General features: G+C 40.9%; 1 protein-coding gene and 2 pseudogenes across 2 annotated transcripts; 1 reads left to right on the top strand and 2 right to left on the bottom strand.

The window, feature by feature from the left end:
* Positions 1-58,292: 58,292 nt before the first annotated feature.
* Positions 58,293-277,114, bottom strand: RNGTT (RNA guanylyltransferase and 5'-phosphatase). 2 transcript variants are annotated; one of them, XM_065911584.1, is made up of 16 exons: positions 276,846-277,114; positions 266,028-266,137; positions 259,989-260,092; positions 259,809-259,897; positions 250,426-250,501; positions 248,873-249,113; positions 240,066-240,175; positions 238,805-238,906; positions 208,056-208,191; positions 199,201-199,272; positions 192,762-192,926; positions 167,014-167,082; positions 150,016-150,116; positions 105,154-105,220; positions 62,413-62,536; positions 58,293-60,914 (listed from the first exon to the last, which is right to left on the bottom strand). In XM_065911584.1, the coding sequence occupies exons 1-16, from the start codon at positions 276,907-276,909 to the stop codon at positions 60,757-60,759; spliced, it is 1,788 nt and encodes a 595-aa protein (XP_065767656.1). In that variant the 5' UTR covers positions 276,910-277,114; the 3' UTR covers positions 58,293-60,756. The 2 variants fall into 2 exon arrangements, with proteins under 2 accessions (XP_065767656.1, XP_065767657.1); XM_065911585.1 differs by lacking the exon at positions 199,201-199,272.
* On the bottom strand, positions 116,185-116,748 carry LOC136150886 (chromobox protein homolog 1 pseudogene; annotated as a pseudogene).
* On the top strand, positions 213,182-213,261 carry LOC136150976 (U4 spliceosomal RNA; annotated as a pseudogene).
* Positions 277,115-288,358: the final 11,244 nt, after the last annotated feature.

Here is a 288,358-nt window from a genome sequence, read left to right as displayed (position 1 = left end):
GTTGCTGTTTCCATTGTTTCTCCATCTATTTGCCATGAAATGATGGGACCGGATGCCATGATCTTAGTTTTCTGAATGATGAGCTTTAAGCCAACTTTTTCACTTCTTCTCCTTCACTTTCATCAAGAGGCTCTTTATGTGCCAGGAACTCTGCCAACCACTGTTACCACCTTCACAACACAGGCCCGTGTGTCTAGGAGCGGTGTATTAGTTGAGGTGAAGCTAGCTGCTGCAACAGATAAACCCACAGCTATCAGGGGCTTGCGACGAGATGTTTGTTTCTCATTCACTTGAAGTCCCAAAAGGGTGTTCCTAACTGGGGTGGAGGGAAATGTTCTTCCAAGCAACGATTCTGGGGCTAAGGCACCTCAGTCTTGGGTCTCTGCTACCTTCAAACATGGCTCATTGGTCACGGTTCTCAACTACCTTAATCTGGCAGAAGGGTGAAAAGCACGGAGGTTTTCTTAAGGGCTGCTGCCGTAAATGGTCCTCATAACTCCTGCTTGTATTCCTTTGATTCTCCTCAGTCATGTGATCATGCATCACTCCAGCGGGGAGGCTGTTTGTCCAGGAGGAAGAGGAACAGCTTGCTCATCACCTGTCAGTCTTTGCCTCAACAGGCATTAGTCCCATTTTGAAGATGAGAAAACTGAGGCTCAGCGAGCAAGTGGCAGCTTCAATTTTTAAACCCTAAGCCCTTGACTGCAACACAAATGCCACATTCACATAAACGCAAGGGGACTATACTTGTGAATGCTGTGATAGTGAAACCAGAAAGAGAAATTGATAAAGCAGCTTGTTAGGAGGGAGATTAACCTTGCCTATTGGAGGGTGTGGGGGCTTCCCAAGTGGCGCAGGTGGGAAAGAATCCACCTGCCAATGCAGGAGACACAGTTTCTCTCCCTGAGTCGGGAAGATCCCCTGGAGGAGGAAATGGCATCCCAGTCCACTATTCTTGCCTGGAAAAATCCCATGGACAGAGGAACTTGGCAGGCTATAGTCCATGGGATCGCAAAGAGTCGGACACAACTGACTGACTTAGAACAGCATTGGAGGATGTGAGGGTCAGAGGATCAGAGAAGTTATTAATAGTAAACCAGTAAGACCAGCCAACCAGGCAATGGCTAAGCTGGGACTCCAAGCCCAGGTCCTCTTTCTGCTACGCTGCCAGATTGCCTTACATTCCGTCTTGAATGACAGAAAGGTGTTTGCGGGCCCACAAGAAGAGGCAGGGCACTGCAGACAGATAGAATGGCATGGATAAAAGTCTGCGGGCAAGATAAAGCCTCCAGAGACAGAGCTAGTTATTTCATGTGGTCAGTTATCTGTTACTAAGGCAATCAAACTGTCTATAGCCAGCCCCAAAGTAGATGACGTCTGTGGAATATTATTTCTTGGATAGCCCAATTGTTATATTGTCTGTCATTTTTTTATATTTGCATAAAATTGAACTTTATGGTTCTATGATAATAAAATCCTTTCATTTATACTGAGCTCCTGCCCACTAAACGTTCACTAAGATGTACTCTTTTATGTTACAGCTATATACTTGGATTAAAGCAGTTACAGATCCATCTAATTCCACATTCATATAACTGCCCTGATCAGTTTTTATTTTCCACACCTTCCCTTTTGATCCACTGTCTCATTTCTCCAGATGGCTCTACGATCATTTGCAAAGCCTGGCATTTGGGTCTATGTATAGGTGCTGACCTATACGTCTAATAGTCGTGCAAATCAGCCTGGCTTAATCTGTGCCCCTCGTCATTATTTGCAGCCTGATTAAAGTCATGAATCTCTGAAGTATAACTATGTTTTCAAGATTGTCATCTAAATTATGTAAATAACAAGCCTCATAATTAGCTCTTTTCTGATGAGCTTCCGTTCAGGTTCAAAGCATGTTCGTCTATATTTATCACGTTCAAGGTGCGCTTGTCTGCCAGGCAGCAAGCCTGTTCAGGAGGCGAGCCTCTCAGGTGAGAGTGATGCCAGCACCCTGACCAATGCAGCCTGCCCACCGTCCCGTCCCTTCATGTCAACTCACACGCTCGCCAGCCCTCAAGGCTGGAGATTCTTTAAGGCGTGAAAACAGCTGAGTCCTTATTTCTCCTAACAACTTCTCAGGATCTTAAGGTTGACAGCCCCCCATGTTTCTTTTGCCATATTGTCTCTGTCTCTAACAGGGATAGCTTTTCAGATCCTTCTAGAGAAATTCTTTGTATTTTTCACCTTCACTCGGAGGTAAGGAAACCAAGCAACTTCCCTGCAACAATCAGGGGTTCTTGGAGCTTCCCTGGTGGTTCAGTGGTAAAGAATCCTCCTGCCAGTGCAGGAGACAGGGGTTCGATCCCTGATCCTGGAAGATCCCACATGCCGAGGAGCCACTAAGTCCGTAAGCCATGACTGCTGAGCCCGTGCTCAAGAGCCTCGGAGCCACAACTGCTGAGCTCACGTGCTGCAGTGACTGAAGCCCCAGGGCCCGAGAGCCCGTGCTTGGCATCAAGAGACGCCGTCTCAGTGCGACGCCCACACGCTGCATCCAGAGAGAGTAGCCCCCACTCACCACAACCAGAGAAAAGCTCGTGTAGTCACGAAACGAAGACGCAGCACAGCAATAAAGAAATAAAGTCATTTAAAAAGCCAGCGGCTCTTCTTTCCAGCAGGATGGGAGTAGGCTTCCAAGCTGACCGTTGGAAATCCGGTCACTGGGACTGTTCTCGGCAGCCCCGTGGAATGAGCACGTGTAACCTGGGTTCGAATCCTGGCTCTGCCACCGGTGAGCTGCATGACAGGTCATCTCTCTGAGAATCAGGTTCCTCCCCTGGAAAATGGGGTAATTACAGCCACCTCCCAGAGCTGTCATGAGATGTAAGAGAGGTTAATGTACATCACATGTGCTGGCAGGGTTCCCCCAGAGAACAGTGTTACACAGTGGTTACACACCTCGGTTCTGGACCAGAATCCCACTCCAGTACTTTTAGCAACCTTGAAAATCAATCAACTCTTCTGGGTCTCAGTTTCTTCACCTCTAAAATGGGCATGATGCATCATGTTGTTTTAGAATTAAATGTTTTGAGATTTAAATGCTTTCATCCACACAACGCATCCTTGAGGCCCAGGACAGATCAGTCAACAAACCCTGTTGACTCCGTGATACTCTCTACCCAGTGCGGGCCTGAATGTGGTGTGGTATGGTAGCATCTGCCCCGCAGAGTTCTTCTGCCAGAGATGAACTGCCCTGCAGTTCACAGTTGGGACTGGAAAGTTGGAAAGGGTGATGATTAGACAACTGGACCAGAGAGGAAATGAGGGAATGCTTCCTGGAGGAAGAGAATCTTGAGCTGGACTTTAAAGCAAGATTTAAAACACCTGAGGGGCTCTATCCATAGTGGCTGTTGGGTTTTCAAGCCAAATATCTCACATTTAATAATGGAGCTCTGTAATAAAGGCAGAAAATAGATTAGTGGTTGCCAGGGATGGGAAACGGGGTGTGACTGCTTATGCGTATGGAGTTGCTTTGGGAGGGGAATGAAAACATTCTAAAATTAAATAGTGGTACTAGTTGCACAACTCTGCAAATACACTAAAAGCCAGTGACGAGTGTGCTTTGAAAGGGTGGATGTTATGGTATGCAAATTAAATCTCAATAAAGCTGTTATTTACAAAATAGAAGAAAAATGAAGTACTAATAAGATCCTATCCGTGCTTCCTGTCCCCCTCCAGCCTTGGGAACTGCCAGGAAGCAGATGTGTTCCTGACACAATGCCACAAACCATGAGGACAAGCACAGATATTAATGGATGACAACATTTTATCGTCTAGCTCAGTAATTTTCAGCCGTGTGTAGTTTTGTCCCAGGGGACACGTGGCAATGTCTGGAGACGTCTTTGGTTGTCCCGACTTTGGGGTGGGGATGCCGCTGGCAGTCAACAGGTAGAGGCCAGGGATGATACTAAACACCACATAGGATATCAGACAACCCCCCCACCACAACAGAGAATGATCTAGCCCAAATTAACAATAGTGCCGAGGCTGAGAAACCGGATGGATCTAGCCGAAATGCTACAGATTCTTTTTACCATCTCTTTTCAAATGTAAGTTTATTTTTAAGACACAGAAATGAATATCTAAAGCAATTCAAAAATTCTCTCTCCAAAGAATTTTTCCCTATATATGACTGTAGCAATAATATCCCAGTTTCAGTTTGTTCCAGATTCATAAGGAAAATGGGCTTTTTCTGTAATGTCCTAGTTTATTCCTCTCTTGAAAGGAAAACTAGGTAACGTCTTTACAGCAATATGATATTTTCACTATATAAAAAGTTTATATGTTCGATTCAGTTATTCATTCAAGTTTCCTAGGTATTTCTCTGGGCACAAAAGCACTTTTTACTTAACAACAAGGACAGGAAAATGTTTCTTTTCCCTTTAAAATGAAATTTAGAAGAAAAATATCTTATTGGGAAAATGGAAGTGTGTGTTCATCCTGAGGGGGGTGTCAGAGACGGATGGGTGAAGAGAAAGGAAGGAAGCGAAGTCTGACTGCGTCTGACTCAGCCAAGCGGTCCTGGGCAGGTCCCTGTTCTCACTAAACCTCAGTTTTGTGTGCGTGCGAGCCAAGTCTCTGGAGTTGTGTCCGACTCTTTGCAGCCCTCTAGCCCTGTAGCCCACCAGGCTCCTCTGTCCATGGGATTTTCCAGGCAAGAGTACTGGATGGGCTGCCATGCCCTCCTCCGGGGGATCTTGCCGACCCAGAATCGAACCCTCGTCGCTCAGGTCTCCTGCAGTGTCAGGCGGATTCTTTGCCACTGAGCCACCTGGAAGCCCCGGCCCTCTGGGTGACTGCGAGTCAGACGAGATCCGGAGCGTCAGCACCAAGCCCAAGCTCAGGGATGTGCCCACAGCCCCAAGCAGCCCTTGTTTCGGGCCCGTCTGGACCGCCCGCCTCACCAACACACCATTACCCACCCACACTCACATCAGTAAATATAGGGCCCATTGCTCCTTAGCCAGCAGCGGTGGTAGTTTATAGAAGTGACGTTAAGGAAGTGGGTTTGCACCAGGGACGGCTCTCTCTGCTGTCTGGCCTGGAGCAGGACTGTTCCCTCCGAGGCGAGAGTCTGGGGGCCCCACTCCCACCCCATCTGCTCTGAGCTCCCAGGCAGGGCATCTCCAGAACCCTTCCTTTGAATGCCAGGTCTGCTGAGAAGCCCCTGGGGGTGGGAGGCGGGCAGCAAGGGGATGTCATTCACGCTCATGGAGCATCGACCAAGGGCTTGCCCTGTGTGGGCACTTCACATCATCCCCTCCTGTGACTCTGCAGTGAGTAACCATGGTCACGATCGGGACCCTTAATGATTGCTAGATTACATGCTCAGCACTTCACATGTACTGACTCATCTTAATTTTACAACAAACTCGTGTAGAAAATGATGTCCCCATTTTACAGGCGAGAAAAGCGAGGCACAGACGGGTGAGATAACTTGCCTGGAGACACAGGAGGGGTGAGCCAGGCTTGCGCCTTGTACACCAAGGGACTTCACACCACACCGCAAGCATCTGCTTCCCTCCCCCGACCCACTTCACTCTAAGCTGGCTCCTTTCTGTTTAACAGCGACCTACTTCCAAGGTGAGAGCTATAATGACGTAGGCCGGCATGGCTGGGGTACTGTCCACAGTTCTGATGTTTCAAGACCAAGTCTGCCTGCCTCTAGACGGACTGCGGAATGCCAAGAGTTAAGTGAGGGGCTCAAACTTAAATGCCAAATCCAACTTAAGTCAAAAACATACTTAAAATTGGAAAATACTACAGTCTTAACCTTTAAAGCACTCCTCATTTTTAAATGAGTCAATCATACTGGTTTCCCATTCTTTTGAAGGTAGAGAAAATTTTATTGTCCTTCATAAGCCAGTTTACCCCTAGGTTAAAAAAATTCACCATAGCTTTGTCTGCATAGCACTAGAGCCCTTGAGCATCGTGATCTGTACCCCACTATCCAGGAACCTAGGTTTGTATTCAAGTGGACCCAGGGGCCCTGTTCTACTTAGATTCACTTTCCCTTTTCAGTAAGTTGTGTTTTCATGGACAGTCCTAGATTCAGTATGGCGCCTCCATACATCCCAGGCCAAGAAATGGCCATACCTCTCAGGACACCTCTGGGCTGTAATTGATTCCCATGTTCAATACAGTCCAGACTCTGAACCCAGAAATGACCTTTGAGAAAATGGAATGTAGGTAATGGAATGCACGAAATAGCCCAATATTTCATCACATGTCACAGGAGTAAAAATAAGTGCAGTAAACGATGCATCACTAATGAATCATCCATCAGAGATCCACCCAAATGACATCTTCCCTCTGCTTAGATTGCCTGTTCCTTTTCCCTCCCATCTTCATCTTACTCAGGTTTCAGGAGATGCAGCTCAAATGCTCCTACCTCTGGGGAAATCTTCCTAAATGCCCACTGAATTAATTGTTGCCCTTTCTGGATTCCCATGCACCTTGTACTGAGAGCAACCCCACACCTCCTGCACCTGGAGATTACCTGTGTGGGTCTGTCTTCTCTACCAGTGAGCTTAAGGGGGACCCTGTGTTGGCTTGTCTTGGAGGCCCCCTGCCTGTCAGTACCTGAAGCAGAGGAGTAGTGAAGACCTCTGGGAGGAAGTGGGAATAGCGAAAGGAAGAAAGAAGAAAGTATATAAGGGGAAAGAGAGGGATAGAATCCAGAAACGTGGAGTCCATACAAGTCGGAGTTTTCCACAATGAGAGGCTGGAGAGATGGAGATTGTATTAGCGTCCCAGGGCTGCCACAACAAATTACTACAAATGTGGCAACTTAACACAGAAGAGATTTTTTTCATTACCAGTTTATCAGGCCAGATCTCCAAAATCAAGGTGATAGCAAGGCCGCGTTCCTCCCAGGCTCCAGGGGACACTCCCTTCCTGCGTTTTCCCGCTACTGGTGGTTCCTGGGGCTCCTTGGCTTCAATCATAGCTTCAGTATCTGCCTCTGTTTTCCTGTGACCTTTTTCCCTGTTAGTGTCAAATCTCCTTTTCCGTTTTCTTATAAGGACACCAATCACTGAATTTCAGGTCCACCCTTAATCTGGGATGATCTCATCTAAAGATCCATATCTTAATTACATCTGCAAAGACTTGATTTCCAAAGAGAGCCACATTCATAGTTCCCAGGTGTTAGAATTTAGACTATTTTTTGAGGGGACCTAATCCAACCCGTCTGCTCTGAAACTCCACATCTTCAACATCCCCAACTCCCACCACCACCCCGGGGTTCCCAGAGGGATGCATTCTATTCCCAGTCTTCCCGACTTGGTTCACTGCCCCACACATGCAGAAATGGTATTTCAGCATCACACTGGAGCACAGATGCAGCCACTCACAGGCTGAGGCCCCCACCAGTAAGATTTGGCTGCCCCCAGGCCAGCTCCATGGCCCTGAGCTGAGGGGACCATCATCTCGGCAACCCTGTGACCGATTTCCAGCCCAGCGGGAATGCTCTGTAAACAGGTAAGAGTCATAAAACACAGAGTCACCACCTTCAGTCTCCTAACATCTAGAGCTGGCAGGAAGCCCAAAAGCAACATTTCCCTCCGGGGAGCCCCCTTCTTCTTCTTCTTCTTCTTCTTTGGCATCTACCCACCAGGATTTCTTGTTCTCCTGTCTTGGCCGCTGAACCAAAGAGACGAGGCAGGCCGATCTCCCACTGTGACTGTGAAATGTCGGAAGGGGTCAGGAGCCGCCCCTCGTCCCTGTGAACATTCTCCTCCCAAGTGGCATAGATCTTGCCTTTGTGGCTGCAAGCCTAGTTTCAAGCTTATCTTTCATCTTCTCTCATTATGCCCACCAGGTTTCTAAAGATGTGCAGGGCATGCCCGAAGCAACAGGAGATGGGTGTTCTTTATTCTTTCACTTCTGTGTGTGTGGGATGGGGGCAGTTGTGTGGAGAAGAAGGCATGATTTTCCTTTTGGTGGAACCATTCTATCCAGCCTCAATATGGGATTCAGAAAAAGGCCCTTCCTAGATAGAATTCACTTCACATCTTTATTTTGTATTCTGACAGCGAATGGAGAGTAATCTGTCCTTCCTGAAACACCCTAATCAACTAACTTAGCCAAGTTCTTTCCTAAACAAACCCTGTGCAGCTTCCAGTACTTTTTCTGCAAGAAATACCAAATTAGCAGCTTTGTGGTTTGCTGGTGAGCCCTGAGACCTTTATTTCATTATTAGGCACTCCCTGGCCTATGGAGCACCGCCTGGAATAGCTAAAACTGTCTATTGTTGAAGTTCATTTCATTTCTGTGCTTGCTTCCGTTGGTGATCTTGAACATGGGCTGTGTACCAAAACGTTACCGGAGGGGAAGAAACACATGAATAACATGATTACGATGGCAAAAGAACCCAATTCATTTAAAATACCCCACATTGCTTTTCAGATTTAATCATTCATTCTTTCATCTGTACAAGGGTGGTCGTCAGTGTTGGCTGATCTTAAGGATAATCAGTGAAATTTTCTGGGAATATATTCTCAAACATGCTGCAAAATATATGTGGTTTAGCATTCCATATTCGAGTGGGAAGGTAGTTTTTATAAAAGCAATTTTTGCAGAAGATATTCAGACCCTCATTTACAGAGCTGGGGAGGTCATTTTGGTGAGTCAAGTCAGTCTGCCCTTGCTGAGCTCTCGTCTCAGCAAGTACCCTGACAACCCTAGGAATTTGACAGGGCTCATTTGCAGCTTCAAAGACAGGAACTATTTAAAAACACAGCGTTCACAGCAGCTGGAGGTAAGGAATTGCAGTGATGCTGACACTTGGCCCCTTAACTCGGCTGAGTCAGAGCGCAAACTTTCACAGTGCCAAAATTTTCAAGGAATGACTTTAATGTTCCTCTCTGGATTAAGATGGACTGTGCATATGCTTGTCCTACTGCCCAATACCCCCCTAGAGTAACTCTATAATTTATCATCCAAAAGTGGACACCTCTGAGAATGAAAGGGGCCTCACTTTTAACAATTTATCAGGGAAAAAGGCATCAAACCAAGACTATCCCAGGCAAACTGGGAAGTATAGTCAATCCTGCCTCTCTCTCTCCCCCAGGCCTGGTCTCAGCTCCACCTCATCCCTGGACATTTACCGTTCATCCTCCCAGCCCCAGAGTGACCTTTCTGATAGCAGTGGGGGTGAGGTGGGGGGATATCGGTGGCAGCCATCTCCACGGCCTCTCTCCTCAACCTCACACTCGGATCCTGCCATTGTCAGTATATGAGATGCCATATATTGATGCCATTGTCAATACATGAAGATGGCTGAATAGTATGTGTGGAGTATATGTACACAGGAAGATATGCGACCCCCACATGTATGTGAGGAAGCTGTTCTGCATCTCCCCTCGACTCCTCAGGTGCCAGCACCTGCCTCCTTGCAGGACTAACCACCTCAGCATCGCCAGTGCCTTCAAGCCATTCATATCACGGAAGCTAGAAGCACCCAACTTGCACTACGCAAATAGTACTTAGAAAGTCTTCCAGTTGGCCAACATCTGGCCTTGATGACAGAAATGCATTTAGAATCATAGACTTGGAAGAACCCTGGAGAACATGGCTACCCCATCCACTCATCTTAAAGGAAATGGTTTCAGTCACATAAGAAGATGTTTTGTTGCTAGAATTTGTTTAGAGATGGAGCTTTCAAAGCCTAGTTCAACAAGTCTGTTCTCATATTTGCCAGTGTAAACAGTCGGCATCTCCTGTTTCACATGCTCTGCAGTTTGGGGGTTATTTCCTCTTGTCTGCCAGCATAAAGCATGCTCTGGAGGACAGCCCCCTCTCTGCGCTTTTCTTTCTAGCCTTTGTCTTTCTTGTTCCTATTCATTTCATAATTATGTTTGGTTACATAGACTGTCAAAGAGAGGATTTAGGAGGGATGGTTTTCCTATCTGATATTTCTAGACCCTGGATCTCTGACTGATAATAACATCATAACATTCATGGTTTTCCATCTAAAAGCTATTCCTCCTCACTTGGTCATAGACACCCCTTAACCACTTATTTTAAAAGTTGGATTTCATATCTAGAGCGTTCAAGGCTATCACATCCTGGGGTTTCATCCTACTTGGTCTCTGATTTCTAACCCCTCCTTGGTGTATCAAGGGCATTTGGGTTCAATATTATCTCACTCTGGCTTAATTAAATCAATCAAAGAAAAACTACCAGAAAGCTAGTTACAAGCAGAAAGGATCTGTAAGAGTCTTGTCTTGGGAGAACACATGATGCTCTGCACTTGCTGGGCGTTTGCTGAACTGAGTTAATTTCAAACTCAAAGTGTCCTTTTTAAAAAAATGTTGAAACATATCTGTAATGTCTGCAGTGAGAAGAAACTTACCTGAGAGAGACTGGGTGTATTTCATCATTAGGAAAATTTTGCTTTGGGGTTACTCTTATGAGATGTTGGACAAAGCTCTTGACTGGAGGCCAAGGTCTGTGACCTTAAAAAAAAATCACTTCACCCCTCTGGCTTTGGTGTCTTCATTCATAAAATGCAGACTATAAACTCACACTCTAAACTCTCAAGTCATAAATTTCATGATTCTCCTCTTCTACTCAGGTAAATCATGCATTTCCTTAAATTCTTTTTTACTTTTTACTATTTTTATTGGATTATAGTTGATTTACAACGTCGCACTAGTTTCGGGCATACAGCAAAGTGAATCAGGTCTGCATGCACATATGTCCACCTTTTCTAGGTTCTTTCCCCATGTAGTCCATTAGAGCGCATTGAGTAGAGTTCCCTGCAACGGCACACAGTTCCCTGTATAGAGTGAGTTCTTGTTAGTTACCTGTTTTATATTCAGTAGTATGTACATGTCAATCCCAATCTCCCAATCTACCCCTCCCTCCCTTCACCCCGTACAATTATTTTGTTATCTACCTCTGTAGCTCTATTTCTGTTTTGTAGATAAGCTCATTTGTAACCTTATTTTATACTCCACATATAAGCAACATCATACGATATTTGTCATTCTCTGTCTGACTTACTTCACTCATGTGATCATCCCCAGGTCCATCCACGTTGCTGCAAATGGCATTATTTTGTTCTTTTTTATGGCCGAGTAATATTGCACTGTGTATATGTATCACATCTTTATCCATCCCTCCCCTGATGGATGTTTAGGTTGCTTCCATGTTTTGGCTACTATAAATAGTGGTGCTATGAACACTGGGGGGCTTGCATGTATCTTTTTGAATTGTGGTTTTCTCCAGATATATACCCAGGAGTGGGATTGCTGGATCATAAGGTAGCTCTTAAATTCTTTTTTAAAAAAAATAGTGTTCATGCAAAACACTTCAAACACACGAAATTACAAGCAACAACATACCAGTTTACCATCCACCCATATTTAACACATCTTAAAATTTTTCCATATTTACATAAAATTTGCTCTTAAAGAAAAACAAGAAATAAAACAAGATAAATCCATTTGAGGTGCTGTTTGAAGACTTTCCTGAACCCTTTCCACCCCATCTCCCTAGAGCTTAACACTATCTTAAGAATAGCGGTTTTTTCCCCCCCATCATTGTTTTTATGTTTCCATGATCAAGGTGTGCTATCTCACATTTCAAATCCCTACCCTCACTAATCATTTTTGTTTTTCTCTTGGGAGTCATTTTGATTGAGAGTCAACTTCATTCATCTATTTGCCCTTTCGTTGTCACTGTCCAAAAGTATATATTCTTGAAAGGAAAAGAAAAATTTCATTCAAAATTCCAGAACTCAACCATTAAATTAGAATAACGTTCTGGAGAAAATTATACCACTTTGCAGTGCAGTTTCTCTAAAGAATCCTTAACAGCTTCTGCTAGTTCCCCTTGTCCAACGGAGAAACAATTTCTATAGAATATAAAATAAAGAATAATGATTTCATTTCATTTATAACCAGTGTCCTTTGGGAAAGCTCACAAAAAGGCTTGGTAAATACTTGGATGGATTGGTAAATTTCTCATGCTTATTCATCAACCTTGTCTCTCCTGCAAAGTAAGCACTGGGGAAACCTCTGTCTCTCAGAGTGTCATCGAAAATACCAGCATGTAATAAAAGTTTTGGAACAACAGCGATGACAGTCGCTGTTCTGGATATAAGGCACTGGGGAAAAGAGGGCCGAGGCAAATCAAGACAAACATTAACCTTTATTTGGACTAGAACCACATACCCTATGATTATCCAACCAAAAGAAAATTAGAGTCAGCATTGTTAAATACCCCTCAGCTAAAAATGGTTGAGGGTGATAATGATCACTTATTTTGGAACATCTTACATCAATATCAGCATACAAAGCAATATTCCAATGTCCAGTGGAAATTATAGCTTTCTGCATTTTATCAGTATGGCTGCTGCGGGGTACTGAGAGTCCAAGCTATTGGATAAAATTAAGTCAGTCAGTGAACGGTCAAGCTAGGATTTGAAGTCTGATGAGAAGAATATTAACCATTCAAAGAAGATCTTACTTTTAGGCAACAGAAAATATTTCTAAAGCAAATGAATTACTATGCATCTGAAATAATAAGCAAATTAATTCCCCATTTGGGGAACATCTGCCAAATTGGTAGACAGTCCCCTGGGAAATGGTCCTTGTCTAAGATCCTAAGAGACTGGAGCCACGTGAGGAAACTCAGATCAGTATCCAGTGAAGGGTGTCAGACTGAAGTGTCTTGTGAGGATGTTAAATGATGTGCTATCCTCCATCGGAGACGCCAACGTCAAAATCCAAAAAGAAAAGCCTCTTTGCATATCTTTCCCATCTTAGTAAGAGGGTAAGACAAAACACCTGGGGAAACCAGAGATGATGAAGGGAATTTTGTGAGCATGAAAAAACAATCTTTGCCCATGAGGCACCGTTACCCACCTAGAAAATAGCAAAGGAAAAGTCCAACATCAAATGCAGAGCGTGGGTCATTTTCCTCCTACTTTCCCTGCTCTGATGCACAAGACAAGCCTCTCACCACTATTCTTAACAGTTGGGGAAACTATCACTTAAAATAGTTAACTATGATATTGATTTCATCTCTTTCTACCATCACTCTAAGAAGAACTAATATTTATTGAGTAATTCCTTCATGGAAGGCACTGTGTTAAGCACTTCATATGCATTTTCCCATGTGATCTTTATAATAACTTGTGTAAAGTGGTGTTTGAGGGATGGACAGACAACCCAGTAAAACTCCCTCTAGGTAAAACAGCATAAAGACAAAGACCACATAACGAGAAGCCCAGGGCTGGATTTAGGTGCAGCTGGACTCAAGGCTCAGGGCAGGGCCCACAGCCCTCTGCTCACCATTCCTTCCCTTTCCCTGGATTAGCCCTGTTCTCCACTTGGCTTGGGTCTCACAATTTCAAGATGGTAGCCGGTAGCGCCAAAACGTTCTTCCTCTCAAATTCTGATCTAGTGGAGAGGTTTCTACCTCCAGTCCAGAATTCTCAGCGGAAGTCTCTGAGTTTTGAGTGGGACACATGCTGATCAGTTGCTGAGGCCAGGGAAAGCGGATGCTATTCTCTTAGACCCAGGTGCCATGATGCATCTCTGAGCAGTAAAGGGAAGTCCCACCCAGAGCCCCTAGGCTGAGAGCAGGAGAATGAGTAGTTTCTTGAGGAAAATTCCAAAAGAAGGACTAAATGCAGACTGGAAAAATACCTGGTATATACAGAATTTATAAGATAGGCTAGAAAGATTGGAAATATTTTTGGATGAGGGACATGGCATGATGCAAAAGTGTAGAGGGAAAGAAATGTGGTTTGTGTTTAAGGAGACAGAGTTCATTGCCTCAGCAGAATTCACCAACCAAGCAGTGAAGAAAACACCAGAAAAGCAGGACACATCTGAAGTGTGGAAAGCCTTAGATTAGCCCTTGGATTAGATGGATGTTTAGGTTTGACTCAAGAGCAACAGAGTCACTGTATAGACTTGGAGAAATAAGATGAAAAATAATTGTGGGGACATGGGTTTTCCGGACTCCCAGGAAAATGGACACAGAGATGTGATTCAGAAACACCCAGGTATTAACTCTGCTTTCATTAATGCTCATTCTGAAGTCTTGGTCTTACTGATGCCAAGTGTTGCTTAAGGACAAGAAGAACATCAGGGATGTTTACAAACGTTCCCTTAAGTGGAAACTCTCCAGTACTTTGGCCACCGGATGCAGTGAGCTGACTCATTGGGAAAGACCCTGATGCTGTGAAAGGTTGAGGGCAGGAGGAGAAGGGGACGACAGAGGATGAGATGACTGGATGGCATCATTGACTTAATGAACATGAGTTTGAGCAAACTCCTGGAGATGGTGAAGGACAGGGAAGCCTGGCGAGCTGCAGTCCATGGAGTTGCAAAGAGTCAGACATGACTGAGCAACTGAACAACATAAACTATTAGTGTGAATTTTTCTGACTATTGACAGGATGTTTGAGACTAAAAGAGCTAAGTCTTAATAGAAAACGAACTATGGTTACCAAAAGGGAAAGGGGGGTGGATAAACTAGAAGTGTGGGATTAACACATACATACTACTACATATAAAAAGAGAAAAACAAGGACTTACTGTGTTATAGCCCAGGGGACTCTGCTCAGTATCTTGTAACAACCTGTAATGAAAAGAATCTGGAAAAGAATATGTATGTATATATTTGTAAATAAACTACACTTCAATTTTAAGAAAAGAGCAAAGTCTTAGCAAGAATTGTGTTTTCATGATTCAGGAAGAACTAGACAATATTGCTGGTGACTCCAGGGCACCACAAAATATTTCAGGGACCAAGAGAAGCTGCGCTGATGTTTGTTTTATGTGTTCTTCCCCGGCATGGCCTCAACGACTGCAATAAAATTGTGTATCTATTTCACAGAGGGACTTAATGTAACTTCACACCTGGGGGTAGTGCAGGGGAGTCTGTGATGGGGGGATATATGCATAGATGAGGAGGGGTTTTCTCCACCAACCCACACCCCTCACAGAACCATCACAGTTTGTGTCAAAAGTAGGATTAGCACAGAGACTCTTCTGTTCCCATGTTGGTCATTGGAAGGGATGCTGAGAGGTTAAAGGAAGGAAATCAGAGCAAAAATACCTGGATACAGACTGCCTAGTCCTTAATAAGAGACTGTGAATTTTTGAGGGATATTTTGAGGAAGAGGTGCATTATTAAATCCATCCATTTCTTTACATTCAACAGGACAGCCCCAGTGGATCATTTTAAAAGTCATTTCTAAGGGCAAGATAACCCAGAGCACCATTCTCTGGCTTCTCCTAAATATGCCAGTCCTCACACTGGGGAGGAGTGAAGATCCCCAAGGGTAAGGAAAGACTGTGAACCTGGAGGGCTTCTCAACTCGGTCATCTGGGAACACAGCCTGGAGGATCCTGTTCCCACTAGGCAGAGATTGGAAACTGGCTTTGGAAGGATGAAGGGGAGAGCATGTGGTGGAAAGGTACTTCAGCTCACTTAACAGCTACCATGGGGGGCGGGGGGAGTGCCAAAACCAGGACAGATTAAGACGATTCAAAACATTTCAGGAGGGAGGTGGGAGGGGGGTTCAGGATGGGGAACACATGTAAATCCATGGCTGATTCAAATCAGGGTATGGTAAAAACCACTACAGTGTTGTAATTAGCCTCCAACTAATATAAATAAATGGAAAAAAAAAAAACATTTTAAAAGAGACTTCCCTGGGTGGTCCAGTGGTTAAGAATCTGTCTACCAATGTAGGGATCACGGCTTGGATCTCTAGTCCTGGAAGAATCCACATGCGGAGAGGCAACTAAGCCAGTGGTCCACAAGAGAAGGCTCCACGTTGAGAAGCCTGAGGACCGCAAAGAATAGCCCCAACCCCCTGCAACTAGAGAGGCCCACCTGCAGCAACGAAGATGAAGTGCAGACACAAACAAACAAATAAAATTTATTTTAAAAATTCTTTAAAAAATATCTTTACTGACCTTCTCCCCCACCAAAAAAAAAAAAAAGTGGTCAAGGAAAACACTGACTCTGATTTTAAAATCTTCACTGTAAGCTTCTTCAAGTGTTTGCAGATGGCTCCCCCAGCATGTAAATCTACCTCAGGCCAGATTTGAACAAATGTCCTAGGAACTGATGGGATTAAATTTTGTCTTACGAAGTTTCACATTTTTCTTAAATAAGGACATAGCATTTTCAGTAGTGAAAAAGTGAGCTGCTGCTTTCTGAAACTTGTACTTGAAACGAGGATGCACATGTAACCTGATGCAGTGACATATTTGTGTGTCCGGGGAAACACAGGAGAAGAAAGGGATAGAAAACATTATTTTCAAGATGTTCATGGTTTCCAAGAATACCAGATTTACATGGTTTCAAGGTTTTCCCTTGTGGCTCAGCTGGTTAAAATCTGCCTGCAATGTGGGAGACGTGAGTTCGATGCCTGGGTTGGGAAGATCCCCTGGAGAAGGGAAAGGCTTCCCACTCCAGTATTCTGTCCTGGGGAATTCCATGAACTCTATAGTCCATGGGGTCGAAAAGAGTCAGACACGACTGAGTGGCTTTCACTTTAGACCTTCCCTTGTAGCAGAGTTGGTAAACAATCTGCCTGCAATGCAGGAGACCTGGGTTCAATTCCTGGGTCAGGAAGATCCCCTGGAGAAGGAAATCAAAACCCACTCCAGTATTCTGGCTTGGAGAATCCCATGGAGAGAGGAGCCTGGCGGGTTACAGTCCATGGGGTCGCAAGAGTCGGACACGACTTAATGCCTAAACCACAAGCACCACCAAGACAGTTCAGCTAAAGCATTAAGTACAACTTCTGTGTTTTAGATGTGTTTCTATTGCGTTGGGCTTCCCCGGTGGCTCAGCGGTAGAGAATATGCCTGTAATGCAGGAGACTCATGAGATGTGGGTCCAACCCTTGAGTAGGAAGCTCTCCTGGAGGAAGAAGCCCATAGGGTGGCAAAGAATTGGACATGACTCAGCACGACACAGCCCTTTAGGTCATAGGTGAACTTGCTGGACCTGAGTCAGAGGCGATAAAAGGGGAGTCTGGCACTGTGCCTAGCATCTCCAAAGAGGGAAACCTTAGAAGTGTTTTTCCTTCCTTTGGGGTCACCTTAGAATCTTGGCTTGAGGCAACAGTCTCCTTGGAAGCTAAAGGGGTGATGTACAGGGTTTCTCTCTTCTTCCTTCAGTAAAATGTAGGGAAATGCGGTGGAAACTGAATAGTGTAGAAGTTGCTGGGGTGGGAGCTGAGACATGGGTACAGCTGAGCCCTGGAAGAGAAAAACACCAGTGTCTCTAGTAGAAAATACGTTTTTTGGAGGGAATAACCGAAGGGAGTTGGGGCATAGAGACCCACTGGAAAGGCTGCGTGTGGTTACTTGGAACACCAGCAAGAGGGGCAGAGCCAGACAGACAGGGCCACAGGGGGTTGTAGGTGGGGAGAGGCCCTGGCCTGTTGCTCCAGGAGAACCCCATCCACCCAACTCCCCATCCCAGAGGAACCAGGACGGCGGCTCACGCCCAGCCCTGACCTATACAAACCAGAGAGGAAGCCCACTGAGCCTTGGCTAGAAGACGGGAAGAACTAACTCCTCAGTTTCTGAACAGAGAGGGTGGGGGACAAAACTGCGTGCTTCCACTGAACTGCTCTCAAACCTGCGTGAAACGAACCCATGGGGGCCCACACTTTAGAGGGCTCCGTATGCTGGTTCACTGACGCATTTTCTGGTACACATCATACAACAAGGGCAAAGACGAATAACTGGCTAGCTACCTAGGATCAAGAGGTGCACTCCAGTCAAACAGATTTGTAATCAAGTCTTCAGATCAAAGTATTAAAACACCCCACAGAAAACAGGAATATACTCATAGTCAGAGGGGGGCCCGCCCCATGACCCTAAAAGACTGGAGGCAAGAAGAACGTTCAGGGGCCCCAAGGCCCCGACTCTGTTCTAGAAGACAGCGATCTTCCAGAGTAAATGCAGCTATTCCTCAAGTGGAAATGCATGGCTGCAGGAGTCACACCTTCTGGAACGGTGATGTGAGCCCAGGTCTGAGGTTTGTGCAGCAGCAAGTAGTGATGGGCGTGTGGGTGTGTCACCGGCAGCTGTGTGTCCCACAAGGAAACCTGGGGCCACAGATAGCCACCCAGAGATGGGCCATTTCTTCTGCCCTGCGTCCCCTCCCATCACTTAAGATTTTGTATTCTTGGCTGATCAAACCAGGAAGCTGCTGGAACCTCACAGTGAATGTGAGTGTGTTGGGGGTGAGGAATCTCTTTAGCCCATCTCTAGTTCTCTTGAAACATTATATATGTCCCCTTAAAAAATGTTACCTCAGCAAAATGACTGTAATTTCTGGAGCAAGAAGTTAGAAATCTCTGATTTACCCTCTAGTTATTTCAAATATAATGCTATTCACCACTGCCTAAAGTGCTTCTGTTTCTCTGACTAAAAAGAAAAGCAGAACTTATGAATATTTTTCCCTTCCATCTCAAAGGAGGCTGTGAAATTTAACTAGAAGAAATTTATGATCTCCGATTAAAGGTACTCATTAGGTATAATTGTTATCATTATCTGAGTCTATTTTTACTTTCTTCATTTTTTATATTTAGAGATCGCATGGCATGGTCCACAAGTACACCAGGGTTATAGCATCCTTACTCACTTGCCTGCATACCTGGGCTAGACGGTGGATATTTCAAAGCCTGGGGTCTCTGGGCACTGGGGCTCACGGCATCCCCAGATCCCAAGCTCCCAAGTGGAACTTTCTGACAAGCATCAAATTCCATTCCAAAACAAATGTACCAATAGTTGGCTTGCTGTGGGTACAATTAGTCACTTTCCCGGAATGAGGAGCAAAGGGCTAATTGTTCTGCAAGTGGACAATTGCTGCTGTAATTATTAGCCCCTGTAATTTTTCATCCATACATAATTGCACATGCAGATGAGGAGCGCCTGGGCCGTCTTCTTGCAATTCCACCCATGAGGCCGCTCATTGTTATGCTTGGGGTTTTTTTCCACTTGTAGCGGTCACAGTTGGTTGTGCTTTTCCGTGATTGTCTTTTCTTACTCTGTAAAATATCAATGCAAAAGCAGTTTTTAAAAAGTTTTTCCAGAACAATTTAAATACTCAATCAGCCGTCTAGTCACTGGGTTTCTGTTAAATGTAGCAAGTATTTGCAAAAGCAAGTTTCTGGCTGAAGTTTATGGAATCATAGAAAAGGATGAAGCTAGCAGTTCCCCCCCAGCTCCCAGTATCTGCTCCCCCATGCATTCTCAGGCCTTCTAAAAGTCTTCAAGAAAAGGAAAGTCACAGTCTCTCTGGATCTTCATTTCAGTGTACAATACTCTGTAATATCCAAGTCTTGTGTGTTCCCAAAACGAACTCAGGAGTTCTAAGATCATCACGGCAGTGGTAAGTCCACTGTTGGTTTCTCGGAGCATGATGGACCAAATTTGTTATACCTATGTTTTTAGCCAGAAACCATCTATATTAGGTTTTCCATATGCAGTTTTAAAGAAAACACTTTTGAAAGTAGCTGATCTTTCTCCTGAGGCACTTGGCCAGCATCCACCTAGCTTCATTTCACCTGCATCCACTAACCCTCTGCCCATGGCAGAAATGTGTTCGGGTGATAGAGAAAGCTGTGGGGAAGTCTTACCTCCTTCCGATTTGCAAAGCTGTTTAGGGCATCCCACTGTCCCCTGTTTCTGGAGCCCGGCTGGAGGTCTGAGACAAGCGTTTCCCCAGCACCCACAGTGTGGCAGGCTCCTCTTCAGATGAAAGCGCTGAATGCTCAGGAAAACTCTTTTTAGCTTTGTGAACTCTGCTAATGCAAGAAGTCACAAAGCGTGGTAGTTCTGGGAAAGGCAAGGTTGATTTAAAGGATTTGGGGAGAATCGTGCCATTATGCAATGCTTTTGATTTTTCTTTTTCCTATTCTTTCACTGGTTCCAAATGAAAGTGAAACTCTCTGAGAGATATAATATCTGCCTGCTGAAGTTGAGAAATAGGCTCCGGTGAAACCATTTGCTATTAAAGGTAAACCTGCCTGTACGTAGACTGCAGATGTGCCCCTATCTGCCTGCAACATCTTCTGGAAGTCTCAAAATAACATTCAACTGCTCCCTACCTCATGACCTCCAAAAAACGTGACCTGAATCACCGCCCCCCCACCATCTAAGAATGTTGATAACCACAGACAAGATCATGCACTGCATTTCCAGCACCCAAATCCCCCTTGCCTCCTCCTCAAAGAGGATTCCAAATGCGCCGCATTTGCTCTTTTTATGAGGCTACATTTGCCAGTCGGCTTCAGTGCAAGCCCAAGTGCTTCAACAGCATTGATAACAGGGTGGTAATCTCAAGAACCCTATTTTTGTCCCTGCTGTTCACCCCAAAAGGAAAAGTGCTTCTTACTAATAATAGAGGGCGTGACCAGAGCATTCAGGATATTTATCTGTTCCTAGTTCATTTGCCAAGGTTGATGCTCCCGTCAGAGCTCTTTCAGGAAGGCTCAAATCATTAACCTCTTTCTCACTTGCCCTGCCGAAAGTCAAGGTCTGGCAATTTTTGCTTAGGAGATTAAACCAAAGACCAGCCCCTCCTCCCCCAATGCAAAGACCAAATTAAGACATAACGATGATGAGCGCTAACATTTACCGAGCCGGGTGCCAGGCCCTGTCTAGTCCTTCACACACGCTAACTCCTTTAATCTTCACAGTGACCATGCGAGGCAGATCCCATTGCAGTCCCCACTCATCCTTGTGGGCACTGAGATTTTTGTTATTTCAGTCGCTCAGTCGTGAGCAACTCTTTTGTGACCCCACGGACTGTAGCCCCCCAGGCTTCTCTGCCCATGAGATTTCCCAGGCAAGAATGCTGGAGGGGGTTTTGCTGTTTCCATCTACAGGGTGGACACTGAGACATGCAAGAGCTAAATAACTCACCCGAGGTCACCTGGCTGGTCAGGAAGCTGCCCTAGAGACACCGCTCTATCACTAAGAGCGGTTGTTGCTCCATCACTAAGTCATGTCCAACTCTCTGTGACCCACGGACTCTAGCACGCCAGGTTTCCCTGTCCTTCACCATCTCCTGGAGCTTGCTCAAACTCATGTCTATCGTGTCGATGATGCCATCCAACCGTCTCATCCTCTATCCCACCTTCTCCTCCCGCCTTCAATCTTTTCCCGCAACAGGGTCTTTTACAATGAGTCGGCTCTTTTGCATCAGATAGTCAAAGCATTGGGACTTCAGCTTCAGCATCAGTCCTTCCAATGAATATTCAGGGTTGATTTCCTTTAGGATTGACTGGTTTGATCTCCTTGCTGTTCAAGGGACTCTCAAGAGTCTTCTCCAGCACCACAGTTTGAAAGCATCAATTCTTCAGCACTCAGCATTCTTTACGGTCCAACTGCACCTCTGGGTGGATGCTGTTTTATGTTTTAAGGTGATGCAGGCTGACCCATGGGCGTCCCAGGTAGTTCAGCTGGTAAAGACTCTGCCTGAAATGCAGGAGACCCCAGTTCAATTCCTGGAGAAACCTCATGAGCAGAGGAGCCTGGCGGCCACAGTCTGGGGGGTCGCGAGGAGCCGGACAAGCACAGCACAGGATAGGCTGGACCACTGTCCTCCAGCTGCTCTCAAGGACCACGAGGCCGAGACAGGGCCGTCCTGGTCCCCCTACTCCTTAAGACCCATGATCCCCTTATGCCTCCTCTATAATGTAGCTCATTTATGCTTTGCCTGAATTCTGACTTCTAAAGCAGAAGTGCTTAAAAAAAAACTCTTGGGCTCTGGTCCAATATAGATTCTTCCAGATTCACTTAGAAGTCTCTGAGTCAGTTTACAATAGAGCACATGTATCAGACAGACAAGCTCATTATCAGATTGCATGTCTAAAAAAATAATAAGTAGCACACAAGAGCCCATCACGTTGTATTTATCACCATCAGACATTTATCAGCCATAGTCACCGAGTCTAAGGCTCATTGGTAATCGTCCATGAACCGTGCAATGTAGCAAGCAGGAAGTCAGCTAGACAAGCCTTGCTGCCTCATACTTAAATCTCTTGTGACTTGACCCATCTCCGTATACCATATATTACTGACTTTTTTCATTAATCTGTGTATAAATCTCTTTATCATTTAAAATTAGTTTTCAGAAACTCTTAGCCCTTGTAATAATCTGATGAACACTTGTTTGTTACAGTTCTGTTTGTTTTTCAAACAAAAGCTAAATTTAAAGAATTGTTTTATTCCTTTTCACTTTTTATTTATATTGGAGAGTAGCTGACTGACGATGTGGTGACAGTCTCAGGGGGACAGCCAAGGGACTCGGTTACACACACACACACACGCATCCGTTCCCCCCAAACTCCCCTCCCATCCAGGCTGCCGCAGGACATGAGCAGGGTTCCCTGTGCTGGACAGCAGGTCCTTGTTGGTGATCCGTTTTAAACATAGCAGTGTGTACGAGTCCATCCCACGCTCCCCAACTGTCCCTGCCCCCCACGTTCTTTCCCTCTCAGTAACCATGAGTTTTATCCTGATTTAAAAAAAAAAAAAAAAGTATGCCCTCATTTTTAATGCCTTCAGCAAGCTCTGTAGAAGACAAGGAGCTGAAAATAGAATTTGGCACTGAACAATATTCTATAACATGAAAATGCTTCCCTTGTGTAAAAAAAAAAAATTTGTCACAGGCAACTTTTCTCTACATTCAGTTTGATAACTAAAGCCCAAGAAAATACAAGAAGGGAAGCAGATTTCTGTTGCTCGTATTTTCCGGGATGCGTGTCCCCATCACAGCCCCGGTCCTCCTGCAGTCAGTAACCCCCTGGCCTGGCTGGTGTCCACCCACCTACTCACCCGCCAGCTCAAAATCTGATCCAGAGGAGGGGTGGGCGCAGGAAGACCTCCCACTCAGAGAGAAGAGCAGCATCACTCTGGGGACTTCCCTGGTGGTCCGCACCCTGGTGCGGGGGCCACGGGTTCGATCCCTGGTCTGGGAAGATCCCACGTGCCTCAGAGCAGCTGGGCCCGTGCGCCACAACGCATGAGCCTGTATGCTGCAGCCACCGAGGGCTGAATGCTCCGGGGCTGCGCTCTGCAACAGGAGAAAGTCCTGCATTGAGAAGCCCGTGCACTGCAACTAGAGAAAGCCCCCACGCAGCAATGGAGACCCAACAGCCAAAAATAAATAATTAAACAAACAAACAGCATCACTCTGGGTTGAATTCATAGGGAAGAGAAAGTTGCTCAGTCGTGTCCTACTCTCTGCGACCCCATGAGCTACACAGCCCCTGGAATTCTCAGAATAACGGAGTGTCCGATTCCCCAACCCAGGGATCAAACCCAGAACTCATAGTAGTTTGTTTTCTTTTAATTTTTTTTATTGAAAGATAATCGTTTTGCAGAACTGTGTTGTTTTCCGTCAAACCTCAACATGAATCAGCCAGAGGCTACGTATATCCCTCCCTTTTAATAGTGAGCTAGTTCACTATATTTTTTAGCTCACAGAATGTTTTCCACCTTAGAAACTCATCAGCAGTATGTGAAGCATCCTTCCGGGTCCTTAGCCCGCAGCCTTCCAAGTTTTCTCCTCATAACTGGTACTGTTTCTCCTCAGAGTCATTAACTCAAGAAGAAACCAGCAATCTGCCCTTAGTTTAAACTTGCTGGTTTCCAGCTGAAAACGAAGGAGAAGAATCCAGTGTTTGGCCAATGTCCCTTGCCGGGAGAGTTTTCAGCAGCTATGGCCACTCTCTGAAGGCCAAGAGATATAAATTTCGAGCAACAAAGCTGTTTTCCTCCTGCCTTGGGCTCCCCTCTGGGTCCTAAAATGACTGTTTAACCAGATACTTACATATCACAGTAGATGGCTTTTTTTCTACACTCCAGGCAAAAAAAAAGAAGCACCAGCTCAGGTTTATCAAAAAGGCAATTTCCAGCAGCACTTTAATTAAATGTTAACCTTTCTGTGAAGAATTATAAATCGCGTTGGAACATAAACGTCAACCAACGACATTTCAGACCTACATTGAACTTACGTAATGTTGCCGATAATAAGTGTGTCTATTTCAGATGTCAGTTAAAAGTTCAAAACCTCAATCTGTGGGCGCCATCAAAAAGAACGGTGAGAGCCCTACACTGGGGCCCTTGGGGAGAGTTTCCAGAAAGGTGACAGATTTTGACCAGAATTGAAGCAGACGTCTAGCCTAAAGATCTGTTTTCTTTCTGCTCTCCTGGGCTTCCCAGACGCTTGGTGAAATCTTAATAATACCAGACATGTTTACAAGTCAGGCTCAGTCCATTTTAGAGTCAAGATTCATAATGCCCTGCTCCCTTTTCAACAAGCTGACACCCTTCACCTTAGAGTGATGCAATTGCTGGTTCTAATCTTCCAAATTCCTCCCAGTCTGCTGACTAGTGAGAAATGGCTTTCCCTTCCATCCGACTGACAGATGCCTTAAAGCGCACATGATTTTGTCAGCTCTGAAGTCAGGGCATCGATAACTTCCATGGGGACAAAGCTGATAATCACCTCTCGGTATAAAATTGTCTTTTAGAGAATTAGATAAATGTGAAGCTCTCCACGATGCCAAGAGCATCACTCAAGGCCACCTCCCCATTCTGACAGCGGGTGACGGCCTGGCGTGGACATTTGTTTTCAGGCCTGTGCCTCCCGCGACCTGCCTCCCTCTGCCCTGTCCCAGGCGGCAAACGGGGCCGCACGAAGTGCCGGCTGGCCGCCCTCCTGACCCCCTCCCGGGGCAATGGTCCTGCCCTGGGAGCAAGGCCTGCCTCCCAGGGCTGGGTCTTCACATCCTGCCCTGAAATCTGCTGACTCCGAGGAATAAATTATGCATCTCTCTCCGGGCATATCTCTTTTAACAGAGACTTCTGTGACAGAGCCTTGACAGGGGTAATGTTCACTGTGTCGGTTTGTCCGCAGAAATAAGGGGAAGGCCTGGGAGGACAGAGGGAAGCCCCAGCACGACTCCAGAACGCCATTCCGTGCCGGCAGCACCATCAGCGTCAGGAAGTATTCTAACAAAGGAAATAAAGAGAGCTGCAGGCTGTCCGCACCGGCTGGAAGCTGCTGAAAGAGCCTCTGCCCTGGTCTCAGGCTTGGACAGGACCACGGCCTGGCTTGTCAGCAGAGATCCTGGCCCTCTGGACATTCTTTCAGTTGGTCCCGTCACAGAGATCCTGGACTACTTGCCCTTTTGGGGTTTTTTGGGGGGGAGGGGGGCATTTTCTCCTTGCAGCACACCTCTGCTCTTCCTGTTTCTTTTAGCTTAGGCAGAGCAGACTCCCAGAGGGTTACTCTGAGCGAGGAGTGTAACTCCAGCCCAGGTCTGGGTGCCTGCAGGCCAAGCTGCCCAACTCCTTGGCAGGGGAAGGGAGCAAAAACGACCAACACCTTTGAAAAAGTCATCAATGAAAACCCTTACCCAGGTAGAAACTAAGGCTTGAGTTAGGTGATGAATACATCCCATTCGTTGTGGGGTATAGAGGGGAAAGGGTAGTTTTTCTTTGAAACTATCAGGTCTGTCTGTGAAGGTGCCAAAATAATCAGGAAAATCCTGAGTATCATCAGAGCGGCCCCTGGATCACCCCTGGGCCGTGGCGTGTGCCCCACGTGGCATCACAGCAAAGCAGCGTGGATGTGACGAGGAGGCGGGAAAGGAGGTCTGACCACAGAGGCCAAGGAGAAAACATGAACAAAAAAAAGGGCAAGAAGGCCAGGGTCTCTCTCGACAGGACCAGCTGACAGAATGTCTAGAAGGCCAGGATCTCTGTTGACAACCAGGGAATGAATTCAGAAGCCTGGGCTTTTCTCAGCCCAGCTCCCTCCTGGAAGCTCTGACCGTGAGATGAGGAAAGACGACGCTGGCCCTGGAGGGTTCCATCCAGGAGGCCCTGGCCCTGGGTTTGCTTCATCTTGACTTTGTGTCGTAAGGGCACGGCGGGGGGTGGGGGGGAGGAGACACTTTGACCTCTGCCCTTAGGTCTTAGGGAATCTTTGTGGCGTTTCTCTCTGATGCCTGGGTCAGGATCAGGCTGGACTCCCAAGATATGTTAAACCCCACAAGCCGTTCTGACCAGGCCTGGCCCGAGCTCGTGGCTCCGCAGCTGCTGGGTGAGGTGTTCTAGGCTGAGCTCACGGCGATGCGGAGACGGGTCATTCTCAGGATCTGGCATTTGAGATATTTTTTACTGGAATTTCTAAATCAAAGTGATGCCTCTGGCTCCTGAAACAAGAATACAGGTGAGCAGAGTGACGGAGCCTGTGCTCTGGGCCTCACTGGGTCCACGTGTCATGACCACCACCACGCGCTCAGAAGCAGGGCTTCCCTGGCCCCAGGTCAGGCGCAAGAGCCCCGCATGGCCCTGACCCGGGCCCAGGTCCCAAGCTCAGTGTTGGGCGGCCGCGCTCCAGGCGCCCGAGGACCGTTCTGGCCTGGACTCAGCTCCCGGGTGAGGAGCTGCTCTCGACCCGGGCAGGACGGGTGCTGTGGGGAAGGGGACTCCACTTTGGGGAAGGAGGGGAGTGAGGAGGTAGGGGAACACGAGGGCCTACCAGGGAGTGGGGAAAGCGTATCGTGGAGGAAAAAGGACTCGGCAGCCAGTCAAGCTCCCTTAACGCTTGCAGAGACCGATGCAGGGCCCAGCACAGTCGTGCGGCTCCCGCACTGCACAAAGGCGTCCTCCAAGCGCCCCCAACCCAGAGGCTGGGGCGGAGGCGGAGCTGCAGAGGCTGCTTGCCCGGGCCTCTGCCCTCCACTCAGCCCAGCACTGGGTCCACCAGGAAGGTAGGGACCCGTTCGTATTCACACAAAGATGCAGCAAGCACGGATGGACAGCCCCGGGCTTCTCACCAAGAGGACACTCGGGACATGTCACAGGAGTGACTGAAACAGCTGATGGAAGCACACGCCCTCTGCTTCCTCTGGGCAACGCGGGGTGGCACAGAGTAAGCTGCGCCCCTGCCTGGGTTTCACTGGCCCAGCCCCGGCTCCGCAAAGCCGCATCCTTGGCTGGCCATGGGGGGGACAGCATCTTCCACGTGCTGATGGGGCTGGGTGTCAGACCCCCTGCCTTCCTCCCAGTCTCGCTGGGCAGGACCAGTGCCTGCAGAAGAGAGCATCGCTTTCCTGACTGGGGCAGCCCGCCCCCCTCTCTCCCCACCCACAGACGTGAGAATCGCCCCCTGGCATGAAGCAGCGGGCTCCCAGGGGGCAGGGGGTAATCCCCTCCCGGTGGCCGCTCCGCAGGGATGACATCTAAGAGCCATCCAAAGTGCAAGGGGATTGACCCCGCTCTGCAGTGCGCTTTCTGCTTAATAGGAACAGCTGGTCAGTGAAGTGTTTGCTGGCAATTTAACAAGGCTCAAACAGCAAGCGGCATCTGCCGATAAATCAAACGGGAGCGCCCGGCTAAATGAGGTTTAATTTAAATTCCTATCTCGAGCCGGGAGAGGAGCGTGATTGTGCCTTCCAGCTGTATTAGTAGCAGCAAGGCCCGGGCCAGATCCGCTTCAGCGGGAGCTCGCCCCCGGCCGCCTTGGGGTGTGATGGCCCCAGCGAGACTGGGCTGTAGACCCAAGCCAACCGTCGAGGGGGAGAGGCAGGCCGAGAGGAAGCAAAGGAGGTGTCAGTTCTCGCGCAGAAACAGAACAGAGCAAGCCTCGCTGCGTTCAGAAGCCATAAAGCTCATCATGGCCAGAAGCGTGTCCGCTGTGGCCGCCCCATCAGAGCAGAGGGCAGGGGCCCCAGGGCAAGGGGGCAAGTAGGCCCAGCAGAGAGGAGGGCTCATTCCAGGGAACTGTCACCAGTCAGGGCCGTGGGGGCACCCAGTCTCTTCCCTCTCATTTTTCCCGGCGCACCGACCCTGTAACCTACACACGCGCCCTCCTCCGCGCGAGCTGAGCTCAGCCTTGCACGTCCACCTGTGAAGCCCCTGCCCCCGCAGACTTCACTCTCCCCTCCCTCACATTTCCCGTTAAAGTCAGAGCCTTGACTTCACATCGGGCAAAAAGCTGGCTGCTGCCTACCTCTCTGCCATAGCCTCGGGAAGTCAAACCATGGGTCTCTGAAGATTTGTCCTTTGGGGAGTCTTATCCTGGCCACCCTGCTCCCACGTTTCATTTCACGGGGAGCGGAGAAGCCTTCCCCATGGACTGGGTCCATGGGTGTGCTACGAGCTCTGTCCCCAGGACCTGTTAGACAGAAGGAAAGGACGGGGATGGAGGAGCGTGTGGCCCCCTGCTCGCCGATGCCAGAAGTGCGGCTTCACGTTCCTCCTTCAGTCCTCATCCCTTCGTGTCTCCCGAGGCAAAGTCTATCCTCCCCCTGCTCCTTGCCCCTCTCAGTTATACTCCCCAATTTTGCTCTTCAGACACATCAGCCCCTGTCCTCTTAAAACCAACACATGCTCAGTGGGGACAGGAGACCTGCCGCAGCGATCTCGTTCCCTTGTCTAATAGGTCCCAAGACTGACAGAGCAGGGCAGCGCTTCTCACGAAAGGGCACCGTTTAGAAACTGGGCTTGGCAGCCAGGAATGCACTTCTCCTCTCACATTAGAGCTCCCAGATGGCAGTCCCGGGCCGCAGGGCTACGCACATCCGGAAGGGAGACTCCTTCAGTTTCTGGGTTCTGTATCTTTTTTTAAAAATTAAACTATAATTGATTTTTACAATATTGTTGTTGGTTTCAAGTGCACAACTTCAGGTCCTTTTCTGTTATAGGATATCACAAAATATTGAACATAGTTCCCTGTGCTATAAATAAACCCTTAGCATTTGTCCATCCTATAGATAGTGGTGTGTATCTGTTAATCCCATCCTCCTAATTTGTTCTTCCTCCTCCCCTTTCCCCATCGGTAACCATAAGTTTGTTTTCTGTGTCTGTAAATCTGTTTCTGTTTGCAAATAAATTGATTTGTATTATATTTTTAGATTCCACATAGAAGCAATATCATATAATATTTGTCTTCCTCTGTCTAACTTATTTCACTTAGTATGATCATCTCTGGCCTCCCTGGTAGCTCAGAGGTAAAGAACCTGCCTGCAATGCAGGTGGTGAGGGCTCAATCCCTGGGTCAGGAAGATCCCCCGGAGAAGGAAATGGCAACCCACTCCAGTATTCTTGCTCGGGCAATCCCATGGGCAGAGGAGCCTGGCGGGCTGCAGTCCATGGGGTCACAAAGGGTCAGACACGACTGAGAGACGAAACAACGAAAGCAACATGATCTCTAGGCCCATCCATGTTGCTGCAAACGCGTGGCTCTGTGTCTTTAACCTCTGGCTTTCATTCCTGAAGGTCATCTCACGAGCAAACATTGATACTGGAACACCCATGATCACATTTGAATTCTGCTCCCAGCCTAGGGGCTGAAGAAAGAGGAAAGGGCTATGGTCTTTTTTCAAAAGGCATTTCACAATTGTCTGTTTTATAAGTTTCCCCAGGAGTCTCACTCAATAACCCTTCTGTGTATCTCATTGGCTAAAACTTAGTCACATCACTCCACCCAGACACATTGGGAAGCTGGGACATGTGGTCTGTTAGCTGAGCCACCTCCTACATCAACAGGGATGCTTTTACGAAGAAATGTGAATGGATTCGGGCTGGCGTCAGCAGCTCTGCCACCATGGACAGCATCTGGATTTCACCTTCCCAGCTGACAAGTCTTCTTACAAGGTTCTACAGTGGAAGTGGTGACACTGGGACTCGGTGACCAGGCAGTCTGGATGGATTCTGTCTAAGCAGCCTCTCTACGCGTGTTGTGACTGTGCCAGCTGGGAGGGAAGTCTAGAGACCATCACAAGACCCAGCCTGTTGCAGACGTTAACAGTGGCTTGACTGCAGTTCTCCAGAAGACAGGACCTTTGCCTCTCAGGCAAGTCCACCTGGAGCATCTCTCGGCAGCTTGGAGTCCCGTCTTCCAGCGAAGAGCCTTCCAGTTGCTCAACTTGGCGGTCTCTTGTCATGGAGTCTGTCAGTATGGTCTCTGTAAGTTACTCCTTCCTGTGATTCATGTTGGCAAACAAGTACATAAAGTGACACTCTTCATTTAACCCTCTAAGGTTCTCCTAGTCCTACGTCAGACCTCTCAGAACAACTGATCTGGAGATTGACATTGGCCACTGTGACTCCTTAACTACTTAACACAGTTCAAAATAGCTTAAATCCTAAACGTGTCACACGGGATGAAGAAGAATCGTAACACAAGAGAAATCACGTCATAACATACTTTCTCACGATGCTGGACGGGGGGCCGTGAGCCCCCGCACCACATGAAGATCCACACTGGACACCCTCACAGCCATCCCGTGCCCAGACAAGTCTGCCTTTCACTTTTACTGCGGTGTTCAGTGTCATTAATACACGAGACAGTCAACACTCTCATGGTAAAATAGGCTTTGTGTTAGATAGTTTTGTCCAACTGGAGCCTAATGTGAGCATTCTGAGCACAGTTAAGGGAAGCGAGGCTAAGCCATGATGTTCAGTAAATTAGGTGCATTAAACACATTTTTTTTACTCAGAAGATTTTCAGCTTTGATGGGTTTAATCTGGATGCAGCCCAGTCATAAATTGAGGAAGGTCTCTACATTGTTTTACTGTCAAGGTAAATGAGTTCTTGATATGTTCTAAACTGTAAGTTCCCTGTCAGATATAGAATTTGCACACGTATGCCCGCTTTCACCACTTAAATCCAGCATAGTACCAGTAGAGCTAGTCAGACCAATTAGGCAATAAAAAGGGAAAAAAGGCATCCAAATCAGAAAGTAGAAAGTAAAATTATCTGTTTGCAGATAATTTGATTTTTATGTAGAAAATCCTGTAAAGATTCCACACACACACACACTCACTGTTAGAACTAATAAATGAATCCATCAAACCAGCAGGATGCAAAGGCAGCAGACAGAAATCAGTTGCATTTGTTTATGCAAACAAGGAACAAGCTGAAACGGCCGTGGTGAGCGAAACTGAAGCAGCAAGAGCGGAAAGAGGAGAAAGTGAGTCCCTTCATCCCTGCAGGTTTGCGGGGAAGGAAAGTGGTTTGCACAGCTCGGCCCAGGACTGACCATCGCCACAGAGCCAGCTCTTCACGGGGGCGTCTGGGAAAGACACCCAGCCTTCCGGAGACCAAACTTCTGACAAGGCACAGCCACCTTCCAGAACACACCCTGCAGACCAAACACCAGGCGGCTGAGCGACCTGACTTGCATTCGAAGGAGAGGTGGTTTCTCTCTTCTCCTTCTGCATTAGCAAGTGGATTCGCATTTCCACTGTTTATGTGTCTTGAAAGCCAACATGTTCAGTGTGTTTTGAGTGTGGAGAATGATCAGCCCACAATTGGCACGGTGAGATTATTTCTCAGCGAAGCATTTTCTCCAACACTGAGCCGCCGTTTGTAGAGTTTTGTTACCGGAGACCACACGTTACTTGGCTGCCGGGGAGCAGAGCAGGAGTAAACTGACGAACTTTCTCAGGAACGTGAGAACCCATCTCGGCGCCTGGTGAGAGGGAAAGCTGGCAGAGATCACCCACCCGCCTCCCTGTTCCCCAGGCTCCACCCACGTCCGTACCCAGGCGGCTGAGGCCGCTCACACACGGTCCCCTCCACCCTCTGCCTGCTCCCCGAAAGGCCTTTCTGCTCCTGCTCCAGCGCAGAGTGGAAGGGCAGAAAATGGCCTTTTTCTGAGCCAGATCCCAAAGAAGTCTAAACTGTGCAAAATATGTGGGTGCGCTTCCTGTTTCAGTTACCCTAGGAGGGGTTCAGCTCTTCCCACACACTCCTGGGGCATCTCCTCTTCCCTTCTTCCATCTTCCTGGCCTTAGAATGTTTTCCTGAGGGTTAGGCAGTAAGCTTAAAAGGACACACACACTCAGTGAAGGAAATATAATTGGCATGCGTAAGCTGCAAAATGAACTTCTGTGTGATATTTGGCGATTACATCCCCATGGGTAAAGGCTTGGACTCGGGGTACTGGGGGATTTTTACTCAAAAGGAGTAGATAGATAGTACCCACCCATCTGCGTGGGTAGCTGAGTAGATGAATGACTGGGCAGATGGATAACTGGGTGGGTGGAAGGATGAGTGCATGTGTGAATGAATGCACGGGTGGGTAAGTGGATGGGTGGATGGATGAGTGAATGGATGGGTGGTTGGGTAGGTGAGTAGATGGATGGATGGGTGGATGAAGTAAAATAAGAGCCACAGCAAGCCCCACAGCCCTGTCCGGTGAGTGGGGTGGGGGAGACATACGAGTTTTCTGCCTCCAGTATCCTGTAGGAAAATCTGGTTCCTCCCTGGCCCTGGACACGGTGCACAAGTGACAACCGGGCTGGAGCCCCCTTGCCCCCTGACATCTGCGTCTCTCCCTTGGCAAGACCATGGTCTCTCCCAAGAAAGGAAGACAGTGACAGGAAAAGGCCCTCAGCTGATTAAAGACACAGAGCTATTCAGCATCAAAGCCAACATCAACCCACTATCCCTATTCTTACTTCAGAAGCAACTCATCAGAATAGAGATAAATTCAGCAGCATCCCTCCCAGCAGGGACAGAACACAGGTGACGGGCCTGCAGGCCAGGCGCCAGCAAGGGCAGAGCACAGGTGACAGCCGCGTGCCAGGCAGAGGCCCTTCCCCGCGCGGGCAGCGTCTCTGCTCTCTTCTCACACCCTGGCGCCTGCTGGGCTTCCCAGGGGACAGAAGCCAGGCTGGGATCTGGGATCTGTTTCCAGGCCCCCAACCCGAGGTCGGTGGTTCTGGGGCGTCAGCCAGCAGGACCCCTGATGGGATCGGAGCCAAGCAGGAAAGAGCGGGCTGGCAGGAGCTCTGGGCAGGGCCCGTTGTCCTCACTCCGGCTCACCAGCGAGCCCTTCGGGCTTCAGATCCGCTCTCCTCCCAGACTTCTTCCAGGTTGTGAGCTGGTAGGTGAGGTCGGCTCGTGTTCCCAGGGGGCTGACCACTGTGTCCTCTGGGGTCTTCTGGGGAGGAGTTCCCAAGCATTCCCTTTCCCTTCCTCCTCTTTCCGTTAGTTCTCCAGTCTTACGCGCTTGCCTTAACTCCTTCCCTCTTTCCAGCATCTGCTGGACGGTGGGGACGGGGCCAATCTTCCCTGTGAAACTTCCTCGCCTGCCCTTCCCTGCTCCCAGCTCCCCACTGCTGGGCCCAGCTTCCTCCTCTGCAAAGAAGTGCCTGGGCCAGATGCTGTCTGAGCTTCCTCCCAGTCCTGACATGTTCTTTTAAAGGGCGGGTCGTATGTTCTTCCACAGACCCTCACAGCAGAGATCCTGCTCCTAACCCCTTCTGGGTCCCAGGTAGACCCCAGACTGGAAACAGAACAATCCACGTAGCTATAGCCCTGTCTGCACCAACCAGCTTCCACTCACGGGAGCCACCAGCCGCCAGCTCTGGACATTCTCATTTAAAGTAATTCAACTTACATAAGACTTAACATTTTGTATTTCAAATAATCTGAAAAAGAATATATACACACACACATATATAACTGAATCACTTTGCTATATACTTGAAACATTGTAAATCAACAATACTTCAATAAAAAAAAAACTTTTGGAATGAACTTTTTTTCTTTAATCCGTATTTCAGTCGTGCTACCCACTTGTCAGCTACCCAGTAGCTATGTGTGGTTGGTGGCTACTACATGGGATGGTGCAGAAAAGCATTTGTCAGCGGAGGAGGTTTCTCCCAAACAGGCCTAGGAGGCAGGCATGCAGCCTGTGGAGGCCAGGCGAGAAGCTGAATTGGACGGACTCTGCTGCACCGTACTCATTAGAAGTTAGTTGCCCAGGCAAGTGTGTATTCAAGGCAGGAATAGTGTTCAAGAATTGGCGGGCATGTTTTAAAATCTCTACAAAAGGTAACTCTGGCAGGGCCGATGCACAGAATCTGACATCTTCCCCTCCTGCTACAATCTTCTTTGTTTTAATTTTTATTGGAGTAGAGTTGACTTACGATGTGTGTTAGTTTAGGTGTACAGCAAACTGAATCAGTTACACGTGTACATACATCCACACATGCGTTTTATAGATTCCTTTCCCATATAGGTCGTTACAGAATACCGAGTAGAATTCCCCACGCTACACAGGAGGCCCTTATTAGTTACCTCTTTTATATCTAGTAATGTGTGATCGTCAATCCCAGCCTCCCAATTTATCCCTCCTGCTTATCCCTCCAGTAACCATAGCTTGTTCTCTGCATCTGTGACTCTAGTTCTCTTTTGTAAGTAAGTCCATTTGTACCCTGTTTTCAGATTGCACATGGAAGCAATATCGTATGATATCTGTCTTTCTCTGTCTGACTTACTTCGTTTAGTGTGACAATCTCTAGATCCATTCGTGTTGCTGCAAATGGCATTATTTCATTCTTTTTAATGACTGAGTAATTCCACTGTGTTTAGGTACTCTATCTTCTTTATCTGTTCCTCCATCCGTTGCTTCCATGTTCTGGCTGTTGTAAACGGTGCTGCAGTGAACTCTGGGGTGCATGCATCTTTTCAGAGTTTGGTTTTCTCCTGCTATATGCACAGGAGCAGGGTTGCTGGGTCATATGGTAGCTCTATCTTTGGTCTTTTTGAGGAACCTCCACACTGTTTTCCACCTGTACTAATTTGAATTCCCCCTGGTAGTGTAGGGAGGTTCCTTTTTCTCTACACCTTCTCAGGCATTTGTCATTTGTAGGTTTCTTGATGGTGGCCCGCTGCCACCTCGATCTACATCCTTCACACCCTCCTGGGTCCTCAAGGCAGGGACGAGAGCATCTGTCAAGGCCCTGTTCACCTCACACCCACCTGGCATCAGGCCCTGTTGACTCAGCCTCTCAGATTTCTTTCCGATTCCTCAGTTCCTCTTCGTCTCTCCTGCCGCTGCTTCTGGGTCATGCCAACCTCCTTCGCCCTTCCCTGGAGTACAGAGGCCACCACTGGAATACAACTCAGACCGTACCATGGCCCTTCACTTACCCTGGGGCCTGGAGGCAAGGGCAGGCTGGAACCCAGGACTATTGGCCCCTGGAGCTGAGCACCTGCCACTGCCCTCACGGCCTGGAGGGAAATCTTTGGATGTTCTTGGAAGGCGTTCTCCCCCAGAGGCTGGGACAGAGCCTCCCTGCCTCTGCATTACAAGGCCGCAAATACAGTCTCTATTGCTGGATTTTTGCAAACAAACTGTTGCTAGAGAAATAAATGGCCACTTTTATTATTTTCTTAATTTCAATTTACCATTTAAATAGGCATTGCCAGATTTCTGGTTGTCATCATCTCATGAAGGAACTATTCTTGCTCTTAAGGAACTTCCGTTCTAAAATTATACTAGACACAGACAGAGAAGATAGACACACAGAGAGAGACACTAGGCTTTTCTTTTTTTGGTAAGGGCTGGGGGGAGTGCAGGGAAGGGAGAGAAAATAGAAAAGGATAGAGAAAGATCAGCACTGTTCGGTGGATGAAAATAGCAGGAGAGACAGCAATGAACTTGATGGGCTCTATCCCCGAGAAGAAGGGATTTCGAAGCTGCATGGCTATTTATTTATTTTTGCATACAGAATCAGCCATTTTATGCAACTGATAAAATCAAGGACAATTAGACCAAATTGAGCTTTAATTTTGGATTGAAAGTGTGATTCTTCCACCAAGAACTCCCTCCCACAACATCTGAAACTACTAACTAGCTGTGGAAGGCACCGGGAGCCATCAGCCCAGATCAGTGTGGGCTTCTGGCTTGTCAAAGATGTAGACGCTGATAAGACCCACGTGCTCCTGCAGGGGCATTAGAAAGTCTAGACGGCATGCAGATTAAGGGCTCACCTCAGGGAGCATTATTTAAAGTGCTTGCTTGTTTACAGTTGATTTCGTTTTGCAACCAAAGAAGAAAAAGTGACCCCAGAACCCCTGGGGTATTGGGCTGCTGGTTGTGGGCTTGGGAAGAATGAAGGGGTAGGGATGCTGGTGGGAGACACTCCAATCAAAAGCTAGACTTCCCTTACAGTTTCATCCTTCAAAATGTACTGAGCTTCCCTTAACCTTAAAACAAACAGAAAAAGCAAAAACCAGAACATGCTATCACCTCTTTTCTCTCCCCGACATCTCTGTTCCTTTGTTAACCTGGGCCACGGAAATACAACGTCCGAGTCAAAAGTTCAGAATCTGTGAGGTCAGACAGTCCTGGAGCGACCTCTCTCTTCACGTGTCAAGTGAGTTCTCTCTGAGCCTCGGCGCATGGCTGCCAAGTGCCAGGCTATGATGGTCTTGATTTCACAGTGTGTGGGCAGGAGAGTGAGATGATGTGTGGAAGGCGTTTGACTGGCACAAAGGCGGGGTTCAGAAATCGTTTGCCATCATTATATTTATTCCGGTGGTCATGCAGCCTCTAGGCTCCTTTCTGCTACTGATTTCCCCCATCTTGGGGAGACTGCCCTTCCGAAGGCTTGGTCCCCGTCGGGAAACTGAGCGATAGGGTCGGGGTGGGTGATCCCCCTGTGAGGAGAGGGGGACCCCACCCCAGGCACGGGCCCTCTAGGCCAGACGAAGGGAAGGACGAAGCTTTCCCCAAGCGCTGCAGGCAGGGCTGGGGGCGGGGGGCAGAATTCATCTCCGGCTCGCCCGCTGGACAGAGATGCTGACGGGTGAGCTGCAAGGCTTGCGCCTTCCTGGAAGGGCTCGGGGACCACGAGGCCGGCAACATGAGCCTCCTGAGCAGGGGTGCACAGCCGGGCGTCAGAGTCTGCACGGGGCTGGTGTCTGGGCTCGGAACGTGACCGGACCCGGTTTCAACCTTCCCTCCCTCCTCTTGGAGATGCCTTGGCTCTCCATCAGGCCCTGGGTTTCTCTCGTCCTGCAGGGGAGGGTTAGTGAGCTTCTGGGGAGGACAGGGGCCTGGGTGTTGAAAGGAACCGAACAGGGGAGAGAGCGGAAGACGCTGGAGGGTTTGCGCTCAGCATCAGAGGCTCCCGGAGGGGTCGAACTCTTTCGTGCAAGTTGTATAGGGCGCGGCTCCTGCCACGAGGGGCCCGTGAAGCGGGGAGAAGGGGTTCTGGTTCATGAGCGAGACGGGCACAGGCTGTGCTGGGAGCCCACGGGAGGAGGGGCCGCTAGCGGCCTCGAGAAGGCGCGCTCTGGGCCAGAGTCGGGGTTTCCTCAAGCAGGAAGGCCCACAATATGCTGCCTTTCAGACCCGCCCCGCTCCCGGGACGCCCGCCGGGCCTCTGCGCACACACCCGCGGCCGGTCTCTGCTTCGCAGGGCTGAGGAGACTCGAGCAACACTCTCTGTTGCGGTTCGTGCCTTTCCTCAGCAATGGGGCAAAACAGACGCATCTTCCACGCGCCCCGCGGTCCTTTAAAGTGTGGTTTTACTTTTAATCAAAGCGGCACATCCCCATAGATCGGGAAGGCCGAACACGGACTCACGGTGCGAGATAGAAAACGGGTGTCGCACGCCCTCTGCCTCCCTCCCGGCTCTCGCTCCTCGTGTCCAACACACACACTTCCTCCCTCTTCTGCTCTCCTCCTCCCTGCTTGCAGGCAGCATGCCTAGGATGCTGTTTCTTTCCTTTTTTAATATCTATTTTATTTGACGGCGTTGGGTCTTAGTTGCAGAGTAGGTGGGATTTAGTTCCCCGACCAGTGATTGAACCCGGGGCCCCCTGCATGGGGAGCGTGGCGTCTTGGCCACTGGACTACCAGGGAAGTCCGTTTTTTCATTTTCTTCAGTTTTAGATTCTTTGTGGAAGGTTGTGCCGTTGAGACAGCCTGGGACCCAGGACCTTCTGAGGCAGTGTGTGCACCTGGACAAACGCGTCCTTCAGCAACAAAATAGAAAGAAACTACACGGGATCAGAACGCCTGCCGGGCATGCACAGTGGGGCAAATTATGGACAAAAAGATTCAAAGGCCAAAAAACCCAACTGCTACTTCTGAGGAGCCTGGAGCAGGAACAGGGATCCACTGGCTCTGCACACACCACCCCCAAAGGGCAGCCAGGCCGCCCCTCCAGCCCACGCCCTGGACACACACTTATTGTCACCCCGTGTAAGGAAGCAGTCCCCCACCCCACCCGGCGCTGCAGTGGGGCCCCCAGAAAGCCTTGCCCGCATTTCATGTCTGGCCTCTTTGTCTATTGATTAAGGAGACCAATTGGTGTTACCTGGTGGGTAACACCATCCCTCCCAAACACATAATCTGCCTCCTCTCCATTTCCTCAATATAGTGATGTGACGCTTTTAGCTAAATCGGTGACTAGTTCCGTGTTCCAGCACAGCTGAGCCGCTTGGTAAAAACTAGAACGACGTTTTCTTTTGTTTTGCTTTTTGGTTTTCCTGGAGTTAGTCTTTGCCAGTTGGCTTGGTTTTCCTGTTAACTAAAGAATTCACCCGTGCAGGAGGTGGAAGAGAGGCAGGTTTGATCCCTGGGTCAGGAAGATCCCCTAGAGCAGGAAATGGTTATGCGCTCCAGTACTCTTGCCTGGAGAATCCCACGGACAGAGGAGCCTGGTGGGCCACAGTCCAGGGGGTCGCAAAGAGTCGGACACAGCTGAGCCCACGTGTATCATTAAATCACTGATTCATCCCCAGCCTCTTCAGTTGAACCCCAGTTTCCTTAGTATCTTCAAGCAAAGCAAGCCTTGTGTGGGACGCTTTCTGCCAAGCCCTCTTTCCTTCTGGACCCTCCCTCACCTGCCAGGGTGGGAGACACTGCTCCCTAGGCGGCTGCCCAGGTGGCGTGTAGGGGCTTCCATTCATTCTCCGTCTGAAAATCCCTTTGCCTTCAGAGGGCCTCTTGGGATGCTTCCTCCGGTAGAAGAAGCTACACAAAACATATTTTATAAGCTATAACAATTTTGGATTCCCCCTGTAACTACACTGGAAACTACTCTTAGCCACACGCACGCCTTGGCTTTCTCAGACTGCAAAGTGGAATCCCCTCTTTGGTTTTAAATCCACTGAAGCCTCTGCTCTGCCAGCCTGACGGCTGCAAGGGACAGAACATATGCTGCCGGCACTTTTCTCCAGGTGCACACACGGTAATTTAGCTGAATGCTATCATAGACTTTCTAGAAAAAGCCTCCTGGGCTTGTCTTAATGAATCGATAAAGCTCATTTGTAATTAGTACATTTAGTTGTTAATATGTAAATGAGGTCTGCTGGTATCTGTAATTAGCACCAAATTCTTGACAGGGAAGGATGCTGCCAAAATACTGTGTTGACCAAAAAGTTCGTTCGGGTTTTTCTGTGCAGCTTACAGAAAAATACCAAATGAAATTTTTGGCCAGTACAATACTTAGGAAAGTCTGTCATCGTCAAAGTCTCTAGCCACTTGAGGGAGGACTTCCCAGACCTCATCTCCAGCCCAGCCTCCTCCTCTAGGCTCCCCTCCCCTCCCCGTGTCCAGCTGCCTGCCAGACCGTCCTCTCTGCATTCCAGAAGCATCTTGAATTAGTCCATGGCTGAATTCAAGTTCTGCTCCCGCCCTGCCCTTGCAGCCCTTTCTAAGAAGCCCAGCCCTGGGTTACAGCCATCGTCTTTCCCTCACAGTCATCCCACGCAGCAGGCCCCCCTCATCGTGAGCCACCTACCACCACCACCGACCCAGAAACACAGGCCTCTTCTGACCTCACTGCTGCTGAGGGGATGGTTGGGGAGGGAGGGGGGGGAAAGGGCCACCGTGTCTTTCCACCATCTCCCCACCTCCTGTCTCGACAGTACCATTCATTTCCCAGGTTTCAGCCAAGCATGATTTTTCCAAATCACCTCTTTACAGCTTTCAGATCTGAGGTTTCAACTCAGCATCCCCTGGGGAGATGCCAAGCTTCCCCACTCCCCAAGTCAGACCTAAGCACCCTGCCCCACCAGCCTCTTCAGCACCCCAGACTGTCCCCCTGCAGGGTTTAAGTATTCAGCAAGGTGTCTGCTTGTCCATTTGTCTGCCTCCCTTCTTAGGAACAGGGATGTGTTGCTACCCTCATCAATTAACACGCAGTGGTAGATCATCAGCAAATCCTCTCTAAAGAATGACTGAGATGGTGTTCTCAGATTATTTTTTAAATTTCTCCATCAATTCTTGTTATTTGATTATTTTGCCAGCAAACTGACTCCCACCCCCTGCATGCAAGGGAAACCTTTGTCTTAATCTTGCTTGATTGACCTAGAGGCCTGAATTAGCAAAGCCTGAGCAAGCTCTTGTGTCCATCCGGTCTCATTGCCGCTGCCACGCTGACCCTCCCGCCCGCATCCGCAGGTACATGCACCGCTCTGGAAAGCTGGGTGGGAAGGCGGCCGGGGCCCTGCCCCGGGTCAGGAGGGTGGGATCTTCCCCTCTCTGGGGTGGTGACACCTAGGACCACCCGGCCGCCCTGACTGCCCCCCGGCCGGCCCAGGTGGGTGTGGAGCTGAAGCCAGAGCCCGCCTTCCTGGCTCGCTTCCCCCCAGCTCTGCCACACTGTGTGATTTTGTCGCCTCCATCACTCACATCTGCAGCCACCCACCGGCCCCCAATGCAGATTAAGTCCTTTGACGGCAGGCTCTGAAAGCCCGAGGAAGATATTCTCTTTGGTAGGAACATTTGAAATAACATCTTTTCAAGTGTGTGGAAGATCAGAATATGAATAGGATGGGGGTGTGGTAGGAAGGGGCTGTGAAAGGAAGGGGCTGGGGCCTGCAGCTTGGTCTGTTCTGAAAGGGGTGGCCCTGAAGCTGGCTTTCTTTTCTCTGCAAAATGACAAAATCACTGTGGGGCATTTACAGCCTCTCTCTCTTTGACATTTTTAAATCTCCGACATCATCATAAAACACCATAACATGTGCGCTGGCAAGGGAAAGGCTTTGTGTGTGGGGTGGCCTGGGAGACCACCACCTGGTTAGCTCCCTCAAGACCGCTCTCTGAGTTTCTGGGTCACTGAGACGCTGGTTATAGGCTTCTGGGCGGCGCCTGAATCATGTAGAAGGGGGTCGGGGGTGGGCGGAAAGGACCACGGGCTTCCTCACAAGTCACTGCAGACGCGGCCAGCGTGTCGGGCTCATCTTGTCCATCCCTCTTGGGATGGGCAGGAAGGGACAGCAATGGAGGTCTTCCAGCTGCAGGACGCTGTCACGGACTGAAACCAACCTTCACGGTTGGGTGTTGGAGGCCAGCCCTGGCCCATACCCCTTAGCATCAAGGAAAATGAAGGAGCCTCCATCTTTCACACACTAGGAACAGAGTCCAGCAACCCCGGGGGCTCCGGGAGCCTTTGGCCCTGCCCCTCAGGTCCCCTCGCTCCTTGGGGTGGTGACTCAGCAGACAAAGCTCACGAACAAGCACCTGGCCTGGAAGGCAAAGGAACGGCAACTCCGAAGCCCCAGGGGAGGAGTCATTTGGAGGCCTGTAAATAAATCACCCTCCTCCCCCATTTTCTACACGACAGCATCACGATAGCGGCCTCAGCGTTTGCTGCCCAGTTCACGCTCCTTTAGGAGTCAGTGCGATGCCAAAGTCCAGCGGGCCACATGCAGTTAACAACAACGCCCAGCAAAGATGCCAATCGTGCGATGCCTTCCGCCTCGCTGAAGATGCTATTGCTTGCACGGAGGAAGCAGAAGGGAGGGAGAAAAGGGGCTGCAGCCCAGCAGCAGGGTCAGCCAGGCTGGAGGCTGAAACAGACTCTTGGGCACAGGGCGATCCTGGGCCGTGTCCTCTCGGGAGGCCGCATCACTGGCTGGTTCCGGGACAGCAGTTTTAAACCAGCCACGCGGTAGGGGCGTACTGACAGACGCATCACCTCCACGTCCAAGAGGGGTGCTGAGTGGTGTGACCCTAAGTGATGCGTGTGGGTTGCTCTTCCATTTGGAAACAGGAGACAGCATCAGCTTTGTATCCAGGATTGCTTCTGTGTCATCTTTACAAATACGCACAGACAGGTCTGACAGCTTGTCAGCCGCCAAGCATAAGGGAGGGTATTTTGTGTCACTCCCCCATGTAAGGTAACCGCTGGGACAGGTGTGCATGAATACCCCAAACTTGTCCCCAGACTGCTTCGGTCCTTAAGCTTTTTGGATTGTAGAACTCTTTGAGCATTAATTAGGTAGAATCTCTGAACTCTCGTTCCAGAAATAATGTACCTATACACAAATTTTGCTATAATTTTTCCTATAATTTCCCTGGAAACCAGGGATCTTTGGAGCTCATTTATAGACTCCAGGTTAAGATCCTGGCTTAGGAGTTGAACAAAGTCCCTCCAAGGAGAAGATTCTTCACTGAAACTGGCTAAATATTGAGTTCTCTCTGAAAACGTTATAAACACATTATAAGTGATTGGTTTTATTAAAACTCAAATTATTGACTTCTCAGGAGTTTCTCTGCGGATAAAGTAACATATACCTGGGGCATGAAGGAGGAAGGTGGTCTCCAGGGAGCAGACTGGAAGGAACTGGTTCTCTCCAGAACTCACAGTCCCAGTTGCCTCCAGAGGCTGTCTGAGCTGGAGCGCGTCATTGATGTTTTCTGGGACGTCTCGTCTGCTTCTGATAATTTATCTGAGCCACGAGCATCGCGGCTGGTTTAGTGACAGTGCTGGTGACGGATTTCGTGCAGGTTCATTCACCCGGCTGTGATTTATTGCCCACCGGCTGCGCTGCGGTTGCTGCAGCTGAGATGGCTCTGGGGGTGGGTGGGCGCTGGTGAAGTGAGGGTGGGTGGGCGCTGGCTCCTGGTCTCTGTCTGCTTGGTTGCCGCCTTTTTCTTTCCCGACACCCCAGAGGCACTCTTCAGGGTGCTCACCAGAACTGGAGGTTTTAGGAATCACAGTCCTGTCCAAATTCTTAGCTGGGATGTGGAAGGGCTGGGTTTTCTCATTTCTCCCAGGGTAGCTAAGACAGTGAGCTGCTTTCCGGGGTATTGGATGGCTCCAGGGAGAGCTGAGAAGGGGGAACCAGGCCACCCTGCTGGGGGACAGTTGGTGGCCTGCCAGAGTGGGAGAGATGCTGAGAGCCAGTGCGCTCTTGGCTTTGCAAACTCTACAGGAAGGCAGTTTTTCTTTTCTTTTTAAAATATTTTATTTAGGGGCTTCCCTGGTGGGCACGTGGCTAAGACTCTGTGCTTCCAATACAGGGAGTGCTGGTTCAATCCCTGGGTCAGGGAACGAAGATTTCATGTACCTTACTGTATTGCCAAAAGATAAAAAATAACATAAATTTTAAAAAAATATTTTATCTATAGTTTATTTCATTTTTGGCCATGCCATGCATCATGTGAGATCTTAGTTCTCCAGCCAGATACTGAACTCAGGCCCCCTACACCGGAGGCACAGGGTCTTCACTGGCACTGCCAGAGAGGTGCCAGGAGGCCGGCTCCCTGACGCCCACAGAGGCACCGCATGGGGAGCAGGGCCCTAGAAACGAGCCCGTGCTGATGGGCATGGTGGCGGGCCCAGGTCAGAGCGGAGGAGGAGGTCCTGGGAGCGGATCCCTGTCTGACGGCTGCCCAGGACAGCACAGGGCCCGCCATCTGCTCGGTGCTGGGGTCTCGGGCAGAGGTTCGCTGAAGCATCAGCAGGACTCTGGCCTCTCAGGGAGGGCACTGCATCCCTCCAGGACTACTGGAGCTGGTGGCAGGTGTAAATCAATCCTCCTGCTGCTCACAAGTTGCCACGAACCATTTTCCAGGGATTTGAGCACCTTGTCTTCTCACCTGCGGGGCAAGTCCCAGAGGAAGAATTGTGTCTTTTGTCTTTTAAGGTCCACCTGCGGCTCCATGGACAGAGTCCCCGGGATCGCAGAGAGTAGGACCTGGCTGCGGCCAACGCTTTCGCTTCCACTACGGCCCCAAGGCTGGCCCTGAACTTGTGGAATTCAGCTTCTCTGGCCACATGCCTTCTCTCATGCGGTCACGAGCCCCCTAAAATGCAGCTCTGTTCACCAGCGAAATCTGAAGTGACCAGAGTACGCACCACCAGGAAGACCCACGTTGAATGCCACCACAAGGGCATGTGGAAAAAGGAATGAGAGGTCAAGTCCCAGCTAGACCTCCTCTGGACCACATGACCTTGGACAAGTCACTCAGCTTCTCTGAGTCTACTCCCCTGAGCAACGGGAGTGATGATAACAATTCCCCACAGCTGCTATCAGGGTTCAGTCTTGGGTTAGACGTGGGATTTGTTGGTGTGTAGTTGCCAAATTGTGTCCGACTCTTTTGTGACCCCAAGGACTGTAGCCCGCCAGGCTCCTCTGTCCATGGGATTCTCCAGGCAGGAATACTGGCCTGGGTTGCTATTTCCTTCTCCAGGGGATCCTTCCGACCCAGGGATTGAACCCAGGTCTCCTGCTTGGCAGGAGGAGTCTCTGCCTGGGAAGCCCAAAACTCGCTAGAAACTTCTCATCAGTGTTCACTCTAGATTATGGCCTTTCCACCGAGAAGCGGCTTCCCAAAGCCAACCCAGAGACTCTCAGCCTGTCTCAGACCTCCACGGCCACGTTTACCCTCAGAGCTCATGCTCCTTCTGCCGGCGTCTTCACTCAACTCTGCAATGTATAGTAGCTGTCTACTCTTATCCCATCCCTCAACCCTAAGACACATTCACTTTTTAAATAAAATTTGTTATTTTCCTTATTAAGGTAGAGCTGATTTATAATAGTCTATGAGTTTCAAATGTGCTACACCGTGGTACACAACTGTTAAAGGATGTACCCCACTCACAGTTATTATAAAATATTGGCTATGTTCCCCATACTGTATCTTTATCATTGATTTATTTTACACATAGTAGTGGGTACCTCTGAATTCCCTACCCTCCTTCTCTCTCTCCACTGGTAACCAAGAGTTCTCTGTGTCTCTGACTTTGTTACTTTTTTTGTAATTTTCACTAGTTTGCTTTAAGATGTCACATATAAGTTATAACACACAGTATCTGTCATTCTCTGCTAGCCTGTTTCACATAGCATGAAAAGTGAAAGTGAAGTCGCTCAGTCGTGTCCGACTCTTTGCGACCCCATGGACTGTAGCCCCCCAGGCTCCTCAGTCCATGGGATTCTCCAGGCATGAACACTGGAGTGGGTTGCCATTTCCTTCTCCAGGGGATCTTCCCGACCCAGGGACCGAACCCGGGTCTCCCACATTATAGGCAGATACTTTACCATCTGAGCTACCAGGGAAGCCCTAATACCCTCCAAATTCATCCGTGGTGTTGCAGATGGCAACATTTCACTCTTTCTGGCTGAGTAATGTTCCATTATATACAGAAGCCACATCTTCTGCATCCGTTCACCTGTTAACAGACACTTAGGTTGCTTCCATGTCTTGGCTACTGTAAACAGTGCTTCTGTGCACATTGGGATTGGAATGCACCTATCTTTTTTACTTATTTTTTGTTATTTTTGGATATATGCCCAGGAGTGAAATTACTGGATCATATGGTTTTTCTATTTTTAGTTTTTTTTGAGGAAACTCCATACCGTTTTCTACCACTGCGGTGGCACCAATTTACATTCCCACCAGCGGTGCACGAGAGTGCCTTTTCTCCACGTCCTCACTATCCACATTCACTTTTGTGAGTTTCTCAGGGCCTCCAGTTCAGATTTACACACACCAGAGCCTCCAGCGCATAAAGGATTAAAGGACCACTGCCTGAATCAAATCATTTACTGCCGTGGAATAAATATTCAGGTTCTAAGAAGAAAGTCACACTGAAACACACAGTGGTGATGTTTCAAACTTGAAGATTTCCTCTGCAACAAAACCCTGTTTTTCTATCAGCAGCAGGCTTAGCCAGTCATGTGAATAATTTTAAACAGCCTGAAAAATTACCATTGATTTCAAAGCATTGATTTTCTGCACCACAGTAACACATTAAATCTCTTTTCAGAAAAAGACAAAAGAGAACTGAAAGAATAAACTTTCACTCCAAAGGGTGGGGGTAAGGGGGTACTTATACAACAAAATTAATTTAGTAATTTGTCTATTTTTATAGTGGATGACCTGTGAAGGACATTTCGCTTCTATACAGAAAACCGTTATGTAATAAAGCTCAGCTGTGGTTCCAAAGAAGGGGGAGCTGACCTGTCACTGGCTACAAAGTGACATTGGGTGATGCGGACCAGGGCCGCCTCCTCTCGTGATGCCGGACCAGGGCCGCCTCCTCTGCCCGCTCTGGAACCTGGGGGCTGGTGGGGGAGCCTTGAAACTGCCCACTTGGGTCCACGCCCCCGGGGGTTTGCATCCACAGGAGGATGTCACGCCTCCAAGTCTGGGTCCGGAGTCAGGTCAGCTCTGGGTTTGCCTTGTTTTATTATTTAAATGACAGGTTTAGAAAAGGAGTACTGCTTCTCAACTCAGAAGAAGAAATCTCCTCAGGCATATGTGTGATGAATAACCACCATTCATAATTTTTTCCAAGCCAACCTTGTTTCCACGACCTTTAGTAATCCTGTTATTCCCAGCAGAAAAAGCTCAGAGCCAAAACAGTCTCATTATAACTTACTCTTTACACTGAAAAAAAAAGTGTTTTCCCCACTGTCCTTCACCTCACTGTCCCCTGAATGCCCCCCCTTCCCCCCACAAAGGAGACCCTGAAATTTCCATACTTGGTTTCAAGCTGAAAGCTGATTCAATTTATTTATTTATTTTTAGAACGCATCAGTTAAATCTGTTAATCTTTTTTGAGTTGAAGGACTGGAAGAAATCACACATCGTTTCTGATGTGATATACCCATGGGCGGTTTTGCATCTTACCCAAAGATAGCTCAACTTCATTTTAAGATGTTTCGCCTTCTATGGCAATCAAAATCAAACTTTGGTGAAAGTGACGTGTGCGTGTGGGTTACGCAACTCCTGTCAGCGGAGCCTGCGGCCTCTGCTTGACCTTGGATGAACAGCCAAGCCTTGGAGGCGGGTGTGTGCACCAACGCTGCCTACAGGCACACGGGCATCCCAGGTTGCTCAAGCTCCAGGATGAGAAGAGGGTAAAGGACAGTCACCTCTGGGCTATGTATAGGCTTTGTGAGAGGTCACATCGTCTGCCTAATTGGAAGCAACTTTCTTTCATGCCTGTTTTTATCTCCACGGGGAGAAATGCCAAGCGAGCTGGGAATTAAGAAGTCAGGGAGCCAGCTGTGCCACCTTGCTAAAGTCACGCTGGACTTTGGGTCTCACTTTGCTTATTTCTAAAATGGGACCAGATATGTTTGAAGGCAACTTCCAGCTCACATTCAGGTTCTTGCTTTCTTCCTGGGAAGAGCCCGGGAAGCGCTCAGAGTCCAGGTGGCCACTCCCCCCGTCGGAGGTCACCCAGCCCGCCTCCCGCGTGGCATTGCTTTTTCCCTCCCACGTGAACAGCATCTGGTCCTCACCCCAGGGCAGTGTCTGCCTTCCTGCCCACACCTCCCTGGGCTCCCTCCACCCCTGGCCACCCCACCGCCAGCCGCCTCCACTGGACCCCATCAGCAATATACCTGGGGTAATATATTTGTAACCAGGACAAACTTTGGGAAAACCTCTGTTCCTGTTCCTAGGAAAGTTGATTGTGTTTATTATCATAAACTCTTAGTTTCCTTAAATTTTCCACTTACTTGTTCTCCCTATATGAAACGTGGTCTTTCCCCAAATGTAACACCTCCTATGCAACCCTTTTAAAGAAGACCATCGCATTCATTCAAATGAAATTACTCAGGACCTACTATTTGTGGCGCTCAAGAAAAGCTTGTGGAGTGAATAAATGAATGGATAAATGTACCTTGCTGGGTGCTGCAGGATATTCAGAAACAGGCGCTCTCCCCAGCCTTTAGGAGGATGGTCTACCTACGGCAGCGGAAAGGATTAAACACACAGAAATAGTTGGAGTACAAGCAGTGCCGATATTCAAGGCGTGGTAACCCCGCCTGTAAATATTGAAAGCTGACACTACTTGAATACTGGTTGGGAAATAGCCACTTCCCTAACTACCCCCTGTGAGCGTCTTTCCCCTCCCAGCTATCCTGCCTCTTGCTTGGAAGCCCAAGTGCTAGAGTCACTCAGTCGTGCCCGACCCTTTGTGGCTCTGTGCACTGTAGGCCCACCAGGCTCCTCTGTCCCTGGGATTCTCCAGGCAAAGACACGGGAGTGGGTTGGAATCCCAGACCTCACCCAAACCTAGCAACCAGGGAGGGTGAACGTCTGAGGCTTGGCAGGGAGCCTCAGGTATGCTGCTGCAGAGCTGAGCTGATTGGTCAGCACCCTTGCCTAACTAACCAGTTAGTTAACATTTGAACTATCTCTACTGAGTGAGTGAAGTCAGGTAACTGCCAAATAATAACAACAATAAAAATAAAAGTGAGGAGAGAAAAATATTGGGAAAGTTGGTTCCATTCTCAACTACAGTCATGGGCACCAGCCAAAAGAGGGCATTACATTCCCTGGCCACAGAGACCAGCTCAGGAATGAGCAAATGACCAACCAGACTAAATGGGAAGTAGATAATCACGATGGTGTGATCACTCACCTAGAGCCAGGCATCCTGGAATGCGAAGTCAAGGGGGCCTTGGGAAGCATCACTATGAACAAAGCTAGTGGAGGTGATGGAATAGTTGAGCTATTTCAGATCCTGAAAGATGATGCTGTGAAAGTGCTGCACTCAATATGCCAGCAAATTTGGAAAACTCAGCAGTGGCCACAGGACTGGAAAAGGTCAGTTTTCATTCCAATTCCAAAGAATGCTCAAACTACCGCACAATTGCACTCATCTCACACGCTAGTAAAGTAATGCTCAAAATTCTCCAAGCCAGGCTTCAGCAAAACGTGAACTGTGAACTTCCAGATGTTCAAACTGGTTTTAGAAAAGGCAGAGGAACCAGAGATCAAATTGCCAACATCTGCTGGATCATCAAAAAAGCAAGAGTTCCAGAAAAACATCTATTTCTGCTTCATTGACTATGCCAAAGCCTTTGACTATGTGGATCACAATAAACTCTGGAAAATCCTTCAAGAGATGGGAATACCAGACCACTTGACCTGCCTCTTGAGAAATTTGTATGCAGGTCAGGAAGCAACAGTTAGAACTGGACATGGAACAACAGACTGGTTCCAAATAGGAAAAGGAGTACGTCAAGGCTGTATATTGTCACCCTGCTTATTTAACTTATATGCAGAGTACATCATGAGAAACGCTGGGCTGGAAGAAGCACAAGCTGGAATCAAGATTGCAGGAAGAAATATTAATAACCTCAGATATGCAGATGACACCACCCTTATGGCAGAAAGTGAAGAGGAACTAAAAAGCCTCTTGATTAAAGTGAAAGAGGAGAGTGAAAAAGTTGGCTTAAAGCTCAACATTCAGAAAACTAAGATCATGGCATCTGGTCCCATCACTTTATGGGAAATAGATGGGGAAACAGTGGAAACAGTGTCAGACTATTTTTTGGGCTCCAAAATCACTGCAGATGGTGATTGCAGCCATGAAATTAAAAGACACTTACTCCTTGAAAGGAAAGTTATGACCAACCTAGATAGTGTATTAAAAATCAGAGACATTACTTTTCCAACAAAGGTCCGTCTAGTCAAGGCTATGGTTTCTCCAGTGATCATGTATGGATGTGAGAGTTGGATTATAAAGAAAGCTGAGCACTGAAGAATTGATGCTTTTGAACTGTGGTGTTGAAGAAGACTCTTGAGAGTCCCTTGGACTGCAAGGAGATCCAACCGGTCCATCCTAAAGGAGATCAGTCCTGGGTGTTCATTAGAAGGACTGATGCTGAAGCTGAAACTCCAGTACTTTGGCCACCTGATGAGAAGAGCTACTCATTTGAAAAGACCCTGATGCTGGGAGGGATCGGGGGGCAGGAGGAGAAGGGGATGACAGAGGATGAGATGGTTGGATGGCATCACCGACTCGATGGACATGAGTTTGAGTAAGCTCCAGGAGTTAGTGATGGACAGGGAGGCCTGGCGTGCTGCGATTCATGGGGTCGCAAAGAGTCGAACATGACTGAGTGACTGAACTGAACTGAACTGAACTGAACTGAATAAAACTTTGGCTAGGACTCTTGGTAGAGAGATGTTTGTTCTTTATGATGGATGTGAACTAAGATGTGATTCTTGAGAAACCATGGGCTACCATTTGAAGCCCAATGATGCTAGTTGAGTGATGGGAAGTTCCTAGATCAAGCCATTCCTGAAGTCAAGCATGCTTTGGAGACTTCAGTTATCTAAAGTAGGTAAGTTTGGTTTTCTGTTACCGTATAACAGAAAAAGTCCTGATACTGGGACGAGGCAGCAAAGGACATCCAGAGTAAGAGATATGGAAAACAGCTCCCTGTCATCCTCAGTTCCCTTCTCTCTTAGCTTTCTGGAGCCATCTCTCCAGGATCCTGGGATTTACTCCCTTTCCTTTTTGTCATTTCCCAGGTCTTCTGACTTTTCCTTGATTTCCTACCCAGTCCGGGGTAACATCCTTCACCCTTTTAACCTTCTGTTTTCACCTTACTAATCTCTAACCCTGGGCCATCAGAGCAACACTCCTTAGTGTTGTTCTTTTCCCATCAGGGCAAACTCAGGAAATGACAACTTTGAAGGACACCCTGGGGTAAGCTAGAGATTTAGGGTGTCTTTATGGGTCTTGGGGAGAAAAGTCTATTTTATTTTTTATATTATGAAATTGTGATTTAAAGAAAAGTAAAACACAAAGTCTCAGGAAGGTGGAGATTTGTATTAAACTTCAAAATAAAATCTTTTCAAAATGCTAAACAAGAAATTGGAGCTTTCTTCCACGGACATGACTTTTTATATCAGTTTTTACACTACAACTGCTGTCCTCAAATCCTGATCAAAACTTTTTAATGATAATCTCTTTAACTTTTGGGGAAGTCCCTATCAATGAGAAATTGCACATGTTAGAAGTTTAAAAATTAAAACCATTTTCTGGGAACCTTTCAAAATGTCAACCACTGAAATTATATTTAAAGAACCAAATAGTGTTTTCTCTTTTCAGTTCTACATATAAATGTCTTGTGATTTCTTGCTGTGATCTCTTATGATAGAACAAATGAACTTTGAATCCAATAGGATTATTTTTAAATCAATTATTTCCAAATATTGAGAAGTCCTAATGTACAGAATGCACATGTGTTTTTAAAGCAATCTCCTTGTACCTAAAATGAAGGCTATCACAATGGATCATCAGTCATGGTGAGAGCTTCCCAACCACTGTTTCAAGACACCCTGCAGGGTGGCCGGGGGGTTCTGAGTGCGCTATAGCAGTGCGGACCCTCTTGGCCCCCAGGATGACCGGGTGGGGCCTGGACTACAGCCTTGAGATGAGCCTTGCCTCTGGGCTCCCGCAGGCAAAAGCGCATCGGTCAGCATCAAAGCCTGTGACGTACGAGGCTTTACTGCGGAGACTGGGAGCGCCCCGCCACGCAGCATGACCGCTCAGCCTGGACAGAGAGCACACAGCCGCTGTGGCTGAGGAATCAAAGGGGTTCCTGGGCGCTTTGGCATGTGGCGCTGAGCGTCTGCCTTTATGTGTCAGGTGTTCGAGTGCCACAAACTGAACGCGCCCTGTGACCCTTTGGAAGGGTACTTTATCTGCTGACATAGAGTCACAGTTGCTCCGTCGTGTCCGACTCTTTGCGACCCCATGGACGGGAGACCTCCAGGGTCCTTTGTCCATGAGGATTCTCCAGGCCAGAACGCTGGAGGGGGTAACCGTCCCCGTCTCCAGGGGACCTTCCCATCCCAGGGACCAAACCCAGGTCTCCCGCATCGCAGGCAGATTCTTTACAGTCTGAGCCACCAGGGAAACACATCTGTTGACACAGTTTAAAACCCAACCCCCTCCACCTCCATTTCCTCCTATTTTCTCTTGCTTTTTCCTTGATCCCAGTCATCACCATCATCCTTCTGAAGGTCACCCGGAAACCCAATTCAAGAGCTTTTTCTCAGCCATTGACTCTTCATGACTTTCCTGGAGCAGTCAGAACTACCTTCTGCCTCTTCCAGCGAGAAACATTCCTCCCCCAGGCCGGGACCAGGAGGCTTTTGTGTGACCAGGAGACTTGAGTGCGGCTCCTCTGTCCATGGGATTCTCCCGGCAAGGATACCAGAGTGGGTTGTCACGCCTTCCTTGTAGAGCCCAGAGGCCTCTAAGAGAACAGACACAAACGTGCACACACACTCGTAGACTGGGCTACAGGGAGTAGGGCCAGGCTTCAGAGAAGCAGTGCTTGCAATCACATTAAAAAGCCATGGCTACTGCTTTGGCTTTTAGCCTTTTTCACCTTTGAATGCTCAATAGAGGTATTTTTGGCAAAGGAAAAACAGAACACAATATCCCTCTCTCGGCTCCTGTGGGCTGAGCATTCCTGAGTCTCTTTTCCTTCCGCCCACTGACACGGGGGCTCTGACCCGCCGATATCCAGACCTTCTGCTCCACTGTTTCCACCATCACTGCCCCGTGGATGAATTTAAAATCTTACTAGGGCTCTGCTGGTCCAAGCTCCAGTTCCACATATCTGCCTTCCCTTTGGACAATTCCATCTCAATCTCCCGACGCCCCTCCCACTCCTCATGCCTAGAGGCTCCTTCTGCATTCCAGGTCCAACTCAGCTCTTCCTTCTCACTTCTCTGCTTCTGTTAAGGGCACCACTATCCGCCAACAAGGCTCGAACCCTTGAAGGTAAACTTGCTTCTCAACTATTGCGGGATCCTGACGACCTCCCTCTTGAACGCCCGTCACACCCGTCTCCTGGATTTCGGCAGATGCCACGCCTCTGCCTCTGCCTCTCACCTGGGTTGCCACAGTAGCCTCCCAACTGGCCTGCCACCTTCTTTTTCCTGTCTTCTGCCACTTTTGGCAGATTAGTACCAGCTTATTTCAGCAAAAACCTCACTTGCTTATTTTTTAATCTTTTTTAAACTTCCTTGTTTAAAAGCTTTTAATAGCTCTTTACTGTTGATTGAATTTAGCTTAACTTCTTAGCCTGACTTCCAAATCCCTTCATAGTCTGTCCCCAGCCTATCTGTGTAATTTGAATTTATTTATAGATTCTAGAAATATTTACTGAACTCCTATACTTGTCCAGACCGAGGTGCTGGACAAGTGAACATATATATTAGATCATAACTGCTTGTAAAAAAATTAATTCAGGTAAGGAGGTACATGGTGATGGGAGAGGCATTTTATTTTCTTATTTTTTATTTTTTTGGCCACACCATGAGGCACATGGGGTCCTAGTTCCCCAACCAGGGATTGAACCCACACTCCTTGCATTGGAAGCATGGAGTCTTAACCAGTGGACCAACAGGGAAGCCCAGGAGAGGCGTCTTAGATGGGATGGTCAGGAAGGCCTCTGGATGAGGCGGCGTTTGTCTATCAAGACTTGAATGAAGCGAGCGAGCATGAGCCTTGCAAACACAGAGGGGAAGCAGACTTCAGGTGGAAGAAAAAGAAAGTTCCAAGTCCTTAAATTCAGAGCACGCTTGGCAAATTGGAGAAACAGCAGAGGGGGCAGAATGGATGAGCAGGGCGAACAAGCAGGAAGAGAAGACACGTGAGGGAGGCCTCGGGGTCAGGTTATACAGGCCCGGGCGGCGATGGCCACCTAGGGTTTAATCCCGAATGAGGTGGAAGACACTGGAAGGTTGTGAGCAGTAAGTGAAATGTTCTAAAAAATACTACGTTCAGCTGTGGGGAGACTGGATCGGGGAGGGGATGAGGGAGAGTGAAAACTGAGTGACCAGTTGGGAGGCTACTGCAATCATCCAGGCAAGAGATGAGGTGAGAGGTTTAGGGCGGGTGGTGGCATTTGGTTGCCGTGTCCGATTCTTTGCAACCCGCCAGGCTCCTCCACCCACTGGATTTCCCAGGCAATAATGCTGGGATGCGCAGCCATGCCCTCCTCCAGGGGACCCCCCCAACCCATTGGCAGGCAGGTTCTTCGCCACTGAACCATCCATGTCTCCCAAAGATAGGAGACACCATTAAATTCTGACTACAGTTAACACGAGTGCTAGCATCTGCTGGTGGATTGGATATGAGGTGTCGGAGAAAGAAAAGAATCCAGGATGATTCTGAAGCAGCTGGAAAGACAGTTGTCATGAGCTGGGTTCCATGAGAAGCAAGTGGGAGCAGAAGAACTTGACAGAAGGAGGAACGCTCAGCCTGGGGTACGTGAGTCTGCGGTGACTATCAGATAGCCACATGGAGACGTTGAGGGGTCAGCTGGATATCTGAGCCTAGAATTGCCAAGAGGTCGGGCTAGAAATAAATGTGGAAGTTGTTTGAGTGTAGACGGCACTAGAGTTCAGAGAGTGGGAGCGATCTCCTATGGCCTATCGACGGAGGCCAGTGGACTGAGCCTGGGTCACTAGAGAGGTTGAGGAGGTAGAAGGGGGGTCAGGGAGGTCGAAGGAAAGTGAACGAAGAGATCACGAAGGCCTGGAAACCCAGGGCAGAAAGAGTTCAACAAGCAGGGAGTAGTTTAGGGATCGAACCACGTCCCCTGCAGTGGAAGCACAGAGTCCCAACCACTAGGCCACCAGGGAAGTCCTACGGAGGGAGTGGTTTGCGGTTTGTTTATAAACAATCGTGTGTGTATATGTGTGTGTCATGTATGCACACGTGTGTAGTGGAGGACGGGAGACCAGCTCGTGCACCCTAAATGTTCATAAACAGAAACTGTCAGATGGATCGCTGCTGAATCTGGGCGGGTGGGAGTTCATGTTATCATTCTCCATACTCGTGTATCAGTGTGAAGTTTTCCCTTAAAAAGAAGGAATGGAACAAAGGAGGGAGAGAGACTGGAATGCTGATGGCACCGACAGGTCCGTTAGGAGCGGATGGGCCCGTCCTGGCCGTGGGGCTGGGGACGAGACACACCTCGGCAGGGAGGAGAGTCTACGGCCGTGGGTCCGAGAGAGGTGGGGCGGAGAGCGGCGAGCAAGTACCATCGCCTCCTCCGGGGATTCTGTGGCAAAGGGGACCCGAGAAGTGGTCGCTAGTGGGAAGGAGATCGAGGGGCCAGACGTGGGTGGGGGGAGGAGAGTTCAGGATGGAGTGATTACAGCCATATTTCCTGCCACTGTCCTGCACAAAAGCTCTAGACACACTCCCGGAAAGCATCCTTCCCCCACATTCTCTGCTCACAACCCCAGCCCATTCGTCCCACCCACCCACCCAAGCCTGGACCAGCTCCCTTCTCTGGCATCATCCTGATTGTACGTGATGTGTCCGGGTGTAGTTTCCACCCACAGGCAGAGTTTTTAAGAATTCACTACGGGAGTTTTGGCTGTATGTGCAGCTGGAGTCTCGGCAGTCCTCAGCTTTAGTGTCTGAGCACACTGCGTGTTTATGCTGTAGATTCAAACTACGCAACACTCCCCTGACAGCCTTCAGCGGGAAAGCAGAGCTTCTGCACAAACGGGGAAGTTTCTTATTCCTTTAGATCCTGGAAGACAGCATTCGATAGTAGCAAGGAGAGCATCTTCCACTTGCCTTTCTCACTCTAAAGACAGGGCTAGAAGCACGGTTCACGCTAAGGGATCTGGACTGGCAATTTATTTTTGAAACTAACTGAAAAGCCTCTGCTGTTACCCAAGAACTTCTCTTTGAAAACATCAGAAGTTGGGCGGGAGCAGGTGGGTGGGGAGAGGAGCCTTCTAGTTTCAGATGTGGCAAGCTCCGTGAAACCACACTGAAGAATGAGACGTGATGACAAACGCCGCTTCGCTCACACCTCCCTCAGAGTGCATCACAGCGAGGAGACCAGGGCACCAGCTCGCAGGATTCTTCCTGCTGGGAAGTTGCCCTCAGACGTATTCCTTTTCAGTGCAAAAGGCAAGAGCAGACAAGACACTTCTAATCAGGATTCAATACAAGATGCCTCAGAGATGGACTGTGGAGAAACTTGAAGAAACAAGAGGTGTGATCAATGTTTCTGTGATGGGGAGAAGGCTAGAGGGACAATGTTTTTGTTCCTACACAGCGAAACTGAGGGAGGGGAGAGGAAACACAACTTGTTTGTTTTTTTAACTGGGTTGTAAATTGATTTTCAATGCTGTGTTAGCTTCAACTGAATCACTGTGCTATACACTTGAAACTAACACAACTTTGTCTATAAACATGTATCCTTCTACAAATTCTTTCCCCTTATGGATTATTACTAAATACTGAGCATAGGCCTCTGTGCTATACCAAACACGTGCCGGGTCTCAGCAGCACGAGCCGAGAGGCGTGCGAACCTCGGGCCCCTGATTACTTCCTGCCCGGGCGCGCTGTTGCCAAGCCCTGGGTTATGTATGACCGAGTCCCCCCGCTCACGAAGCCCAGGGGAAACCATCACAGCACACGGTGATGGTCAAGAGACCACCCACGGAGGGAAGGCCTCCCTGATCCCCGAAGTAAGGGAGCCTGGGGCTCTCTGACAGAAAGCACCACGAGCAGCGGTTCCTGGCTGGAGAGAGGTGGACTGCTGAGTCAGCCAGGAGCCGCACCACGGTGAGACCCAAACCTGGACACACAGGCGGAGGCCAGGCCACAGAGGGCCTGTGATGCCAGGAGCTCTGCCTGGGGAGGAATAAGTCAAAAGATCATTCTGGCGGCAGCGATCCAAAGGGAAAATAGACCACGTGCCAGCTTCAAAGTTGTGAAAGTTGGTGACTCTTATTGGTGTGATGTGCTGTCAAAGCCAAGTCTGTTTTTCTGTTATATTCAGCTATGCTTATTTTTCTACCTCCAAGAGGTAAGGGTGTTGTTCTATTTGAGCATTTTTGAACATTCAGACAATTTCCTTGTTCACCTATGCAGCTTAGATCACAAGAGCACAATGTAATCAATCATGGTGATGTAAGCGGATGGTAGTTACTATGAAAATGACCTTCAGCTATGGAACTGGGACGGCTTCTTCCCCTGCAGTTACAAGCCCCTGCCTGGAATCTCACTGATGCAACAGTTCCCAACACTGGTCTATGAGAGAGTTTCCACCAGTTTGCGGTTAAAGGTAGAGGAATGGACAGTGTGGTGAGATGTAAAACAAACTCTGTTCTATGTAATTACATGTCTTTTCTCTGAAATTATGTCCCACTTCCTTTTTGGGAATTAAGATTCCCTTTACTTGATGAAACAACAGTTTTTTTGTTTTTTTGTAAACATCCTTTCATGGCAAAACAACTGGCAACACCAGGTCTACGCAGTGACTTTTTGGGAATGTGAAATTGTCCTAGAAGCCTGGGAGGCCCAGCGGTCACCTGAGAGCCGAGTCTGGAGAGAGGACTGGCAGTCTGGGCTGATCACGGCTGGTACTGACCTGCCAAAGGGTCAGAGCTGACGGCAGGCTCCGTGACAGTCAGAAAACACGGCCCGGTGTGTGACTTAATCACTTATTTCCTCTTAGTTGCATCTTTGGGATTAAGCATCTTAATGAGGATTATTAAACTCCTTTTCATGGCCTCTGTGTCACTCACATTTAAACACAGTTTCATTTAAATGTGACTTAGTAAGCTCCTAAAAATGGATTTACTTTCCTGCTCCCAACTTCATCTTACTTTGGAGAGTTCCCTCGTAACCTATGACCTGTTCACACCGGAGAAACAACTTAACCAGTCTGGGACCCTGGCCGGAACGCAGCCCTCCCCACATGAGCGGTGCCAGGGCCTTTCAGCGAGGACTCAGGACACGGAGCCGGGAGAGCTGCCGCCCACGGGTCGCACGTCGGACACCACTGAGCGACTGAACAACAAACTCAGGGAGGAGGCCAGAGGCCTACGTGTGCTTCTCAGCTGACAACTCACTAGCTACGTAACCTTGGCTCAAAGCTTTCTCAGCCGCAAAAGGAAGTTGAGACGGTGTCTCCCTGAACAAAGTGGTTGTGTTTGGGGTTTGGTGAATATTCCACAAGGGCGATATGGCTATTATCGTGAATACAGGATATTCACAAAACACTGGCTTTTGCACAAGAATCACATCAGACCTGAAAAGGTGGCCCACTCTTGGCACTTGATGGATGGGGATGGGAAGAAACGAGTCCTAGAGTGGACAGAAATCCAACAGGAGGCCGCGCCTGGACCTGGCCTCTGGGTCCAGGCCAAGGTGGTCTCTGACACATTAGTTTTTCCTACCTGCAAGCATCTGATTCGTAATTTTCAAGTTTCTTGGTTTCTCAGGAAGAAAAATAGAGCATTTTCCAAGTTTTTATGCTAATCTCAAGAATGCAACAAAACTAAGTGGATGTTGAGGGGCATGGTTGGCAGGATCTGATAAAAGCAATAAAAGGGACACAAAAGCATCACCAGTAAAACAAAGTAGATACACTTTGTTATCTTAAATCAGTAGTTTTATTACGATATGCACGGACACACATTAGAGAAGGAATGTCCTGACATTTTCTGAGCATTTCACGGAAAGCAAATGTAACCAGCCAGGCAGTCCAGTCTTCCACATCTTTTCCAAATACAAAGCAAAATCTTTTTATCTGTGATAACAAAGGAAAGTAAAGTTTTCTTATTCTTGTCTACAAAACTTCAGTGTCAGAAAACAGTTATTAGGAAGTGGGCTGAGACAGGAAGTACTTCCTTCATGACGTCCCAAATCGTGCCTCCAGACTTCCACCCCGACGATTTTCTGGATGACTTTTTATGACACTATGGATGGCAATGTGTTCAGGGGCTAAATGGGATCTACTTACTATACGTCACTACAACTGAAAGGGAAAGATAAATTAAGAAAATTAAGTCCTGGAAAATGCACAAAGGCAAAGAGAAAATATCTGGGTATACTGAAGATGAGATGCTCTTTCCATGTAGCTCATTTAAAAGGTTACAATTACCATAAACATTTTAACTCCATTAAAGATCGCTGACAAAGGCTTGCTCTCTCATCAACAAAAGACTTCTGCCTTTACATGGGCTTCGAAGAAAGCGTCACACCTTGTGAAAAGAGCCACTAATCCTGGGGACGCAGCTGTCAGACCATCAGGAGTCGCACAGGCTTTTCAGATCCGTTTTGTGCAGGACACCATGAAACCTTGACCAATCTCTACCTTTCAATGGCTGCAGCAGCAATCAGATGTTTTTATCCCTGCAGCACTCAAATACACAAAAGTGCTCTAGGAAAGAAACACTAAAATGACATTTTGAATGAATTCACATTACGTAACTTGGGAACAATAAAGCGAGAAGGCCAAGCATGACTCTAGCATTTCATACAGAAAACCACCGCAGGAGAAAACTCTGTTTAAGAACATTAAAACTCGAATGAGTAGAAATACACTTTTGGTTAATCTGTGCTGTTTCATATAGGAATCCCATCAGATATTCAATCTACTAGGTGACTCGTTTGGATTTTCGTGTCTCACTGTCTTAGTAGAAGAATATACACTGCTGCCTATACTCACATATATATGCATTTACATATGTAAAATTCAGATCATGAACATTTGTTTTAAATACACATACTTAAAACCTGTACCCTAAAAATAAATACATTGGCCTCTAGTAAGCCAATTCTCAAGAGTTCCTTGACAAACCAATCAGGACACAGTTTCTCAACAATGGCATGTGACAAATTGGCCACTCTTTAAATCCATTATCTATCAGTAAATGTGTTAAAATTCAGATGTACAACCGAAATAGCATTCCCAGAATAGAAGATGAGAGAAAATTCTGGCTTTGAAAATAAATGTCTTGGCTTCCTTCATGTTTAGTTCCTACAGATGTCTAGTCTTTGCCTCTGCATTTATCTAGCAGTGGGAGAGCATTTTCCAGTGACAGCGTGCTCTTCCACTGACATTACCTTCTAATCAAAGGAGTCAGCCGGTTTCCTTTGCGGTCTTGTACGAAAGAACTGATACAACATTGTGTATGTATCTGATATCACTCCCATCATCACAGTGAGCTGCTGTTTTTAACGTAATTTACAATGCGCTGATACCACCCAGGTGAGGGAGAAGTAGCCCTGGCGTTGAAAAAAAGTCTCCCAGAAGAACAACACACAGAGGCCTGGGTGTGTATCTCTATGTTCTATGAAGTGACTCAAGACCACGGCCGGAGTGAACAGACTGGCTGTCTGTCTGATACTGTAGTTCAAACAACAGAGAGAGATGAAAAGACTCGATATACTTCCTTCAGAAAGGATGACAATCACAAAATGGAGCTTTACTTTTTTACTTTTACAGTTCCAAAACAATTTCTTAAAATGATATAAGCCAGACCAAGTTGTTTAATACAGTACAATATTTAACAACCTTGTCATTTGGTTTTGAATACAAGAGTTTCAGAGATGTACGAAATCCATGATAAATAATAGCAAGAATGTTTAATGCCACTGCCTAAATGTTTTAAAAGGAAAACCTATCATAGTTGAAATACAACTTCTAAAAAAGACAATGTTCTATGCACTCACAGTTCCAGATTGCTAACTTTATAAATTAAAGCAAAAGTTATCCATATATAAACAAGGCCTCTTTTTCATTGATTTTGATCTCGTTTAAACCTTTAGATATTTCAGTCTTCAGATTCCACAAGGTAAGGCTGAGTTTACCAGATATAAATAAGACGTTTAAGTCCATGATGTACTGTAGCAGTGAGGAAACAAAAACATCAAATATTTACAGACTGGCTACAATACTTCTCCTTAAAAAAAAAAAAAAGTCAAATGTGTATCAACATCAAGCCACACTCTTTGTTTCATTTTTAAATTTCTCTGGTTGCAAAAAATGGGACAAGAGCATTTTTTCTCACTCATCTTTCCTCTCAGTCCTGAAGTCAGAGGCAGGTCTTTAGGTCAAAGGTCTTTTGGGAGGTGGTGGAGGCATGAGCTCTGTGTCTGGGTCCGGGTGATGCTTTCGCTTCTGCCCTTGAGAAGGTGCTGCACGTCTGTCAATGAACTCGAAGAGCATCTCCTTGGTGACAGGGTTGGAGATACTGCTGCATACAGCTGTGGAAAAAGGGAGACACGCGTCTCGTGTGAGGCTTCACGAAGGGAGCTGACTCGCCCCAGGGAGATGGGGCGGGAGAGGTTTCCATCCCAACAGGCTGGAACGCTCCGCCGTGCCGACGTGGGCGACTCGCTGCCAATTAAGCTGTGCTCCCCTCTCTCCCACCCTGAAACGAGGCGTTGCTGGTAGCTATACTTCTCCTTTTTCGGCAGAGCCATGTGGCTTGTGGGATCTTAGTTCCCAGACCAGGGATCTACCCCACGCCCCCTGCGTTGGAAGCACTGGACCCCCAGGGAAGTCCCTCTGGTGGTTACTCTTTACTATTAATTCTAGAACAAAATGTTTAAGTTGTGGGGTTTAAGCCTGTCTTCACCGCAGTTTTCGATCCTTCCAAACAGTCTGCATTGCACATGGATCTCGCGCAGTGCATCACACTACAGTCCATGATCACACAGGTTCTAAAGAAAACACACCCTGTGTCCCTCAACCTCCCTCCCTCTCAGAGACCAGTGCACTTGTCACGTGTGTAACAGCACACGGAGGCTTCGCTGGAGCTGGGAAAGCATGCTTTCCTTTATTTTAGTGACTTGTTTGAAGTAAGGTATTATAACAAAATGACTGTTAAATAAAGCACCTTTTCTTATGTGATCAAAACTGTATTTACCTACTTGGTTTTAGGAAAAAAGACAAGGGCTTAATTACTCCTCTTTTTTGAAATTAACTCATCCTGTCTGAACACAAACAGTTCCAACAAGAATCTTCTGAATATACAAAAGTAACTTTTAAGCTGCAAAACTCAAACTGGCAATTTCTTTATTATCTCTTAAGCTTATCAAACCACCATCAACACCTTCACTGACTGAGCACTCTTAAAGTTCACAATCCCATTAACCTTTAATCTTGGTTTGTTTTTTTTCTCCCAATTCCACTGAAAGCTCAATCCAGAGTTGCCTGAAAAAGTAGTTTACCTTATAGAAATAATTAATGCATGCTGCTCCTCATGAAACAAGCTTACTACTCTGAATTCCCAAAGCAATCACACTGTACCCAGAGCATATCCTGAAGATAGCATACCAAATTTTCCATTTTTTTTTTTAAGCTTTTCATTGACTTTGTTCTCCATTGTTTGAAAAGCTATTTTAGGAGCTGGAAATTACATTTTCCCCTGCTAATTCTGTCTTTTACCATCTGGCAAACGATGGTGTTTAGTGTTGTGAACAGATCTGCAATTACCATGGGTTTTGTTGTGGTTGTTGTTCAACAAATTCATCTTGTCCACAGCTCACCTTCCTGCCCTTTAAGCTGCTCCCCCGGGCGCCTGGCAGTAGCCCACAGGCTGAAGGAGGGGTGGAATCACAGGGCACAGACCTGCCGCAAGCCCTCGTGGGTCTGGATGCCCTTCTCCCCTCTGAGCTGACCGTGAAAGAGGTTAGTTCTAACACCTTACCTCTTCTGGGGGGTTTCATGTACCATCCACTGGGAGGCTGTCATACTCACCCAAGGCAGTGTTGTAGGCATTAGGAAAACTTTTATCTGTTCTCTGTCTCATAAAGACCCAGCTGTTGTTCTCAAATTTGCATTCTATAATTTTGTTGTCATACTGTTTTAGCTCTTTTGTCACCTGTTTTAAAAGAGAATTGAGGAAAATATTTTAAGTCACTTGACAGGCTTCTTGCCTCCGTTACATGACAGACGCATAAGGGGACGCCAAAAACACCTCGGCGGCTCATCACACGGACTTCTGTGTCATATGAAGCATCTACTCAAGCCCAAGGATGTGGTACTCACTCCCCTGTACATTTGCTGATTAATCTGACATCTTATCATCAGTAGTGAAAACGGCTGTCAATATATAGCAGTTAAAGGAAGCTATGCAAAAACCAGCCGCTCCTGGGCCAGATGCAAACATGTTAACCATGGGGCTGGTGCCTTCAATACTGTCTGTGTCCCTCTGGCTTTCAGAAACTGAGTATCTGCAAAGGTTTCAAAACCTTTCAGGAAGGTCCTGCCACCTAAATTCCTGCCTCAGAACCTAAGAAATCCTTTTTACTGGTTATGATAAAAAGTTACACCCAGAGAGCAGACACTGGGGTCTGATTCAGGCAATGTGCATCCTAAATATTTTGCTTTTCAAGGAGTGATAATTAACCAAAAAGCTCATCCTTAGGCTGTTTATTTACCCTTTTCATCTCCAAAATGGTATGAATTTAGAGATGGAGCTGCTTTTGATATTAGCTGGTGGGTGGTTTTGGCTACTTCACCTCAGATGATTGAATATGGATTACAACTTACTCTATCAAAGCTAACAAGTATCCATGGCAACTGTAGAACCTTTTAAAAGATATTTCATCGAGCTGTGAGTATGGTTTTCATAAATAGGAATCTAAGCTTATCTTTGCAGTTTTCAAATCAAATGCCAGTCATAGTAATATTTTAATTCTGTCCTCATCTTCTCCAGCTAACAGCTTTTCCTCACAATACGGAAGATTGCAATCAGTTAACTTCATTAGCATTATCTGAAATGCTCTCCTTTTTCTATCCACGTATTCGCTACCACCTAGGAATATGAAGGGAAGCAAATTTTTAAAAGATGCTGTCAATTCACAGATTTCGCAGCGCATGCCTTCAAAAAACTTTCAAACTGTAGTCCTTTTCTCTCCCTGAGCATTGCAGCTGATTGGACTGGCGCTTTCAATAAATCTCAGTGTGCTGGAACCAGACCTGCCCAAGAAAGTGATGTTCTACTTAGTAAACTTGATCATTTATTTTCAAATATTCATTATTCTAATCTCAACTCCCCTCCCTCCCTTCCGAGGGATCTACCTTCTTTTATTTTTGATACATGATCTATATCCAACCCAGGCAGCTTACTCAGGTACAGGAACCACTTACACTGCACCAGAAGTTGGGTCTAACAAGTAGGTTGCTAAACCTTTCAGATTCTTCATCTTCTAGCTTCTTAAATGGGCAATGGCATTTCGAAGGCAGCGGGATGCTGGGGCAATAATAAACGAAAGTGCCCAACACACGGCAGCCCACCAGTAAAATTCTTAATTGAATATAAAGTCAGGAAATGAAACATCACTTGTAAACTTAAAAAAAAGCAAGCTAAGCAAATTCACTAAAGAAACCAAGATGACATGAAAAGACACGCTCTGAGAGCACTTGTCAGGAGAACCGCATCACAGACGCCTTCATGAGGACGGCTTCTCACCGATGTGCAGTCTGCACGCTTACTCACTGCTGATCACAGTGCATCTTTACCAAATAGCTTACCGTTCTTATGTTGCTAGTATCAGGTTTGCTATAAATTATGTGTTGCTCAATCTGACTATAGTAGTTGGGCTGTATTATTAAGTATCTGTTTGTATCTGTCCACATTAACACTCTGGGAAACAGGGCTTTCCAGAAAATGCAGGCACTTGCCACTACGCCAACCTAAATGTATGTCCATGTTCAAAGCCACTACATAGTTTTCCATTCACCACACCAAAAATAACCCCCAAATAGACGCTCTGTACTCATTTGGTCAAGTAGTAAAATATATCTAACTGATAAACACCATACATCCCATATGTGTACAAAGACAGTTTTCACTAATGGTCAGATCAGAAGAATGATTGGCATACAGGGAAAGAGTTTAATTTTAGTAACTAAATTCTAATTTGTTACTATGACAATAATCATCCTCAGCCAATCACACCCTATTATTTACTAAAACAGGATCTGGTTAGGCCTTTTATAATCAGCTCTGCTATCCTGTTTTGAGTTAATGAGAGGTTGCAAGTGATAAGAATAAAATATTTATAAATCAAGATTTCACATCTGTACCCATAATTACATTGGATTAATGAGATTTATTGGGGTTTTTCTGGGGGGGGAGAAAATACAGTGTATTTTATATTGAAGAAAATAATTTTTTTTCTTTCTTCTTGTCCATCTGCTTGAGTACTACACTTTTGATACCATTTAAGTCTAGCAATAATTGGGTGTTAAGAGATAGTCAGATGAAACCAGATCTAGTACCTCTGAAGATTTCAGATTGGCAGTCAATGGAACAAAGGGCCCAAGACAGAAGACAGAACCACAGCTGTTCTTCTCTGTATTTTTTTCTTTTTTTAAAGATGCAACATAGTTTAATCTCAAAAACATTGTGCTGAGTAAAAAGAGCCTGACACAAAGGAATATATACTATGTGACTCCTTTATACAAATTTCAAGAACAGACAAAACTAATCTAAACCAATATAAATAAGAATAATGGTTGCCTGGAGTACAGATCCAAGTGGTAAGGGGATTGACAGCATAATAGTAGCATGCAGGAAATTTTAAGTGTGTTGGAAATGTTCTAGAGCATCATTAGGGTAGATGTTATACAGATGAATCTATTTTTTCAAAACTCATCAAATTGTTTAGCAACATTTACGCCTTGTATTGCATGTAAATTACACCTCTATTTTTTAACAGAATACTTTTTGTAACCTAAATGCTGGCCATGGTACCAAGTCATAAAAGGTGAACCGTTGGTGTTGGCTGAACCAACCTGCACAAAGCAGGCAGATGACGTTCTGTGTCTATTGGTGGAGCGCAAGCCTTTAAAATTTACTATCCCTGCTCTGTGAGAGCTGTTTTGTTATCAAGAGCTCATCTTTCTTTTCTAGAGAAACTACAAAGGGGAGAGGGATTTCTCTGAACTAATTTGCTCTAGAGACACTACAAAATAACAAATATCCTTAGATTGAGAAGACACCAGTAAGCTGGGTTTTAACTTTTAATTCTGAAATAATTTTAGATCTACAGAAAAGTTGTAAAGATTATATCAAGAGTTCCAGGATCCCCATCACCCTGCTTCTTCTAATGTTCATGTTTTGTATATCACAGAACAGTTATCAACTCTGAGAGGTTAACAATGATACAACACAATCAGCTAAACTCGATTCAGACTTCATCAGTTTTTCCACTGTCTTTCTCCGCTCCAGGATCCGACCCAAGAAACTGCACTGTACTTAGTTGTCACGTCTGCTGAGCCTCTTCTGACCTATGACAGCTTCTCAGACCTTTCCTGACACAGTGAAGACTGCTCAGCTCAGTTCAGTCGCTCAGCTGTGTCCAACTCTGTGACCCCATGGACCGCAGCACGTGGGGGCTCCCTGTCCATCCCCAACTCCCGGAGTCCATGCAGCAGGCCAGGCCTCCCTGTCCATCCCCAACTCCCAGAGTCCACGCAGCACGCAGGCCTCCCTGTCCATCACCAGCTCCCAGAGTCCACGCAGCATGCAGGCCTCCCTGTCCATCACCAGCTCCCAGAGTCCACGCAGCACGCAGGCCTCCCTGTCCATCACCAACTCCCAGAGTCCACGCAGCATGCAGGCCTCCCTGTCCATCACCAGCTCCCGGAGTCCACGCAGCACGCAGGCCTCCCTGTCCATCACCAGCTCCCAGAGTCCACGCAGCACGCAGGCCTCCCTGTCCATCACCAACTCCCGGAGCCCACCCAAACCCATGTCCATCGAGTCGGTGATGCCATCAAACCATCTCATCCTCTGTCGTCCCCTTCTCCTTCTGCCCTCAATCTTTCCCAGCATCAGGGTCTTTTCCAATGAGTCAGCTCTCTGCATCAGGTGGCCAAAGTACTGGAGTTTCAGCTTCAGCATCAGTCCTTCCAATGAACACCCAGGACTGATCTCCTGTGGGATGGACTGGTTGGATCTCCTTGCAGTCCAAGGGACTCTCAAGACTACTAGTCAGATATTTTGTAGAATGTTCCTCAGTTTGGGATTTTCTGATGCTTTCTCATGATCAGACTGAGGTTATAAATTCTGGGATAGAATGCCAGAGAGATGACGTACCCTTCTCATTACATAATATCTAGGCGATAGATAAGATCTTGGGTTTCCCAAGAGGTGCAGTAGTAAAAAATCCGCCCGCCAACGCAGGAGATGCAAGAGATGCAGGTTTGATCCCTGGGTTGGGAAGATCCCCTGGAGTAGGAAATAGCAACCCACTCTAGCATTCTTTGCCTGGAAAATTCCATGGATGGAGCAGTCTGGCGGGTTATAGTCCATGGGGTCACAATATATATTGATTCCTTACTGGTGATGTAAACCCTGATCACTTGGTGAAAAAGGTACCAGACAGGCTTCTTTACTGTTAAGCTAGCATACTCTGTTAGTTATGAGGCACTATGTCTAGCCCTGATCAAAGATAAGGGAATTCAGCCTCTTGCTTGAAGGAAGGGTATCTAAGAATTTGTGGACATTTATTAAAAGCATCACAGAAATCAATACACTTCCTGGGAGAGAGACTTTGAGGCTATACAAATATCCCTTTTCTTCTTAAAAGTTTCACTCATTAATTGTAGCATTCATCCATGAATCCTGCCTATGGCAATTATTACTGTGGTATTCTAACGAAATTTTCTACTTTCTCCATTCCTTATACGTTTATTATCTGGGTGTCTTCTGTAAGGAAGATTTGCTCTTTTCCCTCATTTATTTATTTGCTTATTTGTATCAATAGGAACTCATGGATATTTATTTTATTTTTTGGCTTATCATAAACTATTTTCACTTCATTTTTGCTCAGATTATTCTGGTTTCGGCTATTGGAAACTCTGCCAAGCTGGCTGCTGTGTCCATTTAACTTGCTTCCACTTTTACTTACTTACATAGTTTCAGTGTTTAGTCCCTGGCAACACAAGATACCACTCCAGTCTTATCTTTTATTTTCTTTGCCTCAGCTCTAGAGTTAGCCATGAATCAGTCAGCTCTAAAGTCATCCTCTACCAGGATTTTATAAGGAAAAACTTACTCTTCAGTAGTCCAGACTATGCTAAGAAAGTATTAACACACACCACTTGGTTTGGTCAGAATTTAAAATTACTGAGAAAAAGAGAGGTGGGGGAAAAGAGGAGTGAGTATGAGAGAGAAAAAGAGTAACCGTGAGACTCTAATATGAATGTGAACATATGTTTGTACTTAGACATTTCCGCCCCATCTTTTGTGAACTTCTATGGGGAGCTAAACTAAGTTGACCACTGTTTCTTTTCTGCACTTAAAATTCTACTCAAGCTCTAACTCTGTAGTGTGACAGAAGGTGAATTTTTAAAACATATTTCAAGGAGATGAACTCAAAGGTCTTATTTCCATGTATGCAACTTTGGTATCTAATACTTATGGATGAAGACAGAGAAAATAAAACAACAAAGAAATCAAAATGGAATTATAAAAGTTCCTTGTGATGTCAGAACAGGACAATCTGCTTAAATCTGAATCATCAGACAATCTTTTAGAACTGCTACTTTATAGTAGGGCCCTGATACATTACTTTTAGAAAGTGCATCCGTCTATCAGGGGAAATAAAACTCTTGACAAGTTACCCTTTCTAAAAATATGCTACACTTAGCCACTTAAAAAAAAAAGTTCCTCCATTAAAATCAATTTGTGTTTGTACTTTTATAATGAAGAACTACTGGGTAAATAACACACCTCACATTTGCTAAGTGAGAAACACAGTAACAGGAAGTCCCTCTCGCATAAACAGCAAGGCCTTCAAGCCCTCCAATCTGGAGTTCAGCTAAAGAAAGGAGCCAATAAAGGAAGCAGCTAGAACTCAGTCTCATTCATCCCACGGCAGACAAGTCCAGGGCATGAAGTTACCACTAAACAACAGATTACTACCTCTTCATAAAGTCAGAGTTAGTTACAGTTACTACTCAAAACACAATGAATCATATAAAATAGCTGGGCAGATAAAGCAGCATGTCAGCCGTGACTACTCGCAGATGCTGGAGTTAGGGACGACTTAGCTTCTTCTCTGTGCTTGGCTGTGTTGTCCAAACTTTCTGCATAATGCACGCTTAACTTTCATAATTTTTTCATGAAAAATTCCTAAAATAAACTATGTTTCATAAAAGATGGTAAACATGAGATTGTTTTTAATGTAGAAAAAAATGTCAATTAAAAAAAGAAGTAAATCAAATTATGTCACCCCCTTATCAGGGGCTTCCCATTACAGAGCACTCAATGACACAGCCCCTGTTTATCTTTCTCGCTCTCACAAATTATCTTAGAGCATCCCACAACTTTTCCTCTACCTTGTTTATCATTATCTGACTATTTGTTTAATATCTGTCCACCACAGTGGTTAGTAATTACTGTATACTTACTAGGTGCAGAGTACTTTCTAAGTGCTTTACATGGATTCATTTATTTAACCCTCACAACAACTCTAGGAAGTATCCCCCCTGTCTGTAAAGACAGGGAAGCAGAGGCAGAGAGGAGTTAAGTGATCTGATCAGAGGCTCACAGTCAGTAAGAAGCAGAGAAACACTGCATATCCCTATTAGGTTTTCATCCCAATCCCGAAGAAAGGCAATGCCGAAGAATGTTCAAACTACTGCACAATTGCACTCATCTCACATGGTAGCAAAGTAATGCTCAAAATTCTCCAAACGAGGCTTCAACAGTATGTGAACTGAGAACTTTCAGATGTTCAAGCTGGATCCAGAAAAGGCAGAGGAACCAGAGATCAAACTACCAACATCCGCAGGATCACAGAAAAAGCAAGCGAGTTCCAGAAAAACATCAATTTCTGCTTCATTCACTACACTAAAGCTCTTGACCATGTGGATCACAACAAACTGTGTAAAATTCTCCAAGAGATGGGAATACAGACCACCTGACCTGCCTCCTGAGAAATCTGTATGCAAAGTCAAGAAGCAATAGTTAGAACCAGACATGGAACAATGGACTGGTTCCAAATTGGGAAAGGAGTATGTCAAGGCTGTATATTGTCACCCTGCTTATTTATGTGAAAAGCCGGACTGGATGAAGCACAAACTGGAATCAAGATTGTAGGGAGAATTATCAATAACCTCAGATATGCAGATGACATTACCCTTATGGCAGAAAGCAAAGAGGAACTAAACAGCCTCTTGATGAAAGTGAAAGAGGAGAGTGAAAAAGCTGGCTTAAAACTCAACATTCAAAAAACGAAGATCATGGCATCTTGTCCCATCACTTCACGGCAAATAGATGGGAAAACAGTGGAAACAGTGACAGACTTTATTTTTTTGCTCCCTGGAAGAAAAGTTGTGACCAACCTAGACAGTCTATTAAAAAGCAGAGACATTACTTTGCCAACAAAGGTCTGTATAGTCAAAGTTATGGTTTTTCCAATAGTCATGTATGGATGTGAGAGTTGTACCATAAAGAAATCTGAGTGTCAAAGAAGTGATGCTTTTGAACTGTGGAGCTGGAGAAGACTCTTGAGAGTCCCTTGGACTGCAAGGAGATCCAACCAGTCCATCCTAAAGGAAATCAGTCCTGAATATTCATTGGAAGGACTGATGCTGAAGTTGAAGCTCCAATACATTGGCCACCTGACGCAAAGAGCTGACTCAATGGAAAAGACCCTGATGCTGGGAAAGATTGAAGGCAGGAGGAGAAGGGAAAGACAGAGGTTGAGATGGTTTGATGGCATCACCGACTTGATGGACATGAGTTTGAGCAAGCTCTGGGAGACAGTGATGGACAGGGAAGCCTGGTGTGCTGCAATTCATGGGGTCGCAAAGAGTTGGACACGACTGAGCAACTGAACTGATTAGGTTTTATAATCTGAGCATGAATCTAATGAGGTTTCAGATGTAGACACTGAAGCCCAGAGTATTTGAGTAACTTGTATAAGGATACAAGTTGTATCGAAATTCAAACTCTAGGCCTCTGTGAGTCAAAAGCCTGTGCCTTCCTTTCCCCTAAGAATCTAGCCTCCAGGTTGAAAATGTATTATAGGAGGCAGAGGTAGACTATACTTGTGAGAGATTTTACTTCTTGTGTAATAAACTGTAATTTAAGTAGTCATTTCCAAGGATTACATTCCACTTGGGAGAGCCTATAGGTGGGAGGCAAAGTGATGTGTGACAGACGAAGGGTGGGAGAGCATAACATGCTGGTTTGAACCAGTCACTGTGTCTATCAAGTTTCTTTTTTCTGCACTTTCCAAACGCCCGCCATGTTGACCTGCATCAGTCTCTGCTGTTTGCTATTCTGATTGCGTGAGCACGAACCACAAATCATAGCAAATTGCAGAATTTCTCAATCATTAAGAATTTACAATAGGTTAATTTTAAAATGGGCTGCACTTCACAGCTGCAAAGCTTTTGTCTGATTTCTCGACCAAATGAGAAGCCATTATTGGACTGAAGACCTTTCCATGGGCATAACCAGTCAAAGGAAAAGGTCATGTGTGCGGAACAGGCAGTTCTGCCAGGTAAGGTGAGGTAATGGTAACGGTTCACTAAACAGAGAGCCACACTCTATGGTACAACATATTGTTCTGTTTAGTACCAAACATGATGAGAATTTATAAGTAGATCATGGGTTCAGGGCATGCTTGGGATAGTAAAAATGATACAAAACCAAGGAAAGCTTTACAGGCTACTGGCATACCTCAGTTTACTGCACTTTGCTTTATTTAACTTCATAGATACTGCATCTTTTTTTTTTTTTTTAACAAAGGTTTGTAGCAACACTGTTTTGTCAGATGCTGGTTAGCATTTTTTAGCAAAGCATTTTTAAATTAAAGTATGTATATGTTTTTGGACATAATGCTATTAGTGACACTCAGTGAAAGTGAAGTCACTCAGTTGTGTCCGACTCTTTGCGACCCCATGGAATTCTCCAGGCCAGAATACTGGAGTGAGTAGCCTTTCCCTCTCCAGGGGATCCTCCCAACCTAGGGATCGAACCCACGTCTACTGCATTGCAGGGGGATTCTTTACCAGCTGAACCATAAGGCATGCCCAAGAATACTGGAGTGGGTAGCCTATCCCTTCTCCAGTGGATCTTCCTGACCCAGCAATCAAACCGGGGTCTCCTGCATTGCAAGCAGATTCTTTACCAACTGAGCTATCAGGGAAGCCTACTGAACACTTAATGGACTATAGTTTAGAGTAAACATAACTTTTATATACACTAAGCAACCAAAATATTCATGTGACTTGCTTTATTGCAGTTATTTCGGTGGTCTGGAACCAAACACCAATACCTCCAAGGTCTGCCTGGATCATTAATGTGAGGAGACTAAAATGCAATATGCATGTCTGACACTTTTTCTTACTAAATAGTTATAAGTATGATGACAGACCTAACTGAAGGTACTCGTTTTTTAAGATGTCTTTCTCACAGCCAGTGTAAATAGTGAATAAAGTATATTTGTCAGACTGAGTTTGATTAATGGTCCGTCTACTGGCAGTTAACAAACACCTAACTTAAAATCATGTTAATGGTCATTAAATGTCCATGCTTAACAAAGTTCACAATACACTGGATCTTACGTTTCAGCTAGGAAAGTCACTAAAATATCAATGCTAAATCCAATTTACTCTATTGAGTCCTCCATTTACTTTCCAAGGACTTGCTAATGATTTGGACCCAATAATGGTCATTTTTTATTCTTTATTAATGCAGGATGGTTACATATAACTTTATCTCTTCCCTCTCACCCATTTTTAAACCCAAGTATTCAACTCTGCCCTTTTTATGTGACCTCATGAGAACTGTCCTCCAGCTCAGATCAATGTAGCATGTTGCAATAAACCAAAATGCTGCCATAATGAGTAAAGATTTCCTTCCTGCTCTGCTCACCACTCAGAGAGAGAGAGAGAGAAAGGCTGACACTCTCCCCTTGGATCGTCTCCCAGAATGAACTCTCGTTCTAAGACGGCCTGGTTCGCTCTCGCAGCGCTCGCAGGCACTGAAGTCCACAGACCCGTGAGGCCTGCGAATCTCTAGCTCGGGGACACAGAACTCCTCAGTTCAGCGATAATGCTCTGTGGTGACTGGGACCCATCTAAGCAAATGAAGTTTTCCAGAATTCCGTTCTTACAAGCAGGTATCTCAAGTCAGGGCAGACTCGCACCGAGACACTCCGAGCACAGTTGCAGTAACTGTAGCTTCGCTGTGCGTGCTGCATTCTGCTTTTATGTACGCTTTCTCAACAACTGCATTTCTTCTTCTTTGAGAAAGAAATCCTGGAGCTACTGACGAACAGATTATACAAACACAGAGTGACGATATACTGCTCTGAACCCTAGAGTTCTATTTTGTACCTCTATATACCCTCTGAATGACATTCATAATGAACTTACCTAAATCTGCTTCATCAGCTCCAGGTATTGGAAATATCAGAAACCACTCAAAAGTTGAAAGTTTGAAAACAGTGAATATAAATTATCTTTATCAGTTGTCACAGTCCTTAAACACCTTCCTCAAAAAAAAAAAAAAAATCTTTGTTTCCCCCCCCTAAAAGATACTACAAATATCTTTCATAAAATTCAGTATTTTGCAGTTAATAAGAAACTTGGGAGATCATCAAATAAAACACTTATTCTGAAATATCCAAGTACTAAAGTGCATCCCGCACTATCTCTATGAATTAATTAATGCATTTTTATGAGTGTGAACAGTCATGCTTTGAGAAAGTTATAAAACCAGCAGAAAAAACAAATTCATTACTTTGGTAACTTGCACTCAAGACTAATTTAATACTCTTATCCAAGATACTACTTTTTTAAATTAATTTTTATTTGAGTATAGTTGTGGCTTCCCTGGTGGCTCAGTGGTAAAGAACCTGCCTGAAATGCAGGAGACCCGGGTTCGATCGCGGGGTCAGGAAGATCCCCTGGAAGATGGTGTGGCAACCCACTCTAGTACTCTTGCCTAGAGAATCCCATGGGCAGAAGAGCTGGCAGGCTGCAGCCCACAGGCTGGCACAGAGTTGGACATGGCTGAAGTGACTAAGTAGCAGCAGTTTCTGCAGTACAGCAACTAAGATGTTTATTTTCATTCAGAGATGTTTACTTTTAAAATTACTGACAGATTGTTTTCCTTCACGAGGAAAGGAAACGGAGAGAACAAATCATTTTTGAATACCTGACTTCGCAGTCAGCACTTTATACACATTAGTAGGAAATGACAACCCATTCCAGTAATTTTTTTTTTTAGCAATATAGGTTATTTTATTTTACATTTTATTAGCAGACAGATGGGCAGAAGAAAACAAAAATAAACCACTAAAGGGGAAGTTGAACACAGATAATCTTTTGTCTTAAGTTTAACTGAAGAAAAACATCTACAATTTCAGCTAAGAAAACTATTAAAGTCAGGTGGGTCCTGCTGGTTTCAGAAGAGTTGAAAATTTCATCTGAATCTTTGTAAATGTAAACCTTTTTAAAAATCAGGATGGGGCTGGGGTGGGGTGGAGAGTTAATTTTCCATGCAGAACTACACATTTTCCCCGTCAATCACTTACTATGTATTTTCCAAACACAAGGAAACCAGCAAATAATTACTAGGAAAGAAGAAGGGACTACAGAAAAGTCTGGCTGACAGAAAAGAACTCTGGAATGATGTGAAATGAAAGTGGGGAAGACTGTGAGAAGCAACAACAGGATGGTGATGATACACTCTGTCCACCCAGCCTCAAAACACACAGACCTGAAGAGCGTCCAGAGGCCTCTGCTAGAACCAGCAGGAACGTCACACTGTAGGGGTGTTTCTGAGCTCGTGTTTCACCCAACGGCACAGCTGTGCTCACAAGGCTGAGGCCTGAGCCTGAGCCCCCACGCGCCAAAGCAAGCACGTATCAAGGTCTCCGGAGTTTTGTGCTCTTGGGACGGAGCTCTGGAACCAGCATCTGAGTTTCACAAGTCAGTCTGAACCATCCGAACGCCCACCTCCGAGGAAATCGACACACAGCCCAGTCTCTTCTGGAACCAACTGTATGCTCAGCAGAGGCAAACCCAGCCCTCAAAGGTAAAAGCCCAAAGGGCTGAGAGGTACGGCTTCCGCCTGGCTCCCCGGCTCCCCGCCAACCCAGTACTCCCGCGGACAGAGGAGGCTGGCGGGCTGCAGTCCGCAGCGTCACAGAGTCGGACACAAGGTGGTGACTAGACACGGATCAGGAAGTCTAGCTAACTCCCTCAAGGCTGTTTGAGGTCTGGAGCTCTGCATCACACCGTCTCTTGGAAATACCTAGAAAATTCAACATGCTGGAGGAAAGGAAAATTTTACTGCTGTTCACTCCTGAACAACTAAACCAAAGAGCTAATGGAGTACACTTTGCAAGTACCATAAACTACGGGGAACAGTGGATTCCTTCAGGTCACATTAAATTTACTGTAATAGAATCTTCTAAAATAGATATGATAAAAACCACAGGCTACATGTGAGAAAAACAAGCAGAAGTGAGCAAAGGGACAAAAAGCTCGCCAGCCTCCAGCGCCGCGGGCCGGCTAACAGCAGTGTGGAGAAAAGAGGCCTGCAAACAAGGGACCGGGAGAATCTCTAAAGTGGTGGGGGAAGACGTGGAGAAGGAGACAAAGGAAGTTCTCAGTGTCCTAAGCCACATCCGTGAAATGAAGATAAAGTGCTTCTCAGCTGAGTAACATACAATAGAGAAGGATCTCAGTGATAATTAGAGCTAAATTTTCAGGAGGCTCCAGTGATTTTCTGTCATGTGATTTTCAGTCTTTTCTGTCATGACAACTGGTTTATCTACTTTTATTTTCCCACCTTGGAGGGGTGGTGTGGGATCTTTGCAAAGAATTATGCATGTATGTAAAATGCATGAAAATACTATTATGTAAAGACTTATACGTTTAGAAGGATCTGATTGCCTGATTTTGGGGAGATCAGCATTCACAACTCCTGAAGGTTACATGTGGAGCCAGACTGAAGTTCTCATTTAGTTTCCTCCCTCCTTGACTCCCACATCCCCTTAGGTGTTTGTTCTCATCTGGTCCTGATGAGGACAGTGTCAATGTCTCCTCGTGGGAATAAAGGACAAAAATCAAAATTACACAGGCAATCCACCCCTACCCCACGCACGCACACTGGTCTCTGCACAGTCACCAGTCAACCACTCTTATCAAGCCTCCAGAGAGTCTATTCTGAATAAGGTGGCTGGGGTTGCCTGCTAGGCAGGAAATTATTCTCCAGGCTGTAGCACTAAATTACCTGGAATTAAGCATGAAGATATAAGGCAGGTGGCTTTTTACCTTTCCTCTAACAGGTACCTAGCACAATCTTGGTGCTTAATAAAAATAACACATCAGGTATGTGGCACGCTCGGCAGGAACGCTTTTAAATCATAGGTTACAAGACGTCCTACAGTAGCGTGCCTCCTCTAACTCTAAGTCAGCTCAGCCCTGCGGCTGCAGAAATCACTGAGCAAGTCTCTGACAGTGCTCCTCCCACCAGTGCCTACCTGCGCCGTTGCCAACTTTTAGGCCGGGCCACCTGCCACCCTGAGTGCCCATGGCTTCCTCTGTGGTGTTTCACTGCGCCAGAAGCACACTTGCTATGAGGGTCTGCTCTGGCCAAATGACAATTCAGGAAGGATGCCTGTCTGGGGGTTTATTCGTAACTGGAACATCGGAAAGTAACAAGCTGACAACACTCCATCGCGTGCTCTGCGTGCCAGCTGCCACGGAAGAAGGGTGAACGCCTCCTGACCCTGTCTGTGCCTGGAGGCTCCAAATTACCACCACTTTAACTGTCCTGCCACCACACTTCAGGTGTTACCACTTATGTTCCATTTTTGCTTCTGAAATGTCCCAGGAACAACAGAAGCCCATTCATCTAACTGGTGCCCAAGTACAGTCATGCTCCCCCCACCATGGTGTCCAATGGACAGCCCTGTCCTCGCCTGTGCTTAGGAAAGGGGGGGTGGGGTGGGGATATAAAGTCCCGTTTCACCATTCACACAGCAGAGTCTGGAGTCTCCCCAGCAGATGAATGCTGTGTAGCCCCACTCCAAAGTCTGCTGAATACAGAGCAAACAGCTGAATTTAACCCCAAATTAACCATGAAATATGAACTCTGGGTTAAACAAGCTGGCAGCAATTTGGTAAATTAGGGAAAGTGGTAGAGTGAACTTCTGGGATTTTTTATTTTTAATATGAAAAGAAAAGTAACTCACGCTTAGTTTTACTTCTTTTTGCCCACTCCTCCATCCACCCACCCCGTTTTATTTTCCTTAAATAACTTTTTAGAAATCAAAATCCAGCAGAGAACAATTATGTTAATAATGCTGGGAAATTTGTTTGCTTTGTTAAATTGGGCTTCAAAAGCACTTCAACTTACATTTGCGATCACAAGTAATGCCTGTTCTTATATCCATTTAAAATGTTTACTCTATTACAGCTTATTATAAATGTGAGTCTCAGATGCAGCACCATGGCGGCTCATTTTTCAGGCCACAATTTTATGATAATCATATGAAATGTATTCATGTGTCAACAGCCCTGCCTAACAATGCCCCAAATGGGGTTGTTTGCAAGACTGTGTTTCCAACAGACACACAGTTCTGTGCTCCAGGACATTAAGAAACTGCTACAAGCAGAGAGCTCTCTATTTGACTATTTTAACTGAGTTTGTAACATAAACTCTTTTGCTACACTTAGCTCAGTTTAACTATTATGATCTCAGAAAACAGGTGAGCTCCAGCAAGAAAACTGATCCTAAATACCCACACATGATGGGATAAATGGGTTCAGTTACTCATATTTTATGCTTGGGGTCTCTCTCTGAGCCACCTGCAAGTGCCGAGGTGATGGACTGGAGAATTCTTCTGTCCTTTATGTTCCCCTACTGCACACAGTGATGAGAAGCTATGTGGAAGGTACTTTTTGTCACCCTGGCGTCTCATAAAGTAAGAGAACACTTATAAGACGTGCAGATCCAAGAACTGAAAACAGAAAACGGGTCTACCTTCCTCGCTTTTGTGACAAGCAGCCCATCTAACTGCCTAGTTCTAGGGGCTGCGATCTCAAGCAAGTTTTCCAACTCAGCATTTTTGAGGCTCTACTGAACAGGTACTAGGCCAAGTGCTTTTATGCTCTTTGCATGTGTGCTAAGTCACTTTAGTCGTGTCTGACTCTGTGCGATCTGCCCGCCAGGATCCTTTGTCCATGGGATTCTTCAGGCAAGAATACTGGAATGGGTTGCCATGTCCTCCTCCAGGGGATCTTCCCGACCCTGGGATTGAACCCATGTCTCTTACATCTCCTGCGAGTTCTTTACCACTAGCACCCCCTGGGAAGCCCTTTACGCTCATTATTTCATTCATAAGATGTGTCCACATGCAGTGGATCAACTACTTTCTAGAGGGAGGAGCAGGCATGTACTGGCAGAAAGTAGGATCACATGGAAATAAGCCATATATTATTTTTTGTTTCACTCTTGTTTCTCCTGCTAGGACCACCTCTCTGAATTAATAACAGGTTTGTGCAAATGCTTAATCTACCTTAAGACAATTCACTTTTTATAGCCGAGGGCTTCAGAAAGAGTACCAAGTCCAGAATCTTGGCTAGAAGGGAGCATAAGCGCTCACCTAGGCCTCTTCTCTTCTTAGACTGAAAACAACGAGGTTCATAGAAAGCCTGCAATTTGCCCAACGCATGTGGTTCTGTGGGGCAGAGTCAGAACGAGGGTCCGGACGCCCTACGTTTCAGTCTTGCCCACTGACCCTGTGGTCTACGAGGCGACCCTTCACCAGTAAGCTGGGTAACTTAGGAGGTCAAATTTTTACTTGCAGTCACACAAGTTTCACCAAAGAGGAGGAAAATGTCTGACCCAGTTTATCTAATATAATAAAAAATAATTTATGTCCCAACCTACTATGGACACACACACACAAACACATCTCATAAAACAATTTATATCCCGACGTGGTACACTCTGCTGTTTTTCCTTCTATTTCATTCCATTTCACAAAAATCAAAAACAAAACTGGTTGAGACCCATGTAACTGCTCTCAAGACCAAGCACCAAAGTTAGGAAAAAACTTCAGAGTATATTAAGAAAATAATAAATTAATTTCAAACAACTAACAGGAAGTTAAGGGAGGCATTTTACCATTTCTGGTCTTGAAGTATGTATGAGAAACGGAGGCGGACGACTCTCAGGGCAGCAAGTTAGGCCCCACTTTACGGCTCCTCCACCTTCCCCACGTCCTCTCCTTTCCCAGAGCGATACCCCTTGGAGAGGCTGCCCTGCGCCAGGCAAATGCTCACCCATCTCTCCCATGGCCCCTCGGCACAACACGCTGGCCTAGAAGAGCTGAGGCTTGACTTTAATGATTTCAGATGACATTTCCTTAGAGAATTGAGTTTCTTCTGTCAACTCCTGAAATATCATGTGATTTATTATTTCAGAATGTAATTTCTTCCTTCTGTTTATGTTCCGCTTCATTAGATGGCAAGCTCCTTGAGCAAATAAAACAAGGGTCCCTGTTTCGTTAGGCACCAGAGCTCACTGTGCACGTAAACAGTGCTTGATAAATGTTAGGGAAAAAAAGGAAGAAGAAGAAAGTTGATATGCATTATACAAAGAATTTACAGAAATGACATCAGATTTTGAAATATTTCAGCTGTTATTAAATGATTTTCATCTCTTAGACTGATCAGGCTCTCACGACATCTTTGCTTCCCCTCTGGCTAACCACCTCTCTTTAATCAGAATTACTTTCTCTGGGAATCCTGCTCTGACTCCACAGACTCTATGCTTCATGCTCTCACAGTACCTTATTTTTCCCCTTATCTTAGAAAAATAGCCTACTGAATTCTCTACATGTAAGACTTGACAGTAAGTTCCATCAGGATGATGCTTTAATACAATGCCTCTCATGCAGTATGTCCTCCATTAAAAATTTTGCATGCAAACATACACGACAAGTTCTGTACTTCTGAGCTGAAAGCCAAACCAAACCAAAATTTTATAAACCCAACCTAATGACCCAATCCTATGCTGCTGCTGCTAAATTGCTTTAGTCGTGTCCAACTCTGTGCAACCCTAGACGGCAGCCCACCAGTGTATGGATCAATCACAGTTTTCTGAGTAGAAGTTCCTTTAAACCATGCTGCCACATAAAATTAGGTTTCTCCTTCGTGGTTGTGGGTACAATTTCCAGTGAAAGAAGAAACAGGATGTCAGCTATAGAGGAGAACTGAAGGGGGAAACAGGAAAGAGAAAATAAGCAAACACAACATCTACCACGCATTTTCATGTCAGATGGAAAATAAACACACAAAATAGCTAAGACATCCCACTGTATCCCATTCATTATAAACCAAAGAGTTTTCTGCTTCCTAAAATATGAAAGATGATTATGCTTCCACCCAGTATTTATCAATATTGTAGGAAAAAAGATGAATGTATCATTCCTTTTTGTATCAAGTATACAAGCAGGAGAAGCACTAGAAAAATACACAGTGTAAATATGCAAATTTTAAATAAGTAATTCATTTACAAAGCTAAAGAGGAGAGTCAAAAAGCTAGTTTAAAACTCAACATTCAAAAAACTATGATTATGGTATCTAGTATCATCACTTCATGGGAAGTGGGAAAACAATGGAAACAGTAACAGATTTTATTGTCTTGGGCTCCAAAATCACTGCAGATGGTAACTGCAGTCATGAAATTAAAAGACGCTTGCTCCTTGGAAGAAAAGCTATGACAAACTTAGACAGTGTATTAAAAAGCAGGGACATCACTTTGCCAACAAAGGTCCACATAGTCAAAGCTATGGTTTTTCCAGCAGTCATGTATGGATGTGAGAGTTGGACTAAAAAGAAAGCTGAGCTGCAAAGAATCGATGCTTTTGAACCGTGGTGTTGGAGAAGACCCCTGAGAGTCCCTTGAACAGCAAAGAGATCCAATCAGTCCATCCTAAAGGAAATCAACCCTGAATATTCACTGGAAGGACAGATGCTGAAGCTGAAGCTCCAATACTTTGACCACCTGATGTGAAGAACTGACTCGTTTGAAAGAACTGACTGATTTAAAAAGACCATGATGCTGGGAAAGACTGAGGGCAGGAGGAGGAGGAGACAACAGAGGAAGAGATGGTTGGACGGCATCACCGACTCAACGGACAGGTGTATGAGCAAACCCCGGGAGATGCTGAAGGACCGGAAAGCCTGGCGTGCTGCAGTCCATGGGGTCCCAAAGCGTCGGACACGACTGAGCGACTGAACAACGAACGACTGACAGGGACTCAAACATCTTTGTAACATCAGCCCTTCACACTCTCATGAGCTAGTTTTACAAGATTCCTATTTTAAACAGTGACTTAGGACCCATGTAAATAAGGATAAATTCAAAATAGTTTCTGCCTTCCTGTCTGCCACTCAAAACTGAGCCTACATTTCTTTCTTAAAATAATTTTCCATGTATCTTCCATAATAAATCTTAAATAAGATCTCCATAAAAATTTCCTATAGAGAACAGACTTATGGACAGTTTTTTCCTGTGTTTGGGGTCTGTGTGTGTTATGTACATGATAGGTATGTTTATGATGTGTGTATACATTTTTTTTTCAGATTTTAAATATCAAATCCAGAGTTTTTAGAAAGCATGTAGCTGATATTTGGATATTAAAAAAAAAAAAAACAACTAAAACAGAGATGGAGTAATAAATCAAACCTTGCAACTGAGGCTAGGAACAGAAGGCTCTTTTGTCATTTTTGAACCTTCCAAGGCCTAAAGATGAACAAATCTCTGCCCTCAATTCCTCTGTGTCTGAGGCCACATCTAGCACCTGCCCTGCAGAATGAGGAGGAATGTCTCATCAGACCACCACCGTCTGTCACATGAGCATTGCTGAGCTTCTCGGAGCAGATCCAATGCTTTCAAGAAAGACAGCATGGCTGCAGCATCTCCTAGACCTGCCTTATTCTGAATTCAGCTCTTTAAGGAAGGCTGTTCTAAAGAAATTCCAGTCTATTACTGCCAATGAATACATGACCCCTTGGTAAACTAGACCAAATTCATAACGAAGGGCAGACATATGCTACCAAGAGGCCACAGACTGTGTTTACAAAATTCAGAGAGCTAATCATGGAAGGTTTCAAGCTTACTTTCTCCTGACTCCAAAGCTCTTAACCATGTGACCTGAACAGAATTCTCAAAGCATTTATTCTATATGACTTTGAATGTGTTCACCTTCCTTTTATAAATCCTCAAAGTCAAAAAACTCATAAATGACTGCCTTTTAATTTTGGTTAAAAAGAAACTAGAAAACCAGACATGATTTACTGAAAAAACATATTTTTAATTTAAAAAACTGTTTTAAGACAAAGATAAGAACCCCAAATCCCATACTTAATCCTGAGTTCCTTCCAACATACCACACTACACTACTTCTTTTTACTTCTTTAGTTAACCACATAGCATGCAATTTGAGGACAGTTTGGTACAGTATTGTCCTCACCTTGCCAGATACTTGAGACAATTCAGGAGAGAATATAAGGAACTGTGGATTGGGTAGAACTGGAGGAAGCGCTTGGACTCTGGTGCTTCTGCCACACGGGTGCTGTGCCGGGCACTGCACAAGCCCCAGGCTCCACGCCACGTCCCTCTGTGCGGTTCAGTTCGTAAGCCACATAACCCGGAGCACAGGGCCTAGAGTCTGCCAGACGGCTGCCGTTGGTCTGAATGAGTCAACCTATGTAAACCATTCGGTACAGACATCAGGGACCGCGATTCTGTTTGCCTGCCTTCCTGTTATTTTCTGGGGTTATTCTGCACTCAACTTATGTGAGGAAAATATGATCATGTATTACATAAACAGAAGAATTCTTTTTCCATTCTATTTATGCTAACTTCCATGTTAAACAGGAAAATTAAACAGGAAAATAAAACTAAATAAACTGAAGAAACTAAATCCCATGCAGTTCACCCTGACTTATCCAATATATACTTCACTGAATATACTTTATATAGCACATATATGTGGCGGTGGCAGTGGTGGTGGTTGAGTTGCTAGGTCATGTCTGACTCTCTGTGACCCCATGAACTGTAACCCACCAGGCGCCTCTGTCCATGGAATTTCCCAGGCAAGAATACTGGAGTGGGTAGCCATTCCCTCCTCCAGAGGACATTCCTGATCCAGGAATCAAATCTGCATTTCCTGCATTGAAGGCGGTCTCCTCCATCACAAGCATCTTCTCCATTGCTGAGTCACGAGGGAAGACCCTCATAGCACATATATACACTTTTATATAGTATAAAAATATTAATGGTACTAGAGAAAGGCAAATACTTGACTATTAGGTTTACTTTTATTCTACTGTCAATCTGAATTAGAAAAGGCTGACTTTTCCATGAGGTTATTTATAAATTAAAACCAAATTCATAACTGTCTTTGAAACAACACCTTGAACTCAAAATCAAAATGTCTCCTGAAGTTAGACCCTGCAGCACAGACGGGAACTCCTAAGCACAGCCACAAGCTCTGGTTTCTTAGGAGAGGTGTATCAGGTTTCCAATATCCAAGAAACAGACCTGTGGTGTTAGTTATGTACTCACGCAGTTTCTCATGTCAAAGTTCTTCACATGAAGGAAAAAGTCAAAAGAAAGTATATCAGAAAACCCTAATGATCTGGATCCTAAAGTTGAAAAAAGACTAAAGCCCTTATTTATAATGACTGGCTACAAGCTTTAGAGATGAAGTGATGCGGGGGTAGAAGGAAACATCATTTTCTAAAATGACTTTTATAAGCCCAATGCAAGATATTTTACCCACACTATTCTACAGAATTAGGCACTAGCTCTAAGGAGGAGACACTGTCATTCCCATGTGACAGATGAGAAACCAAGATATATACACTGGATGAGGATCCCACCAGATTCATCTCATTCTTGAGTCTACCCTGTGGTTCAGGGACTGGTTTGCTTTTCAATTGAATGGCAAATCATCCTTGTGCATTATAACAGATTCATGAAAAAATTTCCATAAAGATTTCTAAAAGCTAATTATGAAAATTAATCCCATACCCCATAAATGGCATAAACATGTCTCACACACCAGCCTGCCACATTTCTCACAATTAAATCTTAGCGGGGAAAAAAAAAAGCACAAGAGCCAAAACAAACTAAAAAAACTGAAGGGTTCTATTCTTTGTGATAAGATATATCTTCTTCCTAATCTTCCAGATTTCTCTATTGGTTAAGCAATTTTCTCACAGGAAATCTCTTGTATTTATAGCAAGCTAATTACTCTCTAGAAGTGATTGTCATATGTATGTGGATGGTTTTGGATTCAGTTTTGTCAATAGCTGGGAAATTAATTCATGTCTCATCCCATGCAAGCCTTATGTTTTAAGAGATTAAAAACCACTGCAAAGACCAATTACCAGGGAATTTCTGAAGACTACCCTTAATTTAAAAATCCATTAATCTACTTCCTTGTGGATGAGACAATCTATGAGACTGTTTGCTACGGTCAGTTCAATGTTCCATCTAATTGTGAGGGGTAACAACTGTTTATTAAAAATAACAGCTTTATGCTTTAAAATTTTTTTAAAGTTTACTTTTTAATAAATGTACTACATTGACATAAAGACAAAAGATTCCAGCCAATAAAACGCTCACTAATCTTATATACCAAAAGTTACAATATGCTATTTACTACACAATGACTGTTTGCTCTCGAGAGAAATATAAGCAACATTTTGCAAACTTCATCTTGTTGAAATATATTCCCGTCTGCTGAGCTTCTTATTTTGTACCAGCAAAAGTGAAATATACCACTTTTGCTACTGTCAAACAAAAACTATTTAAATGATTACCAATTTTGACTCTTGCTCTTAACTTTTTTTAGCTGCATGCAGTAATACACTTTAAAAAACTGATGTCAGGGATGTCTCTTTACTACAGCAAAATATTAAAATAGACAATTGGTGTTATCAATGTATGGTGCACTCCTGAAGAATAATATGGAGAATATTTTTTTAAAAGAGGTGAAATCTATTTCTTTATTTCTTTATTTCTTTATACTGAGTCCCTCTAAAGCACGTGATACCATCATTATAAAGGCATCTAGCAGTTATGAGGGTTTTGTATAAGTAACCCTAAAAAGTTTAATAGGTTTCCAGGACCATTCATTAACATTCAGAGCACCTACCATTCATCTACTTCAGTGGGTGGGATACATACTTCCTCAATTCAAACACGGAAAGTTTCAGTGGCAAGTAAAGATCTACATATGCAAAATCTTAAAAAGTTAAATAAGAATACAGGAAAATAAAAGATTTCATAGACGGTATAAGATTATTTGCCAAGTACATGACACAGATCATATACCATTCCCAGAAAGAACGGACTGTTCCTCACCAGAAATGGGCTCATACCTCCCTTACTATTCTCACCATAGTCTTTGCTTTTTATCCATTTGTATCCATGTCTTACTCACGGAGGAGGAAATGGCAACCCACTTAAGTATACTTGCCTGGAAAATCCCATGGACAGAGGAGCCTGGCGGGCTACAGTCCATAAAGGTCACAGAGGGTCGGAAACTTAAGTTCTTACACACCTGAAGCTCCTGAAAAGGCAGATCTTCACATTTTTCATTTCCGAATCCCGTCACAGCACTGGAAGATACCCAGCACTTGGCATAGCTCAATCAACACCTGAATAAATCAGTGACTGATGACAATGACAAAGGCGGTGAAGACAACAGCCACACTCAGGGCAGGCAATGTTCTAGGTGCCCTGCATTCGTTAACTAATTTACTGTTAGTTTTCTCCCGGTATTACCATTGAGAGGCCAGCTTGCCCCCACTCATCTAAGTCCTTCATGCCCTTCAATTTTGGGCTTAAATTTGACATCTTTAGGGAGGTCTTCCCAACTCACTAGAAGAAGATACAAACCCTTGCCCTCTATCCAAATAACCCCTTATCTTCCCTATCATTATAGCCATCACTCCTGAAGACCTGATTCAGTCAGCAATCTGGTACATTACACAGTAAACTCCACCAAGGCAGGGACCATGTCAGACTTATTAACTGCTCTGATCCCAGTGTCTCTCCAAGAACATGGCACATAATGGGTACCTAATAAATTTAAGTTTAATGACTGAGTGATGCAGGTAGTCATTAAACGTTCCTATCAAAAGTAACAAAAAATAAGCAAATCTGAGATGATTTGAAAGAGTCAAATATAACTGTCCAGGAGGCATCTGAAGATTCAAAACTGTGGTTTAAGAGACGAATGAGGTAAAGATTTAAGAGTCATCAGGAGACTATTGCTACATGGCTATAGATGACCACATAAAACTGTGGCATTAGGGATGACCCATTTCTGAATACATATTAATTGTATATTCAGAACCCAGCATCTTATGTTTAAGTTGTAAGCCTCCAAAAGAAAAATCAGAAAGGGGCCTTATCAACTGTAAAATTAATTAAGACGAAACCATCCTTTAAGAGGCTCCTCTTAATAAGAATACAGTGCCATTGTAAGAGACTGGAACCTGCCACTAGCATATTCTAGTTTGGTAGAAAAGCTTCCAGTTTATATTGAAGCTATCCTGTGTGTTTTCTTTGAAACGACCATGGTGAAGCTAAACTACACTGACACCGTGATTATATACCAGAAGCACTCGGGCAGCAGAGATGAGGGAAGCATCTAAGCCCGCAGATGCACCTGAAAGAGGTGTGTGGATTACAACCGCACTGCACCACTGCCGCAGCAGCAGACACGAACACTCCTGCCAGGCTCTGACCGGCAGGAGAAAAGAAGGCAGGACTGGTCCAGCCACTTGGCTTGAGAAACTCGACGATACACGTGGGTTTTGGGGAAAGCATCATTAAGTTCCCAACCCGTTTTACATCACTTGGGGTGGCTGTGAGCAGCGGTGACAGAGACATCAACGACTGCCACCACGAGGAAAAGAGACGACGCGGAAAGGCAGCAGCGGGCTCACTGGAGAGAAGAAACCACTGCGGGTGAGAGGACGTCGCTTCTGAGCAGAGCTGCTGATGCCTGCTGATTTCCTGGCTGTATTCACACGTATACAACCAGTAAGCAGAACTGCCTTCAAATATTTAGGATCGCGAGAACAGTGTACATAACTAAAAGGAAAAAAGGGTAAGTTTGCAGGCCGTTCTAGCGAACAAAACGTTGCCGTAGCGCAGTACTGTCTTGAGGCAAACACGGCAGAATTAACACCTTATTAAAAAGAGAAAAAGTATGAATGCAATAACAATGAGTGAATGTATCACACTTTTCCTAGGAGGATGTATAGACACTTTCAGCCCCACTGGTCAAAGCTTATGGATGTATATAATTTGGTGCAAATTAAGTTTATTGATTTAACAAGCTTAATTCCTAATGTTCCCTAGAAATTCTGGCACTTTTTAAGTTACTAACAGGAAAAGAAAAAAAAAGGGCAGCAAGAAAGGAACTGCCAGAATTTGCCTCTGAGAAATAACAGTGGTGGTGTTAGTCGCTCAGTCGTGTCTGACTCTGTGCGACCCCATGGACTGTAACCCACCAGGCTCCTCTGTCCCTGGGATTCTCCAGGCAAGAATACTGGAGGGGGTTGCCATTTCCTTCTCCAACGAGAAATAAGAGTTGACAGCAAATTACCAACCCAAAACACAATCATCCTGGGTCACTCTCTGAAGCAATAATTGGTTTAAGATGGCTTGGGCTTCCCAGGTGGCGCTAGTGGTAAAGAATTCGCCTGCCAATGCAGGAGACATGAGATGCAGGCTCAATCCCTGGGTCAGGAAGATCCCCTGGAGGAAGGCATGGCAATCCACTCCAGTATTTTCTCTTGCCTAGAGAATCCCATGGACAGAGGAGCCTGGCCAGCTATGGTCCATAGGGTCACAAAGAGTCAGACACGACTGAAGCGACTTAGCACGCAACACACGCAACTGGTTTAAGAGGGATTAACAATCCCTGAGGCTATCGCTTTATTAAAGCACAGGCAAATAGCCCAAGATGATACTCAAACTAAAAATTATGTAAATTACAGAACACTTTAAGGAGGTAGAGATACTTTCAATGTATCAGTAGGAAAAAATTAATATAAATGCTTGCTTAGAAAAGCTCCATGGGAAAATTTTCATTAAACGATGAAGCTATTGGGTAACTGAGCTCTTCATTGTCTTGCATTTCTATAGAGTTCGCTCTATCCAATGCACAGTTGAGTGAGTTGACTCCTGTGGAATACATGATCAACATCTCCAAAGGAAAATTTAAATTAGCAGTGTTTTCACAAAAACACTGCTGTAAAGAACAAAGAGTGGGCTAGGGAGTCAGGAGAACCTGAGTTCTGATCCCAGTTACAACATACATTTACTGGTTGCATGACCACGGGTAAGTTATCTAACCTCTCTGTCTCTTGATTTTCTCATCTGTAAATAGAAACAGTATTTACTTTATAACACTTCATAAACATTAGTGGGTATAATACATCCTGGGCATATAATATGTGCTGAATAAAAATGATTTCTTTTGCTCTTCATAAAAATACCTTATTTTTTTTTCTATTCCTAGTACAAGTAGATGCTAGCAAACACATCACTTCCTACCTTTCATTACTTCTGCTCTTATACTCCATTTATGCCAGAGTTGTTTTTGTATATTATCACTGATCTCCACAAAAACATTGAATTTTAAAAATAATGTCAAAGGTTCTTATTTCCAAAAGAAAGAATATATATATAATCAGAAATATGCAAATTCTACTACTGGGTAGTATATCACTAGAGTTCAGGTTTCTGCTTCCAGATTACTGTGTAGAAACATTGAAGGAAATGTTTAATGAAAATGGTACACTAGAGGAACTAGATTTTTAGACTTATTTGTGTATTATTTGTAAACAATTATTTAACTCAATAACAGTGCTGATGCTATGTTTTTAAAGTCAAAATCTTGAAGATAACTCTCTAAATAAGTTGTGAGTGCAACAACATAGGGTCATCTTCAACTTTCTGTGGGGAAAAAGGTATTATGAACTGATTTCCTTCTGACAATAAAAATCTGCATTGAACAAACCTGAACCAATCTGTTGTCTTTTTCCAGAATATAATTCCCCCTGTGAAAACTATGTCTAACAGACTCAGGTTTAATTTTAACTTCTCAAGACACACAAAAGGAGATGAAAATAACTGAAAAAACAACTATGGAAAGGCAAGATCTTCCGTGACTTGAACTGTCAGATTCAAAAGTATAACCAGTCACATTAAGAAAGGTTCTCTAGTGCATTCACTTCCTGTCACAAATAATAGTTCCACTTGAGCAGGAAGAGGATGACAGAAAAACAACAAATAGAAACATTAATTTGAACTGTTTTTATATTAGTTCCACTTCAAATAATGTGAAGAAGATATAAAAATATTTTACCACCTGACAGTTATGACTTTAGGAATCCAGGACCCTTCTGTCACTGTCCATGGCAGTGAGCATTATAGCTAGTCACTTCAGCTGGGCCTAAAGAGCCATCTGAAATACTCATATGAATCACCAAGAAAATGTCAGTTCTTGATGGTGAGTTTGGTTCTCACCTAAAATTTTCATGTTTCTCTAAAAAAGTATTAGGTCCCCCAGCCCAGTTCGAAATTAAAACTTCTTAAAATGGTCCGTAGAGTTTCACTGTTAGTGTGGCTGTTTTTGGTTTCTGTTTTTTTAATTCTTTTAACACTGATTTACCTCTTCAACCCTATCTCGGATTACTTTCTTAAATAAACTTCTGCTCTTATACTCACGGCTGCACACCATGTTCTGTGTCTCTGTTTTCCTAAGACACCTGTCCTCCTCCTATTCTTACAGTAAATAGAGAAAGACAAAGTCTCAGTCTCTTTCTCTCTCACACACAATTCTACACCTAATTGGTAGGACAGGTAGGTTCTTATTCACTTTATAAACTTCACTTCAACTGCCCCAGCTCACAGTTCTTCCACAACTTTTGACGTTTATAGCTAAGTCCAAGCAGACACATCACTTCCTACCTTTCATTATATATCTTTTTACACCTCACCAACCAGACTATTAATAAGTCGGGGGCAGATAAAACATTTTTAAGTTTTATTGTACTTTTAATTGAAGTATGGTTAATTTACAATGTTGTGCCAGTTTCGGGGGTACAGCAAAGTGGCTCATTTATATATATATTGTTTTTTCAGATTCTTTTCCTTTATAGGTTATTACAAAGCACTGATAAAATATTAATCTTTATATCCCTGTCTTCACCAAAATACCTGTACATATATACCTAATCAATGCTGCTTTTTGATTAGCAGGTCAATTCCGTGATACAGAATGGATAAGAGAATAGTCTGTACCGTCAAAGGGATAGAGAACCGTCAGCATTAGAGGGATGCGGGAGGTAGCAGACATGAGGGGCCAAGAGCATGGGAAAGCCTGAAGGAATTTACCTTTGCTACAATGGGCAACAGGATGCCATTCTTGGTGACGATTTAAAAACAAACGACAAAAAAAGCAAACGAGTATGTAAGGTTCTCAAGGCCCCAAACAGGTCACTGAATTTACGCCAGAGCCTCAAGATGCCTACAGTAGAAACTATCAAGGAGCAGGAGGTCTGGAGGAAGAAAGTGACACGGCTCTACCGCAAGTCACTCAGAAGTGACCATTAGTCAGCCGCTGACATGAGTGAGTGAGGCAGAGGCCTGGCCCTGAAGGACGCAGATCTATCAAGGACATCTGTGACTCCACCAAGAATGAGAAGAATTCAAAAGAACACACATGTCTTCACTTTTTTCTCCCATTTTCCATAATTGCATTGATTTAATAAATCATAAACACTTTTGAAAATCCTCAACAGACTCAAGATTTTATTCATTATGGATAAGAAGACCTATGAGAGCATGGGAGTCTAAGTTCTTTTAATAGCATAAAGAGAATGGAATAATTCATCACTGGTAGTAACTGACTCTACCAGTACAATGTCTACCTTTTCCCTGCGTGGCCCCGTATCACTCCGGAAAACCCCACTTCATGACCTCTCATGACCTGTATCGTATGCATGTTGCTTTATTTCATTCACCCTTCTGCTAAACCATAACCACCCTGAGAACATCTCTCTGCTTATTTTCACTGTCACTGCTTTCTACATCATCCAATTATCTTTGTGCTATGCAACCAACCTACTCATCCTGAAACTTAGAAAACATCTGTTCCTTCTCTGCAATTCTGCTCTAGTTCCTTCTGTGGCTAAAATCAGCCCTGAGTCATCAAAATTCCTCCAAGATACACTGATCTTGAAAAACATTAAAATGCTTTAATTCCAGCTATGCTAACAAAGCATACTCAACTTTGAGTCAGAAAATGAGAAACTGTTTTTCACTGTATTTAGCAAAACTGTCACACCTGGTGGGAAAAAAAATCTTGCAAAGGAGGTACTAACTTTTTCTTTCCGAGCTAATCAAAGCACCCAAAATGCTCAGGTGATTTGTTTACATACCTGATTTCTTCCTAGCTGGTTTGTAAAGAAATAGATTTCTAGAGACTATTTCAAATTAATAACCGTATAATACTTTCACCCAAATCTCTTGAATATTAAGAAGTAATAAAGACAAAATAAAAAGCATTTACTACAAAAGAAAAACAAGGAGGGTGAGCCTCTCTAAAGCCTTTTTAAAAAATCATGGCTGAGGAGAAATATATGACGCGATAAACTCCAAAACAGATGCTTTGGGAACAAAAAGGAAAATACTCCACAACTAGATCAGAAGACACTGTAATTAGAAGCCTTTTACTATCTTAGCAATTCACAAATGTTCTCAATAGAGACTCTCAGCTTTTACTATTTACAACTAATGAGCTTACACATTTAACAATGACTAAACAGGTAGCAGAGGTAAGATTATAACTCTGTGCTCTTTATACCCCCGTCTCTTTGTACATAAATAAACCACAGTGACTCCATCTTGATCCTTGTGATAGAATCCTATTTCCTCTGGTCAAGTCACTTAGTCTAATCTGGGTCGTAACTGGCATTACACCAGTTACAGGGATAATTCTGACCAGCTGTACTAGGAAGCTCAGAAGGGTTTTAGAAACACAGCAATATACTACATATAATGCAACACAAAGAGTAACTAGTACACTAAACAGTGCCCACTAAAACAATACCCCATAGGACACAACATAATACAAACTATCTCTTGTTGTCTACGTCTTCCTGATCTGTAAAACCGAAAATGCTAAAAGTACCTATACTTTACAGGCTGTCTGAGAATTACTTAGAACAGTGCCTGACACTTGGTGCTCAATAACTGTTGGTTATGATTTTATTTGCTTGATAACAGTACTAACTGAACTAATTGTTTATGCTTTTGGTTTTAAACAAATATATTACTCTGTTTTTCTTCTTTGTGTTAGAAAGTTTTCAAATACTGACAAAGCACTAAAAAAAAAGATTAGATATCCAAAGAGAGAAACATGGTTGTAACATTTGACAAAATGCAAGGAAAAAGATACATTAGAGGTACATTTAATTTAAATATTATTCTATACTATTTGTTTTTCAAAGTTTCAGCCTCCTTTGTCTAAAAAATGTTTTACAGAAAATGAATTTTCCACTAGACAACCACTTTTATTAGTTAAAACCTAGAAAGTTAAATCTGACTCTAAAATATTGCAATCTATTGAGAAGAAATTTTGGCTAGCCAAATAATCTAAAATGTCATTTTATGTGTCTATTTACAAAGATTCTAGATTGATTAATTATTTTTAAAGATATATAATGTGTGTTCCATATTATGAACACACAACAGAACAGTGTCACAGTACTGTTCTGATATTGTGACTATTATCAGACTTGAATCTTAGTAGAAAACAATTAAAAGTACTTTAGTACTAGAAACAACATATTATTTCAGCAGATGAGATATTACTCGTGAAGCTATTTCCTTGTAGCATTAATGTTATGATCTGGTGACACTGTTGAACGAATCCAAATGGTATCTTGTATTTGCAACATTAAATTTATAATAGTTTCTCCAAACCTAACATTTCATCTAGTATAGTTTGTGAATTTTCTGAACTACAAGCTTGTCATTTTTACTTACTGGCAATAATAAGCAAATGAAATCTGGAGACGTGAAGGAAAAAAATATGTAGCTCACTATTTAGAAAAAACTATTTAAAGAGATACTTGGATTTATTTGACTATTTTTAAATACCTGTTTAAGACAAAGAAAACCCTCCTACCCAGAGCTTATAATATCTACTTCCCACAAAGTGCCGTTTACTACAGTAATCTCAAACTTCTGAAGGTGCTCAAGGGAGTGACTTTAATAGTGCTGATTACAAGTCACTGGCAACACTAGTGGGTTTGTACTATCTAGGCTCAAAGCTTCATAGTTTGTTACTTGAAGAGTCAATGAAGAGAACTCCAATCTGGAGTGTCCCTGACGGCCTGAGTCACGGCCATGTCTTTTGAAATGGTCTTTATTGCTACCTCTGCCTTTGCAGGGGGGGATAGAGGGTTACTAAAACTTTATCAGGCAAGAGGACAAGTAAATATGCCTTCCCAATTGGCTACTTACTTGATAAATTCTTTTTCTCTTTTTGTGGGAAAAAATGAAATATATAACTTCCAGAAGTCTAACATATAATCTAGATCAGACACCATGACATTTGTCAGAAATATGACCTCAACAATAGTCACTGTAGATATGATCTTTTATTTACATACTTATCAGTACCTTTGAAATTCTTTTTACAAGTAAAATATTTGTAGGGAAAAAACCCAACAGGTTAAGAAACACTGTGTTATTTCCTTCCACCAAAATAGGATGTCTGCTGCATTCAGTTCAGTTCAGTTCAGTCACTCAGTCATGTCTGACTCTTTGTGACCCCATGAATCGCAGCACACCAGGCCTCCCTGTCCATCACCAACTCCTGGAGTTTACTCAAACTCATGCCCATCGAGTTGGTGATGCCATCCAGCCATCTCATCCTCTGTCGTCCCCTTCTCCCCCTGCCCCCAATCCCTCCCAGCATCAGGGTCTTTTTCAGTGAGTCAATTCTTCGCATGAGGTGGCCAAAGTATTGGAGTTTCAGCTTCAGCATCAGTCCTTCCAATGAACACCCAGGACTTATCTCCTTCAGGATGGACTGGTTGGATCTCCTTGCAGTCGAAGGGACTCCAGAGAGTCTTCTCCAACACCACAGTTCAAAAGCATCAATTTTTTGGCACTCAGCTTTATTCGCAGTCCAACTCTCACATTCATACATGACCATTGGAAAAACCATAGCCTTGACCAGACAGACCTTTGTTGGCAAAGTAACGTCTCTGCTTTTTAATATGCTATCTAGGTTGGTCATAACTTTCCTTCCAAGGAGTAAGCGTCTTTTAATTTCATGGCTGCAGTCCCCATCTGCAGTGATTTTGGAGTCCAAAAAAATAAAGTCTGACACGGTTTCCACTGTTTCCCCATCTATTTCCCATGAAGTGATGGGATCAGATGCCATAATCTTAGTTTTCTGAATGTTAAGCTTTAAGCCAACTTTTTCACTCTCCTCTTTCACTTTCATCAAGAGGCTTTTTAGTTCCTCTTCACTTTCTGCCATAAGGGTGGGGTCATTATGAATACCTAAATAGATGATACTATTTTCTTTTCTGAAAACATTTCAAAATTCAAAAAAAGAAAAAAAAAAAGCTTAGTCTTTTTCTCTCTAAACCACGTTTACAATAAGAGTCACACTGATATGATAAATCTAGTTTTCAAAAAGAAAACTAGAATATGCTAAAATGACTTATAATACTTTTCTATAAAGTATCTAACTCAAGAGAGATAGAAAATAACTGGAATTTCCAGCTAAGAAAAATGCTAACTTTCTTAATTGGAAAATAATTTGAGGACTATTTTTAAAATGTTCTCAGAATAATGTATTCATGAAATCTACATTTCAAATAAAGCTACTATATTAATAATAATTTACAACCACAATCTTAAATTTGAAAATTAATTTATATTGCCTCAAAGACATCCCAACTCAAGACACAACAGAGATCAGAAAATAAAGTTTTAAGGCAGTAAATATATATGCAATCAGAACCAGAGCTGTAAATACTTTGATGAACTTCATGGTAAATACTTGGTGACTAAAAAACAAAAAAAATTACACAACAACCAAGAAAAACACAAGTTCATAGACACAGAGAAGAGATTAGTCGTTGCCACAGGCAGTGGGTGAGGGTGGGAAAATAGATGAAAGGCCTTAAAAGGTACAAACGTCCAGTCATAAGGGAGATGAGTTCTGGGGGTGTAAGCTGACAGCGTGGTCGGTCAGCTCAGCTGCTGTTGTGTCCGACTCTTCACGACCCCATGGACTATAGCATGCCCGGCTTCCCTGTCCATCACAGCACGGTGACTATAGTTAACATGCATGCGTGCTAAGTAGCGTCAGTTGTGTCCGACTCTGTGACCCTGTGGACTGTAGCCTGCCAAGCTCCTCTGTCCATGGGATTCTCTAGGCAAAAATACTGGAGTGACTTGCCATGTCCTTCTCCAGGGCATCTTCCCAACCCAGGGAACCCAACCCCTACCTCTTTTAAGTCTCCTGCACCGGCAGGCAGATTCTTTACCACTAGCGCCACCTGTGAAGCCCCTGTTAATAATACCATATTGCATATTGGAAAGTTACACCATATTGTATACTACTTGAAAGTTGCTAGAGGGTAAGGGGCTTCCCAGGTGGCTCAGTGGTGAAAACCCACCTGCCAATGCAGGAGACGCAGGAGATACAGGTTTGATCCCTGGATTAATGAAGACCCCCTGGAGAAGGAAACAGCAACCCACTTTAGTATTCTTGCCTGAGAAATCCCACAGACAGAGGAGGCTGGCAGGCTAGTCCATGGGGTCACAAAAGAGTTGGACACGACTGAGTGACTAAACTACACACACAAGGTGATAATATATTAAGCAGACTGACTGTAATGATCATTTGCCATGTATACAATATCAGATCATCACGCTGCATTATATATCAACTCTAGTAATAAAATTAAAAAAATACTTGGTTTTCTACGCATTCTTCAATAATACTGTTAACAAATATTTATTTAGTGCTGTTACATCTTAGGCACTAGGTTACTGTTGAGGATACAGATATACACAAGACACAGTCCAGCCCCATGGAATTCAAATTCTTACAGGTAAGCTTTTTAAGGGCATGAACGTAAGAATACTGAAACTGAGACATGCATGGCAACAGGCCTGAAGTGTTCCTCAGTTTTGGCAATAACACAGCCTAAAGGGCCCTGGTAAAAACGGCAGGAAAACTACTGCTATTGAATACATTTTGGAACCCTAAGTCTGCAGCTTCTATATAACTTGTTGGTAACGATGCATGATTTTAAATGTGCAGAGAGGTATGAGATGGACTCACCAGAGGGCCCCGCAAGGGCTCTGAAGCACTCTGGTAGCAAGTATAGAAGATAAACGCTGTCAGCGACTTCATAGCTACTGCACAGAAGCAGACAGACTTGGCTTTTACAACATTTTGTGGTTTTTTTTTTTTTATAAGCTTCTTTCACTTTTTGAATCTGCTTTCAACAAAGAAATATTCATCCCTGCTCTGATTACTGCAATATGAGACACTGAAAATTTACCTCTCTGCTCACAGTACCACAGAAAACATATTCAATGAATATGGCACACAAATCCACAAATCTAGATACACTTGCACTGCTTTCTCTCAATTTCTCACTCATCTGTTTCTTTCTGTTTGTTAATCTAGGAGGATCTTAACTTAATTTCTTTATCTTCAAAATACATGAAGTCATTTGAAAGACAGAGTAGGTGTGGAAGGTTCTCTTTTGTTGTTGAGAATTAGGGTTTTGTTGAAACAGAAGAGAAGCTTTGCTTGGCTTCACAAAACACCTTAACTCCATTCTCAATAATCTTTTCCTATGCTCTCTTCCTCCCTCTCCCCGGCAACCAGGATGTCCCCTCCAAAGTCAGACCAAGAGCTAGCATCAACTCAGGGGCAAGTCAGCTCCCTCCACTCTCCCATGCTGCATCAACGTGGCCGAAGGCAGCATTAGCTGGACAAGCCCTACCTCGCAGCAGTGCTGGTGAGCCGTGACCCATTTTCCAAGGAAAGAAGTTAGCTGAGTGTGCTGAGACCACATCTAAAAACTAAGTCAACAGAAAAATAAACAGAACAGAATGAAAAATACAGCAGTTACATCACACTTCTTTTGGAACTTTGGTTTACACTGTGTGTATATATACGTGTGTGTGTGTATGTGTACTGGAACTCAGTGAAAATTACAGTCCTACAGGTTCACAGTGGTAAGTATGGAAGCCACTAAACCAGAATACTCAGTTCTACAGCCTGCATCTTTATCTGATGTAATACTTTAGCTACCTTAGAGATTGAAAAGTATCAATATTAAATAATTCCCTTCAGTAAAAAACATTGATCTAACAAAGCTAGTGGAGGTGATGGAGTTCCAGTTGAGCTATTTCAAATCCTAAAAGATGATGCTATGCAAGTATTCCAATCAGTATGCCAGCAAATTTGGAAAACTCAGCAGTGGTCACAGGACTGGAAAATGTCAGTTTTCATTCTAATCCCAAAGAAAGGCAATGCTAAAGCATGTTCAAACTACTGCACAATTGCACTCATCTCACACACTAGCAAAGTAATGCTTAAAATTCTCCAAGCCAGGCATCAACAGTATGTGAACCGTGAACTTCCAGATGATCAAGCTAGATTTAGAAAAGGCAGAGGAACCAGAGATCAAATTGCCAATGTCCGTTGGATCACAGAAAATGAAAGAGAATTCCAGAAAAAATCTACTTCTGCTTCACTGACTATGCTAAAGCCTTCGATTGTGTGGATCACAAAACTGTGGAAAATTCAAAAGATGGGAATACCAGATCACCTGACCTGCCTCCTGAGAAATCTGTATTCAAGTCAAGAAGCAACAGTTAGAACAGGACATGGAACAACAGACTGGTTCCAAATTGAGATAGGAGTATGTCAAGGCTGTATACTGTCACCTTGCTTATTTAAATTATATGCAGAGCACATCATGCGAAATGCAGAACTGGATGAAGTAAGAGCTAGAATCAAGATTGCAGGGAAAAATATCAATAACCTCAGATATGCAGATGACACCACCCTTATGGCAGAAAGTGAAGAGGAACTAAAGAACCTCTTGATTAAAGTGAAAGAGGAGAGTGAAAAAGCTGGCTTAAAATTCAACATTCAAAAAATGAAGATCATGGCATACAGTCCCATCACTTCATGGCAAATAGATGGGCAAACAATGGAAATGGTAATAGATTTTATTGTCTTGGGCTTCAAAATCACTGCAGATGGTGACTGCAGCCATGAAATTAAAAGATGCTTGCTTCTTGGAAGAAAAGCTATGACAAACCTAGATAGCATACTAAAAAGCAGAGACTTGACTTTACCAACAAAGGTCTGCATAGTTAGAGCTATGGTTTTTCCAGCAGTCATGTATGGATATGAGAGTTGGATCATAAAGAAAGCTGAGCGCTGAAGAATTGATGCTTCTGAACTGTGGTGTTGGAAAATACTCTTGAGAGTCCTTTGACTGCAAGGAGATCAAACCAGTCAATCCTAAAGGAAATCAGTCCTGAATATTCATTGGAAGGACTGATGCTGAAGCTGAAACTCTAATACTTTGGCCAACTGATGGGAAGAACTGACTCACTGGAAAGACCCTGATGCTGGGGAATGATTGAAGGCAAGAGGAGAAGGGGACGACAGAGGATGAGGTGGTTGGATGGCATCACTGACTCAATGGACCTGAGTCTGAACAAGTTCCAGGAGTTGGTGATGGACAGGGAAGCCTGGCATACTGCCATTCATGAGGTCACAAAAAGTCAGACATGACTAAGTGACTGGACTGAACTGACTGATCTAATGAGCCACACATTTTCTAAAACACCATCAGTCAGTGAACAAACATAATCAACTTTCTTAGCTTTTTCAGTGTTTTCTGAGAGAGACCCCATCTATTTTCGGGTCCTTTTTGCACCTACTGCATATGCACATGGATACAAACACCATTCCTGTATTTCCTGGGCTGTAAAGAGACTTCTGAGAACTGAAGCTCAGAAAGCTTAGAGTGTGAGATGGACTAATGGCACCCCGTCCCTCAGCAGGGCCGGAGTGGGCATGAGGCAGAGAGTCACTCAGCTGTACTGATCATAAAATAACTGCTCAGAAAACGTTTACATTCCTTACTTTTCACATATGGCTGCTGCGCGGAATCCACAGTTAAAATACAGAAGACATCTTCCAGCTGTTCTGCGGTGTCCAAGTGGAAACTGTACGTGACTCAGCCTCACAGCTCCACACAATCCTTGGGCTGACAGGACTGCAAGAGGCAACTAACATCAAGTCTGGCGGGGAGGTACAGCCCTGTGGCCTTGAGACCCTCCCTAACAACCACTAAGTTGACTGAAAGTGATGCTGACAGGCTTCAATCTTTCTTTCTTTTATGGACTCTGGCTGCTAAGTGGAGCCTCCAGGACTAGAACCCTATGAGAACAGCACTGAGATTTTTATGAGACTATAAAATGCTTTAGAAAACAACACTGAATAATAGGTATAAAATGTAAACTATAATTTAAACTTGACCATGTCTATAAAAATAAACTATGGATAACAGGATTATATACATACTGAACTAAGATAAAAGAATTATACAAAGACATATAGAAATAACCATCCCAGAAAGTTTCTGACAACCTGAAAGCATATAAATAGGAATTAAGTAGAATTTTACTTTAATCAAACTGTTTCTTTTGAATTTCAAAGACTGAATATAAAGAATAAATGAAATCTATTTCTTTCTTAAGAAAATCCTAAGTCACACATAACCCAGTACATTTAGAAACTATCTTAATCTCAATGATGGTGACAGAAGTTAGTATTGGGTGAAGGTGAAATGTGCTTCATTTACAGCACTCAACAGTAGCTGTGGATATGTTTGACGATTGTTTTCTTACACTGTATTACAACTCATTATAAGATACCAGTGTTTTATTTAGTTTATCATATTTTAGGATAAAATAAGAGCATAATCATGAGTGTTTACAATCAAGCTCTTCAGATGACAAATTTCCCATGAAAACTTAAGGACTGAGCTTCTTTGTAAAAAGAACCTTCCAGTGACTTACAGAAGATGTTAGGAGATACAAAAGGCAAAGTTGGAATAACCTCCTCTAAAAATAATCAACCCTGAAACTAGCACAGAGATGTGCCAGTCTAAAACCGTAATGAAGTCCCGTGTCTGTGCACGTCTGTGTCCAGGGCGTGAGGAGGGAGGGGGGAGCGATGGCTGTGACAGTTCACACTGCACACTCGCGGTGCGCCCGTGGTCACGCTCGCGGCGCACCCGTGGTCACCCTCGCGGCGCGCCCGTGGTCACACTGACTGCGCGCCCGTGGTCACACTGACGGCCCGCCCGTGGTCACCCTCGCGGCGCGCCCGTGGTCACACTGACTGCGCGCCCGTGGTCACACTGACTGCGCGCCCGTGGTCACCCTGACTGCGCGCCCGTGGTCACCCTCGCGGCGCGCCCGTGGTCACCCTCGCGGCGCGCCCGTGGTCACACTGACTGCGCGCCCGTGGTCACACTGACGGCCCGCCCGTGGTCACCCTCGCGGCGCGCCCGTGGTCACCCTCGCGGCGCGCCCGTGGTCACCCTCGCGGCGCGCCCGTGGTCACCCTGACTGCGCGCCCGTGGTCACCCTCGCGGCGCGCCCGTGGTCACACTGACTGCGCGCCCGTGGTCACACTGACGGCCCGCCCGTGGTCACCCTCGCGGCGCGCCCGTGGTCACCCTCGCGGCGCGCCCGTGGTCACACTGACTGCGCGCCCGTGGTCACACTGACAGCCCGCCCGTGGTCACCCTCGCGGCGCGCCCGTGGTCACCCTCGCGGCGCGCCCGTGGTCACCCTCGCGGCGCGCCCGTGGTCACCCTCGCGGCGCGCCTGTGGTCACACTGACTGCGCACCCGTGGTCACCCTGACTGCGCGCCCGTGGTCACCCTCGCGGCGCGCCCGTGGTCACCCTCGCGGCGCGCCCGTGGTCACACTGACTGCGCGCCCGTGGTCACCCTGACTGCGCGCCCGTGGTCACACTCACGGCGCGCCCGTGGTCACCCTGACTGCGCGCCCGTGGTCACACTGACTGCGCGCCCGTGGTCACCCTGACTGCGCGCCCGTGGTCACACTCACGGCGCGCCCGTGGTCACCCTGACTGCGCGCCCGTGGTCACCCTGACTGCGCGCCCGTGGTCACACTCGCGGCGCGCCTGTGGTCACCCTGACTGCGCGCCCGTGGTCACCCTGACTGCGCGCCCGTGGTCACACTCGCGGCGCGCCCGTGGTCACACTGACTGCGCGCCCGTGGTCACCCTGACTGCGCGCCCGTGGTCACACTCGCGGCGCGCCTGTGGTCACCCTGACTGCGCGCCCGTGGTCACACTCGCGGCGCGCCCGTGGTCACACTGACTGCGCGCCCGTGGTCACACTGACTGCGCACCCTTGGTCACCCTCGCGGCGCGCCCGTGGTCACACTGACTGCGCGCCCGTGGTCACCCTCGCGGCCCGCCCGTGGTCACCCTCGCGGCGCGCCCGTGGTCACACTGACTGCGCACCCGTGGTCACACTGACTGCGCGCCCGTGGTCGCACTGGCAGACTTCTGAGCTCTCTTAATTCTTGTCCAAGTATCTGTCACCCTTTCTGTGTTTTTCTTTTTCTTTCTGGTCTTTATAAACTGGAGCTCCTTTTTAGAAATACAACCATGAAATGTCTCTTCAACAAATGTAACCAAGCCACTCACCTTTAGTCTTGTGATGGTAATGAAATGAGAATTCCTTTTCTTAAATATTCAAATGAACAAACTCCTATCTTGATTTATAAAAATTTCAACCAATACTCTCTCAAGAAAAGCAAAACCATTTCCATTTATTAAAGGTTATATCTGATATCTATGACATATAATATAGTATCATTACATTTAGTTTAAAGAGAGAAAAGTACTGGTACTTCATGACCAAAAGAAGTCAGATGCAAGGCAGGGGGTAGAGAAAGAAACTGAAATTTCTAGCCCAATCTTAAGCATTTAAACTGATTTTTTAAATTGTTTTCCAATTAACTTGTAAGCATTCTAATTAGATAGGATCTATATAGCATTTTCATAAGAACCACAGGAATTATAAAAGAACCTCAATAATTAATGATGATAAGAAATCCTTTCATAGCATATGAAAGAAACCTTTCCCATGGAAACATCAAAGGAAAAACATGCCCTAAAATAATGGACTTTTTCTATTGAGTTGATTATCCAGGCATAAAGGGTTGACAAAGGATTGACCTCTGTCACTGGGCTTGATAGACATGGCCTGAATAAAGAAAATGATACGTTAATGGATCAGGTGAGTGATGGAGGAATCACCCTCATACATACACTTATGTTTTTGAGATAACATGTAACAGACACACACACATACAAATTCTATCCTTCCTTAAATGTATCAGATGTGTCTCTCACTTTTCCATTATTTCAGTTCTAATAAGGGGAAAGAGGATTTTCCAAATCAGTGAATAGGGAAAAATGTTGGGCTTTTAGAAATGTTTCTGCTGAAACTTATCAGGATTCCTGGCTTTACTGTAGAATTTGGTGAACAGGATAGTGAGGGAGGCTTATGAAGAGACTCTCGCCAACTCTACTTGAGGTTCCAAGGATGTTAAAAATAGGAAAAAAAAGAGACAAAGTGCCTGAATTCCTGTCATTATTTAGGGGATCAGAAACATTCAAGAGGATTCACAGCTTAAGATCTTAACATGGACTTTTGAGTGTCTTAAGTTAAATTAAGGAAGGTATTTAAAGAAATGCTGATGCTATGGTAGCTAAATAAGGTGTTTAATTTAATAATGTCAATAATGTGACTAAACTCCTCAGTACTATATATCTTGTATGTCCTATTCAGGTTCAGTATACTCTGAAAAAAACCTTTGTTTTTCAAAGCATAAAAATATGTCATATACACAAGGGGAAAGGACTTTGAAAAGAACAAACTTGGAGGATTTACACTACCTGATTTCATGACTTATTCTAAAGCCACAAAAATCAAGACTGTGATATTAGTGAAGGCATACAGTAAAGACACATGGGGCTTCCCTTGCAGCTCGGGGCCTTCCCTGGTGAAGAATCTGCTTGCAATGCAGGAAACACTGATTTGATTCCTGGGTCGGGAAGGTCGCCTGGAGGAGGGTTATGCGGCCCACTCCAGCGTTCCTGGGCTTCCCTGGTGGTTCAGGAAGTAAAGAATCCGCCTGCAATGCAGGAGACCTGCCTTTGATCCCCGGGTTGGGAAGACCCCCTGGAGGAGGGCATGGCAGCCCACTCCAGCATTCTGGCCTGGAGAATCCCCTGGACAGAGGAGCCTGGCGGGCTGCAGTTCACGGGGGCGCAAAGAGCTGAACACGACTGACCAAGCACGGCACAGTATAGACACACAGGTCAAAGGAACAGAGTAAAGGTTCTGAAATAGAGATTCACACACACACACACATGGTGAACTGATTTTAAACTGAGATGCGAAGACACTTCAGTGGTGGAAAGGATAGTCTTTCTAACAAATGATTTTAGGACAACTAGATATTGTAGGAGGGACAAGATTCCTCTTTACCTTGAACTTTGCATCACATACAAAAATTATTTCAATTAGATAATAAACCTAAATGTAAAACCCAGAACTACAAAGATTCCAGAATGATACATAGAAGAAAAATCTTTCTGCCTCTGGGCTAGGCAAACGTTTCTTAGATCAGTACTAACAGCAGGAGCAATGAAAAAAGAGTAATAAACTGAATTCCATTAATATTAAGAATTTTTGTTCTTTGAGGATCTTGTTAAGAGAACTCCCATATCTGATAAAAGACATATTCAGAAGATACAAAGAATGCTCAAAACTCAACAGTTTAAGAAAACAAACAAAAACAAAAAATGGCAAGGCTGTGAACACACACCTCACTAGAGATGTATAAATGGCAAATAGTACATGAGAAGATGCTCAACATGATTAGTCATTACAGAAGAGCAAATTAAAACTACAGCAAAATACTATATACCTACAAGAATGCCTAAACTCAAAGACTGACCATACCAAACGCTGATATGAAATGGAAGAACAGGCACTCACCCTGATGGTGGGAAAATAGTTTGGTAGTTTCTTAAAAAGTTAAAACACACAACTACCATTTAACTCGGGCTCCCCTCATAGCTCAGTTGGTAAAGAATCTGCCTGCAGTGCAGGAGACCCTGGTTCAATTCCTGGGTCGGAAAGATCCGCTGGAGAAGGGACAGGCTCCCCACTCCAGGATTCTTGGGCTTCCCTCCCTTGTGGCTCAGCTGGTAAATAATTCTCCCACAATGCGGTAGACCTGGGTTTGATCCCTTGGTTGGTAAGATCCCCTGGAGAAGGGAAAGGCTACCCACTCCAGTATTCTGGTCTGGAGAATTCCATGAACTGTAGAGTCTGTGGGGTCGCAAAGATTCGGACATGACTGAGCCACTTTCACTTTCACCATTTAACTCACTCATTTTGGTGTTAGGTATTTACCCAAGAGAAATGAAAATATATGTCCATACAGAGACTTGTATACAAATGTTCACAGCAGCTTTATTTATAGAAGCCAAAAAGTAGAAACAACCCAAATGTCCCTCAACATGTAAAAGGGTAGAGAAATTGTGCTAAAACCATATAATAAGATATTACTCGGCAATAAAAAGGAATGAACTACTGAAGTGTAACAACATGGGTGAATCTCAAAATAATAACTGAATCAAAGCATCCAAAAAAAAGAGAAATACAGTATGATTCCATTTAGATAAAATTCTGGCAAGTGCAAATTAATCCCTAGTGATTAGATCCGTGGTCACCTGGGAACTGGAGGATAAAAAGGAAGGGAAGAGGTGGGGAAATTCAATGGGGCACAAAGAAACTTACAGGGGTGATGGATATGTTATTTGTCTTGATTGTGGTGACAGTTTCACAAGGGTAAGTGTAACTGGATCTCAAACTGTACAGTTTAAATATGTATATTTTCTTACATGTCTATTATACCTCAATAAAGCTGTCAAAAAAATTCTACTGGCAACTAGGGTAATGAAGCTCTAAATGGTACTCTTCTTAACTAATCACCAAATTGTACTGGTCAAATTTATTATGGGCAAGATTATTAAACTAACTGATTCACTGAAAAGATGAAGTACTATTTCAGCAGAGATATGTAAAAGCAAACAAAATTAGTAATTCACATTCCCCAACTTTTGTGATAGTTACTTGAAGGATTTTAGTGGGTCCTGGACGAACGAATTGTACCTAGGAAAAAATGTTAGAAAGTGAACATCATACCTTGATTTGTGCAAAGGGTCTTTCATAACCTCCAACATAGAGAAGGCCAATGTTCTGAGGAAGCAACCTACAAAGGAAAAGAAAAACACCATTTATAAAAATTCTTCCTTAAATATAGGGTTGTATAATTATCAAAATTTGCATAATAGATACTTAATATGAAAAATTAATATCTATGCAACTATTCTTGTCTTTTGCATGATGGAACAGTAACCAGCAAAGGAATAATTCTTATACTTCAGAAAATGGTGGATAAACATTGAAAATGGCAACTTAAATGTAAAACAATCCAACAAATTAGTAATTCTAGCAAAATCACTCCATAGAAGAGAATTAAGTAATGCATAGATTTTAAAAAATCTATGAGTTCAATTCAAGAAACACTCTCTGTTTATATACCATGCACTATGGAGACAATATTAATACAAACCTAAATAGTTCACTCCCAAAATCTAACAGGAAAACCAGACACACAAACAATTAACTACAACAAAAAGTAGTCTGATAAATGCTATTACAGAGGTATTTATCATTGCAAAGTAGTGGAGTGAGAGGTACTTGCTATGGAGGGAGCTGGAGAAGCCTGAATAGGTGGAATTAAGGCTTAACTCTGATGGGTGGGTAAAGCAAAGGGAAAATTTTATAAACTAAATCCTGAGAATGCAGAAGATTTGAGACAAAAAGGAAACAAGTATGGCTCAAGTAAGGGATAAGTTAGTTGGAGATAAAAACCCAAAGAAAGCTTAAAATGGGCCATGAAGAATGTCAGACTTCATCTTTATTTCATAAGCAATATTTATTTTTTTGTACAAACAGTAAGTGCACACAAAAGTGAAAAACCATCTAGAGGGTGGGGATAAACTGGCTACCTTTCCTGCATCCTTCCTTCCTATTTAAAGAGGTCTACCATTCTTGACTTCTAGGGGCTTCCCTGGTGGCTCAGCAGAAAAGAATCTGCCTGCAATGTAGGAGATACGGGTTCGATCCCTGAGTGGGGAAGACCCCCTGAAGGAGGGCATGGCAACCCACTCCAGTATCCTTGCCTGGAGATTGCCATGGACAGAGGAGCCTGGCGGGCTACAGTCCCCGGGGTCACAAAGAGTCAGACACGACTGTAGCAACTGTGCATGCACACATCATCCTTGACCACATGAAACATTATAAATAAGGAAATGCCATCATTAGAACCATGCTGTGTCAGGGCTTCCCTAGCAGCTCGGTGGTCAAGAATCCACCTGTCAATGCAGGACACGGAAGTTCGATCCCTGATCCAGGAAGATCCCACATGCTGTAAAGCGACTAAGCCTGTGTATCACAATTATTGAGCCTACACTCTAGAGCCTGCGAGCTGCAACTGCTGAAACGCATGTGCCCTAGAGCCTGTGTTCTGAACAAGGGAAGCCACCACAGAGAGAAGGCCAAGTACTGCAAGTAGAGAGTAGTCCCTGTTCACTGCAACTAGAGAAGAAAACCCTGTGCAGCAATTAAGACCCAGAAGAGCCAAAAATATAAAAAATAAATAAACATTAAAAAAAAGAAGAACTATACTTGTGGAGCATGTAGTCATGCAGGGTATGCTGCTGCTGCTGCTAAGTCGCTTCAGTCGTGTCCAACTCTGTGCGACCCCATAGACGGCAGCCCACCAGGCTCCCCCGTCCCTGGGATTCTCCAGGCAAGAACGCTGGAGTGGGTTGCCACTGCCTTCTCCAATGCATGAAAGTGAAAAGTGAAAGGGAAGCCCCTCAGTCGTGTCCGACTCTTAGCGACCCCATGGACTGCAGCCCACCAGGCTCCCCCGTCCATGGGCTTTTCCAGGCGAGAGTCCTGGAGTGGGGTGCCATGGCCTTCTCCGGGCAGGGTACAATAAGCACATAATTAAAGTAACTACTCCATGGTGCTTATAATCATTGTCACCAGGTGACAGTGTGAGTAGTTGTTATTACTGAAGGGGAGAACATGCCGGCCTAAAATATGCCACTTGACGTGTGGGTTATTTTCATCTGACAGTAATCAAGATCCAGCAGACTCCAGAAGAACTTTTACCTCTCCCTTAACTACGTAAAAGAATTTAGATAGGGGGCCTGGCCCAGAAAAACAGCTATTACCATAATGTTATCTGAAAGTCCTATCTGCATGGCAGGGCAAACCTCTAAATACCACACATTTGGTCTTATTATCTTATGAGTCACTCTCCTCCCCTTTGAAGGCCCAGGCCCTACTCCCACTCCTTGGCATAGGATGGCACATAAGCCTCAACTGTCCAACTTGCTCTTGAGTCTCTTATCACAGGGGATCCTGTATGTACCAACTTAAATATGTTTTCTCCTGCTAATTCATCTTCTATCAATTTAATCATCAGACCAAAGAAGCTAGTGCTGTGCTGAGTCGCTCAGTTGTGTCCAACTCTTTGCGACCCTGTGGACTGCAGCCTGTCAGGCTCCTCTGTCCATGGGGATTCTTCAGGCAAGAATACTGGAGTGGGTTGCCATGCCCTCCTCCAGGGGATCCTGCCAGCCCAGGATCTAGGTTCAAAGAACCTAGAAGAGAAGGAAAATTTTCCACCCCTACATTAACTTTCCATTGACTTGGTCTAGTAAGACTAACAGCACACTTTGATTTTATGAATTAGGTAAACAAATATTCTATCTCTCAGGAACATCCTCTGTTCCCTACATTCTTTAAAAGCCTATAAAGTATTAAAGGTCACTAAATGTTATCCGCCTAGTTGTGTCCAACTCTTTGTGACCCCATGGACTAGGGCTTGCCAGGCTCTTCTGTCCACGGGATTCTCCAGGCAAGAATACTGGAGAGGGCTGCCATTTAAGAATGCTAAAGCAGATAAACACAATAATAATAATTTAGTTTAGCAAAAAGCTACTTAAGTGTGGAATGTGAATCTTAGAGTAACACATTTTAACATGTTGTTGAAGGTTATAAATGATTAAAGGCATATTTGTTTCCTGAATGCAAGTAGAAAGCATGAGAAATGTCCCCAAGTGTCTCAACTGGGAAATGGAGAATTTCTTCACCATCATTTGACAAATAAGAAATTAATCAAATCAACAAAACTTTAAATCACTCACAAGTTGCTAGTATCACAAATTTAATGTTAGTTATATATAGCAGTGGTAATTTATTTCCTGTATAACAAATGTTCACAAAAAGCTTGGTAAACTCCTTTTAGAAGTAAGAATAGTCACTTCATACAAATAGATGCTAGAAAAGGAAGAGAATAAAAGCTGGCTGACATTTAAAAATCAATGTCTCTAATTACTATGCATATGCATTTCAGGAAGCGTGCCAATATACAATTTAGTGTCCCCCTCTCTCTCCAGCTTGCCTATCTAATAACTACCTTCTAAACAAGAAATATCTTAAATATGTTAGTTACAAAGCATATATATATTTTGCTTTTTAAATCTTGTTCTTTCTCATTCATGTACATATTATTCCTTACCATAAATTATACTACCACCTTCATTTGAGTGGGTTTTAATATGTACCATAATTTAAAGGTTTGCTATGTGTAAAATAATTAATACTCTGAGAACAAAAATTCCAACTTGTAAGATGGAACATTTCTTAAAATGCTTTTACCTTTCAAAAAATTATTTTGCCAGATTGTATGCATAATTATTGTGAAATAATAGGCACCATTTCATTATGACAGGGTACTCATATGTTATATAGCAATCACATTTTAAATCCCAGAGTAAAGGCATTAATTCACCATTGATAGATGCACTTATATGTATATGTTAAAAAGTATGTGTTAAAGTAAAAACCGCGACTCATTTAGCACCAGGTAATTGTTTTGCAACTTCTGTTAGGTGAATATTAACATAATCTTTATACAAATGCTAATAACTCCCAAAATATTTGCTTATAACCAAATGCTTCTACAACATGGCTAGCAAAGAAATTTTTGGAATCAGAAGGCATTATTGGGAAAAAGAAAGAAAATCTATTAGAGCTTTTGAAAAAAATAAAGATAGGCAAGACTGATGTTCATTTTGCTTCAATTTCCGAAATACAAATATTAACTAATATCTATTCTGGAAAGAAAGCTGCAAAATTATTTCCAGAAAATTTTCTCACATAAAGGAAAAATAAAACTTGGCAGGTAATAGAAAGAACATCATTTAAAAGAACCTCATTCATCATCATTCAGTGATGATATATCAGGCTTAGAAAAAACTGCTTTGAAAGGAAATTGAGTCTATAATTATTTCAAATTAAAAGTTTAAAAAAAGGCAAAGGGGATCTGTCTAAAAATAAGCTAAATAACTCAAAATTAACTGTTCTGTCTACAAGCCCTAATTACATTACCCACTAACGGATACACTTTTCAGCTGCAATAAAATACTTTGAAAAAACTTACAGCACCTTGAATAATGACTGACTTAAATAAAATCCCACTTCTAAGCCAAAAAGCAAGTTCCCCAAAGAGCAGACTATCTCCAGTACATTTAGTACTAGGAAAGAGAGGAAGCCAGTGCACTCAGCATAGGATCAGTAGGGCCCTTCTGATTTGAGAAAATGCATGTTACTGAGGAGGCCTGCATTATTCTTTGAGACTTGTAATAGAATGTAAGTAAAAGCAGCATATGCTGTTAGGCACAAGATAAAACATGAATGAGCAAATGAATGAGTTTATTATTACCATTACAGACTTCTCTGTAGCCTATACATCTCTCTTCTGGTTTGCTTTCTAAATCCTTGTATAAGAGTTAGTGCTTCATGAAAAAACAAATCACCACCACCACAATGTTTAAATGTGAGAGCTGGACTGTGAAGAAAGCTGAGTGCCAAAGAATTGATGCTTTTGAACTGTGGTGTTGGAGAAGACTCTTGAGAGTCCCTTGGACTGCAAGGAGATCCAACCAGTCCATCCTAAAGAAGGTCAGTCCTGGGTGTTCATTGGAAGGACTGATGCTGAAGCTGAAACTCCAATACTTTGGCCACCTGATGTGAAGAGTTGACTCATTGGAAAAGACCCTGATGCTGGGAGGGATTGGGGGCAGGAGGAGATGGGGATGACAGAGGATGAGATGGCTGGATGGCATCACCGACTTGATGGGCATGAGTTTGAGTAGACTCCGGGAGTTGGTGATGAACAGGGAGGCCTGGCGTGCTGCGATTCACGGGGTCACTAAGAGTCGGACACGACTGAGCGACTGAACTGAACTGAACTGAACCACGTTTAAATAAATATCTGTGTGCTGTTAGAAATAAATTACCTGAACATGATCTTTGTGAAACATACACTGACACAAATAACAGAAATAATAAATAAGACTGGGGAAGGATAAATAAGATGCTGAAGTAAACAAAAGAAACCTGAATCATTTTGCAAAGGTATATACGAAGAAATGCTGCTGAGCTACCGATATTCAGAAAATAAATACCAACATAATGCATAAGCATATACAGATGAATAATATACCACATTAAGGGAGCAACTTCAGAAAAGAGAATTTTGGCATACTCTGTAAGTCTACAAATAAAAAGAACTGTATATAAATATAAGTCCTTGAGTTCATAAACTTGTTTCGCACAGGGGTATGGGTTAGTAATTATGAAAATACATCATATATATATAAGAATTTAAGGGACAAATATTCCATGGATAAGGAGATACAGAGTGCTCACTGGGCAAGGTTATAAATAAGAAAAGGGGAGAGGCTAGAGTGAACATAATGATACTGGATTAAAATCAAGAGGTATCAACTGGGACTCTCTGGCTTTTAGTAAATTCACAGATAGATAAAGATATAAATACAAGTGTGTGTGTAGGTGCATGTCAGTATACAATACATTCCCAACTCTGAAAACTGACAGGGTCTGTAATGACACCCGGCAGCAACGACCCTGCCGAGGACCTCGATCTGTGTTTCCAACCATCAGTCTTCACCAATTAAAACAAAAACGTTTGGCTCTTTAGAGAAAAGGTTGATTTCTGGACTGAGGAAGGAAAATTATAAGAAGAGCCTGAATATCTTGTGGCAGCGGGACGTCAGGAGGTACGGAAAAGTGACGGCCGTGCATCAAAAACTCACAGAAGCCGAACTGAAGGTGTTCCCAACGGCCAAAGCCAAAACAGCAAAATCAGATCAGAGTGCTGGCTTATAACCCACGGGGTGAATTATTCCTAAGTCCTCAGCAAAATGAATAAGTGTATCAGGAAGGAGGGACAGTGGTTCTTTACATCTCAATCCCTATTAGTGCACTGAGAAAGAATGAGGGCAACTGAAATTCACCATGTTTGAAATATTCGCCAAAATGAAACTGAAGAAAATGTCATGGTAACTACTGCTGCAGGCAAAAACCACTGAAAGATACTAAAACTAGAAGATGAAGGTAGGATGAGAAACGTGACACTTGCCTAGTCTCAAAGTTCTTCCCCAGAAAACACTTGTTAGTTACAATATATACACACACACCCACACACCCACAGTAACTTCAGGGTACAGAAATTCAGAAAACTAGCTAACCAACACGACGGCCTTACCTGCCCGCCCCCCCCAAAACACAGTGCACCTAGAAGGTCACTCTATCACTTCCACGATGTTCTTCCCTAAAGTATCCCCCCAAAAATATTAACCTCAGGGGCATTCTATATAATAACTGACTAACATTCTTCAAAAAGTGTCAAGAGCATGAAAAGCACAAGTGAGGTAGTCACAGATTGCAGTAAGGAGACACGACGCCAAACAAAAGAACATAGGGTGGCATTTACGTAAGCTTCAAAACCAGGCGAAACCAAGCCCCAGTGTTTGGATTTGGATACCTAAGTAATAAAAGTAAAAAAAGAGCAAGGAAGCACAGATGCACAGACAACGGTCATCTGTGGTGGGAGAGAGGAGCTTGTGAATGAGAAATGGCATCCTGGAGGCATCTAGGGTGCTGGCAACATTTTCCTTCTTGTTCTGAGCAATGGTTAAATGTGTGTTGGTTACATGAAACTTCACTGAGCTGTACATTTATGTTTTATGCACTTTTATGTAGATATATTACACATACATACATATTTATAGTATTAAATTTATACTGTAATACTACAAAAGGTCTTTATATAAAAAGCCCAAAGAAAAGAAAACAACACAAGCAATCAGTAAGAGAATAATACTCCTAAATGAGGGATACAGTACTAATTGGTATATCAACATGTTAATATTCCTGTATAAATAGATGAGTGTTTTAAGAGAAGAGCTTCTAGGGAATCCACAGTCCCTCTATCCCCTTCTCAGTACATGTGAAGTTGCTTCAGTCATGTCCAACTCTTTGCGACCACATGCACTGCAGCCCGCCAGGCTCCTCTATCCATGGAATCTTCCAGGCAAGAACACTGAAGTGGGTTGCCATTTCCTACTTCAGGGGATCTCCCGACCCCTACTTAGTACTAGAGCTACAAATTCTACGGAATATATATAATATGAAAACAAGGAACTCACATATCTGGGCATGATGGTATAATGGTCTTAAACAGAACAACATTAAAATTTGCTTAAAAAGAAAACACAAGTACATTAAAAAATGTATAGATAAAATTTCTACTTCCAGCCAATGATAAGGGTAATAAGAACTGAACTAGGTCCTACTCCCTCTAAGCAACTAAAAACACAATGTTGTACAACGGTTTTCAGAAATTCGTCAAAAGCTAGCACAGGTCAGTAGTACCCATAGAAAAGAAACAAACAAGTGAGTCCTACCACTACCCCAGCTGACCACCTGGAGCTTTCAGATCACAGTGTCCATAAAGTCCAACACACTTGCTATCTGAGTCTCCGAAGGAAAAAACTGCCAACCGCATTTCAAGACAAATGAAAGCACACATCTGTGAGAAGACTGTACCCGAGTCTCACGGCAGCTTTATTCGTAGTGGCCAAGCCTGAAAAGATCTCAAATGTCCATCCACACACAGGTGAAGAGCCCGTAAATCGTGACACAGCTGGACAACAACAGGCTACTCGGCAATAAAAAGAAACTGACTGCTGATCCGCGTAACAATATGGAGGAGTCCAGTGTTAAAAGAAGCAGCAGAGAGGGGACACACGGGCTGTGTTTCCAGTTACTTAAGACTCTAGAAAATGAATTCCAACAGCAGTGGTTGCCAGAAAAGGGAATGAGCGGTGCTGGAGGAGGGAAGGAGAAAGGGGTTAAGAAAGGGCAGGAGGAAACTGAAGGGTGATGGACATGTCCATCATCTTATTCCAGGGGTGGTCACTTCACACTCAAAAATCTAATCGCACACTTATACTGTGTACAGTTTATCATTTATCAATTACTCCTCAATAAAGTTGTAAAAAGTAATGTACAAACTTCACCTTCTAAATTTTACTAAATATATTTTAAAAAGAAGCTCTATAAAATGTTTGCAGGCCACATCGCAAACTGAGTCTACGAATAATTCTTTATCAACCCACCCTGATCATTCTAAATGGCAAGCTGGTTTTCTTGAAGAACTGCCTGTGTAAACAGGAAGCAGAATAGTCTGAAAAGTGGATTTTAACAGGGAAATAATTTAACACATATAGTTCCCCACATGCTTTATTATCTACTGATCATAAGAATTATGCTATAGTTTACTTCTACCTACAAAAGAAGAGAGACAAGAGTGATTTATATAGGTGCTGCTGCTGCTGAGTCACTTCAGTAGTGTCCGACTCTGTGCGACCCCACAGACGGCAGCCCACCAGGCTCCCCCGTCCCTGGGATTCTCCAGGCAAGAACACTGGAGTGGGTTGCTATCTCCTTTTCCAATGCATGAAAGTGAAAAGTGAAAGTGAAGTTGCTCAGTTGTGTCTGACTCTTAGCGACCCCATGGACTGCAGCCTGCCAGGCTCGTTTATCCATGGGATTCTCCAGGCAAGAGTACCGGAGTGGGGTGCCACTGTCTTCTCCGATTTATAGAGGGATTAGCCTCAAATCTAAACCTCTGAAATTATGTGAACATCACCATATCCATAAATTTTCACCTTTTTGAAAATTGACTCCAAGATATATACGTAGAGCACATTTGTTAAAAGAAAAATAAGTGACTAAAACTTTTGTTTCCTGTATTGAGAAATTCTGAATCTTATTTTCTCCCTCAATTTTTGTTGTACAAGTTTCCCTTGAACACTCTGCATAAGACTTTGACCATCAGCCTTCCTTTTTCCCTGGAAAAAAGTAGGAACATTATGCTAAGGGGCCAATTTTGCAGAAAAGTACAAAAGACGCCGTGGAGACAAGAAACAGAGAAATTTAAGCTGAGTGGATATAATTCACAATTCCATTTTTTTTTTCTGTCTAAATTATAGCACCATGTCGCATATTACCAGCTATTTCAATAATAGCTATGATCAATCAAAGAGAGAAATGTCGTTTTTTAAAATCACAGACCCCAGAATGACTGAGACTGTTATATTCTACATTGAAAAGAATTACTGCAAATCTGAATTTCAGCTTCATAGAACTCTCCACAAAATGCTGACTGGCACATGAACTGTAAAAACTACCACAAACTGCCTATATGTCTCCACTGACAGAATATACATTATACTGATTTTCTCTTTACTATTAACTTTAACTTGAATACTCTTCTAAATACTACATATGCATCCCTTTTCTTAAAATATAAATTATGGTAGATATTGAATTAGCATTTTTTCCTTGCTAAGGCAGTATTAGCTTTCTTTATTAATTAATTCTTTATCATTTTCAAGACTCCACTTATGAAACTGCCTATTTTTTAAATAAATCTATATAGTTTTATTAAGACAAAAAACTGACAGTGTTGATATGAAGTTTACATTTAAACAAAAGTTTTCACAAAAACCTATCACACTCCTAAAAATTACAATGGAGTTCTAGATGCAGGTCAAGACGATGTCAACAACTGATGGATCTCATGACTCAAGACAGTGTTTTGGATTTTAGTTAATTCTTAGGATTAAAAAATTTGTTTTGTTTTAAAGTGAACCACTGCCCCAGTATGAAAATTAAATCTTCTCCTGAGACTAGGGCTTTTGAAATCATTCAACTCTTGAACTTGTGCTGTCAGTGACTAAACCCTGGTTTCAAAGTTCAAAAAAGAGGCTCCAAGAGTTTTCCACCCTATGAGCACCGGCCCTTGTCTTTCCCTACTCACCCACCTCCTATACCACTCTCTGCCCTTCCCTAAATACTTCACCAGTGGCTTGGATGGAGAAGCTGATATTGGTAACTTCACAACAGGAAAAGAAAGGGTCTTCTTGTCAGTTTCATAAGTAGCACCTCTAAGACAATGATCTGCCTGTGAATACACGCCAATAAGACTTTCCTCCTCAACCAGTTTCCAGCCCCCAAGTGGCAGCTTTGGGAGCTTTTTAGTCCTTTGCTGGGAACAGCATTAAGCTCAGGCGGGGAATATCCTGACTTCTAAGTTTCAGGCATTCACAGCCTTTAAACAGTCTCTCACAGTCCTCATTTAGGTTGCCAATGACATTTTTTGAAAGGATACAATATTTTGGACACAGAACCCAATCATCATTAGTTGTTCTTTCTTTTGTTTCACCATTTCCTCAAATTTTAACAAAAATGATCCTAAACCATCTCCCTTCTTTCCCACCCCACCCCACCCACCCCAAATAATACACCAGTAATAGCCAAAAACTACACACATGCTACGCTATAAAAATGCAGAGTTAACACTATCGGGAAGAAGGCTGTGTGGGCTGTGGAGATGCTCTTTCAAGATTTACAGTACCTCTCGCTCTCCCACATCCCATTCTGCGTTTTGTCCTTCATAGAAGGCCCTGTGCTTTTTGTTTTTAAGCAAAGTTCAGAGCAGATGCCTTGAAACCCTGACCCTCCTTCCCCTCCACGGGGATCGGTGTGCAAACCATGCAGCACGGAGCGGCTTTCAAGCCCTTGGGCTGCCGCAAGGCACAGAAACGATGCTGGTTCTCCAGAGGACATCTTCCCAAGCCACCTTCATGGTGTCAAGACGAGGAGAACTCCTCCTTTCCCCACCTGAAACCCACAGTCAGGTGTGACAGGGGCTGGTATTCAAGAAAGTGAATTCTTGTCATCTTTTTTGTCATCATCCTCTGAGGGGTAAGAATGCCACGTCAGCCTTTCCTCATAGAAGGATATGACAACCTGTGGGCACTTGATATTGGCTTCCTTGGCAGGAAGCAGGTCAGCCTCATCAGAGTTCTTACATTTCATCAGGAACATGAGTTCTCCACTGGAATCCGTAGCTCCAATAATCCGCTCTGCTTCCAAACCCCGGGCAAAGCCTCGTGCCTTTTCTGACTCTTCTTTCTTCTTTGATTTGCTCTCCTCCCCCTTATCTTCCAAATCAGAATCAGCTTTGCGCTTGCCTCCCTCTGATTTATTTGTCTCGTGTGCTGTTTTCTGTGACTGCAGAAACTCAGCAATGAGGTCAGGGCAATCCAGGTTCTCTTCTGGTTCCCATGTGTTATCCTCATCTGAGAACCCCTTCCACTTCAGCAAGTACTCCACTTTGCCCTTCACCACTCAGCGGTCTAGGACTTTCTCCACCACATACTCGTCCTCCTCTCCTTCTAGCACCGCCTCCACTTTCTTCTTGTTTTGTTTTTTCCCCATAGTGCCCACCACCTTTCTGGTATAAAGGATGACGCTGCTTGGGTCTTGCAGTCGTCAACCCTCCCTACGCTGGTTCAAGCGCCCAGGCTGTCCTGTCTATCCTCTTCCCAATTTACTGTTTCCTCTCCAGTCCAATCCCCCAGCCGTCCACCCAACCCACGTAGCATTGTCTTGGTCTACTTAGGCCGAAGAGCGACCCGCAACTCTGAAACTGCCTATTTTGAGTTAACGGACAGTTCCTGCCTTAATTCAGTGTATTCTTTTGTTCAAACAGAGTAACTTCTGACTGGCTTAGTTTATAAAGCCCTTGAAGGAACTTTTTACCTAGTTGAATAGCTCATGTAAAAGAATTTAAACTATAACAATTCACTTTAACCTTTATTTTGATATCTGTTCAAAACACATTGATAACTAATGAACTATTTTTAATTACTTCAAATTTAAAAGTGACCAGAATACTATACTGCACATCAATTATTTGCTTATAAATCAATATTTATCCTTGATATACACCTTGATCAACTAACAAAGGTCAACATAATGTGTGAGATAGTTTAACTTCAGTAATGTAACAACCATAATCTAGTCTAAGTATATATAAGATGAAGTTCCAGAATATCATATGCTGGGCTGAGAACAGGAAATTACGAGATATTCCTAAGTAAGATATCACTGGATAGTGTTGGCAATGCTTATAAAGCATGATACTAAATGTTACCCAGCTGCCTTGGACCGTATTTTATAAATGACTGAAAGACCCTCATGCCTTTACAGTGAAATCAATTTGATTATTCCCCAAAAACAAGATAGAAGTCTGAAAACATTACGCTAAGTGAAAGAAGCCAGTCACAAAAGGACAAAAGTTGTATATTTCGCTTACATGAGGTGCACAGCACAGCCAAAGTCATAAAGACAGAAAGGAGAACAGCAGTTACTGAGACCAGGTGGGAAAGGAACAGACAGTTACTGCTTATTGGGCACAGAGTTTCCGTTTAAAATGGTCACAAAGTTCTGGAAGCTGACAATGGTGATGGTTGTGCAGCACCGGGGACGTAAGATCACTGATCTGAGGACTTAAAAAATGGTTACAGAGGCAGGTTTCATGTCCTGTATATTTTATAACAATTTTAGGAAGTCCCAAAATACCATTCCTAAAATACAAGTCTATCAACAACTTCAAACATTTTTCTCTTCATGATTCCCAAAGATATTGTTCCAGACCTCCTTCCATCTTTAAATCTCCTCAGATCATCCCTTTCTCCTCTCATTCCAAAAAAACACTTTTATTTTTCATTGAGTGGAGAAGCCTCAGTCTTGAGGTACCAGTTTATCTATTTTCCAATTCATCTGTATTTCTATACATACATTCTTAGCCTTCCTTCTCATCCTCTTGCTTAAGCTGTCCAGTCCTCCATTGACTTAATACCTTCCCAACTTCAACACTTATTATTTTCTTCTTAAAGATCTGTAATCTTCTATTTTCTCCCACTCTGCCAATTAACAAGGAGGGTTACAAGGGCAGGAATGGCCATTCTGAAGTTGAATCAACTAAAAATCACTATATAATGGATAACATTTGTGGAAGTAATTTATCCTGAGACAGATGACTCATAGATGAAGATTTCTAGGTCCTTTTTGTTCACAGTGTTATAATGCTGTGGAAAGGGTGGCTGACAAATTACACTGTATGTCTGATTCCCAACTCTGGTGCTTAGTACCCATACAACTTCAGGTAACTCATTTAACTCCTTTGTAGGCTCAGTATTTTGTTGGGCAAATGGTGATGACTTAACTTCACAGAAATGTTTTGAGGGTTAAATGAAATAATGTATGTATTTAATATTCACACAATCTAACCTAAATCAGTGGAATACATTAAATGACCCAAAGTATATTTTCAAAATACAGAATGTTTTAAAAAGAAGAAAAAATGAATTGACTTGGATGAAATAATCTGTCAGAATGTATATGATCCACACATGTCTACATGTAAGAAAAGAGGGAGAAAAACAAAGAGGCAGATAGTCAGAAGGAGGATAAAGACTGGCTGACACAATTAGCAGAGATAAACTATCTGGGTGCTAGAAAGGCATATACTAATGTGAAAGAGACCGAATTTTCTAAGCTCTGGATGAAATATCCTTCAAGATAACCTAACTTTTTCTTTGATCACACAATCACAAAAGAATCTTTTCTGAGGACTGAGTAAGTATCTGAGTAGTTAGAAATGAAGTTGTGAACAGAGATCTCAGTATGTATGTATATGGGCTTCCTCGGTGGCTCAGTGGTGAAGAATCTGCCTGCAATTCAGGAGAAACGGGTTCGATCTTTGGGTTTGGAAGATCCGCTGGAGGAGGAAATGGCAACCCACCCCAGTATTCCTGCCTGGAGAATCCCATGGACAGAGGAGCCTGGTGGGCTACAGTCCAGGGGGTCACAAAGAACTGCACACTCATATGTATGTATATGTATTTATACTGCGCATGTGTACATACACATCTACATGTAATGATATACAGCTGACCCTTGAACAAGACAGGTTAGAGGCACCAACCATCAGCGAAGTAAAAAAGCTGAATATAACTCACAGTCTACCCTCCCTACACAGAGTTCCTCATCCACAGACTCAAACTATCATGGATCCTGTTGGACTGTAGTATTTCCTCTTAAAAAAAGAAAAAATAAAAACACATATAAGTGGATCTGAGCAGTTCAAACCTGTCTTGTTCAAGGGTCAAGTGTATTACTATAAATTAGTACTGATAGTTACAAAGTCACAAAAACTATAATAATTATAGTTGTTACTTAGTGAGAACCTCATTGTACAAGGCCAGTTGCTAAGCTTAATTTTACATTACATGGCTTTCTCTCTGGTGTGAATTTCAATTTGAATACTCTTTTAGTGTTAGGAATTTAGATCTGTCATTTAATTTTATCAAAGAATCCCATGAGTTAGGTACCATTATTATCCCCATTTAATAGATGCGAAAGCTAATAGAAATTTCTAATTTGCCTAAGAGCACACAACTTGTAAGAGGTCAAACTGGGAATCACACTGCTTTTCCTCTGGCTCTTTGTTCTTAATTCTCACACTGTACGGGCACTGTTCTTTAATAATTAAGAAGTTTGGTTAAGGATAATTAATTCCCCACAACACGATCAATGCTGAGGGATAAAATCAGTTTGGGGTTTGCAAAGCGCTAGCCAACCTCTTCAGATGTGTGGAGCACCTCCTCCTCAGTCGACGTGGTTTACTTCTTTAAGCAGAGAAATGAAGGGTAAAAAAGAAAAGTCAACAAGGGAGGAAAATCAGGTCAACCCTTGACTCAATCTTGGCTCTTCCCCATCTTCCTTCTCTTTATGAAGTTGAACCCTTTATTATGTACCATTTACTTATGGTATATTTCAGACTCTAGCCAGATATCAGAGACAGAGAGATGATCCCTGCCTTGGGAACTCTTACTCTTCAAAAGAGGCAGCAGGTTTGAAATATTCGAACTATAATAAACTGGGATAAACTGGCAAGCTCTCTAACAGGCCCACGGAAACTATGCAGGGCAGTAACCTCCTGACTACCCAGGACTTTTAAACCCTGAAAGTAGAGGCTCGCAGGTTAAGTGTAAACTCACACACTGGTTTTCAGGGACTTCCTTTAGGTGCATGCCGTCAACCTAAGACCCAACACTGGAACCACTCATAAGAGTTTTCATATTTTAAGACTCTCATCAAATGCCATGAAGTGCCGTCATATAACGTTTTATACTATAATCCCAGACCCCCAGTACGGTGCTCTGACACAAGGTGCGTGATCAGTGGTTGCTTGGTAAGTGGGAAAAAAAATTAAACAGAAGAAAAACCCAAAACAAAGAACAACCCGTATGTCCTTAGGGAAGAACTAACCACTGAAATTAAGTTACTTAAAAAAAATACTGAGAAATATAATGCAGATTTTTAAATAAATGAATATGAAGCAAATTTATATGTAGAGGACTCTGCCATAAAATATTTTGATATTCACAACCAAAACTGACAGCTGAAGTTCTAGTACGATCTAAATAAGATAAGATTACATCGTTTGGGGGAACTTAGAATAGGATTTCCACAAATGAGATGACAGATGAGGCATAACAGAAATAAGGAAGAAGCTTAACAGGTTCTGAAAATTCTTCTTCAGTCTCGTTTTAGAAAAAGAAACCTGAGATACTCATGCAAAATTTTAAAATGTTGCTGGATTATATCCTTACTAGAACCTAAAACATCTGAAAGCACCTGTGGCATAACTGTCAACAAACCTAGTTTTATAAATGCTCTGATTATGAGTTGTAGGGCCCAAGGTAATTTATTTCTGAGATGAAACAAATATTTCACTTTATTTCCTGAAGTTCTGTTATATTAATATTATAGAACTCACAAGTTCAGCCTCCTTTTCATTTTCTATCACATGTTACTCCTAACAATTTTAATTTTAAAATAGCCTCTTTCTGAGACTAGAATTTCTGCATCAGGAGGGTGATCTGATACTCAATTACTGGGATAAGAATGGGGAAAATGGGAGAGCAGAGGAGGAAGGAGGAGTCAGGAGAACAACCTAAGAGATACCAATAACAGAAGGACTGCAGTTACATGGCCAAGAGAGATTTAATCCGCTAACGCTCCTTGTCTCCAAAAGCACAGAAGTTTTTCTTGTGACTTTTTCCCTTAATTAAAAAGAACAAGGCAGCAGTGGCAGGGAAGTAGCACGAGGCAAGTCTTGGAATCGATACAAACACCGAGTGTGTCATAAATGCAGGGAGATGCCCTTTTAACAGGGAGGGAGAAGAACAGTAAGTATGCTTTGGGTGACTCAATGAGGTAAAGCAATGGACTGCCTCTCTGAAATCAGATTAATTTTACAAGAAAGTGAAGTTGTCTTTACATTTTATATTACAAGGTACAGTGCTTATAACAATCTCTACCATCAGAAAAAACACAGAGCTAATGAGAAGGAAAAGACACTGTGAATATATCTATTATATATAAGGAATCTAGAAATTGCTGCAAAGAATATGGCTATTATACTAATTGCCAATATTTATTACTATATATGAACAATAGCACTGATAAGATTTCCTGCCAGATGGTAGGTATTAATATGATTCTGTAATTTAAATGGTTACAAGCAGCTAATTGGAAAACTAAAAAAACTTTCAACTAGTACTGTTTTAAAATAGACTTCTACTACAATACCTGAAAATAGCAAGCACATTTCAACTATTTCATAAGGTAAAATAAATTTAGTAAGGTAAATCAAGGTAGCTTAAAATAAAGCGAAACAACTCCGTACGTGTGCATGACACAAATGCAACTACAATCTCCAGGTGCACAGTCACTGCGGGAACTTAGCTGCTTCACACGTACTCTCTAACAGGTCAAGTTTCAACATTCGTCATCCATTAGAGAGGCACTCAAAAGGCAGGTATGGCAGCCTAAAGTGAAGACCCTGAGGAGAAAGGGCAGCTAGGTCCTTCTGAGGTGCTACTGCCACAACTAAAATGACCCAGAATGCTGTGCCTTCTTTTCCTCTCAGCGCACACGCTGTTTTTTAGTTGCTAAGCCGTGTCCGACTCTTTCGCTACTCCACGGACTGTAGCCCTCCAGGCTCCTCTGTCTCCTCTCCACGTCTTGCGTCTCCTGCATTGGCAGGAACATTAGCGCCAATAGAGTACATGTAATATTGTTTATAAACTACCTACCAGTGTAGCTTATAAAGTACCTACAAAATTTGCATTTATTGACAGTTTTATCCATAGTTTAAAAGCAATCTGACAAAGTGAAACTCAAACTATATGGTTACTTACAATGATGATGAGCACAGTACTTTGAATTATAACCATTTCAGGCTATGAAAAACACTTATAAAAACAACCTCACATGTGTACTACAGACTCAAGTGAAATTTCTAATGGATCAAGTGTATGTTGATACAAATAAGTGACTACAAATAGGATGGTTCACTTTAAGCTATGGATTCTTCATACATCTCTCTTAAGTCAGGGAAGAGAGTTGCTGGGTGCTGGGGGCACTATGAAAGGAAAAGAGCCCATCCACACAAACCAGGGTCTCTTGGTAAGGAATAACCATTTATAATTCCTTTATAGAAGTATTTAATATTTTAGTTTACCTTTTCTTCCCTTTTAATTAATATTTCATAGCTCTTTCTTCTTACTGCTATTCCCCAAAAGGGTGTCTTGCAGAAATACCTGAGGAAACTGAGTGATCATGATGTAACAACAAAGAGGAGGCAAGAATAAGAAAGACAGCTGCTGCTGATTGTATTAGTGAGCAACCACAATTAATTAGGTTGACAAGAAGTTCTTGTGTAGAAATAAACGCGCAAAAAGACCTTGATGCTTACAACGTCTTGCCTCAGAGAAGCTTCATGTCAGCATTCCGATGGGAACATGGTGGCGACAAGATTACAGTTAGATGTGTAAGAGGAGAGCCGAAAAAGCTCCAATATAAAACTGTGCTATTAAAAAGCTAAAGTCTAAGACAAGGGCTTAGATCCTGCTCTCCTATTTCCTTATCACTTAACAGTTGGAGGCCTCTTCATTGTCTCGTGAATGTACCATCTAGTCGTCTTCACCTGAAATACCCGTCTTTTCCCACACGCACCCATTTTCCAGACACAGGTCCAGTGCCATCTCCTGTCTGAAGCTGACCTTGATGGCCCCACCTTCACTGACTCATCACTGCTCCAAAGGCTTCTGCAGCATCAACAATCTGTGAGCACAGCTGGAACCTCACTTATATATTGTCACTGTTATTTCACATGTTTGTTTTTGTATGTTTTCCCATAACTATATTATAGTTCCCTGTGGGAAAACGATTAGTATTTCTCCTATATCCAATGCACTGCCTTACCACTGTCCCGGTAATCAGTAAGTTATTCAATAAGCATTTGTAAAACAAACTGTAATAATAATTATGTACGAGCCAATATTTATTAAGTTATATGTATCAGACATTGTACTCTCAGACTTCAATTAACTTCCACAATAAGTAACTCTACAAGGTGGGTTATAATTCATATTAGTGACATTAATGTTAACTCCATTTTATTTATGAGAAAAGCTAAAGCTTGGTAACAAACAGGCTCATAGAAAGTGAGTGTTCATCTTGAAGAAACATGCTACCCAGAAAAGATATGAAAACTAATGCAACTGGTATTTTGTACTTTCAGTCTATGAAAAGTGTCCTAAGTAAAAGGGTAAGGAAAATAAAAAGGCTAACTTCCCAGTTAATAGGCTTCCCAGGCGGCACTAGTGGTAAAGAACCTGCCTGCCAATGCAGGAAACATAAAAGAAGGGCTTCAATCCCTGGGTCAGGAAGATCCCTTGGAGGAGGGCATGGCAACCCACTCCAGTATTCCTGCCTGGGAAATCCCAGAGAGCGAGAAGCGTGGCAGGCTACAGTCCGTAAGGTCACAAAGAACTGGACACGACGCAAGTGATTGAGCACACAGGCACACACACATGTACGTAATACATCTATAATATAAAGAGACAAACCAGTTTACCAAATCAGATACATAAAAGATCGCTTTGAAGCTAATATTCCAAATTTACCTTTCCTCTCCCTGAATCCTCTTCAACAGTAGATTTAGGCTAACCTGAGGATGACTAATCCTATAATAAAATACTTGCTATATCAAAAGACAGGATGCTATGCACAAAACAATTACTAAAGAATTACTAAAACAATTAATAAAGATTAAACAAATTTAAAACATCTAGTTCAAAAGTAATGACCACAGAAATACTATCTAAAGAGCCTTGAACAAGACAGAAAGACTGTTATTGATCCCATACATCCAGATTCTGTTTCCATCAATCATTTCACAATGGTTGTTCTAAGAATAGGGAAGATACTAGACTGCCTAGCAGTATGGCTGATTTACCAGAATCCCATGGGATCAAGAAACATATTTTACATTAAAGATTTTTTTCTTCATAAAAGTTTGCTATTCTGCATTTGTAAACTGTTAGACCCAAGAGACAAAACTCCTGCTCTCTAAGACTAAACTTTTTTCCCCCAATTATAATTTATTTTAAAGAGTAAGAATGGGGTTCAGTTTTGAGTAACTATCTTTTCTATGGAAATAAAATTTTCACAGTCAATTTTTTAAAAAATACTTGTAGGAAAATCAATACTTCCCTTTTATGATTTGTGAAAACTGGAAATTTTTTTAAAAGTCTAGTGGAACAGTAGGCCTTTGCCAAATCCTTAAAGGCGTCTTAATTTCTAACTTTAAGAGATATACATGTTGTGTGTATAGAACCAGGTGACAAGTGCTCCCAAATCTTGCTGCCAATACTCCAGCCGAAGTAGATGATATCAAACATGGTTCTTTCCTATTTTGATCTCATAAAGGATACAATTATATAATCAGTAAGAGAAGGAAAAAGACTGCCCTCCATAAATGGAACAGGTATTGACTCTGCTATTCTTCCTCTCTCACAAAACTTGAGAGGTAGAAATCCATTTAGGAAAGAGAACCCAGTGGTCCTATGAATTAGATTCTTCTAGCTTAAAGTCTGAATCAGATATTTTCTCATCCTGTCAAATGCTAAGTATTAGTCGCTCAGTCGTGTCTGATCCTTTGCAACCCTATGGACTGTAGCCTGCCAGGCTTTTCTGTCTGTGGAATTCTCCAGGCAAGAATACTGGAGTGGGTAGCCATTCCCTTCTCCAGGGGATCTTTCCAACCCAGGTCTCCTACATTGCAGGCAGATTCTTTACCATCTGAGCCACCGGGGAAGCCCCTGGTCAAATGTTATGACTGATGAAAAATATTTCTAAAATATTAAGTTAGTCACAGCTATGAAAAACCTTAGGAATTACAACTGACATGTAGGACATAAAAGATGCAAAAGCAAGAGTGATTTAATCAAAGGATTAAGAAAATTACAGTGGGCTCTTTATGACTTTTCAGGGGCAGAGAAAAGAGGGTGGAAAGGGCAAGGCAGAGGGCAAGTGAACAAGTCTGAGGGTTTTCATTCTTTCGGGGAAGGAAACGGGTGAGAGCTGCTTCTCAGAAGACGGTTAAGCAGTTCTCTGAAATATGGAGCTACAAACCAGGTGAAGTCCTAGCTGGTATCACTTTATCTAACTTAAGACCTTGATGGCAACCCTTGGCAAATGCTATTTCTAAAGCATTTATATCCTCTTCAAAGTACAAAAGGCCTTCAAAGTGCTAAGTACTCTGTTTTACCTTGGAACAATAGACTCTTCCCTCAAGAATATTATTTTTTTAGTGAAAGACACCATAAAAAAAAAGAAAAAAACAAGCTCCATAATTCAACGCAATATGTCGAATACACCGCAGAATGACCAGTGGACTCAGGCTCAAGAGGCCCACCAAGTTCAGAATATCCCCGCCTTATGGTTTCCTTGTCTTTCTCACGTTTTCTTTTCTTTTTTTCAATAGTATATTTGAACTGATACCATACCTAACATTTTGTAATTTAGGTTGAGAGCTTCAGATTTTCCTGGACCAGGCAGGAGGTTCCAGTGAAGGAAGGACTGGGGGAAGGAGGCAGCCTTTCAGGCTATACACTCTAAGAGCTCTCTCTCCCGCACAACCGTTGACAAGCTGTCTCTTTCTAATCCCTGTTCTGCATCACTGACTCCTAGAGGGTTTCTGCAGCCAGCACAGTTCACCCTAGTCATCTGGCTACCTCACTGACCACCGTCCCCAGGGAAACAGCCCTGCTTTCCAGGGCACAAACCAAGGAAGGCCATGTGAGGACACAGCCTGGAAGTGGGCCCTCACAAGAACCCAACCTTGCTCGCACCCTGATCTCAGACTTTTAACCTCCAGAACTATTAAGAAAAGGGAAGGGAGTCTCAGGGAGAAGGGATACCTGTAGATGCATGGCTGAGTTCCTTTGCTACCCACCTGGAACTATCATAACACTGTTTAATGGGCTAAACTCCAATATAAGATAAAAAGTTAAATAAACAAAATAAGTATTCTTTATAAGGGAGTCCCTTGGACATCAAGGAGATCAAATCAGTCAATCCTAATGGAAATCAACCTTGAAAATTCATTGGAAGAACTGATGCTGACGCTGAAGCTCCAATACTTTGGCCACCTGACACAAAGAGCAGATTTGTTGGAAAAGACCCTGAAAGATTGAGGACACGAAGAGAAGAGGGCGACAGAGGATAGGATGGTTGGATGGCATCACCGACTCAACGGACATGAGTTTGAGCAAACTCTGAGAGATGGTGAAGGACAGGGAAGCCTGGCATGCTGCAGTCCACGGGATTGTAAAGAGTCAGACGCGACCTAGTAACTGAACAATAACAAGTGTTGTTTAAGTCACCCAGTCTGTGGTACCTGTTATAGCAGCCTTAACTAAGACACCCTCAGCAAGATTAAATGTACTTTGTAAAATGGATTTATAATATGAATTTGTTAAGCAATAAAAGTGAACTTCTACTCAACCTGCATGGAAACTATATCCAGAATTCCAAGAGTCTAATCTAAAATAACAAGGTTTTATTAAACTCAAGTATTTAAATGAACTATATGTGGCCTAAAGGTTAAGACTTTTAGGTTTTTTTAACTTAAAAAATGACCAAGAGAAATTATACAGGAGCTAGGATTCAAACACGGTATAGAAAATCCTGAAAGGAGGGCATTATAGAACAGAAGCACAATTCTAAGTTCGGGGTACCAAAGTTAAGGTATTTCTTTATGTGTCAAGAAAAGACTTTTTCTATGGATCTTTACTTTCCTAGCTACACAACAAAAGTTTTAAACTATCAAAAAAATGACCAATAGATTTATTATGATAAAGGGAATGAAATATAAATAAAAAGATATTTGCATAAAATGGCTACCTTATGTATTAGACACCAGATTTTAACTGTCCTTCATATTTTGTAAGCACAATATTTAAAACTCTTCTGTAAAATGCTGCTTTGCAACCATATTAATCTCAATAGAAAAGTACAATCTGTTCATGACTGCTGGTAAATAGAGGGCTAGACAGCAAATGATCTCTGAAAGGATGTTTCCATTTAATAATAAGTCCAAGGCACTATGTACTATCCTATGATACACAAATGTAAAGAGGAAAAGAAAATAACATGAGTGAAAGGAAATTTTTATAGAAAAAGTTATACTTCCTCTCTGTGCACAAGTTTAAGAAAAAAATTATACAGGTTTCCAAAGGTTCAAAATGACATCCTAAGAAACATACTTCACAGTGATTTTTTAAAAATCAGATTATGCTAGTGAATTCTTTCGGGCTTAAGGTAAAAAAGTCAGATATTACTAACATGCTTAAATCTTTTCTTGGGTGGAACTGGAAATCTTTTTCAATGACATAATACATTTTCATCTACCATTTTACTTGTTTCCTTCATCATTTCCAACTTTAAATAAACAGAAATCTAGTCATGTTTTTGAACAATCTTGAGACAAGCTTGAATCTTTCAATGCTCAGCCTTTCAGTATTTCGAACAAATAAATCCAAACTACCAACAGGTTTTCCAAAATGATTCCCCCACAGCTTCAAAGACAAAGATTTTATTACAGCTCTGACATTTAGAAATTTGCTTTCTATTAATTATCTATCAAGACTATATACTATCTACATGTACACATTTATATATTTAAAACAGATAACCAACAAAGACCTACTGTATAGCACAGGGAACTCTGCTCAACGTTATATGGCAGTCTGGATGGGAGAAGGGTTTGGGGAAGAGTGGGTACACGTACATGTGTGGCTGAGTCCCTCTGATGTTCACCTAAACTATCACAGCGTTTTTAACTGGCTACACCCCAACAAGAAATTAAAAGTTCAAGAGAAAAAAACTATATGCTATCTACTGAGTTACTGCTGTTGTTCAGTCACCAAGCCATGTCCAACTCTTCATGACCCCACAGACTGCAGCATGCCAGGCTTCCTGCACCATCTCCCGGAGTTTGCCCAAGTTCATGTCCATTGAATCGGTGATGCCATCCAACTAACTCAATCTCTGCCTTCAGTCAATTCCAGCATCAGGGTCTTTTTCAATGAGTCAGCTGTTCGCATCAGGTGGCCAAGCACTGGCGCTTCAGCTTCAGCATCAGTCCTTCCAAAGAGTATTCAGGACTGATTGACTGTAAGATTGACTGGTTTGTTCTTGCTGTCCAAGGGACTCTCAAGAGTCTTCTCCAGCACCACAGTTCAAAAACATCAATACTTTGGGGCTTTGCCTTCTTTATCGTCCAGTTCTCACATCTGTACACGACTAATTTTTTGTAATTTTTCTTATAATTGAATTTTTCTAATTATTTAGGAATACCTAAAGACACTTTGCCAAGAATAAGACAAAGCTTCATCTGTATCTTGATAATCTGTACAATCCAGTATATATGCTCAAATATACATTGCATGTTCTGAGAAGTATATTTATAATATAATAGTATTATTTAGCATGATTATGATTAGTTGCATTTTAATAATAAAAGCTTGACTAATAAACAAATTAACCTTTGGGTAGTAGTTCCCAGTCCACAGACTCCCTTCACACATTATATCTCATTAACAATTCTATGCAATTCTGTTCAATGAGCCCTAACCTATTAATTCACTTTGGATAACTATTAATTTGGTACATCTTAATAAAGTTAACAAGTTTCATGTAACATGTTCATGTAAAGAAGCAGGTTTTAGCACTAAAGAATTTAAGCTAAAGAATTTTTTAACAAATCTTTGAACACAGTGATCTTACCTATAAATATCTAAGTATGTAAACTATTAAACAAAAAGGCTATTAGAATATTTTGCTCTGTGTGTGTGTTTAGTCATTCAGTCATGTCCAACTCTTTGCAATCTCATGGACTGTAGCCTGCCAGGCTCCTCTGTCCATGGGGATTCTCCAAGCGAGAATGCTGGAGTGGGTTGCCATGCCCTCCTCCAGGGGAATCTTCCCAACCCAGGGATCAAACCCAGATCTTCCCGCATTGCAGGGGGATTCTTCTATCATTTGAGCCATCCGTGTTAGTTCTCTCATTTATTCATTTTTGGGCACTACTATGTGGTAGGCACTGTTCTGGTTAGAATGATCATCTAGGTGGCATATGTTAAAATGGAATACATTTTAAAATAATTGATCAGTGATCATCTGATTTTTCATCATGCAAATCAGAAGATTACTGAGGAAACAAAATTTTAATAATTCTAACCAGGTGAAGAAAACTATGATTAAACAATAAAATGAATTGGACAGCCAAATGAGGAATAGACTGAATAGAAACAGTATCAATACATCCATATTAAAAATCAGGTATCAGAAAGGGGTCATGAGTTTATCTTGTCTTCAGGGAACTGAATTCAATTCAAAACATGCACCTGAGAATAGCTGGTGTAAAACAATTTATTTGGTACTATAGAGGTCAAGTTAACAACTCACTATAATATAAGGCAAAATACAACTGACTTTAATAGCAAAAAAAATTATAGGATCTCGAAGGTAGAGAAGAACTAGTTTGGAGTGATGAATAAAGTTTATAATAAGTTAGTTTGGTTACAGGCATTCCTAATCTTGGACAACTGAGATATGGATTTTAACTTCTAACTTGTTTAGTATCACCTTGGGCTTCCCTGACGGCTCAGTGGTTTAAGAATCTGCCTGCAATGCAGAAGCTGCAGAAGCCACACGTTTAATCGTTGAGTTTGAAGATCCCCTTGAAGAGGAAATGGCAACCCACACCAGTATTCTTGACTGAAAAAATCCCATGGACAGAGGAACCTGGCTAGCTACAATCCATAGGGTCAAAAAGAGTTGGACATGACTGAGCGATAGAATCATACAATAGTACCATCTCGAACTGAGTCATTTTAAATAAAACACCCACTGTGAAAAACAGAAGCACTGAACTGGAAAGCAATACACTGTCCTATAGTTTTACCAACGCTGACTAGGACTTTAGCAACAGAATACAAGAGGGGACTCTCAGGAACAAGAGAAAAGGGAAAAGAAAAAAATGGCAGGAAAGAAATCTCCATGGTGCTACACTATCAGTAATAAACTGCTATATGAGGATTCTAATTTCCAAAGAAAAACCTGCAAATATGTTTCCATGATCAATATATTTAGCAGAGTAAGAGCTCAACCTAGAGCCCAGACTCTCAATTTTTAGTAATAAATTCTTCTTAACATATTATAACAAACTATTCTAAAATATTCTATATAAATACTTCAAACTAATAGAAAAATAATATGGAATGAAATTTAATTTTAATAAACCAATTTCCGAGTTCCAACTTACTTTACAGTTAGTAGTCTATAACATGATAAGCACTGACAGCTTGCAAACTTACCATAAATTTTCAGTAAGTTTTATAATGCATTTGTGCAACATAGAAAATATAGATATGTAATATATTTAATGGTAAGTATGTGCTGTAGTTCATGGGGTTGCAAGGAGTCAGACACGACTAGGCGACTGAACCATAACAACAATGTGCCCTATATTTGTTTATACATATCACATTTTTCAGTTTTCCTTTAAATTGTAAAAAATTCAAATAACTGTCATATTTCTTGTTAAGGAGAAACTCAAATTTTTTAAAATCACTGCCTAATATTATGGGCTTTTTATTATGCTGCATATGAAAAAGGGGATATGATAATGATGAAACATTCCTGATGCATCAGACTGAAAAATTAGACACTTACAGACCATGTCTGAAGCTAAAGTTCTAATTGGATAACCCCTTCTCTCCCCTTGCTCTTATTTGGAAAGATATATAAATTTAATTTAGTTAGTGGCACGGTCTATTGGACTGAGCACAAGATGGTGGTTAAAAAAAATATTGAGAATTGCAATCTTGGTCTGTTATTCCAGTTTTAATCCCAGTTCACTGGATGCTCTTGGATAAGTCATAAAAAATTGGCATTTTCAATTTTCCCATCTGTAAAATGGAGATATCTCTCCTAACTCATAAAGACATTATTTACATTAATTTTCTGGATAAAATACTGTTAAAATTAAACAATTAAAATCTTCAATTAAAATTTAAACTTAAATCTTTGTTCAAACTGAGAGTCTTAAAATGTGTTTTTTTTAAATCTAAACTGAATAATAGCATTTGTTGAAAATCACCAGACTCATCTATACTTTCATCTTTCAAAGGCTGTGGAGTAGCATCGAAGTGAATGACAGCTTATAATTTAGAATGGATACCTTGACCAGCTCACTAGCTCCAGAGGTGATCTGTGGTTCTGTAATAAAAGCCCAGGCTTGTTTAACAATCCACAGCACAATTAAAAGATAAATGATCATCCAAGATAAATTGAGTGTAACAGAATCAGTTAGCAATGGAAATGATAGGAAAAGACTGAAGTTACTGTCAATACAATGCATTCTATCCTTCCTCATCTAAATCATAAATTACGATTATGAAAGGTGTGGAAATCGACATATCTGCAAACTAACTTGGTAGAAATGCTCTAAGTGTTTATCTGCATCTTCCTTTTCTCAATTCACAAAGCTCTTGGATGGAGACAAACCACCTTCCAAAAAAAATATGCACCAATTCAATGAGTGAGCAACTATACTATCAACTGTTCTTAAAACATTGAGTAATTAAACTTGATAAATTAAATTGTATGCTAGGACTTCTGCTTCCAGGAAGATGAAGCAAACTTTTCCCTATTCCAACTACAAAACAAGGACACTGCACATAACACAAACGTAAGAAGACACTAAAAGGATGAAGAGGAGGAGGTAGTCCAAGTAGGGAGTTCAAGACTCAAGGAACTACATGGTAACCAATGCCCTATGTGTCTGGTTTTTAATTCATGTATTTCAGACTGGAAACCCGAGAAGCCAGCAAGCCAATGGGAAGAGACCCCCTCCCCCAAAAAAGGCCCCAAGAAAAGCCTCCTCTCTCCATCCAATGGGGAGCCTAGCAAGAAACTTTTTAGATAATTACCACTAGTACAACAACAACAAAAATACTTCACACCATCCCCAACCCAGCAGCAAAGACCAAGTAGGGAGTCTAGGTGTCCATCCTCACCAGACTACAAAAAGGAGGCCCAAACCTCTGATAGGAGGTGGACAGGGAAAGCTGCCTGGGGAGCCGCAGGCTAAGGAGACATTCTCCAGTAACCACAATGACGGTGAAGACCAGGGAAGAACCATGAAAGAACCACGGAAGAACTGACGTGCCCACTCTCACCCCACCTGTCACTGGGGCTGTCGAGAGAATCAGGTCTTTCACCAAATCCAGTGGTGAGAAGGCTATCACTTCTCTAAAATACAGTCTCAATGGAAGCCATGAGGGAATTCTGAACTGACAACTCTCCCTGCCCAGCAGAAACAAGGGGCATCTCCCAGTTACCCCCCTCTCTCCACTATTCCACAGAGGCCAAGCGGAGAAGCTGGACTTCCACTCCCACTCAGCAGTAACACGGCAGCACCTCCCTTCCACCAGGGGAGAGGGGTCAGGGGAGGGGGCTACTTGTTGAATGACAAACAGGCCACTGATTTATCTAGCTAACTTAAGTACAGTTAGTTGCTAACAGGGTTAATATCTGTACTGTGCTAGACTGCACAGTGAGCTTCATAAAATTCTAGTTTTCTAGAGTTTCCAATGAGCATAAACATACAATGCATCAAAAATTCTATATGTATAACACAGGACACACATGAAAAACAGACTTAAAAAAAATGACAGGTATACTTTGTCTGCAAAGGTTCCAAAGAGCAACTTACACAAGCATAAATTAGCCAATGAAGTTTTGTCAGACAAATATAATTATAGGGAATTTTGCCAGAACGTTTCTAATGGTATTATTTCAAAAATATATCTAGGACTTTTTGTAAGCATAAGGATTCCAAATCTAAGGTACTTTCAAAATGATATCTTTGGTTTCACTGAATCATGACAATATTCTGGGGCATTAGAGAAAAAAAAAAAAAATCCCTTCATCAGAAACATCTGTATCTCTATATATCTCCAAAATCCTAAGGAAGTCTAATCTTATTTTTTCAATGTGACAAAATTCTAAAATTAAAGTAACATTCTAATGTAGTATCTTCTGTAGTCAATTTATTCAGTACTCATTATTCAACAAAAATGTACAGTTCTGACTTGGTATTCATCGGGTACTGGTTCCAGGATATCCCCCCGCAGATACCAAAATCTGAGGTGCTCGAGACCCTCATATACTACTTATGGCATAATACAGTTGGCCCTCCTCAGGAGGTAGAACTGGGGAACCCATGGATACACAGAGCCAACTGTACTGGTCACCTACTACGTGAAAGACACAGAAGTTCATTTACTCATTGAATGGGTATTTATTAAAAGTTGCCAATATGCAGAATGATAGATCCTAGGGGAAAAAGAACAAGATAAAAGAAAAAATATTCAGTCCATTCTTGTCGTTCACAGTAGTTAAGTTCTATAAACTCACCAAGAAAACTAAATTAGGGAATGCTAAACCACTGCTCCTTGGGTAAATTCAGCATTAGGTTTCTGCAATTTCCTGATCATATTTTGATAACCAAAAAACACAAAGCCGTGTTCTCAGTTTCTGTATTATTTAATATATAACTGTTGATTCATTAATACTGAGCTCACGGCCAACACATTAACTCATACCTGAATAAAGCTTATTTAAAACACGTATTTTGTCTGAAAGGAAAATCACAGCTTTCCTGCACTTAGGAACATTGGATAGCATTTCAGGATTACACTTGGGGGTCCAGTGAAATCACCAAAAAATGAAGCACCAAGACGTGAAAAAAACACGGCACCACAGGAAAGGCCTGTTTATGGCATGAGGCAGAGCTTATAACAAGAGTTTATAACAGAGTTTGCAACAAGAGGCAGAGCGTCACCTTCTTAGACCCACACACATCAGGTGGCTCTCAATGCCTGTCCCCCTGTGTGTGTCCATGAACGACCACGAGAGCGTCGCCTTGTTAGACCCATACATATTAGATAGCTCTTCCTGCTTGTGCCTCTGTGTGTGTCCATGAACGACCACAAGAGCACTGCCAAGCATGAATTCTGAGGTTAAAAAGCAAATTTTACCTAGTAGGTAAACCTGAAACTGCAGAATCTGTGAGTAATATGGACCAACTGCACATAATCAATCATGAAAATTTGGAGCAGAAAGTTACTTTAGAGATCATCTTTCCAACGTTCTCATTTCTCACCATGAGAAAAGGGGTGGAGGAGCTACATGATATAGACAAGGTCAGAATCTAATTAATGAACGTCCCCAAACCTAAAACATATGGCACTTCAGAGAATGAAGAATATTTTCCAATTTTCCTCAGAGGAGATGCACAAAGTTGCATGTATCAGGAGGACAAAAGTCCCTGATGAGGAAAACCACTGTAGCCTACTCTTCAGAGCCAGTGGCCAAGCAGAAAGTCTAGAAATTGCCCCACCGTGAAATGCCAGTTTGACCCTGTCAACGTCAAGACAAGGGACTTAGGTACAGGCTCTGGCTGTTGTTCTTCTGTCACTAAGTTTTGTTCAGCTCTTTGCGCTGCCATCGACTGCAGCAGGCCAGGCTTCCCTCAAACTCATGTCCATTGAGTCAGTGATGCCATCCAGTCATCTCATCCTCTGTCGCCTCCTTCTCCTCCTGCCCTCAATCTTCTGCAGCACCAGAGTCTTTTCCAATGAGTCAGCCCTTTGCATCAGGTGGCCAAAGTACTGGAACTCCAGCTTCAGCATCAGTCCTTCCAATGAATAAATCAGGATTGGTTTCCTTTAGGACTGACTGGATGGTCTCCTTGCTGTCCAACAGACCAGGTTCAAAACACTGTATTAGCAAATCTAGCAACTAAACTTCAAAACTGAATGATGATCTCTGATATTTTTCTTTTCTAATGTATATCTGGATTAACTACGTAAAGAACAATGAAAAGAGCCAAAGCCCACAAGATGGGCGGGAAAAAAGATAAAGAATTACTCGAAAGACCAGAGTTTGACTAAGTGATACCAAAAGGGATGGGTGATGATAATTCACTTAAAATGAGTAAATTTGGCAAATGAAAAGGAATTTAGTGAAATGCTCAGTATTATCTAACGAGAATAACTGGTAACCTGCTAGTATCAAAACTTTAAAGTACAACATATTTCTCAATGCAAAAAGATCAGTGGAACAAAATAACTTCTGGACAGAAGTCAGGATATATAAAAATGTATTACAAAATATAAATTCATAATACAAGTTCTAAAAACAAGCTGAACATATATTTTTTTAAAAAGCTGATTCTCAATCCACATTACTTTGACTCTGGGGCATTATTTTGCCTAAAGTCATTACTTTCAATTCCATGCTAAGCTTTTCTGACTAAGCTTTTCCCAACAACCTTCCTTGCTGATTCACCTTCTTCTCCTAGCCTCCAAATGTTGACAGGCCCCAAAGCTCAATCCTTCATCCTCTTTTTCCACATTTATTCCTTTGGCTATATCACTCAGTCTTATAATTTTAAATTCTATCCATATACTGACAATGTCCAAAATATACTTCTATAATTCTAAATTCATTATATTCATCAGCTACCTGACTATATACAAATGACTAACTATTACAATATCAAACTCAACATACTCAAAACCAAATTTTCTTCCTAAACCTATTCTTCCACATTTTTCTTCATTCTCAGATGAGTAACTTCATCCCACTGCTGAAGCAAAAATCCTAGATTCTCTGACTACTCTTTTTCTCTTCCTCTCCCATCTGTCAGTGCTGTAGAGTAATTATGGTTTACCCTGAGGATCAGAACCATCCTGTGACATGGCACTAGCAGTTCACTGTAACGACTGGACCTTGTACCACTGCACATGCATGCTAAGTCACTTCAGTCGTGTCCAACCCTTTGCAGCCCTATGGACTGTAGCCCGCCAGGCTCCTCTGTCCATGGATTTCCCAGGCAAGAATACTAGATAGGGTTGCCATGCCCTCCTCCAGGGGATGTTTCTGACTCAGGGATTGAACCTGCATCTCTTCCGTCTCCTGCACTGGCAGGCAGACTCTTGACAACTAGCACAGCTTGGGGAACTCCAGACCAGTGTAGGAGAAGCTAAGGAACAAAGATCACAAAGAGACGACTGGAAGATCAGAGAAAAATCAACCGGGGACCATTCAGGGGCACTTGTGAAGATGTCTGTGGAAACCCGTTGCCTCTATGTTTGGGGGGGGCTGAAAATAATGACAGCAAGGCAGAGATGGGAAGAAAAGAATGTAATACAAGTTCCAAAAACAGTAACTAGCAACGAGAGGATGCTCCAAAATTTACTTATCAAATGAATCCACTGAAGTTCTAGAAGGAGAGAAGAAATAAGGCAATGCAAAATGTGAATAAATAATGGAAATATTCAAAACCGATGAAAAACAAAATAGCTTAGTTTCCAAAAGCCAAATAAATTTCATCTAGAAAAAAGAATCCTCACCTAGACTCATCAAAGTGAATTTGAACTATACTAAACACAAAAATTGGTTCTTGAAAGTGAAACAGAAATAAAGGTTATCTTCAAGGAGACAAGTGCACTGAGAGCTGATTTCTCAAAAGTAACATTGACAATCAGGAGACATTGGAATGAAATCACAAATATGCTAAAGGAAAATAACTGTTTACTTCAAAATCAGTGTTCAATGAATAAAGGTAAACTAAAGACTGTCATAAAAACAATGGAATTATCTACTAGCAGAGCCTAAAAGAAATGTTAAAGAATATAGCTAATGATAGAAGTACAGTAATTACACATAGACAGTATGAGATAAAGAGGGGGTGCACAACAAAAGAATTTGTAAATAAATAGGAAAAGCAATCAAATACTGATTGTGCAAAATAAAAATAATAGTGTATTATGGGTTTTAATAAAAACAAGAATGTTAATAATTTTTATAAGTTGGAAAGAAGTATCAGAATTAAAGTACCTTATTTGGAAAGGTAAAATTGTCAGCTTTAGACTTACTGAGTTAAGTACACACACTAAAATTTTTGGAGTAAAATTTTTAGAATATAATTTCAAATTGAGCAAGAAAAAATGAGGGGGAAAAACTGTCAAAATAAAAAAAAAGGCAAGAAAGAAAATACAGAGAAGGTAGGACAAATAACACAAAATAAGACAGTGAAAATATTTCATATTTAAGATTAAGTTAAATAAGTATAAAAAATAAAATGTGTCATTTAAGAAAAATCTAACCAAAATCTGTGCAACCCCATGAACTATGCAGTTCATAGAATTCTCTAGGCCAGAATACTGGAGTGGGTAGCCTTTCCCTTCTCTGGGGGATCTTACCAACACAGGAATCGAACCCAGGCCTCCCGCATTGCAGGCAGATTCTTTACCAGCTGAGCCACAAGGGAAGCCCAAGAATGCTGGAGTAGGTAGTCTATCCCTTCTCCAGCAGATCTTCCCGACCCAGGAATCAAACTGGGGTCTCCTGCATTTCAGGCACATTCTTTACCAACTGAGCTCTCAGGGAAACCCAAAAGATAAAAAGTCCAGCTAAATGCTGTTTACAAGAGATGAATCTAAAATATAAGGAAAAAAAGAATAATTAAAGTTAAAGGGTAAAACAATATATACAAGATGTATTTGTTTCCTAGAGCCTCCATAAGAAAGTACCACAAAGCTGGGCGGCTTAAATCAACAATTTATCGTCTCACAGTTCTGGAGGCTAGAATTCCGAAATCAAGATGCTGACACAGCCATGCTCCCTCTGAAATCCATAGGAAAGAAATCTTGTCTTGCCTCTCCCTAGCTTCTCACGGTTTGCTGACCAAGCCTGGCTTACAGCTGCAGCACTTCAATCTCTGCCTCCCTCATCACATGGCATTCCCTCCTCATGTATCTCCCCTTCTCCTCTTATATCTCTCAAGCAACACTAGTCATATTGGACTAAGGGCCCACCCTACTCTAGTAGGACCTCAATCTTCACTTATACCTTGACCACATCTACAAAGATTCCATTTCCAAGCATAGTCACATTCACAGGTAGGAGGGCATGTAACACACCTTTTGGAGGGACACATTTGAACTCACCACACCAGGCAAACACTAACCAAAGAGACAGAAGGTTGACAGAAGGGGGCTGACAGAGCTCTGGCAATGTTTACTAACGTCAGACGGTGTCCTAGGTGAGGACAAGGGCAGTAAGATCAGTTAGAGGCTGCTGCGGCAGTCCAGGTAATACAGTGCTGCCTTGAATGCAGACCATGACTATGGGACAAAACAAAGTCTGCAGACTTGAGCAATAGCTGAGACGTGAGACTGACAGGGCTAACAGGCTCCCTGGGTAACCAGGTAGGGAGACACAGACAGTGTATAGGTTTCTGGCTTGGAAAACTGATTAGAAAAGGCTAGCAATCTCTATCTTCTAGCCAGTTACTTCCTAAAGCACAGATAGTATCAGTTCTTTTAATTGATCACTAACTGCTCAAGGTGAGTCCTAATTCACTACTCTAGATTTCTTGGTCTGGCACAATCTGGCCCTAGTCTACTTTATTCAAGGGTCCACTTCCATAAATTCTAGTGATTCAATAAACATTTCACATTAATTTTATGACTTTTTTTCAGACTATGTATCTTGAATGCCATTCCTATGTATTTAAAAAGTTTTACTCACAGAACCTTCCTCTATGGAAACTTCACTGTGGTGTTACTGACAATTAAAATATTTTACATATAATGTAAGACTGGTCTTCTGTACTGCTTTCCTCACACTGATAGTACAGGTTTTGTCACACTAATATTCATCTATATCTATCCCTCCAGCCAAGCTACTCATACCTTCGGGATGGGGCTTATCCACTTTTTATTCTCATCTTCTAACAATGTGGTTTGCACACAGATGGTTTTCAAGGAACGGTTACTGAATAGTGATTAATCAGTTTTAACTAGCACTGCTTACTATGATGAAAGTCCAAAACTAAATGGAAGACAAAGGATAGTGATTCTTTTTTTCATTTTTATAAATTAGATTCTGAAAAAGATGAATAAAGGTCTTTGTTTCTTAGTAATGAATTCATGTAATTTACAGTTAATGTATTCTAAACTCCCTTGAGACTGTGTAATACGGCCTATACTTTCTACAATAAATCCATATTTAAATGCCAAAGCAATTTAAAAATCTAAATAATACATATTTCTGCTCTAGCTATGAAAGTTAAAGACATTACTCAGAAGAGGTAAATTGGATGATATTTGAGAAACTCGTGTCATTGTACAATAGTCAGGAAAAATACTTTTGATATTAGCATGTTAATGGACATAGAATTTAGATTCATTTTCAAACAATTAAGTAAAAACAGAATGCACTTTCTTAAAAAGCTGCATAATCTACAGACTTCCTTTGATGATTGAAAACATGCTTATGAAATCTGCAATGATTTCTGTTTATCAACATGAACTATTCTTAAGCTGCAGATATAGAAAACTTCCAGTTGAAAGAGATTTCTAATTAAAACATTACAAGGTGGTAATTTACTATAAATACAATTATTAAATCTGTAGTGTTTACACTGAATAACGCTGGTACATTTATGGGCATTTAGAACATCTAAAGCTTAGATTATTATTAAACAACGAAATGTGTTTCTTACAATTAAGTATAATTTTTTTTAAAAAGTCATATATAACAGGTACCAATATAATAAAATTAAGATACTGAGAACAACCATTAGCAACACCACTTCATGAAGTTTTGCAAAAATCATGGATCATAGCTGTTCTTACCATACTACTATTCAACATTATTCAATACTTGGAAACTAAGGTAGTTTTCTGATAAATACAAAGAACTAAATGAGTTCCGTACCCTTCCCCCATATCTTTTCCCCTGAGATTCAAAGCTTAATATGAGTTCCATTTTCCAGAGATAAAAGGACTGCATTAACAATGATGTGTCCTAGCTTTATTCTTTTCACAATAAATTACCATATTTATATTTTGAAGCTGTCATATGCTACAGGATATTAAACATCCTCTTGTCATAATTAACTCTTTAAACCGAATTAAATGACTTGGTTCAAAACAGACTGTGAAAGTTAAAAGAAAATAATTCTACCACTAATTATTTTCTAATTATTTTAACAATCAGAGCTATTTAATTTATTCCATAACTGATTTTAACAGAGAAAAGCACAGTAATTAAAAGTTCAACTTTTTTCCTCCTTTTACCCTTAAAATACAAACAAGAATTTGAACTTGGGATGCTTAGCAATAATTGTATCATAACTTCATAAATACTTCAGGCCAAATCCTAATACAGCAAGTGGTAACAAATTACTAATTTTTAAAAATTCCATCCATAATTATATCAAATATAAGCCAAGACAATACTATAAGTGTCTCATTTTACTGTTGTTGTTCAATTGTTGTTGATATCTGATTCTTTGTAACCCCATGGACTACAGCACACCAGGCTCCTCTGTCCTCCACTATCTCCTGGAGTTTGCTCAAATTCATTACCAATGAGTTCGTGATACTATCTAATCATCTTATCCTCAGAGGATGAGATGGTTCATTTTACTAAGGCTCAGTAATATTTTTGTTATGAACACTACTGCTTCTGCAGTAGATTAATACGATGGCATGTAGAAAAACTCTCCTCTATATTAACACAAACTCAAGAAGGTCTATAGTAAAACACTGTTTTCACAGACTACTTGGATTAGGCTGAATCACATTCTCTCCAATGTGGTTCAAAGGAGGAACTACACTAGTATTCTATCTGTACAATATTCCCCACAGAAATCTACCAGGTAACAAGCACCTCACAATATACAAGCTAACTCAGAAAAATATGTCATTAAGGAAAATTATATTAGAACAAATAATACAGCAAAAGGCTCTTGCTATAAAGAATAATTTTCAATAAATATAAATTTAAATTCCAAAGAACCAAATGATAAAGTAAATGTGATCCCAATTTCTCTTTAGTAAATTAACAAGTGAAAGAGTATTTTGACTCCAGTGAAGTTATAAACACATGTTTTGAAACCATATCTTCCTTTCTTCTAGGCACTTTGACTGTGGTATTTATTTTTGGGAGGTGGCCTAAGATCGATTTTCTGTAGGCAGTAGGGAAGATCAAACAAAAGAGTTAACAGGAATTACTAATACCTCAAAAACAGCCAGACAGCTGGGCAGAGGAACTGAAAGCTCAGTCACAGCTTCTCCATTGCTCTCCTGGCCCCCTTGGAAATACACCATAATCAAGAATTTGATAGAGTAACCATTCAAAGGACTGAAATCCAAAGAAGCATTTTTCTTTAAAAATGTTTCAGTGAGGAGAATATGTTCAAATAGGATAACTAAAGCAGTTACTAGGGCCATTTGTTAAAAGATAAAAGTAGCCACTCTTATACCCCCCAAAGTATGATCAGCTATATGCCAAATACAGTCATTAGGTGTACTCTGTAATAATACTGGTTACATTAGTGTCTTTATCTCTAATTTCACTTACTTAAAATAATTCTTCCATGAAATATAAATAAAAGAGTTAAACATTTCATTCCAAAATAGAGTGGGGCGGGGGGATGGGGGTAGGGTGGGAGGGTGGGGAACTCTGTTCAGCAAAGAAATAAGAATTTTTTATTATATTCTTGCTGACTTAATCCTTTCTTACACAAGAACATTTTTCAACAGTCTGAATATTTTGTCACTACAATTTCTTTCTTAAAATCCTAACACTAGTTCAGGTAAGTATGAGAAATATTAACAGAATTAATCATTCTTTTCGTTAAATAAATCTGAACAAAAGAAAAAAAATCACTTTAGTCAGAGTAAGAGGATTTTTCATCCATTTTCAAGCAAAGTAGAATCATGCAGTTGATTCCATTTACCTCATTGTGCTTGTTATGAAGCTATTAGCACTTCTCACTTTCAAATGCCCATAAGTTAATAAGATGTATCATTTTTTTCATTCTACAAAACCTCATAACACAAAATTATTTTTGCATCTTAGCCTACTAGCTTATGATTGTAAAATCTACACAGGCAGAACTTGAATTTACTCGGTCTACTCATACAATTAAATAAAGAGTATGAATAAATCTTCACAACAAATCTATGAGCTGAGCACTATTACTGGGGACTTTTTACACATGAGGAAGCTTAAAAAGATTAAGAAACAACAGCAAGTTAAGTAGTGGAGCTAGGATTTGGTTCTGTGGAGTCCTGGCCAAAACTCGTGTTCTTACCCACTATACATATCACCAAAGTTATTTTAAGACGTTCACTATCAAAAATTTCTGTAAAAACTTTCTGATTTTTGTTATGCTCTTGCTCTCCAGATATTCAACAATTTATATAATTACTTATACAAATACATTGAAAATATATGCACTTTAAAAGGGAAAAATTAACAGAAATTGCAATCAAACAGGAAGTAATATACATAGAAAACTGAATTCAGATAGTTCAGCAAACAACAGAACCACAGGACTAGTAAAAAGGGATATGGATTTTTAACTTATGGATGAACATGGATCTGTTAACTGAAAACAACACAAACAATAACAAATAGAAAAATGCTTACCAAGTGCCACCTGTTCTAAAATAGTTTACATACATTAGTTCACTTAATCCTCACAAAAGTTTTACGAGGGCAATTTCTATTTTGTGCTGTTGCTGTTGTTCAGTCGTCCCATAGTGTCCAGTTCTCTGCGACCCCATGCACTGCAGCACTCCAGGCCTCCCAGTCCCTCACCATCTCCAGGAGTTTGCCCAATGTGATGCACTGGAGAATGGAAGGGAATGGCAAACCACTTCCGTATTCTTGCCTTGAGAACGCCATGAACAGCATGAAAAGGCAAAAAGATAGGACACTGAAAGATGAACTCTCCCGGTCAGTAGGTGCCCAATATGCTATGGGAGATCAGTGGAGAAATAACCCCAGAAAGAATGAAGAGACGGAGCTAGAGCAAAAACAAGACCCAGCTGTGGATGTGACTGGCGACAGAAGTAAACTCCGATGCTGTAAGAGCAATATTGCATAGGAACCTGGAATGCTAGGTCCGTGAAACAAGGAAAATTGGAAGTGGTCAAACAGGAGATGGCAAGAGTAAACATCAAGGTTTTAGGAATCAGTGAACCAAAATGGACTGGAATGGGTGAATCTAACTCAGATGGCCATTATATCTACTACTGTGGGCAAGAATCCCTTAGAAGAAATGGAATAACCATCATAGTCAACAAGAGTCCCAACTACAGTACTTGGATCCAATTTCAAAAATGACAGAATGGTCTCTGTTTCAAAGGCAAACCATTCAATATCACAGTATGTCCCAACCAGTAATCCTGAAGAAGCTGAAGTTGAACGGTTCTATGAAGACCTACAAGACCTTCTAGAACTAACACCCAAAAAAGATGTCCTTTTCATTATAGGGGACTAGAATGCAAAAGTAGGAAGTCAAGATATACCTGGAGTAACAGGCAAATTTGGCCTTAGAGTACAAAAAGAAGCAGGTCAAAAGCTAACAAGAGTTTTGCCAAGAAAACGCACTGGTCACAGCAAACACCCTCTTCCAACTTCTCTATAGAGAAGACTCTATACCTGGACATCACCAGATGGTCGATACTGAAATCAGATTGATTATATTCTTTGCAGCCAAAGATGAAGAAGCTCTCTACAGTCAGCAAAAACAAGACCGGGAGCTCACTGTGGCTCAGATCATGAATTCTTTATTGCCAGATTCAAACTTAAATTGAAGAAAGTATGGAAAACGACTAGCCCATTCAAGTATGACCAAAATCAAATCCCTTATGAATATACAGTGGAAGTGACAAATAGACAAAGGGATTAGATCTGATAGACAGAGTGCCTGAAGAACTATGGATGGAGGTTTGTGACATAGCACAGGATGCAGTGATCAAGGCCATCCCCAAGAAAAAGAAATGCAAAAAAGCAAAATGGTTGTCTGAGGAGGCCTTACAAATAGCTGAGAAAAGAAGAGCAGCTAAAGGCAAAGAAGAACAGGAAAGATATACCCATTTGAATGCAGACTTCCAAAGAATAGAAAGGAGAGATGAGAAAGCCTTCCCAAGTGATCAATGCAAAGAAATAAAGGAAAACAATAGAAGGGGAAAGACTAGAGATCTCTTTAAGAAAATTCAAGATACCAAGGGAACATTTCATGCAAAGATGGGCACAATAAAGGACAGAAATGGTATGGGCCTAACAGAAGCAGAAAATATTAAGAAGAGGTGGCAACAATACACAGAAGAACTATACAAAAAAGATCTTCATGATCCAGATAACCATGATGGTATGATCACTCACCTAGAGCCAGACATCCTGGAATGCGAAATCAAGTGAGCTTATGAAGCATCACTATGAACAAAGCTAGTGGAGGTGATGGAATTCCAGTTGAGCTATTTCAAATCCTAAAAGACAATGCTGTGAAAATGCTGCACTCAATATGCCAGCAAATTTGGAAAACTCAGCAGTGGCCACAGGACTGGAAAATGTCAGTTTTCATTACAATTCCCAAGAAAGGCAATCCCAGAGAATGCCCAAACTACTGCACAATTCTACTCGTCTCACGTGCTAGCAAAGTAATGCTCAAAATTCTCCAAGCCAGGCTTCAACAGTACATGAATCATGAACTTCCAGATGTTCAAGGTGGATTTAGAAAAGGCAGAGGAACCAGAGATCAAATTGCTAACATCCACTGGACCACTGAAAAAGCAAGAGAGTTCCAGAAAAATGTCTATTTCTGCTTTATTGACTACGTCAAAGCCTTTGACTGTGTGGATCACAAAAAACTATGGAAAATTCTGAAAGAGATAAGAATACCAGACCACTTTACCTGCCTCCTGAGAATTCTGTATGCAGATTTAGAAGCAACAGTTAGAACCAGACATGGAACAACAGACTGGATCCGAATTGGGAAAGGAGTACTTCAAGGCTGTATATTATTCTCCTGTTTATTTAACTTTTATGCAGAGTATGCCATGCAAAAAAGCCAGGCTGGATGAAGCACAAGCTGGAATCAAGACTGTTGGGAGAAATATCAATAACCTCAGATATGCAGACACCACCCTTATGGTGAAGGAGAAAAGGTGTTGAAAGCAAAGGAGAACTAAAGAGTCTCTTGATAAAAGTGAAAGAGGAGAGTGAAAAAGTTGGCTTAAAGTTCAACATTCAGAAAACTAAGATCATGGCATTTGGTCCCATCACTTCATGGCAAATAGATTGGAAAACAGTGGAAACAGTGTCAGACTTTATTTGTTTGGGCTCCAAAATCACTGCAGATGGTGCCTGCAGTCATGAAATTAAAAGATGCTTGCTCCTTGGAAGAAAAGTTATGACCAACATAGACAGCATATTAAAAAGCAGAGACGTTACTTTGCCAACAACGTCCCATTTAGTTAAAGTTATGGTTTTTCCAGTAGGCATGTATGGATCTGAGAGTTGGACTATAAAGAAAGTTGAGTGCCAAAGAATTGATGCTTTTGAACTATGGTGTTGGAGAAGACACTTGAGAGTCCCTTGGACTGCAAGGAGATCCAACCAGTTCATCCTAAAGGAAATACTCCTGAATATTCATTGGAAGAACTGATATTGAAGCTGAAGCTCCACTACTTTGGCCACTTGATGCCAAGAACTGACTTATTGGAAAAGACCCTAATGCTGGGAAAGATTGAAGGCGGGAGGAGAAGGGGACAATAGAGGATGAGATGGTTGGAAGGCATCACTGACTCAATGGACATGAGTTTGAGTAAGCTCTGGAGTTGTTGGTGGACAGGGAAGCCTGGCAAGTTGTAGTCCATGGGGTCGCAAAGAGTCGGACATGACTGAGTGACTGAAATGACTGAAGTCCATTGCATCAGTGAGGTGATTCCTCTTTAGTAAAATTTTTATTTTACTAATGAGGAATTTGAGGTACAGAAATAAAGAATAAGCTCGAAGCACATAGTTAATAACATTTAAGCCCAGGCACCCTGGCTCTAGAATCTGTGCTCTAAACTATGCTATACAAATAATAAGGTTATTCTGCTCACTGTAAGTCACTGACACTGTTGTACTCAAGTGTTTGCACTCTCCAGAATACAGACAACTTTCGTAATCCTAGCTTTTGACAATGACTACATTTTTTGGTTGTAGATTGTTTAAACCCACAATAATTTTAAAGCAATGCAATAGCTTTCAGATGAAAATCTGTATTGTATGTCAATACAATGTAAACTGCTAAGATGTACACAAGTTATTTTAGGCCATGATAAATCAACATTAACTTAATATGTTCAAATTTTCAGAAATGATACTACAAGAAGTGAAAAGACCAAATGTCTGTAAAAAAAAAAATCATGGCAGACATTTTCAAAGATTGATATTTATATTATACCTGTCAAGACATACCACTCCATACTTAACTTTGTAGAAATATTTAGGAGCAAAACAAAGAAATTATCTTGCCTTATGATATTTTAATACTTTAGTCCCACTTCACTAGTCACATGTTATAATTCTTATGATTCAGAGACATGGCTACACTCCTCTCAAACTATTACAGGTGGATTTCCCATAATGCTCTCTGACATACCACATCTAACATAAGCGTTAGATACAAACTCATTTACTTTGTGAAAACTGCTATCATATATAACATTCTCTCCATGGGAAAAAAAGGAGATTACTCCAGCTAACTGTATAATACATATTAGATATAATATTTATCACTTTATATTTCATATTAAATACTCCATTTTTGAAAACTGACACTCATGTTACATAAATAAATCATGTACCTACACAAATGTAACCTGCTTAATCCTATAAGAAAAATCATCTTCAATGCTAACATTTTGGTATGTTTTAAAGAGGTACTAGAATAAGAGATAATTCATTTTTTTTAGTAAGAAGACATTTCAAATAGGGAAAATTATATATATATATATTAAAACAAACTAAGAATAGAAGCAAATGACAAACTACTAAATTATATTTTGTCATATTTAATTGCAATAGACAAATAAAGGAAAAAGTTAATATCATTTTAATACTTAGAAAAATGATCATTCCACATGTAGCCTCATGTAGCTTTTAAGTGCTGCAAAGAACTGCAGTGTTAGAAAGCCAAACAAAATGATCTTTCAAAACTCAATGAAACAATCAACAAAATCACACAAGGGTTTATACTTCTTAACTAAATATTATAAATAAGAGATTTAAGTAAAACAGAGGATCTAGTAATGAAGAAATTTCATAAATTTCACTTCATCTTTGAAGTCTTATTTCCAAAGAACCATATTCATGTGTGTCTTTTAAGGGAAAAAAAAGATGCATGCAGCCCCATCAGAATTAATCCTTCAGCCACCACTGTTTAGAAGAGAGGTGGTATTCTCCAAGGCACTTCCAGAAAGACATACAAGCATCAGCTTGCACGACTACTGATTTGGAGGTTCTAAAGCGAACTGGCAACCCAGAATATCTGTACAACCAACACTTCATCAGGAAGAATAATAGTCTTGAGCTTACTACTCAGCAATACTTATCCAAAGATAGTGTTATTTTATATATATGAGGGGAGGTAGAAGGTATTTGGGGGGCAGTTTCCAGAAAATATTAATAATATTTATTCATCTTATTAGTAATAAAGTATTATAATAACAACATTGTATTGAGAATACTGGTTAATAATTAATAAATGGTTAATTGATATTAATATTATTATCAATGCATAGATAAGTACTGATAAATAGTAAACTAAAGATTATTCTTCCTGACAGATATCCAGCATACAGCTATCCTAGATTACCAATATTATTTCTTTTATCTAATCTTCTACATTATTCTATAGAATATATATATTCTATCCAATTCTATAGTCAAAAGTTATCAATCTATTTTTGATTTAACCAGATCAATAGAGAGTAAAATACCTAAACAACACTATTTGAGGTCCCAGATTATTGTTCTGACTAAATTATACTGTTATTAAATCACAAACTCTTATTTAAGGACATAAAATATTAACTACTTTATGTTTTAAAAATTGATATATGACTTAATAAACTCTCTCTTTTTAGTTAGGATTCATCACACTACACAGTATCATTTGAAAACATAATTTCTTAAGAGACTCAATCTTCTGGAATCTGTATTCACACAGCTCATCATCTCCCCTTCATTCCATTAGCTACAAAAAAACAAACCTGTGGTTCATCTTTGGCAAATAAAAAGTGCATGCATTTCATGGCATGCACTGGCACACTTTTTAAGTTTTTTGCCAATGTTATCTTATATACTTTCTCTTCAGGATTTCCTTGATTAAACATTTCTTGTTTTGTTATTATGCATTTACTTACGTAAGATGCCATAAAAAATTGTGGAACAAGATAAAATAAAACAAGGCTTTGGAAAAACAATGAAAATATTTATTAACACTAAAGCACGTTTCTTTTTTCTATTCTAAAGTAGCAACCAATGATGGAGAAGGAAATGGCAACCCACTCCAGTATTCCTGCCTGGGAAACCCCATGGACAGAGGAGCCCGGGATGGCCAAAGAGTTGGACATGACTTGGCAACTAACAACCACCAACACCAACCAATGAAGTCACATATGAAGAGAAGATTAACTGACACATGAAATTAACATTTAATAGACATTATGAAAAACTGTAATGAAATTCTACAAATAAAACTCTACCCCAATAAAGTATAAATGAGTTTTTGCTATGCAAATGCAAACATGAAGCAGTTTCCTTCAAAGGAAAAATGGCTTGTTTAAAAACGCTCAATAATAATAATAATATCTTACATTTATAACTCACTTGACTGGATTATTTTCAAGTAAAATCTATTTTCACTTTTACATTTTAATGAAGTTAAATATTGTGTTAATATTGTGTTAAATTTAGTTAAATTTGTTAAATAGTTTAACAGTTTAATAGTTTAAATTTAGTTAAATATTTTGTTAATATTAGAAATAACTTTTTTAAGACTAAAATTGGTCAATTTTAAAGGATGCTACAAAATGTGAGCTATAATATATCAAAGAAATAATCTGAGAAAATGAGATAGATTTATAGTATACATATATAAAGTATACTGGAAAAGTACTTTACTTTATTTTAAGGTATATGTAAAATATCAGATAAACAGTGAAGCTTTATATAATACAAACATTTATGTGGACATCTGTTTTCATAACTTCTGGGTAAATACCTAGGAATAGTAAAAGTATTATTATATATAAAAATGATGGGGAATCAAAGGTGCATACTTACCCTTCTCCTCCCATTCTTGTTATTTTTAGGCGAAAATCCACAGAATTCAGACTGGGAGGCTTCCATTTCAAAATATCATCACATCGACCAGGTTTGTATTTCTAAAGTGAATGGCAATGAGAATAATAGTTAATAAGCTAAAAATTACACATCTGATATACTAAATATAATAACAATAAACATTTTATTAAGCAAAATCACATCTTCTTTTAATATAATCTTTAAAATCACATCTTCTTTTAATATAATCTTTGTTATCATCAACTGATGAGTGAAGTTGGATATCGTCACTCATGTGTTAGATGGGAAGATCTCCTGGAGAAGGGCATGGCAACCCACACCAGTATTCTTGCCTGGAGAATTCCATGGACAGAGGAGCCTGGCAGGCGAAAGTCCACAGGGCCACAAAAAGTCAAACATGACTAAAGCAACTTAGCATGCACAACACACTATTCGTTAGATATCCACCATCTTATAGATATCCCTTCTCTCTTCCCTGCCAAAACACATAGATACTTGTTTGTGAAAGTTTTGAAAAATAATGAAACCTGTTATTCCCTCCAATTCACTACAACTTAAAGGAAGCTTGATCATTTAAAAATAATTGTGCCTATTTAGTTCTTTGGCACACTTTTTGATTGGGTTGTTCATTGTTCTGGTATTGAGCCTCATGAGCTGTTTGTATACCTTGGAGATTAATTCTTTGTCAGTTGTTTCATTTGCTATTATTTTCTCCCATTCTGAAGACTGCCTTTTTACCTTGCTTACAGTTTCCTTCATTGTGCAAAAGTTTTTACATTTAATTAGGTCCCACGTGTTTATTTTTGCTTTTATTTCCATTACTCTGGCAGGTGGGTCATAGAGGATCTTGCTGTGATTTATGTCAGAGAGTGTTCTGCCTATGTTTTTCTCTGAGAGTTTTATAGTTTCTGGTCTTACATTTAGATCTTTAATCCATTTGAGTTTACTTCTGCATATGGTGTTAGAAAGTGTTCTAGTTTCATTCTTTTACAAGTGGTTGACCAGTTTATCCAGCACCACTTGTTAAAGAGGTTGCCTTTTCTCCATTGTATATTTTTGCCTACTTTGTCAAAGATGAGGTGTCCATAGGTGCGTGGATTTATCTCTGGGCTTTCTATTTTGTTCCACAGATTTATATTTCTGTCTCTATGCCAGTACCATACTGCCTTGATGACTGTTGATTTGTAGTATAACCTGAAGTCAGGTAGGTTGATTCCTCCAGTTCCATTCTTCTTTCTTAAGGTTGCTTTGGCTATTCAAGGTTTGTGGGGTTCCCATACAAATTGTGAAATTATTTGTTCTAGCTCTGTGAAAAATACCACTGGTAGCTTGATAGGGATTGCACTGAATCTATTGATGGCTTTGGGCTGTATACTCATTTTCATTATATTGATTCTTCTGATCCATGAACATGGTATATTTCGTCATCTATTTGTGTCATCTTTGATTTCTTTCATCAGTGTTTTATAGTTTTCTATATATAGGTCTTTTATTTCTTTAAGTAGATTTATTCCTAAGTATTTTATTCTTTTCATTGCAATGGTGAATGGGATTGCTTCCTCTGTTATTTCACTGTTAGTGTGTAGGAACGCAAGGGATTTCTGTGTATTAATTTTATATCCTGCAACTTTACTACATTCATTGATTAGCTCTAGTAATTTTCTGGTGGTATCCTTAGGGTTTTCTATGTAGAAGATCATGTAACCTGCAAACAGTGAGAGTTTTACTTCTTCTTTTCCAATCTGGATTCCTTTTACTTCTTTTTCTTCTCTGACTGCTGTGCCTAGAACTTCCAAAAACATGCTGATTAATAGTAGTCAGAGTGGGCACCCTTGTCTTGTTCCTGATTTTAGAGGAAATGCTTTCAATTTTTCGCCACTGAGGATAACGTTTGCTATCAGTTTGTCTACATGGCTTTTATTATGTTGAAGTATGTTTCTTCTATGCTTTCTGGAGAGTTTTTTTTTTTTTAATCATAAATGGGTATTGAATTTTGTCAAAGGCTTTCTCTGCATCAACTGAGATAATCATATGGCTTTTATCTTTCAATTTGTTAATATGGCGTATCACAATGATTGATTTGCAAATATTAAAGAATCCTTGCATCCCTGGAATAAAGCCCACTTGGTCATGATGTATGATCTTTTTAATATGTTGTTGGATTCTGTTTGCTAGGATTTTGTTGAGCATCTATGTTCATCAGTGATACTGGCCTGTAGTTTTTTTTTTGTGGCATCTTTGTCTGGTCTTGGTATTAGGGTGATGGTGGCCTCATAGAACGAATTTTGGAGTTTACCTTCCTCTGCAATTTTCTGGAAGAGTTTGAGTAAGACAGGTGTTAGCTCTTCTCTAAATTTTTGGTAAAATTCACCTATGAAGCCATCTGGTCCTGGGCTTTTGTTTGTTGGAAGATTGTTTATTACAGCTTCAATTTCCATGCTTGTGATGGGTCTGTTAAGATTTTCTGTTTCTTCCTGGTTCAGTTTTGGAAGGTTATACTTTTCTAAGACATCTCTCCAAAGAAGACATATAGATGGCTAATAAACACATGAAAAGATGGTCAACATCACTCATTATTAGAGAAATGAAAATCAAAACCACAATAAGGTATCATCTCACGCTGCTCAGAATGGCCGCCATCAAAAAGTCTACAAACAGTAAATGCTGGAGAGAGTGTGGAGGAAAGGGAACCCTCTTACACTGTTGGTGGGAATGCATACTGGTATAGCCACTATATGGAGAACAGTGTAGAGATTCCTTAAAAAAAAAACACTGGAAACAGAACTGCCACATAACCCAGCAATCCCACTGCTGGGCATACAAACCGAGGAAACCAGAACTGAGAGACACGTGCACCCCAATGTTTACTACAGCACTGTTTATAATAGCCAGGACATGGAAGCAACCTAGATGTCCATTGGCAGACAAATGAATAAGAAAGCTGTGGTACATATACACAATGAGATATTACTGAGCTATTAAAAAGAATGCATTTGAATCAGTTCTAATGAGGTGGATGAAACTGGAGCCCATTATAGAGAATGAAGTAAGTCAGAAAGAAAAACACTAATATAGTATACTAATGCATATAAACAGAATTTAGAAAGATGGTAATGATAGCCCTATATGTGCGACAGCAAAAGAGACACAGATGTAAAGAACAGACTTTCAGACTCTGTGGGAGAAGGCGAGGGTGGGATGATTTAAGAGAATAGCACTGAAACATGTATATTATCATATGTGAAACAGATCACCGGTCCAGGCTCAATGCATGAGACAGGGCGCTCAGGGCTGGTGCACTGGGATGACCCTGAGGGATGCGATGGGGAAGGAGGTGGGAGGAAGGGTCAGGATGGGGAACACATGTACACCCATGCCTGATTCATGTCAATGTCAAAAACCACTACAATATTGTAAAGTAATTAGCCTCCAATTAAAAAAAAAAGAAATACCCACAGTAGGCAAATTCACAGGGACAGGAAGTAGATCTGAGGCACCAGGAGTAGTGGATGGAGGCAGTAGGGGAGGAGGAATGGATGGATGGGGCAGAAGGAGAGTTATTACTTAATGGTTATAAAACTTCTGTTTGCAGTGATGCAAAAGTTGTGGAAATGGTTGAACAATACTACCTATGTAATTAAAGAGACTACAGAATAGGGGGAAAAAATGTTTTAAATGTATTCTAGGAACACAGTAAAAAGAAAAAATATTTTACTTGGGTAGTTATGTACTTAAAGAGGAATGAACACTGTGAGCTTCAAATAATGAGTAATATTCACTAACACAGACTTACAGTAGAAAGTAAATATGAGCAAAACACTTGGGTAGAAAAATATAGGCTCCCCTGAAGGAGAGGAAAGTATGTCAATTCAGTGAGGCCATATTGTGAGAAAAATAGGAAGGAAAAACTGCTAAGTATTATCACTACTAATATTTTTTAGAAATACAAGTCAACTGCATTCTAACAGATTTTTAGAAATTTTAAAAATGCAAAAACCCTAGTCACAGGATCACTTATTTGAAAAGAAGTTCATATAATGACAAATTTAGTGTATCAAGTTTTGCTAAAGAAAATCACTGGAGTTGATAGAAAAATATTTTCTCTGTAGTAACATAATACACACTATTTTCCTAAGTCTTATGTTTAAGCCTGAACAAATATAAAATCAAATATATAACATTTCAGTGGAAGTTTTCATTCATTTATTTGCCCTGAGGCTCATTCAAGTAACACATATCCTTCAGGATGATCACAGATAAATCTCTCTATACTTACTGAATATAAATATTTTTATAAATGTTAAAATTGCTAAATTTTCCAGTTATGATCCCATGAATAAAAATAATTTTAAAAATTTAGCCTGTTTTCTAATAAAGTCTATCTGACAGAAACATTAGAGACCTTTTAGTAGTAAGAGTAGTCCCCTATAGTGGTGAAGGGTAAAAAAGGATTGAGAGGCAGAAAGGAGTGTCAGCATCCCACACCAACCCCACTTACAACCTCTGCCAAGGGAATGTCACACTTACAAACCAACCATCATTTACTTCTGTTCCTTATTTATTCATATGACTAGTATGAGAACACTTAGAAACCAATACCAATCTAAGTTCTTAAATCTAGGAAATGTTAAAGCTAGGATTGTACAGCTTTAAAATATTCTTGCTTGCTAAGTCACTTCAGTCATGTCCAAGTCTTCGCAACCCTATGGACTGTAGCCCACCAGGCTCCTTTGTCCATGGGATTCTCCAGGCAAGAACACTGGAGTGGCTTGCCATTTCCTTCTCCAGGAGATCTTCCCGACCCAGGGATCAAACCTGTGTCTTATTATGTCTCCTGCACTGGCAGGCAGATTCCTTACCATTAGCACCACCTGGAAAATCTCAAAATATTTTATAATGGGTACCTAATAACTAATTCTAAAAATAATTTTAACATAATGCTAATTGTAAAATAGATACTAAGGATCCCTTACATTTTTCTCTCTGGAAATCATCAAATGGAGAATAGATATACTAACTTTTCCATTGTTACAAAGCAATAGTTCAGAAGTGTTAGCCATTCCTCATCTGACTCTATATCAAACCATTTATGTTAATCTGAAATACTAGATTTGACATGACTGAGAATTTCAAAGCAGTTTTATGAAAGTTAATGAAATGCCTGATAAAAATTTTTAGAAAACTATATTTTTAAAACATTGCAGTTCTCAATTATTGAAAATAAATGCAAAAGCAAAACAATTTCCATGAGTAAAATGTATTTAAATTTCTATTAGAATATAAATTCTACTTCAGCAAAATCATGTCTAATCATATGCCTGCAAAACAACTAGTAAAATGCTCAATAAATAGTTGATAAATAATAAAAATAATAAAATGAAACATTTTAAACTTATTTTAAAACATTAGTCTCAAGTATTTTTAAATGTGGGCTTCCCTGGCGGCTCAGACAGTAAAGAATCTGCCTGCAACGCAGGAGACCCAGGTTCGATCCCTGGGTTGGGAAGAACCCCTGCAGAAAGGAATGGCTACCCACTCGAGTCTTCTTGCCTGGAGAATTCCATGGACAGAGGAGCCTGGGTGGGCCACAATCCATGGGGTCACAAGAGACACGACTGAAGCAACTTAGCACAAGCACATATTTAAATTTACGTTTAAACAGAATATTTTAGATTATGAAATGACAAATCACTATTTATAAAAGATTATGTATATCAATAACTATTAAAACATCCTTCTTTCAAGTTCCTCAAAATAATAAGGGAAAAGATATTACATAATACAGGGATTTAAGACTTTTAAAAATAAATATTTGTGAGTTATCAAACTTGAAATACTGAATCTTGCTGAATATAAACAAGGGTACAAAGACATTCCTCCAAGCTACATTTTACCATGTATAATTAGGGCATAATGCATTTTAATTTCATTAAATTCACCAGCATGCATCTAGATTAAAATAATTATCAAAGGTATATCTTTTTTTCATTTTTAAAAAAAATTATTTATTTTAATTGGAGGCTAATTACTTTACAGTATTGTAGTGGCTTTTGCCATACACTGACATGAATCAGCCATGAGTGTGCATGTGTCCCCATCCCGAACCCCCCTCCCAGCTCCCTCCCCATCCCATTCCTCTGGGTCATCCCAGTGCACCAGCCCTGGGCACCCAGTCTCATGCATCCAACCTGAAACTGATACATATAATACTTGGTTTTATAGAAACAAATCTGATTTTACCAGGAGAACTGTCAAATAAAAAATTACATAGATTGTATCTGAAAGCAATTATCAGTATTACCCAAGATGTCCACTATTGTCTTTAAAAAAAAAAAAAAGTAATGAAAGCAAATGTCAGGCAAACAAGTAAGATGTTTGGCAAGTGTTTACCAAATAAGAGCAGATCTTGGCTTAAAGGTAGACGATGGCCATGTGCCAAAGAAATCCTCTAAAACTAAGATGGAGAGGAAGCCAAAACGGAGGCATAGGTGACACATCTGCTGTATACAGCAGTGGTTCTCAGTTAGAGGTCTTGCCCCCCAGAGGATGTCTGGAAACGCCTGCATGTTCGTGGTCACGCTGGGGAGGAAAGGGTGAGCTCCTGCCATCTAGCGGGCAGAGGCAGGGATGTTTCCAAACGTCCTGCAATGTACAGAGCAGCTGCCCACAACAAAGAACTATCCAACCCAAAACGTCAACTGTACCAAAGTTGAGATGCTCTGATCTAAAGGAAGCCAGCAGCGATAACAACACAGAGGACAAGACATCCAGTTCTTCTTTACCTCTACTAACCTCATGATTTTAAGTAAATTCCAAGTCTGGGCTTCATCTCTCTCCCTTAGAAAAATGTAATAATAGCATTTTGCTTGTCTAAAGACAGCCTATGTAGACCAAAGACACCTTAAATACTTTGCAGTCCATGCTACTCATTCCACTCATTAAATGTGAGCAGTTTCTTTATCATAACACATATTCCGGGCCTTACACTGAAAGTAAGAAAGATCCCTGATCTTGCCGTATATTAGTTTTATTTTTGTTGTTGTTCTAGCATTTAGTTTTAAAAGAAGCAGAAAAAATCCTCTTTGGTAATTTTACTGGGCAGAAAAGCAAAACAGTTCTAGATTTGGCAACTTGGTTATATCCTTTGCCCAAGTTTCACTGACGTGCAAATAATAAATACCTGTTTTGCCAAATAAGACACATAAATACCCTGTATGGAAGAAAAATCCTTAACACTAACTACCTACTATGCGCCCAGTACCTTACTAGATGGGAAAGATACAATTCCTCTCAAGGAACTGAGTTCAACTACAGTGAGACTTTTAATATAAACTCCAAGAACATTACAGAGGTGCTCAAAGGAACATAAACAAAGCTGCTGAGTAAGAACAGAGAAACACCAAAATCAGGGTGCGGGGGTAAAGGAAGTTTTCTTGAGTAAGAAAAGTGCATGAACTGAATTTTGAAGAATAATAAGGTTACAAGGAAGTTCTAGGCAATGAGACCACAAATATACCTGAGTTGAGGGGAAGTTTGCTTAAGTTTTCTGAGACTAAATTAGCTTGGTACTCTATGCTGTTCTTATTGATATAGAGGGAAGAGTCCATCACCGAAAAAAAAATCACTCAAGACAACCACTTGGCATTTCATTTCTAAAAAGTCACAAAGTTGGTTGCAACCAGTAGGGAGAGCTATCACAGAAGCAAGGGAAGAAGAGAACTGCATTTTCAAAAGCTTGTTGACATTTCTCATTTACTTATAAAAGTTTTTTACCTTATGGAAAGTAAAGTTGTGATTTGAGGGTTAAATTTAATATTAGAGAATTCACGCAGTGTCTTGGATTATTCAGGGTGGAAAAATTACTCAAAATACATTCATATTCCTATTTTTACTATCTGATTCACAAGTCTAATTAATTTCTTCTTGCTTCTTGTTTTTTTAATATGCATGCAGCAAACTCCCTTTGTTTTACAGATAAGGAAACTGATAACCAGAATAGTCCAACTTGTCCAAAAAAAATGCCCAAATCACAGAAACCTTTCCATTATTTAAAAAAAAAAATTATATATATAAAATCTGTACAAAAGCAAATAATGGAAGACTGGGTTGGAAGGTTTCATGATATAAAACTGTTTCAAAAGGAACCAATTTTAAGTCAGTTGTTTTCTAATTACTTTCAGCCTCTTTTGCGTGGAGTGGTGAGTAGGAGGGACAAACAACGGGCAATGCCCTGGCTACTGGGAAGAGGGCACTCAGACAGCAAAGTAACCTCCGGCACCTAAAGCACTTCCGTCCCCTCTCCCACTCAGGCACCGGTGAACCAAGAGTCCCCTCCATCTGCAGCACAGGCCCCATCTCCCAGTGCACCTTGCCCGTACTCCCTGGACCCGCCACAGTGCCTCTGCCACTCCATCAGTTTGCACGTTCCTCACCTTGCTGCTGGGCCAACTTTCTTCATACAGTGTCAGCCCTTTGAGGGCAGAAACCCTGCCTTTATCCGTTTTTATTACTTCTTACTCAGCAATACAGTAGTCACCTAATCGATTAAACACAAGAGCCAACATATTACAAAAATTTCTCAGGATTAATTCTGCCTTAATAACCAAGACTACTGCCATCTGTAAGTCAGCAGATTCTCGCAGTGTTTCTCCTCTTCTCTGGTGGACACAAATCCGAATAAAAGTCATCCACTGACAAGGGACCAAACCCTAGATACGAGTAGTATCTGCAGCCTAGTGACTTTATTCATCCTGTACGTTACCCTTCTTTTTTCCTAATTTGTGCCGCATATCATTAAAACAATTATCTCTGCTCCTAGTACTGGTATGAGGAAGAGCATTGTAAGAACACAGGGGAGAGACAGGCTCACGGAGTCAGCCAGGCTTCCCCAAGGAAGTCACACCTAATTTGATATTCAAAGGATGAATGGGAGTAATACAGAAAGGAAGAAAACAGTTTGTTGCAGAAGAAACAGCTGGCGTAAAGATGTACTCATTATAGTATACTTCAATTTGCACTTTTATAAATCTAACCAGTTTACAAGCAAAAAGCCCCACTGAAGTTCTCAGTGAACTTTGACGATGAAAGGAAAATTTATTCTAAATTGACAAAATGTTATGTTTTTAAGTATTTCCTCCTAAAAGTCTGAACTGCCATAAGCATAAGGGATGGGGGTGTCAGTAACAAGTCCTATCCTTCTGCTGATTCCAATACATCCCAAGATGCTCAAATTACATCACTGACAAAATATACATTAAAATATATGGCTGGACAAATTCTGAAAAGCAAAGTGCAAAATAATGTGCTACCTTCCTTGAAAAGTGGAGTGGGAATAAAAATGTATTAACAAATTTATATTTACTTATAAATACATTAAAAAAAACTATGTGAAGATAAGTTAAACACAACAGAAGATAACTGAGGGAGGGGAGGAGAGTGAGAAGGAGACTTTCTTCTCCGTATTTTTCTTATTGCATGCTAAAGTGTATTATCTGGTTAAAATTAAAAATATATCACTATAGAACATAATTTTAAAAATATCTACCATTAATATTTCAAAGTTAAACATAAATTATTTTTTAAAAAGAACTATCCCTAAATCATTGTGTTTAATATGTATCATTTATATGAAAATTGATTTTGCACTTTATATAGTTACCCTCTTGGAATTCACTTATTCATTTTTGTGAAGTCCTTATTTATGTTTACTTCTCTTTTTCTCTGCTACCAATATATAATCATTAGCGGTGTTTTTATGTTGTACAGTAACATTACATATCTATATCTAGCAGAGGCTGATTACAAATTATTTACCTTTAGCTGTTTATTTTGTCAACAAAATTCGATGGAAGAGCAAATGTTTTATTTATTAAGAAAGCTAAAACAATAATATGCTTTTTTTCCTCCTTAAACAAAAAGCAAGCTAAGAATATTTTGCTGTGTTCCAAAAGTTGAAAAAGAAAAAAAAAATTAAAAATACTAACGTGCATTTTCTTCCTTGGCAGTTCACTATTACAATTCTTTGGAAATTATATATTTTTCAATAAAAAATAATATATTGGGGAAAGGATAGAATGACACTTTTCCAGTCTGCCAGGAAACAGAGCCCTTCTTCAACTGAAGACCTATCAAAATATGCAGCAAACGTCATGGCAACAGAGGCTCTCACCATGGCAACATCATCTCTGCCACAGAGGAAACCACTCTAGTTCGTCATGTACTTCAAGACAAGACATTAAACTAATTCCAGTTTTCATTTTACAATCTATCCATAACATCCAATATACCTGGCAGTAGTAAAGATTTAATAAAAACATTAATATTTCACAAGAAAGCAATCTTTAAAATCAAAGCTGACTCAATTTACGTGCAAACTGATTAATGTGAGAAACATAAAATCAAACTGACCCACCATACATAAAATCAAGATAGTGATGAAAACACAAAAAACAAACAATTCTATCACTACTGCTTGAGAATAAATACTCTAGATTCAACATAGAAACAATTATATGGTTTACTAATCACAATATAGCTGGCAGCAAAACAAAAAAAGTCTTTTATAATCAAAGAAAAGATTTTAAGTTTTTACTAGCATGTCTATTTTGCAATTGATTGCATATAACCCTGTTTTTATTTCATAGTGAGGGATTATTAATGGCACAAAAATTCTTATCTAGAAATGTGTCTCCATATGACAAAAGAAAATCAAATACAATTTTTAAACAGTTATTAATCAGTTACTACTACAAATAAAAATTTACTATGCTACATAAATTATTAAAATTCTCTTGCAAAAGCTTTAAACAAGTAAGCATTATCAACTTTGTAAATTAACTTGAAAGATCTAATATCTGTCATGTAAAAGATCTACTACCTATAGCATATTAAAATGCCAAATGGCCACCTTAAAATATTCATTTTTAGGTGACAAACCACAAAAGATTAGCAATTCAAAATGTCAGTGAAACCATAAAACTGAAAACCTTATATGTAAGAGTCTAATAGAACCTATTTGGTTTACAGTGTAGAGTATAACCAGATGGAAAATTCAATTTGAAGATACTTCTGTTTAAAAATCATCACCTCAGCATGATCAAAGTTTGAGCCTTAACACTTAGGAAGAATAGAGGTTTATATTAAAATAAACAGTCAATTTTTTCTTTGGAGAAAATACCCATTTTTCTCAAAATATTTAAATATTTTAGCAAATATATAACATACTTCAATTTATTTAAAACACTGTTGATGAATAAAGTAATATAATTGTCACCTTTAAATAAAAATATCAGTTATTTTCACATCAGCAAAACACAAAGGGAAACAAAAAGGCAGCGTGTGATAAGAGAGTAAGCTGGCTTCAAATCTAGGTATGGTCTTTAACATAAAAGCAAGGGAAAAATTGCTAGAGATACAGGAAGAAGATCACTCTGAATGCAGTGTGATGAAGACAGGAGGATGATAAAGTGGAGGCTGCAGGACCAGTTGGGATGCTGCTGCAGTGGTCTAAGCAAAAGGCAATGAATGACAAGTGGGACTGGAGTGTGGTGGTGGTAATGAAGAGAAAAGGGAATAATTTAAGAGAGATTTAGGAGCGAAAGCAAGACTTGGAGATGGATCAGATGGATAAAAGAGGGGAAGGTGTCAAGATGGCATCTAGATTTCTCACTCAAGTAACTACATTTAAGCAACCGAGAGAGGAAATGTCAGGAAAAGATCACTGTGTAGTCTGTATGTTGGTTTGTTGTTTGGGGAATAGAGATGGAGTTCAGCTGCAAGGTACGTTGGATTTCCGGTGTTTTTGAGAAACTGAAAAGGTGATACCAGGGTAGGCAATTGGATAAACAAATCTGGAGCTCTAACAGAAATAAACTGAGTCACAGGCTATGAGAGATAACCAAGCCAGGGGTGCGAACGAGACTTCCAGGGAGGGGGTGGAGCTTGAGAAAAAATGAAGGTCCAGCGTACAGAGCCTTTAGAAGCTCCGAACTGATAACTAGTAGGAGACGGAGACCTTGAGTGAGACGGAGAAGAAACTGCATGAGACTGAAAGGAATCAGGGGTGTGTGATGTTTCAGAAGCCACGTCAGAGTACTGTAAGGAAGGTACAGACTACCACTAGATAATCCAGCAAGAAAAAGGCTGAAGATGAACTTGATTTGGTAAGGAAGAAAGATCACTGGTGGCCTTTCAAAAAAGTAGCTGATTCAAATGGTATTTACATAGATGAAGCCCTTTCTAAAACACAATCATCCAGAAGTACAATATATAAAAGAAATAAATCAGGGCTGTCATGATATAAACAGAATGCATATAAACAAAACCTGTAAACAGAATGCTTACGTAGTAACCTATACTTGTACACGGTCCCCCACAGACACCCAGAACTTTATAGAACTTCATGTTTTGAAACCAGTGGGCTTAGAAGTGATAATCCTTTTAGAAGTATCTTTTCAGCTTCAATTTTCTATAATTCTATAAATACAATTTAACCTACTTATTTTAAAAATTGAGACTTTGTTGATAATTAATGACTGCTGTGTTTTAGTGAATACCAGATACCGACACACTTCTTTATAAACACAAAGAAATATCCTAGTATTGAGTTGCTTGAGCTGCTTGAAATATTCTGGAAATTAATCCTTTGTCAGTTGTTTCATTTGCTATTACTTTCTCCCATCCTAAGGGCTGTCTTTTCCCTTGATTATAGTTCCCTTTGCTGTGCAAAAGCTTTTAAGTTTAATCAGGTCCCACTTGTTTACTTTTGTTTTTATTTTCGTTACTCTAGGAGGTGGGTCATTGAGGATCTTGCTTTGATTTATGTCAAGTGTCCTGCCTATGTTTTCCTCTGACAGCTTTATGGTTTCTGATCTTACATTTAGGTCTTTAATCCATTTTGAGTTTATCTTCTTGTATGGTGTTAGAAAGTGCTCTGATTTCATTCTTTTACATGTAGCTGTCCAGTTTTCTCAGCACCATTTATTGAGGAGGCTATCTTTGCCCCATTGTATATTCTTGCCTCCTTTGTCAAAAATAAGGTACCCATAGGTGCATGGCTTTCTATCTTGTTCCATTGGTCTATATTTCTGCTTTTATGCCAATACCATACTGTCTTGATGACTGTAGCTTTGTAATGTAATCTGAAGCTACTGTTCATTGCAGCAATATTTACAGTAGCTAGAACATGGAAGCAACATAGATGTCCATTGACAGATGAATGGATAAATAAGTTGTGGTACATATACACAATGGAATATTTTTCAGCCATAAAAAGGAACACTTTTGAGTCAGTTCTGATGAGGTGGATGAACCTAGAACCTGTTATACAGAGTGAAGTAAGTCAGAAAGTGAAAGATAAGTATTGTACTCTAATGCACATATATGGAATCTAGAAAAACGGTACTGAAGAATTTATTTACAGGGTGACAATGGAGAAACAGACATAGAGAAAAGACTTACAGACATGGGGAGAAGGGAGGAGAGGGTGAGATGTATGGAAAGAGTAACATGGAAACTTACATTACCATATGTAAAATAGACAGCCAACAGGAATTTGCTGTGTGGGTCAGGAAACTCAAATAGGGGCTCTGTATCAACCTACAGGGGTAGGAAGGGGAGGGAGATGGGAGAGGTTCAAAAGGGAGCGGATATATATGTAACTATGGCTGATCCATGTTGAGGTTTGACAGAAAACAATAAAATTCTGTAAAGCAATTATCCCTCACTAAAAAATTAATTAAAAAAAAAAGAAATATCCTAAGCTTTTTTCCTCAATACACCATCAGTTAGGTTTACTCGTCTTCTTTCTAATAAAAGTTATGAACTAAGTGCAATACTGGATGTGTTACAAGGTAATGTCTCTGAAAAACAGAACATTAAATCAAAACAGGAATGAACTTTCTTCTAAGCTGGTGCTTGGGGTTTCACCCTCTACAGAATCATCACTTTAATATAGGTACCTCTGTCAGTCTTCTTGAATATTCTGCCAGGATTTTTTTTAGCACTAGTAATACCTTCTATCTTTTATTCGACTGTGGTCCCCTCACTATAATTACTGTAATGAAGCAGAATTAATTCCTTGCTAAGTTGTAAGTGTGCGTGTGTGTTTAGTCACTCAGTCGTGTCCGACTCTTTACGACCCCATGGACTGTAGTCTGCCAGGCCCCTCTGTCCATGGGGATTCTCCAGGCAAGAATGCTGGAGTGGGCTGCCATGCCCTCCTCCAGGGGATCTTCCCAACTGAGGGATCAAACCCAGGTCTCCCGCATTGCAGGCAAATTCTTTACCATCTGAGCCACCAGGGAGACCCCAGTTTCAAGTAACTAGCACCAAACAAATGAAGGCCGGGAGTTTTTACACAAGTTTTTCACCCTTCATTTGCCTCTGGAATATTTCTGTAGCATTAGAGAACAGACTGAACATTATTAATAAAAGTCAAGTTTGTCCATCCCTGACCAGCACCTTCTCTCTGCTCAACGTAGCCTCCCTCAAATTGCTAAGTTGGTCATTCAAAATAGTCCCTTTCTTCATTTACTTGAATTGTTGGCTCAAGGAAGCCAACAGATGCAATACCACATTGTGAGAAGCTTGGAGGACTTTCTGATAAATGTGGCGGATTAAACACGTGCATTTATATCCACTTTGATTTGAAACTTCGCTAAAATGGGATTTACAGGAAAGAGGTATCAGTAGAAAAGGAAAAATAGGAGAGCAGAAAATAACCTTTTTGAAAACTAGAAAGTAGGTGAAATTAATAAAGAATGAATGTGAAGTGCCTGTGGGGAAGGACAGGAAGGCAGAGCAATTCCTGCCGGGTCCCCCAGAGTGGGCTACGTAACATGTGGAATAGATATGTACTGAGAAGGCTGCGAGGGGGTGAAAAGGGAGATCTGGTACTGGCAACAGACTGGGTAAAAATCATGCATGGGTCTGAATCATGAGGTTATTAACAGAATGAGACATCCTAATTCCTGTTATAGTTAGATTTTACTTCTTTCAGTCCAAGGAGATGAGGCTTGGAAAATACTGAACTCAAAGATCTAAACTCTATCTTGCTAAAACTTTCTACTATTTCTGTCCCCAGCCTCTAACTCTCCTCCATCTCCTCCTCCTTTGACGACCTAAGATTTTTCCCTCCACCTGCTTCACAAGCGGGATGAAGACAGAAGCCAATCACATACCACCAAATGTGCAGTTTTACTAAATAGTAAAGCATACACACTATAGTATTTAATACATAATGTTTGAAAATATTAGTCCCCTTCCCTTTACCCCAGGTACCTAGTTTGATGTCTTAGTACATAAGTTCACAATTAGTTCACACCGTTATTTCTAAGGAGAGTGAAGGCAAAATGCAGCTTATGATAGGAAGGAGCACATAAAAGGCAACTCTCTCCTAGAAGGGCAGTGGTTCTCACACCTGAGCACACACCAGAGCCACCTGGAGAGCGTGCTAAAGCGCAAGCTGGCGGACTCCACTTCCCGGTGTTTCTCATCAGCAGGTCTGGGGTAAGTGACACGTGTAACAACTTCCTGGGTGGGGTTAATGCCGCCTTGTCCACAGGTCACAGTTTTGAGAAGCACTACCCACAGAGCACAGGTTCTCAAGGGAAGGCAAGTCTGCCTCTCGGGGAGGAGGCCGTGAGTGTGTGTGTCCTCAGAGACAGGAGGCCGTGAGTGTGTGTGTCCTCAGGGGACGGGAGGCCGTGAGTGTGTGTCCTCAGAGACAGGAGGCCGTGAGTGTGTGTGTCCTCAGGGGAAGGAGGCCGTGAGTGTGTGTGTCCTCAGGGGAAGGAGGCCGTGAGTGTGTGTGTCCTCAGGGGAAGGAGGCCGTGAGTGTGTGTGTCCTCAGGGGAAGGAGGCCGTGAGTGTGTGTATCTTCATGGGACGGGAGGCAGTGAGTGTGTGTGTCCTCAGGGGAAGGAGGCCGTGAGTGTGTGTATCTTCAGGGGAGAGGAGGCAGTGAACGTGTGTGTCTTCAAGGGACGGGAGGCAGTGAACGTGTGTGCCTTCAGGGGACGGGAGGCCGTGACTGTGTGTGTCTTCAGGGACGGGAGGCAGTGAATGTATGTATCTTCAGGGGACGGGAGGCAGTGAGTGTGTGTATCTTCAGGGGACGGGAGGCCGTGACTGTGCGTATCTTCAGGGGACAGGAGGCAGTGAATGTATATATTTTCAGGGGACAGGAGGCACTGAAGATATGTATTTTGGGGTGTCGCAACCTGGGGGGTGAGAGGGAGAGGTAACACTGGCATCTGATATGTACAGACCAAAGACGCTACGAAACACCCTTCCACACACAGGACAGTCCCACACAGCAAAGAACTATGAGGCCAAAAATGTCAATAGTGTGGAGGACGAGAGATCTTACCACAGAGTAAAAGAGAATTTACTCCAAATATATGATCTGACCATTGCGCTGGTGAAAGGTTTTCAGTGAATTTCAGTAATCTGACATGGAATAAACACGCAAAGAACTGTGTTTTTCTTCAAATATTGATAACTCTGAATTTTACTCATCCATGACAAAATGAAGTTTTAAAAATAATTAATACTTACAAGATATATTGGGCTACAGAAAGAAATAACCGTTTATTTACATAAGGTTATTGGTAGATTTCTAGTAAAGAAACGTAAGTTTACGTTCATCTTGCAAGAGTAGTAAGAAAACTAATTATAATAAAAGACTAATAACTTCCTTAAAAAATAAAATGATCAGCTGTATATATCTCCTAAGATAAGTCAAAAGCAAACAACTATTCATTTTGTTATAATATATATTTAATATAAAGGAAATACTTTATTTTATAATGAACCATTTGTTTTAAGGAAAAGTTGATTATAGCACTAATCAATCCTAAGTAGACATATCTAAGAAAATTGTATTTTATATATACATGCATGTTTGTACATGGATATACATAGATACATGTACATGTATACACATACACACACACACACACAGATAAATATACTTACTCCAGTGGGCTGGAAAATAAGTCCATCCATTTCATGGCTGACTTCTTTGGCAAAATTTCCTTCAAGTAGCTATAAAATAAACATATATATTTTTACAAATATACTAATCAACACAAAAAATCACTTTTAAAGTTTTTAGAGTTTTTCTAAGCTTTATAAGAACTTAATACATAAGCTTTAAAAACTGAAATACAAAATGGGGGAGAAGGGTGATCCAGAGGGATCTAGGCTAATATACTGTAAGATTCTTTTTTTAATATATGAAGACTTCCATTCCACGGCAGGCTAAATATCTCAAACAATAGTCCTAACTGCAACAACCAAAATGATGGTAAAATATTCAAAACATATTTTTCCTTATTCTAGTTTTATTAAGATATAATTGACATACAGCACTGTATAACTGTGAGGTGTACAGCATAATGATGTGACTTACATATATCATGAAATGGTTACAACAATAAGCTTAGTGAACATCTATCATCTCGTGTAGATACAAAATAAAAATGTATTTTTTCCTTGTGATGAGAATTCAGGATTTATTCTTAACAACTTTCATATATAACATATAGCAATATTAACTATCTTAACTGCGTTGTACATTACATCCCTAGCTCTCATTTATCTTACAAAGGTGGGCAAAAAGCACCAACTTCCAGTTATAAAACATATTTTTTAATTCACCATGCTGAGCCAGCATAAATGTAGCAAGACAGGAGGCCAAAACCAAAATGACTGTAGAAACTCTGGGAAGTAATAAATAAAGGGAACAAAAATAAATGTATCCACAAAGGAAGAGAGCAGAAAATTTTGCTTGGGATAGGTGGAGTAAGAATAAGATTCTCTGAGAATCTGTAAGTACAAGTTAGCTCACATATGGGGACTGTACTTTCAAAATGCATTATCTGTGTTTTCCGCAAAACCTCAAGCAGAAAATTTAACCTTTCTTTCTGTCCTACTTTTGCCTCACTTTTTGTCTTTATTGTTTTTTTTTTTTAAGCAAAAAATTGCACTGCAAGGAATACACACCATGAAATACAAACTCAGTTTTTTCAATGCCATATCTACTGAAAAGCAGAGTTATAGGCCCAATGCTCTCTAGTTAATTCTGAACAATTGTTTTAAATGCTTCTCTTCCACAGACTTATTATTCTGAAAAACTGAACACATGCATCACTGATGGAGGACCTAAACATTGATTTCTGCACCTTAGGAAAGAAAAGAGAAGATACTTTCATAGAGCCAGGTAAAAACTCTGTTACCCAGAGTTTTGCCAAACGACATAACGTTTAGGAGAGTTCTAGGATTGAAATATATTCCACCAAAATTTTGGATCTGCTGTGTGTTATCCAATCAAAATCCTTCATCACAATCACATCCTCTTAAACCGCTACACTGAAAGGGAGACTTGCACTCCAAAAGTGACGAGCAAGATTCCCAGTGTGTTTCACACGCCACGAGATCTGTGGTTCTCTCCCCAAACTGTAACTTCATCTTCCCTGCCATTTCAGTCCTTGAAATCGGCAATTTCTCTAGACTAGAAGCAGTTCAGCAAAGAAAAGTAAGAGCTATCCTACTTGCTAACTGCTTTAAGACCAATTTGAGTTTGAATAACTTACATTTCCTTAAAACTGTAAAGTTCTTTAGTCGAGTTCATGGGAACAGAAATCAGAGAGGCTGAGGGGGACGGGAAATGAGGCGGTAGTGTTTGATGGGTACAGAGTTTCAGTATGGAAAGATGACAAAGATCTGGGAATGCATGATAACGATGGTTACACGACAATGTGAATGTACTTAATGTAACTGACATGTATGCTTAGACATGGCTAAACAGTCAACTTTATGCTGTGTATGTTTTACCACAATTTTTTTTCAACAGTAATGCTCTTGGTGTTTTCTTTCTTGTGCGTTTTGTTCTTTCCTCTTACTGTAACATTAAGATAGTGGGGAGCCTGCAGTGGGACTCTTAGAGCCATATGACCTGGAGTTTGGCAGAACAGGTAAAAATCTCAGGACAGATGTGAAACTGATCTCCAATTCATTCATAGGTTTAAACGACCTAGCCATGTCAGGAGGAAATCTGCCTAAGTAAAAATTCAATATGGATTAAAAGTACTGACTTTTTATAATAAACTAACTAATGGGTAGAGATTCAAATAAGAAAAAGATGTATAATAATGATACGTCTTGTACTTCATCACGCAAGAAAAGGTAACCTATTAAATTCATAGCACAAATACTGCTGAGGAATGAAGCAATGAAAACAAAATGCCACAATCATCTTTTTAAAAAGCATTTTTTAAAGGTTAAACACTTTGTTCTCTTACTTCAGGTACATCATTTATGACACATAAACATAGCTTTTCCATTCTCAGAGCATACTCTCCAATCCATATGCTGGGTTATCCGTGTAGATAAAGCATATAGTGACAAGACTCTAGATAACATGATGCTACCTCCTGCAGAAATGGAAGTAACTTCCTTTTTAATTTTACTCTAACTTTTTAAGAATCAGAGAATTTAAGGGACTATGAAACTTCTTAGATCAAAAGAAGAAATACTCCTTGTTTCCACCCATTTTACTCCCTGCTGATTACTGTAGACAGTATTTCTTTCTTTACTTAATAATGTGCAGTGTCACTTATTATATATTAAAAGACCTTTAGGTCTTTATACTATAAAGTACGTACACTTTATACTTTATATACAGTTTATATACTTTATATAGTTTATACACTTTATAAATACTTTATAGTATATAGTATATATATAGTATATATATATAGTATGTATATATAGTATATATAGTATAAAGTGTTTTGTGCTTGGTTCTTAATATATAAAGATATCATTCAAAACACACAACCCCACATGAGGTGCATAATTTTGAATTTTTATTATTATTCATTTCACCAGAAAATGCAACTGAGGCCATCAGAAATTAAGCGACTAGCTTCAACTCGCTGGAAAAGACCTTGATGCTGGGAAAGACTGGGGCAAGAGGAGAAGGGGACCACAGAGGATGAGATGGTCGGATGCCACCATCGACTCGATGGTCAGGATGCAGGCTCTGGGAGACAGTGAAGGACAGGAAAGCCTGGTGTGCTGCAGCTCATGGGGCCGCAAAGAGTCGGTCATGACTGAGCAACCACACAGCAACAGCGGCAGCAGCGTCAACTCAGACAGCTAGCGAAGTGAATTCATTCAGAACACAGTTTTAGACTTTAATTAAACATAAGGAAACAACCCAAGAAAGTCTCTGACTCTCTGAAACAAATGCCCTAAAGACTTCTGAAACTGCCCACATACACGCTCCAATCATCATTTAAAACTACAGACTTTAAGTGTACCGTAGTACGTGCTACATGAATAAGATACATACAAAGGAAGATAAAATTCTTGAGGTGGAGGGAATTATTTTTTAGGGATAAAATTTTAATATGTATAACAAACCTATATAATCATTTATTATTCATATTAGAAATCAGACATGTAAAATAATGTTAAATTTAAAATATTGCTTTTTTGGGTCATAAATTGTGAAAGAAAATTTATCCAAACTCATTACGAGCATCTTCTATACATCAGTGTCATTATCATTAGAGCCAATAGTTAAGTCACTTAATATATCAATATACTTTCATAACTTTCACTGTTGTCTCTGAGTTATAGCATACTTCAATTCACACAGGAGACTATTACTGCAGATGTTATCTCAAGCTACAGGTACTAACTTTATAACACATTAGAAAAGTCCCCTCCCCAACGATTCCTTAGGTTTGTATTCATTTTCCTGAAAGTGTTCAGCATCTTTAAGGTTATCTTTAAAAAGCTGGTTTATGGGAAAGTTCCACTTTTACTTACAATGTAAAAGTTGTCTAACCTGACAATAAATTTTTAAAAAGCAGACAATCTGTAAAATCATAGCTTTTGTTAAGGCCATTAGCAGACTGAGGTGTTTAGGAAACCAAGTAAACTGAATTCCAAGCCCTCCAAAGAAAGATGAAATACATCTTTCACTTTTGGAAGAGCATAAGAGGAAAAATGGGAAGTCATAAAAGCAGGTATAAAGAAAACCTGAAAATCTGATCAATTTTTAAAAACAAAGTGTGAGTTAGTATAACAGTTTAGAATCCCTGAAAACCCCGAACACAAGAGGAATCCAAACCTACTCACTAGGTCTATTTCTCAGGTTTCTACTGGGATTCATAGGAACGACTGGGAGCAGGGCAAGAAAGATGACAAAGCCTCATCTTACCTGCAAACAGACATAAAATCCTACCCAGACCCTACCTGATACGAAATAAAGGCCATCTGAGGATAAAACTGTCTGCAGCCATACAAAGGTCCAGAAAAGCCTTGGTCCGAGGATATTACACTGATAAAAAGCAGGAAACCTTGCTCCTGCCAAAACATCCCATCTGTGCAAAGCATAACGGCTGCCAAGAGGGCGAGGTCAGCCCACTGATGGGAAAGCCATCCCTGAGCCTCATGTGCCCAGGGTCTGCTAATACCAAGGCATGAGGTTAAGCAAACACTACAGTCCCCACGAGTCAGGCACTGAGGGACAGCAACAGTAGATGACATACTAGGGAGAGCGCAAGAGCACAAAGACAGACACTGCCTGGCACGGGCAAGCGGAGTCCCTGAAAGCTGCACGTGAGGCGGGAGCACCAGAGCAAACCCATCTGACACCCCAGGCCTTTCAAATAACCTGAAGCCTTTGGAGCACTGAATACAACTATATAGCAATACAAAGGGAAAGTGAAAGTCACTCACTCATAGCCAACTCTTTGCGACCCCAAGGGCTGTAGCCTGCCAGGCTCCTCCTTCCATGGAATTCTCTAGGCAAGAATACTGGAGTGGGTAGTTGTTGCCTTCTCCAGGGGATCTTCCCAACCCAGGGATCAAACCTAGGTCTCCTACACTGCAGACGGATTCTTTACCATCTGACAATACAAACCGATCACAAACACAGAACAGATTGGCACCCACTAACCGCACCTCCCACAAATGAAGCTTACTAAACTTAAACGAGGAGAGGTATGCACATTACTAAGCATAAAGACATTTACCTCTGTACCTATTGTTCATATAGAAAAAAATGCCCAGCGTCCAATAAAAAACTATCACAAACACAGGCAAAGGAAGAAAAAATGACCTGCCTCCAACAGATAAGGTAATGAACAGAAGAAAACACAGGGACGGCCCCTATTGTGGAATTATCAAGCAAAGATTTTAAAATAACCTTCACATTTTAAAGGAAAAGAGGAAAACATGAGCAAATTGGAATTTCAGCGAAGAGTTAAAAAAAAAGAACAAATGGAAATCCAAGAAATACAAACATAATATCAAAGAAAAAGAATATTAATCAATGGGAATGACAATCTGTGAGATTATCAACAGACTGGATATAACAAAGAAAAGAATCACTGAACTCAAAGAGTATAGCACTTTTCCCAACTGAAACACAAAAAGACAAAAGGGGAGATATAGGGGTGGCAGGGAAGGGAGGAGGACAGAACTAGGAATCAAACAGCAAGGGTGAAAAGGTCTTTAAAATACTCACAGACTACACTTAGAGAGAAAAATCAGTAAGAATATAGAAGACTATTACAACAATGAAACCTGACCTATTTAACATTTTATAGAAAACTGTACCCAACAATAGGAGAAATATATATATATATATATTTTTTTTTTTTTAAGTGCATACAACACTTCCATATAGGTCAAATCCACACAAAGTATGCTCTCTGATCACAATGAATTAAATTAATTAAAAAGAGAAAAATATCCAGAAAATCCCCCAATGTTCAGAAACTCCATAACCAACTTCCAAATAATTCAAGAATAAAAAGAAGTCAAGAGGAATTCTTTAAGTATTTCAAACAATGAAAATGAAAATACAGTAGATGGATATTTGACAGATACAGTTGAACAGTGTCATTGGAAAATTTATTGCACTAAATGACTAATTAGAAAAAAAGAAAAGTGACAAATTAATGACACCAACTTCCACCATATGAAACTGAGGGCAACTCTAGAGAATTCAGGAACCACAGATAGCAGAAGGAGCCACTTGGGGGTTGAGGCTGTACACCCAATGAAGAGGACCACACCCACGAAGACCAAGACCCAGACACAGCCGAAGAAGGCAGGTCGATGGCTCACAGATGGTGGAGTTGCTGAAATGGCTTAAAGAGGCATCTCATCCGTTTTTAAAGATGGCAGCAGTGTTTAGAAAGCAGTAAATCTGAATCTAAAATATTACAGGAGTAACAGCCAAGGATAAGTTGCCAAAGTGAAAGTGACTACATCAGAAGAAAGTGTCACTGAGCTGAAAATTTCACAGAAATGGAGAAGCCAGGGTTATAAGTAGAGCAAACTAAACACAGAAAAGGTGAGTAGTTGACAAGTAAAATGACCAGTCTTTGAGGAGAGAGTCTAAGTTAGGCACGGCTTCTAGGGAAAAAGGAATAGTTATCAAGAAATCAAAAAGAGGCTGAATACACTCAATTAAAATAGAATGGCTTGAAAGGCTAAGTTTTATTTTAATGACTTAAACATCAGATAAGTTTAACATTCACTTTGCTCTCCATCTGCCTCTGATATTATATTCCAAGATAAAATGTCCTATACCTGTAAGTTAGCTTGTCTTCTTTCCTATTCTTTTAAGTAAAACTTATGAATTGCACTTATTTGTTATGTAAGAAGAGCTAAGTTTTTCTCCGAAAATCTTATTAGATGATAACATCTCAATAAAAATAAAATTTCATCCATTCTTCCTGAAATACCTTTCAGGTATTTCCTGACTGCCTACCAATGCTAGCAACCAGTTAGTATTCAAGATACTACGAATCCAATGATAATATAAACCTAGGCCGATACGCCTAAACAAAACCTTAAATTTAATTTAACAGTAAAACTACAAATCCAATGATGTAATCAGCCATTTCTCCCTGTCAGTTTTTATTCAGAAACACAGTTCTATTTAAATTACCTAAGATTTGGGTTTTTAAATCACTTAATAAAAAAACAATTTTAAGATATTTTTACTTTAAAAATATTTAACTACAAAACCTTGGAGAAGCTTTGAGGTGGAGTATGTGGTAAATTATCCTAAAGAGCCTGGGACTTCTTTGGCCATATCACCCTCAACATGCCCAATCTCATCTAAAGATCCTAGGATACACTTTCAGAACTGCAATTTTCCTGATTATTTTCCACTAGATAAAATTAGAAGATAATTAGACAAAAGGTAAAATAGTAGATAAAACAGCAATGCTATGGGCTGCAGCCTGCCAGGCTCCTCTGCCCACGGGATTCTTCAGGAAAGAACACTGGTGTGGGCAGCCATTCCCTTCCCCAGCAGATCTTCCCGACCCAGGGATCAAACTCAGGTCTCCTGCACCGCTGGCAGGTTCTTTACCATCTGCCACCAGGGAAGCCCCAAAATAATGTATCAAACAGCTGTTAATAAAGCATGACAGTATTTCACAAATGCTTACAAGACTTCAATGTGCTTACCTATGAGTATTGTATCTCATTGTCTGAACACACTGCAGAAGGCGTGTAACTTTCCATTAACAAAGACTGGTACAACTGACAAAGACTATACGTCTATGAATCACAAAGTAATTGGAAACCAAATCACTATAAATGCATAAGCAGAGAAAGATAATACAAAAGGGCTTGAAATTAAAAACGTGAGAAACAAAAGAGAAACTGTAAAGTTACAAAGCGCAGAAAAGAACCTTTGGAAATAAGGAAAATGATAGCTTAAGGGAACGATAAAGAAGGAAATGAATCTACAGTAAAACTGGGAATGCAAACTGGCAACATCAATTCATCATAGTATTAAAAAAAATTCTTTTCTTAAACAAAAGATTAAACTATCTCTACCTTTCTGGTCTGGACTGTTCTACTCACAGCAGGTATTTTCTGGGTAGATATCTCCACATAGCCTCAACTGAGAACACTCAGTACAGTAGCTTCTATCTGCTGACTTCTTTTAATGTGCTTTCATAATTCTCCTAAAGTTCAAGTTTTACTTTTACCAATCCCCCAAAAATGGAAACTTCCACTCACCTGGATATTACTATTTGTTCTTTTTCATCCTCAAAGTATAAACTCCTAATTTAGGTAAAGATTATTCAATGCTTCTGTACCTTAAATACTCCTCTAATAGCAAAAATCACTCTATAAAACACCTTTCTTGCTCACCAAAAAGCCAATATTGGGCTTCCCTGGTGGCTCAGTGGTGAAGAATCTGCTTGCCAATGCAAGAGATACGGGTTCGATCTCTGATCCAGGAAGAGTCCACATGCCACGGAACAAGTAAGCCCGTGCACAGCTATTGAACCTGCACCCTAGAGCCTGAGAGCCCCAGCCACTGAGCCCACATGTCAGAGCTGCTGAAACCCTTGCACCCTAGAGCCTGTGTTCCGCAACAAGAGAAGCCACAACAATAAGAAGCCCATGCACCACAACTGGAGAAGAGCCGCCACCACCACAACTAGAGAAAAGTCCTTGCAGCAGCAAAGACCAGACACAGCCAAGTATAAATTAAATTATTAAAAAAAAATTTAAGCCAAATTCACACTTTTTTAAAAAAACGACTTGATTTCTCTGTTTTTTTAAACCGACAGCTATACAACAATATCATTAGTTAGCTAATCAAAATATAAATATCAATAATTTCTGGAACACGATCACTGGCGCTTTCATTAACTCATATTACTGCAATTAAAATTAAGCATAATAGTTCAAAAAACTTCTAGTAAATCCCACTTGAAAAGTTAGACAATCTAAAATCAAAATTTCTCTAGAAAATAGTTTATTTTTTTCATGGTTGTTCATCTTATTTCTACCAAAATTCCCTCATAATTTCACAAAGTAGAAGCCAACTCACCCTCATGAGACAAAGTTCTTTTTGCCAGACTTCCAGTTTCTCTTTTTAATCTCAGAATGAGGCATCAACATACATTCATTCAGTGCCAATAATTGACAGTCATTCTATCAAGTGTTTGAAATTTTAAAAGAGATCAATCAGTTTTCTCCTGGAAGGGCTGTGTCAGATCCAGTGTGGAGGTCCCAAGCTCAAACGCCTACAGGCAGCAGGCCATGAGCCTGCGCTAGACGGGGCATAAGACAGCCCAGGCCAGTGACATACGACGAACCGGAGCACACATCTTCATCCAGGACAGAGCTGTCGCCTCCACAGCACATACACCAAAGACTGTGTGTTTAAGGTTTAAGTGAGCTTAGTCTGCTGGGAAAGATTCTGCCTGACGCTGGGAAAGATCGAGGGCAGGGGAGAAGGGGACGACAGAGGATGAGATGGCTGGATGGCATTATCGACTTGACGGACATGGGTTTGGGTGGACTCCTGGAGCTGGTGACGGACAGGGAGGCCTGGCGTGCTGTGGTTCATGGGGTCGCAGAGAGTTGGACACGACTGAGCGACTGAACTGGACTGAAGGGAATCCCTCTGGGGCCTACCAGTCTATGACTTCTGGTTGCTACAGATCTAAATACACATAAAACACTCATTTTACAGTCAGTGCTCTTAATAGAGGTGCTTAAAGCCTTCTGTGAGAACAGAAAAGTAACTGCCATTTCATCTATCATCTACGGTTCTATACAAATGTTTACTGAGTACTAATTATCCATGAGGGCGGGGGTGAAGATGGGAAGAACAGAAGGAGCAGAAGGAAGAGGTAACACATATAACACCATATGCCAGACACTGCTCTAAGCATTTTACATATACAGTTGGCTCTCTGTATCCACAGATGTGGAACTCGCAGATACAGAGGGCCAATTCTACTACATTATTTTACAGAAGGGCTTAAGCATCAAGAATTTTAGCATCACAGAGGTCTTGGAACCAATCTCCTGCAGATGAGAGACCCATATTAATTCATTCTAGTCTCACAACAATCTCATAAAGTTAGGGACCATAATTATCCCCATTTTAAAGGTGAAGCTTAGAACCTGCCCATGGTCACAAAGCAAGAAACTAAAATCTAAAATCATTCTGGCTCCAGAGCCCACATTTTTGATGGCTTTTCTAAACTAGGCTATCACATTCCCAGATATCTCCTAGTGTCTACTCCACATACTCCATCAACACACTCTCACAGCACACTGCACTCCCCTCCATCACAAGACTTTCCTGTTTAATTGTCTGACTACCAAATTGAGCTGTGGGCTGAGGACAGGAATCACATTTTTTATCATTTTATCTTCAGCATCTATTACAGTAATCTGGTGCAGAGTAAGCTCTCACTTCAACAAACATGTACTGAATAAAAATGAAGTGAATAGCACAGTGATAGGATTGACTTTAAAAAAAAAAAAAGTCAATAAGCATAGGTCAGGCAGAAAATGCATGGAATGTATTGAGTTGGCCAAAAAGTTCATTTGGGTTTTTTCCATATGATGCTATGGAAAAATCCAAATGTGAACTTTTTGGCCAACCCAATATTATCCCATGAAGCTGTATAAGATGAAAACATTAAAAAAAAATGTAAGAGAAGTTTAAAAGCTACTGGTATAATGTATACATACATGATTAAAGGGGTAAGATTTTTTAAAAATACTAAAACCATCATTCATAGTTAATAATTTTCTTGCAAACCATCCCTTACTACCTTCATAACTGCCAGTGGGGACAACTGAATCTGTACAATAGGATCCTAACTGGTCTTCTTATTTGTAGGCTAACTTCCTCTCTCTAAACTACTTCGATTCACTACTACTAGAATTAACTTTCTGAAACAATTTGCTGTGTCACAGTCACATGTAAAAATCTTTGAATGCTCCTCACTGCCGAGGGCCCAAGTTCCCTTAGCCTGGTTTTTTAAATTCTTCCTTTTTTTTTTTACCCCAGGGCAACCTCTTCTAAAGTGTTTTCCAGAGTGTTTTTCCAGACTGCAGCTGGTACAAAGTATAGGTGAGTATTTCTTTCCTGAGTAGAAAAACATGACATACTAACTCTGGAAGAATTTGAAGCACTTTTGGAAGGAATACATGGATAGAATGGATATTTATACATAAACACATGATACAAAAAAATTAAACCAAACTACCTAAGAGGCTAGTGTGAATGTCAGCAAGAAAAAGAACAAAAACTAGAGAAAGACAACAATGAAAAGACCAAAAATTTGCAATATGTACTTAAAGGGAAACCAAACTTTATGTGTAAAATATAATATAATTTAACATTTTCAAACAAGGGACAGTGTGGTAAGTTGCAGAACAGATCCCATTCAAAAATACATCCTCTGTTTAAACAGGTATGTACTGAAGACTTTACCTTGCCCAGAAAGAGGTCTGGCCTTTGCCCTCTGCTACTGGGAGGTAATCTGCAGACCCCTGGAATATCCTGCCTGACAACAGTGTCTTCGCTGGCCTGCAGGGTTGGTCACTGAAAAGTCTAACAATATGATTTATGATGTTTGAAACAAGCCACATCAGTTCCAGCCTCCAGAGTAACTGGAGACTAAGTGTATTAGCCTGAACCTCTGGGAGGGACTGAATACTCACTGAAGGGGAGCTATGCTGGTAGCATGTCACTGATTCGCAAGGTAAACTCTGCACACCACACGCTTGTGCAAACTCTCCTGGCCGGCAGTACTGAGTCTGATCACACGTCTTAGCCAGGAGCAGGAAGCACTGTCTCTGACTCCTGAAGAGGAGACAGTCAGGAGGCTCCCCCTTGGGCCACTCCAGACTTTGCCCTACTAGGCTTAGGCTCTTATCTTGGCCGATTTAATCTGCATCCTCTTGTTAGAGTAAAACTCACAGACTCTCGCTTTGGCTGGTTTTAACTTGTGTCCTTTTGATACAATAAAAGCATAATCATCACTATAGTGCTCTTCTGAGTTTTAAGGCCTTCTAGCAAATTACCAAATCTGAAGGAGTCCCTGGGTGACCCCAGAATCAGTAACTGACTGGTCTGAAGTAAGGTGGCCCTGGGGATCCCCAAACTTGTAGCCAGTGTAAGGGCAGTCTTGTGGGGACTATGGAGTTGGCCTGAACTCATTACAGTAAGTTTTCCTCACTATATTTCTTGAGGTGATATAATTTAAACTGTCCTCAAAGTCATAGCCCTCAGCAGGAAAGCACCTGACTTGCCCTGTTAGGCACTACTGCCAAGGGGCTAGTCAAGAGGTGGCAGACCGCAGAATGATGCCACAGGGGCCCTGTTGGTTAACAGGCTAACCACCACAGAGGAGGCCTTTAATAGACAAGGAATATCTCTGAACAAGGACAACCCATACTAGGATGGCAAAAGGCACTTACGAAGTACCAGAGAAACAGAATGAGATCTTATTTTCCACAATATAAAGGGCATATAACATTTCCTCTATTCTTTATATCAATTTCAAGATGGCACAGAAAGTTCAAAATCATATAAAAATAGGACCTTCAGATTTATATCTAGACTACTGGATAAAATACCTCAGGTCACAATATTGTGGACTCACCTATACTTCAACAACAACAAAAAATATTTCAGGAACAAAACAGCAAAAGTGCTATACCTCTATTGCAGTAGTTGTATTTCCTATAATTACTGTTACTCATTTATGAAAAATTAGTTAAGACTAAGCAAAGTAGATTTTAGGTATTGGAAAACCAATGGATTTAAACCAACAAGCAGATGATGACTGCAACCAGGAAATTAAAAGACACTTGCTCTTTGGAAGAAAATCTATGACAAACCTTGACAGCATATTAAAAAGCAGAGACAATACTTTGCCAACAAAGGTCCATCTAGTCAAGGCTGTGGTTTATCCAGCAGTCATGTATGGATCGGAGAAGGCAGTGGCAAGCCATTCCAGTCCTCTTGCCTAAAAATCGCATGGACAGAGGAGCCTGGTAAGGTTGCACTCCATGGGGTCGCTAAGAGTCGGATACGACTGAGCGACTTCACTTTCACTTTTCACTTTCACGCATTGGAGAAGGAAATGGCAACCCACTCCAGTGTTCTTGCCTGGAGAATCCCAGGGATGGGGGAGTCTGGTGGGCTGCCATCCATGGGGTTGCACAGAGTCGTATACGACTGAAGCGCCTTAGCAGCAGCAGCAGCAGCATGTATGGATGTGAGGGTTAGATCATAAAGAAAGCTGAGGGCTGAGGAATTGATGCTTTTGAACTGTGGTATTGGAGAAGACTCTTGAGAGTCCCTTGGACAGCAAGAAGATCCAACCAGTCAATCCTAAAGGAAATCAATCCTGAATGTTCATTGGAAGTACTGACGCTAAAGCTCCAATATTTTGGCCACCTGATGAGAAGAGCCAGCTCACTGGAAATGACCCTGATGCAGGGAAACAGTGAAGGCAGGAGGAGAAGGGGACAGCAGAAAACAAGATGGTAGGCTGTCATCACCGATTCAATGGAAATGAGTCTGAGCAAACTCTGGGAGACGGTGAAGGACAGGGAAGCCTGCAACGCTACAGTCCATGGGGTCGCAAAGAGTCAGACAGGACTGAGAGAGTGAAGGACAACAAATCAGCATCTTGAACTTATTACCCTTGTTCCTAAGCCTATGAAGCTATGGGCCGTTCAAGATTCTACTTAAAAATAACATTAAAAAAAAAAAAACCTCTTTGGGAACCTCCTAGAATCAGTAATAAAATCTGTTCTACTTATATCTTGATAAAACACTGATTTACAATACACTAAGATTTAGAAAAGGAGACCCACGTATGTGGGTATCTAAAACTTCATTTTTTTGCTTTCCCCAAATAAAATCAGTCTAAAAGATGGAGGGAACCCACAACTCAAGCTGGGAGAGGCTTTCATTATTTTCAAACAAGAATACAGAGGTCATGTACTCCACACCATGAACAATGCTGGTCTAATATGCCTAAAAAGAATCCTAAACATAAATAAGGCTTTCCCTTAAATTCCTGTCTTCTCAGACAAAAAAAAAAAAAAAAAAAAAAAAATCCAGGTATTCTGAACCTCCTGGTGCCATACATCTGGACTTAGTATAGTTAATTATCTCACCTCAAACAGCTAGAATGAAAAGCTACTACACTCTTGGTTTATTTACAGTTTGGTTTTTCTGGTCATACCATCATAATTAAGAGGTAGCCATGTTTTCTTCACTCTAGTTGTTTAAAAACAAACAACACCACATTCTTAAGCTTATTTCTGAACATGAGCAATGACTAACCCATCTTCTCTCCATCCTCCTTCACCATCCAAGTCTATCTTCCAACCTGTGACCCCACAACCTATTAGTCTTAAAATATTCTGTCTGTACAGAAGGTGATTCACTATTTAACAGTTCAGTTTCTCTACTTGAATGGAACCTCTGTGAGGCTAAGTATCATGGCTAACTGTTCCTGTATTTTAAGCACCTAAAAATGCAGTCAAACACACTGTCATTAAAAAGGCAACAGACCGAAGAGCATAAGCTCAGGGTGTCAGGTCACCCAAAAGCAACAACTTTCCTTCATCCAAGTGGAACCAGGTTCAGTCATCCTAATGCACATTTACTGACAAAGTAAGGCTATGAAATTAGCAAACAATTCATTATGTCTATGATAACACAGTTTAAAACTGGCATTGTGCTGCAAAAAAACTTAATCGATAGGAGAAAATAATTTTGGTAAATACATACTGAGAATAATTTTAGTAAAATTAAGTTGTAACTCCTAAAGCTAGTAATAAAAATAACTCTGCGAAGTTTAATCATTCTTTTTTAAAGAGAGTCCTATTTAAGTCTCTAAAACCATGTACATGACCAGATATTTTCTTTTCCTTTTCAGGTTCACCGTAAATAGAAGAAAGGCAGACTTCCCTCAAATTTGTCGTCGATGGGTAAATTATATTTACGGTGAAGAGTTCAAAAAGGACGATATAGGACTTCCCGATTGGTCCAGTGGTTAAGAATCTGCCTTGCGATGCACAGGTCACAGGTTCAAGCCCTGGTCTGGGAACTAGGATCTCATGCGCTGCGCGGCCGCTAAGCCCACGAGCCGCAACTAAAGCAAGCCCACGCACAGCAACGAAGAGCCCCTGCGCCACAACAAAAGGCCCAGCACAGCCAAGCATGAAGCAATAATAAAACCAAAATTAAAATGATAACAGCACTATTCCTTCAATATCTTCAAGTTATTTTCTTCTGGTTTATAATTCAGCAAACAGGGCAAATTACTTTAAGATTTTAATTTAGAAATATATAGCTGTTACTATAACACCTATAACCTAGAGCAAATATTTAATAAGAGTACTGCTTTTTCTTACCTTAAGTATTCCCCAAAAGTATATTTTTATAAACTTTCAGAAGATAAAGGGGGCTTAAACCTTTATAAACCATCCTTTCTTTTATTTCTAAAATGACTTCTTAGCATTTCAAATGAACTATAGAAAAGAGAAAGTTGTCAAGAGGAAGGTGTGAAGTAGGAAGAGTCTATGATACTAACAGATACAATAACATGGAAGGCAAGGTGGGGCTCAGGGATTAAATAGCCCCAAGAAGAAAGAATGAAAAAAGCAAGTTCTAATAGAGGTGCTTGAAGAACTCATGCATTGAGTAACACATGTTCCACATAACCCTCATCCTGATGGTAGAATCTCATAGAAATTTAAAGCCATTTTCAAGACTTTACTTTTTCACTTTGAATAAAGAGCTCTAATCCTTGGTCATCATATCCATCAGCTACTCTAACTTTAACCTTAATTGTTCAATGCTATCTATCAAACTCACAACAAGGACTTCAGCACTTGGATCATGGTCATCTTCATGTGTGCCACTGTCCCACAGGTCCACTTATATAGGGGTTTTCTGTAAACTACACATGTACTACAGTACTATATGATCTACAGTTGGTCGAGTTCAAGGATGTAGAACCACAGATAAAGGGGGCCAACTGCAAAGTTTTATTGGAATTTCCAACTCCATGGAGGGCCGGAGCCCCTAACCCCCATGGAATTCAAGGGTCAACAACATTCTATACTTGTCTTCTATCATAAGAGTACACTGTTGCTTCCCAGAAAACACATATTAGGGTTAGTTCATCTGTGACTCTACAATCAAATCAAGTTCTTCAGTGCTTCACTTGCTCCCCGTGAAGTCATCATCACAGACCAAATATTCTATGACTAAACATTATACAATATATATTCAAATATACTTACTATTGTCATAAATAGTAAAGCACATAAAATAAGAAGCCCCAATTCCCTTTTCCTAGATATTTTATAAACAATTTTAATATTTTATTGCAATTCTTCAACAATGACACAATGATATTTTACTTTTGGTAAGACTGGCCCTATTTGGGGTATAAAAATGGCTAGATGTGCATTCAATAACCAAGGGATATAATCTAAGCAAATATATATATAATGAATGCCCCTAGTTTTCCTAATCCACTGCAAAAGGTTACATTTTCACAACCATGTCCCAAAGTCTATTCTGACACTTTTCAGTTCTTAGAGGAGAATTGAAACACATATTATATAGGTTTTAAGAAAGTCTGGAATTGTTAATTATTTACTCTTTGAGCAATGTGATGAGAGTTGTGAGCTTTCTTTCTTTAGGAAAAACAAAACAAAAAAAATGTACTATAGACATTACTTTTAAACTCATATTCTGGAACTAAGTACCCTTCATCATTTCAACAATTAATTAAGGTTCACTTAATTTCCTATGTAACTGGAAAAGACAAAAGCTATTATTTAACCTTAATCTTTCATCTTAAAATTCTAATAAAACTACGAGGTCGGACATTGACACCAAAGTTCTGGCTCATACCAATGAGAGTTACACACTTTAAAAAAAAGGGGGGGGGGGGTTCAGTTGAATTTGAAGATGTGTGATAAGTCAATCCAGTGCCTTTGCTAACCTACAGTAAATTCACAACCACAACTGGTTAGAGGAACTAATCTATCAGACTTTTTTAGAAAAGAAACTGCCTCCTAATCAGTGTGTGTGTGTGTGTGTGTGTGTGTGTGTGTGTGTGTGTGTGTGTGTGTGTGTGTGTGTGTGTGTGTGTGTCAGACTTTTTTAGAAAAGAAACTGCCTCCTAATCAGTGTGTGTGTGTGTGTGTGTGTGTGTGTGTGTGTGTGTGTGTGTCAGACTTTTTTAGAAAAGAAACTGCCTCCTAATCAGTGTGTGTGTGTGTGTGTGTGTGTGTGTGTGTGTGTCAGACTTTTTTAGAAAAGAAACTGCCTCCTAATCAGTGTGTGTGAGTGTGTGTGTGTGTGTGTGTGTGTGTGTGTGTGTGTGTGAAGTCGCTCAGCCGTGTCCAACTCTTTGTGACCCCATGGACTGCAGCCCATCAGGCTCCTCTGTGCATGGGATTCTCCAGGCAGGAATACTGGCGTGGGTTGCCATTTCCTCCTCCAGGGGATCTTCCCAACCCAGGGATCAAACCCAGGTCTCCCACATTGCAGGCAGACGCTTTATCCTCTGAGTCACCAGGTAAGCTCCCTAATCACTTTAGAGGGCAATAACTATTTTTTCCTTCTGAATCTATTGTACTAATATCTATCTCATGAATGTTAATGGTAAAAAAAAGAATTTAAGCTGCTATTCTGGGCAAACAGATGGAAATTTCCCCATATTACAACTCTGAGTCCATTGAAGTGTTTAAAATATATTTGGTACCAGATATAATGATCTCTTCATGTTTCAGTGAATAAGATTTACTACCCCAAAAGAAGTTTCCTGGAACAATAAATCTCGAGGTTCACTATACAGAAGCAATTAAGAGCTCTCTTTATTACACATTACTGTGATTTTCTTAAATTCTCCTCTGAAATGGTAAATGACTGAGACTGAAAGATTCCATTAGGCCATATTCAATTTTGGTGATGAATGACATATTAATAGACTAGATAGTACAAAACTGAACACCAGAAATATGAGAATACATAAAGTTAGCCTCATTTCATCTTGCGTCTGCCTTTAAACCAAAACAGTTTTACCATTATGTCTGTAATAATGTAAAAAATGAGGCATAATCACTGAAAACCTCTATGTGTGAAGTACAGTTTTTCACATTTAAGCAAAGGCTTTTTCCTTCTCTTTAACCACAGCTGCAATAACAAACTCTCAAAGGTACTTTTTCTTTTACTATGATACAAACAATACAACAATGATAAAGTCATACATTTGTATATACAAATAACACATCTTATGGCTAGATTTTCTTTATGAACTACTAGTGTTAGACAAACACTTAAGAACTATATATTTAAGGATAAAATAAGAAAAGAAAGAAAAGCAAGGCAATACTTAGAAAATTAATCTGAATGGCAGATGAAATACATACATACATACATACATACATATATATATATATATATAAAACTCCTAGCTAGCAGAGTATGCAAGAAAATAACAGATGAATATTTATAAAATCTTTATTAAACTAGATGAATACAAGCTCTTGAAAAACCAGGTGGAGTTAAAAAAAGTTTTTGTAATTCTCTGTTTAATCCTCTCAAAAGTTATTAGAAATCTTCATATTTGTTACTTTCATCCTACACAGCAAATATTTTACTTTCAAAACAGTAATAAATCATTCTAAAATATTTTCCACAGAATTTTAATAAAGCAGTCAAACTGGACATGATAAAGTAAAATGATTCCAAGCAGAGAAAAGCAAAAAAATTATTGCTAGAAACTTTTAAGAGATTATTAGCTCTTTGTTTTTCCTCAGTTTTTTTTTTTTTTTTTTCTTTTCTCCTGTTTTAACTTGAGTGAGATAAAAGGAATGGAGTCTTGCTTAACTTTTTAAAAAAATTATTTATTTTAATTGGAGGCTAATTACTTTACAATATTGTAGAGGTTTTTACATACACTAACAGGAATCAGCCATGGGTGCACATGTGTCCCCAATCCTGAACACCCCTCCCCCTCCCTCCCCATCCCATCCCTCAGGGTCATCCCAGTGCACCAGCCCTGAGCATGCATCAAACCTGAGCCCTGTCTCATGCATCAAACCTAGACTGGCGATCTATTTCACATATGGTAATAAACATGTTTCAATGCTGTTCTCTCAAATCATCCCACCCTCGCCTTCTCCCACAGAGTCCAGAAGTCTGTTCTGTACATCTCTGTCTCTTTTGCTGTCTTGCATGTCATTCATTGTTGCCATCTTTCTAAATTCCATATATATGCGTTAATATACTGTATTGGTGTTTTTCTTTCTGACTTACTTCACTCAGTATAATAGGCTCCTGTTTCATCCACCTCATTAGAACTGATTCAAATGCATTCTTTTTAATGGCTGAGTAATATTCCATGGTGTATATGTACCACAGCTTCCTTATCCATTCATCTGCTGATGGGCATCTAGGCTGCTTCCATGTCCTGGCTATTATAAACAGTGCTGCGATGAGCATTGGGGTGCACGTGTCTCTTTCAGATCTGGTTTCCTCGGTGTATATGTCCAGCAGTGGGATTGCTGGGTCATACGGCAGTTCTACTTGCAGTTTTTTAAGGAATCTCCACACTGTTCTCCATAGCGGCTGTACTAGTTTGCATTCCCACCAACAGTGTAAGAGGGTTCCCTTTTCTCCACACCCTCTCCAGCATTTATTGCTTGTAGACTTTTGGATAGCAGCCATCCTGACTGGCGTGTAATGGTACCTCATTGTGGTTTTGATTTGCATTTCTCTGATAATGAGTGATGTTGAGCAGCTTTTCATGTGTTTGTTAGCCATCTGTATGTCTTCTTTGGAGAAATGTCTGTTTAGTTCTTTGACCCATTTTTTGATTCGGTCGTTTATTTTTATGGAATTGAGCTGCAGGAGTTGCTTGTATATTTTTGAGATTAATTCTTTGTCAGTTGCTTCGTTTGCTGTTATTTTCTCCCATTCTGAAGACTGTCTTTTCACCTTGCTTATAGTTTCCTTTATTGTGCAAAAGCTTTTAAGTTTCATTAGGCCCCATTTGTTTATTTTTGCTTTTATTTCCATTACTCTAGGAGGTGGGTCATAGAAGATCCTGCTGTGATTTATGTCAGAGAGTATTTTGCCTGTGTTTTTCTCTAAGAGTTTTATAGTTTCTGGTCTTACATTCAGATCTTTGATCCATTTTGAGTTTATTTTTGTCTATGGTGTTAGAAATAGTGTTCTAGTTTCATTCTTTTACAAGTGGTTGACCAGTTTTCCCAGCACCACTTGTTAAAGAGATTATCTTTTCTCTATTGTATATCTTGCTTCCTTTGTCAAAGATAAGATGTTCATTAGTGCATGGATTTATATCTGGCCTTTCTGTTTTGTTCCATTGATCTATATTTCTGTCTTTGTGCCATTACCATACTGTCTTAATGACTGTAGCTTTGTAGTATAGTTTGAAGTCATGCAGATTGATTCCTCCAGTTCCATTCTTCTTTCTTAAGATTGCTTTGGCTATTCAAGGTTTTTTTGTATTTCCACACAAATTATGAAATTATGTGTTCCAGTTTTCTGAAAAATATCATTGGTAGATTGATAGGGATTGCATTGAATCTATAGATTCCTTTGAGTAGTATACTCATTTTCACTAAATTGATTCTTCTGATCCATGAACATGGTATATTTCTCCATCTCTTTGGGTCATTTTTGAGTTCTTTAATTAGTGTTTTATAATTTTCTATGTATAGTTCTTTTGTTTCTCTAGGTAGATTTATTCCTAAGTATTTTATTCTTTTTCATTACAATGGTGAATGGAATTGTTCCCTTAATTTCTCTGTCTTCTCACTGTTAGTACATAGGAATGCAAGGGATTTCTGTGTGTTAATTTTATATCCTGCAACTTTACTATATTCATTGATTAGCTCTAGTAGTGTTCTGATGGTGTCTTTAGGGTTTTCTATGTAGAGGATCATGTCATCTGCAAACAGTGAGAGTTTTACTTCTTTTCCAATTCGGATTCCTTTTATTTCTTTTTCTTTTCTTATTGCTGTGGCTAAAACTTCCAAAACTATGTTGAATAGTTGGGGTGAGAGTGGGCACCCTTGTCTTGTTCCTGATTTTAGGGGAAGTGCTTTCAATTTTTCACCACTGAGGATAATGTTTGCTGTGGGTTTATCATATATGACTTTTAATATGTTGAAAAGATATTTGAGATGTTCTTCTATGCCTGCTTTCTGGAGGGTTTTTATCATAAATGGATGTTGAACTTTGTCAAAGGCTTTCTCTGCATCTATTGAGATAATCATATGGTTTTTATCTTTCAATTTGTTAATGTGGTGTATTACACTGATTGATTTGCAGATATTGAGGAATCATTGCATCCCTGGGATAAAGCCCACTTGGTTACGATGTATGATCTTTTTAAAATGTTGTTAGATTCTGTTTGCTAGAATTTTGTTATGGATTTTGGCATCTATTTTCATCAGTGATACTGGCCTGTAGTTTTCTTTTTTTGTGGCATCTTTGTCTGGTTTTGGTATTAGGGTGATGGTGGCCTCATAGAATGAGTTTGGAAGTTTACCTTCCTCTGAAATCTTCTGAAAGAGTCTGAGTAGGATAGGTGTTAGCTCTTCTCTAAATTTTTGGTAGAATTCAGCTGTGAAGCCATCTGGCCCTGGGTTTTTGCTTGTTGGAAGATTTTTTATTACAGTTTCAATTTTCATACTTGTGATGGGTCTGTTAGGATTTTCAATTTCTTCTGGGTTCAGTTTTGGAAGGTTATACTTTTGTAAGAATTCGTCCATTTTTTCCAAGTTGTCCATTTTACTGGCTGATAGTAGTCTCTTACGATCCTTTGTATTTCTGTGTTGTCTGTTGTGATTTCTCCATTTTCATTTCTAATTCTGTTGATTTGATTCTTCTCCCTTTTTTTTGTTGACAAGTCTGGCTAATGGTTTATATATTTTATTTATCTTCTCAAGATATTTACTTATCTTTATTTATTATCTCAGCTTTCAGTTTTGTTCATTTTTTCTATAGTCTCCTTTGTTGCTTTTTCACTTATTTATGCCCTAATTTTTATGATTTCTTTCCTTCTACTAACCCTGGGGTTCTTCATTTTTTCCTTTTCTAGTTGCTTTAGGTGTAAAGTTAGGTTATTTATTTGATTTTTCTCTTGTTTCTTGAGGTATTGCTTATCTTTTTTTAATCAACCATAATTTCCTAAAATGATTCAAGATTGATGCCGTGCATGGTCTAGTTAAATGCTAACTACATACACCTCTTGAGGGAACATAACTACGCATAAGAGAAAGGTATGGAGTGGAGAGAGGCAAACGAGCAGGAAATTAAGACAACTTAGTAGAAATAACTTAACAGAAACAGAAGTTTGCAAGTGGGAGATAATCCAAGCTCAGGCTTAGTCATATGAAAGAACAAAGTGGGGAGTTCACTAAAGAAGATAGCTGTGCAAGTGTGATGACAGGAGGTAGATGAAAACGCTCTGCACCTCCTTTCAATTCTGTCATGAACCTAAGACGGCTCTGAAAGATAAAACCTTTTCAAAAGGTAAATTAATAATACTATATTAAGGCTAAGTAGGGCTTATCCCAGGAACAAAAGAAAGCTTCAGTGTTAAGATGTATTTCCGTTTAATTCATAAAATAAATAAAAGTAAGCTGGAAAGAAAACTATATTCTATCCATAGATTTACAGTAGATAAAAAGCCATTGACAACACTGAACACCTAGTCTCGATTAAAAGTAAAATAATAAACAAGAACAAAACGGAGAAAGAGAAGTCAATGAAAACACAAAGGCCTACAACAGCCAAAACAACTTCAAAAAAGAAGTACCAAGTTGGAAGATTAAGTCTGTCTGATTTCAAGATTTACCATAAACAAAAGTAGTCAAGACACGACCACCACAAAGACAGATAAAACAGATCAAGGGCACAGAACAAAGCATTTAGCAATAGGTCCAGACATACATGACAACTTATTTTTTATAAAGATGCAAAAGGAATTCAATGGAAAAAAAAAAAAAAAGGATCATCTCATCAATACTTGGTGCAAAAACAACTGGATATCCAAATGCAAAACAAACAAAACCTATCAACAGGCTAAAAATAACCCTAACATCTATGACTATGGATTAGTTAAGTAAAGTACGGTACAATTATAAGATGGAAATCTGTGCATCTATTAAAAAAAAAAAGATTGAAGGAGATCTCTATGTTCCAAAACTGGCACAAAGGAGACTCAAGATAAATTAAGTTAAAAAAAGGCAAAGTATAGGAAAGGAAGTTAAGAATCACCTCCTGGGTAAAGGTGGTAAAAATATAAATAAATGTACTTGCTTATATAAAGAAATTCTGATGGATACAAGAAACGCTGATAGCAATGGTTACTCTTCTAAGATGATAAATAGAAACTATCTATTGTCTGACTTTAAAAATTTTGTTAACCATATTTAATCTATTCATATAATTATTTTTTAACTGGCCTTCAAATTGGAAATGCAAATAAAATTGTAATTTAAGAAACTGCTACTTATTAATACTATTTAGTATGCTGCATTCTAATATCTATGCATGTATATTAAGTTAAAAATTGAACAACTCATTATTCCTTCACTAGTTTGACGGATGAAATTAGACAAAATGAAGAGGCTCTTTATAGAGTTTGTGTTAACAAAATTCTAAAATCACAGTTATGTTCAAGATTTTATAAAGAGACAGAAATTAAATTCTACTATTTTCTCCCCAAAAGTATCCATTTTTCAGAATTATAAATTTTGTTTAAAACTATCTAAAACCTAGCCTTCCTCATAAAAATGATACATATTTCCCTGCTGCAGGAACAACTGGATATCCATATTCAAACCAAACAAAAACCTATAAACAGGCTAAAAATAACCCAAATGTCTATGACTATGGGTTAGTTAAGTAAAGTATGGTACAATGATAAGATGGAAATCTGTGCATCTAAGATTGAAGGAGATCTCTATATACCAAAACTGGCACAAAGGAGACTCAAGATAAACTGAATGCCGCATCATTCATAATATCACTACTTTACAATTCCCATAACAAAGATAAAAATAGTAAGACTCTCCAGAGCATTAACCTGTCCACCGTAGCTACTATTCTATAACTGGTGTTACCACAGCCTGCTTTAGACCTACTCTGCCACAAAACGTGCCTTCCCTCTGTATTCCACAACTTAACACTTTGGTAAGAGAAACTGAGAACAAAAAATAACAGTGATAACTGAAAAAGGAAGGAAAGGGGACTTATATTTAAAATGCTTTAAAAAAATTTCCTATGGTAATTTCAAAGCAGGATTTCATAAGTACAAAGGAAAATAAGTGCATCATGTTTCTCTAGTGAAAAAGTATGTGAGAGGTTGTTCAACATAACTGTTTAAGATCCCCGAAGAGCAATTTTCTAAGCATTTCTAAGCAGCACTGATTCTGACTAATAAAACTACACCAAGACACATTTTCTTAAACGCTAAACTTTGAATTATGACAGCACAAGCTGTCAAAATGGTTTTTTTTTAAATGAATGCAAACTGAAAGAATCTGGCTTCTGCTCAACTTTCATGCTGTATTAATAATTTAGAAAATATTTCTATAATGGTACATAGCTCCAGTTAGCAGATTTCCATGAAGGGTGTGACCTGCACTAAATGCTAACATTATCCTTTCCCTACCAACTGGGCAGGTCACAGAAGTGTATGGCTCTTATAGGCGTCCCATTCCTGCAGCCAAAGCAGACAGAAAAGGCAAGCAGGGAGCTGCAGGAAGGCTGTGGCACCCGAGTCAGCCATCGGGACATGCCCAGCAGGCACTACCCACAATGTGAACGTGGGACGGTAAGCCTGTATCTGCTGAGAAAAAAAGACCGGCATTCAACGGTGCTGAGATTAGCGCTGATATTATATCCAAGGGCTAACACCAAACTGAGCAGACTTGAGCAGAAGCAGTTCAAATACAACACAAACTTATATTATCCAAATGTGAGATTATACCAGAAAAAAATTTAAAACATGTAATTACCCATGTTGCTTTATTTCCTGTATTCTTCTATCCTAACCACCCCTCTTCTGAAATATAATAACTCCATGGTGCATCTTTACTGTCAAATACTATGCAGCAGTTACAAACCTCTGTGCATGACATGGAAATATTTCCAAGTGAGTATTTCCAAGCACTGCTAAGTGAAATAAGTCCCAGACTATTTAGTACGATGCATTTTCAGTGTCAAAACAACAAAACAGCAATAACAAAAGAAAGCTCTCCATGTGTATGTATATACATTCAGATACATAAACTAGTTTTTTAAATAAGACTACACACTGAACACTGTTGACCTTCAGAAGGCCTAACAGGTGATTTTCACTTTATACAATTCTATGCTCTTCACAGCTTTTTAAAAAAAAATAAACCAACAACCATGAATCAAATACTCTTATGAGAAACAAGGAACAACTTAAGTTCCCATCACTAAAATCTTACCAAGATAAACAACAAGGACCTACTATACAGCACAAAGAACTATATTCAACATCATATAATAACCTATAATGAAAAAGAATATTAAAAAGTATATACATATATATATAACTGAATTAATTTTCTGTACACCCAAAACTAACACAACATTGTAAATCGACTATACTTAAATTAAAAAGAAAAAAAAAAGAATCTTATGAATATGCAGACTTGAGAATGTTACATGTCTGTCTAAAACAGTGCTATATTCAAGTAATTTCTGGAAAAATCAAGACAAGAGGGCCTCAAAATGTCATTCATATTCCTTTCACAAGTTAAATTTTGATACACTGTAAGTACTAATTAGAAAACTTTACCTTTCTTGACGCATAGATGTCAAAAAACGGCTTATTTCTGACACTGAATGGTTCCTGTGTTTTGTCAATGAGCCCTGTCTTCATTTTTTCATGTCGCGGATTTATTATTTCTCTTTCTATACACTGCAGACGGATATTAAAATCACAATCTCCAACCGGCTGTGCCTGAATTAAACCAGACAATGATTTAAATTTCAACACTAAAAACTATTAGTTTAGTTATAGTTATCTATATAGTTATCCACATAGTTATCCAGGCTGTCACACTATACACAGCAGTCTATATAAACAGCACCCTCTGGAGTTGCCCAGTACACAGCCTGCATCTCCGTATGTGCCAGCCCTGATAATCAGACTAAAGATAGAAGCATACCTAACCATGCAAATACACATACACGAAATTATTTAAATTATAAATATATAAAAGAATACAGGAGAACAATATAAATCTCCTCAAATACAAATTTTCAATCCAAAGCTTTCACATCTGAATTAAAGTACTAATATACTCACTAATCACTTTTATTACTTATATGAATTAGTAAAACCTGCATAAAAACCAAAATCCAAGTAGGTAGGAAAGTATATGTACACAACACACCAAAATAAGCAAAAAAAAAACAAAAAAAAAACAAACCATCATTTTGTTGTTTAAAATGCTAACACCTTACAGCCATCAAGAAGTAGAAGACATTTATTAAAGAAATACACTACCAACTCTGAAAACTAATAAAGAACAAAGTTTATAAAATACAATAAAAAAAGAAAGTGATCCACTCCTCCACATGCATGTACACAGTACATATGTTATGGTACACATATATGATGGGCTTCCCGGGTGGCACAGTAGTAAAGAATCCATCTGCCCATGCAGGAGAAACAGGAGACGTGGGTTTGATCCCTGGATCAGGAAGAGTCCCTGGAGGAAGAAATGGCAACCCGCTCCAGCATTCTTGCCTGGAAAGTTCCAGGGACAGAGGATGGGCCACAGTCCATGCCGCTGCAAAAAGCTGGACGTGACTGAGCATGCACACAGCCAGAGGCCCATGTATATGGTATGTACACATGGTTTGAACGAGGAAATAAAAACCACACGTCAGGCTTCTGCACGAGCTGAGGGTAGGGGCCTGCCCTCTCCTGACTGGACACACAAACACAGCTGCAGCCCGTCACCTGGGTGACAGTAATGGTCCAGGTAAGCAGCCTCACCTCAACGGGACACAAAGCACTCTCTTCTCTACTTCACCATCAGATACCCTTCCCAGCATTTTCCCTATCTTTTCTGCCTTCTTCCTCTTCTCTCATCTATATTACTCAACCTAACATTTACCCAACCTACTGTTTACAAAGAGGTGGCAACACTTGCTTAAGCTGTGAACATTAAATATGCCTCAAGGATGACTTTTTCTCAACTTTGGAAGGACGACAATTTTGATACTCGGCAAAAAACACAGAGCAAAACAAAGTGGATGAGAGCTAGATATGGGGTAGAATATGTTCCCTTTATATAAAGGCATACAGCTGTTCCTAACAGATGTTTATTGAGGAAATGGTAGTTAGTAAATAACCATGTAGTCCATCTGCAATCTTTTCCATGTCACCTATGTCATCAACAAGGCTGAAAAACCTAAAACGTCAGGTTCATTCATTAGATGAGTTCAGACCCCTATAAATTACAATGAAACAAGCAAGGCTTCTTTTTAAGAAATAAAATAAGTCTAAAAATTACAGATAGAAAGTAAGTTCACCTTCAAATCTGCGCTACCTATCATAAAGGAAGTTCCTGATAGATATGTGAAGAATTATAGAGAATAGACCATAGGAAGCACTCAATAGCTACTGACTTCTCAAAAGTCTTCTCTGTTTTGAGTTCTTTCTTCCGTCAAAACACTACCCACCCTGCCAGTGGAGCAATCTTTCAAAACAATTAAAGTATGATCACATCACTAACATAACTAAAACCCTTCAGTAGTATCCTATTTTATACAGAACTGAACTAGAATGCCTTATTCAAGGAATCTGGCCCCCAACCCACCAATCCATTCTCACTTCCTGCTACGTCCCGCATGTCACACACATCAAGTATGCAAAAGTCCATCTAATGCTCCTGACCTCTGAGGCTCACTCCTTCAAAATTAGTATGTCACTTTCTCTGTCTGCAACTCCACACTTCAAATGACTCAACTATACCCACGGTAACCTGGAATATTCTCACCTCTCTGCTACCTCTCATATATTTCCCATATACTACCCTATTTCTCCCTAATATCTTTGATATTATGATACTTTTATAACTATTTCTTTAATTTACATCCCCATTCGTAAGTGAACTTCAAGTTTCTTTTAATTTTGCATTCCATCTAAACACATATCCTAACAATTGTTATAATATATGCACATTAATCTCTAATAAGTTGCATATATACACAACTGTATATTATAAAACAGAGAAAAACTGAATAACAGATTAAGAATAAATCTTTCTTCTTTTCAAATCCCAATGAACTGTTGAGGAAGCAGCCTTTTTTGGAGGTCAGTACACTAAATCATGACCAGTGGTCATGTATAGATATGAGAGTTGGACTGTAAAGAGGGCTGAGCACCAAAGAATTGATGCTTTTGAACTGTGGTGTTGGAGAAGACTCTTGAGAGTCCCTTGCATTGCAAGGACATCCAACCAGTCCATCCTAAAGGAGATCAGTCCTGGGTGTTCATTGGAAGGACTGATGCTAAAGCTGAAACTCCAGTACTTTGGCCACGTGATGCGAAGAGCTGACTCACTGGAAAAGACCCTGATGTTGGGAAAGATTGAGGGCAGGAGGAGAAGAGGACGACAGAGGATGAGATGGTTGGATGGCATCACCGACTCAACAGACATGAGTTTGGGTAAACTCCAGGAGTTGGTGATGGACAGGAGGCCTTGCGTGCTGCAGTTCACAGGGTCGCAAAGAGTCAGACACGACTGAACTGACTGATACTAAATCATGAATTCCCTGGAGGCAAGAAATCATGTCCGAGTCTTCTGTGTATTCCTGACATCTAGAATAATACTTGACATATGAAAAATTATCAATGAAATTATTGCTGGGCAAAATAATAAACTAAGGGATTAAAAAGTTTTAAACCATTATCTCAAAAAAATTTTTCTCATAGTGACCTTGATTTGATAAATCAAAATAAACAAAGTGGTTAATCATCAGTGAAAGTCACTCAGTTGTGTCTGCCTCTTTGTGACCCCATGGACTATACAGTCCATGGAATTCTCCAGGCAAGAATACTGGAGTGGTTAGCCATTCCCTTCTCCAGGGGATCTTCCCAACCCAGGGATCAAAGCCAGGTCTCCTGCACTACAGGGAGATTCTTTAACAGCTGAGCCACCAGGAAGCCCTAAATGAAACCATCAATGAAAGCTCTGTGGTAAAGAATTAAACATGTGATGCTTTCAATTATATCTTATTATCAGAAATATGAAAAATGTGACATTAAAATCAATGAAAAATAGTAACAGGCACTCAATAAATACTTATTGAATGAATGATTATAAACCTAGAGATGAAAACCATGAATTCATCATTTTTACAGCAAAATATGGATGAATTTCCTAAACAAGACACAAAAGCACAAACTTTGAGATCCAGTGACTTTGATTTCACTAAAATGAAAAAAATTCTGTACCTCAATAGATATTAACTTGGAAAACATACTATTTGCCACATGTATAACTAAGAAAGGATTAGAATCCAGGAAGGATAACTATTAGAAGATTATTTGGACTTGCAATTAAATCACAAAAGAAAAATTCAAGCAAGTAAAAATAAACATGAAATATGCTTAACTTCAAACTTCCCTAGTAGTCCGGTGGTTGGGAACCCGCCTCCCAAAGCAGGGGCAAGTGTTAGTCACTCAATTGTGGCCAACTCTTTTGCAACCCCATGGACTGTAGCCCAACCAGGCTCCTCTGTCCATGGAATTCTCCAGGCAAGAACACTGGAGTGGGTTGCCATTTCCTTCTCCAAGGGATCTTCCTGACCCAGAGATCCGAGCAGGGTCTCCTGCATTGCAGACAGACTCTTTTCCACCTGAAGCACCCACCAGGGAAGCTCAGGAACATGGGTTCAATCCCTGATGTGGGAAGATGCCCCATGTTGCAGGGCAACTACTGAGCCAGCACTCTAGAGACCGTGAGCCGCAACTACTGAAGCCCACGCACCCTACAGTCTGCACTCCGCAACAAAAGAAATCATTGCAGTGAGAAGTCCGAGTACCCCAACTAGACAGCGTCCTGCTCTACTGCAGCTAGAGAAAGCCTGCACCCAGGATTGAAGACCCAGGGCAGCCCAAAACAAATAAATAAATAAGTAAAAAAAAAAAAAATTTGAAAATTACAAAAGAAAAAGAAAAGAAATATGGCTAACTTCATTAGTAACCAGGGGAAAACGAAACTATCCAGTTGCCAAGAATCTTAGTCTGAAAATATCAACCGTGGTGAAGCGGCACAGCTCCTGCTGCGGGGAGCGGAGCAGCACAGCAAGAGATCTGTGGTCACCGCGGTCATCAGTCTCCGTGACGAGGGCTGAGGGACGGCGCTGTCTCAGGCGCTTCCCCGGCGATCGTGGCTTCCCTGCTGACTCACGCGGTAAAAATCCACCTGGGCTCTCTGACCTGCACGTGGAAGACCCGGATTCGACCCCTGGGTTGGGGAGATTCCCTGGGAGAGGGCAGGGCAACTCACTCCAGTATTCTTGCCTGGAGAAGTCCATGGACAGAGGATAGAAGCTTGGTCGGTTACAGGTCATGGGGGTCACAAAGAGAGACAACTGGGCAACGAAGCACAGCGCAGGTGATCACATCCCAGGAACGAGAGCTGCCTCAGGAAGCGTGGACACACGTGCACAAGAAAACGTACAGAACGCTGTTCCACGCAACAGCAGCATGACAGCAAAGTGTGGCGGGAAAAAGATGGACCCTGTTTATGTATATAATGTAATAAAATACTAATTAATTAAAGTGGGTAAAGGTATTAAAAACATTCATGGGAATAATAAATAGCAACTTCAGGGTAGAAGCTGCTTCTGGATAAGGGAGGGTCATGAATGGAATGAAAGAGGTTTGCATAAGAAACTTCTACTAAATCTGTAATGATTTATTCCTTATTAGAAAGAAAATGTAGTAAAACTGACAATGTTCAACAGATTGGGAGGTCAGTACATGACTATTCCTCATATTATTCCCCATATTTCTGTGTACTATAAAATTTTTCATGGTTTTTTTTTTAAAGAATTAGAAGGCTGTTTTCTCAGACAAAGCTCCCAGGCTAACAAGTGAACCCACACTGAACAATATTAAGGCAGAGCTCACTATCAAGAGGCAAAGGAGACAGTGTGCCCCCAGTCACAAAGAAACAAGGCCACACCCTCACTCTTTACACCTCATCATGGTCCACTGAACATTATCCAAGGCCGGTGATGAGAATAAGTCAATCCTGGGATGCATTATTCTTGAGGAATATAGTAGTTACAAAGAGAACAAAATTAAAATTTGGTTTCTGACCTTCAGTTTCTTAAATTTGAAACTCTGTTTGAAATAGAAATTTAACAAAAAATGAGATATGTAATTGAAAATTTCTGAGAAAAAGTAATCTGGATTAATACAATCCAGAACCTTAACACTGCAATTTAAAATGTATATCCCCCAAAAAAGAACTTTTTAAAAATTTCGTTACAAATCTTCAAAGCCTTACAACTTAATGCTTTTAATCCCCAAAGTCTTAACTGCTTTTAGCCTGGTCTGAATACTAAGTGATTATGCAATTTGAATAACATATCTAGAGGAACAATTATACCTTTTCATGGATATACACTATTGAAAGAACTTCTTGCATTTACAGAAGTCATCTTGTACTGCCTAAATAATGTAGTCATTACACCATAATTCAGCATTAACAGGCAGATTATAGGTAAGTCTAAAATTGTAGGAAATAGGTAGAGAATATAATTCCTACTTTTTTACTTATTTACAAAAGGTAGTTTTGCATTTTTCTTTCTGCATCTTTCTGCCTCCATGTTATACAATCAACACTCATAGTCAGTTTCTCTTTTTTTTTTAAGTGATAGTAACAAAATTTGGAGACTTTTAAAAATCCAGTGCAAGATAGCTAAAATTGACAATTTTCTATTTTACAAAACACTGTCTTATTTTATCACAATTATACTCACTGGAAGTTCCTAAAGACTCCAGAGACAAGAAATGTGCAAGATGTTAGGTAATAAAGAGAAAGAAAAGGAGATGCAAAAGTATTTTAACAAGGTGTCAAATAAGTAACTTGATAGATTCATCATTTTTCTTTTCTACTATCTCTAAGGCAATAATCCTTTTTATTTGTTAAAAACCAATTATCTCTGTGATAATTTTTATTTTATAAATTATAGAAAGTACTTACATTGAATTTAATTATGTCATATATCAAGTATCTAGGAACGGCCTGTCCATTAACTCTGTCAATAATCATTTCCTTGAAGGAGAAAAAAAAGGTAAGTTTATTCATATTTTAATAGCAATTTCTTTAGTTTGATTAAAATATAACAGTCATACAAACTAGTATATAAAGCATAAATATACAACTTGATGAAATTTCAAAGTGTACACACTTATATGTAAATCAAATCTATAGACTGTCAGCACCTCAAAAAGCCCCATCATGAATATATTCTGTGCTGCAATAAAATCATGATAATATTTCATTATATTTTTTATATGTGAATTACTATGCTACATTTCATGGTGTTTGGATTACTAAACAACTATTAGGAAAAAGAGACTACAAATTTTAAATTCCAAATATCAGGAGCATTTAAAAAGTTAACTTTGTTAAATCATTATTGTTTTACATTGTGTCATATGCCAAGTACTTTAATCATAAAACCTATAGGTAATAAATGGTACCCTTATTATAGACAAAATCTCCATGTGACCCACACAGTCGTTCTTGGTTCCATATCCCTCTACTATGATCAAAGGAACAGGGCAAGAGAATATGATATCATACTCCATTAAGTGAAAAGAAGTTAAATTCCACACACTGACAGAAAAGAGATAAAGGACACTGAAGGGTAATTATAGATATAAAAGTAAACTTTTTTTAATTTTATTTCTTAATACCAGGTTTTAACCTAAAATTCTTTTTCTTCCCTCATATGCTTCCTAGGAAAGTAAGCAAGCTATTTGTTACCTAATTTCATGATGAAATATTCACACACAACCATCTAAAATTACAAAGAATACAATGATTTAGGACAGATACATCTCCCAGTTTTAAGGAATTATTACCAATTGGTTTCTTTCTCAAATTTTATTTGCTGCACTACTGACATTTATTTATGGTTATCATCTTGAATGTAACACGACATCAATCACTTTTCTTTAAACTCCTTACTGAAAGATTTTTATTTAAGTATTTGAGAATTTTATGAGCCGACAAGATAGTGCCAATAACAGGTTTCAATCACTCTTCTCAAGAATGGGTGGGCTTACAGGTTCAGAGAACAGACATCACAGAACTTCCGTCACAAATTACCTGATGAAATGAGTGAATACGTATATTCTTCACACATTAAAAATAACAAAAAAGAAAGTTTGTTATCAGCAAACAAAACAAGTAAAAAGGAATAAACAAACCAGTAAACTTTAAAAACTGACAGCCATGGAAACTACCAAAATTCTGGTAAAACAGAAAGGCACAGCAGGATTCAGCCCCAAGCCCACTACACCCCCAAAAGCCCTATTCGTAAATGACAAATCCTTGATAACTGTCACTATTACACTCAAACATAGAGAAGCAAACTCAGTGGTTATTCTTGTCCTTTTCCTCTCTTCAGAGTGAAGAATAACTGAAAGAGCAGAAGACTGTGCCTGAAATAAAGGCTACAGGACTCCATGCTGAAGAAACAATCTGAGCGTTACTAGAATAAACTATGGTCCCAACCAGCTGAAGAAAACTTTCACCCACAGTTGTTAAAAGAGAATAGAACCCAGGGACTCTAGCAAAAACCCAACACCTAGGCTGCATTCCTCCCAATAACTTCATCACACGCCCCCATCCCCACAGCTGTCACTACTGCTCTACGGTACAGAAAAGTGAGTAAACATAAAAAAAATTTAAGCCTAAAACTTAGTTAAGAAAACTGAACTGAAAAAAAAAAAAAAGAAAACTGAACTGCATTATTAGTGGGATTGTAAAATGGAGCAACCAGTACAAAAGAAGTACAGCAGTGCTTTCAAAAAATTAAATTTAGAACAACAGGACCCAGCAATTCCACTTCTGGGTATACATCCAAAAAATTAAAAACAAGATCTTGAAGAGATATTTATACACCCATTGTATATATCAGCATTATTCTAACAGCTAAGAGAAGGGACCCAGATGTTAATCAACAGATGAATGAATAAATAAATGTGGCATGGACAGAGAGCGGAATATTATTCAGCCTTGAAAAGAAATATATCACCTGCTACAACATGCATAAACCTTGAGGACATTATGTTAAGTGAAATAAGCCAGTAAGAATCAGACAAATAACACATAATTTCACTTATACAAAGTATCTAAAGGATTTAAACTCACAGCCAGTAGAATGGTGCCTGCCGCAGGCCGGGGGTAACGAGAAGCTGTCTAACGGGCAGACAGTTTCACGTTTACGGAATAAAGAAGGTCTGGAGAGCTGCTGCACCAGTGTGCATACAGCTACCACTACTCAACTGGATCCTTTTCAACCACACTTATAAATAAGAAATTAAAATAAACAAGTAAAATCTAGTGACGAAGGGAGAATGGACTTTCTCCTGTGATCAAGTTTTAGAAACAGGGCCTAGATTTACCCTCCTGCATGAAGCAACCTAAGAATGAAAAAAGGGCAAACGATCTAAAGTTCAGTAATGGGCAGGAGTGAGGTTCCAACGGCTCACAGTCAAAGATGGTGCTAACGACTTGGCATGGCCCAGACACAAGGGGTGTTAAGCTGAGGACTCTGAAGAGCCACTCGGGGTTTTAATGAGAGGAAGTAACTGTGGGAAACTCGGGGCCTTCAGAGCTGATCTCAATGACAACCCATTCTTTGAAATGCTTTTAGATAAGGCCCACTTGTTTCTAATTACCATAGTACATCTAGGTGACAGAATGTTCTGGAATTAGCAGCAGTGGTTGCAGAGGGCTTCCCCAGTGGCTCGGCAGTAAAGAAGCCACCTGCCAAGGCAGGAGAGGCAGGCTGGATCCCTGGGTTGGGACGATTCCCTACAGAAGCAAACAGCAACCCACTCCCGTGTTCTTGTCTGGAGAACACAAAGGACAGAGAAGCCTGGCGGGCCACAGTGCCTGGGGTCACAAAGAACAGAGTCAGACACAACTCAGTGACTACACAACGACAAGGTGGTCACGCAACCTTACAAACGCAAAAACCACCAACTTACACACTTTCAGAGTGGCGGGTTATATTTCAGCTGTCTTAATAAAGTTAAATTTGAAAAAGAAATCCAAAAATCAGTTCTTAAGATGAAAGGGAAAAGGAAGGAACCTCTGACATACAGCCTATATTAAATGTGAGCTATATACGTGTTGGTTATACACATTCTACAAATACAGCCATAATAAAATGACTAAAAGGAAATACATCAAAAGGTTAAAACTCGATAGCTGAGTTTTCTTCTATTTTATAACATACAGACTTTCTAAAGGTTTAACAAGCATGCATATACTTTTGTAAAAAATTAACATGAAAAGACATGTCATTTCCCCAAGATTTTTGTTATTAACTTTAATGATTAACTGTTATATTCTCCTGTTATCCTCAGTATAAAATTGATTGAATTATACTGATTTGTTTCAAGTGAATTAATGTCGTATTTCTAAACTCCAATTTTCCACATTTTATAGGTCAAAGAACATAATTTAGAGAGCAAAACAAAAGCCTCAACACTCATATCTGACAGCCAGACAATTAGGTAGTTTGAGTTATTCTTGGATTTGGAATTTTACAGAAACAATTTGCAAATGAAAATGTAGAAGAAACAGGAAACTAAACAGGGCTGTTTTAATTAACTAAGTGGAAAAACAGATATGGTAGCTAAAATTCTGATCCAAGTAAACTGACATCATGAATCATATTGCTATTTTTAAATCTCATAAGAGTCTATTATGTTGCTCTCAGTTATCTAAGTTTGGGATGAAAATAAATAGTATTGCTAAGTTAAATCTGCAGAGGGTTAAACACCTAAATTTTAAGCATTATTTCTACCTGGAATACCCGTGGCTCACGTCCAACCAAAGTCTCTCTCTATAAAAATCCTCCCATAATCTAATGCCAAATCCTTCATAAGCCATCTTTAGTTACTAATTAGATATGATTCATTTCTCCTCTAAACCACCCGAGAACTTGTTTTAAATACCCATCTTCAGATTACTGTTTGATTCGTCACCCATCATTCTCCATCCGTCCCCAAAGAAGTACAGTGTCTCCAAGCTGAGGCCTCTCCTCGACCTTCTAAGTGCCACGTGCACTCTCTGGCAGAGCACATGCCAGGAATGAAAACCTACAGTCAACTCTGGCAAACACTAGAACTCCAGAGTCTTTTTCCTCCTTTTATTTTATGAATCACAATGCTAAGGAAAAAAAGTCACTTAGATAAAATGAAAGCAACAAAAATCAAAATAAAAGTTCTTGTTCCCATGAACTAATACCACAGCTGTGGTGTGGGGGATGCAGATTATGGACAGACAACCGCAGGGATGCCTGTCACACCCACCAGGACAAGAATGGCACACCCGGAAGATGTGCAGTGACCAGTACTGCCAATCTTACACGCTGGCTCAGTCAACCACAAGGGGTGTGTGTGCACATGCACACGCCCACACACAAACATGTTAGAAAGTGTACGTACACATGGGAAGTATTTTAACACACACACTGTCACGGGAATGAACATTTACTAGTAGCCTCACAGGGGGTGCGGTGCAGGTGACTCTGTGACTATCGTTACTCTTTGTTCACTCTCTGCTACTAGTCTCAACCAACTGTGGCTTTCTTCCCTTCTATCTTCATCTTTAGTACCCGGCCCAGTCATCCTCTCCACCTGGACTGCTATCATCACTCATTAGGCCCCATCGAAAACTTGGATCTCATGTCCACTGCTCTCTTCCAAACAACCTCAAACTCTCACTCTCTCCAGGTCACACCCTGAACCTTCTAAGCACTTAAAACTACACCTCACAAGTGACTAATTCAAACCGTCTCATTTCCCAGCCACAGTCATCCATCTTCTGGCCAGCACAAGCCCATGTACAACTGGTGAACTTTTTTAAAAGCACGAGATAGGGGCAGTAAGCATTCAGGTCACTTAGAAAGTGGCACTCCCTCGGTTAAACACATAAACACATATTTTATGCACGTGGTTTTCACGAGGGTATTTCTATCCCTGAGCGTTTACACAAACATTCACAAGCTACTCCTAGTCTTCCCATGTCTACCTGCTAGTACAACCCCAGACTAGAGGAGCAAGCTTCACCTTTAGACAGAAAGCGTTCTCATACAAATTCCAGAGACTGTTAGTCAGATATAATTTGATCTACCTCACGAAAAAGGTTCAGTGTTGGAAAAAGTGAAGAAATATTAAAGAACATGAGTGGTATCTTGGTAGAAAAGAGACTTAAAAGTTGTGGGAAGCCATAAGAAAGATACAGAGTTCCTTCTCCCTCCAAAGAGAAAAAGGGAAGGTGTGGCAGACAGATAAACCACAGGACCAAGCGGAGCAAACAGAAACAGAAGCAGTGCAGAACCAAGCCTACCAGATACCACTCTGCAGAGAAAAACGCAAGCGGCTTGTTCACAGAGTGTAACATACTAGTTCAGCCTACCTTTCCAAATAGCCTTGTTCACCAAAAGCTAAAAAAAGAATAAAATCTAAGTGGTAAACTTCAGAAGAACCAGAATATTGGGTATTCTTACACTATCAGGCATTAAATTGTATGCTAAAGTTATAGCATTTAAGTCAACCTAAAACTACCACTGGAAGTCCTAAATATTAGCGGAAGAGGAAAGTGAATCAAGATATACAAAGATATACGGAAATATACAGACAAAGATATACAGAAATCCTATACATAATTTTAAAATGACCTATGTAATTTAAAAGGAAAAATAAGATTAGCTGACTGATGCTGGGGTAATACCTTAGATACTGGGAAATACATAAAACTGTATCCCTATCTTATTCCTTTTACCAAAATATATCATGGATAGATCAAGTATTTAAATATACAGATGAAATCATAAAAGTATTAGAAGGAAATATAGGTGAGTACTATAGTAATTCTGAAGTAAAAATATCTCTTAAAATGGCACAAAAGCCAAATACTAAAAACCAAAGTGTTTAACTACCATCTATTAAAAAGATAACTAATAAGAACCTACTGTATAGCACAGGGAACTCAATACTCTCTAATGATCTACATGAGAAAAGAATCTAAAAAATAGTGTGTGTGTGTGTGTGTGTGTGTGTAAACAAAACATCTCGTAAACCAATAAGAAAAAGATGAACATCCAATAGGAAAATGTATAAAAGATCTGAATGGGAAACTCACAAGAGAAATACCCTAACTCTGTACCATACTAAACACAGTCATAAGTGAAAAATGTTAAACCTCTTTAACAAATCACATAAATTAAGAGGTAAGTATCACTATGCGTCAAACACTATTACCAGCACTTTATAACCCATCCACCTTAATCTGCACAGCAGCACCAAGAACTCAGCCTAACTTCACTACAGAAGGAAACCAAGTAAGCCGCAGGAGGGCCCCCATGTCATAGCTTATGAAATCAATCAGGCACCCAGTCAGAGCCAGGGCTCTCAACCACTGTGCTATATTATCCCCTAAAATGAAAGAGTCAGTTAAAATTAGAAGATTTAAAATTTTCAAAACCCAGTATACAGATCCTTTACATATGGTTGGCAGACCTGTACATGTGTTCAAACTTTCTGGAAAGGAGACTGGTAATCATACACATCAGTGTTTAAAATGGTCAGTGCTCTAGAATCCGGCGTCGTCGCCACAGTGCAGTGCAGCCTGTTACTGCCCCTTCCCTGGAAGGACTGCTCTTCTTGTATTCCAAGTGGTACCGCCGCCAATGAGCTCCTGGTCTCCACCATCAATCTTCCCTGGATTTACACGTAACCCAGGCCAGGCCCTCTGGAGTCTTCCCTGGGACTGATGTATGGATACTAGGAGAAGTTCCCTTTCTGCTTGGGTTGCAATGCAACTCGCCTCCCGCGTGGAGAGAATCTTCACGCAGTGAGAACGGACAAGTAAAGCAAAGAGAGAGAGAAAGACAGTGCCTAGCCAGTATCACCTGAGTCCCCAGATCCAGCTTGAAGCAAATCAAGCTGAAAGCTAATTATCTGTGTCAATTTAGTTCTTGTTTCCTCAGTTACTTTAAGATGGACTTCAATTACTTGTAATCAAAAGATTTTTAAATGCATGTTACAGTCTCACGTCTAAGAATCTTAATTATAAAACTGCACAATTGTAAAAAGAAAAAGGTATAAGGATATGCATTCTACTGTGTCTTTTAATACAAAAAGCTACCAAAAAATCTAAATGTCCATCAAAAAAAAGGGCTGGCTGAATTAATTATAGAATTGTTTGTAAACTGGCCTGATTAGAGTCACTTTGGACACTTGTTGAAAATAAAAGTTCAAGAGGAAGCTGACAAATGCATAATTCCAGCTGATTTGTGTTGTTGTATGGCAGAAACCAACACAATGTTGTAAACTAATTTCTCACCAATTAAAAAATAAATTTTAAAAAAAAAGAAAAACTACCTTGGCCCCCGGGAGAGTCTAATTCAGTAGGTCTAGGACAGGCTATCATATTTCTTTCACTATTATCCCCTATCATTTTCATAATCAAGATAGTTTGAAAACCCCAAATTACAGTGTTTGCACATACAGTGGCCTATTACTCAGACTTTTATACGAAAAAGGTCCAAAACATATCGCTAAGTAAACAAAAGACAAGTTAGAAAACACATTCAGCTCTTTTCATGCAAAATTATGCAATAACTATCCATGTGGGTACATATTTGACCAAAGCACTCATTTTCCCCCAGGGCAGAGGTACCTGTATTCAGAATCTTACTGGGACTGGAAGGATTCCCAACTTCCCTGGAGATCCTGATACATATACTGTTTAAAAATCTCTGTTCTGAGTTACTATTACTAATATAAATACAAATCCTTCAAAAGCAGGTGTCAGACTGAACATTTTGGCACAGAGGAAAGAAACTCTGGAATAATGTTTATCAAAATGATAACAGAAATTCCTCCAGTAGTGGGTATTCAGCTGATTTTTACCAACTTTTTTGTATTGTTCTGTATTATATCAATTTTTATTTACAATGAATTAATACTTTTAGAATCGGGGGAAGGAAAGCTATTCATATAGGAGAAATATAAAATATTTTTAATCAAGTAATTTTATGATTATTAAATAAAGATTTTCTGAATGGTAAAATTCTTAAGTTTCCAAAATTCAAATGTAGAAGTACAGTGGCTGCTTTCAAAGGCACGATCCTCTTTCAACAAGTACTATCAGTCCATATAGCTAAACAGCCAAGGGAAAATGTGTGTATCATCATGTTCATGTTCAGTCACACCCAACTATTTGTGACCCGATGGACTACAGCCTTCCAGGCTCCTCTGTCCATGGAATTTCCCAAGCTAGAATAAAGGAGTGGGTTGCCAGTTCCTCCTGCAGTGGATCTTCTGAACCCAGGGATCAAACCCACGTCTACTGTGCCTCTTGCACTGCATATGGATTCACTATTGAGCCACCACGGAAGCATGATATGTCATATCACACAACTAAAATTCAATCAACAAGTAAAACCATAAAATAAGATGAATATTTTTCAATAAATTTTTTTTCAATCACAAAGAACAAAAAAATTAAGATTTAATTTTGCTTGCTTTCTCTGTATCTAAGACAACAATCAAGTGACAGTAAGTATAGGAAATGAAATAAATGAAATTTAACATCTCAGTAAAAACTAGATTCAATTTTTTAACTGTCAACTCTACATCAATAAAAAGAAGTTTTTAAAAAACTGGGTCTGATTCTAAATTTCCTGTTTAATTATTTAAAATATACATTTACTTGCACAAGAAAGAAAAATAGCAATGTTTGATTTTTTTATGTTTTTTTTTTAATGTTTGATTTTTTAAAAAAAAGATAAAAATATGACTTACCCCATCTAAGAGAGTATTTGATAAATGCATACGGAGATCTTTACGAAATGGAAATTCCAGATTTGAAACATGAAACACTGAATTATCTCTATCAATCATAAAAACTTCATTTGTGCCATCAATCAACATCATATACCTATAAATGAAACATTAAGAAAGTAATATTAACTGTATAATTCAAGAATAGGGTCATAAGAAATAACAATTAAACTGTTTTTCCTTAGACTTGCAATAGCTACCTGGAATAATGTTCACCAGAGTACCCCCTCCATCATCATTCAGAATAAAGTACCATAAATAATAAATTTGATTTTTTTTAACTTTTTGCTTCCTATAAAAAACACAGGGTATACAGAAATCAAAACTTTTTATGAAAACAATGTGATATTCAAAAGCAATCTTATAACCCATCTTAGGAGAGACGCATTCTCTAATTTTTATTAAACTTCAGACAACAAAGTTTATAAAACACACAAACACACATATATTTAATTACTGCATTTTACTGCCTCAACAGCTATACAGATTAGGTGCTGTTGTCTCCACTTTGCAGTAGGAAAAAAAAAAGTAGATGATCGGCAAATGCCCAGACTTCAACATATCCCAGGTCCCTTCTACCATACAACAATGAACAGAACAGCTAACCCCTTTCTTTGAATTAATATGATGATAAAACCAGATCCCACCATTTCAGGAACAACTTTCATTCATTACTATTGAATTAAAACATTTTTTAACACAAGTTCATAAAAATTTTCATTAGTCAATCATTTCATTTCAGAAAGTGAAGAAGAACTAAAGAGCCTCTTGATGAAAGTAAGAGAGGACAGTGAAAAAGTTGGCTTAAAGCTCAGCATTCAGAAAACTAAGATCATGGCATCCGGTCCCATCACTTCATGGCAAATAGACAGGGAAGCAGTGAAAACAGTGGCTGACTTTATTTTTCTGGGCTCTAAAATCACTGCAGATGGTTAATTGCAGTCATGAAATTAAAAGGTGCTTATTCCTTGGAAGGAAAGCTATGACCAACCTAGATAGCATATTAAAAAGCAGAGACATTACTTTGCCAAGAAAGGTCCATCTAGTCAAGGCTATGGTTTTTCCAGTGGTCATGTATAGATGTGAGAGTTGGGACTATAAAGAAAGCTGAGCACAGAAGAATTGATGCTTTTGAACTGTGGTGTTGGAGAAGACTCTTGAGAGTCTCTTGGACTGCAAGGAGATCCAACCAGTCCATCCTAAAGGAGATCAGTCCTGGGTGTTCACTGGAAGGACTGATGTTGAAGCTGAAACTCCAATATTTTGGCCACCTGATGCGAAGAGCTGACTCATTGGAAAAGATCCTGATGCTGGGAAAGATTGAGGGCAGGAGGAGAAGGGGATATCAGAGGATGAGATGGTTGGATGGCATCACTGACTCAATGGACATGGGTTTGGGTGAACTGCAGGAGTTGGTGATGGACAGGGAGGCCTGGTGTGCTGCAGTTCCTGGGTTTGCAAAGAGTCAGACACGACTGAGCGACTAAACTGAACTGAACTGATCTTCCCCGGTGGCTCAGACAGTAAAGAATCCACCTGCAATGTGGGAGAGCTGGCTTGGGAAGATCCCCTGGAGAAGCAAATGGCTACCCACTCCAGTATTCTGGCCTGGAGAATTCCATGAACAAAGGAGCCTGGCAAGCTACAGTCCATGGGGTTGCAAAGAGTCACACATGACTGAGCATCTTTCATTTCACTTCACTTCATATACATTAAAATGACTTTGGTCATTAGTCATCCTTCCAATCACCAAGTTACTGTCAATCCATTTATTGATGTATTGATGTAAGTTAATGTCACTGACTCCCAACTAGTGGATCATCAAGAATGGAGCACTACTGCACACCACACAAAAAAATGAAGTCCAGATGAGTTCACAGTTGAGGAAATTACAGACTGACAGGCTACACTACCAAACAGACAGCAGCAAGATTTGGGATGAAAATGGAGACCATATCCAGGCACCAAACTCTTCAAAGAATGAGAAAAATTTGACAGCAATAAACTAGAAACTTGAAAGGCATGAGCTTCAAAGGAACAGAAGAATCACTGTGTTGTTTGGTTTGTTGTTAAATGAAACAGTGAAAGAATAATAGTCCCGATGTACCACTGAGAATGGAAGAGAAGGTGGGTCAGTCGGTCTAATCTCCTACCCGTGAGGCAGATGAGAAAAAAAAAGCAGCAGCAGCAGCCGAAAGATGGGAGCTGAATCAAGTTAAGGCCAAGGGACTGAAGAAGCGTTCAACTGAAGATGTGGAAGCAAACATACATGGAGGCTATTATACCAGAAGACAATTTGTTTCCCATAAACAAGTGCTCTAAGAAAACAGAGAGACATGTCAGGAGAGGGGAAGGGAGGGCTGATTAAGGGAACAGAAGTGCGTGGCAACAGGCTGAAGAGCAGCAAAACTGACCAAAGGGGCAGACGTCTGGGAACTGGACTGGAAGCATGCTGCTACTAGCGTTTTCAAAATAATTAGTCCCAGCAGGCCCCTGGAGAGGAGGCGGAGGACTCCTGCCCTTGTACATATTAAAAGAGCAGCAGCCCTAGGAGATGAGGATTGTGAGGACTCAGGCTGCACTTGGAAAAAGAAAATCAGCCTCCGCCTAGACTACAGTGCACCTGAGAGGCTCAGACCAGCCGCTGGGCCCGCAGCCTGGCCGACAACAGCAACATCAGCTCCCAAGGCCCTCCTGCACGTGCGTTCCAAACGCTGCCTCTCCTGGAAGAATCCAGTCTTCCTGAGAAGTCAGCCTTGCCCTGGGTGGCGTTTCAAAGAGAATTCAAATCAACATGAGAACCGGTCAAGTAAAAAGCCTTCTGATACGTGCAAAAATGGTACTGAAGACACAGTCTATCACACTGTTTAAAGACTCAGGATGGCACTTTGCAAAGTCTATTGTTAACTTTTAGTATTTCCATGGCAAAATAACCAGGAACATTTAAGGTTGTAAGAAAACATACAAGGAATTACTCAGTTTTCCAAGTTATTAAACTTTTTATCCAGTTTGAAAAAAAACAACATAGAAAAGCCAATTAATTTAACTTAGCCCATTATTTCCTAAACTTACTCCTGATATCTGTTAATATCTGCAGAACTAATAGTCCATATTCACAATCTGAGAAGAGCTGGCTACTCCTGATATCTGTTAATATCTGCAGAACTAATAGTCCATATTCACAATCTGAGAAGAGCTGGCTTATGCTAGTGAATTTCAGAATTCAGAAAAAAGAAATAGTTTACCTCTTCTGATCATATGATAACAACAGAAATTATATCTCCCTTTTTGCTGGTTGCCCAGAAGCTCAGAATTGAATATAATGTTCAAACAAAATAAGTATTAAATCCTAGGGTGCTGGTACATTTGCTTTTTCTGTCATAATTATTCTCTATTCATTTTTTAACAGATTTGAGATAAGTATACACACACATAAATATACATCTATATATAAATATGTATATAATATAAATACAATATTATATAATATACTTAAATATAATATAAATATGTATATATATCTTACTATCAGACTTTGCTTTTTACTTCAAAATACTAACTCTGTATACTTATGCATAAACAGATTTAAAAAACCAAGGAAGAAAGGGCTTTAGAAGATGGAATTCACTAAAAAAGATTGCTTATGGGAAACTTAGCATGCATCTACAGACATATCGTAGAAATTATTTAGCAGCTGGTATCCAGGGATTCTTCTGCACATATAAATTTTCAGGCTTTAGAACAAAAGTTTCTGGGATGCAATTTCTGGTTTGAATTCCAGTCATTTCAAATCACACGTTCTTTTGTTATGTGACACCCACAAAAAGTAAGAAGTTATTTCATGTTAGGGAAGAAATAAGGAATGTGGAAATATTTTCATATTACTCCAAAGTCTCTGAATGAATACATTCTTTAAAAAAATGAAACCTCAGCCGTTAAAAAGAATTCATTTGAATCAGTTCCAATGAGATGGATGAAACTGGAGCCCATTATACAGAGTGAAGTAAGCCAGAAAGATAAAGAACATTACAGCATACTAACACATATATATGGAATTTAGAAAGATGGTAACGATAACCCTATATGCAAAGCAGAAAAAGAGACACAGATGTACAGAACAGACTTTTGGACTTTGTGGGAGAAGGCGAGGTTGGGATGTTTCAAGAGAACAGCATCAAAACATGTATATTATCTATGGTGAAACAGATCACCAGCCCAGGTGGGATGCATGAGGCAAGTGCTCGGGCCTGGTGGGCTGGGAGGACCCAGAGGGATCGGGTGGAGAGGGAGGTGGGAGGGGGGGATCGGGATGGGGAATACGTGTAACTCTATGGCTGATTCATATCAATGTATGACAAAACCCACTGAAAAAATAAAAAATAAAAAATTTAAAAAAAAAAATGAAACCATCCCATGTACCATCAGATGCTGGCTTAGTATATAATGATGGTTCTACCTTCAGTGGAAAACGATCACTAATGCAATATGATTTCTTGTTAATTATGACATAACTTCAACTGCAAATCTAATGTACAACATTATTAAATTATTTGTATAATATCCATTCTCATTAAAAGACAAAAATTAGTAAGAAGTTTCACTGAACTAGAAAGCACTGATTCATTTTTTATATTAAAGTATACATACCAAAGCCATGCAAAGCCAAATGCATTCGTCACTCATTCAGGCCATGCCACAAGGCTTGCACGGTCTTAGTTCCATGACCAAGGATTGAACCTATGACCCTTAATGTGGAAGCGCAGAGTCCTAACCACCGGACCACCAGGGAAGCCTCGCATACCCTGTTTTATGGTAAATACCCTTCGAGACAGTCACTGAGATGTGAGACAGCGATTGAAGTAAAACCACCAACTGCATATTAATACAATTCAGGAAGTACATAATTAAAGAAAAGGAAAACTGATAAAAAAAAATTGGTAACTAATAGCATCTTAAGAATTTTAATTCACACTTCTAATAGTCTCAGGGTAAAACTGTCTTTTAAAATCTTACAATTTAAATTTATCACCAATATCCATTGATACAGAAAGAGATTCATAACATATTAAATGAAGAAAGAGCAAGTTAGCTTTGCGCAGTGGCAGTATCGTAGCCAATGAGGTTTATCCGAGGCGCGATTATTGCTAATTGAAAAAAAAAAAAAGAAAGAAAGAAAGAGCAAGTTAAAAATCAGAATGTATGAGAATGAGGGGTAGGGAGATACTCTGAATAGCAAAACAGACAGGAAAGCCTATACCAAAATGGTAAGAATTGTCATCCCTAGGTAGAATTACTAATGATATTTGCTTTCTTCATTATACTTTTTTGTACTTTTAAGAAATTTAAAAAACAAGCACATATTGCTTTTTCAAGCCAGGGTGGGGGTGAAAATAAGGCTATAGAAAAAAACAAAAAATAGAAATACAGTCTAATCACAGTCTAAACATTTTTCCTTTGGCAATAAAATAAGATGGGATGCTAAACCTCGGTCCGACTCTTTGCAACCCCGTGGACTATACAATCCACGGAATTCTCTAGGCCAGAATACTGGAGTGGGTAGCCTTTTTCCTTCTCCAGGGGATCTTCCCAACCCAGGAATCGAACAAGGGTCTCCTGCAGATTCTTTCTCAACCGAGCTATCAGGGAAGCCCAGTCGTACCACAGCAGCTTCAAAGTTGGCAGGCATTCCTCCTCTCCTATTTTAAAGCACTCACAGTGGGTAATAAAAACAGAAAAGCTGACTCATTTCACCATCTCTATCCACTTTTACCAATTCCCATCAAACTAACTAGTTTTTTTCTTTTTAAAGGATTAACCAATTAATCTTTTAAAATACTTACTAAAGGGTCAACCAGTTATCAGGCACAGATGCTAGAAATACAACAATAAACAGCACAAGTTCTTCATCTAACTTCATGTGGTTTTATACCCTTAGCAAGAAAACAAGACATTAAACAAATAATTTCAATCACTGTAAGTACTCATAAGGTGAAGCTGTTTTCAGTTGCTAAGTCGCATCTGACTCCTCTGCAACTCCACGGACTGCAGCCCACCAGGCTCCTCCGTCCATAAGATTTTCCAGGCAAGAATACTGGAGTGGGTTGCCATTTCCTTCCCCAAGGGAGAGTCCACCAGACCCAGGGATTGAACCCGCATCTCCTGTGTTAGCAGGCAGATTCTTCACCACTGAGTCACCAGGGAAGCCCCAACGGGAAGCACGAGATGACACCAGAGCACACGGAAGGTCAGAGCTCAGACATCAGGAAAGGGGTCCCGGAAGGATTCTCCTGTGGCTGATAGTAACAGCAGGTTATACTCAATCAGTGAGCAACGACTATGCACAAAGGAAAGTCAAAGTTCTTTATGCTAACTCAGTAAGTCTTAAGACAGTCTGACCATGTAGAGAAAATTATTCTGCCTGTATTCCTGATGAGGAAACTGAAATCACACTCAGCAACCTGCTCAAAGCCACAAAGCTGGCAAAACAGCAAAGCTGTTATTAAAACCTAGACAAGAGCCTATCTCGGCAACCTCTACAGTATCCTGCCTCTGACCTGCACTGTGCAGGAGTTGACTGAACACACATTGTGGGGGGTGAGGGGAAGGGAAGGGGATGCGGTGTTGTGAGAACCAGTGCTTGGTGCACAGCCTGCCAGGTGTAACATCCTTCAGACAAAAACAGAAGGTTCATGCTCTGGCAACAAAAACAATGAATGCAGAATATGGAAGCAGAGAGAGAAAGATAACTTGAGACTAGAGAAGTAGTCAAGGACTCAGTGATTAATGAAAACTATTTTTAACTTTATTCTAGAAAGTGGAAAATCCCTCTTTTGAGAAAAACAGAAACCATAAGGGGTAATTCAAACCCGAGAGATGTAATTCCTCAGGAAACTGGTTACATAGATATTGAGAAGATGAAAGGTAAGAAGGGAAAATGAAGGTAATCGAGAGATGAGTAACTGCAGGAGGTACTCTTCCCAGAGGGCTGTGGGAACAAAATGGAAGAGGCAGGTTAGCAGAGGCCAGGAGTCTGGAGGATGGGCCCTGTGAAACATGGGAGAGGTGGGGAGGTCAGTGGGCTCAGGGCTCAAACCTCTAAGGAAGGGGCAGCACATGGCTAAGACCTGGACCTCTAAGGAGAGGAGCCCGGCACCCCAAGTCTCAGTCTCCACAGAGGAGTACAGAAGGGGGATGCTCAAGCTGCTGAGCAGACACAGCGTCGTGGGGGAGGACACGCGGGTGGCACTCCTCTGCCTAGAATGCACCTCCCGCAGCAGGCACGCCTGGAGGGGGCAGTGCCGCCGTGCTGAGATTGCTAAAAGCAGCTGGGGGCGAAGTCAAAGCTGCCGCCGCCTGCTGAAAGGGTAAAGAAACACGAGGGAAGTCCCTTCTCTCACCTGCGAAGTTCCTGCTAGTGCACCCCGCGGTAAAATTCAAAAGGACGCGAGCTGGCAAGCAAGTCTGAGAAACACAGTCTGCACAGTTTACAAGGGTAGGCTGGGAGCTCAGAAACAGCAGACCACTGAAATGATCTTAGCTAAGTAACAGCACAATCTGATCTGCATTTTCCGAAGTTCACCCCCACATTATGTGCGCTCCTATAGGGCAGGAGCCAATCTGTAGACCAGAGAAATTATGAGGTTTCTACGGTACCCCAGGTGGGAATGCAGTGGCAAAGACAACTTCGAGGTGTAAGTGGGTAAATTCGACACATGAAAGAGGCAGACTGACAGGCAGTGGGGCTGAGGGGCGAAGTCGAGGGGACTTCCAGGCTTCTGGCAGGAGGAACGGGTGCCCTCGATTTACTGATCCATGGAGCACTGGAGGAGGGCGGAAGTGACGGCATATGGACTTGGAGCTTTCCATTGTTACACTGGAAACCAAAATGTCCTAATTTTCTCTATCCCTGTGTCTAACAGGTTGGAGGCAGAATCTAAGCCAGACAACCAAACACTCCCTTCTCAAAACTTTTAACTTGAGTGACAGGGAGGCACGGGAATAGCTTTAAAGTGACTCAGAGTGATGGCAGAGGCATCATTAGCAAATGCCAACAGTGGCTTCCTCTTCCAAGAGCTCCTGTGCCTGACCTTGGCCCTGGTCCTTGCTGCCTGGCCTCCCTTGATTCTCACCCATTTTCTGAGACTGGTTCTCCTCAGAGTCAGCCTTCCAACATATTCCTTTGCTTACATGAGCCAAAGTTGGTTTCCACTGCTTATAGTCGATCTAATGCTAATGGATACGCTGGGTTTTGGGTTGCTTTTTTTCCATTTTGCCTACTATATACAGTTGAATTCACGTTAAGTTAAATGTGCCCATGACAGAACCCCACTGCAGTATGTTCCCCAAACTATCCTTGATACCAATGGTTACATGACACCAGCTCTTTACACAATAACCTCATGCCAAAAGATATGCCATCTATTTTCTGTCCTTGATGACTGTACGTTAAGCCCAAAGTTTACCTTCCCTTGTATCTTTTCTCCCATAAGAATTCATAGCCAAACCTCTACTGTTTCTATATCAGCTACATTACCTCTCATTTCTATTCCCAAAAGAATTGGCATACAGTTCCTGAAATCTAATTCTCAAGACTGCAGAGAAATAAATTCAGCTATATTAAAATTTCTTATAAAGAAAATTCACAGTTTAGAGCCAATTCCCCATATAAAATTATAAACCTTCCTGACATAAAAGCAGTTGGTCAGACTCCCCCAACCCCACCAACACCTGTCAGACCTTATTTCAGAAACGATATAAGAAAAGCTGACCTGCTAAACTCCAGCACTCTTCCTTCCCCATGGGGGCTTATGAATGCTTTGCCTTTTTCTCTCACTAGCTCACCACTCAGTAAATTTGATCTTTGGTAATCTTTTTTGCAAAGTATATCCATGTCCTCTTTAAGCTATTTTCCCCCATTTCTTTCAACTTTTAAAGAAAAGGGAAATGTATGTTATGCATATTTTACCACAATTTTTAAAAATGAAAAACAAGAAGTTACAGTCATATGAGTTTTCACCTAAACCAAATAAAAAATCAGTGTCACAGAGTCCCTTTCACAATTTCTATCATACTCTCAATCTACCTCATCTTACAAAAATGAAATCCATTTTCTCGGGAGAATTTTTAAATGAGTCAAAACAGAGTTTTTTATAAATGTCTTATATTTGTTGCAATATAGTTTGTTTGGTTACCTGTGTTAGAACAGTACATCTTGTCACTTTCCACACAGTAAGTAACTTACCTACCTTATAAGCAAGCTTATAGGCTAGGCTCAGAACCTAACCACCATTCAGAGTAGAATTCTGTGGAAACACAACCTAAAGTCTACCAACTTAAAGTAAGGAATCTCAGAAAAAGGTTTCAGATAACTTAAAACATCACTGTACTGCTTCCACAAAAAGACCAATACTTGATGATAAAACAATGTAATCCTACACATGAGCTTTACTTCCAAACATAATGTCTATAATCTGCTTATCTGACACAAACATTTCAACTTTTGAAAACAAAAAGTATCTGAAGGAAGAGTACAGTTTTTACCTAATCTCACCTTCCCAGAAATTCAAAGAACTCAATTAAGGTCATTCTTATTTGCACATTAACAAGTTAAAGAGAACACACACACAAACAGTAACACTACCACTTAACCTTTTTTAAAGGTTTTATTTCTGCTGTTAACAATCATTGAAATGAAGGCACGGTCCTAACATATTCTTCACATAACTGGGAAGACATGGTTCCTAAGAAACTATGAAAATTCTCAGACTCCCCAGGTGACTCAGTGGATGAAGAATCCACCTTCCAATGCAGGGGACCTGGGAAGACCCCACAGGCTGCGGAGCCCTAAGTTCATGCAGCACCACTACTGAGCCCACGCGCACAGAGTCTGAGCAAGAGGAGGAGCCACGACGGTGAGCAGCCCACACACCACTGCTAGAGAAAGCCCGCGTGCAACCAAGGCCCAGGGCAACTAAAACAGAAATAAACATTACTTAAAAAGGAAACTAGCAAAAGTTTCATTCAACATTATAGAAGATTCCAACCCAACAGGTATTTTTATCTTGATGTATTGATTCTAAAAGCACAACAGACTTCTTCAAAAAGATTAGCTTCTTTTATCTTCATATCACATCAATTTAAATTCATGAAACAGATGTGATTAAAGTTTTATGGTCTTAAATTCACTTTAAGCCCACAGCTTCATTCTATTACATGATCACTTATATACACACAACAGTAATTAAACAGACAATCTGTATTATTTAATTTTAAATTGCAAGGCCCATTTACTTCCTCTCCAATTTAATTGTCAAACTTTGTTCTTAACATGTTAATTGTAAATTAAATGGCAGGCCAAAAGCATACGACTGAACATTTGAACAGTCTGCCAGCATTTAAATGTCTTCTACCCATGGATAGTCATCTTTATTTTATATGCTGTTTCTACAGCAAGTTTTCCACTATGTGAACATAACATAAGCTTGGTACTGGGTAAACTTTGTAAACTTTGGTAAACTTGGTAAACTTTGTCTGTGGAAAAATTGGCAGTCAAAAAACTTTATTTCAACTTACATAATTCATCACAAATAATTCTTGAAAACTTAGGAGTACTTACCATGAAAAAAATAATCACAAATCATCTAAGCCTTCAGACTAAAATATCATGTATGCCTATTTCTAATAATAGCAATAATTTTTAAAGCATGGATGTTTCTATTTCAAGAAACCTCCTTCAACCAGCAAGACTCAGTCTTACGCAAAGCTTAAAAATGAACATTGCAAAAGAATCTGGCAGGCTCAGGGCCCAGAATCAGTTTCTGGAATCCTCCCTCCCATTTCACAGAATTAATGACACATAATGCAAATAATCAAGTTTTTAATAAGATTTAGAGTTAACTTTTTGTTCCAAACCACCCAAAAATTTAAACTTTTAATTTTCTTACTTCGTTTTCATGAAGTATGAGTGTACCAGTGCTCTCACAGGCTTTGGAAAGAAAATCTCAGTTTCAGAGCCTATAACACCAGGCTCTCAATCAGGATTTGCCAACCAGACTCTAAAAAACAGGCAGGCATCTGGAACCAAAAATCCCATCAAATATTACAAGATGACTGTAACAGTTCAACCCAAAGGTATATGCTTTAACTTCAGAACTGTAACTGCCCTACCCTTTCTCATTTTGCCATCCTCCACTGCTCGGAAATACATACAGGCCTGCTGCCAAGCTTTCGTTTCTATAAAACTACATCTTGTCCTAAAATACATTATCTTCAAACCCTTACTCAAAACTCCCTTTCAAGGAATCTCTCATACTCTAAATAACAGGTCCAATTCAACTGGCTCTATCCCTCCAAGTTTTCTAAAACTTGCAATCTAGCATGTGCCACCTCTGGTAGAAAAGAGAGCCTACAGCAGGAGCAAGCAGGAGCCTTAAAATTCGCTTTAAGGAGTTTCAACTTCACTTTTAATTGAGCTCATTTAAGCTAAAACGTAACAAATATTAAAAAACATAAAATAATATACACTGTGTTATTCACTAGTGAACATTAGTAGTATTAAAAGTATTTTATTACAAGCCATTATTTATACTTATATATATATATATATACACACACACCAAATAGGAGTGAAGACATCCATAGGCAGAACAGAAGGCCCCTACACAGAAAGGTATGTGGGAGGCCACTGTGGAGGTTAAGACATTCCAGACAGGCTCTTTCTAGCTGTGTGATTTTGCACAAATTACTTGATTACTCTAAAATGCAGTTTCCTCATTAAAAATATCCACCTCCTAAAGTGACTGTAAGAATTAAATAGTTAGTACCCCCACGCTCAAAGTAGCCTTATCCAAACCAGCAACAGTGCAGAAGCAATGCAAGTGTCCACTGACGGATCAAAGGATAAGCAAAATGTGGTATATATGTTAAATGGAATGTTATTCTGCCCAAGAAAAGGAGAAAATTTCTGAAATATGCTATAATACAAATGAACCTTGAGGACATTATGCTAAGTGAAATAAGTCAGTCACAAAAAGATAACTACTACATGATTCTACCTCTTTAAGGAACCTAGATTAGTTTAAAAAAAAAAAACCAGAAAGATCAAAAGTAAAATGGGTGATTACCAGCAGAATGGAAAATTATCACTTAATGGGTATAGACTTTTAGTTCTACAAGATGAAAAGAGTTCTGGACATGAGTGGCAGTGATGTGTGCAAACATTATGAATGTATTTAACACCACTGAACTATATACTAAATAAGAGTTAAAGTGGTAAATTTTACATTATGTGTGTTATTTTTTAATGAGCTAATACAGGAAGGATACAAAACTGTACCCGGTACTTGGTAATAAAAGTTAAGTTACTGCTACTGCATTATGTCCAAGGCACAGAGTAAGTACCTAATTAAGGCAGGACATAATTATCAATACCACAGCTATTACTTTACACAATCCAAACAAGAGTTGAGGTCACTGATAAACAAAGACTGGATAAGAGAGAAAGGATTCATTTCCTGTAGGCAGGAAAGAAGAGGACATCTCTTCTGAATAAAGAGGAAAAAGATAAGTGAACCAGAAATTTTGAACTGGTAGAAAAATAACCCTTGGTAACTCCCTGTGAAGGTGATTCACAGCCCTCAAATTCAAGCTTATAAGCGTATTTACACAAAGGGAGACAACAACTACAGTAAACAGCTCCTTTTAATTTTCCCATGAAGAGTTATAACCCAAGAAAATTTTGTAAAATCAGAAGCTGCACTACCTGAGTGAGTAATAACTCAAAGAGCCAAATAAAAGAACCTGTATCAGGTGCATGTCTCAATCTGCCTAGGAAACTGTTTTCTAAACACTAAGATGATAAAAACAAACATGAGCCTAAAATACTCCAATGTATTGAAACATCTTCTTAAGATTTACTAACAAAAATGGTATATATAAGTAAACACACGGTAACTCCAAAAGCTATTGTACACAATGGAAAACTATCACATTTTTGTCCCAGTCTAGTACATCAAATAAAAATTAGTAAAAGGATAATTTAAACAAAATTACACTTAAGGGAATTCCCTGGTAATCAGTGGTTAGGACTCCACACTTTCACTGCCAAGAGAACGGGTTCAATCCTTGGTGGGAAACTAAGATCCTACAAGCTGAACTGTGTGTCCAAATAAAAATATATATGGATACAGATATATACATGTATATACATATAATATACATTATGGGGCTTCCTTGGTGGCTCAGTGGTAAAGAATTCACCTGCCCGTGCAGGAGATGCAGGAGACAAGTTCGATCCCTGGGTCGGGAAGATGCCCTGGAGAAGGAAATGGTAACCTACTGCTTTCTCCTCGCCTGGAGAACCCTCCTGGACAGAGGAGCCTGGCAGGCTGCAGTCCACGGGATCACAGAGTCGGATTCAATTTAGCAATCAGCATGCACACACATATACGTGTACATATCTATATATATATATGTATATATAGATACAATTCTTACAAACACGCAAAAGAAGAACTTCCACTAAAATGTATGCTCAAAAGTTATATTCAGTAGATTTTTCCTCTCTTAGTCACAGAAATATTCTTGTTTGGCTGCTGACTAGGGTAAAAAGAGCAGAGAGGATTCAAAAGAGAAGAGAAAGAAATAATTAAGCAAGATCACAAGCTAGTTCCAATTACAATCTTCTAGTTTTCACATTTTACATTAAGGAACTTTTTTTTTATTTTTGGATTTGACCCCATGGACTGTAGCCAGCCAGGCTTCTCTGTCCACACAATTCTTCAGGCAAGAATATTAGAGTGGGTTGCCATTTCCTTCTCTAGGGGATCTTCCTGCCCCGGGGATCTAACCTGCGTCTCCTGCAGCTCCTGCATTATAAGCAGATTCTTTGCCCCCGAGCCACCAGGGAAGCCCCCAACTTAGGTGACTTTTAACTCACTGTTGCCTAGACTAGCTGAATAAATGCCAATACAACCTACTTTCAGTAAAAGTTTTCATAAAAGACCCCCAAAAGGTTCACCTAACAGCCCTTGAATTGTAACTGCAAGTGGGCAATGAGCTGCTGCTATAGGGTCCCCCTGTGCCTTCTGCCAGAACAACCCTGGAGGGGGCCTGGCAGCACTGGCTCTCTGGCTTTTCTTCTTCAGTCACAGAAGTAGGTTGGCTGCTTCTCCTTCGACAGCAACTATTCTCAAGTGTTTGCTTCCCTGCCTTCTGTATCTCTATAGAGTGCTCTCTGTCCATACCATACAGATTTCAAAAAACAGACCTTTTAAGTACCTCGAGGGCAACGGGGCTAATCAACTGATGAAGCAATCCCAGGTGATCTTAAGCATCAAGAAGATTGAGATAAGGTAACTCCCACCTTAAAACTTAAGAATAACTTAAGAAGAAGTAGGAGGTGGTATAACAGTCAAAATTTAAATCAAAGACTCATGGTTCAGCAATCATTAAAACTCTGACATGTTTAAAAATATAAACTAAGGATTTAACCAGTCATCAGTAAAATAATTTTCTTCCTGTAGCCTAAACACCTTACTGCCTGATGGCCAGAACTGGTCGAGCTCAGGCAGGCTGCTTCCACCTCGTGACATCCTTTGTGTTATTCCTCTTGCCCATGTTACTCACTCTTCACTAGTCATCCTCCTCTTAAGAACTCCTACGTTCTAGAATCTAGGTCACATCATTTATAGGCAATTATATTTCATATTGTTCTCTCACATATTGCCATTTTAATATCGCAATTAGATTTTCAACCATTTAAGGGCATGAACTACATCTTAAATTTTTTTTTAAATAGGTTTAAATTTTAAAAATAGAATTTTACCATGACAATGGAATTCCTCTTCAGAAACTCAGAGTTTGGTTTATTTTAATGAATCTATTAATTTGGTAGAATGTGCAACTATTAACAACACTTACCAAGCACTTCCTACGTGTCAAACATTATTCTAAGTGCTTCAGATGAAGTTACTTAATCCCATAACATCTAGGAGGTAATTATTATTGCTATCTCAATTTTTCAGATGGCCAAGTTGGAAGACAGAGGGGTTATGTAACTTTCCTAGGGTCATATGACTAATAAGCATGGAAACCGCAGGATTTGAACCCAGGTAGTCTAGTTTCAATACCCAAGCTCTTAACCACTATACTACACTGCTTCTCAAAAAATAAACCTGTTTTTACAAGTTAATATATTAACATAAACATTCTTGTTTTTAGAATTTTATTACATCACTATCTTTATAGGTCCTTCACTCTATTGATTATGCAGAAGATCTAATACAGGCTCACAATCTCTCTTATTTGAAAAGTTTGGATGTATTTTATTCCAGATGTCATTTCAGTATTTTGAATTTCAAAAAATATTTAGACAAATTAATCCTAAAATGTATTTTAAAAAATTGTTCTTCTTGTTGTTGTTTAGTTGCTAACTCATGTCCGACTTTTTTCCGACCCCATGGACTGCAGCCCACCAGGCTCTTCTGTCCATGGGATCTTCCAGGCAAACATACTGGACTGGGTTGCCATTTCCTTCTCCAGAGGATCTTCCCAACCCAGGGACTGAGCCCACGTCTCCTGCACTGCAGGCAGATTCTTCACCATTGAGCCACCTGGGGTGGCTCCTCTCAAAACTTTACTGCCGTTGAAACTGACCATACACTGTGATAAATAATGTGGTGGTTTCAACTACACATTCAGAACAGCTACCATTTAAAACTTGCCAAAAATTAAAAATTTTCTATAAAACAAGCAATATCCTTTTTGTGTGCATTATTTATACTAGAATAATGAATCTTTCTCATAACTATTTTAGCAAAAGGGAGAAAAAGACCTATAAGAAACTTGAAATAATTTTACTTTTAGCACAGACATTGTACTTTATCATACACATTTTACTATAAAAATCCCATTGTTTTAAATGTTTAATAGATGAATAGCACCACTAAGATTATTTTTAAGAAGGATAAATAAAAACACATGTAGAAGATGCATAACATGTTGATGCATCATTTTATTTAATACTGCTTCATGCACATTTAAAAATATAAATACATAAAATTATATCTAAGTGCACCAAATGCTTTAAATGACTTAATTTCCTCATCTGTTCTTAATAGAAGACCCTTCCCTGGTGGCTCAGATGGTAAAGATTCTGCCTGCAATGTGGGAGACCTGGGTTCAAATCATGTGTCAGGAAAATCCCCTGGAAAAGGGAATGGCAACCCACTCCAGTTTTCTTGGCTGGAGAATTCCACGGACAGAGGAGCCTAGTAGGCTACAGTTCATGAGATTGCAAAGAGTTGGACATGACCGAGCAATGATCACTTTCACTATTATAATAGTACAAAATGTTGAAAGGACCAAACTATTAGAAATCAACTTGTTTCCACTGGTCTTTGTTATGTTCACATAAAAGTACCAGGAAAAATTTCGGATGCAACAATCTCAATAGTTAAATACTGCAGCTAAACACTGAGACTACAAAAATAAATATAACATGGCCTCCCTATACTAAGGCAACTACCAAGGCCAGACCAATACTGTATTTTGTGCTTCTAGCCAGTAGGTTACATTTTATCAGGCTAACATAACACTTAAGAGACTTAAAGGCCATTTTAAATAATTCACAGGGAGACAATTTAGTTCTTTGCCCATGCAAAAATATTTTCAAAATTAAATTTCCTGAAGTCTAAGATGTTACAAAAATAAAACGTGTTCAAAAAAGCTCACCTGCCAGCAAAAACAGCAGCAGCCAGAAGAGTTGGGCTGAAAGCCAGGGACATACTGTACAAAGACGGATGCATAGAAAATCCTCACACCAGACCTCACAATTTAAAAGAGCTGTCAAAATTACTCATTTCCAATTTCTGTGCCTAGATCACAGACACCAGTGCCTCAGAGGAACCATATTACCATTAATATGCAAAAACTGAATACAGTTCCTAAAGAAAGTAAAGATATCTTATGATACATGATTTCTAAACAAGAAAGCATAGAGATATAGAAACTTCTTTCCCAAAATATAACTGGAGCACATATATCAAAATCACTACTCTTCACATGCTATGTACAAGTCCAACAACTGTTCCACCCTTTGGAACGTTAATTTCGCTATCTAAAACAGAAGAGTTACATTCCAAAAGAGTTTTTCTATAGACTCCTTTGTTCCCAACACAAGCAACTGACAGTAAAACCCATATGGGATAAGACAGAATCTTCAAATTATCCTTTCACTTTTGGAAATGCCCACATAAAAATACCTGTTTCCTGAATCAAACAAAACACCGTCAGGAACTTTAATGTGGCTAAGTGGTTTTTACAAAAACAGTTCCAGAATGATACTACAGAGTCATCTACAAATATAATAATTTAAATATTTGAATTTGAACATGGCAAAATTAAGGAACACAGCAACATTATCAAACCTCTATGCTTTCAATGCTGCTGTACACGTGATCCCTAATCCTTACTAAATTCTTAATAATCCCAGACTAGTATTTTTGCATGTATTAGATGCAGGATGCATTGGGCGCTGCCTCACAAAACAAGCCTGAGTTAAAGCTGGCCCTCTGCTGCCATCTAGTGTAATCACAAAATGCCAAAACTAAACCAGAAGCGACTGGAAAAAAATGCTTTGGTGATGAATCTGCATAATAAATCACTAAATAAACTAGTTCAAAATATGGTCCTTAAATCACTGGAGATAATGCTATAAAATATTTAATAATTTACTTTAAAAAATGTAAGTCTCTTGCCACAAACGCATTCTGGAGGATATAGATAGTTCATTATAACGAGGTTATCTTAGATTATAAAAATATTGCTACTTCTATCTTAGATATCTTGGAATTTCTTGAATCACTTGATCGGGGGGAAGCTGGCTACCATGTAGTAAGGATGTTCAGGCAGCTATTCAAGGACACATAGAACTCCAGAGTTAGTATGAAGATTAAACTGAAGACATTTGAGATTCAAGAGATGCTGAAAGAAGCCTTCCCACAACAGCAGAAACTTCTGGAAATGAGGTCACCATAAATTGCCTCTTTGGAGCATATTCAGTTTCAGAAAGGAGATTGAGAGTGAAGTTATCTTAAATCCCCTCTCTGGGGGAGTTTTACAGTCACGAGGCAGATGGAAAAGACCAATCACACTAGCATAACGAAGATTATCATCAGCTTTCTTATCTCCTGTTGCTATCCTAAAAACAGGTTTTCCTAAAGAAACCCATCTGTTCTTCCCATAGAAGAACTTCACTAACTTTAGTCATTTAGCGAATCACTTCTTTTGTGCACTCCCACAGGCATACGAATAAACTTTGTTTTCACTCTTCTTTCCCCAGTTTAATCCAGACTCGCAAACACTAAACACAAGCAGGTGCCCGAAGTTTTTCCTCCCCACCCAGTCCAGTCCACAAGGCAAAGGATGGAGGCTCCGGGCCAGCAATCAGCAAAAACTGAGGCTGCCATCAGCCGCAGGAGTAAGCCTGCAAGTGGAGCCTCGCGATGACAGCTCCACAGCAATCCCGTGAGAGACAGTGGGCTAGAACGACCAACTAAATCGCTCCCCTGAACTATCAGATGTCAAATGTATGTTGTTTTACGCTGCTAAATTTGGAGGGTAATCTTGAGGTAATCAGAGGCGACTCACTGGAAAAGACCCTGATGATGGGAAAAATTGAGGGCATGAGGATGGTTGGATGGTATCACCAACTCAATGAAATGAGTTTGCGCAAACTCCAGGAGACAGTGAAGGGTAGGGAAGCCTGGTGTGCTGCAGTCCATGGGGTCGCAAAGAGTCCAACAGGACTTGGCGACAGAACAACAACAATCTTTACCGCCTGAGCTACCAGGGAAGTCTTGAACAACAACAATCTTGAGATAATCAGTCAGGTGGGAACAGACAACTAAATATACCAAACATCAATGAAGTCAATGAAGAAAAGGAAGGAAGAGTATCAGCGGATGAACTACTACAATACATTTCTGCTGGACAAGAAACAGATGGAGAAATGCTGAGAAGCACAGTGAAAGAGTAGCAACAGCCACAAAAGCAGCTGACTATTTCACAAAATCCCAAAGAAGATCCAGACCCAGAAACATCAACTAACAAGAGTAACAGTGTGGGCAGGAAAGAAGAAACTGGTTATTTTTAATTATGTAAAACAATTAAATCCCCACAACTCACAGAAAAGACATACTAGTTAGCCATTTCCTAAGCAATCAATCAATAAAACTGGAAGGCCCTTCTTTTAAAAAACTGAAACAAACCCTGAGGTAAAGCAACTACCACATGGGTAATGTGCCTAGAAGCAAAGACTTCTCCACACAGTAGGACTGAGGGTCCTCCAAGCACAGCTGCGTATTATGAAGCAAAGCCGTCAACGTGACGAACCCAGCCCACATTCACAGAATTTCTTTCAAGCAGTTTTTCTGCCTCCTTTTCAAATGCAGCCAACCAAGGACTGTGAGGCTGTCACGGCTAACGCCATGGCAGGCAGCCTAGAGGAGGACTAGGCCTGGTTCCCCGGGGTAACATAATTATCAGGCCTCCTGGAGCCAGCCAATCAACATACGCCTAGCCAAAAGAAAGGGAACCTATCAGGGGAAAGCTGAAAGCCCCACGGTGGGCCAACAAAAATTACCTTGCAACTGTGTAACCAATCCGCTTGCGCCAACTACCTGCTGCTTTTTTTGACCTAATAAATACCCGAGAGAACTGGGGCTTGGGGCCTTTTCGTCCTCACACCCTTGCTGAGGGCGGGAGGCCCTGGCTCGAGTCAGTAATAAATTCCCCTATTGCAAGTTGCATTGTTTCCAGGAGTCTTCTTTCCTGACCGGGGACTCGGACTACGGGCAGAACAGGATCACTGTACATTTCAGGAAAACTAGAAACATGAAGAAGAAAGATGATTCAAAATAGAATAACTCTATGCCTTCTAGTGAGCATTCCCATAAGAAATTCAAAATGGTATCATGTCCATAAATTAAGAACAGGTTGGCAAAGAAAGGTATAAGCAGACAGTAAGAATGCATGTACTCTTGAAATTTAAAAGCATAAATACTGAAATTAGTAATTCATTAGAAGTATAGGGAGAAAAAGATGAGAAAGCCTATCAGAAAGCTGAAAAAGAGACCAGCAGATGAAAAGTATGACAGAAAAGATTAGAGAAGGAAAAGAATCTAGGCAGTATAACAACCAATAGTAGGTCTAAAGGGGGAAAACAGAAGGGAAAAAAGGAGGAAATAAAATAGGAGAGATAAAATTACCCTTAATGGAAGAACTCAGGTTTTCAGATTCAAGTGATTACCAGGTGCCAATGAATGGAAAGGTGGAGGGAGGGTGGTGTAGACCCACATAATTAACCATCCACTGGTCCACTGAAAAACTTCAGCACAAGAACAAAGAGAAAATTCTGAAAGTTTCCAGGGGCAAACCACCTACAAGGCACTAGAATCAGAGTGGTAACACACCTTTTATCAGTGGCAGAGGTTAATAGAAATTAAGGTTTCTGTTATTCTGGGGGAAAATCATTTCTAATCTAAACTTTTATACACAGCTGAATTACTAAACGCAGGACCAGAGGAACAGCATTTTCATACACCTAAGCATGCTTATGGGTTACTTCTTATACATACTTTCTTAGGAAGTGACTGAAGGAGATACTCCTGCAAAATAAGAGAATATACCTAAATTTAAAAAGAAAGGATAGGAAGAGAGGGAGGGGAAAAAAACAGAATCCAGAAAGCTAGATCCAACCAGGATAAAAGTTGGGAACAGAGCTTTATACACAGGCCAAAAATCACAAAAGGCTAAAAGAGAAAAAAGTCTTTGGGATAACAAAAAATAATTCAAAGAAGAAATAAAATGAGTAAAACTTTGAAAAAACTTGATTATAGGGTAAAGGCAATGACTAGAGTGAAAAATAACCTATTTAAACTTGACAAAAGGAACATTCTACTCGAAGTGGCAGAGAAGGCATGACTTTGAACTCTGGGCAAGGTGGCTGTCTTTAGTGGTCAGCTCCATCCTAGCACTTGCTCTCAATGGATCTTGGTTGAGAAGTAAGCAAACGACCCTACCCCGATTCCTTTGCCAGCTCCCTGGAAGGAGACTGGAAAAAAGGGGAAGGGAGAACCTACTGACCTGCTTCTGTCAGCATTCACTGGCACTGAAGGCAGCAGCCCCAGAATGACAGCGGGGCTCTTTAGGGCAGAGCCCCCGGGGGGTGGCTGCTGGCAGGCAGGGGCCCACCGGAGGCAGCGGCAGCTCGCTGGACCTCTCACCCTTTTGGTTTCTTGTTCTCACAATGTCTTTGTAAGCAATTCCATGTATTAAGTCCCTATGTGTTAGAAAATCAGAGTGATTTCTTTTCACGTCATAAAAAAGGAAATACATTCATTTCCACTAATCTAAACAACAGTTCAGTAAGAAAAAAAATTTGAGTATTTTTCACCATTTAAATCAACCACTATGGAAAACAAACAAAAAAAAAAACAAAAACCCTGTTTAACAAACAGCATGTAAGTGTAAACAGAGTTGAAAATATTAAAGTTAGAGCTAATGTAAAGAAGTAGATGGAAGACCTGGAACTCTAAAGTTTACATCTTTACGAGAGTTAAGAAACACTGGGCCATCCCTAGCAGTTCAGTGGTTAAGACTCCATCTCCCAATGCAGAGCGTGTGGCTTAATCCCTGGTTGGGGAATTAGGATCCCACATGCTGCTCAGCATGCCCCCAAATAATCAATTAACTCAAAAATAAAAGAATTAAGAAATACTATGTGAGGGTTATTAGAATAAAGGGAAGATTAAATAGAGAGGCATGATAAATGAGGAACTAACAATAATAGTTTTATCTATGATAAGAAACTAGAAGAAAGAACAGACAGGCACAGAGAAATTGGTGAGCCACATTCTCATGATATTAGCAACTCACCTAAAGTTAACTAATAAACATCAACATAAACATGTTACTCTCAGATTTGAGGATTATCACAGGATAAATTAAAAGAAACAAAAAAAGAAAGGTTAAAAGTGGTTGCCTTAGACCTTGGGAGATATCACAGGTTCATTTCCAGGCCACCACAATAAAGCAAATATCGCAATAACAGAGTAGGTGACAGGCAGTGGTTGCCTTTAGGGAATAAAACTGATAGAAACAGGTGATGGAGAAGTGACTTCCATCATAAGCTTTCTAAAATTACTTGATTTATTTAATCTGAAACAAGGTTTACCTTAATAAATTTTATTTTAGTCATCTAATAGAAAAATGTTTAATAAAACAGAAAAATATTTAGGATGCACTAATTATAAGGTATAGACATATTCATTGATTCTGACCTAATTAAGAGGATTTGAAAATCTTTCGAGTTAATAGAAAACTGCAAAATTATTATGCATTGCACAAATCAGGTAATTAGTTCCAATACTAGTAAACAAATCTCATGAATCTATCTGTTCTGAGGATAAGATGCCTCTGTTGGTTATTTTAACTAGTTATTTTTAGATTAAGTAGCTCTGTTCACAATAAGAATACAGAGTATCATTAGACTTCAAAGTGTAAAATTAAATGGTATATTTATTTGCACTAATTACCATGAATATTACAGGTTATGCTTTTCAGAACTTCATAGTCACGCACAAATTAATTATGTAAAATAAGCAATATCCTTTTAACTGGTCTTCCATTAGAGAGGGTAAAAAGCCACACTGATTTCTCAAGATTTACCTTGATATGGGATAAAATTTTAAAGCCACGAAAAATGGTTTGGGCAGCACTTACATATCTAAGGGGCTGAAAGGTGTGAAAACACTTTGATTTTTATAAAATAATCAGTCTTCATGAGAAGAAAAGATCAAAGAAATATTCCAAAAGATTTTGTTTAGTTTTTACATTTGTCCCTTGACATGATTGATTACTTCCAATTTTCTTTTATATGGAGCACACCTTCCTTAAAAAAAAATTACAATTCTTTCAAACACTTTTTCACTGATTCACAAACTCTTTTGTGAATTTTCTTTTTCAGTCAACCTAGTACTTACCATTTCTATAATAATGAACTAGAGCATGTGAGCAAATAACCAGTTCTTAAAGAATCATGAAATTGTGAAAAAAATAAGTATGAAAATTCCCTTAACATCTCATCCAGGTAGCTCATACCTCACACTGGTAGCTCTATAGCTGAGATGAGAGTAGATGTCCTCCAGTGAGGTTAGTAGCATTAGGCAACACTAAATAACAACTGGGTCTGTATCTCTTCTTTATTCCACTATCACAGGTAAACATCCATCTAGGATACCCATTATTATACTCCTAAAATCAAAATGAGCACCCATATTTCATATTGAATATCAAGTAATGCTCCTAAGCAGTTCTTGTTACCTCTCCTTATTTATCGTGCTTTGTACTATACACAATTTTACTACATCTCTTACTACATCTTAAAGCCGCTTCAAGGTCAAGAATTGTATTTTGCTTTCCTACAGTGTCTTATATTGTCTTTGAGATCCTCTAATTCCTAAAGTAGCTTCACAGTTATTTAGTAAAGCAATAAATACTATTTATTCAAAGATACAGATTTTGCCATTAAGTGAAAGTGAATGTCGCTCAGTCGTGTCTGACTCTTTGTGACCCCATACAGTCCGTGGAATTCTCCAGGCCAGAATATTGGAGTGGGTAGCCTTTCCCTGCTCCAGGGGATCTTCCCAACCCAGGGATCAAATTCAGGTCTCCTGCACTGCAGGTGGATTCTTTACCAGCTGAGGAAAGCCCATTAAGTCAAAGGGGCAAGGCAATTCCAATTACCATCACAAAGCGATTTGAGGGAAACCTGATAGTTTTCTATAGTTTATAACAGAAGAGTATATATCATGTCCATTTATATGGAGGATCAGGTGGTTTTTTATCACTGTTACTATATATATATGTAATATATATAAGGAAACAATGGAAACAGTGAGAGACTTTATTTTGGGGGCTCCAAAATCACTGCAGATGGTAACTGCAGCCAGGAAATTAAAAGACGCTTGTTTCTTGGAAGAAAAGCTATGACCAACCTAGACAGCAAATTAAAAAGAAGAGACACTACTTTGCCAACAAAGGTCCATCTAGTCAAAGCTATAATTTTTCCAGTAGTCATATAGGCATGTGAGAGTTGAACTATAAAAAAAAGCTGATCACCGAAGAATTGGTGCTTTTGAACTATGGTGCTGGAGAAGACTCTTGAGAGTCCCTTGGACTATAAGGAGATCAAACAGGTCAATCCTAAGGGAAATCAATCCTGAATATTCATTGGAAGGACTGATGCTGAAGCTGACACTCCAATACTTTGGCCACCTGATGCGAAGAGCTGACTCATTTGAAAAGACCCTGATGTTGAGAAAGATTGAAGGCAGGAGAAGGGGATGACAGAAGATGAGATGGTTGAATGGCATCACTAGGATAACCATCTATCAGCTGGATGACTAGATGGACATGAGTCTGGACTTGATGGACTCCAGTCAGTGTGGGAGCTGGTGATGGACAGGGAAGCCCGGCGTGCTGCAATCCATGGGGTCGCAAAGAGTCGGACACAACTGAGCGATTGAACCAAATGTATAAGTATATATCACTTAATATATATTTTTATATATAAATATATTTTATCACTGTTAATATATATTTTCTCATATATTTCACTTCTATAGCATAGCTCTATTTAAATACATATATATTTAGGAATATTAACAAAAGGGATTTTTATTAATGTTTCAAAGTTTCAAATGCTCACTACCCCTAGAATATGGACAACCTCAAATTTTAACCAGGGATTGTGCTTATGTTTGCAACACAGGTTTTACCTGTGTATGTTCTGTTTGGCTCTAAGAGTTTTTGAGCCAAATTTGGTAATGAATTCAGTTGATTTTCTATTCTTAAGTAGCATTTCAGAGATAGTATCTTTGTTAATAAGTAGTAACTCTCATATTAATAAGTAGTTTAAGAAATTAATATTTAAAGGTCCTTTTTATCCTTTGGTAAATCCTAAAGATGTGACTAACTGACATCTATTTCAAAAGCTTGACTTTAAAATATCAGACTGCTTCTGTCCTATGCCCACTTTTATTTTTATACAGTAACTACCCCACAACCTAGGAGGATTTTGAATGGATTCTGGGAAACTAAACGACGATTACCAAGTGAAAACGACTGCCCATGGAGTCTTACACTGTGGCAACAATAACACTTATTGAACATCATGCTAACAACCATTTTATACGAATCTCCTTTAATCAAGTAATGGACAAACCCTCATCTATATCTTTAACTCAATGGCTGGCTAAACATTGCTCTTGGCGAAGGAAATGGCAACCCACTCCAGCATTCTTGCCAGGAAAATCCCAAGGACGGAGGAGCCTGGAGGGCTGCAGTCTATAGGGTCGCAAAGGGTTGGACAGGCCTGAGCAACTACACTTTTGGCTTTGAAACACTGCTCTGGTTTAGATCACTGATTTTTAAACCGTGTTCATTCAACAGGGCACTAAGGGCAGTGGTTCCTGGACTTGGTTAGAAATCAGAAGTAGCTGGGGTGCTTCTGAAAACCAAACTCTCAAAGCCAACTAAAGCCTACTGAATTTGGATGTCTGGATTTATTTTTTTTTTAAATAAAAGCTTACTATGATGGTAATAGGGGCTTCCCAAGTGACTCAGTGGTAAAGAATTCGTCTGCCAACGTGGGAGCCACAGGGTTGGGAAGATGCCCTGGAGGGGAGTATGGCAATCCACTCCAGTTTTGTGCCTGGAGAGTTCCATGGACAGAGGAGCCTGGGGGACCACAGTGCATGTGGCTACAGACAGTGAGACGTGAGTGAGCCGCCAAGCACGCGTGCACACATGCTGGTGCCACCGCCACAGTGGTGGAGGTGGAACTGTTAGCCGTTCAGTCTTGTCTGACTCTTTGTGACCCCCACGGACTGTGGCCCACCAGGCTCCTCGGTCCATGGAATTCTCCAGGAAAAAGTACTGGAGTGGGTTGCCATTCCCTTCTCCAGGGGATCTTCCCAACCCAGGAGTCTCCTGCATTGCAGGCAGATTCTTTACCGTCTGAGCCACCAATGTAACCCAAACATCCAGCGTCATTTGGGACGGGCTATCCTAAAAAGTTCCATGGTGACCTTAAGAGGCCATCCAGAATACAATCCCGCATGCTGCTCCAAAATGTTCAACAACCGAAGCAGCCCCACTTTTGTCTATTTCAAACAACAGCAAGATTTGAGCTTACAGAAGGAGTAAGAGTAAAATGAGTTCCACTACTTTCTTTTTTTAACCAATTTACTGCCAGATATCATCAACTATAGGTTTAGATCAATAAACAGAGTTTCTGATCAACTTCTAACCACTCCTTGTTTGTCTCCCTTCTCCATGAAGGGAACATAAGAAAGGAACACAGGAGGTACAGCTTTCTTGTGTTTCTCCCAGATGCATAAAAACTGGCCTTGCATCCTCACAGTATTAACAGTGCTAATGAAACTGGTAAAAAACAGGACTGGAGTCTTCAAATGATGGAACCTGGTTTGGGGTTATCGTCAGAAATATGGTGCTAAGTTTTCATTAAGTTCCTAAATGAGCTAACTATATAATGAAGAAAAACAATGTTAAATCATATCCTAGAAGCCCAAACTCTAAAACACAGAACAATGAAGGGGGAAAAAAAGAAAGCTACAGAAGACCAGAGTCATACTGTCAATTTTGCCTCTATCTAGTCACAAGATTAAAGCAAATATTTTATTTTCTGGGTTCCACCTCCCTCAAACATATCCACAAACTAAGTCTCCCTAGAAGAGTTCACAAATTAAAAATCCTTTCCAGGTATAGCTTTATTTACAGGGTGAGTTTCTAAATATTAGATACAATGTTATGGCCCTAATGAATACTTACTAGGAAATAAGACATATGTAAATTATTATTAAACACAATATTCAGTCAAAGTTGTTATAGATCATAAAAGAAAAGAAACTACTTACTTTGTGATCAAAAGAAAATTAGGGCTAAACAGAAATTTATATCTGCTCTGATATCTTCCCTCAAGAGGAACTAAAAAACAGCTAAGTGAACAAATCTAAATTATAGCAATATAACATCACTGAATTGTTAATAATTTGACTTACTTATTCTGTTCCTAAACAGCATAAAACATCATCTGTTTGCAGTTCATTGAAAATTATTCCAGAGATATCTAAAACCTCTTTAATATTCTTCCCAGTATATAAAACTTTTCTAGTGTAGCATCTCATTATCCCATCCACACTATTCCTGTCTGAACATTCAGTTCCACTCACTGGAATAAACATCTGCTACAAACATTATTAACGAGATACGTATCAAAGGATCCAAGCAAGTTACTAACTACCTGGGGTAATTACAGTGTTGTGTACAAAACGCATTAGAGCAGTAACTATGTGCAGAAGCTCCCCAAACATATTACAGACAGCTTATCTACACAACAGCTATTTCTACGAGTCACCAAGTATTTGTCAGGACAAGTGCAGCATGACCACATGTCCAGCACTCAATTATAACAAAGGCATAGGGCACTTTTATGAGAAAAAAAATACAATTTACATTTCAAATGTATATATTTAGTGAATTGCTTATATAAAAACTCAAAACAAGGAGCTAAGCAATAACTACAATGAATTGTGTATTCAATTTTTCTTAAAGCAAGAATGCTTGTATATATATGTGTCTTACATATACATACATTATATATATATACACATACATATAATACACATACATAAGAAGTATGTGTGAGAATATCAGTAGCTATCTTTTACTGAATGTCCACTGTATGCTTAATTGTTTGGATTTACTTTATTTAATCCTTTTACAGCAAATCTATTGGGTAAAAGATTGCCATCATCTTACATAAATCCAAACATTTTTCTTACGGTCATCTAGCTTTACCCTACCCAATGTGTCATGTTCTTTGAACTATATTGCTGCTGCTGCTGGTTAAATGGTTTACATTTTTGTTTGAAAATTAATGTGACAGAGAGTTGTCAAATTTAAAATCTCAAAAATTTCACAACCATCTCAAGTGTTCCCATAACTTTCATGCGAAGACATTTGCAGCTTTTCAATGATTAACTGATCCAATAAACATTTAATGAGTGCCCTTCATGTGCAAATATTCATTGGAAGGACTGATGCTGAAGCTGAAACTCCAATACTTTGGCCAGCCGATGCGAAGAGCTGACTCACTGGAAAAGACCCTGATGCTGGGAAAGATTGAGGGCAGGAGGAGAAGGGGACGACAGAGGATGAGATGGCTGGATGGCATCTCCGACTCAATGGACATGGGTTTGGGTGGACTCCGGGAGTTGGTGATGGACAGGGAGGTCTGGCGTGCTGTGGTTCATGGGGTCACAAAGAGTCATACACGACTGTAACTGACTGAACTTAACTGGACATGCCAGGCACTATTCCAGGCACTGAGGACACAGTGGTTAAAAAAACAAAAGTCTCAGTTATAAGATTTGCTTTCATTACAGCTATCAATTCATTAAAAGACTTTTGCTTGTCTATTACAAATTATCTCCATAGCATTACATACTTCTTATGGCAAATATACTTTATTTTCTTTTACTTCATTATTGGCATTACAATAGCAGTTATAAAAATATGAACAGTAAAATCAAGTTGTACCCACTCCATATCTCCATAGGTATCTTTTAAGGTCACCACAAAGTTAAATGTAGATGAAGACAGCATGATAAAAAAAGATATAATTATCACTTTGACATTCAAAAACTGTCATAAAAATCAAATGCAACTTACATCATCTTCAAAATAATCTTTAAAAACTAAAATATGCAAACAGGATCGTAAAGAGATTATTTTCTTTCCCATTTTTACTGCAGCATTATTTATAATAGGTGAGATATAAAAATAACCTATCCACCAACAGATGAATAAAAATGCTATATGTAAGTGTATATACATATAAAATGTATATTATACACACACACACAGAGGAATATTATTCAGCCATGAGAAAGAAGAAAACCCTGTCACTCGGGACAACATGGAATTTGAGGACATCAGTTAAGTAGAATAAGGAAAAAAAGACAAATGGTATCACTTATACATGGAATCTAAAAAAACGAAACTCACAGAAAGTGAAACTGGAATGGTAGTTACCACGGGATGAGAGGACGGGAAAATGAGGAGACACTGATCAAAGGACACAAGCTGCCAGTGATAAGACAAATACGTCCTGAGGGTCTAATGCACAATATGCTGATCACAGTTACTACTGTACTTACATACTTGAAAATTGCTAAGATGATAGATCTTAGATGTTCTCACCACCAAAAAGAAAAGGTTATTATGGAAGTGATAGAAGTGCTAGTTAACACCATGGCAGTAACCATTTTGCAATATATGTGTATCAAATTAACAATCTGAACACCTTAAACCTGCATAATGCCATGTCAAATTGTACCTCAACAAACTTGGAAAAAAACTAAAATATACATATATGTACATAGGAAAGTGAAAGTGAAGTCACGCAGTCACGTCTAACTCTGCGACCCCATGGACGGCAGCCTTCTAGGCTTCTCCGTCCATGGGATTTTCCAGGCAAGAGTACTGGAGTGGGCTGCCATTTCCTTCTCCAGGGGATTTTCCCGACTCAGGGCTCAAACCCGGGTGTCCTAATTGCAGGCAGACTCTTTACCTTCTGAGCCATGAAGGAAGCCCCACATGTGTGTGTATATGTCACACACATACATGTGTGTTCATGCTAAGCTGCTTCAGTTGTGTCTGACTCTTTGTGACCCTATTGACTGTAGCCTGCCAATCTCCTCTGTCCATGGAATTCTCCAGACAAGAACACTGGGGAAGGCTGCCGTGACCTCCTTCAGGGGATCTTCCTGACCCAGGAATCGAACCTGCATCTCCTGCATTGCAGGTGGATTCTTTAACTGCTGAGCCACCGTGGAAGCCCATACACATACTACATACACTCTAATTATTCTAAAATATTTTCTTCATTATGAAAAAATTAATGACTTCTATATTAATATTTGTTAAAGTAGTTATTTCAACTAGTATAAAATTTGCTGAATGAATAAATACATATATAGCAAAGCCATATAAAAGTTAAATGGTATTGAGGAAGCATAAAATTTTTACTAATCAGTATTTTTAATCTTAGGAATATGAAACGTGAACCTAAGCTCTGTTTTAAGAACAGAACCTTAAGAGTGGATAAAATCACAAAAAGTATTAGTAAGGATTAACAGAAAAAGAAAAACTATCGAAGGAATAAAATATAGAATGAATCAGGGGAGTTGGTAATTTTTAGATTATAAACTTATAATACATCTGTTAATTTTAGAAGTGCCCAACAACCATTAAAGACAAGGTGGTGGGCAGCAGACATGCCAAAAAGTATAATATTATTAAGAAAAAGTACTTTCAGATTTAAATCTGGTATAGATTCATGTCAAACTAACATAAAACTGAAACCAAATATTTAGAAAATGAAAGAGATAACTGTAGTAGACAACTAAGAACACTAACAAAACAAAAACTATACAATACATGGAACAGGCTTATTTTGCTGGTCATGTCACTCCCCAAAGTGCAAACGTTCTCTCACAACAAAGCAATATTCTTCAAGCATTCGTGTTATTTAGTATAACTTTTTTTTCAGAAGTCTAACTTACCGAGTACCATCTGCTTTCCAGCTTACTTTATATGGCTTCTGTTCCAAAAGTTTAATGTTTTGCTTGTCCATGGAAACAGGCTGTGCTCCAGGGAATCCAGACCTTAACGAAGATCACTGTATCACTATTATGCTTGGTATCCATACAAAGCAATACATGTCTTAAACCAATCTCACAGGAGTCACACATGTAGCACAATGGTCTCCCAATCATGAAATTAACATCAGTTGGAGTAATACAAGCTTTCACAAGAATGCTAACAAAACGTTATTATTTTCTTGACATTTTAAAATGTGAGTTAACAAGATCCTAAATGCCACTATGAATTATGACTACTGGGCTAATTTTTAAATATTAACATACATGATCTAAATAGTAAAGCACATATATTTTACAAGCCTTTTACTTCAGGAAGAAGGTTAAGTCTTGCCTTAATTATCTTACATACTTCTCCATCATGACACTGCCAATTTGGCATAACTCTGCAGAGTTGGCAAGTTTCTGCTCAAAAGATGCCCAGAAGTGACAAAGTAGGAGAAATTTAGGTCGAGATTAAGGTACACTGGCAAGGATCTAACAGAACACTAAAACTGACATCACTTCATCATCATTTGCAACTTTCAGTTAAAATTATTTCTAGTTGATTGATCTGTATGTACCAGTTCAAAAGTTCTTTGTACTAGGAATTTTTAACAATAACCCTATTTCATCATGTTCTAACTGTATGATCGTTTTCTGCCACAGATGACAAAGCCCAAGACCTGAGGGCAACAGGTAAGCATCAGGAACTCTCTCCTGAGCACTCTGCCATGAAACGTCTTATGAGTGTCTTCACGTCATGGGAAGGGGTAGAGTCTATGTAAAGCTGATTCTTCTAGATTTCTGGTGACAGAAAAACTGGAAAGTGAGGCTCATTCAAGTTTCACCTCTTCTTTCTTAATAAAATCATAATGGCAACAAAACGCTAATCAGCAACAGTAGAATCAAACCCACAAACCAAATACCAGAAAGTAACAACAGTAATTTTCTATTCCTCTAGACAAGACATGTGAGTCACCTAATTTTGACTCAAAAGTCTAGTTATTACACTGTTTATCTTGAGAAAAATCTGATAAAACTTTTGCTTGACAAAGAACTCTAAGTAAACACAGAAACTTCATGGAACAAAGAAGCTATGTCACTGTTTGCATTAATGTTAAGTACTGCAGAGTAAGAATAAATTTTACTTAAAACGGTAATTAAAAGTTAAAACGCTTGTTACCCTTCCCAGCCACAGAACTGATGACACTTCTGCTGCACTTCCCCTAACTTGGGTTGCGTTGTTACTTGAGTTACACCTTTAACAGTTACACCCTCCAAAAAAATAGCACCCTGAAAATAAAAGGAAAAGAAAAATACATTAGAGTTCAAGTCCATCTACAAAGACTAGATGGAATGACAGATTCATTTATTTTCAGAAATCTGAGTAAATATATGCAACAAACAGTCAGCTACAGGAGGTTCTATAGACTTCTCTGGGATTGTACACTAGTTTTCCTTAATCCAGCATATGATTTTCAATGTACATATACAGCCCAGTGTCTATATCATGCTATCAAAGCAACCATGGCCACTACTCAGCAATCATAACAGCAATAATAACTTACCTATCATTTCCTGAAAGTCAGGCAAAGTACCTGGCATTTTACAGTTTCTCTAACCTTTATAACAATTCTGAAAATCAGACTGCATTACATTTATTTCATAAATGAACAAATGAGGCATAAAGATTTTATACAATCTACTCAAATGGTAAAAACAGAATTTGAACCCAGGTCTAAACTGTACCAGAGAAGGCAGTAGCAACCCACTGCAGTACTCTTGCCTGGAAAATCCCATGGACGGAGGAGCCTGGTGGGCTGCGGTCCATGGGGTGGCTGAGAGTCAGGCACGACTGAGTGACCTCACTTTCACTTTTCACTTTCACACACTGGAGAAGGAAATGGCAACCCACTCCAGTGTTCTTGCCTGGAGAATCCCAGGGACAGAGGAGCCTAGTGGACTGCCATCTATGGAGTCGCACAGAGTCGGACACGACCGAAGTGACTTAGCAGCAGCAGCAGCTAAACTATACCATTCACCAATGATTCTCACTGAAGAGGATGGGAATTTGTGTCACTGATGGAGCTTGGATTTTGAGATACACACCTACAATATATATCTTTGTAAACTAGAATAAGACTATAACAGTAGACAAAATGGCTAAGCTATACTCATTGGATGTATCAACATAAAAACTAAATATTACTCATCACTGAATTTTTTTTATACAAAAGCTTTTGGTTTATGTTTAACAAACATACACGGGATTCAGTAAAGGTTACTAACTGAATGAGATCTAATGCATACATTCTCCACTGCTTTGACACACTCAACTTCTAAATGATTTCCAGCTAACTAGTTAGTATTGAACACTTCGTACTTTTTGTTGCTTAGTCGCTCAGTCATGTCCAACTCTTCTGCAACCCCATGAATTGTAGCCCGCCAGGCTCCTCTGTCCATGGGATTTCCCAGGCAAGAATACTGGATTGGGTTGCCATTTCCTTCTCCATCATCCCTGAAGTTTTAATCTAAATCCTTTAACTCAGAACTACAGAAAATGTATTATTGTATTTCATAGCAAATATACTTTTAAAATATCACAGAGAAGTGAAGCAGATGGAGAATATATGTATCAAATAAATAAAGAACACTCCTGGAAATTTTAGACACTAAAAAAATAGCCTAGATTTATGTTACAATTACTTTGCAACCCGTAAGAGGGCTGGCATCAGTCTCAAGAAAACCCTATAAAACAACTCTAGTTGTTAACGTAATTAAGGAATAAAAAATATGGTCTACAAACTGCAATGACCAACCTTCTGGCAAAGACTTGGCAACCTGAACTATTTGGGAAGGGAAAAAAAGAACACAATGTTTAGTACATATACATCTAGCAGAGTCCTAGGTCAAATCTAGAAGAGTCCTAGGTCAATCCAGCAGACACTGATCCTACTTTTTGCTCCTAGTTCTGAATCATATTTTACAGTTATTTAAAATGTCATCTACTTCGTTTTCCTTCAAGGGAGGTTCCATGAGCCAAAGGATCAAAGAGTACCATTCCTCTCCTATTATACCATAACCTCTCTTTATCAGTCAATGAAGTTTCTGTTTTGGAATCATTTCTCCATTAAATATAATAGCTAAAGAGAGTATTTTCAAAGGAAAACTTAACCAGGTGGTTGTTTTTTCAACATATTTAGTTACTGAGATACTCAAATAATTTCAATATCCTGATAAAATTATATCTTGTATATATTAATTAAAAAAAGAAAGCATTTTTACTCTGAAAGTACTAATAGCATAGAACTTTTGTAAGTTTTACATGAAGAAGGTATTCAGCTTCACTTATGAGCATGTATTTCCTAAGCAAAGGCAAAAAAATCAATGATAATTTCTGAAAAGCAAAAGTCAAATTAGCATAATTAATCCTAAAAACACAAACACTACATTTGAACAAGCTAAATTTTTTAATTGGATGGAATAAATAAATATTGAGCCTCAGTACAGATATAGAGAATTAATCACTCTTGGCTCTCTGCTAACTATCTTCAATCTCAACTAAAATAAAAGCAAAATGAAAGTTTTCTAACCATGAGCTTGCCAATTAATTACATCCACACGTGTCATGCCTGTCAACCACACTGTTGACATGACCCAAAATTCCGCTCTCCAGTCACCTGTCCTCTCTGATGGTCTTGTCCTCACTGCTCCTAAGCCCCTTCTTGGTCCATCTTATCACTGATCACCTTTCCAGTGTAAACGCTGGAATCTCTTTCTCATAAGTAACCTTCCCTGTAAACTCAACCTTTTCCACCAACACCCTGTACCCTGTCTTCACTGGAATCTAACTCTCTACCAAGAAAACCACTCGCTTTTCTCTTTAGGGAGAACCACGCATTCTCGCACTGCCCGAGTCCCGTGGGGTAGTGTAAACAATTCTCTTATATCCTCACTGCTCTCCTGGCCTCTTTCTAAAGCTCCTCTTCCATTCAGGCCAACTCATTCAGACATTAGCAGTCAACCAGACATCAGGTAGGGGAGATATCCACTGTGGCTGCTGCATAACAGTTCTCTTTTTGGATGGGAGGCCTTCCCCACCCACAAGGAAATAGGCAGCTGAAATTTACTGAGGAAAAATCACAATCTCAGCGCGAAGGATGAGATCTCCCTGCTCCTGTTAAAGACCTATTTCTATAGGTTCGTGAACTCCATTTCCTTCAGTCGCCTCAGAAATTGCCCTACCATTTCTTCCTCTATGATTTCAGGCATTTTCAACTTCATTGATTCCAGTAGTTCCTTATCCGCAAGTAATAACTATGCTTGAGCTTATTCCATACTAAAAAGCCTTTCCTGAATATGTCTGCATCAAGCAATCACCCTCAGTCTCCCTTTTTGATCACAATTAGACTGCTCAAATAGTGTGCACCAGTGTGTAGAAAAGAGTCAACGCAACAGGACTGCCTGCCAGGCGGGCCTCTAGATGGCATCTGGGAAACGACTTTCACCATTCTGTCAACTGATGAGGCTGGGTCATCATGCCTAAACTACCTCAACAGACAATAAAACTTACGCTGAACAAATGCTTTGCTTCTGGGATTCTGGAAAACTGATCCATGCGCGGTACATGCAGTCTGCATGACCAACCGTAAATAAAAGCCTTAGGCGCTGAGACCCTAACAAGCTTCCCTAGACAGCAACCTCACACATACGCGGCTGCATTTCCACTGCTGCGGGAACAGGGAGCTCTACGCGACCCCTCATGGGAAGGAGAGCATAAGGCGGCCTGCACGTGGACGCCTCAAAACTCCTCTTTTTTCCCTTTTGATCTGGATATTCTTAGTACATTGCCGCACTAAACCTTAGCTCTGAGAACAGCTGAGTACATGCTGAGTTCTAGCACATTTTCAAAAGCGGGGCGGTACTGTGGACCCTGAACACAACTGTCTCCTTTTTCCCACCTCCCATTAGTTTCCTAAGATCACTAGTCTGACCTGGCTCTGCTGTACCACAAAACAATAATCCTCAGAAAGACACTTCCTATCCTTACTATATTTGTTCCCTCTGTGACTTTTCATACTGTTAAATCATTCACACAGGTCACTACCTAAAAGTCTAAACTAGTCCTCATATTTCTTTGTCCTTTTGTGCAACATCCAGAAAAAATTTCTCAGCTGGATCCTCCAGTGTGATAATCTCCTCCAGGTTGCTAATTTCAGGCTGCTATCAAACCCACCTCCTGACTTTTTTCTTTATTATTATCATTTCCAAGTTCTCCAACTGGTTCTTCTTCATAATAGCCTGCCATTATTTTATGGCTTGATGCCCTGTCCTGTCTTCTAAAGAAATGTTCTGTTTGCTGCTTATAAACTATTCCCTCTGGTGCTAGCTAAAAGGAATGAGGTAGTTCTGTATGTACTAAGAAAAGATATCCAAGTGAGAAAAAAAAAAAGTTAACATTAAATACATTTATGTTAACAACGGATGGGGGAGTCAGGTCAAAACTGAATAAATGTATGTAAATGCATAAAAAAGTTAGTATCTAGCAGTATAATCAAAAAGTAGAGTGGAAGTGGGAATAGAGAGAGAACTTTAACCCTATACACTTTCAAATCTTCACATTTTTATTTTACAGAGAACTGACCTTTACGTCACTTGTGGACACTCTGATAGGTAACTAGACAGGTAAGTAAAAGGGAAGAAATTCTTTTAAGAAGATAAAAATGCTAGTGGTAGGGTGAAAACTGAAAGATTATTTGTTTCCAAGCTTTCTTTAATGTAAGATATTATTTTTATAAATAAAAAATATTTAACAATTTTAGTATTTACTAATTATGATCTGAAAAGAAGAAACACCTACTAAAGTACATAAGGCTTTAGAGTTTTCTTTTTCCATGACTCTACCTTTGGATGTATAAATACAAATATTCTTGAAAACCACCATGTCCTCAATGTCAGTCAGAAATGAAACCTAACAGCTCCTCCAAAAACAGAGACGGAAAGCTTGCTGCTTTCAGCAGTGGCAGACTAGCTTATTTAGACCAACTGTGCAGCCATGAGAAAACACTACACAACAAGTTAAAAGCACCTGTTTTAAGACATCAGAGAATTATAAAGGTGGTAAGGACCTGAAGCCAAGAACTCAGAAAGAATGGAATTCCAGAGAGATGTGCTAGACAGCTGGCATAATTTTTCTCCTCTAAGATTTTCCTCTATAGCCACTGTTTCAAAAATAGTAGCTGAGAGGGTAAGAAACTGAACAGAACTTTCAGCATTTCTTACAAGAATGGGAAAACAAAAACTAGAGTACCAGGCCATCAAGGAGGAGAGGTCCTGCTTAATTTTCCAGGCTTTCAGTTAGAATTCCCAGAGGGCCACAATCTAGGAATTCAGTTCAGTCGCTCAGTCGTGTCTGATTCTTTGCCACCCCATGGACTGCAGCACGCTAGGCCTCCCTGTCCATCACCAACTCCCAGAGTTTACTCAAACTCATGCCCATCGAGTCGGTGATGCCATCCAGCCATCTCATCCTCTGTCGTCCCCTTCTCCTCCTGCCCCCAATCTCTCCCAGCATCAGGGTCTTTTCCAATGAGTCAACTCTTCACATCAGGTGGCCAAAGTGCTGGAGTTTCAGCTTCAGCATTAGTCCTTCCAGTGAACACCCAGGACTGATCTCCTTTAGGATGGACTGGTTGAATCTCCTTGCAGTCCAAGGGACTTGACAAGACTTACAAGTCCAAGAGTCTCCTCCAACACCACAGTTCAAAGCATCAATTCTTTGGTGCTCAGCTTTCTTCACAGTCCAACTCTCACATCCATACATGACCACCAGAAAAACCACAGCCTTGACCAGACGGACCTTTGTTGGCAAAGTAATGTCTCTTGCTTTTTAATATCCTGTCTAGGTTGGTCATAACTTTCCTTTCAAGGAGTAAGCGTCTTTTAATTTCATGGCTGCAGTCACCATCTGCAGTGATTTTGGAACCCAAAAAAATAAAGTCTGACACTGTTTCCACTGTCTCCCCATCTATTTGCCATGAGGTGATGGGACCAGATGCCATGATTTTAGTTTTCTGAACGTTAAGCTTTAAGCCAACTTTTTCACTCTCCTCTTTCACTTTCATCAAGAGGTTTTTTAGTTCCTCTTCACTTTCTGCCATAAGGGTGGTGTCATCTGTATATCTGAGGTTATTGATATTTCTCCCGGCAATCCTGATTCCAGCTTGTGCTTCTTCCAGCTCTAGGAATTGGGGTGACCCAAAACCAGACTGACTCTCAAACTAAAGCCCAGTTTTTAACAGTTCAATTCTGGACTAAGTTAAGATTCTCTACTCCTATCCTGTGTAGGAGCAAAAGTAAATCTTCTCTGAAGGAAGTTACCAGGGTACAGAGCCTCAAATCATTTCCGTAATTTTACATACATAATGTCTCGCTAGCAGAAATACCCAGGTATGAAGAAAAAAAAAAAAAAAAAAACTACAATTGACTAGAAATCAAAAGGACACAAGGAGGAAAAAAAAAAAAAGACCCAGAGGATAGCTGCAAATTAGTTACCTCACATGGGCTTTCAAATAGGCTTAATAAATTAAAAAACCTAAATGACAAGATGCAAAATCCCAGTAGAGAACTGAAAGTTGCTTTAATACTCAAGCTGAAATTCCAGAAGTGAAAGTAAAATAATGGAAATTAAGAACTCAATGGATAAATTTAACAGCAGCACAAAGATAAAACAGAGAATTAAAACACTTGGTCAGAAAAAAATATCCAGACTGAAAAAATGAAGCAAAAGGATAGAAAATACTGAAAAGAACATAGACAACATTTTAAGAAATAATACAATATAAAAGGTCTATTGAGTAGAAGGAAAGAGATGAAAAAGATTATTTAAAATAATATTTGAAGAGATAATGGTCAAGAATATCTAAAACTGATAAAAGAAAAATCCAACCATAGACTCAAGAGTCACTGCAAGTAGAAAGCTGGAAAAATGCAAAGAAAACCACAGGTAGAAACATCATAGTACAACTGCTGAAAATCAAAACCAAAAAGAAATTACCTTCAAAAAAGCAACTTCTCAAAAGAAATGAATTATAGAATAACATCTTCAACATGCCAACACAGAAGTCAAGAATCTGGGTTTCGAAAAACAACTGTTCTTCAAAAAGATGGGGAAAATAAAGGCATTTTCACACAAATGTGAAATGTGTCACCTTAAAATACATAAAGCCAAATCTAACAGAACTGTGAGGAGAAGTAGGTAAATCCATATTCATCGTGAGGAATTTTTAAACACTCCTCTTAGTAACTGACGAAACGAAACAGGAGGAACCAGGTTTGGGTTTGCTTTTATTTTACGTCATTTTTTCCCCTAAAGAAACACACACTTCTCTGCTAGTTTCCTCTTAGGCCACTGGAGCTCTTTTGCAACAAAAAGGATTTAATGGTACTTTAAAACACTTTCTGCTGGCAAAGAAAAATAAATGCTGCAAACTTAACTCATTTTGTAAAATAGTAACTGTTTAAACTTTTATACTTTTAAATACTAGATCATAATTCAAGAACACATTAAGCATATGCTTCTAATTAATGTTATTCTCAAAAAATTCAGTTGAATTCCCTCATAAAAATTATATAACAGGGTAATCATCTATGTGTTATGCTAGTAGACTTTCTTTAGAATATGATACTTATTTTTCCAGGTTTGTGATTCAGTAATTTCAGATATCTAAATCCAGAAAATAAGTTAGACTAAAAAAAAATGTTATTTTTGAAATTAGTTTCATGTTTCAAAGCAATTTATATACTTGTTAGTGGTGGTAGAATGTTGAAGTTTGAAACGTGTACATATTAACACAATGTCTTCCAAACAAGAAACTTTAAGTCCCAAATAATTATATTTTATGATTTACATTTAAGGCATTTTTCTTCCCTGCCTGTTAATCAACACCTACTAAGAAATGAGTTATGAGGTTTACTGTTTACTACTCAAACATGGTATCCCACATACCTGAATGAACTTTATTAACAATTAATTACCACCACACTTTTCCTAACTTTCCCCTCTGACCTACAACATATACTTCTGTATGTACAGTCACAACCAGCATTTTTCTTCTCAACATATCTACTATCCCCCCTAATGTTTTTTGTTAGGTCTTGTACTTCTAAAAGATTAACAGGAGTTGAAGAAATTACTGAATTTCTTATTGAAGAAATAAGAGTCTTCTGAAATTCTTATTGAAGAAATAAGAGTCTTCTGAATTTCTTACGGAAGAAATAAGAGTCTTCTGAATTCAACTTTACAGAAAAATATGAAAATGCCACCAATGGAAAGGAGAATTTATGTATCAAGTTACTGTAACTATGGAATAAGTTTATAAAGCATTAGTAAAAATATTCACTTTATATTTAGTTGGAATCTCACAATCTTTTGCAAAGAAACAATAAATTCTCAATCTAACATCTAACAGCTCTTTGGTTTACCTAAGAAACAAAAACAGGATAAATTTATATAACTGAAAATTTTTTGTAGAAAAGGCAAAGATTCATGGCTATCAAGAATCTTCGGGAGGACAGGAAACTCTCCTCAATGCTTTGTGGTGACCTAGATGGGAACGGAATCTAAAGGGGGGATAACTGTATATGTATAACTGATTCACTTTGCTGTACAGAGGAAACGAATACAACATTATGAAGCAACTATGCTCCAATGAAAATCAACTAAAAAAAAGTCTTTGGGGGACTTTCCTGGTGGTCCAGTAGTTAAGACTCCACACTCTCACTGCCAAGGGCTTAGGTTCAATCCTCAGTTGGGGAGCTAAGATCCCACAAGCTACCTGGTGCAGTCAAAAAAGAGTCTTTGGGAATGACAGGAATAAAGAAATCTTACAAATCCAGCAAAACAAACATAGTCAACATTCTATTTGCATAAATCTCAATAAGTCTGTAGAGGAAAAACGTAAAGACTATAATAATATCTTTAAACATTACCAATTTTAAGCGTTCTTTTCTCCTTTTACCAAAGGAGGCGCTTGACCCAGGTTCTGATTCCTTTTTTCCATCCTCCTCCTCATCTTCATCTTCATCATCCTCAAAACACCAATCTGGCAATAGAGGTGGGGGTGGTGCTTCCTCTATATCACCATAGCGACGAAAAAGTTCTTTCAAGTAATCACCCTTATAAATTCCTGGTGGTCTGGCTTGAGCAAAAGTAGCAACTGCTGCTTCAATACTACGGAAAATAAACACCATGCAATTTCCTCACTACTCTCCATTTATAAAGATTTATCAAAATTCTCTTATTATATTTACAGCTATTATAATGAAGTATAACAGAGGTTTCATAAAATGGATACATCACAATCCCTACTCTCAAGGCATTCAATCTACTAAGAGACAAATCATTCTGAAACAGTTTTAACACAAAGTACATGGTATTTCCTAAACTCTAAAGGTAAATTGCAGTGAGTGTAATGAGGAGACCTGGGTGGAGTCTGTAAAGAATTAAAGTAAACCCTTAAAGGTTTAAACAGAAACTGGTGTTTACAGAAAACACCAGTCAAGGAAAAGCAACGTGAAAATAAAGTAAAAGCATGATGGTTTTTCAGGAACTTTCAACAGACCCAAGCGTTAAGAGCATAGGTCATCACGGCGAGGCTAAGCACAGGCTGAGTCTGACATGGCCGTCGACACAGTGTAGTTACCTTTTAGAGATCTGAAAGGGCAGAAGGGCAGAGGCAGAATGCATGCAGTAGAGAACCACAGAGGATGAGTGAACAGGGAAACATATCATCACATGTCTACTTCAGGTGATTATATTCAGAGAAGGACCTACTGCACGAAAGGCTTTGTAAACAAAAGACCTTTAAAGTAAATGAGGAAATTCAGTAATATCTCATTCTCTAATCTCTCAGAATCTAAAAAGACACTTTACAAGTTAACAGGTGCTCATAAAGACCTGATGATTGGCTTAAACAGAGTAACTCAGTCCCCAAAAACACCTTTATATTTAAGACTATCATACAAAGCATAACAGAAGTTTTATAAAATGGACACACCATAGTCCCTACTCTCAAGGCATTCAATCTACTAAGAGACAAACCATTCTGAAACAGTTTTAACATAAGGTACTTGATATTTATGGTATTTAAGCTTTTTCTAATAAAACTCAGCAGCTATTTTTTTAAAAGGTACTTAAAAATGAAAAGAAAAACAACAGTAGTAACCTCCAAGGTGAAAACATACACAAAATATTGGGAGAACTTGTCTCTGACAATTCTGTAAGATGTGAAAAAAAAATCTAGGAAAGAAAATGTATAGCATTTGGGATCCATAAGCACTCAATGTGCTCCTTTGTAGAAAACATCAGTAATGAATGGTATTCTAAAGATTAACCAAATCTAAAATAAAAACCACTGAAATCATGTTAATCATGACTTCACCAAAAGACCTGGAAATATAAAATGCTAAAATTGAAAAAAAATCAATAAAATTTTTATCAATTACTAAATACGTCTTCTTTCACTACAACAAGAAACAAATACCTCCAATCCATTTTCTCCACCAAGAAGGCACATATGAGGAAACCAGTGCGATTGAAACCATGGGTACAATGAACACCTAGGAAAAAAAGCAGTTTTCATCAAAATTACAAATCTCTTCGGAGGCCACATTTCACTTTAAAATTCCAACCTGCAAACAAAACATTTCAATCATTTTATAAAATAACCACATTTTTAAAATTTAGCCCTCTCATAACTATTAAACCTGTCAGCTTAAATTGCTTGGGATATAACTTACAGCACTAGCTAAAAGTTTAAATATAACATATTGATCTATTAATTACAACTGTTTCGAAGGTCTGAAGTTTTATTTCAAAACTAAAAGGCCCAAGCATTTTAAATAAGGAGAGATTTCATCAAAGACATAACTCTAAAAGACACACATAGACACCCACACAGGACATGACTGGATACAGAAACTGATGAACATACGGTACAGTAAAAACAAAACTACCTTACAGTTCTCTAGAAACCAACTGCCTGTATCTTTACATTAGCCTATCATCTTTCAAAATGGACTTTCAAAAGGAAAAATTGCTGAGAAAAATTTATTTTCAAGACATATTACAGGTAAGTATGGTCCTATCTTTATAATATGCAAAGTTACAAATAAGCTTCATAACTTCCAAAAATGATTACATTCTCAAATCATTTTAACTACTTTGAAAATGTAATAAAAACAACTTGGTGTACACTACGAAATCATCACGTTTTAGAAAATCCACTTCAATGGCAGTTCAACATAAAATAGAGAAGCAGCATCAATGAAGCAAGAAAACTAGTAAGGAAATCATCCCACTAATCTCTATGTGAGATTAGGGTTTGACTGACAAGGGTCCTGGTGATGGGAATAACACGGAGAGGCGGATGGAAGAAACATTTAAGGCAGAATCTGCAATCTGAGGGATGAATTACTGTCAACACTGATAGAAAAGATGTAGAAGGAGTCTTCGGTTCTGACTTGGATGACTAATTAGGCAGCGGTACCACCCACCAAGTTACGAAATACAGGAGCTTCTATCAGTCTACTTGGCAACACGATGAGCACAACTGGACGTGCAGAGTCAACACCGTGAGCACACCTGGACATGCAGACTTTAAGGCTCTTAACAGGAAGGCCCCTGGTGACCCAGCGGTTAGGATTCAGCACTTTCACTGCAGAGGCTTCAATTCCTGGTCAGGGAGCCATCCCTATGCCCAGTGGTGTGGCCAAAATACAGGGAAAAAAGGGGGTGGGGGGGTGTTTTCTTACGAGACTCAAAAATATTTGGAAATAGGGTAAACAGCTTCACAGACAGGTCCAACTGGAGTTGTGGATTCAAATGATCAGCATATAGTCAACTAAAGAAGGTGTCTGTGGCATGGATAAAATCACTAAAAAAGGGTAGAACAAAAGAACATAAAGATGGAATCTGAGGAAAACTAACCTTTCAAGAATAAGCTGAGGGGGTGAGAAGGCATAAAAAAAAGACTGAAAATGAGCTTTCATGGGGTCAAGAAAATAAAAAGAACATGAACATAGGGTCATGTTTACCAGGCAAAGAGGAAGTTCCAAGAACTGTTTAAATGTCACATAAAGGTTAGAACTGAAAGTCGCTGTTTGTTTAGGGGGAGGACTCCAGATTGCAATGAGGTGAATAGGAATAAATGGATTTGAGTATCAATCTTTTGGAAAGTGTGCTGGGAAGGGGAAGGGGACATATGAAACAGCAAGAAAAGGTTTTTTTTTGAGGGGGGGCAGAGTAATATTTTAATATAAGAGGCTTAAATACATTTATAGGCTGAGAAGGATCTGGTTAATTCACAGAGGTTGAAAGTAATAAGTAATAGAGAACAATGATATAACTGAAATGAACTTTCCTAAGAGATTTTAAAAAATAATAAAGAAATCAGCCTTGAACAAAAGAGACACTCCTTAGAAATAAAGGGGCTATAATCATGAAACTCTATAAATTCATCATCTCCAGTGCTCTGTAAGAAAAGGTGCCTCAAAAATTACGCAAAGATGTCAGTTTATATGAACAGACTTTTTTATTCAACATGTATCAACACAACATGTAAACTTCCTTTCTACTTTATATTTGAGACCAATTTAAGCAACAAATACTCTAATTTTTGGAGGAGGAAAGAGCAACTCACTCCAGTATTCTTACCTGGGAAAACCCAACAACAGAGGAGCCTGGCAGGCTACACAGTTCATTGGATCTCAAAGAGTCAGACGTGACTTAGAGACTAAACAACAACACTCTAACTTTAGATACGTTTCTCATCTACACGACTGCTGTTTTTGCATCTAAAGAGCAAATACTTTTACGAATAACATATGTAAGAATAATTACAATTAAGTGATTAAGTCATGTGATGAAACACAATTTAAGTACCAGTGCTCTTTTAATATTATTTGTTAAATAAGTGCATAATGTTTTACTTTATTGTTATACTTCAAAACATTAATAAATGACTAGATTGTTAAAGTAAGAAACATTATAAAAACCTTCAACAAAACAAATCTCTATAGAAAAATACGGAAGATTATGTATCTGATTTTTTTTTAAATTTCATTAAACAGGTATACTACAAGCCTAACCTCCTTTGTTTTCAATGTTTGGGGGGTGGGGAGGGGAAGCATTTGTTTTTTTTTTTTGTTTTTTTTTTCAGTTTTCCTCTGTTCATTATGAGAATGGGTCCATCTAGTGGCAAGGAAAGCACAGTTTATTAGTAAAGATTAGCTCTTGATTAACTATTTCAAGTCACTTCTTATTCAAATTTGTCATTTTTATTCTAAGCTAATATAAGGAAATAAATTTATACAGAATCTCAAAAAATACTAACATAATATATATTAAGGAAAAATGATAAGTCTTTTAAAATCTCAAATCAAGAAAGGAAAACAATCTCCCCAAGGAAAAAAAAGAAAATTGAGCTCTAACTATAGAAATAAACATACTGAAATCACTCTAAGTGTAAATTAGGAAGAGGTGACACCACAGAGCTGGTGGCAACATGGCTTTCTAAATACTGCCTGATCTCAAGATACACAACTTCCTTTCTGTCTCACTAGCTAGATAAATGAATTTTTAGTATCAAAATCGTCACCTGATGAGTCTAAATAAGTGATTCCTGACTGGGGGTGATTTTACCCACCCCCCTTCCCAAAGGACATCTGGCAACGTCAGGAGACTTTCTGTTGTGTTTTGGCTATGCTGGGTCTTCGATGCTATGCCAGCTTTTCTCCAGCTGCGGCAGGGGCTGTCTCTATGGCAGTGCTCAAGCTCCTCACGCAGCGGCTGCTCCGGCGGGGGAGCGTGCACAGCTTCAGCGGCTGCGGCGTGCGGGCTCAGCGCTTGCAGCCCCTGGCTTTAGAGCAGGCTGCCCTGCCTGGGGAGCGTGGGCACACAGCTTCAGCGGCTGCGGCGTGCGGGCTCAGCGCTTGCAGCCCCTGGCTTTAGAGCAGGCTGCCCTGCCTGGGGAGCGTGGGCACACAGCTTCAGCAGCGGCGTGCGGGCTCAGCGCTTGCAGCCCCGGCTTTAGAGCAGGCTACTCTGGCTGGGGAGAGTGGGCACACAGCTTCAGCAGCGGCGTGCGGGCTCAGCGCTTGCAGCCCCGGCTTTAGAGCACAGGCTCAGCAGCTGCGGCACACGAGCTTAGCTGCTAGGTGGGATGCGGGATCTTTCCGGAACAAGGATCACATCTGTCTCTCCTGCATGCCAGGCAGATTCTTCACCACTGCGTCACCGGGAAAGTCCCAGGAGACATTTCATAACTGCACAACTGGTGGGGTGACACTGACACCTCGCGGGCAGAGGCCAGAAATGCTGCTAAACATCCCACAGTGCACAGAAGAGTCCCCCAGAACAAAGAATGACCCTACTCAACGTGTCAATAGCGTTCAGGCTGACACACCTCTGGTCTAAAGGAGCAAAAAAAGAAAAATAAGAACAGCAAGAGGAAACTATGAATTATTAAGAACTTATTACATGCCAAGTCATCTTAAAATATTTTTATTTAATCAAAAGGAATTTTTTTTACCAAAATTCACATGTGCTGTTCATAAAAATATATATTCGAAAATCTGACCTAAAATAATTAGAGGCATTAGTTAAGTTATATATCCATTAGTCTACCATTTACCAAGAAATGAGTCATTTCTTTTACCAAAAAACAGACTTCTTTATTTCTCCAGCCCACAAAATTCTTATCCTCAACTTTCAGCACATGCAAACGAATGCACTACAGCTCCATACACAATCTCTTATTTGTAATTACAATTTAAAAAAAATCTTAAAAATTAAGATTTGGGGTAGATCATTTCGGGACAAAACCTGACCTGAACTGATGTGATGTTATTTATAGTCTATTTTTCTCACTTAGTGTGAATGAATATTCATTTATTTAACTGCAGAAATGTTCATGTGCTTAATTATAGAATGCTCTCTGTACCTAGATTATTTCTAAATACTATTTTCCACTTAAAGGAACCAAGTTCCTTAGAGGAATAACTGATCCCATGTCTGGAAAACATGTTATACCAGAAAACAATAAAACTATCAAAGACTGATGGGGTGCTATCATAAAGATACAGAAATCAACCTGAAGGAGTGCCCACTGGCCTAGGATAAAGCAATTTGGGCATAAGAATAAATATTGACTATAAATTATTTAAATATACCAACTACACAAAAATTAATGAGTTCAAACAGATACTCCAAAAAAAAAATAATAAGATTAATCAGTCACCACTGGATATTGGTAAGATACCAATACATTATTCAGGAAATTGAGAAATAAAACAATCAGAAATTTAACTTGCCTTTCCAGTACAAACTGCATTTCAGGATAATCAAATTGTTGAGAAGTATTAGTTCTTTGCTAAAGAGGAATTCTAGCTAATCCATGAAGAAATTAGCCAAACAGAAAAATCATTGTTTTGCAACTCCTAATGAAATATTGGAAGAGGCTAACAGTCATCAATAGATTAAAAAAAAATTAGGTAAAAGGCAGATGAAAAAGTCTGTAACAGAGGAAACAACATGCCACCACCCATACCTACTTACTCATCTCTGTACCCCTAAAAATGGGTTCACCAGATACTATGTGCTAACTGATGTAGTGTAACAGGGAACATACAACACCAACTATGACGTATTCTTGCTTAAAACATGCAATTATGCCTCTCATTTTAACTACCAGTTTACGAGACAAAAGCCTTTGACTGTGTGGATCACAATAAACTGTGGAAAATTCTGAAAGAGAAGGGAATACGAGACCTCCTGACCTGCCTCTTCAGAAACCTGTATGTAGGTCAAGAAGCAACAGTTAGAACTGGACATGGAACAACAGACTGGTTCCAAATAGGAAAAGAAGTACGTCAAGGTTGTATACTGTCACCCTGCTTATTTAACTTATATGCAGAGTACATCATGAGAAATGCTGGGCTGGAAGAAGCACAAGCTGGAATCAAAATTGCTGGGAGAAATATCAATAACCTCAGATATGCAGATGACACCACCCTTACGGCAGAGAGTGAAGAGGAACTAAAGAACCTCTTGAAAGTGAAAGAGGAGAGTGAAAAAGTTGGCTTAAAGCTCAACATTCAGAAAGCTAAGATCATGGCATCCGGTCCCGTCACTTCATGGCAAATAGATGGGGAAACAGTGGAAACAGTGTCAGACTTTATTTTTTTGGGCGGGCTCCAAAATCACTGCAGATGGTGACTGCAGCCATGAATTAAAAGACGCTTACTCCTTGGAAAGAAAGTTATGACCAACCTAGACAGCATATTAAAAAGCAGAGACATTACTTTGCCAACAAAGGTCCGTCTAGTCAAGGCTATGGTTTTTCCAGTGGTCATGTATGGATGTGAGAGTTGGACTATAAAGAAAGCTGAACACTGAAGATTTGATGTTTTTGAACTGTGGGTTGGAGAAGACTCTTGAGAGTCCCTTGGACTGCAAGGATATCCAACCAGTCCATCCCGAAGGAAGTCAGTCCTGGGTGTTCATTGGAAGGACTGATGCTGAAGCTGAAATTCCAATACTTTGACCACCTGATGTGAAGAGTTGACTCATTTGAAAAGACCCTGATGCTGGGAGGGATTGAGGGCAGGAGGAGAAGGGGCTGACAGAGGATGAGATGGCTGTATGGCATCATCGACTCTATGCACATGGGTTTGGGTGGACTCCGGAAGTTGGTGATGGACAGGGAGGTCTGGCGTGCTGCGGTTCATGAGGTCGCAAAGAGTTGGACACGACTAAGCAGCTGAACTGAACTGAACTTACAAGACAAACAGGGGACAAAGGATAAAGTAAAATACCATGAGTAGGCACTCGGGTAAATCCAGATAATGGAACATTTTATAGGACAGAGACCTGGTTTCTCCAATAAACTGATACCATTTAAAAAAGAGAGAGTCATTTAGATACTGTTGGATCCTGGTTTGAAAAATCTAACTTTAAAGGGGGATTTTTTAGATTATTGAGGAAATCTAAAAGTGGACTAAGCATCAGATAACATTAAGGAATTTCACATTATTCTGTTTGGTATAATTGCATGGTGGTTATAAAAAAAACAAAATTCTTCTCAGTTAGAGATGCACAGTGAAACACTTTTAGGGAAATGACATGATATCTGTGGTTTGCTTTAAAACTCAGAAAAAAATTTGTTAGGAGGAGGAGAGAAAAAAATGAGAAAAAAAAAAATCAGTAAGATGATCATTACTGAAGCTGAATGATGGATACATAAGATGTCATTTTACTATTCTCCCTACTTTTGGTATGGTTGAAAATTTCCACTATGAAGAAAAATTAAGGGGTACTTCCCCTATGGATTATTGGATTATGAAGCTGTAGTTCTTGGGCAGGTCAGTGGTAAAATCTCCGCCTGCCAAGGCAGGAGACACAAGTTTGATCCCTGGGTCAGGAAGATCCCCTGGAGAAGAACATGGCAACCCACTCCAGTATTCTTGCCTGGGAGATTCCATGGAGAAAAGGAGCCTGGCAGGACACAGGCCTCTGGGGGCACAGAAGAGTTAGACAAGGCTCAGCGATTAGAAAACGTCTGAAGCTTCTGTGTGTTTCAAGAACTCTATGTCTCCACTAAGTCTACAGGATCATCCCACAACTAGGCTACCTGCATGTGCTGACAGTCACATCAGTTAATTTAAAGATATTTTTTTAAAAATCAGACAGCTTTTTCACTCTCCTCTTTCACTTTCATCAAGAGGCTCTTTAGTTCCTCTTCATTTTCTGCCATTAGAGTAGTATCATCTGCATATCTAAGGTTGTTGATATTTCTCCCAGCAATCTTGATTCCAGCTTGTGATTCACTCAGCCCAGCATTTTGAATGATGTACTCTGCATATAAGTTAAATAAGCAGGGTGACAATACACAGCCCTGACGTACTCCTTTCCCAATTTTGAACCAGCCCATTGTTCCATGTCTGGTTCTAACTGTTGCTTCTTGACCTGCACACAGGTTTCTCAGCAGGCAGGTAAGGTAGTCTGGTGTTCCTATCTCTTTAAGAATTTTCCACAGTTTGTTGTGATTCACACAGTCAAAGGCTTTAATATAGTCAATGAAGCAGAAATAGATGTTTTTCTGGAATTCCCTTGCTTTTCCTATGATCCAAAGGATGTTATAATTTGATCTTTGGTTCCTCTGCCTTTTCTAAATACAGCTTGAACATCTAGGATGAAAGATTTTGAGCAGTTTTACCTTGTGAGCATGTAAAAGTACTGCAACTGTACAGTAGTTTGAGCATTCTTTGGCACTGCCTTTCTTTGGGATTGGAATGAAAACTGACCTTTCCAATCCTGTGGCCATTGCCAAATTTTCCAAATTTGCTGGCATACTGAGCGCAGCACTTTAACAGCATCATCTTTTAGGATTTTAAATGGTTCAGCTGGAATTCCATCACCTCCATTAGCTAGTTCACAGTAATGCTTCCTAAGGCCCCTCCGACAATACAATTGGTCAATTTATCAACTTGAGAGTATTAATGTTTCTGAAATCATGACACCTGATGCCAGACATTAAGTCTTCCTGAATTCTTCAAGTACATTTAGCATTTACCCCTACAATGGTTTATCGCAAATGAAAAAAGTTCTTAATTGTTCCAATAAATGTTCAATATATTGTTCAATGCTACTTTAGGCTGTGTATCTTCTAGCTGTATCCTAAATATATGTATACCTGTTACATATATTCATGTGAATGTGTAAATATAAACACACATACACACTGTAATACTATGTCATGTAGGCCCATACTATTGTTCTTCTATTAGATAAGCCACATACTGTATCATATAAATGATCTGCTTCCATCAGACATGTAAGCTGTTTCCAGGGTTTTATTACAAAGGAAGATGTGATAAAATTTCTTTCACATAAATCTTTATGTGCATCTATGACTACTTCCTTTAAATAAACCCTTAGATGTGCCCCTGATGAGTCAAAGTATATGAACACTTTTAAGGGTCTTTAGAAATCACCAAAATGGCCCTCCAGAGAGGTTATATCACTTAATACCTTAATTAACAATGTATGAGTACATCCATCTTATCCAATCCTTGACACTATGATTTTTTAAACCTTTGTGAACTTGATGACGGAAGGTAACAACATATATTTTAATTTGTGTGTCTTGTTAACAAGGGAGAGTGACACTTTTTTCATGTTTCTTGGCTATCTGTACTGCATTTTCATTGTTTTCCATATTCTTCTATGGATGAAGGCCTCTTTGGCCTGAAGAATTATAGAACCTTTTCATAAGAATATTCATTTTTTTATCTTATCATATATGCCTCAAATATTGCTCTCAATTTGTCAAATGGCATGTTGCTTTGTTTTGGTTATTTTATAACACAGGAATTTTTTTCACTTTTACGTGGTCAATCTAGACATCAGTGTTACACATAATTAGAGATTTGGACCTTGGTTCAGAAACTGATTACAAACTTGGCTTAAACAGTTTATTAGACACATGAACAAGGAAAAACTACTTAATTTCTCGGAGACTCAGTTTTCCTATTTGTAAAATAGGGATACAGCCACCTACCACAGGGAGTTGTTATGAGGATTACAATCATTCACTCCTTCACTCATTCATTTATAGTTTCCCAGCAAGTCTGCCAGGCAAATAACAAGCATTCATTAATCCCAGTCACTACCACAATACTATCATGAACAGACAACATTTTAATTTTTAATACCAGTTCTCAATAGACTATTACTTTAATAAACACTTCTTGGCAATTACTTTAAAAAGAAAAAAAATTTTCCATATCAACCCTTTTGGAAAAAGAGCATAGAAACCCAATCACAAAATAAGATATTTAACAGTGGCTAAAGTAAAGCTAAACATACCAATAAGTTCAGGTGGGTTTCTTTCATTAAACCGCTCACACAGACGAATAAATGTCTCAGTATTCTCCGTTGTAGGGCACTCACCATGTCTAGTAATACAGAAACATTTTGTTTTTTAAGAAGAGATGACAAATTTAAGCAAAAGGTTTCAATATTAAAGACTCTTAATACATGACTTACCCTTTACACTGAAGTTTTATATATTTGATTCCTTCTTTTTCTATGTCATTTCTGTCATAGAATCTTGAAGTATTTGTCAGGTCTACCAACAAGCCCATTTTAACCTTAGGCAAAAGGAAAGAAAGAAGATTTCCTAGTTACTGAATCTGTTCCAAAATAAGTTGACTGAATGCAATATTCTGGGCCAGTTCATTCATCTACACTGAAGGAGATTTTATGTTCACTCTGTCAACATAGTAACAATGAGTGTATCACTTTCCAAGTCTTATTTGAGACAGAGAACTTAGGCACTGAATGAAATAAATTAACCCCAAACAAACGATGAAACAAGAATATAAGCAAAACAGATTCCACTTCAACATTAAAAAGCCTACCTAAAAAGCAAATACTGATGTAGTTTCCTACATCTGTCACTCCACCTATGATTTATTAGAAGTAGCTAGAACAGGGACAGCATTTATCTGAAATACACCCGAACTCAAGCTCCAGAAGCACCCAAGAATTGATGCTTTTGAACTGTGGTGTTGGAGAAGACTCCTGAGAGCCCCTTGGACTGCAAGGAGATCCAACCAGTCCATCCTAAAGGAAATCAGTCCTGGGTGTTCATTGGAAGGACTGATGCTGAAGCTGAAACTCCAATACTTTGGCCACCTGATGCAAAGAGCTGACTCATTTGAAAAGACCCTGATGCTGGGAAAGATTGAAGGCAGGAGGAGAAGAGGACAACAGAGGATGAGACGGTTGGATGGCATCACCAACTCAATAGACATGAATTTGAGTAAACTCCAGGAGTTGGTGATGGACAGGGAGGCCTGGTGTGCTGAGGTTCATGAGGTCACAAAGAGTTGGACATGACTAAGCGACTGATCTGAACTGAACTGGTTGCTGCTATGGACACCCATTCTGGATGTTTAGTGGCCACTCCCTTCAGGAAAGCCAATCAGACCAATACTATTAAAACAGAGGCGATAATTAATTTATACGATGGTGTTCCACTTCAAATTCAGAGGGACAATGGATCACGTTTTAAAGGTAAATTAATACAAGAGTTTGCCCAGGAATATAATATACAATGGATCTTTCATATTCCTTATTATCCTCAAGCTGCTGGTTGGATTGAAAGAATGAATAGTTTGCCTAAACAGCAGTTAATTAAACTTGGAGAGGGCTCTTATAAAAACTGGAGAACTAACTTTAAATACTCCTCTCAATATTTTAAATAATACACCTATTATAAAATCAGAAACTCCTTTGATGAGAAAAACTATTCCAAATTTACAGATTCATAAAATACACTTTTATACTGAAACAACTGAGTATTGGGAAATTAGCCCAGGAGCACTAGCTCTTTTCCAAGCTACTCCTGAGACTGCCGGAGTGGATTTGTACTCTTTACCTGAACAGAGACTTACAAAAATATCGATATGTGCTATTTCAACTGGTATTGGAATCGAAATGCTTCCCAGGCACTTTGGGTTAATTAAGGAATGCTCCAATTAAGCGTTAAAAGGAATCTGTGTCCATGCAGGAGTTACAGACCCAGACTACCAAAGAGAAATCCAAATAACTTTACAAAGTGAAGGAAAGGATGAAAGGATGATCTATTTATTAATAAACATGATAGAACTGCCCGACTCCTGATTTTCCCACATGTTAAGTGTTAAGTACAAAATGAGGATAACCTCCCACCTTACTAACAGTTAGAGATGATGGAGGGTTTGGGTACACAAATGAAATACATGCAACCAGAGCTAAAGACTGGGTGAAGCAACCTAACGGTCCTCCCATATTTGCTGAGGTGGTTGCACAGAGAAGGAGCACACCACACTAACTGATGGTCCCCGGACAAGAAGAGTGGCAGCACGTGCTGCTAACCACTGCTATGCTCATGGACAGACTATTCTTGGAAGCCTGACTGTAATGGGGATTGTCATCCACACCTCCACCTTCAAGGATATGCTACAGTTAAAAGAAAAATATGAAGAAAACTACTGGGGAATCTTCAGCTAGAGAAACATAAGTCAGACCTGAACTCAGGATAACCTCATGTGCCCAGCAGACAAGGCCTTTCTTTCTTAACTTTGACTTTCTATGTACAAAAGATTATACACATTCATGTCAATGTATGACAAAAACCACTACAATATTGTGAAGTAGTTAGCCTCCAACTAATAAAAATAAGTGAAAAAAAAAGAAGATTATACACAGCACTGGTAAGGATATAACTCAAGTCTTAACCATTAACGCTAAATGGATGCTTGCAACACTATAGCCACATGAACTTAATGTATGACAAAGACTTTTAATAGTTTAATGACTCAGTAATATTTCAGCTGCTGTTGTTTGGTCACTAAGTCATGTCTGACCCCATGGACTGCAGCTGCCCGGTTCTTCTGTCCATGGGATTTCCCAGGCAAGAATATTGAAGTGGGTTGCCATTTCCTTCCCCAGGGGATTTTTCTGACCCAGCAATCTTCCCCACCCAGGGATTACCTGCATTGGCAGGCGGATTCTTTACCACTAAGCCACCAGGGAATGTCAACATTTCAGCTACACCGAACTAAACCCTAAACCGACATGTGTGACTGGACTGTTTGCTCTATACAGATGTTATATTACCTGGCTCAGAAGGATAAGGTCCAAGGAATTTTAGTGTCTGCTAATGCATATGCTAAAGACCCTCTTGATGAGGATGAAGGAGATGGAAAAAGCCGGCTGAAAACTAAATATTAAAAAACTAAGCTCATGGCATCTGGCCCCATCACTTCATGGCAAACAGAAAGGGAAAAGGCGGAAGCACTGCTTCTAGGTGGGAGCCTGCCAAACACAGAGATGTGAATGCCGCAATACCGCTTCTCACAAGTTAGAGCTAGAACCCTTACCATCTGCCTCTAGGTCCAAAGTAAGAAGGGAAGGAAAAGTGGGGATGAGCAAGACAATATGAATTCCCTAAACATATATGAATGCTTTAGCTAAGAAAACCAAGAAACTGCATTATGTGACTTAGTGCACTGAGTCCATAAATATGTACATGTGTAATGTGTGTCTGTGTGTGTGATATGTCTGTGTGAATAATGTGTTTGTGTTTTTTAATCTATATACACATATACTCATAATATATATACACAATCATTTTTCCTTGTAGATTCCCAATCCATGAAATAAGGATAATAACAGTATCCACCTCATACAGTTGTTGTGAGATTTAAATGAAGTCCTTACTCTGTGCCAAGCACTATTCTATGCTTTACATGCACAAATTTTATCTGCAAATGAGGAAACTGAAACACAAACAGATTATGTAACTTGACCACAAAGCTGTAAGTGGCAAACTAGAATTCAAACCCAGGCGAACTGGCTTCTAAGCCCAAGCTCTTTAAACACTCTGCCTAGGAATTTTTAATGCTCTACAAATGTTAACTATGACTTTCAAAAATGTATATTAATAATGAAGATAAAAACTAAAAGTTTATAAGGAAGCTAAAATAAAAGATACAAAATGAAGACCCAAACTACACCGACAGGAATAAGTAACAGGTTATCAAAAACTACGTGGCATGTTTACTGTCCTGTAACAGGAAGCTCGCACGTAATGGGCACCAGCATTTGCTGAATGTACTACCTGCTGCTCAGTCACTATGTCATGTCCAACTCTTTGCAACCCCATGGACTGCAGCACGCCTGTCCTTCCTGTCCTTCACCATCCTCAGAGCTTGCTCAAACTCATGTCCATTGAGTCCATGATGCCATCCAGCCATCTCATCCTCTGTCGTCCCCTTCTACTCCTGCCCTCAATCTTTCCCAGCATCAGGGTCTTTTCCAATGAGTCAGCTCTTACCATCAGGTGGCCAAAGTATTGGAGTTTCAGCTTCAGCATCAGTCCTTCCAATGAATATTCAGGATTGATTTTCTTTAGGATGGACTGGTTTGATCTCAAAGCAGACCAAGGGACTCTCAAGAGTCTTCTCCACACCACAGGTCAAGAGCATCAATTCTTCAGCACTCAGCTTCTTTATGGTCCAACTCTCACATCCACACAAGACTAATGGCTTTTCCTACATGAACCTTTGGTGGCAAACTGATGTCTCTGCTTTTTAGTACACTGTCTAGGTTGGTCCTAACTATTCTTCCAAGGAGCATTCAATAACAGACCACCACTTAAAAGAGTAACAATGGTACGTGTTATGGGTTGCATTATGCACCCTAAAAACATATTCAAGTCCTAACTCCCAGTACCTATGAATATAACCTTATTTGAACGAAGGTTATAGGGTCTTTGCAAATATAGTCAAGACGAGGGCACACAGGGGAATTCCCTGGCAATTCAGTGGTTAGGACTCCAAGCTTCCACTACAGGTTCAATCCCTGGTCATGAAACTAAGATCCTGCAAGTCACATGGTGTGGCCAAAAAAAATTAATTAAATGAGGTCATACTGGATTAGGGTGTCCTTATTAGTGGGAAATTTGGACGCTGACACACACAAGGAGAGTGTCAAGGAGGCAGAGACAGCTAGAGGAGCCGTAAGCCTAGGAATACTGAGGCCTGCTGGCCATCACTGGCAGCTAGGAGAAAAGAATGGAAGAGATTCTCCTCCAACACTCCAGGAAGAGCCAACCTCTCCAACACCTTGCTGGGGAATTTCTAGCCTCCAGAACTGTTGGAGGATAAGTGTCTGCTGTTTTAAGCCACCAGTTTCTGGTAATTTGTCAAAGTAGCCCTACTGCTGGGGTGTGAGCCGCTCAGTCCTGTCTGACTCTCTGCAGTCCCATGTACTGCAGCCCACCAGGTTCCTCTGTCCATGAAATTTTCCAGGCAAGAATACTAGTGTTGCTTGTCATTTCCTTCTCCAGGGGATCTTCCTGACCCAGTGATCGAACCCAGGTCTCCTGAACTACAGGCAGATTCTTTACCATCTGAGCCACCAGGGAAGCCCAGAAACTAATATAATCAGTGTGATGTCAGAATAACATAAAAAATTGCAATGTTTCATTCAGAAAAATAGTTTGGCACTTTTCTTTAAAACTAACCTCGTGTTCAACAATCTTAGTCTTGGGTATTTGTTCCAGAAAAATGAAAACTTAACATTCACATAAATACCTGTACATAAACCCTCACAGCAACTTGACTCACAACTCCCCACAACTGGAAACAACTCAGAGTGGCTAAATGGTTACTTAACCATTCAGTGGGAAGAGAATGGTTAAACTCTGGCACATCTACAGAAGTGAATACTATTCAGCAATAAATATGAGCACAATTCTCATCGATTCATGCAAAAACCTGGAGGACCCCAGCAGCATTATGCTTAGTGAAAAAAGTGTATCCCAGGGGGCTTCCCTGGTGGCTCAGTGGTAAAGCATCCACCTGCCAATGCAGGAGACGGGGGTTCGATCCCACATGCTGCAAGCAACTAAGCCCGTGAGCAACAACAACTGAGCCTGTGCTCGGAACCCAGCAACCGACTACTGAAGCCCACGTGCCTAGCGCCGCAACAAGAGAAGCCGCCGCAGTGAGAGGCCTACAGACCGCCACAAAGAGTAGCCTCCACTCCCTGCAACTAGAGAAGGCTTGAGAGCAGCAAGGAAGACCCAGCACAGCCAAAAACAAATTTAAAACTTTTTTTTAAAGTGTATCCTGAAAGGTCACAAACTGTTTCATTCCATTTATGTAACTTTCACAAAATGACAAAACTACAGAGACAGAGGACGAGTTAGCAGGTGGAACTGCACAGAACTTTACACACAGAAACACAAATGAATGCTCACAAACACGGGGAAAAGCTAACGTGCAGGTCTACAATCCAGCCAGCATTGCTGTGCCAATGTCAGTTTCCTGCTTTTCATATTATACTATAATCACGTAAGATGTCACCATTGGGAAAAACTGAGAGAAGGGTTCACAGACTCTATGTACAATTTTTGCAACTTGCTCCGAGTTAATTAATTCAAACTAAAAAGTTTTATTTTAGAAAGCCACCTGAAAAACAAGAAAGGGATAAAGTATGTTGAATCAATATCAAAAATGTTTTGCTTCTTACCTTCAGACTCTTCAGATAATTTGAAAGCATACTAGGATGAAATCGATTTTCTTCAGCAACTTGACTGTCATATCTTGGTCCTAACATTGTTTTCAGAGGTAAGAATCTTCCTAAATAACATGAAGGTAATAATTTTCATTAATGAAAATGTTCTGGGTTAAAACTCTATAATTAACAATTCTCAAAATCACCTTCTTACAATATTTTTAATGGAACTGTTCATAAAATACTCTCAACCTATACTATACTTTCAAAGGGCACCACATTGGAACTTTTAAGGACAACATATATTCTAGAAATCAACAATCAAATACAACAGCAAAAGAAATTACCAGTGAACGGAATGTCCTGAAACACATTTAAGTTCTACACCGCTATATTAAAAAAATAAAATTTAATTTAAAAAAATAAACCACTATATTACAAAGTTACTGCCTTAAAACCTTTAAAGATATAGTACTAGAAAACTGATAATGAAATAAATTAAATCAATTCTTTGAAATTCCTATTACGCTTTTTTAAAATGAAACTGGAACTTCTGATGCCGAGCAGGGCCCTGTCGGCCTCCTGGGCATGGAGGCCTTTTTGTCCCCATTCCTTAAAGGCAAGACTCATGCCTCTGTGATCAAGATGGGGATCAGAGGAGGAGCAGCAAGGAAACCACCTGAGGCAGGATGAAGGGAAGCAGAAAGGCTCACCAAGATCAGCAGCCCACTGCACACACCCTAATCCTGTCAGCACCCCCACCCTTCTGAAACCTGAAGGAATGAAGACTGTTACTGCCTTGATAATTACCACATACCCCAGTTTGACTATCTAACCTCTCCCTATTCAGGGAAGGGGGACTCAGTTTTTGAGGCACTAGCCTCCTGTGTTTTGCCTGGCAAAGTAATAAAGCCACTCTTTCCTTCTCCATAACTCTGTCTCAGTAGTGTCTGTTTGGCAGTGGGGCACAGACAGCCAAGATTTCGGCAACACTTTCTCCATTTTCTTTTTTTTTCTTTTTTTCTTTATTTTATTTTATTTTATTTTTTTTATTAGTTGGAGGCTAATTACTTCACAACATTTAGTGGGTTTTGTCATACATTGATATGAATCAGCCATAGAGTTACACGTATTCCCCATCCCGATCCCCCCTCCCACCTCCCTCTCCACCCGACTCCTCTGGGTCCTCCCAGTGCACCAGGCCCGAGCACTCGTCTCATGCATCCAACCTGGGCTGGTGATCTGTTTCACCACAGATAATATACATGCTGTTCTTTCGAAACATCCCACCCTCACCTTCTCCCACAGAGTCCAAAAGTCTGTTCTGTACTTCTGTGTCTCTTTTTCTGTTTTGCATATAGGGTTATCATTACCATCTTTCTAAATTCCATATATATGTGTTAGTATGCTGTAATGTTCTTTATCTTTCTCGCTTACTTCACTCTGTATAATGGGCTCCAGTTTCATCCATCTCATTAGAACTGATTCAAATGAATTCCTTTTAACGGCTGAGCAATATTCCACGAACACTTTCTCCATTTTACAGACCTTATCCTACAGCCCAAAAGAATCAGGGTGAGAAGCATACTAACCAAAATCACCCACCAAACAACTGCCACCGATTCTAATTTCAGCAAAACTAACTTTTGGCCTTTTTTTTTTCTGAATCACCGTGTAATAATAGAGGAAGTAATCTTATAAAATCAATTTCAAAATCATCTATTTTAGCTGATTTATATTATGAAATCACTAAGTATAAATATCTACCTAAAATCATATCTAAGTGAAGTCTTAACATGTGTCCAGAGACTTCAACCAAAACATATAAAAAGATTTTTTTCTATTTTTATTTTCCACAAAGAGTAGGATACGACTTAGCAACTGAACATTTTCTACAAAACCACTCAAGATCACCAGTAACCTCTGTGTTGCTAAGTCCAATGGTCAACTCTCAAACACCGACCATTTTCTAACTCAGAGGAAGCTCCTGAACCCCCTTCTTCACGCGGCCTCCAGGACACTGCATCCCCCCACTGCTCTCCGCTCTCCCTGGCCTCTCCTCCTCAGTCTCCGGTACCAGCTCCCCATCTCCCGGCTCCTCCATGTTTGCCCCAGGGCTCTGTCTCTGTGCCTCCTTTCTTTCTGCACTCACTGGCCTGGTGCCTCACGTGGTCTCACAGGTTTAAAAGCCACCAACGCACCAATGACCCACAGATGTGCAACTGTGCCAAACACCTCCCTTAACTCCAGAGTCAAGTACCAAGTCCTGACTTACTAGTCTCTGCTTGAGGTCCAACAGATGTCTCAGACTTGGGATCCAAATCTGAGTTCTCAATTTTCAAACTCCTCTTAAGGTCCTCCCCATCTCAGCAAATGTAACATCCTTTTTTTTAACAGTTTAGGCCAAAAGCTGTGGTGTTATCCTTGATCCATCTCTTTCTTACACATCCCACATCCAATCCATCAGCAAATCCTATCGGATCTGTCTTCAAAATACCTCCAGATTCTGACCACTTCTACCATCTCACCCAGATTATTATACTTCATTTAGTTTATTTACTAGATATTTATTAAGTGCCTATTACGAAAAAAGCTAGTGGAGGTGATGGAATTCCAGTTGAGCTATTTCAAATCCTGAAAGATGATGCTGTGAAAGTGCTACACTCAATATGCCAGCAAATTTGGAAAACTCAGCAGTGGCCATAGGACTGGAAAAGGTCAGTTTTCATTCCAATCCCAAAGAAAGGCAATGCCAAAGAATGCTCAAAATACCACACAATTGCACTCATCTCACACCCTAGTAAACTAATGCTCAAAATTCTCCAAGATAGGCTTCAGCAATACGTGAACCATGAACTTCCAGATGGTTTTAGAAAACCATCTAAAGTTAGAAAACCAACTTCAAGCTGGTTTTAGAAAAGGCAGAGGAACCAGAAGTCAAATTGCCAACAGTCATTGGATCATCAAAAAAGCAAGAAAGTTCCAGAAAAACATCAATTTCTGTTTTGTTGACTATGCCAAAGCCTTTGACTGTGTGGATCACAATAAACTCTGGAAAATTCTGCAAGAGATGGGAATACCAGACCTCTTGACCTGCCTCTTGAGAAACCTGTATGCAGGTCAGGAAGCAACAGTTAGAACTGGACCTGGAACAACAGACTGGTTCCAAATAGGAAAAGAAGTACGTCAAGCCTGTATATTGCCACCCTGGTTATTTAACTTATATGCAGAGTACATCATGAGAAATGCTGGGCTAGAGGAAGCACAAGCTGGAATCAAGATTGCTGGGAGAAATATCAATAACCTCAGATATGCAGATGACACCACCCTTATGGCAGAGAGTGAAGAGGAACTAAAAAGCCTCTTGATGAAAGTGAAAGAGGAGAGTGAAAAAGTTGACTTAAAGCTCAACATTCAGAAAACTAAGATCATGGCATCTGGTCCCATCACTTCATGGGAAATAGATGGGAAGACAGTGGAAACAGGGTCAGACTTTATTTTTTGGGGGCTCCTAAATCACTGCAGATGGTGATTGTAGCCATGAAATTAAAAGACGCTTACTCCTTGGAAGGAAAGTTATGACCAACCCAGACAGCATATTAAAAAGCAGAGACATTACTTTGCCAAGAAAGGTCCATCTAGTCAAGGCTATGGCTTTTCCAGTGGTCATGTATGGATGTGAGAGTTGGACTATAAAAAAAGCTGAGCGCTGAAGAATTGATGCTTTTGAACTGTGGTGTTGGAGAAGACTCTTGAGAGTCCCTTGGACTGCAAGGAGATCCAACCAGTCCATCCTAAAGGAAATCAGTCCTGGGTGTTCATTGGAAGGACTGATGCTGAAGCTGAAACTCCAATACTTTGGCCACCTCATGCGAAGAGCTGACTCATTGGAAAAGACCCTGATGCTCGGAGGGATTGGGGGCAGGAGGAGAAGGGGACGACAGAGGATAAGATGGTTGGATGGCATCACTGACTCGATGGACATGGGTTTGAGTGGACTCCAGGAGTTGGTGATGGACAGGGAGGCCTGGCGTGCTGCGATTCATGGGGTCGCAAAGAGTCGGACACGACTGAGCGACTGAACAGAACTGATGTAACAGGCATTATTCTAGATGCATGGACCATACTAGTGAAAAGAACTAAAAAAAAGAGATAAAAAATCCCTGCCCTCATGAAGCCTAATTTCTACTGCGTAAACCACAAACAAGAAGTTTCCCCCCACTAAACCTCTCTTCTCATTGTCGTCTGAGATCTCATCCTATTCCCTCTACAAACCCTTAATCCCCTCCCCTGCTGCTCAGTCACACTCTCTGGAGAAAAACCCAGACCTAGAGCAACCCAACCACCTGATTTCTTTGGGCCTACCCCTATGCAGCTCAACTTCTAGAGAAAATCTCAGATGAGTGACAGTATAAATTACAATCACCAATTTCAAAGGCAATCGTCTGTTTCACATCTTTTTCTCATTTTTAAAATATACTAAGCTCCTCTACCCTTTTCAACTAATGGCTTCATGTTATACATTACTGAAAAGAAAAAGCAAAAAGAAACTTATGTTTAACACATACCAGACGCTGTTTAAAACACTTGACATAGATTTACTAATTTACTCCTAACACCTGATGGACAGGGAGGCCTGGCGTACTGCAGTCCATGGGGTCGCAAAGAGTCGGACACAACTGAGCTGAACATAAATATACGTAATGTTATTGTCCCCATTTTACAGATGAGCAAATCAAGGCAAGAGAGGCAAGAGAGATTAAATAAATTGAAAACTGTCACACTTCTAGTAAATGAGAGAACAGTGATTCAAACCTAGGTGATCTGGACATGGGGTCCACAAATATAACTGCTATTCAACAGAACCTCTTCACCACTGGGCGGGAAACTTGCCTCACCTTTATAGTTATAAAACTTTCCGGCCATTTTCTCTTTCATCCTCTGTCTTTCCTCACTTCAAAGGCAAACCCTGTCCCTACAGCTCTGGATTCCTTTCCATTTTGCCTTCACAAGAACATCAACCTTTCCTCCCTTCCATGCGGTTACCAACTTCTCTAATATCTTACGTCTTAGCAGTATCTCATACATCTGACCCTTCCTTCCTCCTTGAAAAATTCTCTTGGCTTCCATAACACTAGACTCGTTTAGTTTGATGAGTTGTTTGTCACAGAAACTAGCATTATTTATCCTGACTAATCAAATACCATGCTTTTAAATACTGTCTTTACACTAGTGATCCTTAAATGTACATCTACAACTTGAACTTGTTTGAATTCCAAACGATGTATCCAGCTGTGTACTCAACATCTCTACCTGTGCAATCAGGATCTTAATACCTCTTCCAACCTACCAGCCACTCCCTCCCCCCATAAGCCCTTATGGTACCAATCATCCCACTGCATAGGCAGAAACCTAGGACTAAGTTTTGACTCTCTTTCTCTCATTCTAAATCCAACAATCCACGTCCCGTCTACTTTCCCTCTTTGTTGCTGTTGTTAAGTGGCACACCGTGTCCTACTCTTCTGTGATCCCAGGGGTTGGGACCTTCCAGGCAAGAAGACTGGGGTGGGCCCCCATTTCCTTCTCCAGGGGACCTTCCCAACCCAGGGGTCAAAGCCTCGTCTCCTACATTGCAGGTGCCGCCCTCTACTGCTGAGCAACCAGGGGAGTTCATTTTCCCCTTAATGCTCTCAGATCAGCCTGTGCACACTTCGTTGCTTCAGCCGTGTCCAACTCTCTGCAACCCCATGGACCGTGGCCCACCAGGCTCCTGTGTCCATGGGATCCTCCAAGCAAGGAGAGGGGGTGGGCATGCCTCCTCCAGGGGATCCTCCCAAGCAGGGGCTGAACCCACATCTCCCGCACTGCAGGCAGTCTTTGCTGCTGAGCCCCAGGGACGCCCACGACTCTTCAGCTCTACTTCTAAACTATCGCCATTCTTTCACCTGGAAACCTCGAAAGTTCCCGAACAGTCTCCCCACTCTCATCCTTGTCTCTTTCATCACACACAGAGCAATCAAAGTGAGCGTCTTTAAACTGAAGTCAAATCATCTCACCCCAATGCTAAAGAAATGGTAACGGTTTGCCAGTGCGCTTTGAAAGTATATAAATATTAAAATCCCTTATCATATCTTAAAGCCTTTAGGACCTGGCTCAAACACTCCATCCTCATATCCATATCCTCACTTTAAGGCTGAGATCTCACCACCATCATCCTATCCTAACAGAAACCTTTAAAACAAAAACAAAACAACAACAAAAACAACAACAACAAACAAAAAACCAACAATATATCTAGCATACTTTTTTGGGGATCTGCCTGTGCAAGTTGTGGAACCTTAGTTCCCTGACTAGAGACCAAAACCAAGTCCTCGCCAGTCAGAGGAGGACTGCCAGAGAATTCCCTCTATCTAGCAAACTTCTATTTATTCAAGATAATTTACATACACTTCCTCTGGGGAGTCTTCCCTGAACCCTTTCTTCTTCCCTAACCTCAAACTAAGAATTGGGTTTATCATCTCTAGTATCCCATAATATTCTATAATAGAGTCATTACTGCACTTGTTACAACAAAAGTTTGTTTAAAAATGGTGGTTTACTATTTCCAAGAAACTATATGCTCTTTAAGCTGAGGGATTATATCTTAATCATCTCCTAAGTCCCAAAAACCAGCACAAAGTATACACAAATATTTGCTAAGCAAAATGGTCAAAGTCACCATTATTCTCATAAGAGTATCATATTTATAGTCCCACAGTTAGTTCCCAGGAAGTTCTTTACACATAGTATATATAAACTGTTATGCTGAATAACCTGCCTTTAAGAAATGAGAAGCTGCTGCTGCTGCTGCTGCCAAGTCACTTCAGTCGTGTCCGACTCTGTGCGACCCCACAGACGGCAGCCCACCAGGCTCCCCCGTCCCTGGGATTCTCCAGGCAAGGACACTGGAGTGGGTTGCCATCTCCTTCTCCAATGCAGGAAAGTGAAAAGTTAAAGGGAAGTCGCTCAGTCAAGTCCGACTCTTAGCGACCCCATGGACTGCAGCCCACCAGGCTCCTCCGTCCATGGGATTTTCCAGGCAAGAGGACTGGAGTGGGGTGCCATTGCCTTCTCCAAATGAGAAGCTACTTTTCTTCAAAGTGTTCACCTAAAATCCATCACTCAGAAGGAGAAAAAAAAAGAATTCTTCAGAAATAAAGCCTCAGAAGGAGAAAGGTCCTATCTCCAGGAACTCTCTCACTGGAAGTCTGGTTTAAGTAGAAAAAGGGACTTCAGTGGGGAACAAATTACTTTTATAATTAGTACCATCTTCTTCCTGATTCAGAAAAATTATGAACTTGTGTAGTACTAATAAGAGTTGGTGATGGACAGGGAAGCCTGGTGTGTTACAGTCCATGAGGTCACAAAGAGTCAGACACGACTGAGCAACTGAACTGAACAAGTCATCCTAATGCTTACAATGAGAAAATTTAGCAGTCATAATATATTTCCCTAAATGTGTAAAATATCAAAGAAATTATACAATAAGCATGAATTCCTTTTCTAATGAGAAAAAAATAAGAGGAAGAAAACAGGAGGTAGAAATTGGGAATATGAATGATTCCTTATTTTTCTCTAAAGCTTGCAATAATATAGTTAGCATTTCTTGTTCTAGTAGTATAAAACACTGCCAACCCTGCACTATCTAAAATACACAATGTGTCATGAACGCTTCTAGGACACAGAATTTTAAGGTAAATTCAGAAAGATTTATCAAGAATTTTATGCTGTATTCCCTTTACTTTTTAACAAGGGTCACAAGTCAAAGCAGACCTAATTACCAGTAAAGATCCAGTTGGTTGTCAGGAGGCCTGGGCTTCTGTCTAGGGCCCACAACTGCTCAGATGGGGTGAGTGTAGTGACTCAGTGAGCACAACAATGAAAAGTTTAGCTTTCGGGGGTCAAAATACTCCAATACAATAAAAAGGAAAATTTTTTTATTCCTGACCCTTCATCTCCAAGAGAAGGAAAAAAAAAAAAAAAAAAGCGAAGCACACAACTCTATTTCTTAGAGTGGTATAAAGCTGTCTGGGGCTTAGCACTTCACCGGCTGCTGTCCACCCCAGTCAGGACATACGTGTCCCTTTATCTACCAAGAAGTCAGAATCCTGATATTTGTCATTGCTATGAGCAGACTACATTAAAATTCTGACTTTTAAGCTGTTTTTCTAATTCCAAATAAAAAATAATTCTCTTTTGACAAGATCTTTATGATTTTGTTTTTCTCACAAATAAGTGTAGCAGGTAACCCTGATAATAAAGCATCCAGGAAACATGCGCCAAGTTAAAAAAGAAGTCAGACATCTAAGTGCAGAGGTTTCTTCATAACTGTATAGGGGGAAAAAAATGTAAAACAACAAAAAAAAAAAGATTCAATACTAAATTAGCAATAACAAGGGGGGAAAAGTTAAAATGTCTGAAGAGAAAGACCTATAAATAAAAGTGTAAAGAACTGTAATCAATTCATCAAAAGAAAGTACAAAGACTATCAAGTACAAATGAAAATGCCTATAAAAATGGTTAGAACATAAAGAAAATTATTTCATTTGTGTTAAGGAAAAACATTTCCTCACCCTAAGACTTATTTAGATTATCTTTCAATAAGACTTTTATCCATCATTTATATGGTTTTACTGACTGAAGATTTAATATAAAATGTGAAGAAAAGCTAACAAACCAGAAGAATCAGAAAACATGAATTAAAAAATGACTACAGAATCTTCTCTTCCAACAATTTAAAATAACTAGGCAGACATACTAAAGATGTGTATATAATTAGTAAGCATGCATAGTTCACTAAAAAATCCTTTAATTTTGTTTCAAAACATCTTCTAGAAAAAACATAAGGTTGAAGTTAGTTAAAATTTAAAACTTTAATTCTTCAAAAGAAACTGTTAAGAGAATGAAAAGGCAAGCCACAAACTGAGAGAAGACTCTGAAAAAGCACATGAAGCTCCAATACCTAAGCCATCTGATGCAAAGAGCCGACTCACTGGAAAAGACCCTGAGGCTGGGAAAGACTGCGGGCAAGAGGAGAAGGGGATGACAGAGGATGAGATGGTTGGATGGCATCACCGACTCAATGGACATGAGTTTGAGCAAACTCCGGGAGACAGTGAAGGACAGGGAAGCCTGGCATGTTGCAGTTCAAGGGGCTGCTAAGAGATGGACATGACTTAGCAACTGAACAACAAAAAAGGACTTGTATTTACAACATATAAAGAACATAAAAACTCAAAAATAAAACAACCCAATTTTAAAAAACAGCAAAGGAACTTCCCTGGTGACCCAGTGGCTAAGACTCTGAGTGCCCAACGCAGGGGTCCTAGGCTGGATCCCTGGCCAGGGAACTAGATTCTACATTCTGCAACTAAGAGTTTGCATACCACAGCTAAAGATTCCACATGCCCCATCTTATGATCTCCAGTGCCACACAAAGATCGTAGATCCCAAGTGCTGCAACTAAGACCCTGCACAGTCAAACGAAAAAAAATAAATACTTTTAAAATCAGCAAAAGATTTTGACATTTTGCAAAAGAAGATATGTGAACTGCCAAGAAGCATGTGAAACAATGCTCAACATCATACCACAATAAGACAGTACTAAGCCCCTATTGGGGCTTCCCTGAGAGCTCAGTTGGTAAAGAACGGGTAATACTAAAAAGACTGATCAAATCAAGTGTTAGGATATGGAGCAAAGAAGAGTCCTCATACTGATGGGCAGGAATGCAAACTGTTATGACTCTGAAAAGAGTTTGGCAGTTTTTTGAAAGGTTAAATGTACACCTACTGTATGATCCACCCCTCTCCTAAAGATTTACACACAGGGAAAAGAAAATATATGCCATACAAAGAACTGCACATGAGCGTTCATGGTAAGTTAGTATGCAACAGCCAAAAACTGAAAACCCAAAGGACCATGAAAGAATGAATGAATAAACAAATCTAATTTAAACTGGTGTAGCTATAACAATGGACTACTACTTGGCAATAATAAGGGATGAGTTAATGATACACACAAGCACACGTGTAAATCTCAAAATAATAATGCTGAATGAAAGATGCCAGAGATCATTACCAAAAGAGAGTAGGTTTCCATTTATTTTTAAAAATTATACAAAATGCAAACTAAATCTAAAGTGACAGAAAGCAGATTACCAGTTGCCTGCACAGGGAGGGATTATCAAGGGCCGGAGGAAACCTGAAGAGGTGATGACTGACTACGTTTGCTATCCTGTGTTTCGTTTCACAGGGGGTGTGCGGGGGCACATCTGGTCAAAACGTATCCAACTGTACACTTTAAAGTCTGTTGGGTCAAACTCAGAGATGAAAAAGTCCTCAAAAGTCATTCTTTAAAAAGAAAAAAAAAAGATTTTAAAAAAACTAAGGAAAACAAAAACCTCCAGTCTCGGTGTGAACCAATTTCACCGCTGGGAACTGCCCTTCCTCCTCCTAAGCCTTCCTTCATCTCAAGACGGACACCCTTCCGAGAACCCTGAAAGGTTTACAAAACTCTTGACTGAGCTTCAAAGTCCTGCCCCTTGAGTTCTGGTGCCCTCAGTCCCTGCCACACAGAAACCTCCCATCCACCTTCCTGTTCGCAACGTTTAGCCTCACTGAGGAGTGACAAGTGCCCCTATTCCCCCCAGTCCGGGCTCCCAAACACTCATCCACGAAGCTGCATCGGATCGAGCACAGCTCGGTCCCGAAACACCGCGACCGAAAGCTGCGCCCCCTCAGCCCACCCCCGGGCCCGCCCGTGCGCGCGGACCCGAACGCCCGGGTCCCGGTCACCTGCCACCGGCTGGCCGCGCCGCGGACAGTTCAGCCACCGCGGCGGGATCTTGTTGTGAGCCATGTCTTGGGGCCGCGCACAGCCGCCCCGCCACCAACGCTCGCCGCGCCTCGCCGCCGCCTCCTCGCGGGCCGCTCTGAGCCGGAGGTCTGAGGTACCCGAATCCCCGGCGGCGTCCGAACCCCAGCCGCTCGGACGCGGGTAATGTCAGCGGCGGCGCGCCACTTCCATTCAGGCTCAACTCTAGGCGAACCCACAATGCATCGCCACTTCCGCCCCCAAAGGCCCCACCCACTTCTTTCCGAGGTCAGAGGTGAAAAGGAGACGCCGGGGAGGGAGGAAGGAGTTAAGGCCAAGGCGAGTGGAAGGGGCGGGTCTGCCCCGCCCCGCCCCGCCCCGCCCCGCCCCGATCTCGGAGCGCTCGGCGCGCGGCTTTGCACACGCTCAGCTCCCGCAGTACGGGGTACCGCAGGGCTGCCGTTCTTCACATTTCTGTCTAGACAGCCGATGGAAACCCTGGAGGATGAAAGGAAGCCAAGCCTCTTTCCAAGCGCAGAGTGGTCCGCAGATTTCGTTAAGGCCTCTGCTTTCCTGGCGAATGGGGTTTTCCCGCCGCCGCCAGACCCCAAGAGCCTGATCGCCCTTTTTTCGGCCAACTTTGGCGTCCCGGCAAGATCTGGGTTTGATTGGGAATTTGGAAAGTTCTTCCTGACTTGGATTAGCGGAACAAGCTTTAGAGAAACTGTAAGGGCGAGAGACTGGAGCACCAGAAATGAGGGATTTCTCTTTGGGGGTGTGCTTCTAGGGATCCATGAAGCCTCTGAATAACCCCAAACCGTGTTATGAGTGTGGTTTCTACGTTTCTGGAGCATTTTTATAGTGTTTTGGGGAGTCTCAAAGTTACCAACCAATGTGTGTAATTGGCAAAGGCAGGAATTGCTCAGTGGAGTACCGCTAAGTGGCACTGTTCTCAATTTGGCTTACCAAATGATCTTTCCTTCCAGTTAAGCAGGTGCGATTGGAAGCATCTTCCAATTCCAGGCGATTGGAAGCTCATTTTATAAACTGTGTCCGTAATAAGACTTTCTATAGCTACCAGACTAATTTAAAGTACTGAATATAAAGCTGGATGCTGGCAAGTTATAGTGTTCACAGGTTGGTTTTAAATATCAGTGCTGTATTTGAACTGCAAGAGAATGCGGTTTGGGGCAGGTCACGGAATGCGTGTTAAAGCAGTGGTCCCCAACCTTTTTGGCCAATTTCATGGGAGACAGTTTTTCCACGAACCAGGCTGGGGAGAGGGGAGTGGTTTCAGGATGATTGAAGTGCATTTCATTCATTGTGCACTTTTATTTCGATTATTATGACACCACCTCCACCTTAGATCATCAGGCATTAGATCCTGGAAGCTGGGGATCTGATGTTAAAGTGCTGGTGAGAAACTTGTGGGACTGCTCATCTCCCAAATGGGAGGGTCCCTGGACCCTCTAAATATGATCAGAATTCTCCCCAGAATTTCTGTCCCAGAAATAGAGCCGGCTCTCTCTGTTTGAGAGGCCCTGAATTAGTTGGCACTCCTGGTCTGTCTGGCTGCTATATCTGTTGAGACCTTTTAGTGAAAGTAACACTCCTCTGCTGACAGGAAAAAATAAGGCTCAGTTGCCTTACAAGCCAGCAACCTGCCCAGCTGATGGCCAAGTCTAGTGTGTGCTGGCAGAGTGGAGTTGGGAGCAAACAAAGAGGAAGTCAAGAGATGTGAATGAGAATGTGTTTGTGGTTCCAGAAAGCCAGGGAGGACTCACGTTGGTCGCTCTGTGGGCATCTGTTTTTCCTCTTGGAGAGGGCAGAGAGGTGAGAGTAGGGGTAAATAAGATTGAATTTTCCCTGTTGACAAAAAGGAAAAAGACAAGCCCTTTACCTAGAGCATTTTCTTTCAAAAACCTTTATTTGTAAATCCTGCGCCATCGCTTTGATACCTATGTATAAGTCTTTTGAACAGCTCAGTAAGCCTCTTGCCTGCTTTACAACCCAAGAGCTTTTCTCAGGGTCTGGAGAGCCGCCTCTTTGTGAACAGGAAGGAAGACAGCGCCCCCTGTCTCCTTGTCACCACGGGAATTTAACCTAAAGAAAGCAGAGACATCACTTTGCCACCCAAGGTCCCTACAGTCAAAGCTATGGTTTTTCCAGTTAGTCCTGTATGGATGTGAGAGCTGGACCATAAAGAAAGCTGAATGCCAAATAATTGATGCTTTTGAACTGTGGTGTTGGAGAAGACTCTTCAGAGTCCCTTGGACTGCAAGGAGATCCAACCAGTCCATCCTAAAGGAGATCAGTCCTGAATATTCATTGGAAGGACTGATGCTGAAGCTGAAACTCCAATACTTTGGCCACCTGATGGTAAGAGCTGACTCATTGGAAAAGACCCTGATGCTGAGAAGGATTGAAGGCAAAAGCAGAAGGGGACAACAGAGGATGAGATGCTTGGATGGCATCACCGACTCAATGGACATGAGTTTGAGCAAGCTCCGGGAGTTGGTGATAGACAGGGAGGCCTGGCGTGCTGCGGTCCATGGGGTCACCAAGACCCCATGACTGAGCGACTGAAGAGCAACAACACCAGGTTCCAAGCTGTGAGTCGCAAAGACAGAACCCACGTCTCTCATGTCTCCTGCGTTGGCAGGCGGGTTCTTTACCACCAGCACCACCCGGGAAGCCCTCTCTATGTGTGCCCTCTCTATGTCCAGATTTCCAGTCCATGTATTGGATTCTGGCTCACCCTAATCCTGTGTAAACTTATCAAGTTTCCATCTGCAAAAACCTATTTCCAAGTAAAGCCACACTCAGAAGTACAAGGTTAGAAATTAAACATATCTTTTGGGACAATTCAATCCAGAAAACCCACCGTGACTTCTGGAGGCACGTCCAGACTTGCAGAAACACAAGTCCTTCTGAATCCCAGGAATTTGGCTGCTCTGTGTCTTCCTTTTTAAGAGAACCATTCCGTTTTTCTAAAAAGTCAGAGACTGAGACACAGGCCTTAAAAATCACCTTCCTTGTCCCTCCCTTTTTTTGAATACTGCAAGCGGAACCCAGCAGTACCCTTCCTGGGACAGACCCCTCCCTCCATGTCCTCTGCTTAACCTCCTCTCTGAACATCTCATGCGCATTTTCTGTGTTGTTCTACAGATCCTAAAACCCCCATCAACGGAACTACCTGGCAGTCTGGTGGTTAGGGCTCCTCGCTTCCACTGCAGCGGGTGCACAGATCTGATCCCTGATCAGGGGGCTAAGATGCTGCAAGCCTCTCAGAGTAGCCAAAAAGTAAAAACCCCACTAAACTATTATAATAACATAGAACGTAACAGTACATTATGACTAGAGCATGTAGCCCCCCAGACCTACAGGAGCCTGAGGACTGATAATGTTAACTCCTGTAACATCAACATCAGCCAATAAGAAAATGGTGCATAAGCTGATCACATCCCCTGGCTTTTTTTTTAGTTGCAGCATGTGGGATCTAGTTTCTGTGACCAGGGACTGAACTTGGGTCCCCTGCAGTGGGAATGTAGAGCCTTAACCGCCGGACCACCAGGGAAGTCCCTCACCTTGCCTTTAAAAGTGCCTCCTTGAAACCCGTTGGGGAGTTTGGGCTTTCTGAGTACTAGCTGCCTTGGACTCCATGTCTGGTGCCTTGCAATAAATGCCTTTCCTTCGTCACAAGCTGGTGTCCATAGATTAGTTTCACTGTGTGACGTGGTGGACCAAGTTTGGTACGGTAGTACTAGGAGATGTGGGGAATGAGATATCTTGAGCAAACTCAAAATCACCTCCCATAAATTAACACATTGTAAATCAACTATACTTCAGTTTTCTAAAAAATTATCAGTGGTCTAGAGCTTAGAGCCTCATTGCCTATTTATGATTAGTTGTCCTTCATGTTTTTATTTCTTAACCTGGGCATATTTACAGGGTTTGATTTTGGTTTACTTCTGTAGGCCCTCTTGGCATGAGAGACACACATCAGTTGAATGGCCTCCTTAATTGTTTAATTGTAAACCTGTTTAATTAATTTAACAACATCAATTCCCCAACAAAGCCTCAACATGAAATGACTCCAGTTCCAGGGTTGCAAATATACGCCCAACTCTGAACAAGTCACCAACCTGCATACAAGGATACCACATCTATTTTCTATAAATCAACTCAATCCTGATTCTGAATTCCTTTCTGTTATTAATATATAGGTCATGTAGGAGAGGGGAAATGATGTTCCCTCTATTTTCTTGGCTGAGACCTCCGGTCATAAAAGACAAGAGAGAAACAAACAGAAGATTATTAACGTGGACATCTCACATATGGATGTGAGATACCCAGGGAAGCTGAGACAGCCAGCACCGTAAATACTAATGTCTTTGGCTAAAGACGAAAGAAAGATGTTGGGGGAAAGGAGAGACCGTGGTGACCCAAGGATGAAAGAGCAGATAAAACCAAGGAGGATCTTGGAATGCAGGAACAGAAAAACCGGATGGTCCTTCCCTCCCCAATGTTTTCATTATTAATGGAACAGTATAACCCGTCTCCCCTCCTACCTCATAGGGAGGAAGTATTTGCCTATCCTTCCCCCACTCGGTATACACACCTCATCCGATCAACGAATGACCCTCACGACCTCGATCCCACTCCTTGTACCTTTGTTATAGCCACGCGTTCCGGGAAACACACTCACTCAGAAGGACCATGCAGATAGTGGAGTGCAGTTGATCACACCGGCGGGCCCAAGGCAGAGTCTCCTCTTAGCCAAGGACTCCGACCAGTTTTTGTGGAAACCTTAAAATACCCTAAGTGTACTTGCTTAAACACACCTCCCCAAATTCCTTGAAACTAGTCTGGACAAGGTAAAAGAGAGATATGATCAAAGCTAACCCATGATTCATGTGTCACAAGACTAGATAAACAGTGGACACTTATCAGTAGGACTGTGGTCATATCCCAATAAACATAATGGAATTTATGACTTTGTTCTGTTACAGAGATAATTAGCATGTTCTTTTAGGCAGCGGAGAGTCCAAATCCACGTCCTGAGGCTCTTTCATCCGAGGGGTCTGGCTTCCCATTCGTATGCCCTTTCTATAGACACCGGGCGCAAAGTTCAGAGTCCACTGGGAGGGTGACCTTGCGTGCAGCCTACTGTTCGCAGCTGGCCTCAGATGGAGTCCAGCTCTGCCGTTTCCTCCTTCACCTTGGGTATTAAAGTGTACTAAGGACCCCTGTTCAGCATCCGTTCTCCCTTGAGCTGGCCCACTGTTCTAACGTCTCCCATTCTAATAAACTTTATTTCCCTCTCATTCTGTCTCATGTCTGGAAATTCTTTTCCAACCTGCACCCGACCATGACATTTTGGGTGGCCCAGAGAAGACTAAAACGGGGACCTGGGTCTCTTCCCCACCTCCCCACTTCTCCTTTCTCATAGGGACCCTCTGCGAACAGGCGGGTGCTGTGGAAGCAACTGAGGCAGTCTGCCCAGGGTCACCCCTGGCGTGTTCCAGAGGCCCCAGTAGCCGCTGCCCGAACGGGCGAGGGGCTCTCCCGTGTCTTCTTTCCAACTGAGGACTAGGCCAAGAAATAGTCAAATCAGAGGCCTCAGCCCCTGGCCACCGCCTCCCCGATAGGATTCTAAGGCGAATTCCTTAGCTTCTTCCCGGTCACTCTCACTTCTTTCCCTTTTCGGTCCGGATTGATCGACAGAAGCCTAGGTGTTGCCTCTGAGCCAACCTCCCACCCCCCCCCCACCCCCCCGCCTCCCAGAAAAGGCCTCTGAATGAATGGTGCACCAGCTTTTGCCAAAAGCAGGGAAGGACTCAGAATTTCCTTCTTCCCCGTCTCCTGCCCGCTGTGTCTCTTCATCAGATTTCTTAGATGACCTGAACTCGACCTTTCATAGCCACATGATCTCTAGGAGAGGATTCTGAGGTTCCCATTCGTCCAGGTCTTTCTCCTATATTCAAAAACCTGAAGGATCAAAAACTCTCCTCTCTGCTTCAACACCAATTCTTTTTGCATATGCAATTAAAAACAACTAGCTTGTTAAAAAGCCTGCCTAAGGAAAAGCTTGAAGTTAACCCTTTCCATGACCCTGAAACACACACAGCCCACTTTGCCTGAGACCTCAGCCTTGGGCAAATTAGAACTTCAAAAAAAGTGGGGGAGGAGGTCAAAGAGACATTTTAATTATCAAGTGGGAAACTATGAGATCTCTGTCTGTCTGTCTGGATTTATGTATGTCTCAGTGTGTGTCTTTTGGGTTTTTTTTTTTAATATTACTGAAGTTGTAAATGAGTTCTAATTTAATTGGCCTAAACAAAAGTAAACACTTACAAATCAGACAATTCTAAATACAAGAGAAATTAACCTAAATGAATTTCAGATTCACATAAACTGGGAAATATTCAATATTAAATATCTAATATTAATGTTTTTTTGCTAATCTAATTAGACAAGTCTAATACAGACATGTCTAAGAGCTGTTAACATTAAGCATATTTTCATTGTGCTAGGTTTATTATAAGTTAAACATTGTTATGTCATTATATCTGTTACAAGTTTGTCAGCAAGGAAAGTAACTCCAGTGAAGAAACTTCAAAAAAAAATGTAGATGAGATATGAGCTTTTGGACAAAGTCTATTAAGAATAATTATACTTTAGAAATGTCTGTGTAAAACAGTCTCTGTAGACTTTGGTAAGCTGAAGGGTAGTGCTAAGCTAGGTGACAGAAGTTTATTGAAGAGCTAGGCCATCTCCAAATAAAATAAGATTCTGAAACATTCGCTACTAACACTAACTTCCTCTCACACCGAAACTAAAGAGGCTTTGGACTACTAATGAGCAATGCTTGATGCTGAAAGGTTGTTGCTGAACCTCAAAAAGACCCTGGGATTCTTGGCCTCTGGAGGAGAAGACTTCGATCCCGGGCCAGAGACGAGGCGATTGCTCAGAGCTGTTGTGTAATAAAGTTTTATTAAAGTATAAAGGAGATAGAGAAAGCCTCTGACAGAGACATCAGAAGAGGCAGAAGGAGTACCCGCCTGCTATTGTCAGCAATGGAGTTATATGCTCTCCAATGAATGCAAAGCATGTCTGGAGGTTGCAAAGTCCTCACCAGACCTACGCCCATAATTTACATTTTAAAATAACAGGATTACCAGAAGGTTTAATCCAGAGACTGTCCTCAGGCAGGCTACATCATTGTTGTATAACCCTAAGGAAAGTAGAGGAAAAGAGGTTTGTCCTTTCTTCCTCCTTGAGAATGCCAGACCCCTCTCTCCTTGGGGACCCCTGGACTTCTCATCAACCTGCCTAGGAAATGACTCTGTCAGTGCCATCCTGAGGTGTTCTCGACAAAAAAGCAAATTTTTTTTAGAAATTGTCACTGGTATTTATGTTCACCAATGTATAGAATGTTAATACAAAGGTCAGCTCTTGGTTGCTTAAGGAAAGTGCAGTGTGTGTTTTCAGTAGAGAAGGTATGAGATGAAATCACATTTTATGAAGGGAAAAGGAAGTAGGTCTGGCTTACAGGCGGCTGTTTCAGGATGGGAGGACAGACGGGCACAGAAAGCGATAAGAAGGTTGTATGGAAAGTGGACTCCAAGGGAAGAGCTTTGTGTATAAACACAAGTTTTCTTAAGATGTCGAACTGCCTTTGATAACGGATTTTAAGTTTCTTTACCTCTGAAGTAATCTGTTCTATGTTTACCTTTGAAATCTTCTTTGTTAACTTTGGCTAAGTGGATAACTATTGTTTCATAGTGACTTATATGATCCTATCTGAGTGTTATAAACCCTTTTGATATTTATTGAAAACACTTCCTAAATCATTTGACTTCTAGCTAACTTTGGGATGCTTCAGAGGGCCCCTGAAACATGTCAAAAAGTTATTAAACTACCTAAGTTCATTTGACATGTTAAATTACATGGGAAGTATTGTTAGAGGATTTAACAAATACTTAAAGATTTGGATTTAACCTGAATCTTCTCAGGTTAAATTGTACGGTTGATGTTACTTATATAGATATTCTAGAATTTATGTGAAATTCATGAAAAAGTGATATGTCCTGATAGGTAAAAGGTTGTCAGTTATAATTCTAGTTATCATGTTAAAGTGTTACAAGTCACAGCAATGATCAGGCTACTTTGTCGATTACAATTTAATTAGATATTAAACTTGCCTTCTATGGTTTCATTCTCATGCCTTTAGAAAAATACTGCTAGTTCTTCAAGATTTATGGAAAAGACTTTTCTAAGATTAACTGATAAACAAATTTTGTTTGTTTGTTATCTGGTAAACTGGTACCAGACTGGAATTTAGTCTGCTCTGTGTTAAGAGAACAAAGTTTCCTTAGAATGAAACTTTCAATAACAGATTATGAATTTCTTTGCCTTTAAGTGATTTATATATTTTTTTAATATTTTGTTACTTTGGTAAAGTGAATAAGCATTATTTAAGATTATGGTACATGTAGAAAAAGCTCATTCTGCGTCTACAAAAAATAAGCCCTCACAATTAGACTTTTGCTATACTGATGTCCTTAAAACATGGCAACAGTCTACTCCTAAATTGGGGATTTAAAAATGGGTGAAGGATAGCTGTAAATCAAAAAGTCAGGGCTATGGGAAATCCAAGACAGCTTGGCTTTTCCCAGCTCCCTAACAAACCTCATTTTTATTTGATGGGTCAAAGCCTTCCCTGGCTACAGGGTTAATGCCCTCATCATGAAAAAAATCATGTTTCATTGAATAGTAAGTTTTGTTAACTGTTAAACTGAATTTCTAGTTTTGTTAATTAAGGTCTAGTGTTTACTAAGACTCACTTCTGAGACAGTTCCTTGTTATGTTATATTGCTAAAAGGTTTAATTAATTAAGTTATTTCAAAAGACACTTTTAAGTTTGTTTCTAAAGCTTATCTCAGTAACCAATCTTCAGATAAAGATCAGATGCTCCATGATATACAACTAGGAGATTAACACCAGGCTATAGTCATTTAACAAATAAAGTCAGATGACCTGGGGTATACCTAATTGAAGTTCTTGACTTAGATTCTCGCATGTGACCTTACTAATAACTACTAGCTATACTATTTTCTATGTCACTTGTTTCAGAAGATTGTTTTTTACATTACCAAATGTGTAACTGAGCGTGTGATAAAATGCTGATATGCTGGGAGAAGGCGAGGGTGGGATGTTTTGAGAGAACAGCATGTATATTATCTATGGTGAAACAGATCACCAGCCCAGGTTGGATGCATGAGACAAGTGCTTGGGCCTGGTGCACTGGGAAGACCCAGAGGGATGGGGTGGGGAGGGAGAGGGGAGGGGGGATCGGGATGGGGAACACATGTAAATCCATGGCTGATTCATGTCAATGTATGGCAAAAACCACTTCAATATTGTAAAGTAATTAGCCTCCAACTAATAAAAATCGATGGAAAAAAAATGCTGATATGCAGTTCCCTATGAGATCAATGATTGCAACAAAGTAACTCTAGATATGGGAAGAGGCAACAAGAAGGAATATTTTTCTGGACCAAGAGGCTAGTAAGACAGGTATGGTCCAGAGACTTCTGCTACTCACAAGGCCTGGTCTAGAAACAGCACGTTGAGTGGCCTGTCACTGGACTCTTCGGTAGACCTGGGAATGAGCCTTCCCGGGACCTCGGGACACAGTGACCATGAGATGCCCCAGAGCGTGGTCGAATATGGGGCTGTGAAAGGACCCTGCGGACTGGAAGCAGGCACGTGCCAGCCGCCCCTAGGAGGATTACTTCGTGACCACTGGAAGCTGCTGCCCTTCAACATCCCCTGAAAGGAGTTCAGGGTGGAGATCAGAAACAAGGCACTCTGCGCTCTGCGAAAACCCACAAGAACCAGCCTTCAGATGGTCCGATGTGTTCAGGTAAAGATGGTATGAGCCCAAATCCTCGCATCGCCTCATGCCTAGAGAAACACGAATGTCACGAACCAACGTCTGGCCCTGTTCTCCTGGCTAGCCCCTGAGCGGCTTCTTACTTCTGTTCATCTTTGGGCCAGGCACCTTTACCTGCCTTGTTAAGCTTCTTTCTTCTAGAATACAACACATCTCCCAGTGGTGGTATGACAAGAATATTCCCTGACCCCAAACCCCTAGACAATGCTGAAACAAGCCGCCTTATCACGCGTGGACTCTCCTCTCCCTCCGTAAATGCGCCCCGGCAGAGAGCAGGCAGAGGGGACCCAGAGCCCCACGACGCCCCTGCTCAGCCTGAAGAAGTCAGAGCGGTCATCGCCCCTTTTCCCCTGAGACCGGGTTCCCAAATGCCTGAGAAGCGAAGTAGGTAGATAGCTAGACATGAGCAGGGAATCAAAAGGGGCCAAAGAATTGGCCCTAAAATTAACGAGAGGGAGGAACGTGGTGACCACAGGACGGAAGAGCAGATGAAACCGAGGAGGGTCTTGGAATGCAGGAGCAGAAGCCGCAGACCCTCGCTGTCCTCCCCTCCCCAGGCTGTAACTATCAATGGAACAGTATAACCTGCCTCCCCTCCTGCCCCAGAGGGAGGAGGCCTTTGCTCCACTCTGCCCCCCTCCAGTACGCATGCCTCATCCAATCAGCACCCGACCTGCAAGAGCTCTATCCCACTCCTTGCACCCTGGGTATAAAAGTGGACCAAGGACCCTTGGTCAATGTCGGTTCTCCCTTGAGCTGGCCCGCTGTTGTTACAGCGCCTCCCACTCTAATAAACTTTATTTCCCTCTCATTTTGTCTCGTGTCTGGAAATTCTTTTCCAACCCGCACCCGGACCAAAACAGAGGCCAGTTTTGGGAGGTTACCAGGAAAAACACAGTGAAAGGTAAGGTTTGTTACGGAGATTTAAGTCTCTGCCTTAAAAATGTCTCTTTGGCAGGTGGGTTACTTCAAGCTAAAAACAAAGAAGGCCTGAAGGCCTTGGGAAGAAACTTGGACCTTCCCCCTAACTGCCTAAAAAAGAATATAGATATAAGACCTGTTCCCAAATACAGCTATCTCTAGCGATATCTGCAAAGACTATGGGTTACGTGTGCAGGGAAAACTCTAGAGATCAGGTCCACGCTGAATCCCATTGTTTCTCCATGGCCTGGGCAAGCATTTGTTTACCAAATATTTGCTTTCATTTTTGTTGTTTTTTTTTTACCTCCATGTCAATTGTTTTTCTCCCTTCTGAGGTCCCAACCCACTACCCCAAACATCTCTTGTCTTTAAATGAAGATAGTATTGTTGTTGCTGTCCTGAGTCATGTCTGACTCTTTGAGACCCCGTGGACTGCAGCACGCCAGGCTTCCTTCATCTTCACTATCTCAAACTCACGTCCATTGAGTCCGTGATGCCATCCAACCATCTCATCCTCTGTCATCCCCTTCTCCTCCTGCCCTCTATCTTTCCCAGCATCAGGGTCTTCTCCAGTGAGTCAGCTCTTCACGTCAGGTGACCAAAATATCGGAG

Source organism: Muntiacus reevesi, chromosome 19 (genome assembly GCF_963930625.1).
Source record: "Muntiacus reevesi chromosome 19, mMunRee1.1, whole genome shotgun sequence".
NCBI classification, from domain to species: domain Eukaryota; kingdom Metazoa; phylum Chordata; class Mammalia; order Artiodactyla; family Cervidae; genus Muntiacus; species Muntiacus reevesi.
This window is presented reverse-complemented; position numbering and strand designations above follow the sequence as displayed.

What these genes read in the sequence shown, in the direction of transcription:
- RNGTT (XM_065911584.1), bottom strand. Translation starts at nt 276,909, where the DNA reads ATGGCTCACAACAAGATCCCGCCGCGGTGGCTGAACTGTCCGCGGCGC. An exon ending in TTATTTTCCAGCCCACTGGA is followed by an intron (nt 150,117 to 167,013) that starts GTAAGTATATTT and finishes CATTCACTTTAG; the next exon opens with AAATACAAACCTGGTCGATG. An exon ending in TGCCTACAACACTGCCTTGG is followed by an intron (nt 60,915 to 62,412) that starts GTGAGTATGACA and finishes CTTTTTCCACAG; the next exon opens with CTGTATGCAGCAGTATCTCC.